Source organism: Oncorhynchus mykiss, chromosome 9, assembly GCF_013265735.2.
Source record: "Oncorhynchus mykiss isolate Arlee chromosome 9, USDA_OmykA_1.1, whole genome shotgun sequence".
NCBI lineage: Eukaryota > Metazoa > Chordata > Actinopteri > Salmoniformes > Salmonidae > Oncorhynchus > Oncorhynchus mykiss.
Window position 1 is genome coordinate 50,194,631 of NC_048573.1, and position 228,543 is coordinate 50,423,173.

At 42.1% G+C, this 228,543-nt stretch overlaps 6 protein-coding genes across 12 annotated transcripts in view; 3 read left to right on the plus strand and 3 right to left on the minus strand.

Moving 5' to 3' along the window:
- The window catches only part of LOC110532304 (tyrosine-protein phosphatase non-receptor type 18), a 19,542-nt gene extending 9,166 nt beyond the window's left edge, over window positions 1–10,376 (plus strand). The window contains exons 2-15 of the mRNA XM_021616072.2: window positions 1,022–1,130; window positions 1,245–1,321; window positions 1,854–1,949; window positions 2,124–2,162; window positions 2,300–2,368; window positions 4,535–4,597; window positions 5,354–5,496; window positions 5,873–5,939; window positions 6,100–6,177; window positions 6,301–6,390; window positions 7,361–7,446; window positions 9,000–9,328; window positions 9,538–9,627; window positions 9,838–10,376. Coding sequence (XP_021471747.1) covers window positions 1,022–1,130; window positions 1,245–1,321; window positions 1,854–1,949; window positions 2,124–2,162; window positions 2,300–2,368; window positions 4,535–4,597; window positions 5,354–5,496; window positions 5,873–5,939; window positions 6,100–6,177; window positions 6,301–6,390; window positions 7,361–7,446; window positions 9,000–9,328; window positions 9,538–9,627; window positions 9,838–9,911 — 1,410 coding nt within the window. The 3' untranslated portion in view covers window positions 9,912–10,376. The remainder of the gene's footprint in view (window positions 1–1,021; window positions 1,131–1,244; window positions 1,322–1,853; window positions 1,950–2,123; window positions 2,163–2,299; window positions 2,369–4,534; window positions 4,598–5,353; window positions 5,497–5,872; window positions 5,940–6,099; window positions 6,178–6,300; window positions 6,391–7,360; window positions 7,447–8,999; window positions 9,329–9,537; window positions 9,628–9,837) is intronic.
- Window positions 10,377–30,213: 19,837 nt separating this feature from the next.
- LOC110532305 (plexin A3) lies at window positions 30,214–164,733 on the plus strand. Of its 2 annotated transcripts, none has more exons than XM_036988238.1 (32): window positions 30,214–30,386; window positions 37,639–38,907; window positions 53,679–53,861; window positions 91,012–91,152; window positions 94,796–94,896; window positions 100,629–100,752; window positions 100,983–101,139; window positions 101,959–102,058; window positions 108,381–108,495; window positions 123,176–123,376; window positions 136,913–137,009; window positions 137,833–138,023; window positions 138,170–138,318; window positions 138,476–138,596; window positions 141,352–141,488; window positions 141,690–141,860; window positions 142,401–142,494; window positions 146,442–146,681; window positions 146,994–147,137; window positions 148,502–148,736; window positions 149,169–149,317; window positions 149,898–150,154; window positions 150,286–150,352; window positions 152,193–152,339; window positions 157,798–157,957; window positions 158,332–158,435; window positions 158,566–158,662; window positions 158,751–158,941; window positions 159,062–159,231; window positions 159,869–160,081; window positions 160,181–160,331; window positions 160,466–164,733. In XM_036988238.1, exons 2-32 carry the CDS (start codon window positions 37,726–37,728, stop codon window positions 160,559–160,561), a joined length of 5,685 nt encoding a protein of 1,894 aa, XP_036844133.1. In that variant the 5' UTR covers window positions 30,214–30,386; window positions 37,639–37,725; the 3' UTR covers window positions 160,562–164,733. The 2 variants fall into 2 exon arrangements, with proteins under 2 accessions (XP_036844133.1, XP_036844134.1); XM_036988239.1 differs by having other exon boundaries at window positions 149,169–149,311.
- A 20,875-nt stretch (window positions 164,734–185,608) lies between these two features.
- Window positions 185,609–207,288, minus strand: pnck (pregnancy up-regulated nonubiquitous CaM kinase). 4 transcript variants are annotated; one of them, XM_036988240.1, is made up of 14 exons: window positions 207,161–207,267; window positions 194,873–195,008; window positions 194,409–194,556; window positions 193,654–193,740; window positions 193,206–193,337; window positions 193,047–193,121; window positions 192,797–192,935; window positions 192,401–192,524; window positions 192,223–192,298; window positions 192,014–192,126; window positions 191,718–191,796; window positions 190,936–191,023; window positions 189,319–189,421; window positions 185,609–185,988 (listed from the first exon to the last, which is right to left on the minus strand). In XM_036988240.1, exons 4-13 carry the CDS (start codon window positions 193,728–193,730, stop codon window positions 189,320–189,322), a joined length of 1,005 nt encoding a protein of 334 aa, XP_036844135.1. In that variant the 5' UTR covers window positions 193,731–193,740; window positions 194,409–194,556; window positions 194,873–195,008; window positions 207,161–207,267; the 3' UTR covers window positions 185,609–185,988; window position 189,319. The 4 variants fall into 4 exon arrangements, with proteins under 4 accessions (XP_036844135.1, XP_021471749.2, XP_036844136.1 ...); XM_021616074.2 differs by lacking the exon at window positions 194,873–195,008 and having other exon boundaries at window positions 207,161–207,288; XM_036988241.1 differs by lacking the exon at window positions 194,873–195,008 and having other exon boundaries at window positions 194,409–194,492; window positions 207,161–207,271.
- Window positions 199,703–207,283, minus strand: ppp1r3da (protein phosphatase 1, regulatory subunit 3Da). Its single transcript, XM_021616077.2, has 2 exons — window positions 207,161–207,283; window positions 199,703–201,073 (listed from the first exon to the last, which is right to left on the minus strand). Exon 2 carries the CDS (start codon window positions 201,043–201,045, stop codon window positions 200,137–200,139), a length of 909 nt encoding a protein of 302 aa, XP_021471752.2. The 5' UTR covers window positions 201,046–201,073; window positions 207,161–207,283; the 3' UTR covers window positions 199,703–200,136.
- Window positions 207,289–207,933: 645 nt separating the features above from the next.
- Window positions 207,934–213,740, plus strand: fam217b (family with sequence similarity 217 member B). Its single transcript, XM_021616079.2, has 4 exons — window positions 207,934–208,398; window positions 211,830–211,923; window positions 212,042–212,106; window positions 212,181–213,740. Exons 1-4 carry the CDS (start codon window positions 208,292–208,294, stop codon window positions 213,568–213,570), a joined length of 1,656 nt encoding a protein of 551 aa, XP_021471754.2. The 5' UTR covers window positions 207,934–208,291; the 3' UTR covers window positions 213,571–213,740.
- Window positions 213,741–216,287: 2,547 nt separating this feature from the next.
- ttll9 (tubulin tyrosine ligase-like family, member 9) lies at window positions 216,288–226,706 on the minus strand. 3 transcript variants are annotated; one of them, XM_036988243.1, is made up of 14 exons: window positions 226,356–226,706; window positions 225,969–226,015; window positions 225,341–225,433; window positions 225,051–225,129; window positions 224,109–224,294; window positions 223,661–223,729; window positions 223,366–223,456; window positions 223,201–223,241; window positions 222,940–223,027; window positions 222,289–222,347; window positions 221,952–222,148; window positions 218,163–218,276; window positions 216,865–216,989; window positions 216,288–216,671 (listed from the first exon to the last, which is right to left on the minus strand). In XM_036988243.1, exons 1-14 carry the CDS (start codon window positions 226,368–226,370, stop codon window positions 216,601–216,603), a joined length of 1,275 nt encoding a protein of 424 aa, XP_036844138.1. In that variant the 5' UTR covers window positions 226,371–226,706; the 3' UTR covers window positions 216,288–216,600. The 3 variants fall into 3 exon arrangements, with proteins under 3 accessions (XP_036844138.1, XP_021471755.1, XP_021471756.1); XM_021616080.2 differs by having other exon boundaries at window positions 225,018–225,129; window positions 226,356–226,702; XM_021616081.2 differs by having other exon boundaries at window positions 225,018–225,129; window positions 226,514–226,701.
- Window positions 226,707–228,543: the final 1,837 nt, after the last annotated feature.

The window sequence follows — 228,543 nt, forward strand, 5'->3', positions numbered from 1 at the left end:
ACAGCCAGGGCAACTAAGGAGTGGCTCCGTAAGAAGCATCTCAAGGTCCTGGAGTGGCCTAGCCAGTCTCCAGACCCGAACCCAATAGAAAGTCTTTGGAGGGAGCTGAAAGTCCGTATTGCCCAGCGACAGCCCCGAAACCTGAAGGATCTGGAGAAGGTCTGTATGGAGGAGTGGGCCAAAATCCCTGCTGCAGTGTGTGCAAACCTGGTCAAGAACTACAGGAAACATATGATCTCTGTAATTGCAAACAAAGGTTTCTGTACCAAATATTAAGTTCTGCTTTTCTGATGTATCAAATACTTATGCCATGCAATAAAATGCAAATTAATGACTTAAAAATCATACAATGTGATTTTCTGGATTTTTTTTATTTAGATTCCGTCTCTCACAGTTGAAGTGTACCTATGATAAAAATTACAGACCTCTACATGCTTTGTAAGTAGGAAAACCTGCAAAATCGGCAGTGTATCGAATACAGTCCACTGTATCTGTACTTTACTTTACTCTTTATATTTTTGACTACTTTTACCTTTACTTGACTACATTCCTAAATAAAATAATGTACTTTTTACTCCATACATTTTTCCTGACACCCAAAAGTACTCATTATATTTAGAATGCTTAGTAGGACAGGAAAATGTTCCAATTCACACACTCATCGAGAGAACATTCCTGGTCATCCCTACCGCCTCTTATCTGGCAGACTCATGAAACATAAATGCTTCATTTGTAAATAAGTGTTGAAGTGTGCCGCTAGCTATCCTTAAATAAAAACTAAAAACATTTGTGCTGTCTGGTTTGCTTAATATAAGGAATTTGAAATTATTTGAACTTTTCCTTTTGATTTTTAAGGATATTTTTGCAACTACATTTACTTTTGATACTTAAGTATAGTTAAAACCAAATACTTTTAGACTTTTACTCGAGTAGTATTTTACTGGGTGACTTTCACTTTTACAATGGACATTTCTCCCAAACTCAGCTTTCATGTGTTATGTTTGTCTTTATTTGTTTGTAGAATATTCGTGCTCAGACTTCTGTCATCAAGAAAGATTTTGGCCTTACCACGATAGCGGGGCAACTGATGGAGAATGTAAAGAAGAACCGTTACAGAGACATTTTACCATGTAAGCACCACAATAGAGGCATACAAACTGTTGTTGTTTTTTACTCTAATTGAACATTTGATTCTTGCTTAATATTAAACTTATCTGAACAAAAACTCATGTATTTTTATATAGATGACCAGACCCGTGTGCCCCTGACTCTACTGACAAATGAGAATGATTTTGACTATATCAACGCCAGCTTCATTAAGGTACAGTATTGCTCGCATTTAGTAACAGTCCTATTTTGTATCATCATTCAGCTCAATCTGAAAGAGTCACTGAACACATCGATTGGCACCTGTGTTTTTCTGTTGCTTATTAGAACAAATTTATTTCAGTCTTAGAGGTGTGTTTCTTGACAGATTCCACATTTGGTTAATGATGTTTGTCCCCATGAGACACTGTAGACAGGGAAGCCTATTTTCTTTCATCAAAATCCCCAGAATGATTCAAGATAAATCAGTAATTAATTTGTTCACCCATATGTTTGTGGGCAAATGGACATCATCAAAACCCAACCTTAATTCACCCGTTGTGACACACAGATGTTCCAAACTCCATTTTAGACCAGACTGACTTTATGACCAAAATGATCCTATTTACACTGTGTAGTACATTTTGACACTAGAATAACTGTTTTTGACTCATATCGATGTCACATAGGCCATTTTCAAAGGGATTTGTTGTTTTTAAAAAGCAGTTGCCCTTTAAACGGATTGCTTTATTTAATCTCTCCTCTAGGGTGCAACAAAGACCAAAAAATACATAGCGACCCAAGGGCCTCTGAGACACACTTTGGTGGACTTCTGGCGAATGATTTGGCAGTATGATGTAAAGGTATGGAAGATCATTTTCAGCTTTATATACATGTAGTGCAGCTTGTACAGTAGCTCTGTTTCCATATAATTTACTCTATTACTAAATACATAGGAAAAAATGACACTAAAAGATGAATAATGGGAGAATTGTCTCCATATCTTATGCTTGCCATATTTTCTCTCCCTGTTTTAGGTCATAATCATGGCTTGCAGAGAAATTGAAATGGGAAAAGTAAATGCCCTTTTAGTCACCTCTTGTTGAAAAAGGCACAGTGGGAGTGTAAACGTATTAGTGTACTGTAAGATTTATGAACTGTATAATTCTGATGCTTGTGTCCACTTAACATTTTATTCAATGTCTTTTTGTAGAAAAAGTGTGAGTGCTACTGGACTACTTTCAAAGAAACAACCCATTTTGGTCCCTTTATTGTGTCAAATGTAAGTGTTTGTCAGTATATCTTCATTATATTGTATGTAAATCACTATTGTAGCTGGAAACAACAGATTTTTTATGGAATATCGACATAGGTGTACAGAGGCCCATTATCAGCAACCATCACTCCTGTGTTCCAATGGCACGTTGTGTTGGCTTTTTAAGTTTATTATTTTAATAGGCTAATTAATCATTAGAAAACCCTTTTGCAATTATGTTAGCAAAGCTGAAAACTGTTGTACTGATTAAAGAAGCAATACAACTGGCCTTCTTTAGACTCGTTGAGTATCTGGAGCATCACCATTTTTGGGTTCGATTACAGGCTCAAAATGGCTAGAAACAAATAACTTTCTTCTGAAACTCATCAGTCTATTCTTGTTCTCAAAAATGAAAGCTATTCTATTAGAGTGTCTAGTTTGAGAAACAGATGCCTGACAAGTCCTCAACTGGCAGCTTCATTAAATAGTACCGGCAAAACACCAGTCTCACCGTCAACAGTGAAGCGGTGACTCCGGGATGCTGGCCTCAGTTGTGCACCGGGGCCTCCCACTCCTCTTTCTATTCTGGTTAGAGCCAGTTTGTGATGTTCTGTGAAGGAAATAGTACACAGTGTTGTATGAGATCTTCAGTTTCTTGGCAATTTCTCGCATGGAATACCCTTAATTTCTCAGAACAAGAATAGACTGACAAGTTTCAGAAGAAAGTTATTTGTTTCTGGCCATTTTGAGCCTGTAAATTAACCCACAAATGGTGACACTCCAGGTACTCAACATGTCTAAAGAAGGCCAGTTTTATTGCTTCTATAATAAGCACATGTCAAGTGTCAGATGTGCAGAGATGAGGACGGAGTCAGGCGCAGGACACAGAACTGAGTAAAATAACGTACTTTACTCAGAAAAAATAAACAGCCAATAAATCCACGCAGGGATAACAAACCCTAACACAAAAGACGAACACAAAACCAGGAACAATCACGCACAAAACATAATGAGAACCAGAGGGTTAAATAGGGAAATAATAATAACGTAATGGGAACCAGACATAACAAATAACAAATCAAGACATAACAAATGGAAACAGAAACGTGGATCGGGGGCAGCTAGAAAGCCGGTGACGACGACCGCCGAACAAGGAGAGGCACCAACTTCGGCGGAAGTCGTGACAGCACAACAGTTTTCAGCTGTGCTAACATAATTGCAAAAAGGTTTTCTAATTATCAATTCACCTTTTAAAATGATAAACGTGGATTAGCTAACACAACGTGTCATTGGAACACAGGAGTGATGGTTGCTGATAACGGGCCTCTGTACGCCTATGTAGATATTCCATAAAAGTACTGCTGTTTCCAACTACAATAGTCATTTGTGACATTAACAATGTCTACACTGTATTTCTGATCAATTTGATGTTATTTTAATGGCCAAAAAATGTACTTTTCTTTCAAAAACAAGGACATTTTGGCCTCCCGGGTGGCGCAGTGGTTAAGGGCGCTGTACTGCAGCGCCAGCTGTGCCATCAGAGACTCTGGGTTCGTTTGGCCGGTAGGGAAATCCTTGTCTCATCGCGCACCAGCGACTCCTGTGGCGGGCCGGGCGCAGTGCGCGCTAACCAAGGTTGCCAGGTGCACGGTGTTTCCTCCAACACATTGGTGAGGCTGGCTTCTGGGTTGGATGGCGCTGTGTTAAGAAGCAGTGCGGCTTGGTTGGGTTGTGTATCGGAGGACGCATTACTTTCAACCTTCGTCTCTCCCGAGCCCGTACGGGAGTTGTAGCGATGAGACAAGATAGTAGCTACTAAAACAATTGGATACCACGAAATTGGGGAGGAAAAGGGGTAAAAAGGGGTTTTTAAACAATGACATTTCTATGTGACCTCAAACTTTTGAACGGTAGTGTTTGTGCACAGTTGTATTACTATTGATGAAATATGGTGTCTCTAGACAGACGGGTTGCCTCCCACACCAATGTTCCAGTGTGCACATAGTGCTGTTGCCCTATAGTCTTCTGAAACTATTCATGAAGAGTCCATTTTTACCTAACACCTGTGAACTAAGTGTACTCTGTTTTGTTATTTCATGGCACTGCACATTGACCCATATGTTGTTGTCTGCATAGAACACAGGGATCTGTTTCAGGAAACACTAGAAAATGTTTAGTGAAATGTCTTTTCAGTTTGAGGAATCCAGCCCAAATGAGGAAGTAGTTTTCCGCACTCTGACAGTGAGATATCATGAGGTACGTGTCCAACTATGAAAAAGGGGAAATATTGTTTTATTTCTGTGCAGCACTAGTTACACAATTCTTCAAAATGGTTGAATTTAATCAGTATTTTCCAACAACCGTTATTCACTTTGGATAATCTCACATTGTTTGTAAATTTACAGGAAGTTGAATGAGGGAGCCAGTGAAGTAATCTGCCTGACCAAGCAAATTAGCAGTATTTGCTCAGAGAGTGAAACTGAGAAAAATTACTTCAAAGTTGTTTTATTGTTACTATGTTTTATTGTTACTATGAGGTTATTTTTTATTAATATTGACCCTGACCCCTGACATGACCTTTGACCCTAGACGGCAGTTACTGCCTTCTTGCTTGGTACACCCACTGGAATATATATATACTGTATATATTTTTTTACACAAACTTGTGTTAATATATTTATGTACGTGGCTGTCAGTGTCATATATTTTGTATCAGTAAAGAATAATAAATAATACCATGGTAAACCGTGGACACTGCAGTCCAAAGCTCAGTGAAACCAAGGTAAAAGGTAGTAACTGAATTGAGTGATGGCAGTTACTACCTTTTTCCAGTTACTGTAAACATAACCCCCATTTTCTCCATAACACAACACAATGTAGGCAGGATATTTGTCCACATGATAAAGCATATATTTAATGTATAAAAAATGTCAATAACTAATTTTTGACAAAATGAGCAGTTACCGTTCTTTTGCTTGGTACGGTAGTAATGCAAACTATGTTTTGTGCTAGGAAACACGGAAAATATCTCAATTCCAATACACAGCTTGGCCTGATCATGACGTTCCATACACCGTTTATGGTATTTTAGGAATGATGGATATGGTGCGCAAAGACCAAGGAAACAACACTAGCCCTGTTCTCATCCACTGCAGGTTTGTTTGTCTCCTACTGTACAGTACATTTGATACAGCACAGCCCAAAATGCCAAGCTGTCATTACTGTCTGCCTGGTGGGCTTTTTGTGCTCTGAGATGTAATGATCATGCTCAGACAGATTATGATCCATATGCCCATTAAAATTCATCCATGCATATAATTTAATGTTGTTTATCACGAGGCCACATGTACTCCTTGAGCTCAATGCATTTTAATGACGCAATTTAAATGAAGTGAGAAATGTTAAATATTCAGGACCTGATGTGGTCCGTCGACTCATATGACTCCATGTCCATGTTGTGGCCGTCTGTGGTTATGTTCTAGTGTTATCAGAGCGATAAATGAAGCAGGTATTTTTCTCTTGTATTTCCAGTGCTGGTTGTGGAAGAACAGGGGTGATTTGTGCCTTGGATTATGTTCACGATCTTCTTGTCACAAAGGTATTACTACTTATGTTCAGGACAGTACATTGATGGCATCCTTTAGAGAATTGGTTTAACAAAACATGTGTATACTGCACCGATGAATAATAAAACAAGAACAATACAAACTGTAAAAACGATAAGTGAGTTTTTTGGTAAATCCATGTTTCCACACCAGCAAATTAAAGAAGATTTCAGTATCATGAAGATTGTAGTGGAACTAAGGAGTCAGAGGCCATCAGCAGTTCAGACAAAGGTATTTTATTATCAGACATCATTTAATATCAGATCAAAATGGTGTTTATTTACATCTATGTGTTATAGTACATACTGAAATACTCTACTGTGGAAATAATATTTTTCCCATCTCTCCACTCAGGAACAGTATCGGTTTGTGTTTTCTGCCGTGGCTTATATGTTTGAGAAGGCTTTACGGTCAGCTGAGAACAACTCCCAGAATCTCACCAAGGTAAGACAGAAACTGCTACTTTTGTTCAACCATACTATAATGTTTTTGTAATTGCTATTTCCAACCCCCAGGTGTTAGCCTTTCTACAACACAGTATTCAGCACATGCCATACTGGTATTCATGGTCAAGCAAGCTTTACTAAAGCAATGACATGAGAGGGCATGCAGTATTATTGTCAGGGTTGGGTAGGTCTATCTAAATGTAATCCATTGCATTTACTAGTTACCTGTCCAAAATTATAATCAGTAATATAACTTTTGGATTACCCAAACTCAGTAATGTAATCTGATTGCTTTAAGTTACATTTGGATTACTTTCCCCTTAAGAGGCATTAGAAGAAGACAAAAAGGATCCATCAAACCCATTTGGTGTGTTATTATAGTGGTCTCTGACTTGTGGTCAGACTCGCTCAGGTGGAACAAATTTAAACTTGCATCTTTTATCAATGCTTTTATCAATTGTTTCCCCCCACAAACATCCTTTCTGAATTTAAAAGTAATCCAGTAAGTAATCATATAGTTTTTCAAAAGTATCTGTAATCTGATGACATTATGTAACCGACTACAGTTACCGTTTTTTTGTAATCAGATTACATGTAATCAGTTACTCCCAAACCCTGATTATGGTAATTATTGGCATGTCTGTGATGCAGTCAGAAAGCTGCATGAGATCAAAGCTGATACAGTTTGAAAATAACTTCAGCTGCCAGTGTGTGAGTTTTTCTGTGACAAAAACCCATTTCATCAGATCATACTGGATTACACTTCTCTCTGAAATTTCAATGTGATGAGTTGAGTTAGGAAAAAAAGAGAAATGTTAAGCAGGAAACATCCAGCCTGCATGCTTCCTCTATATGTAGTGCTGGCACATTAAAATCATTGTTCACCCATTTTCAGACAGAGCAGCGCCTGAATTTGAGAGACAAAGTCCTATAACTCTCTGATGTACTGTTGATTTTGTTCTGAATAGAGTAACCAACCTTTATATGATGATGTTGCATCTGTGAAGACATCTCCACCGACAACATCAGCCATCGCTCAGACACTTGCAGAAAGGTAAGAGTTCATGGACACATGAACTTTGAAACAAATGATTTTCTTCAGTGGAGGAAGGGGAGGACCATTCTACTCAGTGAATTTCTTTTTTTTTAATAGTGAAACATAAAAATGTTATAATTTTTAGATCAAACTATACTAAATATATCACCAAATATATGTTACCAAATAACTGATTAAAACACATTGTTTTGCAATGAAGTTCTACAGTAGCCTCAACAGCAATCTCACAATCTCAGCACTATTGTGTAGCTGGAGGACAGCTATTTTCCATCTTCCTCTGGGTACATAGACTTTAATACAAAACCTACAGTAGGAGGCTCATGGTTCTCAAACCTTTTCGTAGACTTACACAGTAATTATGACAACTTCCGTAGGACGTTCTTTTTTCTTCTTCTTAGTTTACCTTTCACTTACTTAGCTAATGCAGCTAATTTAGCCTACTCAACAACCTGCGAGAGAGGAATGACAGAGAGGAATGCTATTTATGTTAGGTAGCTGACTAAAGCTATCCAACACTGCAGCTCTTCCAAGTAAAGGTAAGCATTTATAAATGTATTGCCACCGGGGCCCGCCAGTATAACTGATAAACTGCTTGCTGTACACTACACTGTGTGATTGTATTACACACAATTACAACAACAGTTGTGACTTTAATAAGCAGCCTGAGTTAATGATACCACAGTAAGGTGCTCAGACACAATGGGGGAAGTTGACTCCGGGTTGATAGAGATGGAGAGTTTTGAGACAAGGGAAGAAAGAATGCTTCCCGTTTTGTTCAAGTGAGTTCACAGTCTTCTATTTTAGTTTGCAGTACAACAGTTTTATGTTTGCGTGCTTTACACTATGGTGTGTAGGGTATGACGTTTAAGTGTACGTAGGCTTATCAACACCAAGTTATGTAGTACTATTTCATAGTAGTTGATTGTTACAATATGTACACACCTTCCTTGCCTTGACAGTTAAGCAATTAGTTGGCTACATTGAAATATGTACTGCATATTGAAATACTGTGTTGTGGTACACATTGATGATCTTGAATAAAACATTACTTTAATCCAGTTAGCTTTAGATTAACATTTAACAGAACTTTAGGACACAACGTCCTTATGATTAATGAAGCAGAAGGATTTCACCATGCTTGTACTACTAAACATTCATCATGTTGCAGAGGAAGTGACAAACTGGGCTGTTAAATTTCACTTTCACACCCTCTCTCCTCCCTCCCATATGTTAAACTGCTACTGAAAATCCCTCAGCTCGCATCACAGGCTTAGAGAAAAATTATCTATTTCTCTGTAAACAATAATATAGTTAGTAGGAAATCATCATGGTAAAGCTGCAATTCCTTATCAATCTTAATTTCTACTATCCTACTAGCAAAGATCTGCTGTAGATGCTCCAAAAGAAAACAGACTTGGTAATGAAATTCCAGTCTCTTATATAATAGGCATGACCATCTGGTGTGTAGGGTAGAAACAACAAGGCTATATTTGTACCTTTTTGCTTTTCGCTGTTTGTGTGAATTGATATTGATATCTACTCCTCTTTAGATATTCTAATGTGCAGTACAGAGCGCCTCGGCCTCGTCAGCAAAAGATGAATGACGTATATGCCATGGTCAACAAGTCCAAACAGCTCCCGCCACCAGCCTCTTCCACCGCCCCTCTGGCAGGTCTCCATCACTATGACAACGAAGAGCTGGGCGTCCCAAAATGCCATGTAGGTGCTCTTTACAGCATGGTCAAGCCCAAGAGCAGGTGTCTTCCAGCCAAACCGCCACCAGCTGTCTCACCCATATATGACACAGCCGGACTAGCCAATCACAGGCTAGCTGAGGCCTCGGCAGGGGAGGACCAGAGTGGCTATGAGCTGGTCGCAGGTGAGAGAATTTCAGGGCAGTGTTTGGAGACCAATGTGAGGCCAGCTATGGTTTTGTTTGTGTCATCAGTGCCCTGCACAAAATATTGCAATCTAGATCTAGTGACCAATACTTTCAGGTTTCTTGAAAGTAACAATTCCTTGACGGCCATGTTGAACTGTTTATGTGGAAAATGTCTTACTGGTTCTTCTCGTTTGCTTTTTTTCTAGCTGATGGTTATTCCTCGGCCGAAGATGACTATGAGTATGTCTCAAATCCCATCAAACGAATGACCAACAGCTGCACTCCTGGTAGCATGGGTGAATATCTGCTTGTCTTTCTAATAATGTTGTCCAATGTCATATACTGTATCTAAAGCCATTATAGCTACCCAATGTAATATCCATTTCCTCAGAATCTCATGAGTAAAATGATTGCGACTGGATGTCAAAACAAGGCTATGTCATATGTTAGATGCACTTGCAGGTGTCTTAAAGTAATTCCAACCACACTTCTCAACTTTCCCTCAGAGTTCAACTGTCGCATTAAAAAACCCAAAGGGCCTCGGGATCCACCGGCAGAGTGGAGTCGTGTGGAGAGATGACATAGCAGCCATATACCAGGCCTGGACACATCTTTATGTTTGACAAGCAATGGGAATGGGCTCTTTATTTATTTTTACTTGCTGTGAACATCTACTGTATGTGATCACAGAAATACAGTTAACTATCTATCTATCTTTTGTAACCCATTTGAGTCTGTATATATTTCAGTTCTTGTGATTTATATTACTGATGAACGAAAAAACTATATTAAACCACTTTCAATTCTGAGACAGGTATTGGTTTTGAATACCATTTACCGATTGAAGTGCAGTGCTGCTATAGTGTGATTGTAGTAACCAACAGGTGGCACTATAGTAACAGGAGATAATTAGTTTTTTCCATTATTGACGTTTCAGGTATTGTAAAATGTGTTTTCACAGGGAGACTCATGCTTTATTGCCCTTGATGTCTACTAATTGCTGGTAACAAGGACTTACAATAAAGACAACAATTTCTTCAAGGTTCTTTGAAATAAGTCTTTGTATTAGCTCTGTGTACCACACAATAATTGCAGTGTACATGTAGATACATTAAATGTTCTTGTGATCACAGTAAAAACTGTGTACTGTACTGGAAAAGAGTTTGTTGGACATTCTGTGCATCTTTGAAGATTGACCTCTTCAAAGCTATGATGTTTCAGTCACAGAAATCTATCGAAAGCCAGCTTCTTATACTCTGAAATTAACATTTGTATATCTTCCAGATACTAAGCTAATACTGTATGCAGAAGAAAACTGGGAGCAGTCTCTGGACATCAAGTCTGCAATACACCTCAATATCTATCCAATTATAGCCACTGGTTTAAATGTGTGGTCCTATGTCATGTTCCTATAGAAACTTGCCCACAATAACATATTTTTTCTACCCCACCATGGAGACCCAATGCTGGGAGGAGCATCAGAAAGTGAGAGTGTATTGGATTTAGGCAGAAAAAAAGAGACACTTGAGGGGGTGTTGCTAATGACCACTCCATTTTCTAGTTGGCAGAGCCTGTGGCATGTCAGGGGTTTAAACTCGGCTGGATGGCTAATCCCATTCAGCAGATGCTAATGTGAAATGAGAATCTAATGACCTTCTGCCATGGCTTCTCAACCCAAGCCTCCAGCTATCTCATAGCAACCCCTCACTCAGCTTCACACACACACACACATTAAAATGCACTAAAGCGGAATACATATTTAGACCTATTCTGATGTTTATTTGCTGGTGTGTCTGATGTATCGACGGCTGATATCAAATCTCCCCTTATGGGATCAATAGAATCTCATCCTAACAGAAACTCAGAAATAAATCAGAACAAAATGTGCCTCTACATACAGTGCCTTGCGAAAGTATTCGGCCCCCTTGAACTTTGGGACCTTTTGCCACATTTCAGGCTTCAAACATAAAGATATAAAACTGTATTTTTTTTGTGAAGAATCAACAACAAGTGGGACACAATCATGAAGTGGAACGACATTTATTGGATATTTCAAACTTTTTTAACAAATCAAAAACTGAAAAATTGGGCGTGCAAAATTATTCAGCCCCCTTAAGTTAATACTTTGTAGCGCCACCTTTTGCTGCGATTACAGCTGTAAGTCGCTTGGGGTATGTCTCTATCAGTTTTGCACATCGAGAGACTGACATTGTTTCCCATTCCTCCTTGCAAAACAGCTCGAGCTCAGTGAGGTTGGATGGAGAGCATTTGTGAACAGCAGTTTTCAGTTCTTTCCACAGATTCTCGATTGGATTCAGGTCTGGACTTTGACTTGGCCATTCTAACACCTGGATATGTTTATTTTTGAACCATTCCATTGTAGATTTTGCTTTATGTTTTGGATCATTGTCTTGTTGGAAGACAAATCTCCGTCCCAGTCTCAGGTCTTTTGCAGACTGCATCAGGTTTTCTTCCAGAATGGTCCTGTATTTGGCTCCATCCATCTTCCCATCAATTTGAACCATCTTCCCTGTCCCTGCTGAAGAAAAGCAGGCCCAAACCATGATGCTGCCACCACCATGTTTGACAGTGGGGATGGTGTGTTCAGATGTGTTGCTTTTACGCCAAACATAACGTTTTGCATTGTTGCCAAAAAGTTCAATTTTGGTTTCATCTGACCAGAGCACCTTCTTCCACATGTTTGGTGTGTCTCCCAGGTGGCTTGTGGCAAACTTTAAACAACACTTTTTATGGATATCTTTAAGAAATAGCTTTCTTCTTGCCACTCTTCCATAAAGGCCAGATTTGTGCAATATACGACTGATTGTTGTCCTATGGACAGAGTCTCCCACCTCAGCTGTAGATCTCTGCAGTTTATCCAGAGTGATCATGGGCCTCTTGGCTGCATCTCTGATCAGTCTTCTCCTTGTATGAGCTGAAAGTTTAGAGGGACGGCCAGGTCTTGGTAGATTTGCAGTGGTCTGATACTCCTTCCATTTCAATATTATCGCTTGCACAGTGCTCCTTGGGATGTTTAAAGCTTGGGAAATCTTTTTGTATCCAAATCCGGCTTTAAACTTCTTCACAACAGTATCTCGGACCTGCCTGGTGTGTTCCTTGTTCTTCATGATGCTCTCTGCGCTTTTAACGGACCTCTGAGACTATCACAGTGCAGGTGCATTTATACGGAGACTTGATTACACACAGGTGGATTGTATTTATCATCATTAGTCATTTAGGTCAACATTGGATCATTCAGAGATCCTCACTGAACTTCTGGAGAGAGTTTGCTGTAGATCTCTGCAGTTCATCCAGAGTGATCATGGGCCTCTTGGCTGCATCTCTGATCAGTCTTCTCCTTGCATGAGCTGAAAGTTTAGAGGGACGGCCAGGTCTTGGTAGATTTGCAGTGGTCTGATACTCCTTCCATTTCAATATTATCGCTTGCATAGTGCTCCTTGGGATGTTTAAAGCTTGGGAAATCTTTTTGTATCCAAATCCGGCTTTAAACTTCTTCACAACAGTATCTCGGACCTGCCTGGTGTGTTCCTTGTTCTTCATGATGCTCTCTGCGCTTTTAACGGACCTCTGAGACTATCACAGTGCAGGTGCATTTATACGGAGACTTGATTACACACAGGTGGATTGTATTTATCATCATTAGTCATTTAGGTCAACATTGGATCATTCAGAGATCCTCACTGAACTTCTGGAGAGAGTTTGCTGCACTGAAAGTAAAGGGGCTGAATAATTTTGCACGCCCAATTTTTCAGTTTTTGATTGGTTAAAAAAGTTTGAAATATCCAATAAATGTCTTTCCACTTCATGATTGTGTCCCACTTGTTGTTGATTCTTCACAAAGAAATACAGTTTTATATCTTTATGTTTGAAGCCTGAAATGTGGCAAAAGGTCGCAAAGTTCAAAGGGGCCGAATACTTTCGCAAGGCACTGTATTTGCTTTGTGTGCAAATACATCAGAGAAAGAAAAGTAGTTATCTGGATAGCATTACGTTAAAATGCCACAAGTTCTATTATTTGTATCAGTTTATTATTCAGTATGGATGTGGCAGAAGCTATTCTATTTCGTCGAAGTGGGTCATTCTGTGGTTGATCTCTTAGGATTGTTAATGTTTCCAGTGAGTACAATGCAGATCAGGTGTAAAACTGCTCTCCTAAGACACATTTTTCACGTTATTACCAAGCTAAATTTAAATAGTCAACCATAGCCTGTGGCCATTGTGTAAACTACAGACACAGAGTGTATAGGGTAGGCACTTAGAAATTGATCCTGGCTTGTTCAGTCTTTTCTACGGGCAGAAAATTATTGATTGGTCCATATCTTGCATCTGATCTCATTACCCATCTGTTTTCTTGCTTCAATTGCTATTCAATACATTCAGAGAAATCAATTTTACAGTAAGACCTTTCCTATCTTTTAGGTCAAATATCAATGAAAATAAATCCATATCCATATGAATAAAGAAAAATAACATGAATCCAATTGCACACAGTGTTGTTCGGTACGAAAATGAGTGTGAGGGAGAGGGAGGGGGAAGGGTGAAGATTACAACATCAACTCTGGCCTTTGTGAATATGTGTGTTGGCATAGAATGAATAGGGGTTTTGGATGTATATTGCTCTGAGCTGCTGAGGGTTAGAGCCAGAATGTAAGTAGAGGGATGAAGGGGCGAGAGGGAGTAGGGTTGGATCGGTGTCAAAGTGCTGTAAGACAGGAGGGAGAGAGGGGAAGAGGCTGGTTTCAATTAAATACCTGGCAGGACTGGACCCTCAGTAGTTTGACTCTGGTGAAAAGAGGCAAGAGTTCAATAGCTGTAATGAAATCCACATAATGACATTATGACACTTCCAGACCCACAGAAAGTCCACTGGATTACGTCATAGCTACAGAATGTGTAGTGAGTGACAGTGCACCTTTAAAGGTCTAATGCAGCTGTTTTTATCTCAATATCAAATCATTTCTGAGTAACAATTAAGTACCTTACTGTGACTGATTTCAATTAAAATGATCCAAAATAAACAAAAAAAGCTTCATAGCAAAGAGCATTTTCTCAAGAATTTTGCCAGGACTGTCTGGGATTGGTCTGAGTTGGGAGGGGAAAACTGAAAACAATCTGTTATTGGCAGAGAGGTGTGCAACTCATTTTCTTATTGGTCTATTAACTAGGCAGGCCAAAACGCAATCCCACCAATACAGGCTGACATTTCCGATGCTATTTTCGAACAGCTCTTACACTAAAAGGACATTATCATAATTTTCAAAACATTATTCCAACCTCATAGTGTGAAAATATATATCAAATACAGGAAAATCACATTATTGACTGCACTGGGCCTTTAAGGATTGTCTCATACAGTGTCTGGGCAACATACAATGTTTTCCTGTCTTAGTGCCTTTGTCAGTTCTCCCCTAGACTTCAAACTGTAATGTAAATGTCACCATCACTGGGTATGTTTATTGATTAATACATTGATATGGGATTAAGCTACAGGCTAGAGGCGAGCGTCAAGTTAACTGAATTATCTCCAGTTCAGTTTGAGAATGCCTATGAGTTGGATTCTCTGGGGCAAAGAGCTGGGGTGTAGGAGGTTTGGGAGTGTACAATGATTACAGCAAAGGATGCTGGTAGTGCAGCAGGAACTGTGGTTCAAATGTATTATACTCCCCCTGAAACATATACATACTGTGTTCTTTCTCTCACTTTCTCTCTCACTTCCTCTCTAACTTTCTCTCTCGCTCGCGTTCTTTATCTCTCTATCTCACTCACTCACTCATTCTCTCCAATCACAAAGTACGTCTCTTTCTGAAATGGCAGAAGTGGGGGGATGGCACAGTGAGTGTGCTGCGTGGCAGTTGCTTTGCTGATGCAGCTCCAAGACTTGGGGTGTTGGCTCAAAGAGGGGAAAGGAGACCACAGGCATGCATGAATTGGAATTCAAGTGGAAAGGCCTGTGTATCAGTGAACAACAGCTGCTTACCAAATTGCCACTCAACCCATCACTGATACCAGCCATTACCTACTGTCCATCTACTGTGATGCCCTGAGCATAGACCATCTTTATTGATCATTGTACATAAGTATGGCCATACACTTCATACTACTATTATCTCTATATGAACAACACTGTTTTTTTCTCTCTAGCCTATTAGTAGTACCACACACACTAGTATTCACAATATCGCTGTATACTGTAAAATACTGCTGTATTTACTGTAGATTATTTTTGGCATCTCATGTTTTGAGTTTTACTCAATATATTGCCACAAGCAATTTCATGTCAATAAAGTAAAAAAATGCATTGAGAACTTTCCCAGATATCTATGCAGCATTTAATGCAAACTGAAAAGTCATTTCCCCCCTGGAATATCCCACCGACTGGAATAATGTAAATACTGCTGTTGGGGCACAGCACAAACAAGTGTTGCTTAGCAACTGTTTCAGCTCCATCTTGAAGTTTACTTATTTTTTTTGCAATAAGATAAAAACAACACAATGGAAATTGTACACTATTGTAAACTGTGGTTATATAATGCACTATGAAAAGCAGCTATATAGTGCTTTTCTGTCTTTTTACTGTGTATCGCCAAACTTGATAAGTGTTCTCTCATGTCACATTTTAAGAGTTTGAGATCAGTTGTTTTCCATTACGAACCCAAGCAATCACACACAGTTGAAAGAAAATTAGCACATAAACCGCTGCATAAAAGGCCTAAAAATACATCTTTACAATGAAACAGGACTACTGGCTTGATTTTAACGAGAACCTTCATGAGATACAGGCTCAAACAGTCAAATTGACCAGTTTTCCTTTCCACCTCGCTGTGGTTAAGGGAAGGAGGGGGCTCTTTGTGGTCTGGATCCTCTAAACTACACACATGATTTCACAAACAGCTGCAGTGGCTTATAGGGGCCAGATGTGAGGCTCATGGGACTAAAGCTGCAGTGCTGTGGAAGAAGCAGCCTGGGGACCGGCCTAACCGCCCAGCAGTCAATAGAAAGGGGCATTGTCATGCATGCTGCAACCCTTTTTATGGTGACTTGAGCAAATTAACAGGGAGTAGGCATCAATTTACACATACATTCCTCCTCCGTAATAGTAACATTTTCTGTTTGCCAAGTCTCTCTCTCTCTCTCTCTCTCTCTCTCTCTCTCTCTCTCTCTCTCTCTCTCTCTCTCTCTCTCTCTCTCTCTCTCTCTCTCTCTCTCTCTCTCTCTCTCTCTCTCTCTCTCTCTCTCTCTCTCTCTCTCTCTCTCTCTCTCTCTGTGTAGTTAGGTTAAGGGTTAGGGAAAATAAGATTTTGAATGGGAATACAATTTTTGGTCCCCACATGGATAGTAAAACCATTGAGAGTGTGTGTGTATGTCGTGAACATTTCAAACTTTTACAACCTAAAGCCCCTGATGTGAGGGTGGTTATGCCTCACAACAATTAGAATTGCCTGCTTCTTTACACTGGGCTAAATCAAATCAAATCAAATTTATTTATATAGCCCTTCGTACATCAGCTGATATCTCAAAGTGCTGTACAGAAACCCAGCCTAAAACCCCAAACAGCAAGCAATGCAGGTGTAGAAGCACGGTGGCTAGGAAAAACTCCCTAGAGTTACTACTGTGTAACACTTCTGTGTTACAAAGATACACATCAGGGGAGCGCTATTTTCAGTTTGATCCTTGGAAATGCAAATGGCCATTAACTTTTTTTGGGGGGTGAAAATAAGATTCAATGATAGGTGAACTCGCAACAGTAACTACAAGCATGGTTTTCTGTGAAATTAAGAAAGCTTCACATCTTGTGATTTTGGCTGAAGGCAAATAGTTTTGAATTTGTGATTACTACAAAAACAGGACAACAACTATTGGGGACAAGAGGGTGTGTTGTGTTAAAATGGAAATATATACTTTAGGTAGGCTTCTGTACCAGCAGAATATTCTAGTACAGCTGAGCATTTGGCAAAGACTGACTGGAGCAGAGCTGGGGATGACATGTTGAGTTGTTTTATTGATTAAATAACCCAAACATATATTCTCTCAGTGCAATAAAAATGTTGTTCTCTAACCCTGGAGACATTAGACAACTTGCTATGATTGAATAGAGCCCGATGTGTATCTGCCTACAAAAATAACTAATTTGTTTGATTGTTGCATTCCTGTAGCCACTGGGAGGCAGTGGTGGCTTCCAGGGGGTAGAGTGCAGTTCAAGACAGGCTCTCAGGCTGACTACAGCACAGAGTAATGTTAAAGCATGTGGAATTAACTTTGGCCATTAGATGTTTCCAGCCTCTGAAATTGCCAACATCATTTCTTATTTCAAAGGCTGAGTTTAAAGTATTAATGGTTTCTTAAATAATTCATTCATATTGAGGTTAATGAAGTTTAACTGCAGAAATCATAGGTCCCTCAACATAACAATATATCTGTGTAACACTCAAGAAGTGCCTTTCTCTAATACACTCTGGCCCCGCTCCAACCCCACGAGAAGACAGGACCCATAGGGGACTACTGCTTCTGAACTGCTCTCTTGCAAAAGTCTGATAATAATGTATGCAATCTAATTAATAAGGGTACTTCCAGGGAGAATCTGACATCATCATAAAGGACAGACTATTTTATTCTATCAAATGGTACAGTGCCTTGCGAAAGTATTCGGCCCCCTTGAACTTTACGACCTTTTGCCACATTTCAGGCTTCAAACATAAAGATATAAAACTGTATTTTTTTGTGAAGAATCAACAACAAGTGGGGCACAATCATGAAGTGGAACGACATTTATTGGATATTTCAAACTTTTTTAACAAATCAAAAACTGAAAAATTGGGCGTGCAAAATTATTCAGCCCCCTTAAGTTAATACTTTGTAGCGCCACCTTTTGCTGCGATTACAGCTGTAAGTCGCTTGGGGTATGTCTCTATCAGTTTTGCACATCGAGAGACTGACATTTTTTACCATTCCTCCTTGTAAAACAGCTCGAGCTCAGTGAGGTTGGATGGAGAGCATTTGTGAACAGCAGTTTTCAGTTCTTTCCACAGATTCTCGATTGGATTCAAGTCTGGACTTTGACTTGGCCATTCTAACACCTGGATATGTTTATTTTTGAACCATTCCATTGTAGATTTTGCTTTATGTTTTGGATCATTGTCTTGTTGGAAGACAAATCTCCGTCCCAGTCTCAGGTCTTTTTCTTCCAGAATGGTCCTGTATTTGGCTCCATCCATCTTCCCATCAATTTGAACCATCTTCCCTGTCCCTGCTGAAGAAAAGCAGGCCCAAACCATGATGCTGCCACCACCATGTTTGACAGTGGGGATGGTGTGTTCAGTTGTGTTGCTTTTACGCCAAACATAACGTTTTGCATTGTTGCCAAAAAGTTCAATTTTGGTTTCATCTGACCAGAGCACCTTCTTCCACATGTTTGGTGTGTCTCTCAGGTGGCTTGTGGCAAACTTTAAACAACACTTTTTATGGATATCTTTAAGAAATGGCTTTCTTCTTGCCACTCTTCCATAAAGGCCAGATTTGTGCAATATACGACTGATTGTTGTCCTATGGACAGAGTCTCCCACCTCAGCTGTAGATCTCTGCAGTTCATCCAGAGTGATCATGGGCCTCTTGGCTGCATCTCTGATCAGTCTTCTCCTTGTATGATCTGAAAGTTTAGAGGGACGGCCAGGTCTTGGTAGATTTGCAGTGGTCTAATACTCTTCCATTTCAATATTATCGCTTGCACAGTGCTCCTTGGGATGTTTAAAGCTTGGGAAATCTTTTTGTATCCAAATCCGGCTTTAAACTTCTTCACAACAGTATCTCGGACCTGCCTGGTGTGTTCCTTGTTCTTCATGATGCTCTCTGCGCTTTTAACGGACCTCTGAGACTATCACAGTGCAGCTGCATTCATACGGAGACTTGATTACACACAGGTGGATTGTATTTATCATCATTAGTCATTTAGGTCAACATTGGATCATTCAGAGATCCTCACTGAACTTCTGGAGAGTGTTTGCTGCACTGAAAGTAAAGGGGCTGAATAATTTTGCACGCCCAATTTTTCAGTTTTTGATTTGTTAAAAAAGTTTGAAATATCCAATAAATGTCATTCCACTTCATGATTGTGTCCCACTTGTTGTTGATTCTTCACAAAAAAATACAGTTTTATATCTTTATGTTTGAAGCCTGAAATGTGGCAAAAGGTCGCAAAGTTCAAAGGGGCCGAATACTTTCGCAAGGCACTGTAAATGAATATTACAGAATTGGACTGAGATCATATACAGTACTAAAGAGACCATGTGCCATAGGCCTGTATGTAAAATGCCAATACCGTTCTGGTTTCCATTTCCTATCTGGCATGTTATCATTGTCCCATGATAACACAGACCTGCTTTGTAGACTGATATCAGAATATTCTGTACATTTATGAATCTCTGCTCATTGAATAAGAAAATAACTGTAATTAGATTGATAGAATTAGTTACTGTGTGTCCTCAGTGGGAGTCATCTATTCGCAATGACATCTCCAGACATAGCAACCTTTCTGGAGGAATCCATTGAACTTTGCTATGACTGCTGAATAATACTTTTCTTATATTTAGAAACTTCATTGGTGCAGTGTATTTTTGTAGTTCCCAAGACCAAATAAATGTAAACAAACACATCTGGGAAGAACACCCCACACCAAATATGATTGGAGGGTGGCTTTAGTAAAGATGTTGGGGTCCCTGTGATGAGGGTTGTGTTTTCCTAAGGAAACCACATGGACATTTCATCTGCTTTGGAGGTTCATGGTCCTGCATTTCCCCTGCTCACATCTCCCGGCTTTCAGCAGGGCACCATCCTCCGAAAGCACAGTGTGGTCGAGGAACTGAGGAGGAAGGGCTGTGTTCCTCAAGTGGCTTCAATTAGAGACAGTCACAATTACAGAGGGAGGCAGTACACGTGGCAAAACCTGCCATGCTCACACTCCAACTGGATTACAGGGACAGGGACAGGGAGGCTACCAATGCCAGGCTACTTGGTCATTCCTAACCCACCCAACCCAAACCAAGGGTTATTTTAGGAACTTTCTGTTTTTTGTATCTGGACTGGTCCAATTCCAATCCCATCAACTCAATGAGTGTGATTCAACCTAGAATACCATACTACCTAATGAAATGTTTTGGATTATATGGTTCCACTTCCCAGGCCTCATGAAGGCCCACATACACTGAGTATACAAAGAATTAAGGACAGCTGCTCTTTCCATGACAGACTGACCAGGTGAATCCAGATGAAAGCTGTGATCCTTTATTGATGTCACTAGTTAAATCCATTTCAATCAGTGTAGATGAAGGGAAGGAGACAGGTTAAAGAAGGAGACATGGATTGTGTATGTGTGCCATTCAGGGGGTGAATGGGCAAGAAAAAAACATTTCAGTGCCTTTGAACAGGGTATGTTAGTAGCTGACAAGCTCTCTGATTTGTGTCAAGAACTGCAACGCTGCTGGGTTTTTCACGCTCAACAGTTTCCCATGTCTATCAATAATGGTTCACCACTCAAAGGACATCCAACCAACTTGACACAACTGTGGGAAGCATTGGAGTCAACATGAACCAGCATCCTGTGGAACGCTTTCGACACATTGTAGAGTCCATGCCCTGATGAATTGAGGCTGTTCCCAATGTTTGGTATACTCTGTACATTGACAAATAGAAATGCATCCAATGCTATTAATTTAAACCACAACAAAGAAAAGTAGTTTGTGGAGATACCTAATGTACTTTAGCTGAATTTGTGTTTAGTGCAGTGGGGTATTGCAGGTGTCATTTCTCCTAAACAGGCTATTACTGGCCACATGATTTGAATAAGTGGATTGCTTTGCTGCTGACTGGTGGTTGACATCAAACCTCATCACTGGTGAATGACAGACGACATCATTGATAGGTTATGACTCCCACACATAAGGTGCATATTGCAGAATCAGAATAGCATTGCATTAATTATTTATTATATATTTACGCTGTTCAGGGCAAATGGTACTCTAAAATAATTGTACAGCGCATTCGAAAAGTAGTCAGACCGCTTGACTTTTTTCACATTTTATTACGTTACAGCCTTATTCTAAAATGGATTCAATTGTTTTTTCCCTTCGTCAATCTACACAATACTCCATAATGACAAAGCAAAAACTTGTTGCACAATTATAAAAATCTAAAACTGAAATATATAATTTACATAAGTATTCAGACCCTTTACTCAGTACTTTGTTGAAGCACCTCTGGCAGCGATTACAGCCTTGAGTCTTCTTGGGATTGACGCTACAAGCTTTGTACACCTGTACTTGGGGAGTTTCTCCCATTCTTCTCTGCATATCCTCTCAAGCTCTGTCAGGTTGGATGGGGAGCGTTGCTGTTCATCGCACAGACAGGAATAAGAATATAGAAATATATGGACGAGTAATGTCAAAGCAGCATAGAATACAGTAGAATAGTATAGTATACAGTATATACATATAGTTGAAGTTGGAAGTTTACATACACTTAGGTTGGAGTCATTAAAACTTGTTTTTCAACCACTCCACACATTTCTTGTTAACAAACTATAGTTTTGGCAAGTCGGTTAGGACATCTACTTTGTGCATGACACAAGAACGTTTTTCAACAATTATTTACAGACAAATTATTTCACTTAGAATTCACTGTATCACAATTCCAGTTGGTCAGAAGTTCACATACTGTAACGGTTTTCTTGATGAGAAGGAGAGTCGGACCAAAATGCGGCGTGTCTATTGCAATCCATGTTTAATGAAGTAACACACTAAACACAAACACTATCAAAACAATAAACTTAACGAAAACCGAAACAGCCTATACTTGTGTAACCTAACACAGAACAATGACATCAGGACACTAAGGACAATCACCCACGACAAACTCAAAGAATATGGCTGCCTAAATATGGTTCCCAATCAGAGACAACGATAAACACCTGCCTCTGATTGAGAACCACTTCAGACAGCCATAGACTTAGCTAGAACACCCCACTAGCTACAATCCCCATACATACACACCACATACAAAAACCCATGCCACACCCTGGCCTGACCAAATAAATAAAGATAAACACAAAATACTTTGACCAGGGTGTGACAGAACCCCCCCCCCCTAAGGTGCGGACTCCCGAACGCACCTCATAACAATAGGGAGGGTCCGGGTGGGCGTCTGTCCATGGTGGCGGCTCCGGCGCGGGACGTGGACCCCACTCAATCAATGTCTTAGTCCCTTCTCCTCGCGTCCCTGGATAGTCCACCCTCGCCGCCGACCATGGCCTAGTAGTCCTCACCCAGAACCCCACTGGACTGAGGAGCAGATCGGGACTGAGGGGCAGCTCGGGACTGAGGCAGCTCGGGACTGAGGGGAAGCTCAGGAGTGAGAGGAAGCTCAGGAGTGAGAGGAAGCTCAGGAGTGAGAGGAAGCTCAGGCAGGATGATGAATCTACCAGATCCTGGCTGGCTGGTGGTTTCGGCAGATCCTGGCTGACTGGCAGATCCTGGTCGACTGGCAGATCTGGAAGAGTCTGGTCGACTGGCAGAACTGGAAGAGTCTGGTCGACTGGCAGATCTGGAAGAGTCTGGTCGACTGGCAGATCTGGAAGAGTCTGGTCGACTGGCAGATCTGGAAGAGTCTGGTCGACTGGCAGAACTGGAAGAGTCTGGTCGACTGGCAGATCTGGAAGAGTCTGGTCGACTGGCAGATCTGGAAGAGTCTGGTCGACTGGCAGATCTGGAAGAGTCTGGTCGACTGGCAGATCTGGAAGAGTCTGGTCGACTGGCAGATCTGGGAGAGTCTGGTCGACTGGCAGATCTGGGAGAGTCTGGTCGACTGGCAGATCTGGGAGAGTCTGGTCGACTGGCAGATCTGGGAGAGTCTGGTCGACTGGCAGATCTGGAAGAGTCTGGTCGACTGGCAGATCTGGGAGAGTCTGGTCGACTGGCAGATCTGGGAGAGTCTGGTCGACTGGCAGATCTGGGAGAGTCTGGTCGACTGGCAGATCTGGGAGAGTCTGGTCGACTGGCAGATCTGGGAGAGTCTGGTCGACTGGCAGATCTGGGAGAGTCTGGTCGACTGGCAGATCTGGGAGAGTCTGGTCGACTGGCAGCTCTGGCTGCTCCTTGCTAACTGGCAGCTCTATGCTAACTGGCAGCTCCTTGCTAACTGGCAGCTCTATGCTAACTGGCAGTTCTGAACAGGCGGGAGACTCCGGCAGCGCTGTAGAGAAGGAAGGCTCTAACAGCGCTAAACAGGCGGGAGACTCCGACAGCGCTGGAGAGGAGGAGGGCTCCGACAGCGCTGGACAGGCGAGGCGCACTGTAGGCCTGATGCGTGGTGCTGGCACTGGTGGTACTGGGCCGAGGACACGCACAGGAAGCCTGGTGCGGGGAGCTGCTACCGGAGGGCTGGGGTGTGGAGGTGGCACAGGATGGGTTAGACCGTGAAGGCGTACTGGAGATCTTGAGAGCGGTGCTGGCACAGGACGTGCAAGGCTAGGGAGGTGCACAGGAGGCCTGGTACGTGAGACTGGCACCATCTTCACCAGCCGACTAACACGCACCTCAGGACGGGTATGGAGCGCTGACCCAGGTGCCATCAAATCCCCGACACGCTCCGTCGGGCGAATTCCATGTTTAAAACACCAACACAGCAACTCCCTCATTTCTCTCTCCTCCAATTTCCCCATTAACTCCTTCACAGTCTCTGTTTCGCTCACCTCCAACACCGGCTCTGGTTCTGGTCTCCTCCTTGGCTCCTCACGATAAACAGGGAGAGTTGGCTCAGGTCTGGCTCCTGACTCTGCCACACTCTCCCTGAGCCCCCCCCCAAGAAATTTTTGGGGCTGACTATGGGGCCTCCGTCCGCGCCGCCTTGCTTGCTTCGCAAACTCCATTCTCCTATATCCTTCCGCGCACTGCTCCATCGAATCCCAGGCGGGCTCCGGCACGCTCCCTGGGTCGACCGCCCACCTGTCTATCTCCTCCCAAGAAGTATAGTCCATACTGTACTCCACTTTGGGCTGTTCTTGCCTGTTGACACGCTGCTTGGTCCCTTTGTGGTGGGTGATTCTGTAACGGTTTTCTTGATGAGAAGGAGAGTCGGACCAAAATGCGGCGTGTCTATTGCAATCCATGTTTAATGAAGTAACACACTAAACACAAACACTATCAAAACAATAAACTTAACGAAAACCGAAACAGCCTATACTTGTGTAACCTAACACAGAACAATGACATCAGGACACTAAGGACAATCACCCACGACAAACTCAAAGAATATGGCTGCCTAAATATGGTTCCCAATCAGAGACAACGATAAACACCTGCCTCTGATTGAGAACCACTTCAGACAGCCATAGACTTAGCTAGAACACCCCACTAGCTACAATCCCCATACATACACACCACATACAAAAACCCATGCCACACCCTGGCCTGACCAAATAAATAAAGATAAACACAAAATACTTTGACCAGGGTGTGACACATACACTAAGTTGACTGTGCCTTTAAACAGCTTGGAAAATTCCAGAAAATGATATCATGGCTTTAGAAGCTTCTGATAGGCTAATTGACATCATTTGAGTCAATTGGAGGTACAGTGCCTTGCGAAAGTATTCGGCCCCCTTGAACTTTGCGACCTTTTGCCACATTTCAGGCTTCAAACATAAAGATATAAAACTGTATTTTTTGTGACGAATCAACAACAAGTGGGACACAATCATGAAGTGGAACGACATTTATTGGATATTTCAAACTTTTTTAACAAATCAAAAACTGAAAACTTGGCTGTGCAAAATTATTCAGCCCCTTTACTTTCAGTGCAGCAAACTCTCTCCAGAAGTTCAGTGAGGATCTCTGAATGATCCAATGTTGACCTAAATGACTAATGATGATGAATACAATCCACCTCTGTGTAATCAAGTCTCCGTATAAATGCACCTGCGCCGTGATAGTCTCAGAGGTCCGTTAAAAGCGCAGAGAGCATCATGAAGAACAAGGAACACACCAGGCAGGTCCGAGATACTGTTGTGAAGAAGTTTAAAGCCGGATTTGGATACAAAAAGATTTCCCAAGCTTTAAACATCCCAAGGAGCACTGTGCAAGCGATAATATTGAAATGGAAGGAGCATCAGACCACTGCAAATCTACCAAGACCTGGCCGTCCCTCTAAACTTTCAGCTCATACAAGGAGAAGACTGATCAGAGATGCAGCCAAGAGGCCCATGATCACTCTGGATGAACTGCAGAGATCTACAGCTGAGGTGGGAGACTCTGTCCATAGGACAACAATCAGTCGTATATTGCACAAATCTGGCCTTTATGGAAGAGTGGCAAGAAGAAAGCCATTTCTTAAAGATATCCATAAAAAGTGTCGTTTAAAGTTTGCCACAAGCCACCTGGGAGACACACCATACATGTGGAAGAAGGTGCTCTGGTCAGATGAAACCAAAATTGAACTTTTTGGCAACAATGCAAAACGTTATGTTTGGCGTAAAAGCAACACAGCTCATCACCCTGAACACACCATGCCCACTGTCAAACATGGTGGTGGCAGCATCATGGTTTGGGCCTGCTTTTCTTCAGCAGGGACAGGGAAGATGGTTCAAATTGATGGGAAGATGGATGGAGCCAAATACAGGACCATTCTGGAAGAAAACCTGATGGAGTCTGCAAAAGACCTGAGACTGGGACGGAGATTTGTCTTCCAACAAGACAATGATCCAAAACATAAAGCAAAATCTACAATGGAATGGTTCAAAAATAAACATATCCAGGTGTTAGAATGGCCAAGTCAAAGTCCAGACCTGAATCCAATCGAGAATCTGTGGAAAGAACTGAAAACTGCTGTTCACAAATGCTCTCCATCCAACCTCACTGAGCTCGAGCTGTTTTGCAAGGAGGAATGGGAAAAAATGTCAGTCTCTCGATGTGCAAAACTGATAGAGACATACCCCAAGCGACTTACAGCTGTAATTGCAGCAAAAGGTGGCGCTACAAAGTATTAACTTAAGGGGGCTGAATAATTTTGCACGCCCAATTTTTCAGTTTTTGATTTGTTAAATAGGTTTGAAATATCCAATAAATGTCGTTCCACTTCATGATTGTGTCCCACTTGTTGTTGATTCGTCACAAAAAAATACAGTTTTATATCTTTATGTTTGAAGCCTGAAATGTGGCAAAAGGTCGCAAAGTTCAAGGGGGCCGAATACTTTCGCAAGGCACTGTATACCTGTGGATTTATATCAAGGCCTACCTTCAAACTCAGTGCCTCTTTGCTTGACATCATGGGAGAATCAAAATAAATCAGTCAAGACCTCAGAAAGAAAATGGTAGACCTCCACAAGTCTGGTTCATCCTTGGGAGCAATTTCCAAATGCCTGAAGGTACCACGTTCATCTGTACAAACAATAATATGCAAGTATAAACACCATGGGACCATGCAGCCATCCTACCGCTCAGGAAAGAGACTTGTTCTGTCTCCTAGAGATGAACGTACTTTGGTGCGAAAAGTGCAAATCAATCCCAGAACAGCAAAGGACCTTGTGAAGATGCTGGAAGAAACAGGTACAAAAGTATCTATGTCCATAGTAAAAACTAGTCCTATTTCGACATAACCTGAAAGGCCACTCAGCAAGGAAGAAGCCCCTGCTCCAAAACCGCCATAAAAAAGCCAGACTACGGTCAGACTACTGCACATGGGGAGAAAGATTGTACTTTTTGGAGAAATGTCCTCTGGTCTGATGAAACAAAAATAGAACTGTTTGGCCATAATGACCATCGTTATGTTTGGAGGAAAAAGGGGGAGGCTTGCAAGCCGAAGAACACCATCCCAACCATGAAGCACGGGGGTGGCAGCATCATGTTGTGGGGGTGCTTTGCTCCAGGAGGGACTGGTGCACTTCACAAAATAGATGGCATCATGAGGCAGGACAATTATGTGGATATATTGAAGCAACATCTCAAGACATCAGTTAAAGCTTGGTCGCAAATTGGTCTTCCAAATGGACAATGACCCCACGCATACTTCCAAATGGCTTAAGGACAACAAAGTCAAGGTATTGGAAGAACTGAAAAAGCGTGTGTGAGCAAGGAGGCCTACAAACCTGACTCAGTAACAATAGCTCTGTCAGGTGGAATAGGCCAAAATTCCCCCAACTTATTGTGGGAAGCTTGTGGAAGGCTACCCAAAACGTTTTGACCCAAGTTATAAGATTTAAAGAAAGTGCTACCAAATACTAATTGCATGTATGTAAACGTCTGACCCACTGGGAATGTGATGAAAGAAATTAAAGCTGAAATAAATCATTCTCTTGTTACGGTCATCGTTGCATGAAGAAGTGGACCAAAGCGCAGCATGGTAAGTGTTCATGATTTATTAATAGAACACTGAATGAAAAAGAGAATGAACAAAACCGAAACAGTTCTGTCTGGTGCAGACACAAAAACAGAAAATAACTACCCACAAAACACAGGTGGGAAAAGGCTACCTAAGTATGGTTCTCAATCAGAGACAACGATAGACAGCTGACCCTGATTGAGAACCACACCCGGCCAAACACACAGAAATAGAAAACATAGAATGCCCACCCCAACTCACGCCCTGACCAAACCAAAATAGAGACATAAAAAGGATCTCTAAGGTCAGGGTGTGACATCTCTCTACTATTATTCTGACATTTCACATTCTTAAAATAAAGTGGTGATCCTAACTGACCTAAAACAGGGATTTTTTACTAGGATTAAATGTCAGGAATTGTGAAAAATTTAGTTTCAATGTTTTTGGCTAAGGTGTATGTAAACTTCAGACTTCAACTGTATGAGATGGGTAACACAAGATATGTAGACATTATTCAAGTGACTAGTATTCCATTTATTTAAGTAGCCAATGATTTCAAGTCTGTAGGTAGGCAGCAGCCTCCCTGTGCTATTGATGGCTGTTTAACAGTCTGATGGCCTTGAGATAGAAGCTGTTTTTCACTCTCTCTGTCCCAGGTATGATGCACATGTACTGACATCGCCTTCTGGATGGTAGCCGGGTGAACAGGCAGTGGCTCGGGTGGTTGTTGTCTTTGATTATCTTTTTGACCTTCCTGTGACATCGGGTGCTGTAGGTGTCCTGGAGGGCTGTTAGTTTGCCCCCGGTGATGTGTTGTGCAGACTGCACCACCCTATGGAGAGCCCTGAGGTTGTGGGCGGTGCAGTTGCCATACCAGGCAGTGATACATCCTGACAAGATGCTCTCAATTGTGCATCTGTAAAAGTTTGTGAGTTTTTTTTTGTGACAAGCCAAATCTATTCAGCCTCCTGAGGTTGAAGAGGCTTTGTTGCGCCTTCGTCACCACACTGCCTGTGTGGGTGGACCATTTCAGTTTGTCCGTGATGTGTACGCCAAGGAACTTAAAACTTTCCACCTTCTCCACTGCTGTCCACTCGATGGTGATAGGGGGGTGCTCCCTCTGCTGTTTCCTGAAGTCCACGATAATCTCCTTTGTTTTGTTGACGTTGGGTGAGAAGTTGTTTTCCTGAAACCACACTCCGAGAGCCTCGTTGTTGTTGGTAATCAAACCTACTACTGTTGTGTCGTCTGCAAACTTGATGATTGAGTTGGAGGCATGGATGGCCACGCAGTCATGGGTGGACAGGGAGTACAGGACGGGGCTGAGCACGCACCCTTGTGGGGCCTCAGTGTTGAGGATCAGCAAAGTGAAGATATTGTTTCCTTCCTTCACCACCTGGGGGCAGCCCGTCAGTAAGTCCAGGACCCAATTGCACAGGGCAGGGTTGAGACCCAGGGCCTCAAACTTAATGATGAGCTTGGAGGGTACTATGGTGTTGAATTCTGAGCTGTAGTCAATGAACATCATTCTTACATAGGTATTCCTGTTGTCCAGATGGGATAGGGCAGTGTGATGGCGATTGCATCGCCTGTGGACCTATTGGGGCAGTAAGCAAATTTAAGGGGGTCTAGGGTGACAAGAGGTGATATGATCCTTGACTACTCTAACAAAGCATCCATTGAAGGTTTTAGGTAAACTGTCTGGGAGGTATGAGTATTAGTAGATGAAAGTGCAAAATTGGCATACATTAATGTCATAAATAGACAAGGTATTGAGTGTCTTAAACAAAGGTGCTGATGGAGCCAGGTAATTACAGGAAATAACCATTGGGTTTATGAAATTGTAACCTACTTTTTTTCTTCTTCATCTGTAATTTAAATATTTAATGTAACAGATATAAATGTTTATAAACAACACATTGTCCAGTTCCAAGAGATTGTATAAAAATATTGATTGGTTACTCTACAGAGTTAAAATGACTGATAATATGAGTTACATTTTCCTTTAGTTGAAGCACAGAAAGTCCCTCAAAGTCATAACCTGGAGACAGTCACAGATCAGGCCTAACAGTTATTTCCACGTGAGAGAGTTTAGACTAATTTATCTGCAACATATGTATCATTCATTCATGTATCTCGTCGTCATATTGTAGCAAACATCTCCACCCGCCTTGGAAATCCAGCCTTCTCCCTAACATCTGGGACTGGGTTTGGTAGAAAAAATACTAAATTATGGGCGAGCCTGTTCCAAATAGGGTACTGGGATAGATTTAAGCACATGCCAAATGTGATCATATATGATTCTAATACATAGAGACCAAAAGTGAAGAAAAACTGTGTATTGTAATTAAATAGATGTAATAGTTCATAGGTAACTCAGTGTAGCAATCGTATTTGTTCTTATTCGATGGTTTATTGAACAACAGTGAGTTTCAATCCCCTTGTTGAAAGTGGTACGTTCCATAAAGGGATTGCTACCCAAGCCTTTCTCCTGAAGAAAGCGAGACCATTCCTAATGGTTAGAGACTGTCATGCGATTCAAGCAGTGAATTCCCTGCTGGTTTATTTCGAGGATTTTGCACAGAATTAATGAACAAATAATTATAGGCCTATGTGATAACCGCGGGAAAAAGAACTGTACGTGGTTGTGGATGTAACTGTTGCACTTTAAATACAGGTAGGTCCATGAGCCCGTGTTTCATTGCAGATCTCATCTCACGATGCCGATGCTGGTGAGAAAGAGTAACGTTAACGTTTGATTCCGAAGCATGTTTAAAAAAAAAAAAAACATGACGGGGCTTTATATGGCTTTTAGAACACCATGCAGTTTGTATCTTGAATGTGATTATAACATATCCACAAGCAATAGTCACTAGGACTGCATGTTTCAGTTTTATCATGCCTTTTGAAAGGATGCGTGCGGGCTTTGCCTGGATGTGTAGCATAGTGTGTGATGCAAGGAGACGCCGCCGTTCCATTCAGAACAAAGGGGGCGTTAAAAACATTATTTATCAGATTGAAAAACAGATCGATTTGCCTTACATTTCATTGAAATTAACATGGGAACACCCTGGTCTTCATACATAGTTCATTTTCTTATTTACAAAACGACACATTAATTATTATCCAACATCTGCAAATATCTGATAACATCATGGGTAGGTTATTTTCCTAGAGAGTTGATTAAGCCAAAACACAGTAGACTATTATATAGATTGAATGTCAACATTAAGGTTTAATTTGGCAGATTAATGTTATCAAATTGGGAATCTGCGCTTTTTATGTGACTACAATAGTCTTCCAAGCAGGACCTGCCAATTGGATTAACCTGGCTGCCACACGAACAGGGTGTATTCGTCTTCGGGTTGTTTTCACACAGGTTACTACTGCCTGATACATCTGTAACAGCTCCTGTGATATATTGTCACGTGACTTCGCATTTGTTATCAGAAAATGTGGACGCGAATTAGAAACACATTCCCTTCTGTGAATAACTGTAATCTAATAGGCTACCCATTGCCTCAAATGTCCTTCTCAATTAGTAAGACAATGGATTTCTTCACAATGCAATTTCAAATCACGTAGCCTATTTCATCCCTATGAAATATTGACGGTTTTCGTAAGGGAGGACACTGCAGACGATACAATGTGTATTTTAACAATTAAAATTATAGCCACTGTTGACGAAAATGATGTTTAAACCATAGGTTATAGGGAGGTTGCAATTAATACAGGGCCAATGCAAGGGCCGCCCTGTTCATGTGCCACAAAATATTTGCAAAAACAAGCACTTGTCTGATGTCTGGTTGTCTTTTAATGTCAGCACAGCAGAATAATGCCAGTTTTTAGACTAATCCAGACAATATGAGATTATAAGGAAAGAAACTAATGGAGGGACTGGCCTTCACCCTTCTTTCACCCTCACTTTACCCTCCCTGTATGAATGAGTTTGAATGAAACTGTTAGTGCTTTAGCCTATTCCTCTAAGCTACAGCTAACACTCATAAATGGTAAAATTGGTGGCGAAATAAAGGCTATGGAACGCCTAATAAACTCATTTGCATACCTCTAAACCTATTGGCTCATCTATATCAGAGAGCAGATATGGTCAGCCAGTTCAGACATGCGATCTTGAAATCACCAAAGCAAGATTCTATCCTGTATTTGTCATTGTATACAAGGGGCATTAGAGTTTCATGATATCATTGGCCGAGTAAGGTCCAGGCTTAGTTGGCAAGGAGAGTCACAGACATTGGTTATAGCTTCTGTCTGCAAGCCGTTTCTCAGTTTAATATCATCCTCTCCATGGTCTGCTCCTGCTCTGCCATGGAGGTAACACACTTAGCTTTTATCTTTAATGACAACTTTTCTTTTTCCTGGGCAGGTCATTTCTTTCTCCCTCTTCCCAAAGGTAACAGCCAGGGAATGGCTTTAAAGGAAACACCCTATGTGGTTACAAATGATAGGCAACAAGTAGAGCAGAAACACATTGAGCAACCTCCAATAGATTGACCTAATAGTTACCTAATGTGTTATAGCCACACTCACAATGTGAACACCATGTGCTGAGGCTCGTGCTCACATTAAGCTTTATCTTTGAAATTCTAATGGGGAAAGTAATGGTACCAATTTCTTAATTGTCTGACCAAAGACTAAAGGGAACATCTTAATGGGAACACACACTGGTTTTCCATACCACTCTCTGCCTATGCAGTGTATTAGCCATTCCATACCCCTGTTGTTCCTTAGTTTAGTTCATGGCCCTGTGCAATAAGCTGTGCAATACGTTTGTTTCCTTTATGCAAGTGAGTGGTCTTTGGGGATTGGTTTGGGTTCATAATGAACAACATTGGGCCAGTGTCTCAGCCAGGATTCCTGTTCTCATTGCTGCTGTAATAGAGAGAGGATAGAGAGGGAACTACTGACCCTACAGGATGATAAACAGTACTAAAATAACAGAAAGAGGAAACAATCAGATGACTCTTTGACTTCCTTCGTTTGTCCCCTTTATCCACTGATGTAATGGACTTAAACTCAACAAAACAAGAAACATCCCTTTTTCAGGACCCTGTCTTTCAAAGATAATTCATATAAATCCAAATAACTTCACAGATCTTCATTGTAAAGGGTTTAAACACTGTTTCTCATGCTTGTTCAATGAACCATAAACAATTAATGAACATGCACCTGTGGAACGGTCGTTAAGACAGTAACAGCTTACAGACGGTAGGCAATTAAGGTCACAGTTATGAATCTTAGGACACCAAAAGAAAGACGCCCAGGGTCCCTGCTCATCTGAGTGAACATGCCTTAGGCATGCTGCAAGGAGGCATGAGTACTGCAGATGTGGCCAGGGCAATAAATTGCAATGTCCGTACTGTGAGACGCCGAAGACAGCGCTACAGGGAGACAGGAAGGACAGCTGATCGTCCTCGCAGTGGCAGACCGCGTGTAACAACACCTGTACAGGATCGGTACATCCAAACATCACACCTGCGGGAGAGGTACAGGATGGCAACAACAACTGCCCGAGTTACACCAGGAACGCACAATCCCTTCATCAGTGCTCAGACTGTCCGCAATATGCTGAGAGAGGCTGGACTGAGGGCTTGTAGGCCTGTTGTAAGGCAGTTCCTCACCATACATTACCGGCAACAACGTTGCCACAAACTCACCGTCGCTGGACCAGACAGGACTGGCAAAAAGTGCTCTTCACTGAAGAGTCGCGGTTTTGTCTCACCAGGGGTGATAGTTGGATTCGCGTTTATCGTCGAAGGAATGAGCGTTACACCGAGGCCTGTACTCTGGAGCTGAATCGATTTGGAGGTGGAGGGTCCGTCATGGTCAGGGGCGGTGTGTCACAGCATCATCGGACTGAGCTTGTATTCGTCCCAATACATATACATTTTTATGGCAAAAATATGACTTGATTATAAAAGGAAAGATCTTGGTGGTCCTATTCAATCCGACATTTAAGTCTTTTAGCAGACGCACTTATCCAGAGCAATTAGGGTTAAGCGCCTTGCTCAAGGGCATATTGACAGACTTGTAACCTAGTCGGTTTGGGGATTGGAAACAGTGACCTTTCGGTTACTGACCCAACACTCTTAACCACGAGGCTACCTTCCACCCTGCAGTAGTTTACTGTACGAAGTAAGAGGCCAACGGACCCCTATGTGAACTTAACTTCTTGAATCTACTTGAGACGCACATGTCCCAAGTAGGCACCTGGAAATGCAAATGCGCTACGCTAAATGCTAAATGTACTCGTTAAAACTCAAACCTTGATCAAAATTCACAAGCAGGGTATTAAATTAAAGCTACACTCGTTGTGAACCTAGCCAGCAAGTCAGATTTTTAAAATGCTTTTCGGCGAAAGCATCAGAAGCTATTATCTGATAGCATGCACCCCCCAAAATGCCAGCTCGACACGTAAACAACAGATTTTGCGATAGACGGCGCTACCCAAAACGCAGAAATAAAATATAAAACATTCATTACCTTAGACGAGCTTCTTTCTTGGCACTCCTATATGCCCCATAAACATCACTATTGGGTCTTTTTTTCGTTTAAATCGGTCCATATATACCCAAAATAGCTTTGTATTGAAGTAGTGTCATTCAGAAAAATTCATCGTTTTTAAACGCTGCGTAATTTTTTAAAATTAAAAAAGTCGACGATAAACTTTCACAAAACACTTCGAAATCCTTTTGTAATCCAACTTTAGGTATTAGTAAACGTTTATAATCTATCAAAACGATTACAGGGCGATGTCTCTTCAATAGGTCCTCACTTCAAAAACAATGCAATCTGATCTCTCCTTGAACTGCATCCGGGTGAAGACTGGAAAACTTGGGGTCAGACAGATGGATTTTCCAACAATTAATTCGATTGAAAATTAGTACAATGGCGCCATCGTGCGGAATTTGTATGAAGTGCAGGCAAATTTCCATTAAATTCTGTTGTCCTTTAACAACTGGTGGAAGTGACTTATGGAAATTATTTTTTGCTTTCAGAGAGCAGTTTTTCTTGCGTTTTTCAATGAAACACACGCTCTGTTATAGTCACAGCCGTGATTTAACCAGTTTTATAAACTTCAGAGTGTTTTCTATCCACACATACTAATCATATGCATATACTATATTCCTGGCATGAGTAGCAGGACGCTGAAAAGTTGCGCGATTTTTAACAGAATTTTCAAAAAAGGGGGGGGTAGATCTAACAGGTTTTAAGAAAATTGAGTAGGGGTGAGTGCTTTTGAAATGAACCTCTCAAATAGATTATTGGTATTGGTCATCTGTAGCCATGAGTGTACAGCATCTTTAATTTAGCAAAAAGAGCAATTTTTTTTTATCAAGCTCTGCTGACCCTCATTAGAGAAGTACGAGTGAAGAGAGAGTGGTGTTTTCAGAGTCCTTGATTAAGTGAAATGGTGTTTGCACTGATTGCTTCTTTGAGTTCACGTTTCACAGACACTCCACAGACTCTTTCCATTCCTAACCATTCATCTAAAAACATGGCCCCCTCCCATGTCCTCCTCTAAAGGATATTGAGCTTGGTGGCAGGCAGCAGCAGCCAGTCAGTATTTAAGGATGATTCTGATGTTCTCATCCCCTCCATCCTTCATCTTATCCAACTACACTAGTAGATAGACGTTCAGGTAAATAATGGTATAATGGAGAAAGAGTGGAGTTGGGCTGTCTTGGGCCTTGGAATTGCACTACACATAACTTGAACTTGCTTGTTAATTTTTATTACGTATCAGAATAGTGCAATATTGGGTGCGATCTGTTCTTATAATGTCTTAGATGTCATGTCCTGAACAAAGCCATTGGTAGGTATTGAGTAATAGCCTAGTGAATCTATAGCTTATTACATATCGCATCACAAACCCATAGGATATGTTCCACACTAGTAAGTCTTCAACTAAACCTAATCACTGTCAAATGAGCTTACTCTCGGGTGGTTAATAGTTACACACACACACACACACTATCTCTCTCTCTCTCTGTCTTTCTCTCTCTCTCTCTCTCTCTCTCTCTCGCTGGTCTTATTTCCCGCTGAGGTTTCATATGTTATTTACAGTTGTTATTTAAGTCAATCATTGGAGTCTGCTTTTCAATTCAGCCGTAGCACCATCCCTGCTTTAGAATTCTGAGATTCCAGGTCCTGATTTTCTGCTAGGGCATTCAGCTTTAAATGGCACCAGTGTTCCTCTCTCTACTGTGGTAATGAAATCATTGTGACTGCTGCTCAATAGTATTCCACAAGTCAGAAAATGTACTACAATACTGCATTGTATTGTTTTTGCGCTGAATTTAAAGGCAGCAAGGGGCCTCACCTATTCTGTTTCAGAACTTCGCGAGTGCTTTGTTGAGTCACAGACGTGTAAGGGAAGGGTGCATCCACTATCTTCAGAATTGCTCTTTTGCAGTAGATTCCTATCTGCCCCTGAGCATTTTTTGCAGCAGATAGATATTTTGTATTCATTGAAACGTTCTACCATTTGTTATGAAACTTAAAACACTCAGGGGCAGATTTTTCAAATAGTGGCTGCTAATGAGAAAGTGTTGCACTGATCTTTGCAGGGGGAATGATTCTATCCATTCTCTGTATTCATGAAGCATAGTCATTGTCATGAGGGTATGTATGGGTGGATGAAAGAGAAAAAAACATTAGAAAATCTCACTTTTCACACGAGACTATCACTAGGAGAGGTCTTGCAATGTCATTCTTATCCATGCGTATCCATTTAGACCTGTGAGCACAAATAAATCATTTCTCACAATGAAGGTAATCAGTTTTGATAGAAGTGCTATTTTGGGGTGCATCTATTTGCGAAACAAAGGATTTGATATCCCCAACTGTTGTCGAATGTGACATAAAATGCATTAAAGGAGAGTAGGTAATGCTAGTAAGACACAATTATTTTCTGGAAAAACACTATTACATGGATGATTGGATTTGTGATGAGTTCCTGTTTTTTCATGCCCTCTCTGTAACTACTTCATGATGACTCATAATCAGTGAGGTCAGAGACATGTCTTCAAAGATGTTTACACTCACAGACAGCAACCTAACAAAGCTACTGTTATTATTGTGAGTTAACATCAATATCAAAACTCACCAAACACTGTGGACACTAAATGAGCTGACGATAGAGTATCGTGCACACCTCACCCAGAGAACAAAGTAGCGGTTAGTAAGAGCTAGAGGTGCTGTCTGTGTGCTGCTAATACCTTAAACCCCAAACTGCTGAAATGTGTCAGATGACTGAAGGCCCATTCTTCCTGTGTTCCAACTTCCTATCCCGGTCCTAGATCATTATCCCAGCACTAGAGCATTATCCTGTTGTCGGTTACTAATATATCGCAGCACAGACATCTTGGTGTAATTTACCCCTGTACATTTGTGTATCTTCTGTTGTCGTCACGTTCTCTTTTCTTAGTAGCGATACTTTCTAATTAACAAATGTGCTCTGGATTAGTGTTGGTGATGGCTGTAAAAGTTTATTAGCAATCCATTGAGTGAGGGGAGCGGGAGTGACAATCCCTGGCACCAGCAGAAGCCCTAGGATCAATACACTCCCCCAAACCTCCCTCACACACACACAACTGTCTCAGTGGCTGACTCGCACATTTAGTCATTAATACCTCAAAATGGACTACAGTGAGGAGTTCACCAACTCCTTGAATGTGATTTTTCTCACGCTAATTAATTTTTGGAGTGCATGAAGCCCATTAAACTTTGAAGAGCGGACGCTATTTACTTGTGCATACAATCCATTGCCTGTTGTAATGTGCTTGTTTTTTTATTGTTCAGGCCTTATTTGTAAAAGAGACTTTCGTCTCAATATGACTTCCCTGTCGAAATTAAGGTAATATCCTTTATCCTATCCTATCCTAACCAACATTTATTTTTCATTTCAGACATGAACCACTGAAGCTGAGACGGACAAGGACTGCAATAAGCTCACGTGACGAGCTCTATTCTCCCACCACCAAAAGATCTCAATCATGACACCCAAATGGCTGGTTATTTTCCTTTTTCTACAATCTGGGACCGAAAATGCATTCCCTATGGCCCCGACCAAGCTTCCCCCTGAGACAGGCACCTACAGGGTCACAGACACAAGCCTCACTCATCTCACAGTGCACAGCCGGACGGGAGAGGTCTATGTGGGAGCAGTGAACCGGGTCTATAAGCTGTCTGCCAACCTAACAGAGCTGCGTTCACACATGACTGGCCCTGTGGATGACAACGCCAAATGTTACCCCCCTCCCAGCGTCCGAGCTTGTGCACATAAACTGGAGTCCTCTGACAACGTCAACAAGTTGCTGCTGGTTGATTACGCTGGCAACCGCCTGGTAGCATGTGGAAGCATCTGGCAGGGTGTTTGTCAGTTCCTGCGGCTGGAGGACCTCTTCAAGCTGGGAGAGCCCCACCACCGCAAGGAGCATTACCTCTCTGGAGCCAGGGAGGCTGACGGCATGGCAGGAGTGGTGGTTGACAGAACAGAAGGGAAGTGGAAAAATGAGAAGAAGGGGGCTAGCCGGCTGTTTATCGGGGCAGCCATCGATGGCAAGTCAGAGTATTTCCCTACCCTGTCCAGCCGTAAACTGGTCGCTGATGAAGAGAGTGTTAACATGTTCAGTCTGGTCTACCAGGACGAGTTTGTGTCCTCACAAATCAAGATACCCTCCGACACTCTGTCCCTCTACCCGGCGTTTGACATTTACTACGTGTATGGATTCTCCAGCCGTACTTACATCTATTTCCTGACGTTGCAGTTGGACACACAGCTCACCCAGATGGATGCCACCGGTGAAAAGTTCTTCACCTCCAAGATAGTGCGGATGTGTTCCAATGACACCGAGTTCTACTCTTACGTGGAGTTCCCCCTGGGTTGCACCAAGGATGGGGTGGAGTACCGGCTGGTCCAGTCTGCCTACAAGCACCGTCCAGGTCGGATGCTGGCCCAGGCCTTGGGGCTGTCTGAGGACGAGGATGTGCTGTTTGTGGTGTTTTCCCAGGGCCAGAAGAACCGGGCCAACCCGCCTCGGGAAACGGTCCTGTGTCTCTTTACCCTGCATCAGATCAACCTGGCCATGAGGGAGAGGATCAAGTCGTGCTACCGTGGGGAAGGCAAGCTGTCCCTGCCCTGGCTGCTCAACAAGGAGCTACCCTGCATCAACACGGTGAGTCATCACCATTTCTTTTTAGTAATTCCACTTCAAATGAAGTACTTCTATCCAGCCTCAGGCCCTAGCCCCAAAGGCAATATTCTGCTGGGTTTACTTGCATATTTCATCCATACCTCATTAACTTAAATAGCCCAAATGCCCTATGAATATATTGAAACATTTAAAGCCAGGCACCAGAGATTTTTGCATCTACTTATACATTTTGAGATTTTGGGTTGTTTTGGTACTTTAATATGAGTACTATATGAGTTCAAAAAGTAAATGTCAAAATGTCAAAAACTTAATGTAAATGTATATTTTATTTAGTTGATCATACTACCGACATTAACATTTCATTAATTTTAAACACTTTTAAATGGACATACATCCATCATTTCAAGAGCTCTCTACATTGAATCACACATAATTGTAAAGGCCATTTAATAGAGAAATCAAATCAAAACAAATCAAATTTTATTTGTCACATACACATGGTTAGCAGATGTTAATGCGAGTGTAGCGAAATGCTTGTGCTTCTAGTTCCGACAATGCAGTAATAACAAGTAATCTAACTAACAATTCCAAAACTACTGTCTTGTACACAGTGTAAGGGGATAAAGAATATGTACATAAGGATATATGAATGAGTGATGGTACAGAGCAGCATAGGCAAGATACAGTAGATGGTATCGAGTACAGTATGTACAAATGAGATGAGTATGTAAACAAAGTGGCATAGTTTAAAGTGGCTAGTGATACATGTATTACATAAGGATACAGTCGATGATATAGAGTACAGTATATGCGTATGCATATGAGATGAATAATGTAGGGTAAGTAACATTATATAAGGTAGCATTGTTTAAAGTGGCTAGTGATATATTTACATCATTTCCCATCAATTCCCATTATTAAAGTGGCTGGAGTTGAGTCAGTGTCAGTGTGTTGGCAGCAGCCACTCAGTGTTAGTGGTGGCTGTTTAACAGTCTGATGGCCTTGAGATAGAAGCTGTTTTTCAGTCTCTTGGTCCCAGCTTTGATGCACCTGTACTGACCTCGCCTTCTGGATGATAGCGGGGTGAACAGGCAGTGGCTCGGGTGGTTGATGTCCTTGATGATCTTTATGGCCTTCCTGTGACATCGGGTGGTGTAGGTGTCCTGGAGGGCAGGTAGTTTGCCCCCGGTGATGCGTTGTGCAGACCTCACTACCGTCTGGAGAGCCTTACGGTTGAGGGCGGTGCAGTTGCCATACCAGGCGGTGATACAGCCCGCCAGGATGCTCTCGATTGTGCATCTGTAGAAGTTTGTGAGTGCTTTTGGTGACAAGCCGAATTTCTTCAGCCTCCTGAGGTTGAAGAGGCGCTGCTGCGCCTTCTTCACGATGCTGTCTGTGTGAGTGGACCAATTCAGTTTGTCTGTGATGTGTATGCCGAGGAACTTAACACTTGCTACCCTCTCCACTACTGTTCCATCGATGTGGATAGGGGGGTGTTCCCTCTGCTGTTTCCTGAAGTCCACAATCATCTCCTTAGTTTTGTTGACGTTGAGTGCGAGGTTATTTTCCTGACACCACACTCCGAGGGCCCTCACCTCCTCCCTGTAGGCCGTCTCGTCGTTGTTGGTAATCAAGCCTACCACTGTTGTGTCGTCCGCAAACTTGATGATTGAGTTGGAGGCGTGCGTGGCCACGCAGTCGTGGGTGAACAGGGAGTACAGGAGAGGGCTCAGAACGCACCCTTGTGGGGCCCCAGTGTTGAGGATCAGCGGGGAGGAGATGTTGTTGCCTACCCTCACCACCTGGGGGGCGGCCCGTCAGGAAGTCCAGTACCCAGTTGCACAGGGCGGGGTCGAGACCCAGGGTCTCGAGCTTGATGACGAGCTTGGAGGGTACTATGGTGTTGAATGCCGAGCTGTAGTCGATGAACAGCATTCTCACATAGGTATTCCTCTTGTCCAGATGGGTTAGGGCAGTGTGCAGTGTGGTTGAGATTGCATCGTCTGTGGACCTATTTGGGTGGTAAGCAAATTGGAGTGGGTCTAGGGTGTCAGGTAGGTTGGAGGTGATATGGTCCTTGACTAGTCTCTCAAAGCACTTCATGATGACGGATGTGAGTGCTACGGGGCGGTAGTCGTTTAGCTCAGTTACCTTAGCTTTCTTGGGAACAGGAACAATGGTGGCCCTCTTGAAGCATGTGGGAACAGCAGACTGGTATAGGGATTGATTGAATATGTCCGTAAACACACCGGCCAGCTGGTCTGCGCATGCTCTGAGGGCGCGGCTGGGGATGCCGTCTGGGCCTGCAGCCTTGCGAGGGTTAACACGTTTAAATGTCTTACTCACCTCGGCTGCAGTGAAGGAGAGACCGCATGTTTTCGTTGCAGGCCGTGTCAGTGGCACTGTATTGTCCTCAAAGCGGGCAAAAAAGTTATTTAGTCTGCCTGGGAGCAAGACATCCTGGTCCGTGACTGGGCTGGATTTCTTCCTGTAGTCCGTGATTGACTGTAGACCCTGCCACATGCCTCTTGTGTCTGAGCCGTTGAATTGAGATTCTACTTTGTCTCTGTACTGGCGCTTAGCTTGTTTGATAGCCTTGCGAAGGGAATAGCTGCACTGTTTGTATTCGGTCATGTTACCAGACACCTTGCCCTGATTAAAAGCAGTGGTTCGCGCTTTCAGTTTCACACGAATGCTGCCATCAATCCACGGTTTCTGGTTAGGGAATGTTTTAATCGTTGCTATGGGAACGACATCTTCAACGCACGTTCTAATGAACTCGCACACCGAAATGTTAGAAACTGGAGTATATACAGTACTAACTTACTTTTAAGAGATAGTGATTGGGTCAAAATAGGCGTTTGGCGATTGGTAGGCTAAATTCAGTGTACTTGCCTTTAACTGCCATTTCCCGAAAGTTAGACTCTTCCCACACGCCAAGAGATTTTTCTCAGCTTCAGAAGCATCTACATTCACCGAAGTTTTGTGGTTATCCTTACATATATTCTCCAGTCTTACTCAGAGGGAATTGATAACATTTTCTTGAAACAATTTGCCAGAAATGCATTTTTACCTACGTCTTTAGTATTTTACAGCTAGAAAGAATAAAAAAGGACATATCAATAATTTGGGCTAAGTAAGTCCTGTCCTGGAGATGTCTTAACCAAAATATTAAGGCTGTCTTTATCCCGTGTCCCCAAAAATGTATTTGTGTTATATGCAAATATGCTCAAATGTGATGAGATATCACCTCATATGAAGATTTTATACAATATTTCAGAATTGTAATCAGGGGGGGAAAAAATAATCTGATCGTTTCATTCTGAACAGAACCATATTTTATTTTTTCCCCCCAATGTTCTGACCAGCAAAATAAAGTTTTGAACCAGTTTCGAACCAAAAAAAAGTCACGGTTTGTATCGTTCCTTTCTGTTCCTTTTTAAACCTATGAAATATACATTTTTATTTAATTTACATTTAGCTCGACATTCAATTATTTCTAGGGATGCACAATATATCGGTGAACATATCGGAATCGGCCAATATTAGCTAAAAATGCCAACATCTAGTCTAGTTTAACGGCAATGTGAAAAACCGATGTCAAAGCTGACGTGCATACCTATATAACGTAGGTACATGACTTAATGACGCCACTTAAAATTTTGTGCTACACGTGCAACACAGCATTCCTAAGCTAGCCCACAATGTCTGCGGTGTGGCTTGAGCAGTCAACAAGTCGAGCAGTCACTTGAAAAGTAAGAACATTTCAGCGAGACAATTCGAAGGCGAAATCCATTAACTCCAAGATAATGTAATTCATTGCCCTTGACAATCAACCATTCTCTGTCGTGGGTGATGTTGGCTTTCGCGACTGGTCAAGCACTGGTACACACTAACGTTACCAAGTGCGCTACTGTTCAGATGTTGCCCTACCGGAGTTACACAGGAGTGGCGTCACTGCTATTAGCTTCACGACATACTATGGAACGCCGTTTGGGTCTTTGCGTGTCAAAAAAGATCCACGTCAAATAACACTATTTGACGAGTTAAATAAGCTTTTACTATGACACGTCAAATAACACAGTTCTATTATAGAATGTTGTGTGTTCTGAATTTGCAAGTGCAAGCCAAGCGCCACCACTACTATCAGTAGCACTGTCAAAACTGTACAAAAAAGTCTGCAAACAAGCAAACACCGGCCACGAACGATATGTTTACAATGCCACGTTGGTAATAAAGCATTATTTTGTCGACCGCAACTTCTGGGGTAGCTAGATAGCTTTAGCTTGGTACCTAGATAGCACCAATACAACCAGCCTGAAAACAATGACCAGTAGAAACTGCAGTCATTTTCACTTGATTTAGGAATCCTTGTGAGTAAGTATTAGCTAGGTAGCCACTTGTTGTTTGCCTATTGAAATTGAACTTCAGTTCTTGAAAATAAATAGCTAGCCAGTTACTTAACCCTGTTGCCCAAAGCTAACCTAATAAGCAGCTAGCTAGCTTCATCTGGCTAGTGAAGCTCGACCTAACTGGGTTATGTGTTGTGAAGCTAGCCACAATAAGGATTAGGCACAATTGTGGAATTTGCTGTTTGCTTTCAAAATAAAAGTACCTCTTTGAGTGATGCAGAAGGATACAATTGGTGGAATCATGCCATATTTAGACTAGATAATATTAAACAAGGTTGGAATGTGAAGCAATGACATAGGGTATCAGTCTACTCGGTGACACATACAGAACACAATTGTGAAGAGTTTACGCAAATATTAGCGTTGTAGCTCTTATCGCGGGACTGTGACTGTGAAATCACCTCCCCATTCAGCCTATTGTGTGTATTGACATTCATATTGCACTGTACAGCTTTACATAAGGATTGTGGATCAATGAAATGGGGTAACAGTCTACTTAATACCCAATATATTTTTTCCCAATGTCCTCCTCAGAGTTATCAGACTTCAAAACATCCACACAGTATTGTTTTTCCTTGGGAATAGTATTGAATACACACAGGTTGACAATAAATGTGTCTCAATTCACCGGTGTTTCAGAGTCCCGCAATAAGAGCTACGATGCTAATTTTCTTTGGGTGTCACTGAGTAGACTGATAACCCATGTCATTGATCCACATTCCATAGATAAGGCTGTACAGTGAAATAAGTATGCCCCCAACACAATTCTAAAGTATAATACATCCAGTGTGATTTCAACAGATTTTTGTCAACTTAACAAATAACTGTCTTTTGTTGATTTTATATAACAACATTCCAACCTCGTTTATGATCTATTAAATTATGGCATAATTCTTCTATTTGCATTCATTTGCATCACTGTCAATGACATACTTTTATTTTGTAGGCTAACCGCAAAGTCCACTATTGTGGCTAATCCTTATTGTGGCTAGCTTCATATAGATGGGTCCGACCACCATTAATCAAATAAGAACTGTCTTATAAATTAGGGTTATTTTAGATGATGACACCTAGCTTTATAGTTAGCTAGCTAACTATAGACACTGAAACATATTATGTTGTTTTGTTATGTTTTGGGGGAAGAACTGTCACGATCGTTATAAGGAGTGGACCAAGATGCCGCATGATATGTTTCCATCCTTTTATTTTGAAGAGAAACTCAAAGAACAAAAACAATAAAGCAAAAAAAACTAAACGTGAAGCTCAAAGTAGTGCTCGCAGGCAACTATACCTAGACAATATCCCACAAAGCACAATGGGGAAATGGCTAAACCACCCTAGTCACTGTCACGCCACAACCAACATAGAGAATAAACAGCTCTCTATGGTCAGGGCGTGACAGTACCCCCCCCCCAAAGGTGCGGACTCAATAGGGGAGGGTCCGGGTTGGCATCTACCGTCGGGGGAGGCTCGCAGATACGTCATCCTCCATCGGACCCTAGATTGTCGCCGGAGGAACCGGACCGTGGATCGTCGCCGGAGGCGTCAGACTGGGGATCGTCGCCGTGGGAACCGGACCGTAAGATCGTCGCCGGGGACTCCAGACCGTGGATCATCGCCGGAGGAACTGGACTGTGGATCGTCGCCGGAGGCACCGGACCGTGGATCGTTGCCAGAGGAACCGGACCGAACTGGGAACCCCTGTTGGGGGCTCTGGACTGCATACCGTCACTGAAGACTCTGAACTGCCGACTGTCGCAGGAAGCTCTGGACCGCAGACCGTCGCTGGAGACTCTGGACTGCAGAGCGTCGGTGAAGACTCTGGACCGCAGACTGTCGCTAGAGGCTCTGGACTGCCGACCGTCTCTGGTGGTTCCGGACTGTTGACCATCTCAGGAGGTTCTGGACCGTGGACCGTCTCAGGAGGTTCCGGACCGCGGACCGTCTCAAGAGGTTCCGGACTATGGACCGTCGTTGGAGGTTCCGGACTGTGAATAGTCTCAGGAGGTTCCGGACTGTGGACCATCGTTGGAGGTTTCGGACTGTGAAACGTCGCCTGAAGCTCTGGGCTGGGAACTGTCACCGGAAGCTCTGGACTGGGAACTGTCACCGGAAGCTCTGGACTGGGAACTGTCTCCGGAAGCTCTGGACTGGAAACTGTCGCCGGAAGCTCTGGACTGGGAACTGTCACCGGAAGCTCTGGACTGTGGAGGCGCACTGGAGGCCTGATGCATGGGGCCGGTACAGGTGGCACCGGGCTGGTGACACGCACCTCAGGGCGAGTGCGGGGAAGAGGCACAGGACGTACTGGACTGTGGACATGCACTGGAGGTCTGGAGCGTAGAGCAGGCACAATGCGTCCTTGACAAATGACCAAATGACCACAAATGACCACACGGCAAGTGCGGGAAGCTGGCACAGGACGCACTGGGCTGTGAAAGCGCACTGGGGATACAGCGCATAGAGCCGGCGCAGGATATCCTGGACCGAGGAGGCACACTGGAGAACAGGCGCGCTGAGCCGGCACAACCCGTCCTAGACAGATACCCACTTTAGCACGACAAGTGCAAGGAGTTGGCACAGAACGCACCTGAGCTGTGAATGCGCACTGGAGACACAGTGCGTATCACCGCAAAACATGGTGCCTGACCGGTCACACGCTCCCCACGGTGAGTACAGGGAGTTGGCTCTGGTTTAAAACCTGGCTCCGATCTTCTCCCACGTCCAGGATCCCTTACCATCCAAGATATCCTCCCATGTCCAGGATGTCTGCTCCTCCTGGCCACGCTGCTCGTTTCTTTTTGGCACGGACAATATTTGATATCGCTTTCGGCCAAAAATGTCATATCGGTGCATCACAAATTATTTCACCAGTCAGCGTGGCTAGATCAGCTTGCTGTGGACCTGATAAGCAATTCAATCTGTATAGGAAAGTCGTGAAAAGCAAATTGTATTTTGCCGTAACAGCATGGTTAATCAGAATGAAAGACAAACACACACCAGTCAGAGTGTAGGACGCAAGATGCAGCTGACATTTTGAGGGAGAGGCGAGAGAATGGAGGAAGCTTGCCTTAATGTGCTGGACATCTTGTTATGACATGCATTATCTGAAATAGGCCTAAATAATTATACATACGGAGAAGCAGCTTCTATGGAAGAACTTTTATTGTCTTTAAACTTCCAAGTTGGTTTGACTTTGGACTAGAGGTCGACCAATTATTCGGAATGGCCGATTAATTAGGGCCGATTTCAGGTTTTCATAACAATCGGAAATCGATTCGGCTGATTTTGCCGATTTTTTTAACATTTATTTTTTATACATCTTTATTTAATGTTTATTTAACTAGGCAAGTAAGTTAAGAACACATTCTTATTTTCAATGACGGCCTAGGAACGGTGGGTTAACTGCCTTGTCAGCTCAGGGATTCAATCTTGCAACCTTACGGTTAACTAGTCCAACGCTCTAACCACCTGCCTCACGAGGAGACCGCCTGTTACGCGAATGCAGTAAGAAGCCAAGGTAAGTTGCTAGCTAGCATCAAACTTAATCAATCATAATCACTAGTTATAACTACACATGGTTGATGATATTACTAGTTTATCTTGCGTGTCCTGCATTGAATATAATCGATGCAGTGCGCATTCGCGAAAAAGGACTGTCGTTGCTCCAACGTGTACCTAACCATAAACACCAAATGCCTTTCTTAAAATCAATACACAGAAGTTTATATTTTTAAACCTGCATATTTAGCTAAAGGAAATCCAGGTTTGCAGGCAATATTAACCAGGTGAAATTGTGTCACTTCTCTTGCATTCATTGCACGCAGAGTCAGGGTATATGCAACAGTTTGGGCCGCCTGGCTCATTGCAAACTAATTTGCCAAAATTTTACGTAATTATGACATAACATTGAAGGTTGTGCAATGTAACAAGAATATTTAGACTGATGGATGCCACCCGGTAGATAAAATACGTAACGGTTCCGTATTTCACTGAAAGAATAAACGTCTTGTTTTCGAGATGATAGTTTCTGGATTTGACCATATTAATGACCTAAGGCTCGCATTTCTGTGTGTTATTATGTTGTAATTAAGTCTATGATTTGATAGAGCAGTCAGACTGAGCGATGGTAAGCACCAGCAGGCTCATAAGCATTCATTAAAACAGCACTTTTGTGCGTTTTGCCAGCAGCTCTGCTGTTTATGACTTCAAGCCTATCAACTCCCGAGATTAGGCTGGTGTAACGATGTGATGTAAAATGGCTAGCTAGTTAGCAGGGTGCGCGCTAATAGCGTTTCAAACGTCACTCGCTCTGAGACTTTGAGTAGTTGTTCCCCTTGCTCTGCATGGGTAATGCTGCTTCGAGGGTGGCTGTTGTCGTTGTGTTCCTGGTTCGAGCCCAGGTAGGAGTGAGGAGAGGTACGGAAGCTATACTGTTACACTGGCAATACTAAAGTGCCAATAAGAACATCCAATAGTCAAAGGTATATGAAATACAAATGGTATAGAGAGAAATAGTCCTATAATTCCTATAATAACTACAACCTAAAATGTCTTATCTGGGAATATTGAAGACTTGTGTTAAAAGGAACATCCAGCTTTCATATGATCTCATGTTCTGAGCAAGGAACTTAAACGTTAGCTTTCTTACATGGCACATATTGCACTTTTACTTTCTTCTCCAACACTTTGTTTTTGCATTATTTAAACCAAATTGAACATGTTTCATTATTTATTTGAGGCTAAATTGATTTTATTGATGTATAATATTAAGTTAAAATAAGTGTTTCTTGTAATTGTTGTAATTGTCATTATTACAAATAAATGTAAAAAAATCGGCCGATTAATCGGTATAGGCTTTTTCTGTCCTCCAATAATCGGTATCGGTATCGGCGTTGAAAAATCATAATTGGTCGACCTCTACTTTGGACCAGAACATATGTTAGCTAACTAGCTAGCTAGCTAACAAGATTGTGTGTGTAGAGCATCACTATAATAAAAAAAATATTTTTAACCTTTATTTAACTGGGCAAGTCAGTTAAGAACAAATTCTTATTTTCAATGACGGCCTAGGAACAGTGGGTGTAACTGCCTTGTTCAGGGGCAGGATGACAGATTTTTAACTTGTCAGCTTTTTTTGGTAAATATATATATCCATACACGCATGCATACATATACTCATATATACAGTGCCTTGCGGCCCCCTTGAACTTTGCGACCTTTTGTCACATTTCAGGCTTCAAACATAAAGATATAAAACTGTATTTTTTTGTGAAGAATCAACAACAAGTGGGACACAATCATGAAGTGGAACGACATTTATTGGATATTTCAAAAACTGAAAAATTGGGCGTGCAAAATTATTCAGCCCCCTTAAGTTAATACTTTGTAGCGCCACCTTTTGCTGCGATTACAGCTGTAAGTCGCTTGGGGTATGTCTCTATCAGTTTTGCACATCGAGAGACTGAAATTTTTTCCCATTCCTCCTTGCAAAACAGCTCGAGCTCAGTGAGGTTGGATGGAGAGCATTTGTGAACAGCAGTTTTCAGTTCTTTCCACAGATTCTCGATTGGATTCAGGTCTGGACTTTGACTTGGCCATTCTAACACCTGGATATGTTTATTTTTGAACCATTCCATTGTAGATTTTGCTTTATGTTTTGGATCATTGTCTTGTTGGAAGACAAATCTCCGTCCCAGTCTCAGGTCTTTTGCAGACTCCATCAGGTTTTCTTCCAGAATGGTCCTGTATTTGGCTCCATCCATCTTCCCATCAATTTGAACCATCTTCCCTGTCCCTGCTGAAGAAAAGCAGGCCCAACCATGATGCTGCCACCACCATGTTTGACAGTGGGGATGGTGTGTTCAGATGTGTTGCTTTTACGCCAAACATAACGTTTTGCATTGTTGCCAAAAAGTTCAATTTTGGTTTCATCTGACCAGAGCACCTTCTTCCACATGTTTGGTGTGTCTCCCAGGTGGCTTGTGGCAAACTTTAAACGACACTTTTTATGGATATCTTTAAGAAATGGCTTTCTTCTTGCCACTCTTCCATAGAGGCCAGATTTGTGCAATATACGACTGATTGTTGTCCTATGGACAGAGTCTCCCACCTCAGCTGTAGATCTCTGCAGTTCATCCAGAGTGATCATGGGCCTCTTGGCTGCATCTCTGATCAGTCTTCTCCTTGCATGAGCTGAAAGTTTAGAGGGACGGCCAGGTCTTGGTAGATTTGCAGTGGTCTGATACTCCTTCCATTTCAATATTATCGCTTGCACAGTGCTCCTTGGGATGTTTAAAGCTTGGGAAATCTTTTTGTATCCAAATCCGGCTTTAAACTTCTTCACAACAGTATCTCAGACCTGCCTGGTGTGTTCCTTGTTCTTCATGATGCTCTCTGCGCTTTTAACGGACCTCTGAGACTATCACAGTGCAGGTGCATTTATACGGAGACTTGATTACACACAGGTGGATTGTATTTATCATCATTAGTCATTTAGGTCAACATTGGATCATTCAGAGATCCTCACTGAACTTCTGGAGAGAGTTTGCTGCACTGAAAGTAAAGGGGCTGAATAATTTTGCACGCCCAATTTTTCAGTTTTTGATTTGTTAAAAAAGTTAGAAATATCCAATAAATGTCATTCCACTTCATGATTGTGTCCCACTTGTTGTTGATTCGTCACAAAAAAATACAGTTTTATATCTTTATGTTTGAAGCCTGAAATGTGGCCAAAGGTCCCAAAGTTCAAGGGGGCCGAATACTTTCACAAGGCACTGTACATACACATACCTATATAGACATACATACTTTAAAAAATAATATACCTTTATTATTATTCCCCGCTAACCCTACCACCGATCTCCCAATTGGAGTAAACTAATAAACACTTCGGCTTTTACCTTCAATTTATACATCTTATACACATTTTACATACACAGCCTATTTTACAATAGTTCTTTTTTGTTTGTTTTTTTGTCCTTCCACTTTTTCTGATGTCCATCCAGTTTGATTTCTATTTGTATCTGTGCGATTTCACAAATGTTCTGAACATATATAAATTTTACAGACCCCGTATGTTCTACATGTTTTATCTTGCTATTAGTCCCACCCTTCAGCTCCATTCAACCTCTCCCATCTATCTCTCAACATCATCCATTTTGGATTTCTATTTGCCATATATTTTTCAACTGTGCTGTGATGCTTCAAAAACAAATTGAACCTTTCTATTCTCATAGCTTCTACAGATTGTAATTTTAAAATAAACATTTTTGCTAAAAAAAATATTATATTATTGATTGATGGCTTTTCAAATTACCCAGTTTTGCTATCTGCAGCGTTAGTTCTAGGCAAATGTTGCAATTCTTCAGCCATTCCTGGACCTGTGACCAAAAACGAGCTACATATGGACAATACCAAAATAAATGATTCTGCCTCCTCACAGCAGAATCTGCAGAGCTGGGAAGATTGTATCCCCCATATATATAACATTCTATTAGTTGCAAGAATTTTGTATAGTAATTTAAATTGAAACATTAGAAGTTTTGCGTCCGGCGTTGTTTTGCGTATCAATTCATAAACCATGTGCCATGGAATGGGTACATCGAAAATCTCTTCCCAACTATTTTGCTATTTATATGGCACAGCTGTCAGTTTTTTGGTCCTTAAATGAAATTGGTATATGTTTTTATTTATCACACTTTTCTTTAACCATTTATGTTCTTTAATACTGGGCCGACATACAAGTTCCTTACTTTTTCCCCCTTCTACTTGCCTCTTCCATTTTTGTGGTAGTGCTGCAATTAATTGGTTGTAATTTTGGGTAGAGCACACATTTCCATATGTCTGTGTTAGCTGCATGTGTGACATAACTCCACCAATCCTATTTATGATATCATTCACAAAAATTATACCTTTTTTAAAAATTTCTTCGAAAAATACCTTTTTTTAAAAATCAATTAGTATATTTGAATTTAACCACAATATTTGTTGTATTATTTGTTCTGTCTTTTCAGGTTGATTAAACTGAAATTGCAACCAACTTTCTAAGGATTGTTTAAAAAATAAAGATATTTTGGAGATTATTTCCTTTTCAAACAATCGAAAGTTGGCCGGTGTAATCTGAATAAAGGGAAAACGGACCTTCTTGAACATAGGATGAGACATTCTTACCAATTTACTAGAGAACCAGTTTGGATTTAAGTATAACTTTTGTATGACTGATGCCTTTAGTGAGAGGTCTAATGCTTTAATATTTAATCATTTCTGCCTTCCGAATTCATATTCGTTATATAAATAGGCCCTTTTAATTTTATCTGGCTTGCCGTTCCAAATAAAATGTAATATTTTATGTTCATATAATTTAAAAAGAAGGTGTAGGCAAAACCATAAGCAAATAGGTCAACTGTGATATGACTAAAGAGTTACTCAGGGTGATTTTTCCACAAATAGACAGGTATTTTCCTTTCCATGGTAGCAAGATCTTATCTATTTTTGCTAACTTTCTATAAAAATTTATTGGAGTGAGATCATTTCTTTCTTTCTTTTTTTCCGGGGATTCAATCTTGCAACCTTTCGATTACTAGTCCAACGCTCTAACCACTAGGCTACCTGCCAATAGGATACCTTACCTGATTGTAGTTAATAAATCCAATGTAAAACGTGATAACTATAGTATCCTTAACTAGCATTGAAAAAGTAAATCCCTTCTTCTCTAATTAAATAGCTCCCTAATTTCTGAATTATGGTTGTGGCATCATCAGTAGGCTACAGTAACCTATGCTTCAGAGGGGAGGGGAGGGGCAGGTAGCCTACGCACACCCACTGGCAAAGATTTCCAGCTGGAAGGCAGATGCAGTAATATGTTGCTTAGTGACGGAGTTGGGGCTTTGCATAGGCGCTTTGTTACGATTTCTGTGGGACTGGAAAAAAAGGCCCGAAATGTAAAGGAATGTTATTAACCGGTTCCCATGCTTTTAGTATAACGGTTCTGTTCCGGAACAGTATAGATCACTTTTGTTTTCGGTTCGGGTTCTGTTCCTCAAAAAATGTTCCCTGAAACAGTTCCAACCCTTGATTGTAATACTATTTTTGTTGTGTGTCTACATTCAACTGGTAAAAGTTGATTATGATATGATTAAGAGAAGAAAAAAAAACCTATTAGGGTTTGGTTCCTGGCCTTAATAGGCTTGCGAACCCGTTCTAGGCCTATGATATTTTAACAACTCTCCACCTTTATGACGCTATGACGACTATTTTGGTATTTTTACCATCCAGATTTTTTTTTTGCAGAATGAAAAATCCCTGCTGATCTATACAATGTTTGAAAAATTGAAAAATGTATGTTACAGTAACTTTATCTGGGATAAAAAATTCTGAAAATGTTATCTTTAGAAGGTTATGTCAAATGAAGCTGACTCCAGTCATAACACTGTATTACAGTATCATTTATTTGTCTCGCAGCTTCCTGAGGGATCTCATAAAACATGCAGTTAAGTTGTGACCCATTTAAATACAACAGGGTATTTCAAATAATGCATCTTATTAGGGTACCTGTCTCAAGGATTGAAATCAGGAACAGTTGATGAGCTGCTCCCATAACTGTACTGTACATTTATAATGTCTGAGGGCACTCCACCCCCATCCAAACCCACCTCGTTAGTTTTTAGGGCAGAGCAAGGCAGATGGAGAGGAGAACAACAAGCATCAGTAGCTGACCTGGATCCCTTTAGGATTGCCGGGGATGTTTTTATTAGGAGGAACAGGGCTCCCCATAGCTGATGCAAATCGGGTCTTTTTGATAAATTATGGCCTGCTTCATCTGCATTATCAGCCCCTTCTCATGCACAGCGATAGCCCTTGACCTCTTAATGAGAGCGTGTGTGCCAGAGTCTGGCACAGGCCGTGTTTGATATATTTATCCTTCATAAAGACTCATCAACAACCGTTTGCTCCTCCCACACCGGCATGTTTCAGACTGACATGGCCCACTGGGCAAAAAATGGTTGAATCAACATTATATTTTTCACCAAACGTTACATTTGTTGGTTGATTTCACGTTGAATTATCGTTAGTTGACCACCAAATGTCAATCAAAACTAGATGTTGAACAAGTCTGTGCCCAGTGTGTAGCTTTCGGAACAAAAATAAATATCTCTATTTAACATGCCACAAATGTCACCTGTGCTCAGAGGGGTATTTCTTATTAAATTTCTTATCTTTATAATAAATTGCATTGTCATTTTCCTTTGTGTACCCCTAGAGGTGTGTAGTGAAAGCTCCCAAAATCTATTACCGTTTTGTTTATTAGTAAATAGGCTACATTTGATCCAATACCTTGATACATTCTGAACATTGTCCCCTTCTTGTTTTGTTTTGCAGCCAAAGCAGATTGGAGATGATTTCTGTGGGCTGGTGTTGAACCAGCCTTTGGGGGGTCTACGGGTGATAGAGGGGACCCCTCTGTATGACGACCGCGTAGATGGCATGGGAGCAGTAGCAGCCTACACCTATGGAGACCACTCAGTGGTGTTTGTGGGAACCCGCAGCGGACACCTCAAAAAGGTAAAGAGAGAAATTCTGATTCTTTCTGTTGATTTGGGCCGATCAATTATTCCCCCGGTAGCTGTGTTAGAATCCTTTACATGAATGCTTAAAAGGTGAAGGCCTGGGGAAGCTCTGGTGTTGGAGGCAGAGATGGGATTTCACCAAACACCAACCGTTTTGTCTGATTTATTTTTGAATGTGATTAAATATTTGTAGCACATTGGTATTTTTTAGGGGTATTTTATTAGGATCTCCATTAGCTGTTGTGATAGCAGCAGCTACTCTTCCTGGGGTCCACACAAAACATGAAATATGACATAATACAGAACATTAATAGACAAGAACAGCTTAAGGACAGAACTGCATACATGTAAAACACAGAGAGAGAAAAAACGCAGAGAGGCCTACTATTCTAGGCCTACATTTATCCTGACCATTTATCAGGAACATTTTCATATGTTAGATTTACATTCTGTAGCATCTGTCAGTACATACACACCAAATATCTAGTGAGGCGTTGTGCTGCGAGGTGTTGCTTTATCTGTTTTTTAAAGTCAGGTTGCTGTTCACTTGAACAATAGGAGATGGAAGGGAGTTAAATGCAATCATGGCTCGATAATACTGTACGTTTCCTTGAATTGGTTCTGGATTTGCAGACTGTGAAAAGACCCCTGGTAGCATGTCTGGTGGGATAAGTGTGTGTGTCAGTGTTGTGTGCAAGTTGACTATGCAAACAATTTGGAATTTTCAACACATGAATGTTTCTTATAAAAACAAGAAGCGATGCAGTCAGTCTATCCCCAAGAGAGACTGGCATACATAGTATTGATATTAGCCCTCTGATTACAGTGGAGTAAGACGATCCACTCTTTTCTTGGCCAGCTGGTGTTTTTCTAGGTCCTTCTTTGCAGCACCTGACCATATGCCTGGGCAATAATCAAGATAATATAAAACTAGAGCCTGTAGGACTTGCTTTGTGGAGTGTGGTGTCAAAAAAGCAGAGCATCTCTTTATCAAGGACAGACCTCTCCCCATTTTACATTCATTAAATCAATATGATTTGACCATGACAGTTTACAATCCAAGGGAACACCAAGTAATTTAGTCTCCTCTACCAGGTTATTCATTATAATATTCAGCTGAAGTCTAGAACTTAGGAAATTATTTGTACCAAGTATAATTATTTTAGATTTAGAGATGATCAGGACTAGTTTATTACTGGCCACCCATTCTAAATCTGACTGCAACTCTTTGTTTATGGTTGCAGTGATTTCACCAGCTGTGGTTGCTGACATGTATAATGTTAAATCGAGGACCAAGAGAGCTCCCCTGCAGTACACCACACTTTACATGTTTAACATTAGAGAAGTGTCCATTAAAGAAAACCTTCTCTGTTCTGTTAGATAGATAGCTCTTGAATACACTATATGGCAGAGGTAACACATAAGCCATAACACATATGTTTTTTCAATAACAGCTTATCATATCAAAGGCTGCACTGAAATCTAACAATACACCTCCCACAATCATCAGTCATCTTTTTGTTATCGATTTCTTTCAACCAATGATCATTAGTTTCTGTCAGTGCAGTACATGTTGATTGCCTTTCTCTATAAGCATGCTGATCGTCTGTTGTCAATTTGTTTACAGAGAAATAGCATTGTATCTGGTCAAACACATTTTTTTGCTAAGAGTCAATAAGCTGAATGGTCAGTTGTTAGAACCAGTAAAGGGTGCTTTACCATTCTTGGTCGTGGAATTACTTTGGCTTCCTTCCAGGTCTGAGGACAATTTTTTTTCTCCAGACTCAGATTCAAGATATGACATATAGGAGTGGCAATATAGTCCACTGCATGCTCAGTAGCTTTCCATCTAATTTGTCAATACCAGGCTTGATGTAGCTTGATGTAGAATGCTTGTTCTGTCAAAAACAGGACCGACTATTCCATGACTTTGCTAGTGGAAGCCATGGAGGTCTTTTGTCAGTTGAGTATATAAAAGCTTTATGAAAATCAATGATGTTTCTCTAGTTTGGGACTTTGTGTTGTATAGATATGGCCTTTCTGACTTGAGTTGGCGGTAGTACATGCCCAGCCTCCTCCTTCTTCTGCATGGATTTATTTTGTGTTATCATCGCTGCTCTGTCATTTAAAATAGATGAAGATCATCAGCAGTGAGACCCACTGGGTTTAAATGCTGGGTAGTTTATATTCAACGCCACGTCAAAAATTATACTTTTATTTGAGGAAATCTCTGCCCCAGTTGCACTTCATTTCTGAAAAAGAAAAACCTTAGTGGGTCTTGACTAATGACATAAACTCTATAGATGGATAATTATTATTAGTCTATTGAATTCATTGTAGTTCTATGTGTTATGCATTATAGCCTTTTTGATTGATATACACGTATGTATGGCAATTTTTGATCACATCCCCTCATGTGGATCTGTGGTTTGTAATCAGTATGTGAACCTCAGACTGGCAGGGAAACGGAGTGGTAGAAGAGTGCATGGTGATTAGAGGTCGACCGATTAATTGGAATGGCCGCTAAATTAGGGCCAATTTCAAGTTTTCATAACAATCGGAAATCGGTATTTTTGGGCGCCGATTTGCCGATTTTTTTTTTGGTAATTATTTTTATTATTAATATTTTTATACCTTTGTTTAACTAGGCAAGTCAGTTAAGAACACATTCTTATTTTCAATGACGGCCTAGGAACGGTGGGTTAACTGCCTTGTTCAGGGGCAGAACGACAGATTTTCACCTTGTCAGCTCCTGGGAACCACTCTTGCAACATTACAGTTAACTAGTCCAACGCAATGACGACCTGCCTCTCTCTCGTTGCACTCCACAAGGAGACTGCCTGTTACGCGAATGCAGTAAGCCAAGGTAAGTTGCTAGATAGCATTAAACTTATCTTATAAAAAACAATCAATCATAATCACTAGTTAACTACACATGGTTGATGATATTACTAGATATTATCTAGCGTGTCCTGCGTTGCATATAATCTGACTGAGCATACAAGTATCTAAGTATCTGACTGAGCGGTGGTAGGCAGAAGCAGGCGCATAAACATTCATTCAAACAGCACTTTAGTGCGTTTTGCCAGCAGCTCTTCGTTGTGCGTCAAGCATTGCGCTGTTTATGACTTCAAGCCTATCAACTCCCGAGATGAGGCTGGTGTAACCGAAGTGAAATGGCTAGCTAGTTAGCACACGCTAATAGCGTTTCAAACGTCACTCGCTCTGAGCCTTCTAGTAGTTGTTCCCCTTGCTCTGCATGGGTAACGCTGCTTTGATGATGGCTGTTGTTGTGTTGCTGGTTCAAGACAAGGGAGGAGCAAGGAGAGGGACGGAAGCTATACTGTTACACTGGCAAAATACTAAAGTGCATATAAGAACATCCAATAGTCAAAGGTATATGAAATACAAATGGTATAGAGAGAAATAATCCTATAATTCCTATAATAACTACAACCTAAAACTTCTTACCTGGGAATATTGAAGACTCATGTTAAAAGGAACCACCAGCTTTCATATGTTCTCATGTTCTGAGCAAGGAACTGAAACGTTAGCTTTCTTACATAGCACATATTGCACTTTTACTTTCTTCTCCAACACTTTGTTTTTGCATTATTTAAACCAAATTGAACATGTTTCATTATTTATTTGAGGCTAAATTGATTTTATTGATGTATTATATTAAGTTAAAATAAGTGTTCATTCAATATTGTTGTAATTGTCATTATTACAAATAAATACAAATAATCGTCTGATTAATCGGTGTCGTCTTTTTTTTGGTCCTCCAATAATCAGTATCGGTATCGGCGTTGAAAAATCATAATCAGTCAACCTCTATTATAATCACTAACCAGTGACGTCTAGGATTAATTTAAAAAATGGATTTTGTGCTTTCATAACTGTCTAACTGTAAAAATACTTATTGAAATACCATCTAGAATAGTGGTCACCAACCTTTTCTGAGTCAAGATCACTTTTGATGTCAAAAGGCAAACCAAGATCTACTGCTCAGATTTATTTTAAAACAATACTTAAAAAATGTAACATTAACCTAATAAACACAGTTCTGTAGGAATGAGGGGCCGAATACATCATTACAGAATGTTGGCTATATGCATGGCCTGCCAATATTGTTCTTCTCAGTCTATATTATATTCCAAAACTTGAGCTTTGATAACAAAATAGATCAGTTGGTGTAGCACTTACAAGGTACAGCTGATTTGATAATAATTTGCTTTTTTATTTTACTGAACTGACGATACCTGCATCTGATGGTCATGGTGCTTTCAAGACAAATGGGACCTCGGAAAAAACGAGGTCAAGTCATGACGTCAGTGAACTTCAGGTCGGAGCTCTAGAAAGATGCCTGAGTTTTCAAGTTGGATGACCATTCAAAACGATTTTCCCCAGTTGGATCTCGTTTTTAATGGCCTTCCATCTTGAAAACTCGGGCATCTTTCTAGAGCTCTGACTTTCTAACTTGTTGTTCACTGACGCCATGACTTGACCTTTTTTCCCCCCAGTTGTCTTGAACGCACTGATGTCTGAGATTTCTGAGTTCCCAGTTGTTTTAAACACGGCATTAGTCTCAGCGGATTGAGGGAGAGAGCAGCAGAGGGTCCACCTCTCACGGTCCATGCTCTCTCCTTCCTTTCCTTCTGGTGAGACTGACCAGAGAGATGGGACACCATCTTCCACCTGATGGCGAAACTCGAGTTGCACCACATCTGCCTCAAGCACAAATTCATGTTGCTCTTGTAACCAGAGAAAGTGAAATACTCCTCGATATTAAAATAGACACGATGAGCTGCAAATTAAATGGTTCAAAATGGTAACATTTTGCCTACCTGGTGCGTAGGGCTTCTGAATCATGTGTACCTACCACTAACTAAAAAAGGAGTGCAAGTCTTTAGCCTTCATAGTTATCTTTTGTACAGAAATGATCCATCGACCGGTTGGTGACCACTGATTTTGAATTCATTTTGGACTTAATGACATAATGATACCTCCACTAAATGTGACGATGACTGGGAGAGGGATACCTACTGTATGATGCTATTTCAGTCACCCTCCATTGTTTTTGTGGACAGGAGAATGTAGTTTTGCACCCTACCAGAGAGAATCATGGTCTACCCCCACAATGATACGTTAAAATAAAAAACACCCCATGACTCACTCTGCCCTCTGTACCCACTGCCTAGAACAATAACAGTATTCCAAATGGTGCTTCTGAGAAATGATCCTCTTACTTTCCTGCCCAGCCAACTCCAATATCTCTCATCCCTCCTCTAGTTTTCCTTTGGGTCAAATCTATCCTTCTATCTTTGAGCATCAATTCATTTAGTCTGTGCTCTGCATTTGACATAATAGCTTGAGATTGGATGAGAAGAAATCTTTATAGTTCAAACGTAAGATCATGTTTTTATTGGAATCAATAATCATTCTATTATAAATGCCACAGTCCCTCGTCCTTGTTGTGTATGTTAAATGGGAGGTCTGTTGTGTTTATTTTTACAGGATTTACTTGCAGTTGACAGTGAGCATCTAATGTTAGACGAGATGTTGGGCAGGATGTAGAGGCTGACTTTGCTACTTTTCACTCGACACAGTAATTATAATGCTTCATAGAGAAAATTAATTACACCCCAGTTCTGTATTCTTGCCATCCTATTCCCAGATGAGAAATTAAACTGTGCTCACATACACACTGAAAAGCACGGGTTTAGTTAGTATCTCTTCTCCTTGGAGAGTAGTCTCGTGTTTTGTTTTCTATTTCAGTTATTTATGAGGTCTCCTGTTGATGCATGTTTCAATATATTCCCTACCTCCATCTGCTTGCTTGTTGCTAAAATGACTGGGTCACAAGGCTATGCCTACAAACAGAGTTTGCAGCATTTAGCCCATACTGATGACAGTGTCTGTCAAGAGGATTCTGTACCTAATATGTTTATCTGCTTAATAATAATAAAGCGAGACATTTATGATCATCTCTCTGCACATTTTCCCATTTCAAGTTTTTAAAGATGCTGCTTTTTTGCCACTTTAATACACTTGTCTTAAATGCAGATAGATCATCGTCATGAATTAATTAGGTGTATTAAAAAACTGTAACTCCATTATTTGCAAACACACAATTTTAGTGGGTTGAGGTTTGAATTTGTGAGTGAATCATGTTTTAGGGGCGCATGACAATGTATTATTGCGAAAGAAAAAGCACGAGACTGCAGAGGCCAAGCCCGGGCAGGGAAGTAACATTTTCACACAATCTAAAAAGGCTTATTCCCACCAGCCACTGGCTGCTTTGGTGTTAAGCTCACTGTATTTTCCTCAAAGAAACCGAATAGATAGGTTGCATCACAGTTCTAGTTAAAGGGCAAATCTGCCACTTTTCAACCTCATATTCATTATCTCCAGCACCATACCAGTGTCTACAAATTTGAAAATGGGGCATTTCTATGATCTGTGGTTAAAAAGAGAAGAAGAAAGTTCCTAAAAAATGCTTCTCTGTGACATCACAGGGTAGGATTAAAAAGTATGAAAAACAGTGATTTCCAAACCTGCAAATAGTTTCTAGCCAGAGGGGAGGGTATTATCTTGCTCCACAATACACTGCAAATCTCATAGTGTTTTAAAATCACTGTTTTTAAGTTCCTTGCTCATGGGGAGCAAGAAACTTAACTTTTTAATTATTTAATTATATATTTTTTAATTCTACAAAATGTAGAAATGCTCCATTTTCACATATGTAGACACTGGTATTGTGCTGGAGATGATGATGAAAATGATGTTGAAAAGTGGTGGAATTGCCCTGTAGCCCTTTCCTGCAGTCAATTGACATAGTGGCCTTATGGGTGGAATGTTATTAATATTTTTCATAATTAATCAACATTATGTATTTTTTAAAGGCAGAGAATCTGGTGTTTCTATGTTAAACAGTTTTGTTGTATTTCAGTCTTCTGTGATGAATATAAAGTGTAACATTGGGATGCAAACTCAAAATAATAATACATTTCAACTCTATATCGGACATGTCACAGGTGTCTTCTTTTTTAAAGCCCATAACCATGTGTGTGAGGTGTACTTTTGTTTCACAGTAGATTTGTTTAAGACTACCAAGAAACCCTCTGTGTGACCCTGATTTAGCCCACTGCAGTAAAAGGTTAGCAGAAAGTGGATATTGCACGTTTCATCCTGTGGATGTTATGTTTTTTTTTATGCCAGTGAAATGCTGCTTTGAGAGATAGCTTGTTGTATGTCAGTGTGAAGTGTTAGACTACCTGCCATAACCGGGAGCTAGAGAATGAAGGAGGAGGCTGTATAATTGCACCATATTTCCTCTCGGAATGGCTTGTTTGTTTTGGCAAAAGAATAGAGAACACAAGCTGCTTTCTGGAGCCATGTGGAAATCACCCATGAGCCCCAGTACTTCCTGTTTCCGGCTGCCTACCAATGGCTTTCACTGGGATACAATGACATCTGTAGGAATGAGGAACCAACATTAGATCTACGGTAACTGAGAATAGGCTATTATGAAAATATGAAATATTTTAAGTGGCGAGAACCGAACTGAGCACTGCTTTTAACGTATTTGTATTGATTTGTAAGATGATACTTTCAGGCAAGAATTACTGTAAAGTTATAATTATGAATGAACGATGATTGCATCCGATTGATTTGATTTTGCACCTGTACTCTTGTGTAGGTAATGAACAGCTGTGTATTTGTTTGGGATTCTGCTAATTCTATTGCACACTATTGGATACTTACACTGTGACACTGAGCAAGATGCATTCAGCTGAAACAACTGTAATGTAATCAACAGTTTGAAAAAAGTATTGAAATGTAGACAATAGAGTGTCATTAATGCAGCAGTGGTTGGTTGCATCATTGCCTCTCTTTCATTTTGTCCAAGTACACCTCATATTCCCATCACCACTGTGGAGGAGGCTGAGAAATAGATTACTGCTGAAAGAGAAAAAGGCCTTTCTGGATTACATAGTCTGTGAGTAAGCAACAGGCTGTGTATGAGACCAAGGTTCTCAGGTATATTTTATTGCTTATGTTGGTGTGGTGCCACTGCTGGTGTGTGTGTGTGTGTGTGTGTGTGTGTGTGCGAGCGCAGGCGATTGAGTGTGTGTGTGAATAAACTGGCCTATTTTTCCGAATGCTAGTCATCTTGTCTGGTCTTCCATAGGGAATTAATGCGACAAGAATCAAGTTTCTTCAACAGTTTTCAATATTGAATACGTTGTTTTAATATTAGATGCCAAGCAATGGTTTGTTTTTGATGTTGGCTTTTTATGATACTGGAAATATTGAATAGCTGGCACTCAATAAGAAATACTGCCATAAGCGAAGACATTTACTACAGTATATTATAGAGCTTCAACATTTTACAGCACTGGCAATCCATAGGATGTTCAAGCAGAGCCCACCATCCTAAAGAGGACTTATAACAGTTTATATCTACAGCAGTAGACGAGTAAAGCAGGTCAGGTGTTAATCTAAATGACATGGTCTGCATCCCAATGTCTCCTGTTCCATTCACCCTGCATCTGGCGTCAGCCTCAAATTGGTATGGGAGCTAATTCTTCAGTATAAATCAGTGTTGGGTGAATGGTCTGTGGAGCAGGCCAGGGCCTAGATTTACGAGCCTTCCCGGCCCACGACAGGTTTGATCATGGGGAAATCTGTTTGCTGTAAATCCCCCGGTCCAGAACAAGGCTGAGTGATGTTGTGTCTGGAGAGCAGGGTCCATTGTTCTCCATGTGTTGTTTTAAGGGGAGTGTTGCTGAAGTGTCCACTCTGTATCACATGAATGGGAGTGTTCTCAAGCGTTTTTCCTACCACATCTCTGTCATGTCGTTCTTGTGTGGAAAGGCGCTGTTTTCTGCCAAGCTGTACATTTTCACTTTTGATGCTTTTCATTCTGTTTGGAAAATGTTCTTATGGCTAAGAAATATTTCCTGCGCTTGTGCTGCTGTTCATTGACCTTGTCAAGGTTGTCGAGCCATTCAAGCATTGTCTCACAAACATATGGTTGGTGAGTCATTGACATAGCTAAGCACTCAGCCTTTCCAAGGGACAGGTTTTAAGGCTCGCACACATCGCACCGAATATGGATCTAGCGTTTGTCTGCCGATCGTTCAGAGTGCTGTGTTTTAGGGACCACCCACTATAGACGTCTGACTGCCGACATTTCACCCGATTCTACTTGTAAAATCGTTGCGCACTCGGTTTGCAAATTCCGTTCAGAGTTGCTAAGTACTCTATTGGTTTGTCTGAGCCCTTAGATCCTCAGAATCTATTCATGAACTAGAGATTCATCAGATCCTCAGAATCTATTCATGAACTAGAGATTCATTAGATCCTCAGAATCTATTCATGAACTAGAGATTCATTAGATCCTCAGAATCTATTCATGAACTAGAGATTCATCAGATCCTCAGCCTTTTTGTAGATGCCTCAGTCCCAGAGTCCATGTCTATACTACATACCTTCATTGTAAACAAGCATTCTGTTGCCCAAGTGGACTGATTACCCAACACCCGAGTAGCAGACTAGTAGTAGACCACCACACAGCTGTTGCTATCGGCTTTGCCATGTCCAGAGTGAGCTGTTGTTCTGTTTGACGGGAGCACAGGGATAGGGAGAACCAGAGAGGGATGTCGCTGCTATGGTGGTGAGAATGGGGAGGGGAGAGCTGTTAAACAGTAGAGAGTTTCAGACATGGTGGGGGAAATAGCTTCCAGATGTGTATCCCATTCTCTCTACCGATCTTTCCTTCCGTCTTTAAGACCAGATGTGACAACTTGTTGTGATGAAGCGATGTTGCTGATGGAAGAACAAAGGGGGTGTCACAAAGTGGCCATTTTTTACAACATACTTGGAATATGGGAATGTATGTTATGACAAGAATCCATGTACTGTAATTGGAACATAAAAGGGTTACAGAGTTGAGGACCCCGCCCCCCCCAAAAAGATTGTCATGGTGAAAAAATAAGAATGTCATTCGTTCACTGCCATGACATTGCTCACTACTGTGTGCAGGTTCCTACTACTGCTACTGTATGTGTTTATGGTTGTTGTTTTTATGTGCTTGTCAAGAATAATTGTTTTACCCCTCTGACCTATCTGACACAGGTACAGTAAGTGCTTGTGTATTGTGTTTTGGGATTACGCCCCTTTGGGCAGGCAGCCCGACTCTGTCCCTCTTGGATAAGCCCTCGTCTGGGCATTTTCTTTTTATAATTTAATGGCTTACCACTCATAACTTCATTTAAGGTCAGTGCTGCCACCGTCGTAAATGCAGGGTGTTTAGCACTTAAGCACCTGTGTCTGGCTGTCTGCTATAAAGGCCCAGTGCTCCTGCCTCCCTCCTCGTGATTCAGTAGCTGGCCTCTGTAGCAAGGAAACATTTCACTTCATCTTTACTACTGTGCAGGCTACTCCGTCGGGAACCAGAACAGTTTCTGAAATTTCGATAAGAAAATGATGTGTCATTTTTCAGTTGGTCAAAATGCGACGTAGCTGCAAAGCCTGGCTTTGCCTGCCTGGCACATTTGATCATTCCGCTGCTGTCCTGCTGTCTCTCGTTCTCTGACTGCAGGCTCTAGCATCAGGCTGGAACTAACCTTGGGAGTCTGCTGGGGAAATGATCCAGCAGGTTTATCATTCTTCTTCCTCTATGGCCCCACATTAACTCCCTGCTGTTTCTGGACTCCCAAAGAACGATGAAAGGTCATGAGTGAAGATGTATTATGTTGACAAAGGAGAAGGCATGCTGTTATTGCATGCATATTTTTTTAGAGTCCCAGACTCTCCTCCTATTATACTGTTTTAATATGTTCATACTTTTGTAGATTCACTGTAGTTAGTACAGTGTTTGAGACGGACAGCATTATTAATTTGTCATTAACTATTAACAACTCTCCACTACCCACATTGCTGTTTTCCTGTAAACAAGAATGGCGCCGGTTAAGTCGCAGCATGTGTGTGAAATTTCTTGGCAAACAAGAGTCCTGAGTTAAGAGCCTAGCACTTAAATGAAGGTACCTTCAATGAACACTCTGTTTTTATTTTTTGTTTTTATTGAGGGGTCTCTTGAAATTTCCCTGGAAATGTTACCCTCCTCACATGGGACGATTAGAGATGAGTTATTTAATAAAGAGGCCAACAAAGAAGAGCTCTGTGTCTGTGACCTGCATGATACTACTACTACACACAACAAACCGGTTTTCCCCCTGACCAACACTGACCCTATTCACTCTCACCAGTCCTCAATACAGACCCTATTGTGGATCGTGACAGGGTAGCTCAAACCTTCACATACAGCTCTGGAAAAAATGAAGAGACCACGGCAAAATGATCAGTTTCTCTGGTTTTACCATTTATAGGTATGTGATTGGGTAAAATTATTATTTTTTGTTTTATTCTATGAACTACTGACAACATTTCTCCCAAATTCCATTGGGTGCAAGACACTGGGACTGCTTTAGCAAGGCTGGAATTGGGCAGATTTGGGCAGAATTGACCTTGAAGCTTCTTTAATTCTGTGGACGAGTCAGTGTGGTACAGAATGACATGGGCCAAGTTACATCTCTGCTACTGTTGTGGAATGTCTTATTGGTCAGCCATTCATTTTTGTGACGAGTGTGTCCAGACAGACTGTCTCATAAGAAAAGATAATTGGACATGGCTTCTACCAAGGACAGAATACAGAAAGAGGAGGAATCGTACATTATTAAACAAGCTATCCGTTACATAGTTGGGCTAAAGCGGTAACTCTCCCTTTATCAAATCAAATCAAATGTTATTAGTCGCATACACATATTTAGCAGATGGTATTGCGGGTGTAGAGAAATGCTTGTGTTCCTAGCTCCAACAGTGCAGTAATATCTAACCTATTTTAATTTAATTAGGCCTAGCTCCATATTTCAAGAGACTGACCCAAGCCTATGGTTAGTCGTGGGTTTATAAAATGGGCCCACCACCACATTTTGACAAGCAACTATCACTGGACTATATATGTTTTGTTTCATGTAATTTCCGTCTTTTTTGCTTTTCTAGATTTTCCGTGAAGTAAGGAAACATAATATTTTGAGACTGACATGGTTTGTCCAAGGTAATTAGTGTTGGTTAACTTCTGGGATCCTGTTGGAGGCAACGAGCTAACTGGAAGAGACAGATGGGGAAAAGCCTCGTCACAAGACACTGGCCCATTTCAACAACAGCCACCTTCAATCCTGCTCTAAATGACCAAGCAGACAGTTCAATTTAAAGCTTATTTGAGCCTGTACACATTGGCGTTAAGTGTCTGTAACACCCCAAACACGTTTGAAGGGATGAATATGTAAGCAATCCCAGATTGTAGATAACAAATGTTTACATGAATGGATTTATACAGATCCTCCAATTGAATTGAACAGTAGGCTATCCATTCCAGATTGTGTCTTCTCACCCATCCTCCCCTTCCTTTCCCCTGCAGGACAAACACAAAACCTATAATGTGTTCTCTTCACGTACTGCTTGGCTGGCTGGTTGACTGGCCTCTCCTTATCTCATGGGAGACTTGTTCTCCATTTCTCCCTCCATTTTGTTGTTGAGTCAGAATCCTGTTTTAGGTCCGTGTGTGGTGTGTCAGCCGTTTCAGATGTCTGATGTCATTGCTAGTGGATTGTAGGATATGTTTCCGGGGACCTCGGAGGGCAAGAGGTGAAAGTGGATTTTGCTCAGCGACTTTCTAAGCCCGGCACCTGGAACTAGGTCATTTTCCCAGAAAAAAAATAAACGAATTGAAGAATGAGGGAGGGAAAGGGAGGGGAGAGGGGTATTTCGCTAGAACACTGATTTGAGCAGTGAAGCGAATGCCACAAAAAGGGGGTGGGGGTGTATTGGAAAAGGGGGTGGCGGTGTATTGGGAACCAGAAATTGCATTTAGATATTGTTTATTGACTCATATTTATGGGTCTAAACATGGACATGACGACTAGGCCTACATAGGGTCATGTTTGGTGTATTAAACAATAAATGGGCTAATGATTATTTCTGCAATCACATCTACCTATTGATATTCTATTTAAAAGTGTCGAACACCTTTTGTTTGTGTTGCTTTCGGAATCCCTGGTTCTCTGAGGAAAAGGACGACAACTAAAGACTGAATACAATCCTCATGGAATTATTATTATTATTATTATTTATAAATTGTCGCTAGAAGAATTGTAGGCTAGCTGTTGACGATCTTGAAAAGGGTAGGGATTGAAATCTGTCAAATGAATCAGTCTTGTATTTCTGATAATTCTATGATTACTGTTCATTGTGCTCTCCATTGTCTCTGGAGTTGAAGGCAGGAAACGCTCCTCTATGGAGCACAATGACGAGGAAACAAAGGGCTGTCTGTCTGTCTGTCTGTCTGATGGGCTTTAATAGTGCCACATACAAAATCTGCTTAATTAAGTCTTCTGTTGCTTCACTGGTGATGTTCTTGATAAGACGCTTCTTATAGTTTGGCCGGATGCTCACATTTGCCTGACAAGGCGGTCTGTATTCTAGTCTCTAACGGTCTATATAAGACACATACTGCATGTAGACTGACGGTCAAATCTGGTTTATGTGTTTGTTGTTACATAAAGAACAGGAAGGTAATTTACCCCCCCCCCCCCCCCCCCGGAAGACAATGGCTTCAACAAGAAAATACTCTCATCAAAATGCTGATCAGGTTCATACACTGTTATTGGCAAGTTTGTTTTGAGCTAGATAGAGCCAAGTGACAATTATTTCCTTACAATAATAAGGCCTTCCTCAGCACTGCTTCCCCTGTTCGTTAGCTCGGCAGTGTTTAGTGTTTAGTATGCTGAGCGGCAGGATGTGACGGGTGCCCTCATCATTGTTGCCCGGGATGGATTTGTAAATGAATCATGCCATCTTGAATAGCGTTGCTTTATGGTAGTTTGCACAGTAAATTAGACAGACCCCAGTCCCTTGCGCCCAGATTAGATAGTGGTGCAGCGATTCGTCTCCCTCTGCTAAAGATGCAGCAGCGTTGACTGTGTTTAGATGCTGTAAATGAATTGTCCTGGCTGAGATTTAGTGCTAGGAACATCTGAGGATGGAACATTCTTAATTGATAATTTACATTGGTTGGAAACAGCTGCTAGTGGAGGTGCTCATGCTCTTACTGTTAATTACATTTCCAGCCTTTATACTTTCTGCACGGCCGAGGCCTTCAGTCCAGCCCCGTGCTGATGCTTGTTTTCTTAATCAACACCCCAGACAGAGGGAGAGACTGAGGGTTTCTCAGTGCAGTTACCAAAAACACCTTGACCTCTGTGTGTGCCTGATGATTTTTGGGCTGTGGTGCTGCTCAGTCTTGTTCTGTCTGGGTTTATCTATGCTGAGCAGATTTGCTATGTGTTCCGCTGTGGGGGAAATGCTTTTGTAGCCATGGGTGAGCCGGTGCCACTAGCCCGGTCCTGTGTTTGCACAGCTCTAATCGTCTATTTGCCCACATGGCCACTTTTAGCGTGTCGTCACCTCATCCACAGCACAGCCTCCAAGTTTTTACTGTTTAGTTTTAGAACCTGAGGGGAATGTGACCTTGGGTTTTTTAAGTACCTTCGTAATGATGTGATCATCCTTTTTGAAATGTGTTTTTGTCTTCCCCTCTAATGTTGTAAATCATGTGAAGATGGCAAATTAAGGCATCTTCCTCCTTTCTATAAATCAATTATTATTTTCCATTTATTTGCTCGATAACTATTGATTACTTCCAGGCACACACAGAGAGGACATGGCAGATGCCTGTGTGAAAGATAGTCTGCCTCAGAAGATTTTTCCGCCTTCACATGAGGTGTAATCATACCCTGCTGGCAGTGTCATATTGGTTGTGTCCCCCTCAACCTCCGTTCCCCACCCCCACCCTCCCCGTCAGCCCAGGACTTAATCAACCCTGACTGGCTCTTTCTTAAAGTGCATTGTGGGGTGCACATTCCCTGTGGGAGAGTTGACAGTCCCCCTATGTAACTACAGTCTCCTCCAGCACCTCTATAGAGTAGCATGCTGCTACACGGCCGCTCCTGTCTACTCAGCCTCCTTTGTCTTTGTCTTCACAGCAGCACTATGACAGAGTGCATTGATAAAAGAGACATACCGTCAGTGTGGTGTTATGGGCTGCGAACAGTATGTGTCCAATTCTGTCCCCAATATTGTGTTTAAGGCTCTCACTGCTAATGGCATTGTCAGCCTGAACAGTCGTTTGAACGGGGAGAGGACGTTGAAGTCGGTGCAAATCTCACACACTCATGGCAGAGTGGGAAAATAATCTTCTTAAAGCCCTTTATTTAGTAACCTATTTTCATAAACACCTCTGAAAATTGACAAGGATTAGCAGGAGTGGTGCGGTGAGGTTTATGACAATAGTTTTATTCATTCAGTTGTGAAAACATAAAAAAATAAAAAAAACTCTGTTTCTGATATGAGCTTTTGCCCTAGATTCAGCTTTCCTCGTTCTCTGTGTTTTGAAATGTTTATTTCACCGTACATGAAATACGTGTCTTGTGGTTGGTCTGCTTTGTGTCATTTAATGTTATGACCATTTCTCTGTCCAGATGAGAACTCACTGATGTACAGCAATAAGGGACACAAATAGAGAGAGGGACGGGTTCTGTCTCCTGTCAGACCAGAAACCCCTAGATACCATTTTTTTGGTCTTGATTAAATCACCACTCGTCAATAAGATGAGTTACTTGTTGCATTTGTTTCTCATTTATGATGAGTAAATTACGTAATACTGTAATTAACATAGCTAAATAATGTTTCCTTTTAAATACAAATGTAGTTTGCTCGAAAGCAGATTACATCTCATTTTATCTTCACAGAAGTTTTATATAAGAAGTTTTATATCTCTAGAAAGTGTTGTCTATGTCTTTAGACAATAGACACCAGTAGCAGATCCAAACCAGGATTTGGAATGCAGCCTAATCATATTTATTTTGCCGCTGCCAGCACAGTATATATCAGTGCCACAGAATGAGAGCAAGAGATAGAGAAAACTCCAACTGATACATTCTGGTTTTGACACGAGATACCACTCTGTTCCCGGTGTTTATGATTAGGGATCCAGTAGGGAACCGGTCCAACACTCCCCTTGAGCCACCGGGCCAGCCAAGCCTCTCCTCACCAGGATTGACTTAGCACAGGCTGGCTACCTCATGCTGAAAACATTTACAATTCTCCCGAGCCCCACTGCGCTGCACTTTCTCTTCTCTCTCTCTTTGTCTTGATGAAGTCAGGGAAGGAGATGCTGGGTCTGGAATCCACATTGACCCCAACAAAAGGGTAGGGCACCTACATAAAGATGAAAGAAGCTAATGAAAATAAGACAGAAATGTCAAAGGAATATTAAACATGTAATGATTGAATCCGGGCTGCGAGGGATAGAGAGATGAGGAACGAACGCAGACAGAGTGAAACGTAGGTCTGTCTCATCTACGTTTTTACGTACGTAGGTGGTGAAGTTAGGTCAGGTGACCCCGCCCTCCCTTTGTGAGGAACTGTTTTTGGCTCGACCTTGGTCCGTAGGAAGGGGGTGAATAGGAAGGGGGTGAATACTCAGAGAATCATAACAAAATGCTTTACAGTAGTACATTTAAGATTGAGACTTTAGAATTACCACTGGAGTGAGAGCACTTTACTTGACAAAGAGCTGAGTCAGCCCCAGTTCTGAGAGCCCTCTGCTCTCCTTCCAATTAGCCTCTGCCTATCTGCCTCGAAACAGAAGCAAGACAACTCAGCTTGCATCCAGACATGATTGAGTCCATTGTTAAATGAATCCAAATGAAGTGTACTGGAGTGAGTAAATGCCTGAATGTGACCATTTTAGACTTTAGCTTATGAATGTATAACGTATGGTATTGTACTATCATCATTGGCCAGATTATTAAAATGTAGATAAAGAGTTTGCTCATCAAATCTGGCTGAAGCAGTAAGCCTTATAATAGCATGAATTGATTTAATTATGTTTTTACATTTTTATATCTAGTTAGTATTGTTCAGTGCTTCATCTGTCCCTGAGAGACAGTATGTCCTCATCCAATTATTAAAGAATGGCTTAAAGATATCTTAATCAATTATATTGATTTGCCAGGATTATGACTCCATTGAGCACCAAGGTAATACTGTGTATGTCTGCAGCATAGGACAGTGGAGCTAGACAAGTAACCATGAAACCAACCTCATCAATACTGGTGCTCAGTTGGTTTCAGCGGTGAGCGTTATGGGGAAATGATGTAAATTGTCCATTGTAATTGGTAGGAAAACTAAACATTAAGCAGCTGTTTGAGACATGATACAGACAAAGTCAAAAAAATCTGATAAGGCCATAATTAAAGGTAAATTAATTACTATTTGCTTGCCAGGGAAATAGAGGAATACGCAAATCTGGCATTCCCCAATGATTGCCCTTGTTTTTTCGTCTCTCTCCCTGCGTCCCTATCTCTCTCCCTCTCTCCTCAAGATGTGATTAAAACTTTTGTGTTGTTGTCTGGGAGAAACCACTGGGATCACTTGAGAATGCTCCTTGGCACATAGCTGTGGATTAGGCAGTAAAGTCTGGGAGTGTACTGGGGTTTGCTGCTTGGATGGAGTGAGCCTGCTTAGGCCTGACCTTGGAAGTTGTCTCCGGGGGCACTGAAATAAAATTGTGATAGAAGTACAGTGTGTGGTAACCTTCATGTTGAATTATTTAAGAGCCCTCTCGGAAGTAAATATACATTTTCCATGTATAAAAAATGTGCACGAGCAACAGAACGGTAGCCAGTGTTTTTGGATTTAAAAAAATATTTACCAGAATTTCAACTTTAAACCCATCCTCTGGTCTGTTTTCATTTGACCTCATCACTAACACATTCTTCACAGTCGCAGTATGATATAACACCATTTAAAACTCATCTGATTAAAAAAAAAGGTCTTTCAGAGGATTCAGAAGAATAGTAGGGTGCCAATCAGATAGCAAGCCTCAAACACTGACGTCTCCGGTGTCAACACCTGGCCCGACTAGACTATTGGCTTAAAGTTTACAATGAGCCTATTGTCAAATGGGGACAGGCTGTAGACCTGAAAAATGCTGAAAACAAAACACAGTGTTTTCTGTTTTGCATAAAGCCATGTGAATAGATGTACAATGCTGCGTTATAAGACATACATAATAAGTATATGTTATAAATAATACAGTTACGTTGGTTTTATTTTTGGAAGACAGTGCGCACAACAAAAATCTACGGCAGTTGTATGTAACCAGACGAAGAAAGGAAAGGAACTGGCTGGTATCTCGTGTGTGCCCCCCCCCCCCCCCCCCCCCCCCCCCCCCCCTCTTCTATGCTGCTTCTCTGTTTATTATCTATGCATAGCTACTTGAATAACTCTACCTATACCTACATGTACATATTACCTCAATTACCTCGACACCAGTGCCCCTGCACATTGACTCTGTACCGGTATATAGCCTCACAACTGTTGTTTTACTGCTGCTCTTTAATTATTATATATATATGTTTTATCTCTTACTCTTTTTAAGGTATTTTCTTAACTGCATTTTTGGTTAAGGGCTTGTAAGTAAGCATTTCATTGTAAGGTCAGGTGTAGGTAGACCTGTTGTTTTCGGCGCATGTGACAGATAACATTTGATTTGATTTGACGGCAACCTTCAATTTGGTTTGGTTGGGGGCCGGTAGAAACAGCTTCATCTGCCTGTCTGTGTCCCGTAGCTTTCACCTCTTCCCCACTTCTGCCTCTATCAATTTGGAACAATGAGTGGCAGCACAGGGGGACCAGGGGGTGTCCAGACAGAGCATCTCTCTGGGAGAGGAGGGGGAAGGGAGGGACAGTTGTGTGGCTGCTTGCCTTGGGGGATAGCCACGCTGGTTGGTGGTCCTGTGTTGTTTGTTCCCCTCTCTCTGTGGACTGATGCATCTGTGTGTGTGTGTGTGTGTGTGTGTGTGTGTGTGTGTGTGTGTGTGTGTGTGTGTGTGACAAGGGGGACTGAAAGGCGATTAATGAGCTTAAACCTCCCCTTACCCCATTTTCTCCTCAAGGGTTAATGGTTCAGTGGGCAATGCTTGGGTGGTGTATCCAGGGGCTCCCTGGGTAGTTATTTGAGATAAGCAGACATGATGGTCAGCTCAGCTGCAGACAGAGGAGAGGAGACTTGCTGTCGTCCATCTTGTTAATCTATTGTGTACTGTTCACCCTTGGCCAATAAGGTTCATTACTCATGACACTGGATAGTCACGGATGTATTACACCAGTAATGTAATATCTAGTACATGAGGCAGGCCGTCATCACACAGAAAAAGGCAGATGGACATTAACAATTAGCTCATAAAAAAAGTGGGTCAGCCAAAATGATCGCTTTTAGATATAGTGTCAAACTAATTATGTAGATAATGCTCTCTTTGAATGCAACTACAGTGAGGTCCAAAAGTATTTGGACAGTGACAATTTTGTTTGTTTGTTTTTGATCTGTACTCCAGCACTTTGGATTTGAAATGATACAATGACCATGAGGTTAATGTGCAGACTGACAGTTTGAATTTTAAGGGTATTTTCATCCAAATCGGGTGATCCGTTTATAAGTTACAGCACTTTTTGTACATAGTCCCCTCATTTTAGGGAACCAAATGTATCTGGACGAATTCACTTACAGTATATGTGTAATAAAGGAGTTAAAAGTGTATTATTTGGTCATATATTCCTAGCATACAATGACTACATCAAGCTTGTGACTCTCAAACTTGTTGGATGCATTTGCAGTTTGTTTTGATTGTGTTTCAGATGATTTTGTGCCCAATAGAAATTAATGGTAAATAATGTATTGTCACTTTGGAGTAATTTTTTTGTAAATAAGAATTAAATATGTTTCTGAACACTTCTATATTAATGTGGATGTACTGTTATTATGGATAATCATGGATAAATCGTGAATAATGATGAGTGAGAAAGTTACAGAACCATACAGTGCCTTCAGAAAGTATTCAAGTTTGCCTCCCGAGTGGCGCAGCGGTCTAAGGTGTCACTACAGACCCGGGTTCAATCCCAGGCTGTATCACAACCGGCTGTGATTGGGAGTCCCATTTGGCCCAGGTTTGGGGAGGGCTTGGCCGGGGGGTCTTTATTTGGCTCATAGCGCTCTAGCAACTCCTTGTGGAGGACGGGCGCCTGCAGGCTGACTTCGATCGTCAGCCTGATGTTTCCTCTGACACATTGGTGCGGCTGGCATCCGGGTTAAGCGAGCGGGTGTTAAGAAACGCGGTTTGGCGGGTCATGTTTTGGAGGACACATGACTCGACCTTCGCCTCCCAAGCACGTTGGGGAGTTGCAGCGATGAGACAAGATCGAAATTGGGGAGAAAAGGGGGGTACCCCCCCCCCCCCCAAAAAAGCAGCAGTTTAAGTTAAGTGATATTTATTGCATGTTCAGTATTTATGTCTTCATGCGCCATATGTTTCAATGCAAAGCAAATGTCTACATAGCCTTGCTGTATTCTTCATCATATGATATTTTTCCACCTTGGCATATACAGTGTCTTCAGAAAGTATTCACACCCCATACATTTTTACACATTTTGTTGTGTTACAGCCTGCATTTTTGTCACTGGCCTACACACAATACCCCATAATGTCAACATGGAATTATGTTTTATAATGTTATATAATAAGTAGCACGGACTCACTCTGTATGCAATAATAGTGTTTAACACATAGTACCCCACACATACAACTATCTGTAAGGTCCCTCAGTCAAGCCGTGGATTTTAAACACAGATTCAAACACAAAGACCAGGGAGGTTTTCGAATGCCTCACAAAGAAGGGCACGTTTTGATAGATGGGTAACAACAACAAAAAAATCTGACTTTGAATATCCCTTTGAGCATGGTGAAGTTATTCACTACATTGTGGATGGTGTATCAATACTCCCAGTCACGACAAAGGTGTGCTGGATTAGAGACTTACCCAGAAAGACTCACAGTGTCACGCCCTGACCTGAGTATTCTTCGTTTTATTTATATATTTTGGTTAGGTCAGGGTGTGACATGGGTGATGTATGTGTTTTTGTACTGTCTAGGAGTTTTGTAGGTTTATGGGATTGTTTATCATCTAGGTGTTTATGTATGTCTATGGTTGCCTAGATTGGTTCTCAATTAGAGGCAGCTGTTTATCGTTGTCTCTGATTGGAAACCATATTTAGGCAGCCGTCTTCTTTGGGTATTTCGTGGGTTATTGTCTATGTTATGTTGCATGTTAGCACAGTGGTCATTAGCAGTCATGTTCGTTTGTTGTTTTGTTAGTTTGTTCAGTGTACTTCGTGTTTTTTCGTCTTTCATTAAAAAGATGCATTCACACCAGGCTGCGCTTAGGTCTCCTCCATATGACGATCGTGACACACAGCTGTAATCACTGCCTAAGTTGATTCTATCATGCATTGACTCAGGGGTGTGAATACTCTATATCTGACATGGTACAGGTGTCTTCCTATTTTTAAGCCCATAACCATGTGCGTGAGGTGTATACCTTTGTTTCAAAGTAGATTTGTTTAAGACTACCAAGAAACACTTTGTGTGACCCTGATTTAGCCCACTGCAGTAAAAGGTTAATCCGTTTTGAATTCAGGCTGTAACACAAGAAAATGTGGAATACGTCAAGGGTATGAATACTTTCTGAAGGCACTGTAAATATCATACCCCCCCCTAAAAATGCTAACCCTCTTATTCGTAATGGTGAGAGGTTAGTATGTCTTGGGGTTATGATCTTTGTGCCTCTGTAGCTTTCTCACTTATCATTATTCACTATTCATTCAGAATTACCCGTAATCATGTTAGGATCCACATTAATGTAGAGATTCAAATTGTATTGTATTGTTTCAAATCCAAAGTGCTGAAGGACAGAGCCAAAACAACAAATAATGTGTCACTGTTCAAATACTTTTGGACCTCACTGTATTTCATCCAATATCCACAACGACCTACTGTATTTTCCATCGCTATGACAATGGTTTGTCTCTAGATATTTGTTGCAACAATTGCTTGGAACAAAGGAGAGCTTTTGCCTTCCTTTTGCCGTTTGTTGTTAACTGACTACTGATTTTACACCACTGTTGATTTAATTGGTTTCTATACGAATCAATCTGTTACTTTTTTTTAAAAATCCACTAAATACAATTAGAATATGATATGATACAAAATAAAGATTAAGCCTCATCAACAATTTTTATTTACAAATGAAATAGCTCGTTTTTGTGGATTGAGGAATAGGACACTTAATCCTATCAGACATATACAGGTAATATGTCTACTTCACTTTTAAGGGCATTTCTCTGGCACTGGCTTGTGTTCATGTCAGGATATTCTCTGGATTAATATTCTCTCCTCAGAATGGCTATTGGCAGGAACATTTGCAGGTTTATAGAGTAAGACCGGGATTTAAGGAAGTCGTACAAGAGCTAGAGAAGTAGGGAGTGCAAGTCAGGGCTTTAAATAGCTCTGAATGTTTTGAAACACCTGTTCACTGGAAATGTCAGCAAAGCGTGCCAGGAGTCGACTTGGATTAGAATACGTCACTGGAACACAAATGAGCTGAAAGATATTAGCTAAGATAATCAACAATGGCTTTAGTCATATAATTACAGTGATTTGTTATTGGGGGCCTTTAAGTGGGTATATGAGTATAGCTGGGATTTGCTTATGGCTCAGACCACTCATCATCGCTGTCATCACTAATATTGGAGATAGTATTTCATGTACCCCAGCTAACAACATAGCCCCCCCCCCCCCTCCCCATCCTCAGCTCATTCCAGCCCCCAATGAGAGAGAGAGGGAGAGGCATGCTGCTGTGGAGGAGTCGACAGTGGCTCCCTCCCCTGGTTTCTCACAGACACCCATAATTCCCTCCATGGTGGAGAGCAAAAGATCAGCAAAATGGCCTCCCTTTATCCACCTAATCAATCCTTTATTCAAGACCCTCTGGACAGTCCACGGTCAAAAGCACTCACAATGTTAAAAAGAGAGTTAAAAGGGCTTTATAAGGCCAAATGGGTCTGGCCTTCTTAATCTGTGGCCTGAAGAGGAGAGATAGAGAGAGGTCGAACAGGTAGGGATTGTACCGCAGTGTCCATATTCACACAGGAGCTGCAGGCTTTCTTTACTAGAGGGAATGTCAAAAAATGTCCTTCTTCCCACATTTGGCCACACATATTTTGAATCAGAGTCAATATATGATAATGTATGATCAGACGGTCCATTTTTCCAGGATAAATGTCCTGGGAGAGAGAAAGTCTGCCAACCTCAGTCAGCTCTGACAATTGTGTGAAGCTTCAGCCTCTCTATATGCTATGAAAGTGTCTAATTTAGGAGCAGCACACACCCTGTGGAAAGGAGCCATTATCGCCTCCTGTTAGCAAGTGCATACTAAAACGGGGCTGGGGGCCTGTGGGCAGAGCGAGGAGGTGTGGGGATGGGGGATGGGTGAAATAATCACTTGGCCAGGTGCTGCTCCTCTATTGTGGAGGCTCTCCTCTCCTACAGACATACAGAGCTCTGTTGACACAGACTGCTTGTGTCTTAACACTAACTTATCAGATAACGAGTGGGTGGGGTTTTACGTGTTAGATGCCAGCAGTACACAAAAAGCCCAGGATAGGGGTGTGATTAAAGGCTCTGTGTTGACTACGCTTACATGCTGCTATTCAAGTTAGGGGCGTACAGACACCCCCATTCCCATAGAGCAGAGAGAGATCGGTTCAAAGGGCCAACCCATGTCAGCCATTTACAGACGAGTACCAACACCCCCACCTTTCCCGACAGACAGATCTGTTTTGAGAGATATACACATGCTCTGATTGATTCGGGAGTTCAGGCCAAGGCTGTGTGTGTGCTAAGAAGTAACGGGTCTATATCCCACCCGGAGATGACCAGGCAGTTTCAAGCTGCTCTGAGATATGGGAGACTTACTGACACATCTTTCTAAAATGGTACTTTTTTTCCCCTTCTCTCCTCCCTCTCTGCTTCCACAAAGGCATGGGTGGAAACGCTGTAAACTACAGCCAGCCAGCTCTTTGGAGATGGACGGAATTAGATCACAAGGCTTCCTTCCAGATGGTTCAAATGTAATTATTTAGTGCATAAAAACCAATTCGGGTCAGCCACAAATATATAGGATGACTTGAAATTGCTTATATAGAGGTTGAGTTGATTATTTTTTTTTTGCAACTCAAAGGTCATAAATCGTGGCCAGGAACTTGTTGTAAAAGGTTAGCTGGTTGGAGTGTTGCAGGTCCACCGCCTTCCTGAGTCTGTGTTCTACAGTAGAGAACAACAGGGTACTACTGTGACTCCCTGGCCTGTCCGCTCAACACAAATAAACACGGGTGACAATATTCCTGGGTCGGTGTGATTGTTTAGTTGTCAGTGTTAATCATGGGGTCTGATTCATGTATGTGCAGTATATGTGTTGTGTATGCACACCAAATCATGGAATGTTATTGAGCGTAACGCACAGTGACGGAGAATAGTCACATTTCTGCCATAGATTTATTAGCAGCGACGCCACTGTATGACAGCTTAAAAAAAATACAATGGAATGAAGACCTATACATCAAACGAATGCCTCATACGCACACATAAATAACAATGTCTCCAGCACAGTGAACAGTACATTAAGTTGAGTAAGTGTGTGTTAAATTGCCCTAGAAGCCAGGAATGCTACCAGACATGTAGGTATTGTAAAGAGAGAATGCAAACGGGAAGTAGAGAGTAAAAAGTCTATGAACCCGAGCGGGATGAGGAATTTGGATATCTACAGTAACTGAGTCCCAGGAAGTCTCCACCACTGGCAGCTGGTCATTCCCCATTTAGGGTGAGAAAGGAGGGCGTTCATGGTCTAGTACCAGCCACAGACGTAGAGAGAGGGGGGAGAGAGGGGAAATGGATGTTCCAAGTGTTCCATCCTGTCTGAGCCACAGAACCTGAGTGCATGGCATTCCTGTTCAGTAACTCTACACCTCTGCTTTTGCAGGCATAGGGGTGTGGAGAGTAGGACACCTGGATTCCTTCAATCTCTGTTTAATGGTTTTCTCAGGGCCTCACATTTTGGCCAAGCCAAACACAATCAACATGTTAAGTGAATTTTAATTGGCCAAATGTATGATTTAACATAACCCATGGTGTCTGTCTCTGATGCTTCGATAAGTAATAAAATAAAAAAAAGTGAAACTAAGATAAACAGCAGAACTATTTCAGACGTTATATATATAATTTATCTCTCTGTGCCCCTGTTGATCATGCAATGAAGGCGAATGACAAAGACAGCCTTTGTTTGCAAATTAATTGAATCCTAATCAACTTTCCGATAGGCAAAACTATCAGTAAAGATGATGGAGAAGGAGTACTGGTCGTGGCAACACTGTACTGTACTGTGCCAAAGCCCTGTATTCCTGACAGTCGGAGAGAGATTCAACAACAGCACTGGAGTGTTTTGAACCAGGAGAGTGCCTCACACTAAGCTCCATTAACTCTGTTTGCCTTCAAACATCGGGACATGGCTGTTGTTTGTCCTTACAGACAGTGTACACAGTTTCTGCTCAAAATGACTCAAATTAATCTGACAGATTAGAACTGGCACTTGGAGGATAACAGCATAGCTCGTCATGCAGATATTGTGTACACTGCTGGCGATGATAATGTATTCTGTTGTAAAGGCTACTGTCGTTCATTCACCAGGAAATCTTCAAACTTGTACTGCTTCAGGCATATTAGTCAACAAGATGCAGAACATGAGTGTATTACAATTATATGATTGTAATCATGTTTTTCTAACCTCTTAATACATTAATACAATGGTTGTTCCATATAGAAGAATTGACAGAAATGTAAGTACTGACCTGTCCAATGATTAATATTGTTCTAGAAAGTACCCACATTCTTCACTGGAACAGGTAGAAGAAAGGTTTGTCAGTAATCATTTGTCATATCACGTGTCACGTTAAAGAGCTCTGACATTTGTTTGCATTTCCTGTGTGAGTTTCCTAGTTTCCTGCTTTTGTTGGTTCACACTTGCGTTAGAAACATAATGGATCATAAATTAGGCAGCCGCTCCATTTTACTCTGTTTCTACACATAAATAGTCCCAATTGTTTTCCCCTAGCTAACCGTCATAACCCGCCCTGTGGGCAACTAGGCCTATCTGCTTTTTATACTTCACACTGTTCATGTTGTAGACCATAGGAAAGCTTTCAAACATTGTTAAAGATTTGATGGAAATAAAGTTCCCTGGACTGTGGTTCAGCTAACACAAACACTGTCAGTCCACTCATATGCCAGTTCACTTTCAGGGGTGCATTCCTAGCATGAGGATGTGCTAAACCAACAAGCAATTTCCTGCTTAATTAATTCCGAGATTAAGTGCAGTTTCATGTTCAGGGTGTTTGTGGCTGGCCAGGAGGTGGAGGGCGGATTGGCTTATAGGAGTTTTAGGAGTCTCTTTGGGGTCATAGACCAAGTTTAGCTCCTTTTTACTAGAGCCCTGACAAAGACCTTCCTTATGCCTGAGTATGTGTGTTTGTGTGAGTGTGTGTATCATGTGCGTTTGTGTATGCTTGCGCGTACACGTGTGTGTGTGTGTGTTTCGTAGTCTTGCTATGAGATGACTGGGCAGTCTACTGACAGTCCCTTGGCTCCAGCCCAGTACCTGAGGAGTGGCTGCTGGCAACTGGTTCCGCTGTGATCACTGGAGCCTGACCAGACTCTGCTTCCTGACAGCAATTCTTGAAAGGGAACATCCTGGGATACTACTTTTTCTCTGTGTGACTGGCTCAGAGGCCTGAGCGGAATTCACCACCAATCACTGGCTGCTGGGATTCTCTGGCAGGTCGTGATTTTAGAACAAACAGGAAGAAAGATTTCACCACCACTGCTTTGATTCATCTGCAACCAATTGACACGTTGACTTCCTACAATAATAAAACAATGATTGGTTAACTAGCGAGGATAATAGATAGTGACTACTGATGACTTTTGGTGATACGTCAGATCATTTACGTAGTGCTTGTGATTAAAGGGATAGACTTAGCAACTTGACCAAAGTGCAGCATTTAGTTGTCTAATCAACCAGAACCATGTCACATGATCAGCCTACATTATCTGCTGATGTCACCTCAGGGGGTCTAGTAAGTATGGCTGTAGAGTAATGGAGAAGATAGGCCATACTCTAACCTAATAAACTAACCTGTGTTGCACCTGCGTTGTCTTTTTCTGTAGGGGATTGACAGTAAGCATGACTACTCCTCAGTAATTGCTAATTTTAGATGAGACCTGATGGATGTCATAGTGGAGGACTGCTATTATTGTTGTTGGTGAGATAGATGACAACTGTGGTGGAGGACTCTAGTTAGGCTGGTGAGAGCCACTCTATGATGCTTGGCTGGTGGAGGACCTCCAAGTGTGGGCACACAGATTTCACCCTACCGGCCTAGAGATGAGAAAAGAGGACTCCTGGGAGGCATATGATGATAACACACAAACCAAGTACTGCTTGGCCACCGAAACATGCTAGAAACAGGTCTGAGAGGAGGACAAACATGAATGCAACTCACATTTCAAAAAAAGATTATCTAAAAGAGGCCATTTTTACGTAAGTGTATCTCTGGATGTCGCTAGAGCAGATGCTAGTGTAAGTGATGTGAGGAGTCTGAGAATTGTGTCATAGAAGGAAAATTAGTGTCAGACATTTATTTGACACCCTTGGACATCAACATTCCTGATTGGATTTTTACTGTGACTATACTTGTTGAAGCAATATTGGCTGACTTTGTTCAAACAAGATTTCATTTCTAGTGTGCCGCACGGCATACACACTCTTACAGATTTCTGTAGCAAATTGGGGTCAGTATCATGTCTGTGTAGCTGATTTTCTACGTGAGGCAGCAATTTCACAATCATGTTGACCTCTACACACAGCCTACAATTAATTTTAATGAAGACTAATTGAAAAAAATACAGGTCGATTAATTGTTCATCACAGTTGTAAAACAGACATAACACAGATGCACCACAGATTCATGTTGACAGAGGTCAGGTTAGGTCAGGGGTCAGAGAGACACAGCCATAGGCCAACCATCGAGGTGTAAGAGAGGAATGGCCGTTTGTGTTGGAAACTTTGAGCTGGTCCTCAGGCTATGTGGCCGTGGAGCCATGGAGCAGAGCTGGAACAAAGCAGGTGTTGAGTGTGAGTGGAGACTGAGAGCCACCTCTGTTTGCTGGGTCCACCAGTGCTTTTAGCCTGATGTGACAGGCTGGCTGCGGGGAAACAGGATAAGGCTCTTAATTGAATCACAGGCCCTTTGTTCAGTTCCTGGGGTGCAGGGCTTTGTGTCCTCCCTTCTCTTAAGAGGATAAATGTGCAGCTTGAGGATTTTGACCTCATCTCACAGACCCAGAGCTTTCAGGTTTAATGTAGAATAAATTCCCTTCTAACACAAAAGGGTCGCCATTTTTTTGAAAATGAAACTAACTGCAGGAGTGTATCTTTCCCTTATAATCTGATAGGGAATCAGATATGTTTTTTTACCCATTCTCTTTTCAAATGTGTAGTAACAGCATTAGCTCTTTCTTAACATTCACTGTACTCTGGGGTCTATAAGGTGCAATATGAAATGAACAATTATAAAATTCTACATTTTGTATGTGAAAACTTTCAGTGTTATGTACAGTGCCTTCAGAAAGGATTCACACCCTTTGATGTATTCCACATGTTGTTGTGTTACAGCCTGAATTCAATATAGATTATATTGATTTGTTTTCTCTCACACATCTACACACAATACCCCATAATGGCAAATGCAAACTTATTGAAAATGAATACAGAAATATCTCATTTACACAAGTATTCACACCCTGAGTCAATACATGTTAGAATCAGCTTTGGCAGCGATTACGTCTGTGAGTCTTTCTGGGTAAGTCTCTAAGAGATTTGCACACCTGGATTGTACAATATTTGCTTTTTTTTTTATTTTTTTTTTTTATCTTCAAGCTCTGTCAAGTTGGTTGTTGATCATTGCTAGACAGCCATTTTCAAGTCTTGACATAGATTTTCAAGCAGATTTAAGTGAAAACTGTAACTAGGCCACTCTTGGTAAGCAACTCCAGTGTATATTTGGCTTTGACTTTTAGGTTATTGTCCTGCTGAAAGGTGAACCTTTGTCTCCCAGTGTCTGTTGGAAAGCAGACTGAACTAGGTTTTCCTCTAAGATTTTGCCTGTGCTTAGATGTATTCCATTTATTTTTATCCTACAAAAAGCTCTCTAGTCCCTGCCGATGACAAGCATACCCATAACAACATACTTAAAAAATATGAAGCGTGGTAGTCAGTGATGTGTTGTGAAGGATTTGCCCCAAACATAACGCTTTGTATTCAGGACATAAAGTTGTTGTTTTTTTGCCGAAGTTTTAGCAGTTTTACTTTCGTGCCTTATTGCAAACAGGATGCATGTTGTGGAATATTTGTATTCTCTACAGGCTTCCTTCTTTTCATGTGTTCCTTTAGGTTAGTGTTGTGGAGTAACTACAATGTTGTTGATCCAGCCTCAGTTTTCTCCTATCACAGCCATTAAACTCTGTAAACTAACTGTTTTAAAGTCTCCATTGGCCTCATGGTGAAATCCCTGATCAGTTTCCTTCCTCTCCGGCAACTGAGTTAGGAAGGACGCCTGTATCGTTGTATTGACTGGGTGTATTAATACACCATCCAAAGTGTCATTAGTAACTTCACCATGCTCAAAGGGATATTCAATAGTTATTATATTTACTCAAGTCATTTCAGCTTTCCATTTTTAATTCATTTGTAAAAATGTCTAAAATTCCACTTTGACATTATGGGGTATTGTGTAGGCCAGAGACACAAAATCTCAATTTAGTCCATTTTAAATTCAGGCTGTAACACAACATAATGCAGAAAAAGTCAAGGGGTGTAAATACTTTCTGAAGGCACTATATATGCCAAGGTGACAAAATATCATATGATGAAGAATACAGCAAGGCTATGTAGACATTTGCTCTGCATTGAAACATATGGCACATGAGGACATAAATACTGAACATGCAGTAAATATCACTTCACTTAAACTGCTGCTGCTTCAATGTATTCCTTAACTCGAATACACTCGGCAGACCATATTCAAGTGATACTGTTACATGTCATATCTGTGGGATTTTGTGATAAAATCATGTTCTTTGATGACGTTTAACATACAATACAACACATGGCAAACGAAGAAAGAAAAGGAAATAGCATTCGTGTCTCATTCCTCCCTCATCTCTTATTTCAAGCCCCACGTCTGACAGTTATTGCAAAATACTCTCCAGCACTTTTGCTCAGTCAGATCCCTTGAATCACTTAAAAACGTTAGTACTCTCTCCATCGAAGGAAACTCACCTTTGCCAAGGGAATGAGCCATCTGCCATTACCATCCCCAGTCACACTTATACCTTTAGAGCCAGGAACGGCCACATCTGGCCCAGGTACACAGCTTTTATTAAACGCTTTGAAGAAAAGGTTAGATATTTAGGATCAGCGTGGCAGTGCTTAGGGCATGTCCGTAGGCAGTGCTTTTAAGTGCCAATGTCTGTTTTACATTTATTACATAATGTTGACGCTGCTGGGAGTTTTTTATTTTGCGAGGTTGACCTGAGTGTAAGACAGGCTATATCCAACTTTGACAGAAACCAGTGGATCAAATATATGTTGCAGTTATTGAACAAAAAGCGTGTTCTCTGGTCCTCCCACGTACCCTAACTATAGTCACATTGGGGCAGCAGGAATTTGTTTTGGCTGGATTCAGAGGGTACAGACCATGGTTATTGTGTTCAAGTCCTTTGTAATGTATTTCCTTATATGGATAACACTGAGCATTGCAATTGCAGTTTTAGGATGCATATGTTATACTGACTGAAACATGGGTAGAAAATAAGATATAAATAGTTGAACAGTTCAGTTCAGCTGTGTTCAGTGCTTACTGCATATCTGTGGTAAGAATTCTGGATAAAGGGAAACCAAATAAAGGAAGTTGATCTAAGACTGAAAGATGTTGTGCATCCCCTGTGTGGAAAAACACACTATATTAGGTTCCACTCTCTTCATCATCAAAGGATGATTTTCAATCCATTTCTGAAAATGACCACATTTATTGTCATTTGCAACAAGGAGAAATGTGAGTCTCTTAGATATTTAGGGAGAGATTTGACAAATTAACTATATAGCTCATTAATAGTTCCACAGAACGTCTTCCTGTCTATTGAAGGGGGAGGTATTGTACCTTCCTTCTTTGAAGTACTTGCCTCCAAATTCTAATTTCCTTTTACAATGAAGGCCTAAGATGGTGTCATTTCTCTCATTCTTCATGCTCCTTCCATCTCTCTCTTTCTGTTTTTCACCCTCCATTCTGTCGGATGAATGGCCGCCTTCCTGAGACAGACAATCCATCCGGCTGTGATTGGCGGTAAAGTCAACAACCCCTGCTCGACCTCTGATTCACAATGCTCCTTCCCCTCTCCACCTTTATTAATTCATGTGTTTGTTGCCCTTTTTTAAAATGTAATCTCTTTCCCACAATTACCTTGTATGGCTGGGGCCCAGGGCCAGCGGCCTGTGTATTCTCACAGCCCTGGAACACAGACAGAGGTCAGAGCTCTCACAACGCCCTGCTCTCTTTGACATGTGTTTATATACTGGTGCATGGAGGACCTTATACATAGCTACATTGATTTACTGTAACGGCTTCAGAGGATATGCAGACATTTAAATAAAAGGATTATAGGATACAGTCATGTTTATTTTATTATCTCAAATTTAATCAAAAATGAAGATGATCTCTTTTATCAAGTACAATTTTACAGAACATTCAGTGCAGTTACGGAAATAGTAACTATAATCAATTGATATTCATATTTGCAGAAAACATGCAAGAATGCCTACATAATATAAAGTATCTCTCACCATTCCATGATGCAGTGCAAAATCATAGGAGACTGAAATAAGATAAATTACAGATTCACAGAGAGAAGGTACAAATCAGCCTAAACTACACATGATTGGCCCTTATAAAGAAGGCCTGATGAGTTCTTGCAATTGCAGACAAGCAACCAAACAAGCAGATAGAGGGGAAATGGGCTTATGATGAAACCCGTCAGGCAGGCGCTGTTGCAGTCAGAGCACCTGGGCCCAGTCTCGCTCTCTCCCACCAGCCAGCCAGGGCCCAGTTTCCCAAAAGCATCTTAAGGCTAAGCTCATTGTTAGAACCTTCGTAGGAGCATTGTTAAATCTCAGAGCTGTTTCGCAAAAACATCATTACTAAAGTTGCACTTAAAAACACTTGTCATTTACCGCTTGCCTCAGACTACTCATAGAACAGCTAAGTGCGTCATTAGATGCGTTTTTTCCACTACCGCGTCACTTTATACACAGAAGATCTCTGCTAAACATAGAATCAAGATGTTTATCTGTCTCTCTGTGACATCCCATAACTTCACAATGAAGTTGACTACAAATTCAAAGTTGCCAATGTCTTTGCAAATGTTACAAACAAGCGAAAGGTAAAAATATGCCTCAAGTGAAAACCGAGATGACTGCATGCATTCAAAATATAAATAGCCTACAGTTTAGGCTATAAGCCTATATTTCATTAATATTTTAATCAATTTCATGTCATTCAATTTAATTATATTTTACTTACTGTAGGCTACCATTTTTGCCTCAATATATTGCATGGTGTGTAAAAACATGTGTGCATTTATGTGCCATATTCTTGATTTCGGGTATTATTATAGGGTAAGCATTCGAATAAGCCACCTCAATATTTGCAGCCATAGGAGATAATATCTTTCTAGGAGCTGATAGTATTCTAATGTTAAGGTAAGATTTGAATGGAGATAGCTGATCCGAGAGCAGCGCTGCCATTCTGTCGATCCTATCAGTCTTGATACATGCCTCAACGACGCACTTAGTGAATGTTTTCTCCAGGTGGTAATTTGGGAAACGCATGTTACAGCTTCGGCCGTTATAGGAAAGATGCATTGTTAAAATGCTCGTAAGCCTAAGTTCCATCGCTGTCGGGAAACCGGGCCCAGGCAAGTTCATTAATGGATGAATCGGAGCCCTGTGCCACCATGACATCATTTGACAGGAGAGTGTAATATTTATCTAAATTCCAATTACCTTCATCTGATCTGTTTGATGTCAAGAGGTCAGCTCTCAGCAGGCTGTAGCAAGCTCTCTGCATTTCAAACACTCCAACGACACTGAGGAGGACATTACCTTCCCAGAGACTCACATGCAGTTGCAATATCCCAGACTTCATTATGTCCTGATATATTGAGGCTTGTGTGGAGGGCAGTGGCAGTATACGGACTGCAGACAACTATCAGAATCACCTTGATTCGCCAAGCACATTTACTCATACTCAGAATGTTACTTGGTGATATGGTGCTGCTAGTGATAGACAACACCTACAGTATAAACATTTAGACAAGTGGATGCTCCTCAGAGGAGGAAGGGGAGGACCATCCTCCTCAGTGAATTTCAGAAAAAGTTATCATTTTCAGATAAAACTATACTAAATATAATCGCATGTCACCAAATAATTGATTAAACACACTATTTTGCAAATAATGTCTACAGTAGCCTCAACAGCACTCTGTAGGGTAGCACCATGGTGTAGCTAGCTAGCTTCCATAATCCTCTGGGTATACTGACTTCAATACAAAACCTAGGAGGCTCATGCTTCTCACCTCCTTCCACACACTTTCACAATAACTATGACAACTTCCGGAAGACATCCTCCAACCGATCAGAGATCTTGCAGCATGAACTGACATGTTGTCCACCCAATCAAAGGATCAGAAAATGAATTTAGTACTAAAAGAATAAGCTACAGCTAGCACTTCTGTGTATAAAATGTGCTGAGTAGTTGACTCAAAGAGAGAGAAAGACAGTAGTTAGGGTTAACACATTCATTTCTTACAAAACGATGGAGATGCAAGAGAGAAATAGGAAGAGATTGTCATTTCTTTTCACATTTAGTTTAACTTATTTAGCTAGCAAATGCAGCTAGCTAGTTTAACCTACTGAAACACCCTGCTCAAACAGAGGGATGTTTTTTTTAGCTAGCTGGCTATCACTTTCCAACACAGCTCTGGAACTCTTTCAAGTCAATTTAAGCTTTTGGTTTTACTAATTTATTGCCACCAGGGCCCGCCAGTGTAACTGCTTATTGACTGTAATGACTGTACCGTTACTGCATGATTGTAGCGGGATTACTAAAGTGTTAGTTCTATTAGCTATGCTGACCATGACATTACTTTAGCTAATATGGTGACAACGGTGTAGGCTGTGTGTAGCGGTTTGGCTTGGAAAGGTTTTTTCACCTGGTCACATACAGCTGATGTGTTGTGCATTGAAGTCCACAAGCGAAGGGACAAGGTGAGAGGAGGAGAGCGCATAGATGCGAGAAGGAATACAACGTTGCTGCTAGGAAAGTGAACTGTGTTAACGCGTAATCAGGGGTGTATTCATTCTGCTGATTCTGTTCAAAAAATTTTTTTTTTTTACGGAAGCGAACGGAACAAAATGAGCATAAACATACCTGAATTTGTCCAATAGAAACTCTCGTTTGCAATTGTTGGATTAATGATTACACCCTATATCAGCTAGATGCAGGCAAGAGTGTGCAACGCGGTATTGAATCACACTGTCTGTCCATGTGTCAATTTGTCTCTCGACTTGTGTGCACCTACGTTGTAAACTTTCATTCATAGGCTAGGTTGTAGCAACCTCATGATGGGTATAGGGAAAATTTGCGTATCATGTAGTAGCCTAAACCTATCGTTTTTACATTGAACTGGGTGAATGAAATATAAATGATAGTCATTCAACATGCCTTAATAGAAATAAAATAAATTGTTCTCCCTCATCGTAAATGGCACTGACCTCCACTGATTTAGACACATGCGGTCTCTAAATGTTGTCTATCACTAGCAGCACCATATCTGTGGATCATAGCAGTGTTACTTTCATGAAGCATTGCTGCAGGGCTGCCAGCGTAATTCTAAAATGGCTTGAGGACTGCTCACAAATAAGAACCGATTATTAATTAGGATTTTTTTCAAATGTTTGTTCCGTTAAAACAACACCGCACTTTCATTTAGTCAGATGAACCAGCCTTTTCCTCAGCATCTTTTTAGCATCAGTGATATTGTTCTGGTTTAGCATGTCATATTCCCACAGGGCTAGCCCAACTGTACTGTACCATCAGGCCTGATTAACTGTATGCCACATGGTTTTACAGCATCAACAAGGGCAAGGAGTTCACTCTGCTGTGTTGACATATTCTTCAGTCTTAAACAGGCACAATAAAAGGTCAACTGTTAGACAGTGGTTTATTTTGGACCCGGCAGGTCCTGCATCTTGTCAGGTTGGCAGGTTGTTTTCCTTTAGCTGTTTGCATGTCAGCGATGTGTTTGTGTGAACTTGCTGTATTTTGGCTGCCTGTTTGCTTAGTTGCTTGATAATGCAACAATTGTTACAGTCAGTGTTTCAGTCATTGTCAGTGAAGTAGTCCACTTTTTTTTGTTGTTGCTATTTTTGATTTGGCAAGAAAATATAGTTGGATGTAGTTTAAAACGTATATAAAATAAATTCCAACTCACTACGTTGAGAGGATGAGTCCGTGAAATGGGATTCGGAGACTATTGATCACGACATCAACTAATTATGAGTAAGATTTTCTTCAGTTTGATCTGAGGGCATTTTACATCTTAGCTTTGGATGTTTGTATGTAAAGTATTGCGTAACAGCCATGCAAAGTGGTTTAACATCTCATATTTGATGATGTGTAATCAGGTATAAGCCCCAGGATCCATTTCCCAAATTTTCTGATGGCCCTGGATTTAAAAAATGAAAAAAGAGAGAACTGGCTAGAGGAACATGCTAATGGTGCTGCATTTGGAAGTTGTGAAAATGAAGAACATGGCAGCGGATAGCTGGGTGTGAGATGACTGCAGCTGGTATCACTTGAACTGACAAAGCGCTGACAATAAACGTCATATTTTTCCATCCCTGCTGTCCCACTGCTTTGGGGGGGACATGGTCTCAGTCAGTCTTCATCTTGGCCAGAAACTTGTGACATCCAATATGGCAGCCTTCGACTAATTGATGCCACCTTGTCAACACTAATTACTAAGACTGCAGCAATGAGGAGGCAGCTAATTAACAGACTAACGATGTTTGTCACTTCAGGCTGACCCAGATATTTAGGAGAAAGCCGAGCTTGTCACCTTGACATCTGCTCCACTTTATCTGTCCTTAGATTTCTACGTTTCTATTTCATGTTCTTTCAAAATGGATTCCTCTGCATTCATTTGGTTTGTTTACCATTCCATTCCTCCCCCTGTCACATTTCCATCACAATTGATTAGGACAGAAAAGCAAGCTGCCACCTTTTTTTCCCTCCTGAATAAAGGATGTGAATATAGGTGAGCTTTGCAGCTGTAACTGCAGTTGTCAAAGCTCACAGCATTTATTCCCAATCACATCAAAGATTATGCGAATTTGACATTTTTAGAACTCCTTTACCAAGCCCGCTCAGCGTTCTAATTATCAGTGTAAGGAAACAGAGAAGGTGGTAATGATGAAACAGTGGGGTGTGTGTGTGTGTGTGTGTGTGTGTGTGTGTGTGTGTGTGTGTGTGTGTGTGTTACTGTTTGTGTATAGTAAGCATCATTAAAATTTGATTAATCTTTTTTACTGATCTTACATATTGAGGATATTCCTCCTCATCAGCCCCCCTCTGCCATCCATATTCAGAATTCCTCTGAATTTCTTTTCTAGGTCATCGAAAGAGCTGAGGATTTGTGGGAGATTTGTGGAATGTTATTTGTGTCTGATGCAAAGCAAAATAAAACATATATATGTTTGTAAACGTTAAAAATGTTCCCCACATGCAGTTTGGTGTATAACAAATCTCCACATGATATTACATAGTCATGATTCATGAAATAGTAATTCAAAAATTCTGAAATTATTTTGCAATTTGTTGTCTCTTTCTTCCTTAGATCCGAGTGGATGGCATACCTCCCCCATCCCAGAGTGCTTTGCTGTATGAAACCGTTACAGTGGTTGAAGGGAAACCTATTCTGCGTGACATGGTATTCAGCCCTGACTACCAATACATTTACCTGCTGAGTGACAAACAGGTGAGAGAAGCACGCACACACACACACACACAGCATAAAGAAAGCACTGACCACAAAAGACGATCCATAGTTTTATTTCAGGATGTGAGAAAGGAAAAGTATGAACTCGTCTACAGTAGATTGTTCCAGCATTAACCACCACAGTTTAATACAGTGTTGTCTTACTTTCAGAGATTCTCAGACCTTTATGTAATCTCTAGCTGATTTACTTCTCGAGAGATTTACTTTTGTTTCATGGTTCCAATCATAATGCGTGTGAAAATATTTGTTCTGCGCTATGATGACCTATCTTGGCCATATAAAGATACATTTGTCAAAAGGAATCAAATTAGACTCAGGCACTGTCAACAGTCTGCTTTGTTTTAAAACCTAACCGGAATTTCAGTTATGTTGTTTTAGAATCTGCGCGACAGGAAGACAGAATATGAAACACCAGTTCTGTCTTTGAATTCTGCCTCAGCTGCTTCCCTAATAGGAAACCTCGGGGAAGTGTCTCCATGGAGAGGCTTGCAGAATAGCTCTATTCTAAGAGGTCTTATTGTACAGCTGAGGATCGGATAGGAAGGTTAACACACCAAGTTCCTCTGCAGCTGACTAGAAGAGAGCCACATACATACAGTACACGCAGCTGCGCACAATAATGATGCTGGTTCCCCTGCATAATACATCTTTCAGAGGTTATTTGTTTTGTTCGGAATTGAGCAATTCATTGAAAGAAAGGATGAATTGCTGTCGTTGTGCAGTTCTCACAAAGATTTGATCTTTGGCCGTTCACTTTTTGCCGCCAGAATGCCATGTCTCAGAGAAAAGAAAGAAAGAGCCCTCCAATGAGGAGACTTGGCAGGCTGTCTTGTGATTTAGAAAAGGTCTGCGTCGTCGAAATGAGGAGATATGATTTTGGCGCAGTGTTATATAAGTAGATATACGCCACGCAGCTTGTAGAGCTCTTGTTAAACCTCAGTACTACAGTTTAGTGGACAGCAAAAAAAAGAAAACTTTTCTCTAAACTCCCAGCTATAATCCAGAGTTGTCGTTGAAGAGTTGTTAGATTGAGACTGATGTTAGGGAGAGGTGGTGCATGATCAAAGGAATAGAGCAGCCCCTCCTGGAGCATGGGGGGGGGGGGGAGGGGGGGGGGCACGAGGACAGGAATCACAGAGGAGAGGAGGATCCCCTAATGCCAGAATGAAAGAATGGAATCTGATAGAGGGAGAATGGCACTGCACTGTGCGGCCGAGCTCATTCACTCAAACAATGGGCCTCCCTTACGCATGATGGAGTAAAACCACATGGGTCTGCTCCAGATATTGATATTTCCCCATAATGATTAAATGTGAGGCACTCCGATGCTTAAGCGTGTGTCAAATGATTCCCAATTGATTTGTTTTGTATGCAGAATGTGTATTAAGAGCTGTTTATCTGGAACTGATTAAAGAAAAGCATGTAGAGTCGATCCTTTTTCTCATCTTCTCTAAAACCACTCCTGCACTGGGATTTTTGCCTACTGTACCGTACATGCGTCTTCAGAGCCTGCCTCCTGCTTACGTTTTCAGTATTTATGAAATGTGATTGAATTGCGGTAGGTAAATAATTAATAGGCAACACTGACCGGCAGAGCAGAGCGTTGCAGGGAGATTTGAATATTTCATTAAAGGCAGGTGCACAGGTTGGCGTGAGGGCACCTCAGCCCCATAACGACCCTCTTGTTGTAGGTCATCACAGGGAGGTAAATACATTGGATCAAAGATGAACTCCTATAGCGCTCTGCCTTTCACACGGGCCCACTTTAAACACAGATTAATGTGTGGCAGTTGATGATGCTATTTTCATACACTAACTTTAACAGTACTGTGCATATATAATATATAACCATCATACAAAAAAAGGATAAAAGATAAGTACTCAGTGGACAGCCTGCTTTTATTATCGATTTACAGCTGCACTATGCAAAAATCGCTCCGCCATTTCCTGGTTATTAAAATTCGAATAGATCACCTAATTTCAGTTTATGTGACAAAATAAGCATGTATAGTGTAGAGAATCATTGTACCATCTAAACCACTGTGAAATATATTTTCCATAAGCAAAAATATTGTATTTTCAGCTGGTTTTAGCTGGTGTACAAAACTGAAAGTAAAAGATGCAAAAACTGAACTTAAGAACAGGAAGCATAGAAATAGCGCACAGAGACCAGATATACCGCTTCTTAGACTTGCTTTTAATGAGAATGACAGATCTATAACTCACATTTCTTTGTGAATTTGGTCAGGTCGCCCAAAAAGTTACATATTGCAGCTTCAATAAAATGGACTTGTTTAATTCCATCCCTTTGTGAGTTGTCTGTCTGCAAGGTGCTTGTGGGATGCTGAAAGCCGAGCATCATGTCATAAACGGAGACTTAGGGCAGAGGATTATAAAACATGTCGGTGGTGGTGGTGTGTTTACATGCTGGCTCTTTGCTGCATAAATTAGCATGGGACAGGAAGCACAGATCTCAGCATAACACCTCGCCCACCCACCGCCTGACTCCCTGACACTAGAGGCAGAGAGGCAGGCCTGCGCTCCACAGGGCCTGCCAGGCTTAACGCTTAGCGTTAATGCTAGTAGCCCTCTCCACTGCAGCAGTACTTGGAACCAGAAGCTCAGCAACTTGAAAGGCAACGCCACATCCCTTTGGGCGGGATTGTGTTTTTCTCTGTTTCAAAATTATAAAAAATTAAGGCGATCAAAGGAGATTAGGTACCCTCAGCGTAAGCATTTCAGCACTTTAGGAGAGATGAAAGTGGCAAGGATGTCTTTGTTAAAGTCCTTTCCGGGCACATGATTGACATGCAGAGAACGGAATTGTACATACGGTGTACGTGGCATATTACCCAGTGACATCTGGAAATGTAAAAGGATGGTCTCACTTGATGCCAAAGGGAGGGGGATGATCACTAAAATATATATTTTTTATATATTTAAATCAATCATTCAAGGCAACCCATTAGACTGTGCGTGTTTACGACAAGGGAACAACCGCAAATGACTCTTTCCACGGACTCTGCACTGTGTCACTCTTAGTTAGCCATGGGTGGTATGTTGAATAAGTCGTCTAGCGTTTAAAGGCTTGAAATGTTTACTAACACTGTTGAATTGACCCACTCTATCACTGCAGAGGCTGGAGGCTTAGCTGGTGTCACTGAACCAAATACAGTGTAGTGTAAAGTAGTGTAGTCTAGTGTAGTGTAGTGCTTACAGTTTTTTGGTCTGATGCATCCACATCATCTCTTACACTAAAAAAAGATTTTCAGCATCCGAGACGTCTGTGTCGAAAGCCACAGTTTAATAAATTGATTCAGACCTTGTGTCGGGGAATTGTTTAGTCTGTGAAGCCTGGATGTGCCCTAAAACCCATGAAAATTGTGAGCATAAAATGTTCACTCTGTTTTGTTTCATAGCAGAAAATCTTACGTAAACTTAATGCTATCATGACAAATTCACGGTTATGGCTTGGATTTAGATTTGTTTGACACTCGCATTCGCATTTAAAAAAAAAAAACTGTATGTGTGAAAAGCACAGTGCTAGCATGCTAGCGTGAGCCTATGAGGGTGTGTGTGGGTTGAATCAGATGGTAAGCTGAAGCTCTGTTGTGTTCTGCAGGTGAGCAGGTTACCTGTGGAGAGCTGTGGCCAGTACACCACCTGCAAGACCTGTCTGGGCTCTGGAGATCCCCACTGTGGATGGTGTGTTCTTCACAACAAGTAAGTGGATCACTTTACATTCATATCTTGTAAGGCTAAATTAATGTATTGGGGGGGGGGAAAAATAATGGTTGGTTGGTTTGTGTGATCAAGTTGCCTCAGTTGATGCCAACTTTAACAGAATTAATTGATTCCAGAACTGCTGCACAGATTTCCAAGGTGACATTTGATACAAATCAAAGTGAGAATAATGGAGGCTCTGTTAAACATCAGGGTGGCCAGATGCTGTTGGAATGTAAAAGTCTAGCAGCAATACAGCCAGTTTATTATGGACTTTTAATAGCACCACTAAGAGATCCGGGGTTCAGCCCAACTAGTGGGAAGCTGCCTGCTGTCACCCAATCCACCTGGCCCGCTCTAGTCTGCTCCACACAGGAAGTGACAGGTGACAGCTGCTCCAGATGTGATCCTTCCTGTTGACCCCTGGGATGACCCCTGGGCAGCAGCTAGTAGGAGCTCAGGAAATGTCTAAATATTGCTGGCCCTCGGCCACTCCTCTCTCACTCCCTCACTCGTCATCATGCACATTTGTCCTCCAGTCCCACTGTAGATTAATTGACTGGGTACGTCATGACAGAGTGATGTGTTCAGTTACAGGGAGAAGGGTATTCCTGCGAAGGGAGAAGCATGTGTGGCTGCTGCATAGTGTACACTTTAATTTATTGAGTGTAATGGCCACAATATGGAGGGGGTTTCTCTGACATATGATTAACGGAAAAACAAAGTAACACTAATAAAGTAGAGCAGAAATCCCCTGAGTGGATTTCAATGAAAGGTCCAGAAATGTAAGCACGTCTTTCAAATAGCAAGCCATGGGAAAGTCCTGAAACTGTTTCATTATGTTACATTTCTCACACTAAGGCCTGGTTTTGTCACTGTGTTACATATCTAGATAATGTCCAGAGGTAGATGAAAATCTTTTATTTTTTTAATTTTTTTAAATGACAAATAAATGAATTCAGTCCTTTATATTTCTCCCTGCCATCCATACTTTAATCAAGATAACAATCTTCGGACTGATGATGTAATAATTAGCATAGATTTTGCCAAACTAGTTTGAAAGTGACATTTGTTTGCATATTAATGCGATATCCCCAACATTTTTTACATGACCTTGTGACAACCACTGCACAGCGCAATTAGTGTGAGATCAAGCAAAGTGATGAATAGATTGAATGGCTGAATTGTGCCTGATTCATACGTCCAACCTCTGTTCCTCTCTGGTGAAGCGTCATCCCAGTGTGACACAATCCGCTTCTATTCCCATGCACTCGTGTTCTGCTCCTTTAGATGGCTTCAACATGCTGTCTGTCAGGCTGGCTGTCTACTTGAACCCCTATGATGCTCAAACAGAGAAACAAAGGGAATTTGATTGGGTCAGATTGAGATGGGGTGACAGGCACATTCAGTCAGTGGGACAGCGGACACACTCAGGTCATATGCTCGGTGGAGTCTGAGTTGTGTCGTCTCACAGTGTTGGGGCCCATGAGAAACAGAGAGCAGGGCTTTGTTCCTCCTAGCAGGGTACAGGCCAGGCCAGGCAACCTCAGACTGCTCATTCATGTGCAGGAGGTAACTCAAATTACTGGGATGACTCGCTTCCATGGACCACAATGGGCATCTCCTATTCAAGCCCAGTCAATGAGCCACGTTTTCAGCACACACTTTACTTGGTGCTCAACTTTAGATTGTCTTTCATTTTTTAGAATTTCTGACCAGACTACTAAAACTCACTGTGGTTTCTTCGATATCTTTGATATTACTTTTTCTAGGACAAATCGATGCGGTCACAGATCCTAAAATGAAACTAATAATATACTGAACTTTCTAAAGCTGTTTTTTTTTTGGTCTTGAGGTTTTTTATTTTGAGTCCTTTGTGGGATATTGCTTTTTTGATCATGAGGTAGCTATTTCAGCTGTATATTTCAGTGTTTAACACAGATGTCGGCAATGGCCCCATTCAACCCTTGCTCTCATTTCACAGATAGAGAGCTTTATTTTGGTACGTCTGTGTGACATAACTCTCAAGGCCTCATTTAAGGCACTTATCAATCTGAATGCACTGCCTCAAGCTTTTGAAGGTGGTATGATGAGTTTTCATATGAAAACTGTGGTGTGGGTTGTCATGTGCTCCTCTGATCTGTAATATCTACATTTATCTAGGCACTTATCACTTGTCTTGCTACTGTTATGACACGTATTGGAGTGATGCTCCGAAAAACGATGCAGTGAAATTTTGGGGTTGTTAAATCTTAATTCTTAAACCGTGTTGCCAGAGCTCCCCTTCCCTTGGGAAGATGGGTTGCCATGGGAGATGGCTGTTCAAAAACACCCCCTGCCAAAAACACTCTTGTTTGGGAGACTAGCTTTGACCTGCTTCCCTTTCTTTTACTTGTTGTCTCTGCTTTGTCTGCTATTCCTCCAGGGCTCTTTAGCCTCGAGCCATCATGTTAGTCGAGCCAGGGTAGAGGAGAAAAAAAAATGCACCCTGGGAAATGGTCTGTGTCCATGGCAACAACAGGAAACTGGAAGATGGATTTGCAGTGTGATTCAAATCAGGCTCATTTCGTGATTTCTCTGCTACTCTATCTGTTGAGTGGGGCATTGGTTAGGATGTCTCATGTGGCATTTATCTTGTGGAAACTTCCCCTACTCAAGAGACTTCATTAATGTTCTATAAATGATGAAAGCACACCGTGAAATGACAGCACGCCATCATATGTCAGTATCTGTTCAGTTATTAATGTAAAGTGCTCACTGAATGGTGAAGGTACCTCTGCGTTAGTTTAAATAAGACTGGGATTGTCAGCGTATTATTATAATTAGAGGATCATTGAGAGCAACTACTATTACATGAAAATATCATATGCTTTTGCTTTTAATGTAATATGGAACATCTGCAATGTTTATTGTTTGAAGACAGCCTTTCTTTTATCCAACATTTTGCAGAGCAGCTAATGCACATTCTGAAAATGTTGTCCGATGTCTTTGAGAGAAGGTGTTTCAGATTAACATGGTTCAAGGTTATAGTAAAAAGGACAGTGAAGAAAGCCTGTGATAAGTGACTGCCCTTTCAATAGTTTCGCCCCCTCAGCAGACATGATTGTCTCTTGTGTTGTCTTTCTCTCTAATCAAAGTCAAATAGATAATTAACCCAGACCCTTAGTGTCCGTTACGGCCCCCACCCTCCCCATATCAATTAATGTGCTCAATTGATCCTGTCTCTGTGTCCCAATGCTTCCCAGTTAACCCCAACACTGCCATTTTAGTTATGTAATGACATTATTAGTAGATGATTTACATGTGTTATGAAAGGCTTTTTTAATCTCCTCCGTCCAATTAATAATTTGAACAAGTTGAAACTTTGCCTTTTAGTGTCAGAATGAACACAGAGGTCATAATTGCCAGGTCGCAATTGTAAATGAGAACTTGTTCTCAACTTGCCTACCTGGTTAAATAAAGGTGAAACAAAAAATTTAAATAATGTGGTTTGAATGTGGCCTTGGATTTATTTAATAGAATTCACATAACCTGAAGTGGTGAATTGGGCATGTAGGGTGGGAGCCTATCTGCCAAAATAAATGACTAAATCAGTTACTCCACTCTCCTGGGCTTATTCCTTAGAAAAAGCCTGTTCTCAAGTTTAAATGAAGCCATGTGCTCAACGCGTGGCTTTCTCTTAGGGTTAATGTGAGCCCCCAATCTCCCGTTTCTCACCCATGTCCCTCTAGTGCCTTTAGTGCCTCGCTACATTCTCCTCTGACAGTTTCTATCCCCATTTCACTTGATCATATATTACAGAGGACTCCTCACCTGCTAATTGAAGATGTGTTGAGTCCATTTTGTCCCCACAAAGAACAGTCACTAATGCAGGTCCCTGATCCCCTGTATTTCTCATGGCGTCATTGCAGGGCTGTTAGAGAGAGAAAGAAAGAAAGCAGCTGAAGGGACCTCCACCCCAGGGGGACAACGTTTCACCATAAATCACATATCTGCCATTCCACTAGGAAGAGGGCTGCACTGTAATTGAATTAAATCTCATTCCTGGAAACTGAATGAGAAGAAATGACAAAGCAACAGAAGAATCGCAGTGATATGAATTGTTTGTTGTTGGCTGGCGAGGAGACGCACCACAGTTCCACTTACTTTACAGAGAGCAGTCATGTCTAGGCCCTGCATTTTTTATTAAGCCTACCCCCATTCTTTCCCCAGACATATGGCTTTAATTAGAAGTAAACAAATCATTTATGGTGTGTTGCGTCTTGGGTAAAAAAAACAGCCCTGGAACTGTAGCGGCTTCTTAATTCTTTAAGAAGATGTTCTTCTAAAGGAAAATAAAATACTTTTCCTTCCGGAGACACGCTTATCATGCGCTTAAGTTGAATGCTAACCTTCAAATCAAGTTTGTGCTTCACTGCTTCTGCTTTCTCGCATTGACGAGCCTGTGAAATATTAGTAGGCATGTGACACATTTCAAGTTTATTTTATTGGCAGAACAAAACAGTTTATATTTTCATTAATTTCATTTTGATGTTTATTTTTTTCCTTATATTTAATTTTCATCACGTTACAATATTTTATTGAATGGTTTCTGGACATGGTGTTAATGGAGATTGTAGTGAGATAATGCTGTGTGTTGTCATGCTCTGCTCTGTCTGTCCCAATGTGAAATAATCCCTAATCGTCTGCAGTAAAATCCAGTGGCATATTGGACATGGTAAAAAGGACAGGGCTGGTTGGTGCGTAAGCAGGAGTTTTTATTGGGGATAATCCTCAGCCACTTTCAGTGCAGCTGTCAAGCTTAAACATGTGAAACTTTTAACTGCACTTACAGTAACGCCACGTCTAACAAATGTGCTGCTGTTATAAATGTTTTAATATCCGGCTGCTCTTTAGAATCTGTAAGGAGAAAAATAGGACATTCACTTCCACAGCAGAAAATAACAGGCTTAAAACAAAACTGCAACAAGAGAGAGAACGGCTGCTATGCCGCATTAACCTGATCATATTTTTATCACAAAAAACATTTGGTTGAATTGTCATTGTTCTGGCTTCAATAGGGATTTATGAAAGAATTGGTTCCAATCATCAAGACCAGGTAAATTAGGTAAATTAGCAGTATAAAAGTTTCTGCTATGCAACATTAACCTGACAATGGGGAAATTGGTGACAAAAACATCTTTGAAGTTTGTTGCGAAGTGATGCTTGGCTCAGAATATTTCCAAATGTGTAATTTTGGGGTATTTCCATGTATTTTCCTAAATGTGTGTTCATGATTAGAGTAGATTAGATGTCTATTTAGTCACATGCGCTGGGTTGAAGATGTAGTTGCAGTACACAGTGAAATACTTACGCTCCGAGCTCCAACAGTGCAGGTGTGAAGAAAAAGTAGAAACCTGCCATGTTTTGTAGGAGCTCGAAGCGAGGCACCATCCATTGGTGCCATGTTAGCCCTACCTTAGTTCATACACTGGAATCATTTCTATGCTGCTCATACCTGACCTGCCCACTTAAACCACCTCAGTCATTTGTTACACCTAAATCTTATTCCAGAGGTTACAAGTTTGTGCCAGACTCCCGGTGCTCTGTTGGACATTGGAGTGGATGGATTTTTACCCAGTAATATGGCTGCAGGCTGTGTACTGCATTGAGCTGAGTGTCATTTTAGGAGTAGTACAGCATGTAATGTTGTGATCATTATTGACCCCTAACCTCATTGGGTTTTCTCCCAGGTGTTCCAGACAGGAGGCCTGTGAGAAGTGGGCCGAGCCGCAGCATTTTAACACAGAGCTGGACCAGTGTGTGGACATTAGTGTCACACCTAACAACATATCTGTGACCTCTACTTCCACCCAGGTAATTACAGGCTGTAAAAAAATAAAACAAATAAAAAATGTTCTCACCAGAGAAAAGCACGACGCTAGCTAATCTCAACATGACCAATATGGAGTTGGCTCATTAAGCTGTCGTTAAAGATTTCTGGTGTTAGTCTAACCTTCACTGAGATGCAAGGATACGCGCAGGGACGACTCCACCTGTCACCTGATATGCTTCTCTCCCGTCTCTCTCCCCCCTCCTCCCTCCAGCTGAGTGTGAAAGTGGTAAACGTGCCCAGCCTGTCAGCCGGGGTGACGTGTGTGTTTGAGGAGTTGACAGAGAGCCCAGGGGAGGTGCTGGCCAAGGGGCAGATCCTCTGTATGTCCCCCTCCCTCAGAGATGTCCCCTCCCTCGCACAGGGATACGGTAAAGCTTCTATCAGATACCACTATAAATCTATAGTAATAATACTAATAATATAAACCATTTAGCAGATGCTTTTATCCAATGCGACTTACATTTTACATATGGGTGGTCACGGGAATCAAACCCACTATGCGGGCATTACAAGCGCCATGCTCTATCAAGTGAGATACAGAGGACCACGTTCAAAGTTTGTCCGTTGAATAATAATGTTGTTATTTTCTGATGATCATATTTATCACTATAGCCATACTTTTTGTGTATGATATTATCTATACGTTTTTATACACTTCAGTTGGTTGTATCATATTGGCTTTTTGTTCAGACTGCTGTAATGTGTCTGACGTACACAGTGTTTTGGTTTTTCTGAGCCTTGTGGACATGGGCCTTAATGTGTTTTTCGAAAACATTTGAAAAACAACTGAATGCTCTTGCTGGATCTACTGATGGGAACCTGAAAAGTGCAGTAGCTCGTGTTTTGTTCCATTAACGGCAATTATTTAAAGTCCACTAGAAATGCTTTGCCAATTATCTTGAAGTCAGGCCTACAGGTATAATTGGACTAGTTGAGATGCGGCCTTTACTTCAAATGAAATAGTACATCTGTTCATGGGTTCCTGTTTAGGACCATAAGTGCACTTCTCTTGGTAATGGAAATGTTAGATAAAAGGCAGGAGCAATTAGACATTTTTATACAAATCTACATGATTTCATTTGCTTAGAAGAAGATTATTTTCCTGGGGTATGGGATCTCAGACGGACGGATCATTGTTTCCGAGCTTCTAGGCTGTTTGGCTCACTGTGGGTCTTTTGTCGTTTCAGGTGACAAACGAGTGGTCAAGTTCTTCCTGAAGTCCAAGGAGACAGGGCACAAGTTCATCACCACTGACTTCATCTTCTACAACTGCAGCGTGCTCCAGTCGTAAGTATCTATCTATTACGATCTCTCATCTCGCTCTCTGAGGAGAGGAAATACAGAGGAGCGTTCAGTGAAGTAACATATTGATTGGGTCAGTCCGTCACTTGAAGTTACTTGAAGATTTCTATGGGACTGTGTAGCCACGTCAGGCTGAGAAACTGCCTTGACAAGTCACAGGTTACCTGTTTTTTTTCATTCATTTATCTCCTCGTCAAGTTGTTTTTATGATGGTATAAAAAATACTGTAGGTCAGTGGTCACCAACTGGTCGATTACCAAACATTTCTGTAGAAAAGCCGACGATAAAAGGCTTGCGTTCTTTTTTTTTATTATTCGTGTTGCGCTGTTGGCTGTAGGTACACTTGATTCAGAAGCCCTGCATACCGGGTTGGCAAAGTTTATAACCATTTCATTTGTCTGAGAAGACAAACTCTACCTACCTGGTGGACCAGGAGACCTGTGGCTAAATCGAGTGCGCCTACTGCGCTGGCCGATTGGATAGCTCAAATCACCATGCCTAGAAGTTTGATACTAGCCTACCTGAGATTTCATAACTTTTAAAACAATGACCAGAGATACTGTCAAAGAATACAGAAGAGAGCTGCTGTTTTTATGAGTGAGCTCAGGTTCAATTTTTCATTCAGCACTGTCACTGTTTTTATTCAACACTATTACAAAACATAAAACACCTTCTCCCTACTGCCGTTTGCACTGCAGCTGCAATGAATGAGTAGCCCTGAATTTGTGTTATTATTAGCAGCTCGTTATGTCTATTTTAATATCAAGGAATATTTCAATTTCTCTGGTCATAGGAGCAACAAGAATTTGTGCTTGAGGCAGATGCGGATGCGATGCGACTCGAGTTTCACCATCAAGTGGACAACGGTGTCCCCTCTCTCTGATCAGTCTCACCAGAAGGAAAGGAAGGAGAGAGCATGGACCGTGAGAGGTGGACCCTCTGCTGCTCTCTCCCTCAATCCGCTGAGACTAATGCCGTGTTCAAAACAACTGGGAACTCGTAACTCCGACATCTCCGACTTCAGTGCGTTCAAGACATTTGGAAACTAGGGAAAAAACTAGATTAGACTGGGAAAAATTGCTTTGAATGGTCATCCAACTCAAAATCTTTGGCGTCTTTCTAGAGCCCCGACTTTCCGACCTGAACGTCACTGACGTCGTGATTTTATCTAGTTTTTTTCCAGTTGCCTTGAAAGCACCATCACCATCAAATACAGGTGCCATCAGTCCAGTAAAATAAAAAAGCAAATTATTTCAATTTATACTAGTTGCTACACCAACTGTTCTATTTTGTCATCAAAGCTCAAGTTTTGAAATATAATGTGGTCTGAGAAGAATAATATTGACATCTAGCCAATATGCTGTGATAAAGTCTTATGCTTGCCTACTGCACAAACCTCATTCCAACAGAACTGTTTTTATTAGGTTAATGTTTAAAAAATGCAAGTCATGTTTTAAAACAAATCTGAGTGGTAGATCTCGGCTTTGCTTTTTGCCTGCGAAAGTGATCTTTACTCAGAAAAGGTTGGTGATCACTGCTGTAGATGGTATAAAGTTATGTTTATTGTCATTATTTTCAACAAGGACTTTCAGAAACTCGTCATGTTGGAAAGCAAAAATACAAGGAAGGACACATAAATACAATGACAAAACCAATGAGAACTGGCAATCATGCCATACACAGAGTGATGTTCCACTGCTACGTCCATACTCCTTGTCGCTGTTATCCATCATACGACCACAGGACACATGACCAGATAACGTCCTGGACAGGCTGGCCAGATGCTGCTGGCTAATATGATTTCAGATGGTCCTGGTCTGGAACAGCAGCAGCAGCCTCACGCAGGGTAGGGCCAGGCTTCCAGACCACATCTGTGCTGAGGCAGAACAATGGGACTGTGCCTCTCTCCTAGGATCAGTCGGAGCCCCTCGCTCAGAGCCTCTCGCTGGCTCCAGCTTCTGTGAAGTGCTGAGCTCCATGCCCGAGGTCTCGTCTTTCTTCTGCTTCGTTTGTGGAGCTGTACCGTTTTACTGCCATATGTGCGCATTTGCATTTCAGCTGCACAAGACTCTCGGTTAGCACTGGGTCGATGGCGTGGGTGTCAGTGTTCTTGTTTTTGACATGGAGGAGTGTATGACACTCAGTATCATACTGAATATTGTGTACATTGCCATTGTTTTTGAATTTACATGATGCCTCACAGTTTAAGATGAACACGTTAATGTAGAAAAAGTGGTTATCTGGCAAACTCAGTCTTCATCACATCCAAACATGCTTACTATAATTTGTTTGCGGCTAAGGAAATGCCAAGTCAGAACCCACCACGATCACCTGTGGCGTCACTCAAGACTCCGTCTTAGACCCCATTCTATGAATCATCTACATGCTCCCCCTTAGTCTCCTAATCAGGAAACACACCATCCACTTCCACTGCTGGGCTGACGACACACAGATCTACATAAAAACAACTCCAGACTCCCTCTCTTTCATAAACACCCTCACCAACATTCTGGATGACATCAAAGCCTGGATGTCAAACAACCACATACAACTCAACAATACTAAAACAGAAGCCATCCTCATCGGCACTCGCCATCACACCAAAACCAATCCCATCACCTTGGCGGCCACTCCATCCAACTGTCCTCCTCCGTCTCCAACCTTGGAGTGTTACTGGACCCCTCCCTCACTTTCTCCGACCCCATAAAATCTGTCTGCAAAAAAACAATCATTTTACCTGAGAAACATCACTGTCCTGTTCTCTCCAAACTTGATCTGAAAAAGCTGGTCAACTGCCTCGTCACCTCCCGACTTGATTACTGCAATGGCTTCCTTGGTGCTCTCCCTTCAAAAGGCATCCACAGGCTGCAGCTTGTGCAGAACAGAAATGCCAGGGTCCTCACAAGAACCCACATCACACCCCCATTCTAGCCTATCTGCACTGGCTACCCATCCAATTCAAAATCAACTTCAAAATCTTCCTGTTATTCCTCAAAAATGCCTCTGGTCCCCAATACCTCAGTGAACTTCTCAGCCCTTAACAGTTCTCACGTTCACTCCGGTCAAATGGTCAAAGACTTCTTGCAGTCCCAAAAACACGCCTAAAAACAATGGGTAACCAAGCATTCTGCTCTCTCGGACCCCGGTTCTGGAACGAGTTCCCTCACACCCTCCGCATGCCCCAGACCACCACTGCCTTTAAGTTTGAGATTAAGAAACACTTTTTCAAACTGGCTTTCACATAATGTGATCTCTGTTGGGGTGTCTGTCGTTGGTCTTGTACGTTAGTGTCGAGTTCTATTGTTTTGACCTTGTTGCCTCCTTTACTGTGTCTTGTATAGTACTAGACCGCTAGCTATCTGTTAATTTCTCGCTTAATGTTTTATTTGTAGAGCCCTTTTAATTTTCATTTTAATGGTTGCTCTCAATGTAAAGAGCTTGGTTATTTACGTCTGTAAATTGACAAGCGCTCTACTTATTATTATTATTATTAAATGAATGCGTTTTTTTTGTCAGAGAATAAAATGGCCTTGTCGGCTGGCAGAATACATACACAACGATCAATTCTCTAGTGTAAGGAAGCAGGGTAACATAATCCATGCAGGGCTCGCCAGTTGCCATGGCAACCTCGGCAGAGGCCTACCTTGCCAGAGTAGTCTGCCTGAAGCCAAGCCAGATTTCCTGTTTTCACAAAAACCCTGTGGGAACATTTAGCCCTTGAATTGTTTCCCCCTCTGGTGTTGCTAGTGGACAGCACTCACTCACTCACCCCAGCCCTGCCACGTTGCCTCTCATTTTCTTCTCCCGCAATTTTGTAAGAGCTCCTTCCCTTCTTGCATCCTCAGGGATAATGACCACCTGTAAAAGGGAAGTTAGCTAGCTCTGAAGCTCTGACTGATTATATACTTTCACCGTATCTCCCCTTGCCATTTTAGGCATTTAAGCACAAAAGCTTCTTATTGTAAGACTGGAAGGTAAGAAATGATTACATCTCTGGGATACCTTTTAAGGCTCTCTCTCGTCTCCCCTGCAACACCTTTCAGTTCTCCCCTTCCTATCTCCATTATTTACCTGTCAGTCATATTTTCCACAGGCATTCCAATAATAATAATAACAACAACTTTATTTGTACAGCGCTTTTCAATACAAGTAACAAAGTGCTTCACATCATAAAATGATCAAATAAAATAAAAGTGCTAACAAAGAAACATAGACAGAAGGAAGGAGAAAGAAACAAGATAGCTCATTAAAATCTTACAGTGAAATCAAGTATTTTTTATAATACTGTAGTATGTCTTCAGCAGGGATTTAAAAGAGGCACTGCATCTGCAAGCCTGATCTCCTTTGCCAGACCATTCCAAGGTCTAGGGGCCCTAATGGCAAATGCCCGGTCTTTAGTTTTAGTTTTCAAACTAGACTTTGGAATGGTCTGCCAGAGGATCTCAAGCTGCGTCCTGGCTCATATGGAGATAAAAGATCAGAGATATACAGTACCTGTCAAAAGTTTGGACACACCTACTCATTCAAGGTTATTTTTTTATATTTTTTTTTACTATTTTCTACATTGTAGAATAATACTGAAGACATCAAAACTATAAAATAACACAAGACATTGTTAAACAAATCAAAATATATTTTATATTTGAGATTCTTCAAAGTAGCCACCCTTTGCCTTGATGACAGTTTTGCACACTCTTGGCATTCTCTCAATCATCTTCATTCTCTCAACTATTATTCTGACATGTCACATTCTTAAAATAAAGTGGTAATCCTAACTGACATAAGACAGGGAATTTTTACTAGGATTAAATGTCAGGAATTGCGAAAAACTGAGTTTAAATGTATTTAGCTAAGGTGCATGTAAACTTCTGACTTCAACTGTACTATAGTCCTAGTTATAGGTACATATCTACCTCAATTACCTCGTACCCCTGGACCTCGACTTGGTACTGGTACTTTGTGTATATAGCCAAGTTATCGTTACTCATTGTGTATTTATTATTACTTGTATTATTAACTGTTATTACTTTTCTATGATTTATCTATTTTCCTTCTCTCTGAATTGTTGGGAAGGGCCCATAAGTGAGCATTTCACTTTTAGTCTATACCTGTTGTTTACAAAGCATGTGATTAATAAAATTTGATTTGACCAGTTTCCAGAAACACCACTCCGATAGGCTCCTGAATCCACTTCCAAGCAGTGATGTTAGGAAGGAAACTCACTTCATCAGTGTGTCAAGTTTTGGCTGTGCTGTGTTTCTCAGGCTTCACTGAAATTAGACCAAAGTGAATTGATGGAGTTTATACCCCTGACGCAGCATATTGCATATTTCAGTCAAGACATGCTGATCTGCACACAGTATTTACAACAGATCCCCTCCCTCTGCAGTGGAAGGCAGCACTGCACCAGCCTACAGCCAGTGGCACTCATTGTTCTCATATTAAAGCAGGCATTTTCATTCCCTTTACAAGAGTCAGGGCTGCTGAGGTATACTATATGTGTAGAGCAGGCATTGTAAATCTCTACGAATACACGGACTCAAATGCCATATTAACATGGTCGACAAGTAGCCAGTCCACCCTATTGAAAATGTGTTGGTATTATTTCCAGGTGTATATAAAATGTGGCTCGCCTGCAGAATGCTTTCCGATATCCCCCACACCGACAGGGAGGCAGCAGTCAGCCTGGAGATTATACAGTGCAGTGTAGCTGAGGAGTCAGTGTGAGCAGACTGCTGAGTACCCTCCAAAGGGGATTTGAACCGTGCCTCCAGAGGAAGGCTATGATTAGTATGGGACAAAGTGGATGTTCCTCTCCTCATGCAGACCTTTTTGTGCTCAGAATGCAATAGGCTGTAGTGCGGAGGAGGGGCGGAGGGGAACGCAGAAAGGCTCAGAGTAAGAGTGGAACGAGCATGGAAGGAAACCACTTGAGTTTTTATTCTGTCCTCCTACAATGCGTTGAGAGTCTGACGTTTACCTGTGTTGCCTATCGTTGATGGTGGGACTGTCAGTGGTCCACGGGTATTTCATAGTCCTTAGATGCATTATTTCATTGGAATCATAATTTTGATTGCAGATGAAATAGCTTTTCAGGCTGTAATTAATTTCTAACTTCTAATTGAAAGGCAGCTAGAATATGATGCTAGCCTAGCCCATTGGCCCTGCAGGCTTACCAGAGAGGTTGAGGACATATTGACCAGGAGATCTGTAGGCAGCCCTTCTCATCCACACAGACAGTAGATCTCTTTAGTCGAAGTCGGGCTGTTAAATCTGAGAGTTCACCCTCTCCCCCTTCTCTCCCCAGGTGCACCTCCTGTGTGAGCAGCCCCTTCCCCTGCAACTGGTGTAAATACCGCCACATCTGCACCAACAACCTGGCAGAGTGCTCCTTCCAGGAGGGACGCGTCAGCAGCGTGGAGGTAAGAGACTATACTGCCCAAACAGACACTAATGAATGGCATCTTACAGCAGACTGAACACAGGATGAGGCCCCCAGGGTGACAGGAAGGCTGTCCATGGAGCTGCCTGTCTGCTTTTATTATTCATATGACCTCAGCGCTGTGGCCCTTTTACAGCCCGTGGAGAATCCAACCTGGTCATGGTCCTGTGAACCTAGGTCTGGCTGACCCCATAGTCTAACACACTGGTCCCAATGTTGTGTGTGTCGTCCACGCAATCGGAGCATTCACTACGACCGGGACACATTGTCGGCACTGTTTGGGAACTAACTTATTGGAGTGGTCTTAAAGTCCCATTCAGTCGTAAACTTGGAATTCTTTGTCATATTGAACCATAGAAGTTCTGTTCGCCCATCTTTTCAAAGCAAATGTAATTTTCCTTTGTTTACATGCAGGCACTTTAAGGTGGGTTGTAGTATTCCCCTCCAGAAAAATTGCAGGAAAGAAGAGCATGAGGTGACTAGCGAACTGACCAGAAAGGTCAAAAGCTTCTCGGTTAACAATAAACTAATGTGCTATGAATTGGTTTCACAATACTTTTTTTTTTTTTGTACGTCATAATATCTGGTACAATGTGTATTTATTTGATGTTATATATAAAAACCTACATTGTCTATATGCCTCTGCTCCTTCCCCAATGCCCCTGAGAGTGTCAAACCATCAAACTAGGCCAAATGATGGTTTACTGTGACAGAGAGTGACACCAGAGTAATTGTCTGGATCTCATAATGGCTTTGCATCAACCCTTACCCCGTCGCTCTCTTTCTCAGTGTCTCAGAACACATTGATTACACACTTGACTGGTCCACAGACCAGCTGAGAATCCCAGGGCAGCAGTATATTAGGAGGGTATTGAGAGGCTCAGACTTAACACTGTAGCTTTATTGCGGTGGTTGTTTTTCAGCAAGAGATGCCCTACAGAACCTTAACACCCTTTATATGACTGGGATACAGACAGGCCCCCCAATCTGCTGTTGTTGTCTTCTCACAGAAGATTCTACCAGCTTGTAAACGTCCATGTTCTGTTCAAACATGATTGATAACACAAAATGCTGGTAGATTAGCAATGAACGTTGAAACAAACAGAATAAAGCAAATTGACCCCATTATTCTGTGTTCTTAGCAGGAGAATCATAATGGATGATTCGTAATGAATTGGAGACAGAAGATGAAACAGTCATTTGACTAATACAAGCATCATATAAGAATACATCCCCTAATTAACAACCACCTTACTTTACAAGTAGAGCCATCTCTGTTCAGAATAAGGATCAGGGGTGACAGGGGGTCGGGGAGAGAAGTTAAGAGAAAAGAGGAGCAGCGTCCCTTTGTAACAGGGGGGTGGAAACACGCTCCCTTCGGCTTTTGGCACATTTTAATTTGACACTTAACTGAACATCAAAGCGATGCCTTATCTAGGCTTATCAGACAGAGGCAGCCAACAGCAGGGCGGCAGGGATGTGCCAGCCAGCCCGTCACTGCCTCCCCCAGCCTCCTTGCCCCCAGCACCACGATTGACAATCTCCTTATCTCCCTCTGAGAAAAAAAAGGAATTACTCAGCGAAAAACAGTGACTCATGCACTGTTGATACTGGAGGGGGAATATGGTGGAGAAGCAGGTCAGTATTGTCTCCTCTTCCTCCACCCCCACAGAGAAAGAGGGGGTGATTCACAAACGAGCACACATATCATAAGAGGATTTTAGAAGTAGGCTTAGACTGGTATGTTGTGATTAAACAAGTTCACTGTCATTTGCTGTAAAGTAAAGCAGAGGGGAAAAATCGATTTTGACGTAGGAACGGCCAAAGCGTTTTTTGTACTCTATTATTCTATTATTCAACAGATAGTATTTCTGTCCAGTGGTCAATGTCAGTTGTTCAGGTTTTAAGTTTTAGATTGTTAGTGTGTGGATCTGTGTGCGTGCGCGTGTCTGTGTCTATCTCTGTCTCTGTGTGCATATGTGTGTGTGTTAGAGGTCTGTGTGGGACTGATTTATTCAACCCGCTCCCACCCACGGCTTTTCATAGCACACCTGCCCACACCCGCTGACTTTCTGTCTGACTCCCACACGCTACCGCAATAACTGGTTCCGGAACCAACCGCAGTCCCACATTATTTCCCACGTTATATATCCAATGTTATTTTAGATGAATATGACGCAGCTCACTTGCCAGCCATGGTCGCAGCAATTGGGCAGCCTATTGGCAATATCAAAATGCGCATAAATAACTAAAGAAAATGTTTAATTACCAGAGATTCTCACATGGTCCATTCTATAGGCTATTACTATTATAGGCTATTCTATAGGCTATTATTACTGGGCAATATCAGCCAATAGGCTAGACATAGTTTCTAGAGAGAAGAGTTGGAGAGACTTGCACTTTCTCTTGAGCTCCGTTTTATAGCCCACCTTTTAGGGGAGGGACGATTTTCAGACGGAGACAAATATGGTTGACCATTATTTATTTCTAGACAATATAGTAAACTAGAGGCTAATCATATTTGTGAAGTACATTTCCTTGGATAGCTAACTGCCCCGTTCTTCTCCGTCTATGCATAGGCTATAGCCTACTCTATTGAATTGAGACCACACGCGCACCACGTATGGCTACTGAACCTGTAGACTACTCATATAGTAGGCACACTTGATCTCGCACGCCCAGCTAGGAGAGGAGAGGTAGGCTACTGAACTTGAAGCAGCGAATTCTGAGTGTGTGAATAATGCAACAAAGATGTGTTTTTAATACAAGAGGTATGCCAGGGATGGGTAACTCCAGTCCTTGGGGGGTGCCCCCATCCCTAGCAAACACAGATGATTAAACTAATCACACTCTAAACTGAAGATCATGATTAGTTGATTATTGGTGTCAGGTGTGTTAGCTGGGGCTGGGGCAAAAGTGTGACACCAATCAGGCCCAGAGGACTGGAGTTGCCCATTCCTGGCCTAGGCTAGCGCAGACAAAGCGCAAAGTCAACCGTTTCCAAATGATTTGTGGGAAAACAAATATTTGAATCCCAAAGCTGTCTGTTTGACCGCCCGCTCCCAACCGCAGGTCAAAAAATACAGCCCATGAAGCACTGATCTTTGTCGGGACATGCAGGTCCCGCAGGAATGCAGCCCTCTAGTGTGTCTATCTCTCTGGTTGCATATGTGTGTGATTGTGTCAGTGGAGCGTGTCTCATCTGCAGCCCTGTTCTCCAGTGTGCTACCAGGGCTTTGTTGGCCTTGGGTTGGAGAGGTGCTTCAGAGAAACAGCGGGGGCACTCCAAACAGACAAACAGAAAGAGAGAGGGCTATGGGCTGGGGGGAGGAGATGTGCTGCTCTACTCAGAACAGGTTTCTCCCCCATGTCTCTCCAAGGACATGCCAGCCCGCCAGATCCTACTGTATAATCCACAGCACAGTGGCCTACTTCATTCCAGGAGTGTGCAGAGAGAGATAGGACTGGATCAGAACTGAGCTCCGTCCAAACTCACTGTCCTCCACAAGGATGCATGGCTCACAGGAAATGAGAAATAAAAAACAAACCCCTTCCCCCCTAAATAAAAGTTTCATTCTGTATGTATCTATAGGCTAATTTTAAATGTTCTTGCCCTTAATCGTGTGTTGTCATTTAGATTAGGTAGCGTCATTAGTTGGTGTATTCAGTGATGTGATGATGACTACTATTGACATGAGATATATAGCTCATTACTGGTCCTTCACCAGGTTCATTAGGGTGGGAAAAGTCATCCCTGTGGGAACCAGCAGCCGTAAACTGTTTGGTTTCTGTGAGGGGAATGTTTTGAATGACTGAAACCTGATATGGGTTTAAAAAGTTGCTGTGCTGCAAATGTAAGGGTAGAGTCCAAATCTTGCATACAGAGTTTGGAAACAGGCTTTGTGATGTGAAAGGTTCCTTATTTACTACATTAATTGTTAAACCGAGAGATCGCAGAGTTGTTCACGGCTCTTTTATTCTCAGCCTCAGCTCCTCAGTTGAGAGTATCAGAGTAGGAATCGATTTTCCATCTGAAGAAAATCTTCTGGCCCCACCAGCCAGCCAGCCACATAGCCCAACAGACAGACAGGCTGGCAGATAGATACTGTGCAGCCTGCTCCGTCCCACATTTCCCCCACATTAATCATTACACTAAAGTTAATTACACCATGTAGATCTTTAACCTTAAAGGGAGCTCCTCGCCAGCTCAGGGGGAGCGTCTCACTGGGACTCCTAATATTTAGTGAGAGCTCAAAGACACATTTTCATATTGGCCTTTCCCAGAGGGCCCCTGAGATCAAACAGCGCTCTGCTGGGCTCTCGAAAACAACCCTCTGTTCCCCTCGGTGCTGTGTCTCAGTGGGACGGCCCTTTATTAACGAGTGATGGCCCAGTAATTAATTGTGGGATGAGTGACCGAGGAGCCATTAGCCCGGCAGGAAGCATGGCAGTGGTCCTGGCACTCAGCGGTGGGGACGGCAAAAGAGGTTCAGTGCCTCAGCAAGACAGGAAGTGACACTGTGTGCATCTGTCACCAGTAGCCCATTACCGAGCCCCCTCCACGGCCACAGAAATCAAGTTGGCCCATTACTCACTGTGTAACCCAGAGGCCACTGTACATCCCACTGAGGAGAAGCATAAGACCCCCCCCCCGTCTTCTCTTCTAATGCCAAACAAGAAAGATAAGCTACAAAACACTTTGCAAGTAAAACATCAAGATCAGATTGGTTCCCTGCATGCTTTGTTATTGGTAACAGCCTATATGTGAGAACTTTCTATTGCCTCAGTCTACCGGTCTACTCAGTCTAATCCTTCTCTGTCATCAAGGGTTGTTTCCATGTCAGCTATCATATCATAACAGTTCTTTTTTTTCTTCTTTTTTTTAAAACATGGTTGCTTTTCTATTAGTAATAAAATAAAATAAAAATCTATCCATAAATTGTAGAAGATGCTGGAGTCCAGAATAGCAAACTGCCAGTGTTCAATCCCACGTTGAGTTTAGATGCTACTAGTTTGAGTTTGATTAGGAAGAATTAGGAGCCTGCCGTGTAGCTAGCGTTTAATTGGAGCAGCTCTCAGATGATTTGGAGGGTTGTGTTTTTTTTCTACCACGCGTAGGGAGACCATTTCAAGGACTACAGCGAATGGAGACTGTAAATGGGATTAAGAGAGGAGAAATAGAAAAGGGAAAGAACAGTGGCTAAGCAATGGTGAAGGAGAAATGTAGGCATATGTAAGCAGCAACAGCCCGATTTTGCTAGTCACTGCTTTCAGAGAGCGAGCGAGCGAGAGAGAGCGAGCGAGCGAGAGAGAGAGAGAGAGAGAGGGAGAGAGAGAGAGGGAGGGAGAGAGGGAGAGAGAGAGAGATGGAGAGAGAGAGAGAGGGAGAGAGAGAGAGAGAGAGAGGGGGAGAGAGAGAGAGAGGGAGAGAGAGAGGGAGAAAGCGAGAGAAAAATTATACCTCACTACCATCTCTGGCTTTTAATGTTTCAACAGAGAAAAGTGCTTAGCTGTGTGATAACTGGGATATGCACAATAAGGTTAATGGAAACACTGTCAACAGGCTGTAAACTCCCGGGCTTTCTTAATGGGGTGCTAATCAGCATTAGGGAATGGCCCTGCGGGGGGAGAATATACAGCTGCCTCAGAGACTATACTGTTACTGTACTGTAGGCCTACCACCGAGGAGGGACTGCTCCTCTATTACATGGCTTATTGCATTAGCCTCACATGTATTACATGTCTTATAGCATAGCCAGCAGTGGCAGTCGTGAGGTTTAAGATGAGGGAGGACAAATCTTTTGTTATGAGCATGGCTATTACAGCATATTGGATGACTGTCATTCATATTCCATTCACCCAGCTCAATGTAACATTGATAGGTTTAAGCTACTACACGAGACTCAGGTTCTCTCTTTACCCATCATGAGGTTACGTTTACAACGTTCAAGGTCGAGAGGAAAATTAAAGTAATCATGGTGACAGACAGTGACAGATTCTATGCCGCCTTATACACTCTTGCCAACATCTAGCTGATCTAGGGTGTAATCATTAGTCCAACAGTTACAAACAAGAGTTTCCATTGGACAAATTCAGGTATGTTTATCCCCGTTTCATTCCGTTTACATGCGTTTAAGAAACGATTTTCAACACAATCGGCAGAATGAATACAACCCTGATCACATACAAGATGCAAGCATGATATTTTTGCTTGTATAATTCCTTCTCGCATCTATATGCTCTCCTCCTCTCACATTTTCACTTCGCTTGCGGACTTCAGTGCAAAACACATCAGCTGTCACTGACCAGCTAAAAAAAACTTTCCAAGCCAAACTTTCATATCATATCCGCTAACCGCTACACACAGCTTACATCGTTGTCACCATATTAGCTAACGCCAGAGTCAACATAGCTACGAGAATTAACTTGTTAGTAAACCCACTACAATCATGGAGTACAGTGTGCAGTCAGCAAGAAGTTTAGCAGTTACACCGGCTGGTCCCAATGGCAATACATTTATAAAACCAAAACCTTACCTTGACTTGGAAGAGTTCCAGTGTTGGATAGCCATAGCCAGCTAGCTAGCATAGCATCCCTCTCTGTTTCAGCCGGGTGTTTGAGTAGGCTAAACTAGCTAGCTGCATTCGCAACAAAAATATACAGTGGCAAGAAAAAATCTGTGAACCCTTTGGAAATACCTGGATTTGATCTGATCTTCAACTAGGTCATAACAATATACAAACACAGTTTGCATAAACTAAAAACACACAAGCAATTATACGTTTTCATGTCTTAATTGAACACACCGTGTAAATATTCACAGTGCAGGGTGGGAAAAGTATGTGAACCCTTGGATTTAATAACTGGTTGACCCTCCTTTGGCAGCAATAACCTCAACCCAGCCAGGATAATAACCAGTGTAGACATCATACAGAACCCAGCCAGGATAATAACCAGTTTACACATCATACAGAACCCAGCCAGGATAATAACCAGTTTACACATCATACAGAACCCAGCCAGGATAATAACCAGTTTACACATCATACAGAACCCAGCCAGGATAATAACCGGTTTAGACATCATACAGAACCCAGCCAGGATAATAACCAGTTTAGACATCATACAGAACCCAGCCAGGATAATAACCAGTTTACACATCATACAGAACCCAGCCAGGATAATAACCAGTTTACACATCATACAGAACCCAGCCAGGATAATAACCAGTTTACACATCATACAGAACCCAGCCAGGATAATAACCAGTTTACACATCATACAGAACCCAGCCAGGATAATAACCCGTTTAGACATCATACAGAACCCAGCCAGGATAATAACCCGTTTAGACATCATACAGAACCCAGCGAGGATAATAACCAGTTTACACATCATACAGAACCCAGCCAGGATAATAACCAGTTTACACATCATACAGAACCCAGCCAGGATAATAACCAGTTTACACATCATACAGAACCCAGCCAGGATAATAACCAGTTTACACATCATACAGAACCCAGCCAGGATAATAACCAGTTTACACATCATACAGAAGCCAGCCAGGATAATTACGAGTTTACACATCATACAGAACCCAGCCAGGATAATAACCAGTTTAGACACCATACAGAACCCAGCCAGGATAATAACCAGTTTAGATATCATACAGAACCCAGCCAGGATAATAACCAGTTTAGACATCATACAGAACCCAGCCAGGATAATAACCAGTATAGACATCATACAGAACCCAGCCAGGATAATAACCAGTTTAGACATCATACAGAACCCAGCCAGGATAATAACCAGTTTACACATCATACAGAACCCAGCCAGGATAATAACCAGTTTTGACATCATAGTTGCGGATCAGACCTGCATAACAGTCAGGAGGAATTTTGGACCATTCCTTTTTACAAAACTGTTCAGTTCAGCAATATTTTTGGGATGTCTGGTGTGAACTGCTCTCGAGGTCATGCCATAGCATCTCAATTAGGTTGAGGTTAGGACTGACTGGGCCACTCCGGGAAGGCGTATTTTCTTCTGTTGAAGCCATTCTGATTACCTAACATTCTCCTGCAAAATGTCTTGATAAACTTGGGAGTTCATTTTTGCGTCGATGATAGCGAGCTGTCCATGCCATGAGGCAGCAAAGCAGCCCCAAATCATGATGCTTTCTCCACCATACTTTACAGTTGGGATGAGGTTTTGTTGGTGTGCTGTGCCTTTTTTCTCCACACATAGTGTTGTGTGTTCTTTCCAAACAACTCAACTGTAGATTCATCTGTCCACAGAATATTTTGCCAGTAGCACTGTGGAACATCCAGGTACAATTTTGGCTGGCTGGCAGATCTGGAAGAGTCTGGCTGACTGGCAGATCTGGAAGAGTCTGGCTGACTGGCAGATCTGGAAGAGTCTGGCTGACTGGCAGATCTGGAAGAGTCTGGCTGACTGGCAGATCTGGAAGAGTCTGGCTGACTGGCAGATCTGGAAGAGTCTGGCAGATCTGCAAGAGTCTGGCTGACTGGCAGATCTGGAAGAGTCTGGCTGACTGGCAGTTCTGGCTGCTCCATGCTGACTGGCTGCTCTGGCTGCTCCATGCTGACTGGCTGCTCCATGCTGACTGGCTGCTCTGGCTGCTCCATGCTGACTGGCTGCTCCATGCTGACTGGCTGCTCTGGCTGCTCCATGCTGACTGGCTGCTCCATGCTGACTGGCGACTCTGGCTGCTCCATGCTGACTGGCGGCTCTGGCTGCTCCATGCTGACTGGCAGCCCTGGCTGCTCCATGCTGACTGGCGGCCCTGGCTGCTCCATGCTGAATGCCGGCTCTGGCGGCTCCATGCAGACTGGCGGCTCTGGCGGCTCCATGCAGACTGGCAGCTCTGGCGGCTCCTTGCAGACTGGCAGCTTTGGCGGCATCCTGCAGACTGGCAGCTCTGGCGGCTCCTTGCAGACTGGCAGCTCCTTGCAGACTGGCAGCTCCTTGCAGACTGGCAGCTCCTTGCAGACTGGCGGGAACAGGCGGGAGACTCCGGCAGCGCTGTAGAGGCGGAAGGCTCTGGCAGCGCTAAACAGGCAGGAGACTCCGGCAGCGCTGGAGAGGAGGAAGGCTCTGTCAGCGCTAGATAGGCGGGAGACTCCGGCAGCGCTGGAGAGGAGGAAGGCTCTGGCAGCGCTGGACAGGCGAGGCGCACTGTAGGCCTGATGCGTGGTGCTGGCACTGGTGGTACTGGGCCGAGAACACGCACAGGAAGCCTAGTGCGGGGAGCTGCCACCGGAGGGCTGGTGCGTGGAGGTGGTACTGGGTAGACCGGACCGTGCAGGCGCACTGGAGCTCTTGAGCACCGAGCCTACCCAACCTTACCTGGTTGAATGCTCCCGGTCGCCCTGCCAGTGCGGCGAGGTGGAATAGCCCGCACTGGGCTATGCAGGCGAACAGGGGACACCGAGCGCAAGGCTGGTGCCATGTAAGCCGGCCCAAGGAGACGCACTGGAGACCAGCTGCGTAGAGCCGGCTTCATGGCACTTGGCTCAATGCTCACTCTAGCCCGGCCGATACGCGGAGCTGGAATGTACCGCACCGGGCTATGCACCCGCACTGGGGACACCGTGCGCTCCACAGCATAGCACAGTGCCTGCCCGGTCTCTCTAGCCCCCCGGTAAGCACAGGGAGCTTGCGCAGGTCTCCTACCTGGTACTGGCGTAGCAATAATCCCTGTGAGCGCGCCCCCCCCAATACATTTTTGGGGCTGACTCTCAGGCTTCCATCCGCGTCGCCGTGCTGCCTCCTCATACCAGCGCCTCTCCGCTTTCGCCGCCTCCAGTTCTTCTTTGGGACGGCGATATTCTCCAGGCTGTGCTCAGGGTCCTTTACCGTCCAATTCGTCCTCCCATGTCCATTCCTCTCGCTGCTCCTGCTGCCGTTCCTCCTGCTGCACCTTGGGACGGCGACTCTCCCCTGGCTTTGCCCGTCGAGGATTTCCTCCCAAGTCCAGAAGTCCTTATTACGCTTCTCCTGCTGCTGCCCGTTACCACGCCGCTTGGTCCTGTTGTGGTGGGTGATTCTGTAACGGCTTTCTTCTATTTCCTCCTCTGACGAGGAGGTGTAGCAAGGATCGGACCAAAATGCAGCGTGTAGATTGCGATCCATGTTTATTAAACTGAAGCAACACAAATATAAATACAAACACTACAAAACAATAAACGTAACGAAAACCGAAACAGCCTAATACTGGTGCACATAAACACAGCACAAGGACATCAGGACACTAAGGACAATCACCCACGAAACACCCAAAGAATATGGCTGCCTAAATATGGTTCCCAATCAGAGACAACGATAAACACCTGCCTCTGATTGAGAACCACTTCAGACAGCCATAGACTTCACTAGAACACCCCACTAAGCTACAATCCCAACACACCACATACAAAAACCCATGCCACACCCTGGCCTGACCAAATAAATGAAAATAAACACAAAATACTTTGACCAGGGCGTGACACTGTGCTGTTTCATTGTTCATTTGTTCAGTAGTTTCATTCTCAACCAGGATTTCTATGGAACACCATTTGGGTCTTTGTGTGTAAAAAAATATACACGTCAAATAACACTATTTGACGTGTCAAATAAACTTGTTGACCAATCAGGATCTGAATATGACTGCACGTCACATAATAATTTAACGCGCTCATACATTTTTTACATAATTATTACACATTGATTACAGTATCACTCATATGTCACCTACATTGATGTTCATAAAAAAAAGCTAGCTAGCTCATGGATGCATAACACTGTTCTTCCCCAAAAACATAGCAAAATGACATAATCTGTTTCAGTAGCTAGGTGTCATCATCTAAAACAACCCTAATTTATAAGACAGTTCTTATTTGATTAATGGTGGTCGGACCCATCTATGTGAAGCTAGCCACAATAGTGGACTTTGCGGTTAGCCTTCAAAATCAAAGTATGCCAAAGGTGTCAACCTAGCTAATACTTACTCACAGGGATTCCTAAATCATTGCCAAGAATAATAAAAATGACTGTAGTTTCTACTGGTCATTGTTTTCAGGCTGATTGTATTGGTGCTAGCTAGGTGCCAAGCTAAAGCTAGCTATCCCAGGAGTTGCGGTCGAGCAAATTATGCTTTATTACCAACGCGGTATTGTAAACACATCGTTCATGGCCCTTGTTTGCTTGTTTGCAGACATTTTTCTATAGCTTTGACAGTGCTACTGTATATTTTTTGACACGCAAAGACCCAAACAGCGTTCCATAGTATGTATGTCGTGAATCTAATAACAGTTGCGCTATTACTGTGTAACTCCGGTAGGGCAACATCTGAAAAATAGTGCATTTGGTAGTGTGTACCGGTGCTCGACCAGTCGGCGAAATCCAACATCACCTACGACAGAGAACGGTTGATTGTCAAGGGCAATGAATTCCATTATCTTGGCTTTAATGGATTTCGCCTTTGAGTTGTCTCGCTGAAATTTTCTTACTCTTTAAAATGCCTGCTCGATCCACACAGCAGACATTGTGGGCTAGGTTAGGAATGCTGTGTTGCACATGTAGCGCAAAATTTTACGTGGCGTCATTACATCACGTTATATAGGTATCCACGGTAAGTTTGAAATCGGTTTTTAACATTGGTGTTAAACTAGATACCGAGCTGATACCGATGTTGGCACATTAGCTAATATCGGGCGATTCCGATATGTTCACTGATATATCGCGCATCCCTAATTCAATAAGGCAAGAAAAATGTAATAATTTGTGTGTTATTAGTTTAAACACACTATGTTGGTCTATTGTTGTGACAGATGAAGATCAGATCAAATCTGATGACCAATTTATGCAGAAATCCAGGTAATTCCAAAGGGTTCACATACTTTTTCTTGCCACTGTAGCTTGCGCTCTCTCTCTCTCTCTCTCTCTCTCTCTCTCTCTCTCTCTCTCTCTCTCTCTCTCTCTCTCTCTCTCTCTCTCTCTCTCTCAAATACTTTTATTTGTTCAAAACTGTTCAACTATTGTCTTTCTCTCTCTTTGAGTCAACTACCCACCACAGTTTGTGCACCTCAGTGCTAGCTAGCTGTAGCTTATGCTTTCAGTACTAGATTAATTATCTGATCCTTTGATTGGGTGGACAACATATCAGTTCATGCTGCAAGAGCTCTGATAGGTTGGAGGACGCCCCCCGAAATTGTCATAATTATTGTGTAAGTGTATGGAAGGGGGCCAGAACCATGAGCTGTACCCAGAGGACGGAAACTAGCTACCCTACAGAGTGCTGTTGAGGCAACTGTAGACCTTCATTGCAAAACAGTGTGTTCTAATCAATTATTTGGTGATGTGAAAATATTCAGTATAGTTTAATCTAAAAAGGAAAACTTTTTAAATATTTCACTATTTTATTTGTATGAAATTCACTGAAGAGGATGGGTCTCCCCTTCTTTGTCTTCCAGTCAGCCTATGAAAAGAGTCCCAATTCATCATGACAAACCTCACTTACCTGCCCTGGGCTTTTTAGAATGTCACACAAACGTTTCTGATAAACAAACCACTTATCCTGTGCTTGCTTCAGCCCTAATATGCAGCCGATTAAAGCTTGTTAATGCAATTTAGTAGACGGGAATGAAGGGGAAATAGTGGTGGCGTCTTGGGGTTACGCTTATATTCAATTCCGCTCAAACACAGACAAGAGGAATTCATAAAAATTCAAACTCCACTGAGATAAACCAGTAGAAATGCCTTATACATGACAGTGTTGCAGATACAGAGAACACCGTGTTACGACTTAGAGAAAGCTTAAAGTTTATTTTGAATGGCCAATAGAATGATACATTTAGGATTAAACACTCTCTCGCTTTTCTGATAAAAGAAGCAGAAATAAGTACTTCCAAAGCAATGTAATAGTAGTTTGAGGTTTTATAATGTGTCCACTCAAATAATTGAAAAAAATAAAACATTAAGTTCCATCGTGAGTCCTCGCCTAAAATATGTCACAGTTGTGACTGTACTACTCTGTTAGATGAACCATGTGTTTCTGTTGTGCCAACCTCTCAAAGTATCTTTGTGATGCTACTTTTACTCTGATGTAGGTAGCCATAAAATCCAACAAACAGGCTCTAAGTAACCAGATCCACTGTACCTACTGTATATGTCAGCCATTGACTAGAGCTCTCTACAAAGATAGTAGCTCTTAGGCCATCAGAGATGTGCTACTGCACACCATCGCCTGGTTCTATTGTTCACCATGAATCCAGTCAAAATTGACAAATGTGGTCAAATGTATTTGGCTGTTACCAGGAAAAGTTTTGCTATTCACAAATGTTTTCACTCACATTACCTTTGATGTATACATTTGTCATACTGGACATCATTTTGAATTTTTTGGCAAACCAGGTGTTGAGGCTAGGTCCCTGATGACTCAATGTGGCATATGTGATATCAGTGGATCTATTTGGTGTTTTGAACGTCAATTTGCCAATTGACAAAGCAGGGTTGAGAAGCGATCTGAGCCATTCATCATTTCATCATTTCCAAAAGGCTAACCATCTCCAGTCTGAAGCCTTCTGTCCTCACTATGGAGATGGAGGTTATTCAATGGTGCTGCTGATAAATCGGATTCATATTGCAGGCAGAACCCTGCTAACACCACCACCTGTGCCCACCACTACCACCTCCCTGCAGGAAGTAGATCTTTCTCTTCATCCACAGAATATGAAAATGAGATTTATTGATGCACCAATATACAAACCTTTACAAATCGCTTGCCAGACGCAAGATTTATGGCTGTGTGAGCTGTGGAGTTGCATCATTGTTACCATGGTGTTGGCTGGTGCTCGGTGTATCTGTCCTGCAGACAGAGGCTTCTCTCCCTCCCCACCGTCTTCCTCGTCGCTTGCCGCCTCCACCTGCCCAGACAAGGCCTCTGATTTATCACCTCCAGTCTGGCAAATTGCTTTTACAGCCTCCTTGATTATTGTTCAGCGCTAAATGGATAACAGATTATTTCTAAAGATCCTTTAATACACAGGGGGTCTGAAGGGACATTAGCCTGCTGTGGCATCTCGGTTGGGGATGGGCACATCAGCAATTTTCTCGGATTGTAATCATTGCATCAATAGTGACTTTCCTGTGACTTCCGAGATCCTTTATGTGTTCTTTCCCGCCATGTCACTAGTAATCCCTTTAATAAATGCCTGGACCCTGACTGGGCTCTGGAGCTGTGCTCACCTCACTAGCACGCAGGCAGACATGCAGGACTAAGGAAGATATTAATTTCCCGCTTCATCAGTATGATTTGTGGCTCATAAAATCAGAGATGGATCCAACAGCTGTGTAATAGGGATTTTAACCTCCGTTTGCTTTGGTTTCAAACTATTCCACTTTTAATGGCCTCTGTGCAGATCTTTCACATCTGGTTGGCTGTACCACTGCTCTGTTGGGAAAGTAGAGCTGCTAATGGACATAACTCACTGCTGCTCTCCGCTCAATAAACTGGAATCAATACATTTTCTTTAGGTATGGAGACCAAGTTTTAATGAATGATTATGTTTATTATTCAGTTCTGGCATCCCGTATTCTGATGAGTTTACAAAGAAAATGAGCTGTGTTCATTTGTAACTTTGTTTGTTGATTTTCAGGGCTGTCCCCAGATCCTGCCCACCAGTGACATCCTGGTACCTGCAGGGATCATTCGTCCAATCACGCTGCGAGCCCGGAACCTCCCTCAGCCTCAATCTGGACAGAAGAACTATGAGTGTGTGTTCAACATCCAGGGCAAGATGCAACGCATCCCAGCTGTGCGCTTCAACAGCTCCTGTATCCAATGCCAGAACACCTCAGTGAGTACATGGCCTATAATTATGACTTACCTGCCCTGACAGCCTTATTTCCAGGCCCTGCAGAATGTTGTTATTTATACAGTATTCACTGTTAAAGATGATGTGAATTGTTGTTGGATTTTAGTTATTGGTCCAGTTTAAAAACTATTTTTTCTTATACCGATCTTTTGAACTAGTTTTCCACAGGTATTTTACTAATGCGTGTATAAAGAAAGAGTATGCCTCCCCTCTCCCTCTCTTCCTCTCTGTCTCATGGAAATAATAGGCAGAAAAATCAAGGTGACTTTCCACTGAGTCACTGATCACAAAAAAACGTTATCCGCAAAATCAGCAAAGGCATCAATTCAGAGCATTAAACTTGTTTTCTCAATCCCAGTGAAAAATGTGGCATGTCAAAGAGCTGACATTGAGAGTATCCTCTCTCTCTCTCTCTCTCTCTCTCTCTCTCTCTCTCTCTCTCTCTCTCTCTCTCTCTCTCTCTCTCTATTGCTCCTTAGAACCCTCTCTCTCTCTCTCTCTCTCTCTCTCTCTCTCTCTCTCTCTATTGCTCCTTAGAACCCTCTCTCTCTCTCTCTCTCTCTCTCTCTCTCTCTCTCTCTCTCTCTTTCTCTCTCTCTATTGCTCCGTAGAACTCTCTCTCCCTCTCTCTCTCCCTTTCTCTCCTACTCCCTCTGTCTCGTAGTAATGTTACAGACGGCTGCCTTCTGTGACCCATCTGGTTGTCACAGTAACCCCAGGGAATCTTGTAAAATAATTAGCCAGTCACAGGATGCGGGTCTTAATTTGGTTGGACAATGTGACCTAGGGAAAGGGAATGTGTTGTGGGTGGAGGTGCTGGAGCGTTCCTTGGGTAGGGTTTGACTAGCCCTCTGCCACGGAGTGTCTCCCCTCTAACCCCCTTAACCCCTGGAGGTCAAAGGTTAGGCTGTGGGCCACTGTCCTTTGACAGGACAATTGATGTCCCGTGGCAATTTAATAATGAGGATCACGTATCCAGCACACACACCCTTCCCCAGCGGGTTGGGTTAGGATTGATTGTTGTCCTTTCCCTGGCTGACACATGCTGTCTGGCACACTACGTTGTGAAGGCCTTCGGAAGGACCCTGCCGCGAAGAGCAACTGTTGTCCTTCCATCTGTTTCCACTCATTTCCTCCCCCTCATCGTTATGTCTTTCTCTGACCCCCGCCCCGCGTGCTGCGGCTATGCATTTAAAATGAAATTGAAAAGTAGTTTTGTGGTAGACAATTATTAAGTGAGTGTACAAAGGTTAGAGGATTGGGCATTGGGGTTTGGATTGTTCAAAGCATAAAGCTGCAGATGCTGTGTGAACAATGCAATAGCTCTATGAATATAGTGAGGAAATCAGCATTAAATAGATGGGTTCTAGTGTGTTAATCACTTCACCTGTGTAGGCCGTCATTGTAAATAAGAATTTGTTCTTAACTGACCTGCCTGGTTAAATAAAGGTTAAATAAATAAAAAAGTAAAAACATTTGAGGCTGTTTACCACACACAAGGACAGGCTGAAACATTGAGTATACCACATTAAACTGTAAATGTTAGTCCTCCCTCACACTCCCCTGCTTCATCTCAATCTGACAGAAAGAGAAACCACACTTTGAGATTGATATTCAGGCCCTGATGTTTTTTACTACTCCCCCATTCTGACTGGTAGCTACTACCCGCTGTCTCTATCTCTTTCTTTCTCCCTCCCCCATTCTGACTGGTAGCTACTACCCGCTGTCTCTATCTCTTTCTTTCTCCCTCCCCCTCTCCCATTCTGACTGGTAGCTACTACCCGCTGTCTCTATCTCTTTCTTTCTCCCTCCCCCTCTCCCATTCTGACTGGTAGCTACTACCCGCTGTCTCTATCTCTTTCTTTCTCCCTCCCCCTCTCCCATTCTGACTGGTATCTACTACCCGCTGTCTCTATCTCTTTCTTTCTCCCTCCCCCTCTCCCATTCTGACTGGTAGCTACTACCCGCTGTCTCTATCTCTTTCTTTCTCCCTCCCCCATTCTGACTGGTAGCTACTACCCGCTGTCTCTATCTCTTTCTTTCTCCCTCCCCTCCCCCATTCTGACTGGTAGCTACTACCCGCTGTCTCTATCTCTTTCTTTCTCCCTCCCCTCCCCCATTCTGACTGGTATCTACTACCCGCTGTCTCTATCTCTTTCTTTCTCCCTCCCCCTCTCCCATTCTGACTGGTAGCTACTACCCGCTGTCTCTATCTCTTTCTTTTTCCCTCCCCCTCTCCCATTCTGACTGGTAGCTACTACCCGCTGTCTCTATCTCTTTCTTTCTCCCTCCCCCTCCCCCATTCTGACTGGTAGCTACTACCCGCTGTCTCTATCTCTTTCTTTCTCCCTCCCCTCCCCCATTCTGACTGGTAGCTACTACCCGCTGTCTCTATCTCTTTCTTTCTCCCTCCCCTCCCCCATTCTGACTGGTATCTACTACCCGCTGTCTCTATCTCTTTCTTTCTCCCTCCCACTCTCCCATTCTGACTGGTAGCTACTACCCGCTGTCTCTATCTCTTTCTTTCTCCCTCCCCTCCCCCATTCTGACTGGTATCTACTACCCGCTGTCTCTATCTCTTTCTTTCTCCCTCCCACTCTCCCATTCTGACTGGTAGCTACTACCCGCTGTCTCTATCTCTTTCTTTCTCCCTCCCCCTCTCCCATTCTGACTGGTAGCTACTACCCGCTGTCTCTATCTCTTTCTTTCTCCCTCCCCCTGTCCCATTCTGACTGGTAGCTACTACCCGCTGTCTCTATCTCTTTCTTTCTCCCTCCCCCTCTCCCATTCTGACTGGTAGCTACTACCCGCTGTCTCTATCTCTTTCTTTCTCCCTCCCCCTCTCCCATTCTGACTGGTAGCTACTACCCGCTGTCTCTATCTCTTTCTTTCTCCCTCCCCCTCTCCCATTCTGACTGGTAGCTACTACCTGCTGTCTCTATCTCTTTCTTTCTCCCTCCCCCTCTCCCATTCTGACTGGTAGCTACTACCCGCTGTCTCTATCTCTTTCTTTCTCCCTCCCCCTCTCCCATTCTGACTGGTAGCTACTACCCGCTGTCTCTATCTCTTTCTTTCTTTCTCCCTCCCCCTCTCCCATTCTGACTGGTAGCTATCCCTCCCCCTCTCCCATTCTGACTGGTAGCTACTACCTGCTGTCTCTATCTCTTTCTTTCTTTCTCCCTCCCCCTCTCCCATTCTGACTGGTAGCTACTACCCGCTGTCTCTATCTCTTTCTTTCTCCCTCCCCCATTCTGACTGGTAGCTACTACCCGCTGTCTCTATCTCTTTCTTTCTCCCTCCCCCTCTCCCATTCTGACTGGTAGCTACTACCCGCTGTCTCTATCTCTTTCTTTCTCCCTCCCCCATTCTGACTGGTAGCTACTACCCGCTGTCTCTATCTCTTTCTTTCTCCCTCCCCCTCTCCCATTCTGACTGGTAGCTACTACCTGCTGTCTCTATCTCTTTCTTTCTCCCTCCCCCATTCTGACTGGTAGCTGCTACCTGCTGTCTCTATCTCTTTCTTTCTCCCTCCCACTCTCCCATTCTGACTGGTAGCTACTACCCGCTGTCTCTATCTCTTTCTTTCTCCCTCCCCCATTCTGACTGGTAGCTACTACCCGCTGTCTCTATCTCTTTCTTTCTCCCTCCCCCTCTCCCATTCTGACTGGTAGCTACTACCCGCTGTCTCTATCTCTTTCTTTCTCCCTCCCCCTCTCCCATTCTGACTGGTAGCTACTACCCGCTGTCTCTATCTCTTTCTTTCTTTCTCCCTCCCCCTCTCCCATTCTGACTGGTAGCTGCTACCTGCTGTCTCTATCTCTTTCTTTCTCCCTCCCACTCTCCCATTCTGACTGGTAGCTACTACCCGCTGTCTCTATCTCTTTCTTTCTCCCTCCCCCATTCTGACTGGTAGCTGCTACCTGCTGTCTCTATCTCTTTCTTTCTCCCTCCCACTCTCCCATTCTGACTGGTAGCTACTACCCGCTGTCTCTATCTCTTTCTTTCTCCCTCCCCCATTCTGACTGGTAGCTACTACCCGCTGTCTCTATCTCTTTCTTTCTCCCTCCCCCTCTCCCATTCTGACTGGTAGCTACTACCCGCTGTCTCTATCTCTTTCTTTCTCCCTCCCCCTCTCCCATTCTGACTGGTAGCTACTACCCGCTGTGTCTATCTCTTTCTTTCTCCCTCCCCCTCTCCCATTCTGACTGGTAGCTACTACCTGCTGTCTCTATCTCTTTCTTTCTCCCTCCCACTCTCCCATTCTGGTCTGGTAGCTACTACCCGCTGTCTCTATCTCTTTCTTTCTCCCCCTCTCCCATTCTGACTGGTAGCTACTACCTACTGTCTCTATCTCTTTCTTTCTCCCTCCCCCTCCCCCATTCTGACTGGTAGCTACTACCCGCTGTCTCTATCTCTTTCTTTCTCCCTCCCCCATTCTGACTGGTAGCTACTACCCGCGGTCTCTATCTCTTTCTTTCTCCCTCCCCCATTCTGACTGGTAGCTGCTACCTGCTGTCTCTATCTCTTTCTTTCTCCCTCCCCCTCCCCCATTCTGACTGGTAGCTGCTACCTGCTGTCTCTATCTCTTTCTTTCTCCCTCCCCCTCCCCCATTCTGACTGGTAGCTACTACTTGCTGTCTCTATCTCTTTCTTTCTCCCTCCACCTCTCCCATTCTGACTGGTAGCTACTACCCGCTGTCTCTATCTCTTTCTTTCTCCCTCCCCCTCTCCCATTCTGACTGGTAGCTACTACCCGCTGTCTCTATCTCTTTCTTTCTCCCTCCCCCTCCCCCATTCCGACTGGTATCTACTACCCGCTGTCTCTATCTCTTTCTTTCTCCCTCCCCCTCTCCCATTCTGACTGGTAGCTACTACCTGCTGTCTCTATCTCTTTCTTTCTCCCTCCACCTCTCCCATTCTGACTGGTAGCTACTACCCGCTGTCTCTATCTCTTTCTTTCTCCCTCCCCCATTCTGACTGGTAGCTACTACCCGCTGTCTCTATCTCTTTCTTTCTCCCTCCCCCTCTCCCATTCTGACTGGTAGCTACTACCCGCTGTCTCTATCTCTTTCTTTCTCCCTCCCCCTCCCCCATTCCGACTGGTATCTACTACCCGCTGTCTCTATCTCTTTCTTTCTCCCTCCCCCTCTCCCATTCTGACTGGTAGCTACTACCCGCTGTCTCTATCTCTTTCTTTCTCCCTCCCCCATTCTGACTGGTAGCTACTACCCGCTGTCTCTATCTCTTTCTTTCTCCCTCCCCCTCTCCCATTCTGACTGGTAGCTACTACCCGCTGTCTCTATCTCTTTCTTTCTTTCTCCCTCCCCCAGCAGCTGCTACCTGCTGTCTCTATCTCTTTCTTTCTCTCTCCCACTCTCCCCCTCTCTCTGTTTGGAGGGGATTTTTAGATGAATTGATAGTGTTATTACCTGTGACACAGTGGGCTGGGGCCACATCATCCCTTCTTCTCTGTCTCTGCCCCTATCTGATGGATCTCTCCTGAATCGTAATCTAGCCATAGTGAAGACATGCCGCAGATTACACTCAGTTCCTGGGGTGTGTGCTGTCCTCCCTCCCCTCACACTCAACGGCTATCAATCAGTATGGTCGTCAAGACGATTGTCTGTCAAGACTGCTGCAGCCAGGTGACTTTGAGGCCATGGGGTCCATGCTAATGCAATTGTGAGTGGCCTCAGATGGGCAATGCTGAATCAATCAATTTCATCTGCTGTTTAGTCTCCCCCTCACTGAGAACTTTCAGATATCAGTCAGCACTTTTGCTTTGATGGGAGGCCACTGAGGTGGGGGGTTAGTTAGGTTAAACATGCTGCTGGACATGTTCACCAGCTGTGACAGTATGTTTTACCAGACAGGGCAACTTCAACTTCTAGTGTAGTTGAATGTTGCAGTTGGATGTGATTTCACTGTCAGGTCTTGCTTTAAAACTGTTACTGTAGGTAGAGTAATGCGGAGATTGAGTGATCGTTCTGTGACTCAGCTGTAGCCTTGGCCCTAGCCTGGGTACCCGTCTGCTTAGTTAACATTTCACTCCTTGTATTCCGTGTCATTGTTTGGCATGACGATTCCATAAGGAGTTGACAGGAGAGCAGAAACAGACTGGCGCCCAGGCTACTTTGGCCCTGCTTGATGATGTAAATGTTCTCAGGGGGGAACTAACAGAGATATAACTCTGATTTGATTTGATTCATCCTATGGGAACTAAATACACAGCCAGACCCCTCATATTACCCCATCACTGCCTCATAATTGTCCTCTTATCAGCACTCTTATCCCTGTGACGATCTTCTCTTCTAATGAGAGCCCCTTCCTGGCCCTCCCTGGGAGAGAGGGGTCGTTCTAGTGGACCAACAAGCCCCCCTCCCGTCTCCCTCACTTCTCTGCTGTTTCCCGCCACCTGGCCTTTCTCACTCTCACAATGCTCTCTCTGTATGTACACCCTTATCTCCATTTAGAGCCAGCTGGTTTGTCCTGGTAAATAAATTTTAAAAGTCCACTATACAGTACATAGAGATGTCATTCACCAGAGACACTAGCCCTGAGGCTCGTGTGTCCATGTTGGTGTGCGTGTGTTTCCAGGACTGTTGTATGTGAATTTGACCCGTGATGTGCAGTTCAGCATGTGAAAGATGCATCTGCCACAGATCTCGAGTAGCCCTGTGTAAGTGATGCAGACAGATAACAACAGTTTTCCAACAGACAGACAGACCAGTGAACAGACCAGAGCAACACACGTGCTCCACCTCTTCCGTCTCTCTGCCTCTACTTTGGCATTTCCATTCATTCATTTTCTCCAGCTAAATAGAATAGATACCGTTACGCTGTTGTACTGGCTTCCTGCTGGCGTTGCTGGATACATGTCATTTACATTTTTACTGCAGCAGGTGCATCCTGCATCCAAACAGAAATGCATGACCTTTTTTTGTAAGGTACATATGCATAAAGATTAGACAACACGGTGTGATAATTCATGCTGATCCACATCAATCCATCAATCACATTCCCCAACTGTGGGATTTCCTTCAGAAATGTGATTTGGTATCACGTCAAAAGGCGTAGATGTACTGTAATTCAGCTCAAACGCAGGCCTGCTTGTTTCTTTCTTTTATCTGTCTCCCCGCTTGATTTGTACTGCAGACAATGTGCTCCCACAGCCGGAGTAAATCAGTATGATACACCCCCCACACATATACACACGGCCTTTCAAGTAAATGATAAGTAGGGTCTTTGCCGTTGAAACTCAATACGAATTTGCTTTGATAATGTAAAGGGTTTTTGTGCCTTTTTGTTTGACAGCATGCTTTACGTTGCAGATTACACATGGCACACATGTAAACCTTTGATAGGCTGAATCGGCATACATGGGACTTTTCATCTTTTGTATCAAGATGAGAGGAAATCCAAATGAATCCCATGGACGTAAGTGTTGCTAAGCGCTGCTGACCCCTTAGCGACAGGCATTGGCGGTGTTACCCAGGAAACGTACAGTAAAGCCTTTTGCACAATGACCAAGTTCTGAACTACCCTTTTGATGGAAAGTGCTCTCACAAAGAACACCATTATTCCCGAACGATGGTGGCAAATCTTTTTTGAATAAAAACACTTACATGTTCTTTTTTCAGGCTTTCTGAACCGGCATGCCCTCATTATTCTATTATTCTCATCAAGTGTCCAATCAGACTATCAACGTCTTTGGTGCTTCTAAGTGGAAGGTATGGAAATGACCTGCCCTTCTCTTGACACCAAAGGCCCCACTAATGGAAAAGATGTAGCATGGAACAATCTACATGTTAGTGATACTGTGGATATGTCACCTCATGGTCAATGTAAACATGCTTCCATGCACACTAAGTAGTAGTAGTATATTGTACACTGCATGCATATATTTTCATGTAGATTTATCTTACACCTGCTCGTTGTATTTACCATAGAAAATGGCAGTCTAATGCTATGGTATTTATCCTTTCCATTTTGATTGTTGCATATTGCACCTCTGTCAGTCTCTGAGGTTGGATATACTGGATTGTGCCTGTGAGGCTCTGTAGCAGGTGGGTTCTGGTGGAATAAATTGTCCACTAAACGAGGTGATCAATCAATAGCATGAATTATGAGCCTGTTTCATCATGTCTGTGTTTCATCCTGTTTGTTTTAGGCACTAGCAATGGAAGGGGAGAGAGCCTCAGCTGTATTCCCCTAACTGAGAAATCAGGGCATTCGTTACCCCTGCTCTGACATTTTTTTTAGATTCCCTAAGTCATCTACAAAGAATGCTTTGGTTTTCTTGTGTTAAAGCACTTACCACAAATATGATGACACAAGTTCAAGCATGGCCTCAACATGCAAGTCATATATTCTGTGTTTATGGAGTGAGCTCTGAACCAGGCACAATTATTCACGGGCAATAAGACCACTCCATATTACCCTGTCTGTTTCTTTAACCAAAACCTTGTGACTTTAAATCTGTCACCGTGACGAAGTACACATTTTTTCCTAGTGCAGTAATCATAATGATGAAAGTTTGGTTTGCAGAAAATATAATTTATGTTCACTAATATGAACTCCCTATTAATTACTGTGTATGTTTATGAAGGAAAAAATGCCCTTTTTCAAAGGTAATTTTGCTGAAGTCGGTCGAATTTTTAAACTTAATTAAATGAAACAGGAAAGCCTTCATCATTAAGGTAAATAGATTTTCACTCTGTCACTACAAGGAGCCAGCATCGACGGCACAGTTGCAGCCAATTCTACTACTCACAGTATTTGTCCTCTTCATTTAGACTGATGGTTGAGCCGCTGCAGATAACTACAGTCGATCCTTGTCAATGTTCAATGGCTTAATTGAAATCTTAATTACTTCATTCTGAATAAACACAAATTCTAAATGTGTATTTTTTTATCTGAACGTATCGTGTATCGTCTTTGATATATAGTATAATATTTTTTTTTGTCACATACAGCAGAGAAATGTGTTGTTTTACAGGGTCAGCCATAGTAGTATGGTACCCCTGGAGCAAATTAGGTTTAAGTGCCTTGCTCAAGGGCACATCAACGTATTTTCACCTTGTCAGCCCGTGTATTCAAACAAGCGACCTTGTTTGGCCCAACGCACTAACCACTAGGTTACCTGCCATTCCAATTCCTACAGTAAAATGAACTTGCTTACATTGTGTATCTCTCACATTAATCCCTTCAATAGACCCAATTCTCATTGATCAAAAGGAATATCAAAAGGAATATCTTCCATTGTTGTTGTTTGCAACCCATTAAAACCGAAGGATAAGTAGACAATAAATCATGAAAATAGTGTCTCTGTCTCAGAGGTAGCGCAAGTTTGTATCTGTATCCAGTGATGGATTTGTTTTTTTAAAGGTAAGATTACCTCACTTACTCGCCTCGTTGTCATCCCAGAGACATGTCTGACAGAACCAGGCCAATTTGTCTCCACTCGCTAGTCTCAGATCCAGTGGAACCAAGGCCGGAGGAAAATCAATTCACGACTGGCAGAGATAAGCTGCATTGTATGGCCCAACACAAAAGCGTCCCCCCCATTTACACATATCCGCTAATCTCCTCAAAGCTGCCTGCCTTTCACTTGAAAAAGAGGGAGAAGGCTAGGAAATGCATATTATATTAATTCCAGAAATACATTGTATGGCTCTCCTGTGGCTTTCATTATCAGGGCCTTGGGAAGACTGCATGACAACAACCTAGATATTTACAAATGAATATCTGTTTCTGAACCTGCCAAGGCTTTAACGCTGACGTCAACTCACCAACCTGATTTGGTTTACCTACTGAACAAATGTAACGCCTCATTGGACTGTGAAGAATATTGTTGGCCTTATCAACCATTTCACGAAATGCTGTTATTGAATGAGGCATTTTCGATAGACTTTCCCTTTTTCGGCTGAATAAACAGAGACCACAAAGGTTAACTAGTTTATATGTCTGTTTGATGGATAGGAGTGAGGATGGTCTCAAGTTGAGTTGAGTTTTTGTTGTGTGACACTGTGAAGCGATATGATTGGGGGAAGTTAATTCAGTGACCCCACCCAGGGAGCTGCAGTTACCTCAATTATGAACTGGTGCCTGCAGAACCAACTGGACCCTATAGAGATGTAAGAACATTTGGAGCCACGTGTCAACAGGTTCAGTGGGCTTTAGTTCAGCCTTTCAGCACCCACACTGTTGCATTCCCTGCTTGACTTGCTCCCAGATATTTCGCAGAGCAGCTGCACAAAGATTCAAGACTTCACACGTGTGCACACGCGTGCACACACACACACACACACACACAGGCATGTGAGCGTACACACACACACACACACACACGTTTTATTCTTCTTTCCTCGTGGGGACCCAAAATGTATTTCCATTCAAAATCCTATTTTCCCTAACCCCTAACAATAAACATAACCCTTACCATAATCCTAACCCAAACCCTAACTCCTAACCCTAAACCTAACCACTAACCCCTAACCCTAATTCGTACCCTACACCTTACCCCTAAACTTACAATAGCCTTTGTCCTCATGGGGACATGGAAAATGTCCCAACGAAGGAGAATTTTCCTTGTTTTACTATTGTCGTAGGGAGTTTGGGAGATTTTAGGTCCCCACAAGGAGAGAAGAACCAACACACACACACACATACACACAAATAGTCACACACATTCAAACACAGTCAAACATACCACAGCGTGTTCAAAGGCACTTGCATCGCAGTGCTAAAGGCGTCACTACATTCCCGGGTTCGATCCCAGGCTGTGTCGCAGCCGACCGCGAGGCGGCGCACAATTCGCCCACCGTCGTCCGATTAGGGGAAGGTTTGGCCTGCTAGGCAGGATGTCCTTGTCTCATCGCACTCTAGCGACTCCTTGTGGCGTGCTAGTGTGGCTGGCTTCCGGGGTTAAGCGAACAATGTGTCAAGAAGCAGGGTGCCTCTCCCGAGTCCGTACGGGAGTTGCAGTGATGTTACAAGACTGTAACTCCCAATTTGATATCACGAAATTTGGGAGAAAAAAGTGGTGAAAAATACAATTGAATTAAAAATGAAAACAACATGATTTCCTAGTTAACATGCCCCTGGACTGATGAGGAATTCAGAGATACATGTCATCCGCACCAGGGGAACAGTGGGTTAACTGCCTTGCTCAGGGGAACAGTAGGTTAACTGCCTTGCTCAGGGGAACAGTGGGTTAACTGCCTTGCTCAGGGGAACAGTAGGTTAACTGCCTTGCTCAGGGGAACAGTGATTTAACTGCCTTGCTCAGGGGAACAGTGGGTTAACTGCCTTGCTCAGGGGAACAGTGGGTTAACTGCCTTGCCCAGGGGAACAGTGGGTTAACTGCCTTGCTCAGGGGAACAGTGGGTTAACTGCCTTGCTCAGGGGAACAGTGGGTTAACTGCCTTGCCCAGGGGAACAGTGGGTTAACTGCCTTGCTCAGGGGAACAGTGGGTTAACTGCCTTGCCCAGGGGAACAGTGGGTTAACTGCCTTGCTCAGGGGAACAGTGGGTTAACTGCCTTGCTCAGGGGAACAGTGGGTTAACTGCCTTGCTCAGGGGAACAGTGGGTTAACTGCCTTGCTCAGGGGAACAGTGGGCAGAACGACAGATTTTTGCCTTGTCAGCTCGGGGATTCGATCCAGCAACCTTTCGGTTACTGGCCCAATGCTCCTACCCATTAGGCAACGTGGATGGATAAAGGTTAGGTATGGCTGGATAAAGGTGAGCAGTGGATGGATAAAGGTGAGCAGTGGATGGATAAAGGTGAGCTGTGGATGGATAAAGGTTATGTATGGCTGGATAAAGGTGAGCAGTGGATGGATAAAGGTTATGTATGGCTGGATAAAGGTGAGCAGTGGATGGATAAAGGTGAGCTGTGGATGGATAAAGGTTATGTATGGCTGGATAAAGGTGAGCTGTGGATGGATAAAGATGAGCTGTGGATGGATAAAGGTTATGTATGGCTGAATAAGGGTGAGCTGTGGATGGATAAAGGTGAGCTGTGGATGGATAAAAGTTATGTATGGCTGGATAAAGGTGAGCAGTGGATGGATAAAGGTGAGCTGTGGATGGATAAAGGTTACGTATGGCTGGATAAAGGTGAGCAGTGGATGGATAAAGATGAGCTGTGGATGGATAAAGGTTAGGTATGGCTGGATAAAGGTGAGCTGTGGATGGATAAAGATGAGCTGTAGATGGATAAAGGTTAGGTATGGATGGATAAAGATGAGCTGTGGATGGATAAAGGTTAGGTATGGATGGATAAAGGTGAGCTGTGGATGGATAAAGATGAGCTGTGGATGGATAAAGATTAGGTATGGCTGGATAAAGATGAGCTGTGGATGGATAAAGGTTAGATATGGATGGATAAAGATGAGCTGTGGATGGATAAAGGTTAGGTATGGATGGATAAAGATGAGCTGTGGATGGATAAAGGTTAGGTATGAATGGATAAAGATGAGCTGTGGATGGATAAAGGTTAGGTATGGATGGATAAAGATGAGCTGTGGATGGATAAAGGTTAGGTATGAATGGATAAAGGTGAGCTATGGATGGACAAACGGTTAGGTATGGATGGATAAAGGTGAGCTGTGGATGGATAAAGGTTAGGTATGGATGGATAAAGATGAGCTGTGGATGGATAAAGGTTAGGTATGGATGGATAAACATGCCACATCTGATACTGCCACGGTTCAACAGGAACGTACAGGTTCTACTGTATCTCCATCTTGGTGGTCATACTGTAGCTGTTCTCACTCTCTTTGAATCTGCTGAGAGTCATCTTAATGTGGTTTGAAATAAGTTATATTTTTAAAGCTGAATTCAGGGCCTTGCTTGCTTTTAGTCTGCCCTCATTCCTCCATTGCCTCCTTAAGAACACCCATAAGTGTTCTGGCCGTGCATCAATGTGGCTGATCAGCGATATTCTCTCAGGGTTGCTGCTGGCTTAGTGCTCTGAGTATTGCTGCTAATTAAAACACAGGCAGTAAAACCACACCCCCTCCTTCACTTGACAGACACACAGCAGCAGCAACACTCTCTCTCTCTCTCTCTCTCTCTCTCTCTCTCTCTCTCTCTCTCTCTCTCTCTCTCTCTCTCTCTCTGCAAAAAGCCAGATTAACTCAAAGCCTAGTCTGTCAAAAAAGCCACTAGGTTTCTCTGACTCCCTCACAACTATGGAATGTTGTGACTAGTGGCTAGGCTGGTGGCTAATGGGTTGTTATACAGAGCAGATTAAATGTTTTTCGTTGTACAGTATAGTGTATAGTATAGCATTATGATTTCCACTGCACTGTGCCAGCCAGCCATGCCAGCCATGAACTCAGTTTATACTGATGAGCCAAGTCATAAACCACAATAAGTGGAATGAGTGCCACTGTCTTTATTAATAGGGCCCTATGAAGGCTTGTCATGCTCTGAATGATGTTGGGCTTTATGCACCATCAGTACAGTATGATGATTGACTCATGGTTTAAATGTGTGTGTTTCCTGCAGTACTGGTATGATGGGTACGAGACGGGAGACCTGCCTGTTGACTTCTCTATCGTCTGGGACGGAGACTTCTTCATCGACAAGCCTTCCACCATGAAAGGTATGTTGTTTTTTCTCATTTTCAGAATTAAACGTTCTTCATAATAGTGTTGCAGCTAAGTAGTGTAAAGGACAAGTCGAAGACGTAACTGGCACACAGCAAGGAAACAGCAGACACACTGGTCAAATATGTGGTCATCCCATGCTGAGCCCTCTAGTGGCACTCTATGGGGATTGGGGCTATGGCTAACACAATAAATCATATTCAGTGGGATAATTCAGTCGCAAATGTGGATTAAGCCTTGGCAGTTTTTTTTTCTTATTGTCTTCAAAACTGTTAAATTGACAAAGATTTTTGTTAGATGAGTAAGATGTAAAAAATACAGAATTAAATGTGCAGTCCCATGTTTTGTATGAACATACCTTGTATAACTGCAAGTCGGGGACACATAGTGGTTGTCAATACTTCCCTCAAAGGAGCTTTATCTCACTGGTTTCATCGGGCCACTCTGAAAGAGACTCGTAGCTCCACAATCAGACTGCAGATACCATCTCTCCACTGGGCGATTGGCCCTGCGCGAAGATGAGCTGAGAGGAGAGAGCTAGTCATGTAGCTAGCTGCACAGTATTTGATTATGTTCTCCTCCTGAACTGGTCAATAACTCTGTGTACCATCTTCACCTTCAAACCTGTTTTTATCGAGGCGGCTGCGTAGGAGCGAGGACGAGGCTGAGCAAGGGGATAAAGGGAGATTAGCAGCTCAGGACGTGTGCTGTCACATACAGACAGCACAGTGCCGCGTACCTCACCACTCACCTTTCTGTCTCAGACTCCATCTTAGACGAGTGTTAACCCTGTCTGTCTGTCTGTCTGTCTGTGCTCAGCCCTGCTGTATAAGTGTGAGGCCCAGAGGGACAGCTGTGGCTTGTGTCTGAAGGCCAGCACAGCGTTTGAGTGTGGCTGGTGCCTGGACAACAAGAAGTGTCTCCTGAAGCAGCACTGCCAGACGCCGGAGCAGAACTGGATGCACCCCGGCAGGCACAACGTCCGCTGCAGCCACCCCCGCATCACCATGGTAAGACTGGAGCAGAGATATACTGTGTATAATACTGTATGGGTGTGTTTAATTCTAGAGCCTCAGAACCCAGGCCTTCTGCTGTGTGCGAGCATGCTGACAGGGAGATTGCTTCTCTGTGACCTTGACCCTGTTTCCATGGACAGATCCGCCCGTTGACGGGGCCCAAAGAGGGGGGCACGCGAGTGACGATCGAGGGGGAGAACCTCGGGCTGCAGGTGCGGGAGATCGCCCACGTCCAGGTGGCTGGGGTTCGCTGTAACCCTGTGCCCTCAGAGTACATCAGTGCTGAGAGGTGAGTGTGGTGACTTTGTCAATAGGGTTTCACTTGAATGGTATGCAAGTAAATTAGTGATACTTGGTCATATGTCTTCTAACTTTATTTCCTTTTAACATTAGGCAACATAAGCAGTGGGCCTTTGACTGACAGCTGAGTGTATTCTGTCCCTCAGGATCGTGTGTGACATGGCCGAGGCGCTACTGCCCCACTCTCCAGGTGGCCCAGTGGAGCTGTGTATCGGGGTGTGCAGTGCAGAGTACCGCACTCAGTCATCCCAGACCTACTCCTTTGTGGTGCGTATGACCCCACATGACCCCATCTCTTCCCAGAGAGATGACTGTGGAGAAAGTGTCTGGCCGTTTCCGGAGGCGAAGGAAGGATACCCGATCAATTGCAGTGGTTCTTCCCCGGCAACTAACTAGTCTTATGCTGCAATACAGAGATGGTGAACGTGTTGTGAAAGAAAGTGTGGCCAATGTTACATGTCAGAGATTACAAAAAAAACGGTAACTGTAATCTGTTACGTTACCGGCAAAAAAAATATTGTAATCAGATTACAGATACTTTCGAAAAATTTGATGATTACTTTGAGGATTACTTTTAAATTCAGAAAGAATGTTTGCAAAAAAAATAAGTTGTTTTCTCAATCAAATTCAAATCAGCATTGAAAAAAGGTGCAAGTTTAAGTTTGTTCCACCTTAGAGTGTCTGACCACAAGTCAGAGACCACTATGATGACACACCAAATGTGTTTGATGGATCGCGGGAATAGAGCAAGAATAGGCTTTTGTAGGTGACAGTCCAAGCTATGTCTTCCAATGGTGCGACTGCTGTCAGCGTCTGAACATTATCCAACTTGAAAAATGCTTGGAGGTAAGGATGAGAGCAGTGGTGCATTCTACAGCGATATTGATATCACTTATTATTGATATCTACATAGCGCATTGATGTGAATCACCCTGCTGCTCTCTCATTTAGCTATTTGTGCCTTATGGATTCTGGTTGTTGTGGATGGCTGTTCAGAAATCTAAATGTGTTTTTGAACCCAATAATGGTTGATTTGAAGAAGTTTAAGTTGCCTATCAATCATTGTTTTTGAAACCAGTGGACAGCCAGTGAAAAATGTGCTCTTGCAACAGCTGCATAGTGAGGATCCCAGCCTATGGAATAAAAGTGGGGCTTTTATTGCTCAATCTAATTAGTGCTAATAAATATTTTTATCCATAGGCCTAACGGACACATGTACAAAATCACACACTTTTGATAGACTCAAATCAAATCAAATGTATTTATATAGCCCTTCTTACATCAGCTGATATCTCAAAGTGCTGTACAGAAACATAGCCTAAAACCCCAAACAGCAAGCAATGCAGATGTAGAAGCACGGTGGCTAGGAAAAACTCCCTAGAAAGGCCGGAAACCTAGGAAGAAACCTAGAGAGGAACCGGGCTATGAGGGTGGAGTGGAGTGGAGATTATAACAGAACATGGCCAAGATGTTCCAATGTTTATAAATGACCTGCATGGTCAAATAATAATAACCACAGTAGTTGTCGAGGGTGCAACAGGTCAGCACCTCAGGAGTAAATGTCAGTTGGCTTTTCATAGCCGATCATTGAGAGTATCTCTACCACTCCTGCTGTCTCTAGAGAGTTGAAAACAGCAGGTCTGGGACAGGTAGCACATCCGGTGAACAGGTCAGGGTCCCATAGCCGCAGGCAGAACAGTTGAAACTGGAGCAGCCGCACGGCCAGGTGGACTGGGGACAGCAAGACCACTTCATTAACTCAACCCACTCAAGTGACGCACCCCTCCTAGGGACGGCATGGAAGTGCGCCAGTAGGCTAGTGACTCAGCCCCTGTAACAGGGTTAGAGACAGAGAATCCCAGTGGAAAGAGGGGAACCGGCCAGGCAGAGACAGCAAGGGTGGTTCATCGCTCCAGAGCCTTTCCTTTCACCTTCACACTCCTGGGCCAGACTACAATCAATCATAGGACCCACTGAAGAGATGAGTCTTCAGTAAAGACTTAAAGGTTGAGACCGAGTCTGCGTCTCTGACATGGGTAGGCAGACCATTCCATAAAAATTGAGCTCTATGGGAGAAAGACCTGCCTCCAGCTGTTTGCTTAGAAATTCTAGGGACAATTAGGAGGCCTGCGTCTTGTGACCGTAGCATACGTGTAGGTATGTACGGCAGGACCAAATCGTAAAGATAGGTAGGAGCAAGCCCATGTAATGCTTTGGGGCAATCTTAAAGGGGCAATCTGTAGTTGCTACATCCATTTTTGAACTTATAAATTAAATATATTGGTGTAAATATATAATTTAATCATATTATTATTATTTAGTAGAAAGCAATGGGTTAGAAGAAGCCTACATAACTACCCAACAAAGTAAACAATGATTTATCCTGCAATAGATGTTGTTCAATTGATAACATATTCTTCTTCTTACGCCTCTTAAGGGGAAAGTAATCTAAAAGTAACTGAATGTAATCAGATTACATTACTGAGTTTGGGTTCTCCAAAAGTTACATTACTGATTACGATTTTGAACAGGTAACTAGTAACTGTAACGGATTACATTTAGAAAGTAACCTACCCAACCCTGCCAATGTGACATACAGTAATTACCCAGCTATCCCAACAGAGCATTAAGCAGCGGTGAAACAGTAATGTGGCGTTAGTTTATAATCTCCTCAGCCTGCAAGGCGAGCAGCTGACTGAAATGAATGGGCTTGACTGCTGCCCTTAAACAAGCAATCAATAGCAGTCCTGCAGTTCTATTCCACCAGAACCCAAACGCAGCTCCCAGCCAAATGAATACATGTGAATGGAGCAATTACGTATGTAGCTAATTACAGAAAAAAGTAACATTCTCACTCATGTCACTGTCACTGTGCTGTTGAAAACACTTACTGTAGTGCAGTGTGTTGCAACAATTACCAGAAATATAATGGGAATCGGTTTGTTGTACTGTAGCTTTTCACAAAAACTGTATAATTGTTTTGTGTGCTGAGTGTTAACAGTGAGTTTCCTTCCTCTCTCAGACCCCCAGCTTCAACCGTGTGCGCCCGGAGAAGGGCCCCGTGTCTGGGGGGACCAGGCTGACAATATCAGGCCGTCATCTGGATGCTGGGAGCACTGTCACTGTATTCATCGCCCAGGAGGAGTGTCTGTTTGTTAAGTGAGTAGTCAGGGGAATGGACTGTGGTAGTATAGTAGTGCAGTGTTGTCTGTGCAGTACACTCAGAACTGAACATACTGGACACACTCTGCCTGTGACAGTGACAGTGTGACAGCATGACATTGTCTTGAGTGTCATTTCAGACAGTGAATTCATTCTATGAGATACTACTATATGACATTCTCTGCCTAACCCACACAGGAGGACCAAAAGGGACATTGTGTGTGTGACACCGTCGTCACTGTCTGGATCAGGCCCCGCGTCAATCAAGCTGTTAATTGACAAAGCTGAAGTCACCAGCAGTGACACACGCTACATCTATACAGAGGACCCCACCATCTCCAGCATCGAGCCCAGCTGGAGTATAGTGAAGTGAGTGGTGGTGATCCCAGCCTGGCTCCTCTCCTCTCTTCTCCTCTACTCTCCTTTCCTCTCCTCTCCCAGCCAACGGGCTGGAGCCTCTCAGAGCATAACCAGGGTCCTGGGAGAGTCCTGAAGAGAAACTCAGCCCAACCATCTATTACTGCCAGTAATGACCCAGGAACACACAGAGATTACAACATGATCCCCAAAGCCACACACAGATGCCCACACAGTCCCATTGTAGCCATTTCACCATGACACTTAAAGCACAATAGACAGTATGGGGGATGATGTATCTAATGTATATAAAATCAGAATTCATGGGACCTTTGAGGGGACTGTAGAGCTTCCCTTTCCTCTGAATCCCAACAGTACTGTAAGATAAATCATACAAACAACATGCTATAGCAAAATAGCACCTCTGCTACACGGAAGTTCTTATTTCATTCCTTTTTCTCTATCTGCCCATATCACCAGTATGCAATAACTAGCAGGTCATTTGGCATAGCTTGATAGCTCTTAACCACCATGCTTCTGTTTGTGTTTCAGTGGTAGCACCTTGATCACCGTCACAGGTACCAACCTGCTCACCATCCAGGAACCCAAAGTCCGTGCCAAGTATGGAGGAATAGAGACTACTAATGCAAGTGTTCCAAATATAATACATTCCATGTTTGCACAGCATCGCTTTGATTATTACAGTTGGTTAACGTGTATAATAGCTACAGAAATTGAAAAAACGTTTGGTGTTTACACGTATATTTGTTTGATTTACAACTGCACAGGACCAAGAAGAAACTAATCAAAACTGAAATGGAGATTTTTCACTTTGAACTAAAAACAATGGCCTGGACTAAATTATTCAACATTTAAATGAATTTGGTTAGAGACAATTATTCTTGTTTACTGTGTAATGTATCTCAACTGTGGTAAGTTGCAGGTGTCTACAGGGTAAAAATAGCTATACAACCAGTTTTGAAATGGAAAATCTTAACATTCTGCTCCATTGCACTCCATTGTAAAGTCTAAGGGTGCCAATATATTTGACCACATCTGTAGCAGCAAGGACTTACGCAATAAGCTTTTGCTACTGTGCCCATGGAATTCTAGTGAAACATCAGTGTTGTGGTTTTACACAGTAATCTATGGGCTCTATTTTTGTCTGGCGCTAAGGCTGCGCAAATGTCATCACACTTTAGTTGGAAATTTCCATATGTGAAAAAGTACCCCTTGTGCCAGGTTCTGCAATTTACCCGTCTAACATCAGATTACTTGCGCTGAGGTGGGAGGATGGCAATATTTGAGGTGTATCCTTAAAAACAAGTGGAAAATGGCAATTTCATTCAGTGCAAATACGGAGATTTAATGGCCCAAAGCAGCTGTTTGTCGCAGTCTTTTCAAACAGCTCTTACACTAAAAGGGCATTCTCATCATTTTCACAATTTCACAGTATTATTCCAACCTCATAATCAAATGGATTTATATCAATCAAATGTATTTATAAAGCCCTTCTTACATCAGCTGATGTCACAAAGTGCTGTACAGAATCCCAGCCTAAAACCCCAAGCAGCAAGCAATGTAAGTGTAGAAGCACAGTGGCTAGGAAAACTCCCTAGACAGGCCGGAACCTAGGAAGAAACCTAGAGAGGAACCAGGCTATGAGGGGTGGCCAGTCCTCTTCTGGCTGTGCCGGGTGGAGATTATAACAGAATATGGCCAAGATGTTCAAATGTTCATAGATGACCAGCAGGGTCAAATAATAATAACCACAATGGTTGTAGAGGATGCAACAGGTCAGCACCTCAGGAGTAAATGTCAGTTGGCTTTTCAAGGACGATTATTCAGAGTATCTCTACCGCTCCTGCTGTCTCTAGAGAGTTGAAAACAGCAGGTCTGGGACAAGATAGCACGTCCGGCGAACAGGTCAGGGTTCCATAGCCACAGGCAGAACAGTTGAAACTGGAGCAGCAGCACGGCCAGGTGGACTTGGGACAGCAAGGAGTCATCAGGCCAGGTAGTCCTGGGGCATGGTCCTCCTCCGAGAGAGAGAGAGAGAGAGAGAGAGAGAGAGAAAAAGATGGAGTGAGAAAGAGAATTAGAGAGAGCATACTTAAATTTGCACAGGACACCGGATAAGACAGGATAAATACTCCAGATTTAACAGACTGACCCTATCCCCCCAACACATAAACTATTGCAGCATAAATACTGGAGGCTGAGACAGGAGGGGTCGGAGACACTGTGGCCCCATCCGACGATACCCCCGGACAGGGCCAAACAAGCAGGATGTAACCCCACCCACTTTGCCAAAGCACAGCCCCCACACCACTAGAGGGATATCTTCAACCACCAACTTACTATCCTGAGACAAGGCCGAGTATAACCCACGAAGATCTCCCCCATGGCACGAGCCCAAGGGGGGGCGCCAACCCGGACAGGAAGACCACGTCAGTGACTCAACCCACTCAAGTGGCGCACCCCTCCTAGGGACGGCAAGAAAGAGCACCAGTAATAGGTAGGAGCAAGATAGATAGGTAGGAGCAAGCCCATGAAATGCTTTGTAGGTTAGCAATAAAACCTTGAAATCAGCCCTAGCCTTAACAGAAATGCAGCGTAGAGAGGCTAGCACTGGAGTAATATGATCACATTTTTTAGTCAAGGTTCTAGCAGCCGTGTTTAGCACTAACTGAAGTCTATTTAGTGCTTTATCCTGGTAGCCTGAAAGTATAGCATTGCAGTAGTCTAACCTAGAAGTGACAAAAGCATGGATTACATTTTTTGCCACATTTTTGGACAGAAAGTTTCTGATTTTTGCAAAGTTACGTAGATGGAAAAAAGCTGTCCTTGAAACAGTCTTGATATGTTCGTCAAACGAGAGATCAGGGATCATAGTGTGTAAATATATATAAAACACTCCACTGGGTCTTCAAGACTCACCAAAGCAGGTCTTAGCAGTAACGTGGTTGGTTATGGCATGGATTTGGACAGTGGAACCGTAGCCTATCCAGCCGTGACTCATAGTGCCCATATGCACATGGAACAGAGAGATGTGCTTTTTGTGCCTGTGAACCTTGTATTTAGAAGGTTTGTTTAATTTAATAAAAACCCAAGATTAGCCTGCCCTCCCCTCAATGAAGGCTGTTTTTTGTCCTGCCAATGCATTCACAAAGTAGCCAAGTCTATCAGGAAAGGGTTTGGCTCGTGAGACCGCTTTTAAATAAATCTTAATCACCAAAGCTTTATTAAAAGATTACGTTTGGGAGCCGCAAATATCTAGCTGACATCCCCTTTTCGTATATGTATTATAGGCCTACATTGTTTCAGCCAGCTACTGTTATTATTTGTGATGTGCGTAAAACCCCCTCCAGTTAGGCTACATGTCCATCATGGATCGAGAGATGAGATGATGTCGGTGACCCTCGTATTTAGAAACGTTTATGTTATTTCCTGTAAGAATAGCTTGTTTTCCGTTTCATTTGATTGAAAAACAAGCCCTCAGGAGCAGGGTTTAGGTCAATTCCATTTCCATTTCAGTCAAATCAGGTAGTACACTGGAATTCCAATTCTCTTCCATGCTTTTCAATGAGGAAGATTTGGAATCGGAATTGGAATTTGGTTTACTTTCTGAATTGGTTGGAATTTAAATGGTAATGACCCCAACCCTGCTCAGTGAGCTACCCTTAAAGCTGGTTCCACAACAATGCGTCGAGTGTCTTTCTTGTCCTGGCCATGCATTAGCAAAGTAGCCTATCCATAAAAGGTTTCCAAATGGTCTAATTGTGAGGCTTTTACAGTCATGCTTTTGCATTATTCACAATTCGCATAGGCCTACCTGCATACTCCATTTCGCTTGTATCCATCCCCATTTCCAAAGTGCTCCTCTTGTCCGGTTACCAAAGACACGCTCCTCCAAACAAAATGATTCAGTCTTATAACGCCACAATGGTGCATAGGCCTATATCTTGCTTATTGCGAAAGTGACTCACACATGCAATAGGCTACATAACATTTTAAGGGGAGCCTAGTATTTTATTTCAGGAGAATTGCGATACATCAAGACATGTATGGCCTATACTCATTGAAGCAATTACATCAATGTTGACTGCCAACTCTTCAAACATATTTAGCAAAAACTGTTTGTATTATTTGTTACTGTAACCTATGCTATGTATTTAATAAACATATCAATATACAATGGACTAGGACGAGGATATTCCGGCCCCCAGACTAATTGCAGTTGATGACAAAGCAAAGACCGTCAATAACATACGGTAGGCTACACAACTTGAGAAAAACGCATGCAGTATTAAGCCATGGAAGCCGCTGATTGGCTAGTGAATGGTCAAGCCTTCGTCACACCTACAACTTATTTGTTAATCAAAACCCAGCCCTTTCACACCACCGCCACCTCTTGTGCCCATAATTCCCACTGTGAAAATAGCAAAAAATATTTCTGACACACCCCCAGACCTATAGCGCAACCGCCAGCGCTAAGATTTACCATTGCGCTAGTTTTGGTAAGACAAGGCCCTTTGTCTCATACGTATTCCTGGTTTGACCCTCCTCCTTCATCTTCCTCTTCCTGTCTAGGTGTGCACTGTGGTTAATGATTCTGTGATGACCTGTCTGGCCCCGGGCATCATTTACACCAAGCACCAGGCACCAGAGTCAGGCCTGCACCCCGACGAGTACGGCTTCATCCTGGATCACGTGGCCGCGCTGCTCGTCCTCAATGGGACACCTTTCACCTACTACCCCAACCCCACCTTCGAAACACTAGGGAACTCTGGGATACTGGAGGTCAAGCCTGGCTCTCCCATTATACTCAAAGTAAGTAGATTGTGTTCGTTTGATTTCATTTTCTGTTACTTTTGTCAGTTGACAGAAAGGAGAAAAAATCTCTAGAGATGAAGCGTCTTGGGTATTGGCCCAAAGCAAGAGAGGTCCTGTGAGACAGAACCAGTACAAAGACAACTTCCCTACATGTCTACTTACAAATCCCTGAGCTGAGGATGGACTTACAAGTCAGGATTGAAGACCCATAAAAACACTTTATTGTGTGTGTGCTTTAGTCTGATAAAGATATTATTGTCCCCAAAAAATGTATTTTGAAAACTAACAACATGCTTCTTTTTAAAATAGGGAAAGAATCTGATTCCCCCTGCTCCGGGCAACACCCGCCTGAACTATAGTGTGATGATTGGTGAAACTCCCTGTCTGTTAACCGTCTCGGAGTCTCAGCTGCTCTGTGATTCGCCAGACCTGACCGGGGAGCAGAGAGTCCTGGTAAGACCAGAGGTCCCGCCCACCAGTTACTGTAATTTGAGTATTTTATGTCAACAATAGCTTTTTGTGAAGTATCCTTTATTGACATTGTCAAAACTGCTCTGGCCATAACCCAGTGCTGTTATTTCCCTAAATATATTTGCCATGTAGTTAATGCACTTTTATCTGTGCTATTTGGGAACATGTCTGACTCTGAGGGCTTTGTACATCCATAATCAATTCTATAATAGCTCTGGCTGTCTGGATGTTTTTTAACTTGAATGCTAATCCAACAAATGTAAAGGTCAAATGGGAAAGGGTCATTCTGCATTAAGCACTTATGATGATTACGGAGGCCTGCTGATACAAGCAATTTCCCATTTAATCTAACTATCTGTTGACTCCGCAGCTCGGAGCATTATCATCAATGCCAGACAGGACTACCTCTCTTTATTACAGGCACGCCTCAGCGCACAATGATTTCAGCTGTGGGCTTAAGCAGTTAAGGTGAAAAATAATCATCTTGGATTGATGAAATGCAATTCCTTTTTAAACAGTTTTATGGACAGACAACCGTTGTCGGAGCAGGTGATTTAATCGGCAGAGGGCAGTCTGGTCAATTTGATAACTGCAAGTGTCATAAGCAGTTATCCATGTATTCTTATACAGTGCCAGCTGCCAAGACAATCACGGCACAGAATGATTAGAAGCAGGTAGATTTAGTCTGGAGTGTGGCAGCTTGTTTACTTTTTGTATCAAAGGCATCGTCCTGATCCTATGGTATTGACTTGACATTAACACGCCTGGACGAGGTAACTGGCTGTTGATTCAGTGAAACGCTCAGACTCAATTTCATCAGATCAATAGAGTCAGCTGTGGAGAGAAGGGTACGTTTACAAATCAAAGCTGAGATCAAAGAGAGGGGGAGAGAGGGAAGATAGAGAGAAGAGAGAGCAGTAGCGGGTGATGGGTGAGGTGGAGTGATCTCCCTCCCAGGGGGAGGGAGGGATGGAGATGCATGGTATAGCGAGAAGGCTGGGCCAGCTGTGTTAATGACCTGACACACAGCACAGCAACAGACAGACACACAGACAGACAGCAGAGTGGTATTCTCCCTGTTCCCTTCCATCCACGCCACTCAATAATTAAAGCACTCAGCAAGAGTGGAATGGGCGGGTAAAGGTGAAACTCGTTAGCCAAACCTGTTGGAGGCCATCAGTAATTGGCCTGAAGTTTAAAAAGGAGATGTTAGAAGGGTCTCCAATGAACCTGGGTCAAATCTAAAAACTTTCAACACGTATCTCTGAGTCTCTGCTACATACTGTAGTTATGAAACCCTTCGTATCACAGAGACACATTTTTCCATCTCTGCGTTTCTCCTCCAGATTGTGGTGGGTGGTCTGGAGTACTTCCCAGGCACCCTGCACATCTACTCCGACAGCACCCTCACCCTGCCGGCCATCATCGGGATCGGGGCGGGAGGAGGGGTGCTCCTCATCGCCATCATCGCCGTACTTATCGCCTACAAGAGGAAGACCCGGGACGCTGACCGCACCCTGAAACGCCTGCAGCTGCAGATGGACAACCTGGAGTCCAGAGTGGCCCTGGAGTGTAAAGAAGGTAGGAGCACTGGTCTTCCTTATCCTATTTCTCTCCTGTCCTTTTCACCACGACCACTGACAAACAGGTTTATGTGTATGTGTTCCACATACATGGCTGTCACTGAAATGACACCAGTGCTCGCAGGTTATTTTGATATTCTCTTATCAGAGAGCTGTGTGTACTTTTGTAAGAGTAGTGACAAGGGTGCTATCAGCATTTGCTTGCCCTGAACAGTTTCTGTTACTGTGATGCTCCTGCAGTCGATATGTGACAACATGATACAAGTGAATCACTCCACATTCTTTACCATATGTTTCCTCAGACGTTGACTCTGTACGAGGTAAAATAAGTATTACTCATGTCACACGGCTGACTGTGTACAGTATGAGGATTATCAAAGCATCCAGACAGTGACTCAGAGATTTGTCTCCTCTGCTTCTGTCAACACAGCATTCGCTGAGCTGCAGACAGACATCCAGGAGCTGACCAATGACATGGACGGAGTGAAGATCCCCTTCCTGGAGTATCGCACCTACACCATGAGAGTCATGTTCCCCGGTATCGAGGAGCACCCCGTCCTCAAGGAGCTGGATGTAAGTGTAAGAGAACTACAGCTCCAGTTCCCTTCACTTCACTGCCTTGTGTTTCTATCTTCATTTGTCTTGGTAACTTAGAAGAGTATGCTTTCATGAGGTTCACTTTTCTTGTACTGTAACTCACTGCCCAAATAATAAGGAATATAAAAAGCGACAGATCCTGTTTCAAAATCCCCCAAGCTCAGTAGCCAGCAGTACTCCTCCTCTCTTAGTGCTGAGCTTCAGAGCAACCTATTTTCTTTTCCTCTCAACCTCTTTTCTTTTTAATTAAAACCTGAGGCAGAATCAAAGCAGGAGCCCCACCAGGCCTCCGTAGACTACTCGTCTAGAGACTGCCACAGAAATGTTTGGAAAATAGTGAAGTTTTTATCTGGTACTCCATGTAATACTCATACTACAAAAGACAAACAATTTTCTCTCCCCCTTTTTCTCTTACACTTTCCCCCTCTCTCTCCCTCTATCCCTCTCCCCTCTTAACCCTTTGGACCTCCTTTTGTCTATTCCCACCTCTGTGTCTGTGTACACCACCCCCTTTGAAATTTGATTGGTGTACACCCCCATCCTCCTGTGTCCTGTCCCTCAGTCCCCGGCCAATGTGGAGAAAGCCCTGCGTCTGTTCAGCCAGCTGCTGCACAATAAGATGTTTCTGCTAACCTTCATCCACACCCTGGAAGCCCAGAGGTCCTTCTCCATGCGGGATCGCGGCAACGTGGCCTCTCTGCTCATGGCCGCGCTGCAGGGCCGCATGGAGTATGCCACCATGGTGCTCAAACAGCTGCTGGCAGACCTCATCGAGAAGAACCTTGAGAACCGCAACCATCCCAAACTGCTGCTCCGACGGTGAGGCTACTTACCTGGAGAGAAACGGGCTGGGTGTTATCTTCTCGCTCCCTCACTAACACCTCTACTCATGCTGTATGTGTACAGGACACGTGTTTTTGAAACTGACCGGTGTCTCATCTCTCCTGTAGGACAGAGTCTGTGGCAGAGAAGATGCTCACCAACTGGTTTACGTTTCTGCTGCATCGATTCCTCAAGGTAATTCTAATGGTGCTCCGATTTATTTCTAACTGAGGGTTGATCTAGGTTCAGAGAAGAGAGATTTAAGTACATAGCAGAAGATTTATGTTCGTGATTTATTCGAAAAACGTCTGTTTGGCTGAAACACTAATAGGCCTAAAGCAACACTGTGACCTGTATTCTTTCTGTTCACGTTTTCATTTTTGAACCTGAAATTCTGTAAAAATGATCTTTAATGACTATTATTAGTGTAATCTGTGAGTTGTAATTATATTTTTGAGGTGGAGTTCTTTGGCTAATCATGGTCCTGGTGCTGTTAATTCTCACTCTGTGTGACCGCAGCACAGTTGAGTGCACACACAGCACGGCCACAGCATGAACCATATCGGGGAATCACTCCAGGGGCAGTTGTGGTCATTTTGTCTAACCACATCCACCAACCAAAATGGCCTTTCTGTGTTTTTCCTGCCCATATGCTGCTCCTGCTTTACTCTGGGGTTGGATCGAAATGGCCATTTGCGTTAAGGACACGAACATCAGGCCCATTGAGCGTTCATGCCTGAAATGCCTCTTGGAATGTAGCTATGGATAGCAGCCAAGTAAATTTAAGTTACATCAGTGCAGATGTTAAAGTGTTCTGGCCATCTCCCCAGTCTCCCCAAGTAATCACCCTGAAATGTTTCCACAAGCCTTTACTTAAACTTCTATTCAGAATTAACTTTCACATTTTCATATTCAGCTTGCATAGCAATATTCATCTTTCTTAGTAAGGCTTATCACTGCAAAACATTTGTTTTAACACAAATATATATCTTAACTGGGGGAGTTCAGTACCTTATGGTAGATGGGGGTGGCAGGTAGCCTAGTGGTTAGAGCACTAGCATTGGGCTGGTAACTGAAAGGTTGCTAGAGCAAATCCCCGAGCTGACAAGGTAAGAATCTGTTGTTCTGCCCCTGAACAAGGCAGTTAACCCAGTCTTCCTAGGCTGTCATTGTAAATAAGAATTTGTTCTTAACTGACTTAACTAGTTAAATTAAAAATAAAAATAAATGGTATTCGGGAAGGTAAAGGTTCTAGACTTGTTTAAAATAACACATGTAATGTCATGTTAAGATTTCTAAAGTTCTGAAAACAAACAAAAAAACTTACTTAGCAACATAAACACATTTAGTGAAGAATAAATTATCTGAGGATTTAATCTAATTGGACATGGTCTGGAAAAATATAGAAGTTTGACTGGTTTTCAACTGAGAAGAAATTCTGGAGAGTAACTTGAAATCTGTAGTTATGATGTTATTAAATATGACGTCAACTCAACTTTAAAGATTAAGACCACAGAAGAGCATGTCCTTGAAAACAGTACGTACGGTAATACAGAAAATCCCTGACACATCCCAGCATGACCAATCAGTTTTACTGAATGCTGCTCATACTCTCATTGCCCTACTTAAATTTGACAATTTGGGGTCGTTTGTGTGTTTGGGGTTTCCTTTGTTTGAGTACGGATTTGAATAATGCTCCATTTGCTCATTGACAGCAGGATTTGGAGGCCTGTTAGATTGTCCATTGTCCTCTGTGTGTCTGGGCTGGAAGGCCACTCTGTGCGAGCAGCTTGAGACTCAGGATGTCACGTTGTAATTAATGATGTCAAATTAATCAGCCTTAAGAACTAAATAATAGTGTTCTCAGTATCACTGGTTAGTAATCAAAAGCCTGTAAGTGGGTAATTGGTAACTTCCCCACTCTTCACTACGCTGTCTGAAAGGGATGTGATTGCCGATCCCTCTCCCCTTCTCCCAATCACTCCCTCTCTTCCGCTTCTACTCTTTCCCCCTCTGCCCCCCCCCCCTCTCTCAGGAGTGTGCGGGCGAACCTCTGTTCATGCTGTACTGTGCCATCAAGCAGCAGATGGAGAAGGGGCCTATAGACTCCATCACAGGAGAGGCGCGCTACTCCCTCAGTGAGGACAAGCTCATCAGACAGCAGATTGACTACAAACAGCTGGTAAGGAAGGACCCTCCCTCCACACACACACACAGCTCTCACACACCAGTTTCATGTTTCATTTGAGTGTGGCCCAACGGAGCCAACCCCCTCAGTCCCAGGACAGCAAGATGAATCCATGTACTGATTCTCTCTTAATGTGGTTGCAGAAGCAAAACAAACAGGAGGATGTTTAGCATGCTTTGCCATGGAAATCACCTGTCATGTTACTGAGGAAGTGATGTGGGCTGTGGCTCCCCCATTGGCTGTGGGATCCCAGTGTAGGCAGGGGTAGGCAGAGCTGGGGCTGTATGGGTGAGGGAGGTCTCTTGGAACGAACCCACTCATCACTCAATCACACAATGACCTGCTGCGGGCCAGTAATGATTCAAACAAATCAAGCATTTATTGTCTGCCCATAAAACAAACCTTCCCACCACATCGCTCTCTCTCCCCAACGAGGCGGCCAAGCAGCACTGCCAGGAAATACTACACTTAAACAATTATTGATTTACTCACCGTCAGCAACCCATTGACTTCCACATAAAAGCGTCACACCCCACATTTGCGAATAAAAAATAGAAACAGCACAGGAATTCTCTAAATATTACCTCATATTAGTTATTTATATGGAACAATAACAATACTCTGACTTAGTAGGATACACTAGTAGCCCGTCCCACACCCACCCCTCCACTTCTCCATGAATCTGCATCCGAGGCCATTCTTCACTCGCGAGCACACTGCCTGGTAAAACACTGCAGCATCAACTCAGGACAGGTTCATCTCTACCTCCTTCAGAGGGATCGATAGAAGGAATGGCAGATGTCAGAGGAATTAGCCCTAAAGAGACAGATGCTCCCCGAGGAGCTGTCTATATCTCTGGCCCTGGGGAACCCAAGTAAAGGTCAACCCTATAGGACGGCTTTATGCCCCCTGGTTCCATATACCCTTAAATCACTCATAATCTGTACCACCTATGGATGATGGAGGCTCTGTTATTGATAAGTCTAGGGCCATCTGGGCACTCTATCGATAACTATCATTCATGGTTATCTCTTGTATCCCTTTAAATGGCATTAACCAAGACTGGCAACTTTACTGGGAAGTACTTCAGTATTTGATACTCTGATGCTGTAAAGTTATCCTATGCACCATAGATACACAGATCGGATAGATATACAGTGCCTTCAGAAGGTATTTACACCCCTTGACTTTTTCCACTTGTTGTTGTTTATTTATTTTATTTTTTATTTATTTCACCTTTATTTAACCAGGTAGGCAAGTTGAGAACAAGTTTTCATTTACAATTGCGACCTGGCCAGGATAAAGCAAAGCAGTTCGACACATACAACGACACAGAGTTACACATGGAGTAAAACAAACATACAGTCAATAATACAGTATAAACAAGTCTATATACGATGTGAGCAAATGAGGTGAGATAAGGGAGGTAAAGGAAAAAAAAGGCCATGGTGGCAAAGTAAATACAATATAGCAAGTAAAACACTGGAATGGTAGATTTGCAGTGGAAGAATGTGCAAAGTAGAAATAAAAATAATGGGGTGCAAAGGAGCAAAATAAATCAAATAAAATAAATACAGTAGGGAAAGAGGTAGTTGTTTGGGCTAAATTATAGGTGGGCTATGTACAGGTGCAGTAATCTGTGAGCTGCTCTGACAGCTGGTTCTTGTGTCACAGCCTGAATTTAAAATGGATTAAATTGAGATATATTGTCACTGGTCTACACATAATGCCCCATAATGTCAAAGTGGAATTATGTTTTTTTATATATATATATATATATTTTTTTTACAAATGAATAAAAAATGAAAAGCGGAAATGTCTTGAGTCAATAAGTAAAAGAAGGGCACCTATTGGTACATGTAGATGGATAAAAATGAAAAAGTAGACATTGGATGTCCCTTTGGGCATGGTGACATTATTCATTACACTTTGGGTGGTGTATCAATACACCCAGTCACTACAAAGATACAGGTATCCATCCTAACTCAGTCGCCAGAGAGGAAGGAAAATGCTCAAGGATTTCACCATGAGGCCAATGATGGCATGGCTGTGATAGGAGAAAACTGAGGATGTATCAACAACATTGTAGTTACTCCACAATACTAACCTAATTAACAGAGGGAACTGGAAGCCTGTACAGAATATAAATATTCCAAAACATGCAACAAGGCACTAAAGTAATACTGCAAAAAATGTGGCAAAGCAATTCAGGATGTGTTATGTTTGGGGCAAATACAATACAATACTGAGTCCCACTCTCCATATTTTCAAGCATAGTGGGGGCTGCATTATGTTATGGGTATGCTTGTAATCGTTAAGAACTGGAGAGTTTTTCAGGATAAAAAAAGAAACGGAAGGGAGCTAAGCACAAATCCTGGTTCAGTCTGCTTTCCACCAGACACTGGGAAATTAATTCACCTTTCAGCAGGACAATAACCTAGTACACCAAATCCAAGGCCAAATCTACGCTGGAGTTGCTTACCAAGAAGACAGTGAATGTTCCTGAGTGGCCGAGTTACAATTTTGACTGAAATCTACTTGGATAAATCTATGGCAAGACCTGAAAATGGTTGTCTAGCAATGATCAACATCCAATATGACAGAGGTTGAAGAATTTTGAAAATAATATTGGGTAAATGTTGCACAATCCAGGTGTGAAGCTCTTACACCCTTTTCAGACACATGGAATGTGCTGCCTTGAAAGCGTCTCGGCTACGGCGTGTCTGTAAGGGTACACTACAGCTTTTTAAATGCCAAAAACGAAACCTTCTCTGGAGATAGTTTCGAAGCGCCACTGAACAGGCATTTTACTTGTCTGCAAAGGAATGACGCTTTTGAAGCGGGACTAATGTCCATCACTAGGCAACCAGAACTGTCAATCAAATCAACTGCCTGCGCACGGCCTGCATGTCTGCTGCCTCCACACACATCACTCTCTCCTAAAAAATGCATTTTAAAGTTCATTAAATACCATGACATACCAACACATTTAGTCGAAAGAAAACACATCTAGCTACCCTACCATAAAAAAAACAGCATGTAAACAACACAACAGCACCTCAGTCAGCAACGTTTGTTGTTGTCAGGGAAACAATACAGAACATTCTATGCCAGAATTCTACTGTATAAAAAATAAAATAATGATAATTGTCTGAAAGGTTATCAATTGTCGCTATCAGCACATTACCGTAGCGGCGTTACTGTAGCAGCGTTCTATATCTTTAAAGGGTATTAGAAACGAAGCCAGAAAGACTCACAGCGGCCAAACGTGCTTCTACAAACTGTTGACTCAGGGGTGTGAATACTTACACTACTGTTCTAAAGTTTGGGGTCACTTAGAAATGTCCTTGTTTTTGAAGAAAAGCACATTTTTTGGCCTTCTTTAGACTAGTTGAGTATCTGTAGCATCACCATTTGTGGGTTTGATTACAGGGTCAAAATGGCCAGAAACAAAGAACTTTCTTCTGAAACTCGTCAGTCTATTTTTGTTTTAAGAAATGAAGGCTATTCCATGCATTGCCAAGAAACTGAAGATAGTCTAGAGAAGGCCAGTTTTTCTTCAAAAAGAAGGACATTTCTAAGTGACCCCAAACCTTTGAATGATAGTGTATGCAAATGAGATATTTTTGTATTTCCTTTTCAATAAATTTGCACTTTGTCATTATGGCGTATTGTGTGTAGATGGGTGATATTTAAAAAAAATATTGCATTGATTTTGAATTCAGGCTGTAACACAACAAAATGTGGAATAAGTCAAGGGGTATGAATACTTTCTGAAGGCATCTTTTACCACCAAGGTGCCACAAATCTTCCCTTGTCAGAACTTGCTTGGCCTTGGACCTCCTCAAATGATGAGGATTCTCCCATTCCTTGAGAATTCCTATAATTTGCTTTATAATTGGTTTTTAATCACAAATGCCCCACTTGTTAACTATTTCCAGTGCATGGCAAGAAGGAAATTGACTTTGCTAATGATCAATGAGTGGCAGTGGTACAGATGTCTGTGGTACCCTGTGCCAGCTGCACACTGTGCTAATCACCTGATTAACGCACCCAGCCCACACCAAAGGTCTCCTCATGAATTTATATGGACTGGCAGCATGGTGTGTACATGCCCAGTATATAAATACATTAGAAGGACCCCTCTACTCTCTGGTCACTATCCTTTTTGGATGGATAGTACACCTTGGTTATTCCAAAAGGCAACGTAGGTCATTTTATGCCGTTTTAGTTAGTAGATTGTGTGAAAACAAGAATCAATGCTTTTCCAATAGTCAGGATTCCTCTAGCGAAACAGTGTTGAACACAGAAAACCTGTCAGGCCTACAGCATCATTTTTTATCGTCCGTCAACATGGCACACTAGTTTACAGAAAGACATTAGCCAGTAGACAATACGGAATCTATTATTTATGTCCACTATACAGTGACATGGTAATCCCTGCATAGAGTTTGTATATGAACTCAGAAGACGGACTCGTTGTGACACCACTCCTCTATGCTAGTTAATCTGTCAATGCAAGTTGCAAATTAGGCTGAATGCATCTTCATTTGTTATAATGACAGTTTCCCAAATAGAGCCTGACTTCTCTATATTGTGACTGAGTGAGCTGTGAAGGGGTGCCAGAACTGTTAAAAAGATGTTATGTGGTTGCTCTCTATCCTCAATCTCCTCCTTTTAACTATGGTACATTGTGTCATATAAATCCTTGTTTGTAGTTAAATCAATGTCCTCTGTCAGTTTTATATTGACCTCAGGATGGCTCATAAATGTGTCCTCCATATCGCTTTTATTCTTCGGTGATTGTCTTCAAACAGATGAAATCTTCATTATCGACAATGCAGTTAATATATCTGGGGGGATTATTGATAAAATTGCATATAAAGTGATTCAGAAAAAAAAAAAACATCTTAGGAAATTGCAGTCAAAACCTCTCTCTTTCTTTAAAGAGATTGAACGGTACTTTAACGCCTAGTAAGTATTTTTTTAAACCTCCCGCTTTGGGATGGTTGTGTCAATGTGTAGTTCATACATACTACTCATAATCTATGAGCAGAATTACTGTTTTACCTCAACTAGCCACAAAATCCCTAGTTTGTTTTCTGGAAGCTGTGCAGCGCCATTTTTGCTCCATTTTACCCCACGTGCACCACCGGTAATTAGAGTTTTAACCAATGAGCTTGCCCCTCGCCATTTGAGTGACAGCTAGCAAAAGGCCTGCCCAGCATTATCCAATGTGGTTGCAGGGCGGGTCCAAGTGGACACAGCAGAGAGAGATTGAGAGAGCAATAACGTGGTGCACATATCTGCTCATATGTGACGTAGTATGCAATTTTCGGCGACCACTTTCGGCTTGTGAGCGCTATTTTCAAAATGATTGTCTGAAGTTATACAAAGGTTTGACAGTGCATCATCCCTAGTACTGACGGCCCTATGGTTTCTCCCTCCCCAGACTCTGATGTGTATCCCTCCGGAGGGAGAGGCAGGCACGGAGGTCCCGGTGAAGGTGCTGAACTGTGACACGGTCACTCAGGTGAAGGACAAGCTGCTGGACGCTGTATACAAGGGCATCCCCTACTCCCAGAGACCCCAGGCTGACGACATGGACCTGGGTAAGAACCTTCGGAAAGTATTCAGACCCCTTGACTTTTTCCACATTTTGTTACATTACAGCCTTATTCTAAAATGGATTAAATATAATTTTTTGTCCTCATAAATCTACACATAATACCCCATAATGACAAAACTGAAATACCTTAATTGCATAAGTATTCAGGCCCTTTACTCAGTACTTTGTTGAAGTACCTTTGGCAGCGATTACAGCCTTGAGTCTTCTTGGGTATGAAGGATTTATTGTGAAGGATGTGAAGCATTTATTGTAACTAATTGCGACATTGGTTAATAGTGATTCCCTTTTGAAACTAAAGATACAGATTAAACTAATCAGATCTAACCAATTTTCTGTTGTTTTTTTATGTCCTCACAGAGTGGCGACAAGGTAGACTGACCAGAATTATCCTTCAAGATGAGGACGTCACCACAAAGATTGAGAGTGACTGGAAAAGGCTCAACACCTTGGCCCACTATCAGGTCAGACAGCAACACCAGCTGGACACATCCACATAATACTCATCCACATTATTCACACACAAAGACAAATACTATCATATTGATGGTCATTCATTTGATGATACAACATTAAAGATCTCTCCTCCTTCAGGTGACCGATGGTTCTCTGGTAGCCTTGGTCCAGAAGCAAGTCTCAGCCTACAATATTGCTAACTCGTTTACCTTCACCCGCTCTCTGAGCCGCTATGGTACTTATCAATGACCTACAGTACTGTTTGAAAGCCTGGCCCCACCCAGCCTCCTACAGTATCTGACTGTGTGTCGTTGTGTTTCCAGAAAGCCTCCTGAGGACGTCCAGCAGCCCAGATAGCCTGCGCTCCCGTGCCCCCATGATCACCCCTGACCAGGAGACTGGCACCAAGCTCTGGCACCTGGTCAAGAACCACGAGCACGCTGACCAACGGGAGGGCGACCGCGGCAGCAAGATGGTGTCTGAGATCTATCTCACCCGCCTACTGGCAACCAAGGTCTCTTTTCATTGTATTTTTGTGAATTGTCTCATAATGTGTCATGATAATGTATCATTGCCAGGCACACGTTCCTTTCTTGGACTCTGTATTAACACCACTTGTCTGATCACCCTACAGGGAACTCTGCAGAAGTTTGTAGATGATTTGTTTGAGACGGTGTTCAGCACGGCCCACCGCGGCAGTGCCCTCCCTCTGGCCATCAAGTATATGTTTGACTTCCTGGACGAGCAGGCCGACAGGAGGCAGATCACTGACCCGGACGTCCGCCACACCTGGAAGAGCAACTGGTGAGCACAGTGTCACCTCTCTGTCTGCCCCTGTTTCTTATAGCTGCCCCTTAAATAAGCCTCTGGAACCCAAGCTGTATCTGTGCATTTGGTAAAAGAGTTTGGGACCTCTGTCTCAATCTGTCTCAGTCTTCTTGGCTGTTTGAAATGGCCACTAATGAGTCAGTGCTACTAGCCTCGCAGGAATGGTACAGGCATACTTACAAGCCCACTCCATAATCAACTTTTCAAAGGAGGGAGTAATGACAAGAATTATGTGCAATTTCCGGTTCTTCCTCAACCAAAGGGAGTTTTTCTCTCACCACTGTTGCTTTTGGCTTTCGTTTTATAAAGGTATAGAACTGAGTCTTTTTAGTCACGTGTTTATGACAAATGACTAAAATGGGACACTTGGAATATAGATTTAATTAATAAAAATTCATAAGATTGTATCGTACAGTACCATGACTGTGACTGCTTTTATTGTCTCAAAGCTCTATTTGAGTGGTCCACAATGTGGTTTTAAAATCTGTATTTTGTATTGCCAACTATTGTATCATTGTGGAGTGACACTTTAAAACATGTTTCTAACTCTAAGATTCCCCTATAATGGTCCCAAACCTTTTCTCCTACCTTTTCTCTGCTTTCTCTCTGACAGTCTGCCCCTGCGTTTCTGGGTGAATGTGATCAAGAACCCTCAGTTTGTGTTTGACATCCACAAGAGCAGCATTACGGACGCCTGTCTGTCTGTGGTGGCCCAGACCTTCATGGACTCCTGCTCTACATCAGAGCACCGCCTGGGCAAGGACTCCCCCTCCAACAAGCTGCTGTACGCTAAAGACATCCCCAACTACAAGAGCTGGGTGGAGAGGTATAATTTCAGTTACCATCAATTTTATTGGCTGTCATATCGACTTTTCTCTCAAAGAGTCAAACACTGAGCACTCTTGTGTCTCTTTGCTTGTGTCAGGTACTACAGAGATATCAGTAAGATGCCTACCATCAGTGACCAGGACATGGATGCCTATCTGGTGGAGCAGTCTCGTCTCCATGGCACCGAGTTCAACACTCTCAGTGCTCTCAGTGAGCTCTACTTCTACATTAACAAGTACAAAGAGGAGGTAAGAGGCATGGGCCAATCCTCTGCTTTATTATGCCTCATATTGCACAGGTTAACTTATTTTATACCTAAATGTAATGTAAATGAACGTTCTTATTAATGTTGAGGAATTCTTTCTCTTACTCTTCTGTTCAGATTTTGACAGCACTGGACAGGGATGGGTACTGCCGCAAACACAAGTTGCGACACAAACTGGAACAAGCCATTAACCTTATGTCGGGCAGCAGCTGAGGGCGGAGGATGGAACAGGGGGTCAGGGGTCGGGAGGAAGGGGGGGGGGGGGGGGGGGGGGGTAGTTGAACTGGGGAACGGACCTGTGTTGGAACATACGCAGCTTGTGCTAGTAAAAATGAAGACATAAGACACTGGACAATCAACACAACGAACCACAGCACAGCACATTAAGCCCAATGTCTACTGACCAGATTCTGTGCCCAATATCCTCACTCCCTCAAACCTCTACCTGCCATTGCCAGTGAAACATTCTGAGTCATTTTTTTCTCCACACTGGCCTTTTCAATGACAGACTCTTTAGTAACTGCCTAATCTAATGGAAGAGGACTACTGTGGATAATATGAGATACATTCCAATAGAGGCATACAGTAAGTTGCTTTGGGAACTGTTCTGAATTGCCAAGCTAGTGCCATGGGATGAGTAGCTTTTGGTCTGGGATAATATTTGTACAAAGTGCTGAAAAGTAACATTTAGGTGTGGACTGGATTTTATCTAGAAACGTATGGGCTTTACTACAAGTATTGTAAGATACCATAACCTATTGGCCCCAAAGGAAAGCTTTGAGGCTCTGTTTTGATGTGTTAGGGTGGGAGATTCAATGCCAGTGTGTGATGAAGGAGGCAGTGTATGGACAAAAGAGACCAAATTCTGGAAGCACCAGAGGCCTAATTAAGTGACAAATTGAGGGGAGTGTTGGGGCTGGGCTGAGGCTGGGCCATCCCCCCGTCTCTCAAATGCCATAGCGACAAAGCGCCTTTTTCCTTTTTTTTTTTTTTTTTTTTGTTCTTAAAATTTGGGGCCAAATGGACCTTTGCTGATGGTGAGGCTCAGCTCAGAGTCCAGAGTTTTAAAGCTTGCCTTTGTGTTGCAGGAAGTGAAGCCCTCTCCTCGTAGACGTTCCACCCCTATTGTAACTGTCCAGCTAATTATACTTAGATCCCTGTGTCAGTCTGCACCACTGTGAATCTGATCTGTCAGGATCTGAGGAATTCCCATCCAGAGCCCAGGGCCACTGCTGTCGTGGAAACAACTATTTTTACCCATATCAAGCATCCTAAATCTAATCGATCCGTCACGAGCAATAAGTCTAGTTCTAAAACAGCAAGCCATGTTTCATTAGATTACATTAAACCAATAGTTATGTTAGAGTATCTCTATGTTGCGATAATCATTCTGTGTAGTAATCTTTCTGTTCCAGATTTTTTCCGTATTGCAAATGACAGCTTGATCAAAATGTGTAACGCAACACCAAGGACACCAGTATTCATTGTTTTTTTAAATTCTAGAAACAGAATGCGGTCTAAATACAACCTGTGTGGTTGTGAGTTCACTTATGTAGGTCATTCGCAGTAGTAAATGGAGAAAATGCCTCTATGCTGCCCGTGTTTCCATTACCATGCTAGAGGTTACTGTGTTGAATTCTGATTCCCAACCCAGGAGACCTTAATCCTTCATTCTGTTTACCCCACGGTCCCAGAGAGCCAGCAGCAGTAGGCTGTTTCGTAGGTTCTGATCAGCTGGTAAATGCCATTGCTCTGTGTTGACTCCCTCCATGACAGACAGTAGAAGCTCTGTGTGTTTCAGTGGTGGTACAGCGGCTTACTGTACACACTCCTATGCTCCCTCTCCATACTTCTCTACTAGGAGGGAATGCAGTCTGGTGGTCTTATACCTCAATATTATTTGAGTGCATTTACATGTGGTTCTGAGTTCGGCCCTATCCAATGATGAAGTATTTATTGTTTTGTCTTTATTTATTTCATATTTATTTACATTTTACACAAGAATGTGAACTCTTGTTTTGTACAGTTTTAGTGACTGTACACCTGAACACAGTTGGTGTGCTCTGTACTGTACTATAGGCCGAGTCTGCAACACTGCTGCGGGAGTCTTTTTGATGCCAATTCCCACACAGGGCCGGGTTCATTTAGGATACATCATAGATTCAGTAAATAACAGAGTTCCTTCACATCCATAACTGAAAAGTAAATCTTTGGTCGCCACATCAACTGTTTGGTGACAACAGTGAGGAATGCAGACTGACCAAAGGAGGCACAGAGAACAGAGAACAGATGATCACGCTCTTGTCTTTGGGTTGACCCACATATTACAATATATGTTAACCATAGATTACACCACGTTTAAAAATTCAGCTACAAACATACCTTTAAAAGATTTTTAGTTTAATAGGATAAAGCCTCAAATTCCAATGTTCCCCATAACTAATGTTTGACAAATATGTATTTGTACTACTAAAGCCAGAGGTTTGTGGTAATCCTGGTCCTGAATATAAATATTTCAGTATAACTAACAGTTATTTTATCCATTAATTCCTCGAAGATGAAATACAATTTATTGTTAATAAATTAAACCAATACTTTGGTCTATCAGTGTACAGGTGTTAGTCCTCTAGACGCTGGCTGTGTGTTGTTTTTCATAGGGACCTTTAACACGGTTATGCTCTGTTTAGATCTGACCGAAATGGATCTGAAACAAACTCATTACTGTAGACTAATTAGGCTTGCTTATCAGCCCAGGAACAAAAGAGCCATTATTATATATTTTCATAACCCTGCACACATTTCATTAAATCCACACCAAGTGAGAGAGAGAGAGAGAGAGAGACCCATTTTTCTACATGGAAGATGCACATTGTAGATAACCACCAAATCAATTTAGAATTTGGTCTTGGAACTCTGAGAGAAATACATTTTCAAATAAAACTGGAGCTCATTAGCATGTTAAGAGCTGCAGGAGGATAATTAAGGAGAATGGGTTTCAACATCCTGGTGTTATTTTGGGGCAGAGAAATTGGGTCAGTGTATCTGGATCTAGCTCTGGGGGGGATATCACCTTCCACCATATGTGAAAATGACTCAGTCAGAAATGACGGCCTGGTTGCCAGAGCTGCTCTGTCAGCATTGCAGGTGTATTACAGATATCAAAGCTCTGCTTGAGCCACTTTACAAAATTAAAGTTTATCATAAATCTGGAAGAGAACGTCTTGAATTTTGACTTAGTACCTCTGGTTAACGCCATCTCATAGGGTTTGAATCTGGTTGCAATCTACCCACATAAGTAAACAATTCAAATAGTAACTGCAATAAGGTATCCATTTTTGGGGGTGAAATCATCCAAAGTAGTTTGGCTGCCTGCCATATGTAACCGGTGTGAAATGGCTAGCTAGTTAGCGGCGTGCGCTAGTAGCGTTTCAATCGGTGACGTCACTCGCTCTGAGACCTTGACGTGGCTCTTGTGGAGCGATAGGTAACAATATTTCTTGGGAGGCAGTTGCCAATGTGTTCAGAGGGTCCCTGGTTCGAGCCCAGATTGAGGCAAAGAGAGGGACTGAATCCACACTGTTACACATACATCATATGTAAACTAGTGAAGGGCCAGGTGATTGGGCTGTAGAACTCAGAGCCGCGGCCGTACGTCTGGTTTTGCGATGTTGTTTAAACAGCAACATAAAAAAAAGCACCTGTAACATGTAAGGAAGAAAGGAGGGAGTGCAAACTTGTGATGTTTCTAAGTAGATACTGTAGAAGCTATGTCCGTTTTAGATCCATAATTACATTTCAGTCAGTGTTCTAGTAAAAAAGTTAAACTTTTGTCTCAAATAAATAAATTATAATTTATTTGTTGATTTTGTCTGTTTATCCCAAATGTTTTAATCGATTTAACGTAACAAATTTCTTTACTGCTTCAAAGATATATGGAATTTATTAACTTTGTCTGGAGAGAAGGTAGCTTTGTGACTGACTGACGAATGGATGATTGCTCTGCCTAGTCCTTAATTCTATATAAATATATAAATATATTTTGTATAATTATTTGTTTAAAATGTTTCCTTTTAAATTATTGTTATTTCTTTTTATATTTTATTTTGTTAGTTTGAAGGAGTTGTAGTAATGAGTCCTTTAAACGCTGGCTGCAATGAAGTGTTTTGTATATATTTGCACTTTTTTTTACTCAGTCAGAGGTTTTTAAAAGATTGGATTCTAACTTAATGTTGAAATGACAAGCATGGTGTTTTGTTTTGCTAATTAAAATATGTGGATGATGCTGTATGTTCTTGAATGTTTTATTCGTGTATGATCCTCAATGATTATTTTCTCTGAACAATGTTTGAATTCAAATAAAGGCAAGTGTTTTAGTAAAAATTCCACAAAGATTATCCAAAGTGGACCACGTATATGAAATTCAGTGTCCTTACTTTGCTCCTTCAGTACACAAAATACTGTTACAAAACTAACAGAGGAGATCAATTCACAGTCTAAGAAGTATACACTTGAAATGACCAGTGGTGCTGTGAGCATGTTCATAATAAAAACAGAATATGTATCACATCTTTTTAAAAGATTGCAAATCTATCCCACCTTTCAGATATCATCTCTTTATCATGAAAGGGGGAGATTGTGCTTTCTTCTCTGCCTCCCTGGATTAAAAGCAGGGCAGAGGATTTGGTATACAGATCAGAGAGAAAAATGGGATTGCAGACCGTTTTATGTACAGGGATTTCCATATTCACATTTCATCAAAAACAGATGAATTAATCTGGGCCTGACACATGAAGATGTGCACTTGTGGTACAGGTATGCATGGAAACAGTATCTAGGTGTGGAATATTAAGAAAAAGTAGTACCAGAATCCTCAACTTCATTAATTAGGACAGCAGATCAAAGATGTAGAACATCAAGCAGGATTGTAAACAAAGCTGAAAAACAGATCATTACAACCATATTCCCCCTAGAAGATGAGTCAAAACAGTCAAGGTGGGATGTTATTCATATTAGTGGTTGTGAATTGATACACGTTTTCTATTTTTGTTATAACAACCTTTAACTGTCTTTATTAGGGATTTGTATACGGACGATGTTTGATGGCATTGACTATCTCGGATTGACGGACCAATCGTAGCATATTTCCTAGAACAATCTACAGTTTATACGTCAGTTTCATATATTTTTATATATATATATATTTTTTTCCAAATCGTGGCATGCACAGTCAGTTATATATATGCACATTCCTCTACAAATCAATGGTGACTCGCCCTTTCACTGGCTGATATTTTTGAGAAAGGAAGTAACACGGTCATGAATATTTATGTGTGTGAAGGTGCAACTTCTGAGGAGGGATAAATCGAGTGAGAGCGGAAGAGCTGCTCCTCCAGACAAAAGGGAAGGATTACAGAGAAAGAGGAAAACAGACGGCAAAAGGCAGGCTGCCTCTGGGGGTGTGGGGTTTATAAATAAGTAATGCATGCTGGGGGGTGCTCATTAGCAGAGCACTCTCAATACTAAGGGGAACAGAAATGTGTGGCTGCAAAAAAACACAAAATAACTGCACACACAAGCACAGCTTCTACCCCCGTCTCCACAACATACACCTAAAGCGCTGCTGCTACCCCATCACAATCACACTCCTAGCTGGGTGACTCCAGCACACTCTTCACCTCTTCTATAGTCTTTCAAGCCACTGTGTAACTTCTTCAGTTAAAAGGAGACCCCAGCAGAGTGAGGAGGATATTGCTGTCTTATGCCACGGGCCACAAGCGCCGCCTCACAGAAGGAGGATGTTTTTATAATGGTGATGTGTTTTAGCAGGTCTGTGTACACACTTTATAAATGTCAATTGTGTTTTCATCTTGAAATCAACCGAGGGGGAACATCGCCACATTCTTGACCTTTAGATATCATAATATGATCCAGATGTTGTATCCACAAAAATTACTTTTCTTAGGTATATTGAAGTCATTGTGAGACACTATTGTTAAATGGGGAGAGAGCTATCTCCAGGGGTCCACAGTAGGATGGGAAAAGACAAGGTACCACTCTCCCAGTAGGCAGTGTATGGACAGAAATATGCCTTGGATATCCAGGGATTACAAAGTCCAAAACACACAGCCCCTCATAGGTACTATTAAAGGTAATTACTCTTACTATAGCGATAGATTCTCCCAGGACAGGCCCAAACCCTGCAGATACAGTCCTGACCAGGAAGAGCAGGCATGACAGTTTAGCCAAGCCCAGCCAAAAGCTGTTTTCCAAAACACTGACTTATAAAGACAGTGGGAGAAAATAACAGAGGTACAGTTTCTAAAAAAAATATATAATCTGTGAATAAAGTAAATGTGGAAGAACATGAAAGGCAGGTAATAACTGTGCTGAAAATGAAGTAGAATGAAAAAAGAGGTCTTGAAGTAGTCTTGTATGCAGAATTCAGACCTCACTTTCAGCCTCTTACTGTCAGACAGCAGTCACATTCAAAAATCATAAACCTGGGTGTTTTATGAATAATTCAGAGGAATGGCTCTGCACAATTACAGAGGCCAAATCATTTATATCTCCCGTATAATCTCTGGATAGGTAAGAATATTTTCTATCTATCCATCCAACTCAATTCATTCTCTGTGGAGAAGAGCTCCTTTGTCCATGCAACCCATGGGGTTCTCAGGGGTTAGTTTTCTGGGAGCACATTTTTCTAAATGGCCCTATGCTCTTGTGTCCGTTCCATTTATCCAGGAGCGAGTCTGAAGCCCCAGTTAGCTGTCAGGATGGATGGAGCCAGGGATTCTGGGTGCATCTTTCTGTCATTGCGGGCCTAATTTAATCCCAATCCACAGGCGTGAGACTGCTTTAGAACCACTCTGGAAAATTAAAAAGTTGCCTTCTGCCTCCAATTACATTGTTTGACAGTCAGCCCGCAACATACCCACATACACTCAGAATATGTTTCACTTTTTCCCTCTGCATTCCCCTCTATTGATTGTCTGATTAATGAGCATGGAGTCGTATGAGTGACATACAAAACAAGGGAAAAGACTTAAAACGGCAATGAGACTGGGTGTCTTATTTACTTAAAGTAGAGAAGAGACGTGTAAACAGCTTTGCCGAATCATATTGCTGTTATGAACAAGGTTGCATCCAATTAGGTAATGGCCTTTGAAAAGACACATTAGGTTCTTCAATCAATTTGGATAAAGGATGAGAATTGAACCGAATACTTTTACAATTTCTTCTAAGCAGGTCTTCCATTTTACTTTATGATACACTACTCTACCATACATCACAAAATGGTGTTGGGTGTAGAAGTGCAATATCATGCCAGTTGACCACCTCTTGCATAATTTACTGATATAGGGGTATAAACACAGCAAGGCCCTGCCAGAATATGAACTCAGGAGTATAGGTGTAGGATCTTAATTTAATCAGCCTGTTGCAGGAGAGCTATCCTACAATGCAGGAAATGTTCAACTTGTAGTGTATTTGAGGTTTATTGGCTTATGAAGTTTGTAATTTCCACTTTGAAATTTCAGACTTGATTTTCCGTTACGAAAAATGTATCAACCCCTACAACAATTGCCAATAATTATAATCCATATAATAATTGACATTTCCTGTATTTTCCTGCTGTATCAAACTGGCTCACATGAAGATCATACACCTGTAAGATAGACTGAATGGCCCAACCTCAAAACATTGGCAGAGAGAGTCTCCATAGGGAGAGCTTTCTATGGTTGGACTGAGATGAAGGAACACTTTTTTCAGGCATGTGCTTTAAGGAATTCTGCTTCTTTTAGGAATCCTTATCATTCTCAAAGTTCTGGTTGGTGGAATCAATGAACAAGAGCTTGAAGGAGCAAATTGGCAAATTCATCACCGAAGGGCTTTTGAACTGAGTATCAATGCAAATACAGGTGCTGCTCAACTCAAGGTCCAGGAGAATCCCTACAGCTGGCTCTCAGCCACTAACTTAATGATTTCACTAACCAGAGAGTTTAGGAAATCTGGACCAATCCAGACTTGAGCCCATAGACCTACACTTTAATTGCTTTCACTCTCTAAGGACTGACAGAAGTTAGGAGATATGTGTGTTTGGAGATAAAAAATAAATAAAAAAGTCAGTTAAGAACAAATTCTTATTTTCAATGACGGCCTAGGAACAGTGGGTTAACTGCCTGTTCAGGGGCAGAACGACAGATTTGTATCTTGTCAGCTCGGGGATTTGAACTTGCAACCTTTCGGTTACTAGTCCAACGCTCTAATGTGTGTGTGTGTGTTCACCGTGTGACATGATCTGGTGCGACATCCAGGGATGAGCAGGAGGGATGGGTTGCAGAGGGATTATATGCCCATATTTTGTTATCACACAAAGCATTGACTTGACCCAGCCTGAAAGGCCATGTTATGTCTAGACTCAGAAAAGGTATACAAGGAGAATGGTACACAGGCCCCATTGTTGTGTCTGTATGAGGTGGGATAAAGAGGAGGTCATGACCAATCATCAGCTCCAGATCCTGATTGTGTGGTGATCATCAGCTCCAGATCACTACATTGTGTCAACACATGGGAGGTGAGAGGACACAATAAGTGATATCATCTCTTACAGATACAGAAGCTGGTGAAACGTCCTTCAAGGCTTTGCTGAAGAGGGTTTTAGAGCAGTTGCATGTGCTCATATTTACACAATGCCACTGTGGACCTGTGTGTGCACTGCCAAGGTTATTTCACTCCTCTGATAGCTACAACAATGAGGTGATATTTCACACAAGAGTGAACAAAAACACAGCAATCATGTATTACAGAATAATTCAACAATGACCACCAGGCAGCTATGTGATCATAGCTGGTTTTACTCATTGTGGAAGTGATGACAAAATAATTATGAGTAAATTATATACATTTGATGAGCATTGATTACTGTGATTACCATATTGTTATCTTGTTAAAAAATGGACTGGCAACCAGTCATGACTCATATGCCATCACTCATATCATTTTCAAAAGGCACTCAAAGCTATATTTCTGGCCAATGATGTAGCCTACATATTCTACCATAAAAACTGCATGGCACCAGTGAAGAAAGTCTTTGAATCATTTATTGAAATGACTAGAAGTCACCAATTCTGCCCATATTTAATTCATAAATATATGACATCATATTTGTAAAGATGTGAAATGAGATACGAATAATGAATTGAAGGCAGCCATATTTAGTTTCCTCGTCAATATGCTAGACTAGCTGCCTTTTGTCCTCTACCTCCTTGTCTGACTGGACCAACCATTACAGCACATTACTCAAGGAAATGTCCACTTTCCTTATGTCCTTACTTTCACCCTTCACCAGATCCCACCCTGATAGATTCTATGCCAGAATAAACAACAAACCGAGCACATCCTCGGTCAAAGTACACTTATGCCCTTGATCCTCCAATACTTGTCAAACTGTAAACTCCAAGAAGCATTGTTCAAAATACAAGGAAATATGGGGCTCAATGATAAACTCTTTGGCATTTTAATGCTGAATGATAAATAACAGAGCCTTTTAATGCTCTGTTAATGTCTGCCTCAGAGCCACAGAATTGGTACTGAGATAACACTCATTCATCAATTAGACTCTTTTCATAGAGCAGAGCAGAATAAATCATTAATCCCCTCCCCTGACTTCATATACATACCCACAAGGCCCATTATCTCACATTCTCCGCTATATTGACATGATTAGCAGCTCAATGCAGGTGACCTACAGCTAGTTCTAAAGCCTTTTATCAACAGGAGCAATAGAAAAATGCTGTCGATATTCCTCAACAACTTAACCAAATCCTCCAGAATGATGAACTAATCAGAGAACATGGGGATTGTGACACATCAACAGCCTCTCTCTCTCTCTCCTAGATTCCCCCACTGTGGCTTGTGCCAACTGCATTGCGTTGTTGAGTAAAATCCCGGCCAACCGTCCTCCAGATGGAAGCTGCAGCAGAGCCAGTCCTCCTGACTTGGGGGAAGTGAGGGGAGAGGTGAGTCGGTGTTTGATGCTTGGCCTCTGTGATTTCCCTTCCTAGAGGACAGGACTAAAGTTATCCAGGCTAATTAACCAACAGGCTCAGCCCTCACATGCCCAGATTGGGATTCAAGAGCCAACAAGATATTTGGTGTCACCTTTAAGATTAGCCTGCGCCCGCCTCAGAGTTAGCAGTGAGTTAATCGCCTGCACTCTTTGATGTCCCTCCCCTTTTCCTTCACAAACTTTCAGTAATAATTGAATCCATCAAAGGCTTCCCCTCATCTAATCCCTGGCTATGGCAAATCCCCTGTTCACTCCTCTGCCTCTTTTTTAAACCGCACAGAAAAAATGAAGGGGTCTTAAATGAATGTGCTTAGCATTTCCATCAAGACATGACAGATCTTTGCAAATTATCCATTTGAATAGGTCATGGTTTCACATTTCTTCCAAGCAGGCTGCACGTTGCAGTTAGTAGCGCCCTCTTTCTCTCTTCTCATATTTTATGTGGTTAATTTTTGTCATCTACACACTGATTTGAAAATGCAATTCATTCTGGTTCTCTTGAAAGCCCTAATACTCACTTAATTTGCCTGAATAGGGAAAATGTAAGTACAGTATGCATGACTATATATTCTTGATGTGTGTTGTTGCTCAGGCAGGATACACTGGTTTTGAGTTTTCTAAGGGATTTAGGGGAAGAATATCCAAATGTACACCACCGTTCAAAAGTTTGGGGTCACTTAGAAATGTCCTTGTTATTGAAAGAAAATCAAAACATTTTGGCCATTAAAATAACATAACATTGATCAGAAATACAGTGTAGACATTGTTAATGTTGTAAATCACTATTGTAGCTGGAAACGGCAGTTTTTTTATGGAGTATCTACATAGGCATACAGAGGCCCATTATCAGCAACCATCACTCCTGTGTTCAAATGGCACGTTGTGTTAGCTAATCCAAGTGTATCCTTTTAAAAGGCTAATTGATCATTAGAAAACACTTGCAATTATGTTAGCACAGCTGAAAACTGTTGTTCTGATTAAAGAAGCAATAAAACTGGCCTTCTTTAGACTAGTTGAGTATCTGGAGCATCAGCATTTGTGGGTTTGATTACAGGCTCAAAATGGTCAGAAACAAATAACTTTCTTCTGAAACTCGTCAGTCTATTCTTATTCTGAGAAATGAAGGTTATTCCATGCGAGAAATTGCCAAGGAACTGAAGATCTCGTACAATGCTATGTACTACTCCCTTCACAGAACAGCACAAACTGTCTCTAACCAGAATAGAAAGAGGAGTAGGAGGCCCCGGTGCACAACTGAGCAAGAGGACAAGTACATTAGAGTGTCTACTTTGAGAAACAGATGTTTCACAAGTCCTCAACTGGCAGCTTCATTAAATAGTACCCACAAAACACCAGTTTCATCGTCAACAGTGATGAGGCGACTCCAGGATGCTGGCTTTCCAGGCAGAATTGCAAAGAAAAATACATCTCTCAGACTGGCCAATAAAAATAAAAGATTAAAATGGGCAAAAGAATACAGACACTGGACAGAGGAACTCTGCCTAGAAGGCCAGCATCCCAGAGTTGCCTCTTCACTGTTGATGATGAAACTGGTGTTTGCGGGTACTATTTAATGAAGCTGCCAGTTGAGGACTTGTGAGGCGTCTGTTTCTCAAACTAGACACTCTAATGTACTTGTCCTCTTGCTCAGTTGTGCACCGGGGCCTGCCACTCTTCTTTCTATTCTGGTTAGAGCCAGTTTGCGCTGTTCTGTGAAGGGAGTAGTACACAGCGTTGTATGAGATCTTCAGTTTCCTGGCATTTTCTCGCATGGAATAGCCTTCATTTCTTAAAACAAGAATAGACGCATGAGTTTCAGAAGAAAGTTCTTTGTTTCTGGCCATTTTGAGCCTGTAATTGAACCCTCAAATGCTGATGCTCCAGATACTCAACTAGTCTAAAGAAGGACAGTTTTATTGCTTCTTTAATCAGAACAACAGTTTTCAGCTTTGCTAACATAATTGCAAAAGGATGATAAAATGATAAACTTGGATTAGCTAACACAACATTCCATTGGAACACAGGAGTGATAGTTTCTGATAATGGCCTCTGTACGCCTATGTAGATATTCCATAACAAATCAGCCATTTCCAGCTACAATAGTAATTTTCAACATTAACAATGTCTACACTATAGTTCTAAACAATTTATATTATATTAATGGCCAAAAAAATTGCTTTTCTTTCAAAAATAAGGACATTTTTAAGTGACCCCAAACTCTTGAACGATAGCGTATGTGATCACAAATAGCTACTGTTCTATGAACTCTTGTAATGGTGACCTTGGGGAACACACAAAGAGCATACAGACAGTACCATCTGTAGTGTGGGGAACCAAACATAATTCAAAGTGCAAAGTGAGGCAAACTGTTACACCTTGGTCAACTTATGCATTATAGCTCAAAGATGTCTAACATGGTCATAGAACTACATTTTAAATCCAAATAAAAACCCAAAATAGCACATCACATATTATGTCCCTATGAATAACCAGAAAAATGACCCAATGCAACCATGCCTTAACAGAGAAAACTATCCACCAAATTTAAATCTACAAACGTATAAACCGATCAGAAATAGCCATGTTTAAATCTGTAAAACAGTTTATGAGATGTATTGCATTTCGCATAGCCCATGATGGAAGCTTTAAACATATGGCATAACTACAATTATGAAATATAAGTGGCATTACTGGCATAGCTTTGACATAATAAGGGCATCAGTTGTTAAAACTGCTTATACGGTGCTTATAACCTCACTCTTAAATCCTTATTACACTTATGAGAGTGAAATAAACGCCCCGAACAGTACCTTAGAGTAATGTCTCTATAATAAGTCCAGAGGGCATTCATACTGCACACCACCCACCAAAGTCCTATTTATCTCCTCACTACACCAGTGTCATGCCCAGACACACTGGCTTGCTCTCTGAAATTACATTCCTAATCTCTCCCACTGCCATGCCATGGCCCAAAACCCTGACTAATTGGGATAAAATTGAATTCATCATCACCCTTGCCTGTCTGAAATCTGAGTCTGAAATATTAGATAATGATGTAGATTGCTCATGAATACCGGTTTAGCTAAATCAAACTTAATTCTAATACACTTTATCAATAATGGTCGTCATTCCTGAGACAATGATGAACCACCTGTCTTTATCAGAGGCTTATTCTGTCTAATGTCCGGGGACTTGAGGGAACCTGGCCAAAATGTTGGCCAAAATGTTATGTACCCTGGTTCATCAAGAACAATCTTTTTGCTGATGAACGTGAAATCCAGACAAGGTGACAGATCAATATCAATACTGGCAGACTGTCTGACTACAAAAAAACTTGTATCATTATGGAACAGCCAAGCGTTTCCAATAAAATACTCCACACTCCCCAGCCCCTTCCTTCTCTCTTGACTCAATGTCAACTGCCTTCCCTGGTCCCTTAAAGCTGATTTTTACACCACGGCAGGATTTCCATAATCGCTTTATCCATGTGATGTGATCGGCCTCTCACACAAAGAGGAAGACATTAGCCCCAATTTGAACTGCCACGGATTTGCCAAACAGAGGGTTCTGTTTGCCACTGATAAGGGAGGAAAGGTTTGGCAGGACTCTGACTGAAGGGTAGGGAAGAGTGGTGAAATGCCAAGCAAGACAACCAACTTGCGTTTTCTATTGGCAATCAATAGTTCTTCTGAAGGATCAGTCTGTTTTGATAAATTCTTTTGAGAGTTTGGATATTTCCTCATGGAAAAATCTGTCTATGAAATTCAGTAATTGGATCTAGCATTCCAACAGGATCCAATAGGTTGTGTGTGCAATAAACACACACAGACAAGTTTAGACGACCTAATGAGATACATGTGTGAGTGCAAGCAGACATATTGGATGTGAAATCAAACACATGTTCTAAAACACTGAGCTACTGTAAATAACCAATTTGTCCTTCCAGTGGGCTGAGAAAGAAACAGATCCTGTCGACTCACTGTTACTGTACCAGAACTCCTAGGAGACCACCTGGACGAGAGATCTGTAGAAAAACAACATGGTGTCAGTCTAGATTTTTTGTGGGACAATTACACACATACAGAGTACTGTTTTCACATGGTAAAAAGCAATAATGGATGCTTCTGCTGTCTCTGTAACGTCCCAAACATCTGGCCACAGAAGTGGGCAGTGAAGCGCTGGAGAGAAAGAGGAGGGGCTGCATGTCTGAAAAGGCTGCCTGCCTGTCGGCTGCAGCAGTGTGGAGAGGAGAGGAGGCTGGGAGGTGGAACCAGCCCGGGAGACGGACGTCTGACAGGTGTTTGGGCTCTTACCTGACCCAAGCCGCATTGGGCATTGTCATCAAACGTCAAGAACAAACAAAAACGTGGATATTTTAATGATTAGGCCTCTGCATTTTGGGGGAGGGAATTACCCGTCTTAATTAAAATGAGTTATACCAGATGGGAGGCAGATTGCATTATGGAAATGAGCCACATTAGCTGTAAACACAGTTCTGGTAACAGTGTGGAACTTACAATAGCTAACATGTATCCATGTGTGTGTGCCAGAGAGGACATCTCCATCCCGAGGTATCTGTGACACCATTAGGGTCATTTGCATATTTTAAAATGATTACACAGTAGGCTTTTGAACACTATGCTCTCTATTAAAAAACACAAATGGGTGTTAGTATGTTAGTAGGAACATAGACTTGTGTTGTGTCTCAAATAGTGCAGCCTACACGCACGCACGCACACGCACACAGGCATGACCTCACACCTATTCCATGCAGGCTGGATAATGTGTTGAGGTGCTACCCGTCTGGCTTCTCCCTTGTTAGCAGCACTATAATCCAGGTCACCCTGTGTTCCCAAGGACCTGCCATCCCAGATCTCCATCATTCCCATGTCAGTTGATTAAAAACCTCCTCCATGAGTTATTTATTCACTGCATTAGCCATGGCTCTCATACAGAAGTGTGTGCACATTTAAAATAATCTTTCCGACAGTTACTCTGTTATTGGTCAGCGAGACATCAGCGGTACCCAATCAGGGTTCTACCTCAATTTCTCTGCCTTGGAACATCTTGACAACACAGTAAAGTGCCCTTTACAGCCCATTTAAAATTGTTTAATATATAATTGCTTTGGTGCACACTAAATAGCTTCCACATGAGTGCTCCTAACCAGGATTTCATAGGGTGATGGAAAGGCAAGAGCTGCTTTATTGCTTTATGCCCATTGATGTTTTATATGGGCAACACCAGACAGACCAGAGAGGAGTGAGCTTTACACAGCCTTATATTTGTCCCTTTAAAGTGGAATTTCACCCTGGGGGAATCTGGGCTTGTTGTCATCATATCTGAGGCATTTCTAGGACAGTGAGCTGTGTTTCACACATAATTGCCCAGGAGGAAGGCAGGTCAGGGCTTCGCGTACTGAATGATACACCCTATGACGTCTTCCGGTGTATTGATGGGGGTGGGGGGGAAGGGGGGTATTGATATAGCCCTGCTTTGTGGCATTTTGCGAAGGCTCAATGTTATACTGATCACTCTATACGCTTTTGTGGGTGTAGATATGGATGTCCTTGTTCGATAGAGCCATTAGACGTTCTTTTGAAAAGGAGGCAGACACTAACAATCCTTTGGGCAAAACTGAAAGAACTGACCAGATACAATGGCTTCAAGTGATTTCTCTCATCAGCACGAATTCGACGATGGAGTATCTATTAGCTACATGGAGACATTCAACCATACATATTTCAACCGGAATAGAGAGAAGAGAATTCGAACAAAGAGTTGGATTCAGCTAACATTAGAAGCTCAGCTACAGCCGATGCCAGCATCAAGAGGGCAGATGACAAATACGGTGCCTAGCTGAATTATTTTTCCTGGATGCTACCAGGCTAGTTAGCTAACTTAAATGATCTACTGAAACCCATATTGTGTATTGCTGGCGAACATACACTATATGACCATAAGTATTTAGACACCTGCTCATCACATCTCATTCCAAAATCATGTGCATTAATATGGATTTGGTCCTCCTTCGCTGCTATAACAGCCTCCACTCTTCTGGGAAGGCTTTACACTAGATGTTGGAACATTGCTGCGGGGACTTGCTTCCATTCAGCCACAAGAGCATTAGTGAGGTCGGCACTGATGTTGGGTGATTGGGCCTGGCTCGCAGTTGGCGTTCCAATTCATCTCAAATGTGTTCGATGGGGTTGAGGTTAGGGCTCTGTGCAGGCCAGTCAAGTTCTTCTACACAGATCTTGACAAACCACTTTTGTATAGACCTCGCTTTGTGCACTGGGGCATTGTCATGTTGTAACAAGAAAGGGCCTTCCCCAAACTAGAAGCACAGAATCATCTAGAAGGTCATTGCATACTGTAGCGTTAAGATTTCCCTTCACTGGAACTAAGGGGCCGAGCCTGAACCATGAAAAACAGCCCCAGACCAGTATTCCTCCTCCACCAAACTTTACAATTGGCACTATGGAATTGCGCAGGTAGCATTCTCCTGGCATCCGCCAAACTCGGGTTAATCCGTTGGACTGCCAGATGGTGAAGCATGATTCATCACTCCAGAGAACGCGTTTCCACTGCTCCAGAGTCCAATGGCGGCGAGCTTTACACCACTCCAGCCAACTCTTGGCATTGCGCATGTTGATCTTAGGCTTGTTTGTGGCTGCTCGGCCATGGAAACCTATTGATGAAGCTCCCAACAAACAGTTATTGTGCTGATGCTGCTTCTAGAGGCAGTTTGTGTTGCAACCGATTTTTGCACAACACACGCTTCACCACTTGGCGCTCCTGTTCTGTGAGCTTCTGTGTCCTACCACGTTGTGGCTGAGCCATTCTTCCTCATAGATGTTTCCACTTCACAATAACAGCACTTACAGTTGACCGGGGCAGCTCTAACAGGGCAGAAATGTGATGAACTGACTTTTTGGAAAGGTGGCATCCTATGACGGTGCCACGTGAAAGTCTCTGAGCTCTTTAGTAAGGCCATTCTGCTGTCGATGTTTGTCTATGGAGATTGCATGGCTGTGTGCTCAATTTATACACCTGTCAACAACAGGTGTGGCAGAAATATTTGAAGGGGTGTCCACATACTTTTATATGTATTGTAATACTGTGTTACAGTGGGATGGAAATTTTTAAAAAGAATGTTTGCTAATTTAGCTAGCAATGTAGCTAGCTAGGTATATAGTTAGTTAACCAACAACCGGTAGCCATATCTATGACAAAAAAATAGAAGAGGTTTTACAATCTGAGATCTTTTGTATCTCGATTGTAAAATATGTCGATATGGCTAACTACTTAACAGTGAGCTACAACGCTACAACCAGCCACCTAGGATTACCAGCAAACGATAGCACATGACTGGAGCTGACTAGCCTGGAGTTGGCTAGCTAGTTCGCCTGGCGCCTAATAACTTGTCATGTGCCAAGCCTCGCATTTGTAAGCTGTTAACAAACATCAGCAACTGTAAATAATAAGCTAGCTATGTAACATAATTGGCGAGGTTGACATTGGTTATGATTATGACATTGGATTCATTTCGTTCTCACAAAATTATAGGCATGATGCAAGACAGGATTCCCAACAGATTACAAGTATTACATTTCAGCAAGCTAATTAGCTACATTTACTAGCAGAAAGTGAGGAGAAACAATAATATTTACTGTTGTAAATCTCTGAAACTGAAGCTGGTTTTATTATAAAAAATATGTGCTTAAGCATGTCTGATAGACATGGCTGTAGGTAGATACTGTCTGCCTACCTACCTAGGCTCATTTGTAAGGTTTGGTGACTGTGCAAAGGTTGAGGGTTATACAATATTTATTTATATTAGGCTAGATATTGTTGTAAATCCAATCTCTGTGCCTGTGCACATGTATGCATGTTCAACTAGTCTACCCTAACATTGATGTCATGCTGGCACGGTTCAACTGTTGTACAAACTGTACAATAGAGTATTATTTTATTTGTTTTTAGTCTTACATACAATATCGTGTGGCGCCTGGTCGTCTTCCTGGAGTGGATTTTAGACACAGGAACAGAATTCCTTTGCCTGCGCGTGTCAAATCAAATCAAACTTTATTTGTCACATGCGCCGAATACGAATAAGTGTAGTGGACCTTACCGTGAAATGCTTACTTACAAGCTCTTAGCCAACAGTGCAGTTCAAGAAGAGTTAAGAAAATATTTACCAAATGAACAAATTTATTTTTTATTTTTTAAGTAACACACGAAAATAACAATATACAGGGGGTGCCGGTACCGAGTCAGTGTGCGGGGTTACAAGTTAGTTGAGGTAATTTGTACATATAGGTAGGGGTGAAGTGACTATGCATTGATAATAAACAGCGAGTAGCAGCAGTATACAAAACAAATGGGGGGGGGGGGGGGGTCAATGTAACACAACTGTATTCCTCTCGAGGGATTAGACATTATGCTGGATCTCAAACAAATGACTCATGAGAAGCTGAATGGCAGTTTGATCATGACAACACCCATCCCGCAGCTTTACAAGTATTCCCTGAACATACTGTATGTTTCTTTGTGAATAGCAATTTCATCATGAAGATCTCTCCCATCACCTGCTGATCACCAGGTCTCTTAGCTACAGATTGTTACACCAGATAATGTGATTTAACCAAAGATTTTTGATATACATTACTGGGCATTACAAGATAGGTACTGTTTGGTGAAGCACAAAGAATATTGGACCAACAACATGATGTCAGCGGTGCTGTCTTCGTCCTTGATTCGGGGAAACAGGAGTCTCATAAAATGTCTGTTACCAGTTGCAGGGGGTCAGTTTGAATTTAGAAAATGCTCCGTTATTAAAATAAATACTTTTTTTGCTCCATAAAGTAATCCAACAATATGTGCACCACCATTGTTTCAAGTCTTCTCACTCATTGATCGAGACGGGTCGCTGTCATCATGACATGCAGCACTTTGTGGTGGACACCCACCTGTCTCAATCAGTGAGAGAAGATTTGAAATAGACAAGATGACGGCAAAAATCTTTGGGCAAATCACATTATCTGGTGTAACAATCTGCAACTACAGTTCTCTGCACTTGTTTGTCTCTACACCTGAGACACACTCGGACATACTGAACTGTACTACACTGTTTTTGGTATGTTACTTTTACCATATAGCATTGTTGAATACCCAGTTCTCTTGAGTTAGCATTAAACAGTGTACACTCTCCTTTATTTCAGATTTTGATAAATAAACAAACCTTCTTTGGATATCTGAATGTCTAGCATCTGTTTGATGCTACAGAGCCTTATACAGCTTATATAAATATCTTCTGTGAATCCATAAGATCAGACAAATTTCAAAGATTGATAGAAAATATCCATATTTATTTTATGATGGTTCTACATCAGGGCTCTCCAACCCTGTTCCTGGAGAACTACCTTCCTGTAGGTTTTCACTCCAACCCTAATCTAGGACACTTGATTCTGATAATTAGCTGGTTAATAAACAGAACCAGGTTAGTTATAACTGGGGCTGAAGTGAAAACTTACAGGAGGGTAGAACTCCAGGAACAATTTTTGAAGACCCCTGTTCTACATGGTCTTATGCTGAGCCACACTGGCTGTGTTTACAGCCCAATTCTGATATGTTTTTTCCATGAATTGGTCTTAAACACATCAGATCTTTTTCAGAACTGATCTGATTGGCCAAAAGACCAATTAGTGAAAAACATATCAGAATTGCGCTGCCTGTTTAAACGCAGCCATTAACCGGCTTCGATACGCTGGCAATGGTGGGCTGGGGAAGCTGAGACTCTTTGTGCTTATGGCGATGCGCTTGTCCTGTCTGCAGTGAAGGGCCAGCTGGATAAGACTGCCCGAAAGTGCCGTAGGGCTTCTTAACCACCAACTGTTCGGTCCTCTTGCAGAACATTTACTGGTACTGCACATCTCGACCAGCCAAACCCTCCCCTAACTCTGACGATGCTGGGCCAATTGTGCATTGCCTCATGGGTCTCCCGTTCACGGCCGGCATGGGTCTCGAACCAGCATCTGTAGAAACGCAGTTTACACTGCGACTCAGTGTCTTAGACCGCTGTGCCACTTGGGAAGTTCCAGCCGCAAAGTTTTTAATGCTTATCAATTGCCTTGCACAAAGTATCAAAATACTAAAATACTACACAGGACTCCTAAAGAATTTCATTTAAATGTTAATTATATTTTTTGATCACAGAAACAATGAGAAAATATGGAAAAATAAATAATGAAATGTTAATTATATAAAGCGTGTAATCATCTGCCAGAGAGTAGCCCCGAACCCAAAGTAATACATTTGGGCCAGATAACTCTCACCAGAATCGTCCCGAGCCCAAAGTAATATATACATTTGGGCCAGATAACTCTCGCTGGAATCGGCCCGAGCTCAATCCCCGCATCCTAGCAATAAGTAATACTGCCAAAGGTGGCCCAGACTCGGGCCACATGATGTCGGCCGAGTCTAACTCTCAGCCGAGTGCCCCGACTCTCGAGCCGGAATAGGCCTAGATCCACTGTGCTAGCTGGGGAAGGTTAGTCAATACGGAACATTTCAAGAACTTTGAAAGTTTCTTCATGTACAGTCGCAAAAACCATCAAGCGCCATGAGGAAACTGGCTCTCATGAGAACTGCCACAGGAATGGAAGACCCAGAGTTACCTCTGCTGCCGAAGGATAAGTTCATTAGAGTTACCAGCCTCAGAAATTGCAGCCCAAATAAATGCTTCACAGAGTTCAAGTCACAGACACAACTCAACATCAACTGTTCAGAGGAGACTGTGTGAATCAGGACTTCATGGTCGGAATTGCTGAAAAGAAACCACTACTAAAGGACACCAATAATAAGAAGAGACGTTCTTGGGCCAAGAAACACGAGCAATGGCCATTAGACCGGTGGAAATCTGTCCTTTGGTCTGGAGTCCAAATTGGAGATTTTTGGTACCAACCGCCGTCTTTGTGAGACGCGGTGTGGGTGAATGGATGATCTCCGCATGTGTATTTCCCAAAGCATGGAGGAGGAGGTGTTATGGTGTGGGGGTGCTTTGCTGGTGACACTATCTATGATTTATTTAGAATTCAAGGCACACTTAACCAACATGGCTACCACAGCATTCTGCAGCAATACGCCATCCCATCTGGTTTGTGCTTAGTGGGACTATCATTTGTTTTTCAACAGGACAATGACCCAACACACCTCCAGGCTCTGTAAAGGCTATTTTACCAATAAGGGGAGTGATGGAGTGCTGCATCAGATGACCTGGCCTCCATAATCCCCTGACCTCAACCAAATTGAGATGGCTTGGAATGAGTCGGACCGCAGAGTGAAGGAAAAGCAGCCAACAACTGCTCAGCATATGTGGGAACTCCTTCAAGACTGTTGGAAAAGCATTCCAGGTGAAGCTGGTTGAGAGAAAGCCAAGCGTGTGCAAAGCTGTCATCAAGGCAAAGGGTGGCTATTAGAAGAATCTCAAATATAAAATATTTTTAGTTACTACATGATTCCAAATGTGTTATTTCATAGTTTTGATGTCTCACTATTATTCTACAATGTAGAAAATAGTACAAATAAAGAAAAACCACCTACTAGAACACCCACTCATTGCTTTTACTTTTAGAACACCTACTATGTATATATATACATATACACACTCACACACACACACACATTATTTTAAAAGTATTTTTCACAAAATTTCTGAACCTATATACAGTTTACCGACACAGTATATTTTACATTAGTTATCTTGTTGATATTAGTTCCACTCAACCCCTCCCATCTATAACACCATCCTTTGGATTGCTATTTGACATGTATTTTTCAACTGTAAATGTTGCAATTCTTCAGCCATTCCTGGACCTGTGACCAAAAACAAGCTACATATGGACAGTACCAAAACAAATGATCCAATGACTCCGTCTCTTTGCAGCAAAATTTGCAGAGCTGGGATGGTTGTATCCCCCATATATATAACATTCTATTGGTTGCAAGAATTTAAATAGAACCATTCTTAAGTTTGAACCTGGTATCGTTTTGCGTATTACTTCATAAACCATGTTCCATGGAATCGCTACATCGAAAATCTCTTTGCAACTATTTTACAATCTATATGGTACAGCTGTCAATTTTTTTGTCCTTAAATTAAACTGGTATACTTTTATATTTATCACAATTTTCTGTAACCAATTTTGATATTTAATGTGGGGCCGACAGACAAGATGCTTACTTTCTCCTCCTTCCTCTTGCCTCTTCCATTTTTGCGATATTGCTGCAATTAGTTGGTTGTAATTTTGGGTAGAGCAAACATTTCCATGTATTTTTGTTAGCTGCATGTGTGGCAATTCCACCAGTCCTATTCATGATATCATTTACAAAATAAAATAAAATGGAATATGTTTTGCTCATATAATGTTTTAAAACAGGTCTCTTGGTGTAGGCAAGACCATAAGCAAATAGGTAATCTGGGATATGACTAAAGTTAACGTCTTTGTATTGGGTATTGAGAATCTGCAGAGAGAATAACGAGGTGGTTGTGTCATTACTGTTGTAGTCTTGATTTTAGACCATTCAGTGTCTCTTGCTGGTTTCTGTCCCACAATCTTGTTGTACTCCATAACTGAAAGGTGTGTCCGCTCCCTCATGCTTGTGTATCCAAAATATCCCCGCTTTGGGGTATTTTTCAGCAGGGCACTGTGGAATGACTCCAGATAACCTGAGTTTTACAAAAATAAAAGATAAAAAGGGAAGAGGGATAGTCTAAATTGATTACATGGTCTGGAAGGTACTCTGTGGTCCTCAGGCTACCTCTAACCACCTGTAACCCTATAACGCAAACACAAACCAAACAAACACTACCCAATTAATGTTTATACCATGCTTCCTTTCAATTGAGCTATCTTAGCTTGTAATATTTTGTCCAACTTGCCTTCACCTTGTGCAGAGCTAGGGGTGGCAAGCGCATGTTGGTGGAATCTGATTCTGTATAAAGAAATACACAATTTAACCACCCCACTAATGGTATTGATCTCTAGTAGACTGGCTAGCTAAGCATACCTTACATGGACATTTCAACATTGTCAGCTTGCTGTAAGCTAACTAGCATCACGAAATTGGCAGCAAGATTGCTATCTGGCTGAGAACCAACTAACCAACCATAGACGACTTATACACATTCACAAACAGAGGGTTAGTTAGCTATATCGACAATTCTATTTTTACTAAGGGAGTGTTTTCTAGACAAGGGTGGAGTAGATGGCCACCAAATTGAGATACTCTTTATTTGGTAACATGTTCTATCTTTGACTGACGTTAGCTAACAAACTTGTTTACTCTGCTGAAGGTAGCTACCAGTCTAGCAGTGACTGCCATGGCATAGGCGAAACTGATTGACAGTGTGTATCCTAAACGATAGATACATGATTTAGCTGTACAGGGCTGTAATGTTAGCTAGCTAACTTACCCAACTAGGCTAGCAAGTTAACCTCTACAGGATCGGTGTCCCCCCCCCCCCCCCCCGTCCCACGGGATGGTGAATCTAACGTAGGCTAATGTCATTAGCAAGAGGTTGTAAGTAACATGAACATTTCCCAGGACATAGACATATCTGATATGGGCAGAAAGCTTAAATTCTTGTTAATCTAACTGTACTGTCCAATTAACAGTAGCTATTACAGTGAAAGAATACCCTTGCTATTGTTGGAGGAGAATTATGCACTTTTGGGCAGTCTTGACACAACATTTTGAACATATATGCAATGGTTCATTGGATCAGTCTAAGAGGCTAGCTAACGTTAGGTTACCTCTAATTGAGAAGCTTCTGTTTTGTTGTGAAGGGTAAAAAATAGATGGCATCACATCACTTCTCAGCTGTCATCGAAATGGATTCCCAATTAGTTCAGCCTGAAATTCCCTCAGATTATCTTTGGTCACCGCATCATTCTTGATAGTCGCAAGCCACTGACAGAATCGGGGGGAATCTCTAGTAGGTAAAATGGTGAAAGATTTTCACACTTGTTTGTAATTAGCACAGCCAGGCACAGAACACAACATGAGCATGATGACAAACACTGAAAAACAAATGTTTTCAAAACAATCTTGCCTAGAAAAGTTCTGGGATTTCTGTGTGCTGGTTGTTCGAAGTAAACAACGTCATTATTCAAGTTTGTGGGCATGGCCCCTCTACCTAGTGAGCGGTTTCAGCATTCGCTTTGAATGCCGGACTTTGTGGTTCGCTATGAGCAGACGAATACACAGGTATTTGCAACTTCACCATTCTAGCAGTGAAATGAAAATGTGCTAGTTTTAGCTTGTGATTTGGATAATTGTGACATTTATGATAAAAACGTAATGTTGTTAGTATAGTAATGACTATATTCTGTGGCAGAGCCAGGGTGAAATTCCCCTTTAAAACTCTTTCCAGGCATTGTTCTAATGAAAAGAGAACTGCTCCATGTTCAAGAGCACTCTGATGCATTCTGACCCAAATGTAAGATATTATGGGTTCTTAGGTCACTAGGACAAATATGGCTGCCTCTCTCTCACACACATACAGCGGAGTGCTTTCTAGGAGCTGTCTCATTAGTTTAGGGTAAGCATGGTTTGTTTCTCCTGTCAAAGGCAATATGTATTCTGCCCCTATCCCACATTGTTGCTTTAAAGGCCCAGTGCAGTCAAAAAAACATATTTTATATGCATTTCCACACTATGAGGTTGGAATAATACTGTGAAATTGTGAAAAGTATGATAATGCCCTTTTAGTGTAAGCTGTTTGGCCTGCCTGGTGACATCACCAGGTGGTAAATTTGTTAATAGACCAATAAGAGCGAGAATTCCAAACTTCTCTGCCAATAATAGCTAGTTTTCAGTTTTCCCCTCCCCACTTAGACCACTCCCAGACAGAGAAATTGCTCTTTGCTAAGAAACTATTTTTGTTTATTTTTGACCATTTTAATTGAAACAATCACAGTAAGGTACTGAATTGTTAATCAGAAATGATTTGCTATTGAGATAAAAACTGCTACATTGAACCTTTAATTTGGAGTTCGTCATTTTCAATGCTGCAGATTTAGTCAATTTCATTTGGTCTTATTCTTCCCAAGACAATCAAGAATGCTAATGAAACTCATCCTCAACAAGAGGATGATCATAGATCAAACTAGGAGTAAACAATACAGTGTTTTCTAACATTTTTATTGTTGAAGAATACAAGGGTCTATAGAGACTCAAGAAAACATGTTTACATCCATGCATGGTCAACAGATACTAAGCCTATATGGATTTATCAACAAAATTATACTTGATGAGTCAAATTAGTCTTATTGCTGAAGTGTATGGGGACCAACCAGAGTCGGAGCAATGTTTAGATGACAGACAACAAAAATTAGAACTTAAGCTTGATTAAGAGTGCTCTCTGCTGGCAGAAAGAAAGTTTCACACTGTATTTGTTTTTTATCGCATACAGAGACGCTTGAGAGCCGAAATGACCACTCTGACTGGTCTGTCACAGGATTCTTCTGGGCAAATTCTCTTCTATCCATGGATTAAAGGTCACAACCTAAACCAAGAGAAAAGAAATACAGGTTACTGTAGCTACTGTGACCATTGTCTGTTAGCTGCGGGATTGTGATACTGAGCTATTTATGCCAATCAAATTAGTCACATGTGCCGAAAACAACAGGTGCAAACCTTACAGTGAAATGCTTACTTATAAGCCCTTAACCAACAATGCAGTTAAAATAAGTAATTAAACAAGTAATTAAAGAGCAGCAGTAAAATAACAATAGTGAGACTACAGTATATACAGGGGGGTACAGGTACAGAGTCAATATGCGAGGGCACCGGTTAATTGAGGTAATATGCACATGTGGGTAAAGTTATTAAAGTGACTATGTATAGATGATAACAACAGAAAGTAACAGCAGTGTAAAAGAGGGGTAGGGGGGGGGGCAATGCAAATAGTCTGGGTAGCCATTTGATTAGGTGTTCAGGAGTCTTATGGCTTGGGGGTAGAAGCTGTTTAGAAGCCTCCTGGACCTAGACTTGGCGCTCCGGTACCGCCGTGCTGTAGCAGAGAGAACATTCAATGACTAGGGTGGCTGGAGTCTTTGACAATTTTTAGGGCCTTCCTCTGACACCGCCTGGTATAGAGGTCCTGGATGGCAGGGAGCTTGGCCCCAGTGATGTACTGGGCCGTTCGCACAACCCTCTGTAGTGCCTTGCGGTCGGAGGCCGAGTAGTTGCCATACCAGGCAGCGATGCAGCTGTAGAACCTTTTGAGGATCTGAAGACCCATGCAAAATCTGTTCAGTCTCCTGAGGGGGAATAGGTTTTGTCGTGCCCTCTTCACGACTGTCTTGGTGTGCTTGGACCATGTTAGTTTGTTGGTGATGTGGACAGCAAGGAACTTGAAACTCTCAACCTGCTCCACTGCAGCCTCGTCGATGAGAATGGAGGCGGCTCAGTCCCCTTTTTCCTGTAGTCCACAATAGTCTTCTTTGTCTTGATCACGTTGAGGGAGAGGTTGTTGTCCTTGCACCACACGGCCAGGTCTCTGACCTCCTCCCTATAGACTTTATCATCATTGTTGGTGATCAGGCCTACTGTACCACTGTTGTGTCATCAGCAAATGTAATGATGGTGTTGGAGTCATGCATGGCTGTGCAGTCATGAGTGAACAGGGAGTACAGGAGGGGAACAAGCACACACCCCTGAGGGGCCCCAGTGTTGAGTATCAGCGTGGCAGATGTGTTGTTACCTACCCTTACCACCTGGGGGCGGCCCATCAGGAAGTCCAGCATCCAGTTGCAGAGGGAGGTGTTTAGTCCCAGGGTATTGATGAGCTTTGAGGGCTCTTTGGTGTTGAACGCTGAGCTGTAGTCAATGAATAGCATTCTCACATAGGTGTTCCTTTTGTTCAGTTGGGAAAGGGCAGTGTGGAGTGCAATAGAGATTGCATCATCTGTGGATCTGTTGGGGCTGTATGCAAATTGGAGTGGGTCTAGAGTTTCTGGAATGGTGTTGATGTGAGCCATGACCAGCCTTTCAAAGCACTTCATGGCTACAAACTAGTGTGCTGCGGGTTAGTCATTTAGGCAGATTTCCTTAGTGTTCTTGGGCACAGACACTATAGTGGTCTGCTTAAAACATGTTGGCATTACAGACTCGGACAGGGAGAGGTTGAAAATATCAGTGAAGACACTTGCCAGTTGGTCAGCGCATGCTCGCAGTACACGTCCTGGTAATCCATCTGGCCCTGTGGTCTTGTGAATGTTGACCTGTTTAAGCTCCGGAAAGCGTGATCACACAGTCTTCCGGGAACAGCTGGTGCTCTCATGCATCTTTTAGTGCCATTTGCCTCGAAGCGAGCATAGAAGTAGTTTAGCTCGTCTGGTAGGCTCGTGTCACTGGGCAGCTCTCAGCTGTGCTTCCCTTTGTAGTCTGTAATGGTTTGCAAGCCCTGCCACATCCAACGAGCATCAGAGCCGGTGTAGTACGACTCAATCTTAGTCCTGTATTGACACTTTACCTGTTTGATGGTTCGTCTGAGGGCATAGCGGGAGTTCTTATAAGCTTCCGGGTTAGAGTCGCGCTCCTTGAAAGCGGCAGCTCTAGCCTTTAGCTCAGTGCGGATGTTGCCTGTAATCCATGGCTTCTGGTTGGGGTATGTACGTACAGTCACTGTGGGGACGACGTCATCAATGCGCTTATTGATTAAGCCAATGACTGATGTGGTGTACTCCTCAATGCATTCGGAGGAATCCCTGAACATATTCCAGTCTGTGTTAGCAAAACAGTCCTGTAGCAGCATCTGCTTTATCTGACCACATTTTTATTGATCTAGTTACTGGTGCTTCCTGCTTTAATTTTTGCTTGTAAGCAGGAATCAGGAGGATAGAATTATGGTCAGATTTGCCAAATGAAGGCCGAGGGAGAGCTTTGTATGTGTCTCTGTGTGTGGAGTAAAGTTTTTTTTCCTCTGGTTGCACATTTAACATGCTGATAGAAATTTGGTAAAACGGATTTAAGTTTCCCTGCATTAAAGTCCCCGGCTACTAGGAGCGCTGCCTCTGGGTGAGCGTTTTCTTGTTTGCTTATGGCGGAAAACAGCTCATTCAATGTTATCTTAGTGCCAGACTCTGACTGTGGTGGTATGTAAACAGCTACGAAAAATACTGATGAAAACTGTCTAGGTAGATAGTGTGGTCTACAGCTTATCATGAGATACTCTACCTCAAGCGAGCAATAGCTCGAGACTTCCTTAGATATCGTGAACCAACTGTTATACAAAAATACATAGCCCGCCGCCCCTTGTCTTACCAGACGCCGCTGTTCTATCCTGCCGGTACAGCGTATAACCAGCCAGCTGCGTGTTGATAGTGTCATTGTTCAGCCACGACTCCGTGAAGCATAAGATATTACAGTTTTTAATGTCCCGTTGGTAGTTTAATCTTGCGCGTAGGTCATCTATTTTATTCTCCAAAGATTGCACGTTTGCTAGCAGAATGGAAGGAAGTGGAGGTTTATTCGATCGCCTACGAATTATCAGAAGGCAGCTCGACCTCTGGCCCCTTTCTCTCCACCTCCTCTTCACGCAAATCACAGGGATCTGGGCCTGTTCCCGAGAAAGCAATATATCGTTCTCATCAGGCACATCAGAATCTTTAAAGGAAAAAAAGGATTCTGCCAGTCCGTGGTGAGTAATCGCAGTCCTAATTACCAGAAGTTATTTTCGGTCATAAAAGGCGGTAGCGGCAACATTATGTACAAAATAAGTAAAAACATAAGTTACAAAAAACGCAAATAAACCAACCAAAAAACACAATCGGTTGGGGACATGTAAAAGGTTGGCCTTCTTCTCCGGTGCCATTATTATTTCATCCCTCACCTTAAAGTGTATCCTTGGTCTCTGCCTTTTCCTTAGACTCCTCCTCTACTACTAGATTCTTCTTACTGAGGTGCCGCACCACCATTGTGGCATTGAATGCCCTCTGAAAACATATAGTCCACAGGTATAAAAGTGTGCTTTTAGAAAATATACTTTTTGCCATTATACCACAGTGTACCACAGTGACATAGTCATATGTTCCTAGTGATTGACAAAAACGTACCTCTACCATAGACTACTTAAACTGGTACAACACTTCCACTCAAAAAGAACTAACTGAAAGAACAGGCAGAGCCACGTATTCAATATAATTTCCCAGTGTGGCTTGCTTTGTTGAGGAAATTGTAGCGTTACCACCCATGACTGTATTTGTTAGTGAAATGGTTGTTGAATTTGTTCATTTTCAGTCCCGTGGCTTTCACCATGTTATCATTTAAATTAATCTCTTTATGACAATACGTTACATATCTCATTAGAAAACTCATGGTTTACAGGCCACACCAGGCCTGCAAGTAGGGTTGCAATATTCCGCTAACTAGAAATCCTGGTTGAATAATTTCTTGCTTATTCCCTCTGTTTTCCATGAATTTTCCAACTGTGATTTCTGGAAAACCTGCGAAATTTGGGAACGTTACCAGAATTTTGCAATCCTACCTACAAGTCACATTATGCTGGCTTGCAAAGTGATATAAAATTCCTATTATAATCCAGACAGATTTTGGATATCCAACAGCTGGAATTTTTATTCACCCGCAACATGCATTCTTTATGACTGCCAGAGTTAGGAACATTTTCGTCTTGTATTATTGGCTGTACGTTTGTTTATCCCATGTGTAACCCTGTGTTGTTGATTTTGTCACACTGCTTTGCTTTATCTTGGCCAGGTCGCAGTTGTAAATGAAAACTTGTTAAATGAAGGTGAAATAAAATCAAAAACATTGTGTGGAGACTACTTACACCATTTCAACTGGAACAAACATTTCAATAACAGGCGCAAAAAATCTAACTAACTGATTGGATTTGTTTTGAAAAATGTATGTTATTTATCTTTATGTAGCTTAAGATTAATCAATCAATGAATGTATGTGCAAAAACAAAGATATTACAAACTATTCAAAAATTATCTACTGCAGTAGACTATGCTGGCAAATATGATAATGATTATGGTACAAATGTGGTCTTTTAGGGTACCAACCCAGCGACAAAGCTGTTAGTATCCTGGGAAACAGAAATGTATCTTCACGTCGTACCCCTTCTTTTGGAGAACGAGAATATAATTAGTGTAGATTTATATTCAAAATATTGGGTACAAAAATGTACCACCAGACTCTTTATCCACATATGTACCCTCAAATGTACCATGAGGTACCATGTGAGATCATTATGTGTACCTCTGAAGGCACATTGTGTATTTTGATATTGTTGTTCCCTAGGGAACAATATTGTACCCTAGCTGCACCCTTATTTCTAAGAGTGTAGTGCATTCCTGCACACAGAATAATTGATTTACATAGTCAATGTAACTGTATATATCTAGATTCTAGTTTTATGGGAGATATTGTATTGTGGAAGATGATTTGGACATTTTAAACAGTGCCCAGGCAGGACTAATCTTACCTTCCACTGGCTCTTAGCAAAGTTCTTCTGGATCTGCTTACTGACTGATCCATGAATGTTCTTCTCCAGAGCGGCTCCTCCTGATATCCTGAACACACACAGCACCAATCAACAAGCCATCAATACCATTATCATATAACTTTGGAGTCATTAGCCCGCTATGCAAAAACTGGTTGAATCAAAGTTGTTTCCACATCATTTCAACAACCAAAATTCTATGTTATGACGTTGAATCAGCATGGAAAACTGATTGGATTTGAAAAAAGTAACCAACTTTTAACCTAAATCCAATGACATGGTGATGTTTTGTTGATTTCACGTTAGCTGACAACCACACCTCAACCAAATGTAAATCAAAACTAGACATTGAACTGACATCTGTACCCAGTGGGATGCTATGTGTACCGTATACTACATGTGATATAGTGACAGACCTACGGAGGCTTTTCATCGAAATTCTAGAGGGAACATAAAGTGATATGCAATCAATATAGATCAAGAAAAGTATTATATTTTGAGCAGAATGAATCTATTATATGTTTGGATTAAAGTGATCTATGTTTAAAACTCAACTGCCATAAACATTACGATAGGCTATAGAAGTATAGAAAAACTTGAAAATATCCCTAAATATCAAAGTACCCATTCATTGTGTTGTATAGAACATCTCATTCTTTACTTCAACTGACCAAATACATGCACACTGATAGTACTGAGAATGTTTACTAAACATGTTATAGAAAAGAATACACACAAAGCTACTAATCTTTTTTTAAACTCACCAAAGATGCTTCAAGGCCTGCTCACAATTGTACCTCTCCTCTGGTTCTTTCTGCAACATGTGCGGAATGAAATCTTTTGCTGAACGGAAAAATGTGGAGAGAGAAGCAGCATTCAGGAGGACATACAATTTCAAGACCAAAGAAAGTTCAATTAAAAGCACGTTGAAAGAAAGAAAAATAAGTCATTATTGCCGAGACAGTGATAACGTTGCATGACAAATAGGTGTGAGATGTGATGTGATGAACTAATACAGGCTAGCTAAAAGGATCTCTCATAGACCAAGGTCATACTTTACCTGAATTAGAGATTTCATCCCAATACGGGGAGTCAAACTCATATTCAGCCTTCATGATCTGCCGGTACATATGTGACTCACTCTCGTCATAAAACGGAGGGTAGCCACAGAGTCTGCAACGTAAAAAATAAATCCTTTTAGCACAACATAACTTTTCACTTGTCTGTATTAAGTCAACTGTGAGGAATGAACCATTACCATACACTCACAGTATATAGGTGATCACCCCCAGAGCCCATAGATCCACTTCTTTGCCATATGATTTCTGCTGCAGAAGCTCTGGTGCTGCACACAAAATGAAAGAGAAGGTTAATGTATGAGGCTCAAACTGCTTTAATTCTACATGATGAGGGTTCAGAAGTGATCTATGTATTTGGGGATCCTCACCCACATACGCAGGGGTTCCACATGCTGTGGTGAGCATCCCCTGCTCCTCCATCTTGGACAGGCCAAAGTCACTGATGACAATCTTGGAATCTTCCGACGGAGTCTGATACAGTAGGTTCTCAGGCTGGAATGATAATAATAGAAGGCCTAAAATAATTGACAATTAAGCTGTATCTATCAATCACTTGAACACTTGTACCAAACAATAAGAAAATCACATGAGAGTGTTGATCCCAATTATATGGAGCACATTGACCATCTACCTTAACCTGTGAACTCTCAGATACATTCTATTCTCTTTTATGTTGATATACCTGGGGGACATATAACAGTAACCTTACGATGCTGTTTATAGTGAGGTTAAGTGTTTTTCTAACAGCTAGTGGACAGTTGTACCTTCAGGTCCCTGTGCACGATGCCCAGCTGGTGGAGGTATTGGACTGCCTCCAGAAGCTGTTGTATGACACGGCTGGCATCCCTCTCAGTGTAACTCCCCTTCTCCAGAATACGGTCCAGCAACTCGCCTCCTGTAACACTGTGGTAACAAGCCATCAATTGCATTGTAAAATATAAGCAACAAAATAATCAACAATTCATCTTGGATTAGATCATTTCAGGGTATCTAAATTAAAATCCCACCACCCACAGAGTCATAACCAGATAAAGCTTTGTAGATGTCTCGAAGGTCTCCTCCAATGCCACAATGTTGGGATGGTTGATTCTGAAGGGGAAACAATGGATACACTCTGAACCATTGATTTCTTGTCTATTTTGTATTAGCTAAAAGTGCAGATGTGACACTAACCTGCGTAGCACTGCTATCTCATTCTCCAACATGGCTTCTTTGCCCTTTAGCGCCCTCTTGCGGATACACTTGACTGCTACAAGTTTCAGGGTGCGGCGGTGCTGAGCCACGCGCACCTCAGAGAATGATCCCCTGAAACACACCCACATCATATTAGTAACCATTCATACAGGCTTTCGTTCTCATTGCTTTATTTTGGGATGATAATTATTCAGTCACCCGATGAATTGGGATGGCTTCCCCCTCTGACAACTCCGGGGCCCTCTGCTAGAGAATTGTAATACTTCATAATGGGAAGAATGTGCCAGGATTTCAGTAAGCATCAAGGCATCAAGGTAATGGCTCTCACAGAATTGTATGGCTCTCACACCAAGTAAAGAGCCTTATATCTGTGTGGAAACGGCATGTAGATCTAATCCTATGTGGCAAAAATATAACAGACACTCACTCTCCTAGCTTCTCTCTCAGATCATACACTGCTGTGATGTCCTCTGCTTTCTTCCTGAATTCCTTCCCCAGAGGCATCTTCAATAGGCTATATGCAATGGGGAAAATAGAAAAACGTAATGTCTCCTGTATTTGAGCAGAAATAACTAATTCACCATTCAAAGGAAAAGCAATAGGGTTATTCACCCAATCCAATTACACTGGTTAGTTATTTGGCAAAAAAAATACTCTAGGGTCTGCACATCTTTAGTATTAGGTTAAGAGTAGCCTTTATTTATATTCTGATGTGTGTAACTTGCCAAATCTTACTTTTAAACGGTGTTCAAATTAAATAGCCATCATAAAATAGGTCTGGAAGTAATCTGAATAATCTTTATACTGCTTTGAAGGTTTCTGAAGTTTCCGTCACTTTCCATCGAATGGTCATGTTCCATGCCAAATATGTCTGTAGGACTTCACTATTATATTTTTCCAACAGTGTAACCAAAATGTTAAATGCACAATTCAACTTTACAGCCTCAGGCGCATTTTAAATATATATTTTGATAGCGTTCAAGCCTATAACATTCATGTGTTTATAACCTATTGTATTAACTCCACATAGCACGGCAGAATGACTTGGTCAAATCTAACCTCCTAGTCTAAATAGGACATGACTATTCAAATCAACTTTAATCTACCTGTAAAGTCTATATAACATAAAACAAGTGTGCTGTTTGGTTATATGTGGCGAAAAATAATAGGATGCCAGTTTACCTGTTGATTGCAGTGGCGGAGAATAATCCTGACTGTTAGCGTTCTTCACAATTCTTCTCTCTGTACCTTCGTCACCACTGTCCTCTATGAGCATTCATTGAAAATCACACTTTTTTCCTGAAGCAACCTTGTCCACTCCACCCACACACTAACAGTACAAAGAGAAAAGCGGATGGAGAAAGCAAAGATGAAAACTGCCTCTCACAGTTACTCAATGCATCAGCTTCAAGAAAACAAGCCATGTGTAACAGCTTACTGTCAAGAGGAACTACTCAGTAGAACATACAGTGAACAGTACATATCTCTGCATCTGGTACATTAAGTTTGGTAGCACTGTTTACAATTTGATCAAGGAGAAAGCCATGTGCATCGGTTGACTTGCAGGTTGTCTAAGCCTGTGAAAGGAACACCACAGGCCCTATATTTACATTATGTAACCTGGCTTTTGTCTCTGCAACACCAACCTGCACTATCCTTCTATGGGCACAGGGTTATCCATTGAATCTCATCTATCCAATCCATCTGGCACAAAGAACTCAAACAATCCTCTCGGCCAGAAGAACAGTCTATCCCACATTATGCATGCCTTTCATAGCAGAGCTGCAAAACAGAGGAAGATGCATTTACCCTGAGGACAAAATCATGCTTCGGAACAAAATAAAAACAAATAATTGGGCTTAATTACTGTGCCTATTCCATCTGAAATCAAAATATATACTCATTACTAATGTGAATATTATTACACTCTCTATTGTAATCTATAATCTGCTGTTAGACACAGTAATTTCAAACTTTTAACTGCAGTGTAGAATTCCAACTGTCCTGAGTGAGAACTGTCCACATTTTAGGCATGTTGATATTGTTGTTATTGTGCCATCCAATACTGCCGATGTAAATGTGAATACTATTACAAAATCATCTTTCTGTGATGTTTGGACATTTTAGCCATTAGAGGGAAACATTGTCTGAATACACATGATGTCTTAATGTTTCCAGTTGGACTTTTTAGAAAGTATCTGTAAACTCTTCACTGTAGCACAATCAGTTAAACTGGTACTAAAATACATCTTGATTTTCAGGAACCTAGGCCTTAATTTATTGCAAAGCAAAAAAAACTCTCATTACACATTGGACTCAGGCCAAATTCCGCCAGAGGGCGCTATTGTTCCTGATGACGTTTGTCCTCTGACGTCCAAACATAATCTGCCCAGCTGCTGATACACTCCATGGTTGAGGTCAGTTCTGAATTGAGTTGCGAATTGCTCTTTAAATGCAATTCAATTATTGAATTTGAATTGGCCACACCCAACAGAAAGCAGAATTTGAATTTGAATTAAAGGAAGTATAATTTAATTAAATGAAATTCAAATGGTTTATTTATTCTACACATCACGATACAAATGTTTATTTTCACATCATGTATGGCTACCAATGCCATGTAGCATATGGTTGAAACATGTCATTTTTAAAACTCATTCTCCTAAAACAATTTTAAATAATTACATGTGTGTTGTCTATAATAATTGATTATGTTTCCTTTGGGGTGTGGCCAATTCAAATTCAATTAATGGATTAATTTCAGAAATTCCGAATTGACGCCACCCCTAATACATTTGTGTCCCCCCACACCACTTCGTAGATCCTTCATTCAGGATGCAAAGGTATCGGTTTCCTCTTTAGATTTAATGGCATGCCGACCCTTAAGAGAGTCCACTGTCCCACTGTTGCTCCACAGACTAGGTCCAGACCTCCTGGCCGATACTCCCTGCTTAGGGAACATGTCCTCTCCCTTGGGAATTGTACGTTTGGGTACACCTTCTTTCCATGGTTATACTAATGTTTCCTGTGTCCTTATTTCTCTTGGTTAGCCTACTGTCTGCAAATGCTGTTACATTGTAAATACATAGCAATTAAAAATACATGTTTCACTTTGCATCAAATTGCTTGATCCTGGGTAGATACATTATAATGTATCACTAGCCACTGTAAATAATGCCACTTTTAAATGTTTACATACCCTACGTTACTCATCTCATATGTATATACTGTACTCTATACCATCTACTGCATCTTGCCTATGCCGTTCTGTACCATCACTCATCATATATTTTTATGTACATATTCTTCATCCCTTTACACTTGTGTGTATAAGGTAGTTGTTATGGAATTGTTAGGTTAGATTACTCGTTGGTTATTACTGCATTGTCGGAACTACAAGCACAAGCATTTCACTACACTCACATTAACATCTGCTAACCATGTGTATGTGACAAATAGAATTTGATTTGACATTATAATTACAAGTGTATCCTTTGCAACAGCATCGTAGTAACATAACATTTGATTCAATGTATCCTTTGGGACAGGTTATAACAAGGCAAGGTGTGCCTTGTTTAAGGGTTGTTACCCTAGTCTATTAGGATACACATATCAACAACATAGCTAGCTGGGTTTTTTGTTATACTTTCCCTTGTTACATGTAACAATGTCACACTTTGTTTGGAGTTATTAACATGATAATTCACAGGTGACTTTGAAATGTGTAATTACAAAACCTAAGTTTGCAAAAACATGAAGTAGATCATGAGTAATTACACATGTGGAATACCCTTCAGCAAGTGGACTTGTAATCACACTAGTTAACTGGCCTTCCATAGCTCTTCGGAGACTAAGTCATTGGTACATTTTTATTTATAAGGCCATACTGAGACAGCTCTCATTCGCGTACTTATATTGTCCAGCAGACTAACGCCAATGCTCAACTACAGTGTCTTCAGATAGTATTCATACCCCTTGACTTCCTCCACATTTTGTTATGTTAAAGCCTGAATTCAAAATTGATTAAATATATTATCTTGTCACCCATCTACGCACAATACCCCATAATGACAGTGAAAACATGTTTTTTGAATGTTTAGCAAATTTATCGAAGTAGTATTCACACCCCTGAGTCAATACATGTTGGAATCATATTTGGCAGCGATTACAGCTGTCAGCTTTACAGCTGTCAGCTGTGCACACCTGGATTGTACATTATTCTTTGAAAAAGTCTTCCAGCTCTGTCAAATTGGTTGGTGATCATTGTTAGACAGCCATTTTAAAATCTTACCATAGATTTTCAAGTAGATTTTAGTCAAAACTGTAGCTCAGCCACTCAGTAACATTCACTGACTTCTTGGAAAGCAATTACAGTGTAGATTTGGCCTTGTGTTTTAGGATCCTCTAGGATTTTGCCTGTGGTTAGCTCCATTACATTTCTTTTTTATCCTGAAAAACTCCACAGTCCTTTAACGATTACAAGTATAACCATTACACGATGCAGCAACCACTATGCTTGAAAATATGGACAGCGGTACTCAGTAATGTGTTGTATTGGATTTGCCCCAAACATAAGACTTTGTATTCAGGACCAAAAATGAATTGCTTTGCCACATTTTTTGCAGTATTACTTTAGTGCCCTGTTGCAAACAGGATGCATGTTTAGGAATATTTTTTATTCTGTACAGGCTTCCTTTTCATTCTGTCAATTAAGTTAGTATTGTGGATTAACTACAATGTTGATTCAGCCTCATTTCTCTATCACAGCCATTATTGTTTTAAAATCACCGTTGGCCTCATTGTGAAATCCCTGAGCGGTTTCCTTCTTCTCTGGCAACTGTATTTATGTAGTGACTTGTATTGATACACCATCCAAAGTGTAATTTAGAACTTCACCATGGGCCTCCCGAGTGGCGCAGCGGTTTAAGGGTTTGGGTTTGGCCGGCCAGAATGTCCTCGTCCCATCGTGCTCTAGCGATTCCTTGTGGCGGGCCAGGTGCATGCATGCTGACTTCGGTCGCCAGCTGTACTATGTTTACACCATTCTAAAGAAGATTGAACTGTGTCACAGGATAATTATTTTGTTGTTGAATTGGGTCCATTTTAGCTGCAGTGTAAAGACAGCTTTAGTGTTGTTTTGTAAGCAACAAAGGCAAATAATTCACAACAGAGGTTTCTATCATCAACTGTGCTTTAATGTAAAAAGAACAAGAAACAATAGTTTTAACTTTTCTAAGTACTACCAGTTAAAACAGTGTATTTCTTTTGTTAGTAGCTAAATATTTTCAATTTATATCATGAGTAATATTTGAACTAAAAGCTGCTTGGTTGCATAGTTTAAATGCTTGGCTGATCTTCTCTTGAAGAGAAATTAATACATTAAATTAATATAAATTAATCTCTACCAGTTACATGTGTTCCACCTGGCAAGCATGGCTAGTTCCGAGGACCAGAGTCAGAGTAAGTCCAAATGATTTTAGAACATCCAGAGGCACATTGCCACAGTGAAATGTGTACTCTGTGTCAGGCTTATCTGAACAAGTGCTGTATACAGTGCCTTCGGAAAGTATTCAGACCCCTTGACTTTTCCACATTTTGTTACAGCCTTATTCTAAAATATATTCAATTGTTTTTTTCCCCTCATCAATCTACACACAATACCCCATAATGACAAGGCAAAAACTAGTTTGAAGAACTGAAATATCACATTTACATAAGTATTCAGACCCTTTACTCAGTCCTTTGTTGAAGCACGTTTGGCAGTGATTGGCACACCTGTATTTGGGGAGTTTCTCCTATTCTTCTCTGCAGATCCTCTCAAGCTCTGTCAGGTTGGATGGGGAGTGTCCCTGCACAGCTATTTTGAGGTCTCTCCAGAGATGTTAGATCTGGTTCAAGTCCGGGCTCTCGCTAGGCCACTCAAGGACATTGAGACTTTTCCCAAAGCCACTCCTGCGTTGTCTTGGCTGTGTGCTTAGGGTAATTGTCCTGTTGTGAACCGTCGCCCCAGTCTGAGGTTCTGTGTGCTCTGGAGCAGGTTTTCATCAAGGATCTCTCTGTACTTTGCTTCGTTCATCTTTGCCTAAATCCTGACTAGTCTCCCAGTCCCTGCGGCTGAAAAACTTTGCCACAGCATGATGCCGCCACCACCACGCTTCACAGTAGGGATGGTGCCAGGTTTCCTCCAAACGTGACACTTCGCATTCAGGCCAAAGAGTTCAATCTTGGTTTCATCAGACCAGAGAATCTTGCTTCTCGTGGTCTGAGAGTCTTTAGGTGCCTTTTGGAAAACTCCATGTGGGCTGTCACGCGTCTTTACCTAGGAGTAGCTTCCGTCTGACCACTCTACCATAAAGGCCTGCTTGGTAGAGTGCCACAGAGGAACTCCGGAGCTCTATCAGAGTGACCATTGGGTTCTTGGACACCTCCCTGACCAAGGCCCTTCTCCCACGATTTCTCAGTTTGGCTGGGAGGCCAGCTCAAATTGATAAAAACCTGTTTTTGCTTTGTCATTATGGGGCATTGAGTGCAGATTTATGTCCATTTTAGAATAAGGCTGTAATGTAACAACATGTGGAAAAAGTCAAGGTGTCTGAATACTTTCCGAAGGCACTGTATATAATAAAGTGCATTTGCATTTGAAAACATGCACTCCAATACTAATAGGGGTGCTCTGTTAAAATAAATGTGTATGAATGAATAATAAACATGGCTTCCACCACAGTCACAGACAACCATGACGTGGTTCTCTATTAGCTGAGTGCTCCAATAACATGTTATTCATATATACCAGATCTGTCTTTTTCTGAACACTACTGCTGCCTCTCAGGTCTGATGGTTTTGACCTTATGGCCAAATTATGAATTGGAACTTATGAGAGCAACCAGTAAATGCTCCTTGCTGAATGAGCTCAAATAAAGTGCACCATGCTATGCTCACACTCCTTGGGCACAGTCAGCTTGTAGCTATGGCAGACCAACTTATAGTTTTGCCCCTCGTTGTTGTCCCAGTGCTCTTTCCCGGACACTTTGTATCGGACAGCAAATTCCAAAGCAGCTCCAGGTAGCAGGAAGGGAGGAACGGGCAAGTGGAAACGAAAGGTGTCACAATTGAGCTGCTCCTGCGTTCCATCCCAGGACTTGCAGGTGGTGGATACCCAGGAGGCCTTGGTTTCTGAGCTGCACCTCCATCCTGTGAAAGAATAGCGCACGCTCACCTCTTTCTCAAAATGGAGGTTGAGGACCTGAGTGATCCCGATGATGCCCAGGTCAAAGCACAAAACCCTCTCCAGACAGACTCTCTGCTGGCGCAGGCGGCTGAAGAATTCAGGTCGATCACCGGGTTGCTGAGGGAACACCGGCTTCAGATACGGCAGCGAGATTTCCAAGTTCTTCCCCCCAGCCAGCTCTGCACCCATCAAAAGCCTGAAGGAGACATGTTGTGGCACAAAGGGATCCTCTCCGGTTTTGAAAACCTTAACATCCTCTAGGTCCAGGCCCAGACAGTCTACAAAACGCACCCCAACATTACGAGTGTGCCTCTTCCACTCTGTGGAGGAGGACAGAGATCGTGCACGTCTTCGGATAATGGGTTTGGGCATGGGCTCACACGAAAGGCCTCGACTAAACTCCAGTTCCCTGGGTGCAGGGGCTCTTGGGTTGGGTGGGCGGATTGGAACACGCTTCCTTTCCACGTCAACTTTTGATCTGAGCATTTCATTCAGATTGATAGTGAGGTTGGTTCCGGGGGCATTCTTTGAGGCCTTAGGCAGTTCACTATTACATGAGGGAATTCTCTCCTTCCCAATAGTCCAATCCATGATGTTAAATTAAAGAGGTCCTTCACACCTTATAAAAAAAGTGAAGGAAAAAGTTATGGGTGCATAATCTCAAATCTGGTGAGTTTTGCAATGTAAAACACATTTAATTTAATAAATAATTTTTTAATAAATAATTTAATAAATAAAAATGTATCCTGTTTTATCTACATTCTTCACCATATGCTTTTGAACAGTGAAACATGTTGGCTCTATATGTCAGTATTGTACTGGATAGTACCATGATAATCTGGTGTCGCGTCAACGTGCTAGTCAGAAATAGGAAACTCGGAAATATCCAACTTGCTAACTGGTTGAATGCGACACGTGTATAACCAGTTATCAAGTCGGAAATGTCTTGAGTTTCTTATTCCGACGAGCACGTGAACGCGGCACAAATATCACACACTTTGCTAGCTTTTTATTTTTCAAATTGGCAGGCATTATGCATTCTCAATCATGAAAATGACAAAGCAATATATACCCATTTAGCTAAAGAAATTGCAAACATGATATTGATTTATCATTTGCCCATCTGCACATTTTCTCCTAGATGAAACATTTAATCTCAACACAGTTCTGTTTCCAAAACTAAAACCTGTAATAAACAGAGTGGACTATGTTTTGTAGACTTTACCCTTTGCCAAAGTTTGGAAAAATGTTGTTTAGGAGTGCAAGGGCGAATTGAGTTATTGCACACGGGCACTTCACAGAATAGGTGTTCCCTAACAAAAATACGCAAATATATTCCAGAAAGGTTAGTTATAAACATGTTTGGCTATATGCTTCCAGAGACTTCCAGTCATTGCGCTAACGCTTGTTAGCAATGGCTCGCAAAACTACCTTCAACTTCCCTCAAACTGCATGCAGACATTAAAATGGTAGACCTATCCATGAGTTCACCTGACTATAGGTAAGTAGAAAAAAAGGGCTTAATTGTCAACATTTCACACTATCCCTTTAACTATTAAAATGGGTGGACTAGATGGGCCTACCTAAAGTGCTTTTATTTCTAAATGGCAAAACAGATGCTTGAAAATACGCTGAAAGAGAAGGTGACATGATGCACTGCCGCCTCATTTTCATCATTTGATCTCAAATCCAAAATGGTAGCATCGACCCATCCAGACAAAATATTAGCTTCACTGTCCAAATACATATTGTATAACATGCACAAAAAAGAGCCAGTGTAAAACAAACAATTCATGGTGTGACTAGTCTGGGCTACAAAACATGTGACTTTATATAGCATACATACAGTCCCCAAAATTCCTGTGTGGGGGAGGGTGATTCAGCACTGAAATAGAATGAACAGAATGGACTTCCCCAGTCAAGTCAATGATGTCATAATGGGTGGACTGGCAGCCATAGAGTGGTGAGGAGGAGAAAAGCAACTTCCCTATTCATTTTCTGTATTCTGGGTTCACTCAAAGTTTTAAGCTTTGTTTTACTATTGACAGTTACAGCTGTTTAGGTGATTGTATATCGATTCACTCTCCTTAAAATGTAAGTAATCTGATTTATTAGCTTCAGTCTGAATTGTTTAATCAAACTTTTCACTGCCAGCTCCTGATATCAGAGCATAAAAACTACAATCTGTCCCCTGAATTAGCCTACTGCGGCACACATGCGCACTAGGCCCGAGTAGTTTTGACCGTTTTCCCCAGCTAAACTACACTGAACAAAAATATAAAACGCAACAATCAGAATGAGTTTTTCCACACAAAAAAGGGCTTTATATCAGACAGAAATACTCCTCAGCACCCCTCCCCTCCACCCTGCTCAGGCAATCCCGCAGGTGAAGAAGCCGGATGTGGAGGTCCTGGGCTGGTGAGGTTACACGTGGTCTACGGTCGTGAGACCGTTTGGACATACTGCCAAATTCTCTAAAATGATGTTGGAGGCGGCTTATCATAGAGAAAGTATGATTCAGTTATCTAGCAACAGCTCTCGTGGACATTCCTGCAGTCAGCATGCCAATTGCAAGCTTCCTCAAAATTTGAGAAATGTGGCATATTGTCCCCGGCACAAGGTGCACCTGTGTAATGATTATACTGTTTAATCAGCTTCTTGATACACCACACCTGTCAGGTGGATGGATTATCTATTGTTTAGTTGAATAGTCATGGCCAATGGTCTTGTGCAATGATGTCATAATTTCCTCAAAGTTTGTACAGCAGATGTAGCCAATTGAATAGTCCACCATTTAAGAATATGCATAAAATGCATCCTCCAAATGCAACATCTGCCTATGCCCACACATATTGTCTCAATAAATGTTTCTATTTTTAATACCCTCAAACACCAAGTTAGGCATAGGCTACCAAATTTCAAAATAGGCCATCATCACTCTTAATCATGAATTATAATTATTTACATTTTAAAGGTGGAATGTCCTAACTGCATCTCCATGCCATTAATTTGATTGATCTTAATCAGTTTAAATGGGAATATGCATTTAGATCCTCTTCAATTACTGTTTCGTGAGCAAATTAGAGCAGATGGTGTTAACAAACTATTAGCCTTTCTTGTACTTTGTTTCAATCAAAGCATATATACTGCCCAATAGTGCATGTACAGTGCATTCAGAAAGTATTCAGAAAGTATTCAGACCCCTTCATTTTTTCCACGTTACAGCCTTATTCTAAAATGGATTCAATCTACACACAATACCATATAATGAAAATAAACCGTTTACATTTTATTTTTTTACATTTTTCCCTCATGTATTAAAAATAAAAGTCTGAAATATCACATTTACATAAGAATTCAGACCCTTTACTCAGTCCTTTGTCGAAGCTCCTTTGGCAGTGATTACAGCCTCAAGTCTTCTTGGGTATGACGCTACAAGCTTGACACACCTGTATTTGGGGATCGTATTTGGGGATTTTCTTCTCTGCAGATCCTCTCAAGTTCTGTCAGGTTGGATGGTGAGCATCACTGCACAGCTATTTCCAGGTCTCTCCAGAGATACTCGACTGGGTTTAAGTCCGGGCTCTGGCTGGGCCACTCAAGGACATTCAGAGACTTGTCCCAAAGCCACTCCTGCGTTGTTTTGGCTGTGTGCTTAGGGTTGTTTTCTTGTTGGAAGGTGAACCTTCGCCCAAGTCTGAGGTCCTTCGCCCCAGTCTGAGGTCCTGATGCTGCCATCACGCTTCACCGTAGGGATGGTGCCAGGTTTCCTCCAGACGTGATGCTTGGCATTCAGACCAAAGAGTTCAATCTTGGTTTCATTAGACCAAAGAATCTTGTTTTGGCAAACTCCAAGTGGGCTGTCATGTGACTTTTACTGAAGAGGGGATTCCGTCTGGCCCCTCTACCATAAAGGCCTGATTGGCGGAGTGCTGCAGAGATGGTTGTCCTTCTGGAAGGTTCTCCCATCTCCACAGAGGAACTCTGGAGCTCTGTCAGAGTGACCATTGAGTTCTTGGTCATCTCCCTGACCAACGCCCTCGACACAATCCTGTCTCAGCACTCTACGGACAATTCCTTTGACCTCATGGCTTGGTTTTTGCTCTGACATGCACTTTCAACAGTGGGACCTTATATAGACAGGTGTGTGCCTTTCCAAATCATGTCCAATCAATTTAATTTACAACAGGTGGACTCCAATCAAGTTGTTGAAACATCTCAAGGAGGATCAATGAATAGAGGATGCACCTGAGCTCAATTTCAAGTCTCATAGCAAAGGGTCTGAATACTTATGTAAACAACGTATTTATTTTGAATACATTTGCACACAAAATAATTATTCTGTTTTTGCTTTGTCATTATGGGGTATTATTGTGTGTAGATTGATGAGGATAAAACATAAAAGTAATCCATTTTAAAATCAATTTTAGGCTGTAATGTAACAAAATGTGGAAAAAGTCAAGGGGTTTAAATACTTTCCAAATGCACTGTATGGTCAACTTCAGCTAACCATCCTAAAATATAATTTGAAATAATTTTTTGGGTGTAACTGTGCTATTATGCTATTATATTCGGTTCTGTTATGTAAAATGCAAATTAATCATTGTGATCTTGCAAGAGATTGATTCAGCTTTGATTTAACTTTACAAAACAAGCACCATTGTGAGAAGTGATACTTTTCTATTTGTAATAATAAGAAGTGATGAGTATGACTATTGAGTAGGCAACAGATCTTGATGAGATGTCATTTTAAGCGATTGTAGCGCCCTTTGTGGTCCTGAAAGGACAGCGCCAGAATCGCGCAATGACGTTAAAGAAGTTGAACCAACTTGTGGTGCTGAAGGATAGCTCTGCCATTCGCCCAGTTCAGGAACAAACAACAATAATTTGCAGTAGGCTTATAGCCTAATAGTCCTACGACTACATGGTACAGCTATTTGTAGGCTATAGGCTAATGTAAATACAAATAGCTTACTATCATGGCACTGTTTATGAGGATAGCTTTATTGCGAGTAAGCATTTTGTGTAGCTTATACACGGTATCATAATCAATTGACCAAGTTGTAAATCAATTGACCAAGTAGTAAACATAAATCCTTACTACAGGGGCCTCCCAAGTAGCGCAGCGGTCTTAGGCAAGGCATCACTACAGATCCCAGTTCGATCCCAGACGGTGTCACAACCCGCCATGACAGTGAGTCCCATGGGGTAGCTCACAATTGGCCCAGTGTTGTCCGGCAGCACTACACCCCTGGTCATGACTGGATCTAAATATCTGTTGTAAGACGACAGTGGCGAAGGATATCAATACTACTTAATGCGGATCAAAGTTCAGTTTTAAGATTCATTGGCGTAAAGTTAACTGGACGCTTCTGAATGATCTTGGAACTGTGACAACGGGCAGCCTCTCCCCGCTTGGTTAATCTGAGACAAAATATCCACAGGGAAGCCTTATCAACCCAACCTTCAGTATGCTATCTTGTATATCGTTTTTTCGCATGAGACAAACACTTACTACAATATGGCCGAGCCTAACCAAACCACAGACTGAACATTGTCCCATGCAATCAGCTGGCAAATTTGACAAACACTTCCAGTTTATTGCAAGGAAACGTGCTTCGGTTGACTACATTCGGTTACATTAGGCTATTGTTTACATATTGCTCATCACGCGCATTGCATCAGGAGATTGAAAATACAAGTGACAGAACCTACCACCGCAGCAAAAAGTCAGGTAAATAACACTTTCTCCTTCTCCTACTGTCAAAAGAACCAACAGCACTGACAATGGTAGATATCATTTTATCCTACATTCTGGCTTGTAGAGTCTTGCATATTTTTTAGGCAGACTTCTTTCAGACTGCATATCCCTGGGTTAACAATGGTAAGAGTCTGATGTTTTGGAAATGTACCCTTTACCCCTTTCGAACTGACTATTGTCATAGATAGAACAATGAGAAAGATATTTCACCGGATGCGCTTGGAATTTCCACTCACTACCAAATATGGAAGTGAGAGGAAGCCTAGTCGCCAGCAGTGGGAGAAGATGGAAGGAGATTGATTTCTCATCGATGAAACAATACAGCTTTCAGTTCACAAGACTATAATCTGTTTTAAACAAAGTGGATGAAGTATTTTAGATTTTAACATTTGCAAAAAATGTTTTAAATCGCGTTGCTTAGTGGGTGTGAAAAGGCGAAATGCGTTATTGCACACGCGCGCTTCACAGATTGTGCGTTCCCTAACGGAAATATGCAGACGTCTGCTAGAACAGGCAAATAGGATCTCGCTGACTCTGCCCACCTCCTTGCTTGTTCTGCCCATTATGACTCATTTGTTTCTATTGGAAACGAGAGGCTGTGGTCTGTCTTGGTTTCGTTATAAAAATCTTTGCTATCGTATTTGTTTATTAAATCAGACTTAAAATCTACAAATCACCTTACACCATAACGACTCATTATTATTTGTAGATCAGTCAGTCAGTCACACTCTACCCACGATACATCACGGTTTTGTTGCTCTCGAACACAGCCTCGGTCTTTGTAGTGCGACTTCACTTTCAGACAGAAAGAAAGACTTGGCTTATCTTTGTACAGTCTATGGCGTATCCTCTCGAGTCAGGAAATAAATATTATATTCTTATGTTGATCCCTTGAAATGGTTGGCTCATTCAATAAAAACGAATGAACAAATCACAACAGCTCACCATTTGTACGAAGTATGTGATGATTGTCAAGTAGGCTATATTTTGTAGGTTGAACCCGAAGACTGATCCTCCATTTACTAGCAGCCTACATATTTCGTAGTTGGCCATTCGCGTGCGTGTGATTACGCGGACTGATTCGCACAACATGTGGGTAAATATTCATGTAGCCAACACACAGTAGGCCTATCCCGGATGCGAAACTCACAATGTGTAGATCATCGAAGATGCGCCCACATACTTCAATTTTGCCATGCCAACGACATACCTGATTTTATCAGGTTGTCTTATGGGAAATGCAGTGGTTGAGCTCATGATAGTAATATTTGTCAGCGTTTTAGTGTGAATTTAAGTTAACAAAAAGGCACCTACTGAACCTGAAACATATTTAAACATCTGTATGGTTAAGGATTAAATAGAGAAAACAATACAGCATGTGTGTCCTTAAAGGATCAGTTGTAATGACATCAATTCCCATAATGCTCTTCTCTGCGAACACAACAGGGCCGCATTCAGCAGAACTAAGCGTTGTGTTAGAAACGGTCCTGTTCTGAACGACCAGTTGAATGTTGTGAATAGGCTATGGTGGCATAGGGGACGATTGTGTGCTGCACGAATTTTGCGATTTGAAATGGGCAGACACATATTGATCACACCTGTCAAACGGGAGCAAACACACTTCAAATAATGTTGAAGAACGGTGCGCACCGTTTTAGGGAAACGTGTACGTCATGCAACGTAGCAAATCGTTTAACGAACTGAACGCATCCCAGAAGTGGGCTACGGAACTGTGCCAGACAGGGACCGCAGCAAGTAAACAAGCCTATTCGACACAGTGATAGCGGAAACGAATTTAGGATACAGTTGTTTTATTGATCGGGGGCTCACGTTAGCTGCCGTACACGACACGGCAGTAAACCCTTGAGAAAACTGGAATATTATTACAGTATTTGTTTTCGCACGGGAATAGACTCCTGATATGCGCATTATGCACTGCATCACTTTCGATAATATGGACGATTTTACCCTCAACATGGAGTACCTCATATGGGATTTAGGTTGGCATCTATAGCTACAGTAGGACGTTATTCCGTTGCATTGGACTGAAAGCAGCTGTCCTTGAGCTCCAGGATCATGGGCCCCATTATGCAGGAACGCACTGCCTCCACGGCATTGAAACGCGTTGTTTCCAAAGAGAAGATACGTACGAAGAATTCTGAAAACAACGAACCGATTACGAGGTAATCAATCAAATGTATTATAAAGCCCTTTTTACATCAGTAGTTGTCACAAAGTGTTTATACAGAAACCCATCCTACAACCCCAAAGAGCAAGCAATGCAGATGTAGAAGCACTGGCCAGGAAGAAACCTAGAGAGGAACCAGGCTCTGAGAGGTGGCAATTCCTCTTCTGGCTGTACGGGTTAATATTATAAGGGTACATGGCCATTAAGGCCAGATCGTTCAAGATATTCAAACGTCCATAGATGACCAGCAGGGTCAAATAATAATCACAGTGGTTATATAGAGCAGTGGTTTCCAAAACTGTAGTAATGTTCGAGCCACTCAAATTTCATATGAATATACATTAGGCGTGGTAAAATGTATAGAATTGCAAGAAAATTGGTTTTAAAAGTATTTTTTTTAATCTGCACTTCATGACAACATGTGTAGAATTGCAGGACATAAGCTTTAAACCTGCAAAGTTCTCTATGCCAACAAGAGGTGTGTGAACAGTTTGTGTCATGAACAGTGCTTGTGCCCATAGAAATATAAATAGGGGGGGGGGGGGGTGGGGGGGGGGGGTAGAGGGTGCAACAGGTCAGCACCTCAGGAGTAAAATAGCTAGCTAGCACTTCTTGGGTTGATAATTCATGTATTCCCCACAATTTCCCAATAGTGTGTGATTGCGGCCTGCAATCGTTTCTGCATGTGGGCATTCCTGCATCTGCAGGCATGCCCCCTCCCAAAGAGCAAGATATCTTCATGCTTGTGTGACACTTTTGATATTCTGTATTTCCCCTGATTATCTACGTTATCAAAATTTTGGTCAAATGGGAAATAAAAGTATTATTTGAGTTTTTCCGGGGCAAAGGACACTGTCTACTGGTGTTCTAGCTAGCTACCTATCCTGCCTGCTGTGTACCGCCAGAGTCCTAGCTAGCACCATTTGTCCTTTGGGTAAATCCATATGAATTCAATCACTTTTTGACAGCTTCACTTTTGATTTAAACAAAACGTTGTATACATGTTTGCCCATGGAAGAAATGGTCAGTAAGTTACTTTTTGGACCTCAGTGCCAAATCATTCAGGAGATAGAGGTGCTCGAAGTTAACCCATTTTCCATACCCCACCATACCAAGAGACATCCATGTCTTCATCACTGGAAAATATACAGTAAATGGTTGATATCATTTAAGAGCTTACAAACAGGATGATCAAAATGTTATAATTTCATAAATAAATTCAATAAACATTCCCAAAAAATTGTACCTTTAAATGTAAAAGATAGAAGAGGAGTAGGTGGCCAGCACGTTGCAATAAACTTTATTGAACTTTAAACAGAATGTATGTACAAAAGAGTACACAAGGGAGCAGTCAGCATAGTACATCAGGATGCACAACTGCAAAGCATTAACGCGTTGAACACACCGACAACATCATTGCATTTTGGTACACCATAATTACATTCATTTCCAATGAAACGTTGCGTTTACAGCATTGCAGAGGCAGTTGCAGTGCGTTCGGTGTGGTGCATATGTTGGATTTATCGAACGTATGCGTCAAACTGTATGTGTAGACGGCTTGACAGAAATAGTAGCAGAAGGTGAATGTTGAACTTTTGTTGCATACATATCCAGAGGATGCTGCGTACTATTTTGCGAAATCGAAGCGTTAGAGTTGAGTGCGGGACGCCTTGATCACACAGATACTGTTGTTGCGCAAAATAGTATGCAGCAAAATGTGGATGTGTGCAACAAAAGTTAAACATTCACCTTCTGCTACCATTTCTGTCAAGCCAGCTACGCACACTGTTTGACGCATTCTTCACACAGAACGCACTGCAACGTAACGCTGCAGGGGCAAACACATCGTTCCATTGGAAATAAATGCACTTCTGGTGTACCAAAATGCAGACACTGTTGGTATGATCGAGGCATAAAAAGACAGATTATGCACTGGTGCGTAAAATACATTATATAAAAACACAGGAAGTACACCGTGGCAGTAATCAGCAATTCAGCAGAGCAAGGAATTACACTGTTTGTATACACTGAATCTACATCAAAGGACCTTAACCTTTTAACATAAATTATCTAAAAACTCGTAAATGCCAAGTTTTTCAGAACCGCATATGTTGTAGCTTAGAGTCTTCCTCTTAGATTTTTCTGTTGTGTCCCCAATCCCCAATCGGTTGAGACACAACATGCTCTTGAATACAGGATGGGTGTCATTTAAATCATATAATTATAATTCATATAATGGACCTGTTCCTTTCAGACCACTGCAATTTAGCTGGTACACCATTTCAATTGAATTGAAATTGTAACTTCTAACTACTACCACAAGGATCCAGCGGTCATGTATTTTCTATTATCTTTATTTCTATGATTTCAATAGTTTCTTATGGAGGATTGAGTATAATTTAAAACAAGAAATTCCCATTCAAATCAACATTCTTCTATGTGTGGACCTATAACTATCTTTGTCATACTATTTGAAAGTCGAAATTTCAATTTGATTCTATTTACTACATTTATCAGCAAAAACACGACACCCAACCTTTATTCAAGAGCATGTTGTACCTTAATTGATGGCAGGCACAACCGAAAACCTCAGATTAAGTAAAATAGGGTCTAGTTTCAACATATACGAATATGAAAAAAATCAGTTTTAGATCATTGACGATGAAGGGAAAAAAAACACTTTTTTTTAATCAAAAATAATTATAAAACAGTTTGACAGCCCTGTTTTGTAAGTTTTTAAATTATATCAATCTCAACTGTTTATCTTTATCAGTGATGGTATGGTATGCAAAATAGGTCAACTTTGAGCACCTTTTATGTCTTGAATGTTTTAGCATTCAGGCCAAAAAAGTCACTTTCTGAGCACTTCTACAATGGACAAATATGTATGGAAGGTTTTGTTCAAATCAAAAGGGGGGGGGGGGGGGGGTCAAAAAGTGATTGAATTCAAATGGATTAACTCCTTCTCTAACGCCTGCTGAACACCTGCCCTCACCGTGGTTAATAGAACTGCGGAAAACAGTGCCCTAGCTACCTACATATCCTGCTTCCTATGTACCGCTTGTGTCCTAGTTAGCTACCTAGCATCCAGTGTCCTTCGCTAACATTTGTCGAACACCTGCCCTAGCCATTGTTAACATAACTGCAGGATAGCAATGGCCGACAGGCACTTCTTCTTCTGTGGGGTTTATTGGCGGTTGGCATCCAACGTTATGGTGCATTACTGCCACCTACTGTACTGGCGCGCCACCGCCTCCTGCCTGTATACCGGAGTCGTAGCTTAAAAAGTGACCAATGGAAGTATAAAGAGGGGTTTCTGCAAATTCAGGAATGCCCACATGCAGGAACACTCCAAATTGCGTATAGTGCAAAGAGATAATTACAAGCTCTCTCCTGTCTCCTCACTCCACTCTCTTGTTTCAACAGTTCAAAGAAAGCTAACAAGGTGAAGAAGGCAGGAGCTCAACTCAAGAATGCCCTTCCAGGTCAGGATAAGGACACTGTGTCGACAATCCAGAGGGTGAGTGACTGGTGGTGAAATCATCTTGCAGATCATGAGGTCTTGTCATGTGCACAATTACCATTAATAACCAGACTAGTGTTTGGCAAATAACTTATATGGTACATTTTCTCCTCAGGGCATTCATTCAAAGGGAAGCAGAGTCAAATCTGGCACTACTCGAAACACTAGCAAACTGGCAAGGTAAGTTTATAGGGGAACCCTTTCTTAAAATGACTCAGTCCAGTCAAATCCTTAATAACACTAACTCTCCACAGCCCTCAAGAAGGAGGCTTGAAGTCTAAACCACACACACACTCCACACAGAGGCAAGAGAAGCGAGAGGTTCAGCGAACGTCCCCATGTTGCGGTGAGTTAGATCAGAACCATGGGGTACTGGGCCGAAGTCGGAAAGCTCTCTCTCTGCCCCTCTCCCCTATACCTGGGCTGCGCCAGGGGCCAATGCGGCTTCACACACACACTCAAGTCCCCACCCTGGAGTCCCTCAGACAGTTTGAGCAGAAGGAAGTCGACTCGGACAGCGCCAGTGACCTGTCAGACTCAGAGAGACTGCCTGTACTCCCCTCCCCCTGTACCCCCTGCACCCCACCCCATCTCAACCTCCGCGCTGAAGTGATCAACTCCAGCGACTTCCCCCCAGCCTTCCCAGGACCACACGGGGCCACGAGCGACAACGACAGCGTCAGCTACAACTACCCTGACTTCCTGCCTCCTCCCTTCAATACCTGGAGCCTACGCCAGCTGGCTGTGTTCCTCCACACGGAGGGCCGAGGCGCACCTCGCCCCAAACCTGTGGGGCCCCTGGAGAAGTACCTGGAGAGGCTGCTGCAGTTGGAGTGGCTCCAGATCCAGACTGTGCAGGCGGAGGCCTGCCGACCTGCGGGGGGCCGTCCTAGGGCCCTGGGCTTCCCCTCTGCCACCACCACGAACACACCTCGGCCCCACACGGCGCCACCCAGCCGCCTCAGCTCCCCCAAAGGCCTGCGGCAGTGTCAGCGTGCCTTCCCGCTTGCCCCTCACAACCCCCCCTCGCTGGCAGCACAGCAGCTCTCCTGCCTCCCAGTCTGCCCCCATTGTCACATCCGCTACCCTCTGTGCAACGGGAGCTGCTCCTCCTATGCCTACCAGCGCCACTCGCGCCTCAGTCCCCTGCTGGAGCGCCGAGCCAGGCCCGGGGTTCCCCCGAAGAGGAGCAGCAGTGAGAGCCGGGTCACTTCCTCTGAGGGTAGGGCTACAGGCAGCAGTGGAGGAGGACAGACTCCAGGTAGCCCCTCGGCAGGAAGAAGCCACGTCAGACACATGCAGGCGGTTGGCAACATCCGTAAACCCGCCCAGGAGCCAGGCACTAACGGTAAAGGTCAGGCCAGTGTGAAGAAAGGCCGCGCCAGAGCCAATTCGGAAGCCGAGGTGAGGAAGGAGTCTAGTACGGCTAAGGCGGGTGTGGAGAAACACACACACTCTGGAAGTAAACGAGAGGCTAACACGATCAAGAGGGTCGAGAAAGACTGTCAGAGGACAGAAACAGGAAGTCAGGCATCTAAAAGTGGGGTTAAAAGAACAGTAAAAGAGCCACTCTCTCTCTTCAAGGCACCGTTGTCTGCCAAAGCGAATGGAAAAGCAAAGAATGTTCACTTTATTGCCAAGTAACCACATTTCCTGGCTCAGTACAGGAACTTAAAGTTATGCTTGATAAAGTTATATATAATATACAGTGCCTTCAGAAAGTATTCATAACCTTTTACTTTTTGTCGTGTTACAGCCTGAATTCAAAATGGATGAAATATATTTTTTCTCTCACCGATCTACATAAAATGCCCCATAATGACAAAGTGGAAACAAGTTTTTCGAAATGTTTGCAAATGTATTGAAAGTTAAATACAGAAACATCTCATTTATGTAAGTATTCACACTCTTGAGTCAATGGGGCTCCCAAGTGGCACAGCGGTCTAAGGCACTGCATCTCAGTGCAAGGGGCGTCACTGCAGTCCCCCATCATTGTAAATAAAAATTTGTTCTTAACTGACTTGCCTAGTTAAATAAATAAAAATACATGTTAGAATCACCTTTGGCAGCAATTTACAGCTTTGAGTCTTTCTGGGTAAGTCTCTAAGAGCTTTGCACATCTGGACTGTAAAATATTTGCACATTATTAGTATTATTATTTATTTTTTTAAATCTCTGTGAAGTTGGTTGTTGATCAGTGCTAGACAGCCATTTTCATGTCTTGCCCTAGATTTTCAAGCCGATTATAAGTAAAAACTGTAACTAGGCCACTTGGGAACATTCAATGTCGTCTTGGTAAGCAACTTTTAGGTTATTGTCATACTGAAAGGTGAATTTGTTTCCCGGTGTCTGTTGGAAAGCAGACTGAACCAGGTTTTCCTTTTGGATTTTGCCTGTGCTTATCTATATTCTGTTTCTTTTTATCCTAAAAAGAACTTCATTGTCGATGACAAGCATACCCATAACATGATGAAACCACCACCATCATGCTTGAAAATATAGAGTGGTATTCAGTGATGTGTTGGATTTGCCCCAAACATAACGCTTTGTATTAAGGATATAAAGTTAATTTCTTTGACACATTTTTTTTTTGCAATAGTACTTTAGTGCCTTGTTGCAAACAGGATGCATGTTTTGCAATATTTGTATTCTGTTCAGGTTTCCGTCTTTTCACTCTGTCATTTAGGTTAATATTGTGAAGTAACTACAATGTCGTTGATCCATCCTCAGTTTTCTCCTATCACAGCCATTAAACTCTAACTGTTTTAAAGTCACCATTGGCCCCATTGTGAAGTCCCTGAGTAGTTCCCTTCCTCTCTGGCAACTGAGTTAGGAAGGACGCCTGTATCTTTGAAATGACTACATTGTGACTACACTGTATTGATACACCATCCAAATTGTAATTAATAACTTCACCATGCTCAAAAGGATATTCAATGTCTGTTTTTTTTATTTATTTGTATCTACCAATAGGTGCCCTTAGCAAGGCATTGGAAAACATCCCTGGTCTTTGTGGTTGAATCTTTGTTTGAGATTCCTGAACTTATTTAGGCTTGCCATAACAAAAGGCTGGAATAATTATTAACTCAAGATTTTCATCCGTAATTAATTTGTAAAAATGTTCTAAAAACATAATTCCACAGTGAAACAGGCTCTGCCAGTGATACAAAATCTTAATTTAATCCATTTGAAATTCAGGCTGTAACACAACAAAATGTGGAAAATGTCAAGGGGTGTGAATACTTTCTGAAGGCTCTGTAACTGTTTTACTGCTGTTTAAATCACTACGCTAGCTGTTTGCAACTTTCAAAAGGTCAAATAAAAAATATATAATCATCTATTTCATGTAGACTTGATTTTAAGTGATACTTTAATAGGTCAAAGAATAAAAACATTGCCAACATGTTGTACTGTAACAATCTTGCACTGTAACAATTTTGGTTTGGCCAATACACGCAAGCCTTTACATGGAGCTTGGACCATGATATCTGATACTATGATCTAATGTGTGGAGTAAATATTTTTTTTCCAGACATGTTTATTTCAGACTGTAATCAATTAAGGCTTTTAGGCAAACTGAAGACTTTGGGCTCAAGGCACTTTGCACTGTACAGCCAGTTTTGTCAGTACAGGTTATTGATGTTGAAAAGTAGACAACATATAGGCCTATTATTAGTCAACCATTAATTATTTAGTCAGCAAGTAGGCTGATCCACAGAGCCTGAGGTTCACTCAAAATAGCCATCATCACCGGTCTAGTGGAGCTGTTTCTGGTGTTGGAATGTATTTGTTCCTTTATTCTCTCACCGTTTGTTTTTCCTTTGTTGCTTGACCATCGTGTATCTTTCTTTGGTGCCTCATTTGTTTCTGTGTCTAAGAGTTTAATGGTTGAATACGGGGAGAGACACACTGAGATATTGTTGGAATGATGGTTTATTGGTTCAATATGAATGATATACTCTATTCAAGGTATACTTGTGTAAGGGCTTTCTCTTGTTTGAATAGACTTTAATTGACATTGTCTATTACAAGTATAATTTGCATAGGGCTAAGCTCTTTTTTTTGTTCAAGAGAGACAGTCTAATGTTTGCTACGAATGTAAATGCGTATTTTTCCAAATTTTGTACACCATAGTTCTATTTATGATAGATATTGTGTTAATCACATTTTGATTCACATTTGTCATTGACATTTATGTTTACATTTTTGGGTAGGAAAAATGTTAAGCAAAAAAGCTGAATGTATATTGTTTTGCATAATTTAACAGTTATTCAATTTGTTTACATTAGAACGTCTATCAATGTATTGTACTTTATGTGGAATTTATTAATTGAAACGCTACATACATGTAATAGTCGTACTGTGTTAAATTGCACTTTATTTATTCAATATTAATGTAAAGTATCTAAGCCATAGATCAGGGAGTAGAGTTGTCGTAAACATTCACACGCACACAGAAAGTGGTGCATATTTTCTCAATGTTGAATGCAGTTGTTTGTAAGGCATAGAAATAAATATGCTTTGCACTGAATCATCGAGTGATGTCATTGTGTGAGTGTGACCTCACCATCTGAGTGAGGTTGTAAGAAAATACATATTTATGAAATATTGATGGAAACTGTGGTGATATGTAGGCTTGTTGATTTCAATTGGAAAATCTTTTTGGGTAGTGTGTCATATCCTCTTCTTGCTTGGAAATGGTTTTAGAAGCTGACGGAGTTGCTTCTTTCTGTCGTTTACACAGCCTGTTGTGGAGAAAACAGTTGTCAAAACACAACCTGATATTATGCTCTCTCTAAGGTGAGAAGCAAATGTATTGAAGTGTAAAAATTCATGTTTAAGAGAATCATTTTCTATGAGGCTTTTTTGTTTGACTGACATGAGATGAACTTGAACCCAAGTGTGGTGACTGAGAGTAACAGTTTAAGCCAGACTTACCGAGGTGTGTGTTTGCAGTGAAACAGGCACTGCCCAGTGTCTCTAGGTTGACATCTTCTCTGTAGACGGGTCCATCGTTCCACATAAGGTCATAGCCACCAACCCTCTTCTCTCTGCCAGTCAATCTAAGGAGAACAACCAAAGAGAGAATATAGATGAAAAATAACATCAAATCACTTTCCCCTATTAAGTAGTCTCGGGAAGTGCTGTTACCTTATGTCTGGGAACAATAGGGGATTTTCTTGGCAACTTCGAAAGGGGAGAAGAAAATCTTTCAGGGACGGTGCTCTTCAGACAGACAACTCTCCCAACAAATCATACATTTGGGTAGGCTCAGCTTAAAATGCAGGCGGGAATTGTGCCCTTGATATACTATCACCCCGGAAACATGAAAGAGGTGGACCCAACGTGAACGCAGATAGCTAGGCTAATTATAGCCACAGCCAGTCAGTGGTGGAAAGCTTGTAACACTAACATTCGCTGTCATGGCTCATGCAAACTACTAACTTGAAAACACACATTGAAAATATTCTCTGCCAGCTCCATCTAGCTAGCTGTCCGGTGGGGATATTTATACCAGTGTACAATCGGAAAAGGCAGTGAAGTAAGAAAGCTGGATTTCCTGCTTTCCTGTCCATTTCCGACTATACCAACTGGACGTTTGTATCGGTGCAGACATGTATTTTGGAACATTGTTCATAATCCATCTGCACAGGGAGACTACAAATCAAGTCTTCTCATCAGTGGAAAGTAACGAAGATAGGAAAGGAGCAAGCCAATATTTGGATCCAATTCCATCACTAAAGGCAACCACACTGCGGGTCACTCAGAATGTTGATACTGTATATTTTGAGGCTAGGTCAATATCTAGTGACAATTGCAGTCTGCACTGGAGCTTATAGGGTATGTCAGGTGTAACGCGGTTTATGTTAATACAGAGTAAACATTCTGAGTTGAACCTGTAGTGTGGTTTCCCTTTTAAAAGGGAAAACTCAAATTCATGCCTACTGGTTTCCCAAAGGTTTGAGGAGGGGTATTACAGTGGTTATTCTATAATTTATGTTTTGGCCACAAATAAAGGACTTGTGAGTCAACAACATTATTTGGCTATGAGTTCACAGAATTAGCTTTTAAAAACTATATTTTCCTTGGAGAGTTACTTTAAAACCCAAATAATGTCACCAATTGGCCTGAGAATCTTGATTTCCGAGGTCTAAATCAGTGGCTAAATCAAAAGCAAAGAAGGAAACCAGTAGGCATATTGGCCCTGGGTTGAGTATCCTTTCCCCACTCCCTACCTGCCCTCCATATCCACAATGTGTAAGGTATCCTCCAGCAGACAACACTTCATCTCGTAGTCCTCTTGGCTGCTGGCGGTGAGAGAGGGAGAGGCGTTCACCTCTATCAGCCACCTGTGGAGAGACACAAATTAGGAATTGCAATCCAACTTGAATGTTCGCACCAGTCTCCCATTGACATCAATGAAAGATTAAGTGAAGAGTTGCATCCGCTTATAATTCTGAATTGGCCTAAAAGAGATTAAGGATGACGGCAATGATCTAACATTAAGATGATCCAAGAATTGTGACAGACCTAGCTACCACTTTACATTGTGGACACACCAACAGATCCACGGATGACGCAATCGCCATTGTACTGCAAACTTCCCCTAAATACCTATGTCAGAATGCTGTTCATTGACTACAGCTCAGCCTTCAACACCATAGTGCCCTCCAAGCGCATCACTAAGCTCAGGGCCCTGGGTCTGAACCCCTCCCTGTGCAACTGGGTCCTGGACTTCCTGATGGGTCGACCTCAAGTGGTGAATGTAGGTAAGTTAGGCAACACCTCCCCGCAGAAGTGCGTGCTCAGCCTCCTCCTGTACTCCCTGTTCATCCATGACTGCTTGGCCATGCAGGTCTCCAACTGAATCATCAAGTTTGCTGACGGCAACAGTGGTAGACCTGATTACCAACAATGACGAGTCGGCCTACAGGGAGGACGTTGGAGCTCTGGCGGAGTGGTGCCAAGAAAATAACCTCCCCCTCAACAAAACGAAGGAGCTGATCGTGGACTACAGGAGAAAGCAGAGAGAGCACGCCCCTATCCACATCGATGGGGCACAGTGGAGAGGGTCAAAAGCTTCAAGTTTCTCAGCGTGCATATCACTGACAACCTGAAATGGTCCCTTCACACAGACAGCATGGTAAAGAAGGCACAACAGTGCTTCTTCAACCTCAGGAGGCTGAAGAAATGTGGCTTGGCCCCTAAGACCCTCACAGACTTCTACAGATGCACCATTGAGAGCATCCTGTCAGGCTGTATCACCACCTAGTACGGCAATTGCACTGTCCGCAACCGCAGGGCTCTCCAGAAGGTGGTGTGGTAAGCCCAACGCATCATCGGGGGCACACTGTCTGCCCTCCAGGACATCTACAGCACCGGTGTCATAGGAAGGCCAAGAAGACCATCAAGGACCTCAGTCACACGAGCCACGGCCTGTTCACCCCGCTACCATCTAGAAGGCGGAGACCGTACAGGTGCATTGAAGCTGGGACCAAGATAAACAGCTTCTATTGTAAACAGTCGCCACTAGCTGGCCTCCGCCCAGTACCCTGCCCTGAACCTTATACACTATACACCTTTCAAACCATGACATTGTCCTGCCAACTTTAGCATCCCGCCAACTTTTCTTTATATATGAAAGGTATTGTCGGTGACAAAGCCTATACTTATATTTCTTCCAACCGACCTAGTCATGATTGCAGTAAAGTTCTGCCTACGCTCTTAAACTCTTGATGGTTGCTAGGCAGCGCCCGTTACTACTATCATCCCGGCAGTTCTAAACTTTGCAAGGCATGTCTCACCCATCTCTTCGCATAGCTCACCACATGCACTGCTTTCTTAACCACAACTGGATGGATCCATAAAGAATTACTGTGGGACTAAATATACCTGAACGACAAAAATATTGGAATAAAGTAGGCTAATACAATTGATGGCATCAAATTGTTGCTTGCTAAAACTTGCTAAAACTAACAAAGTCATCCAATTGATTGAAGCAATAGCCTACCCGCGTGTGGTGAACTATTTCAGCACTGTTTTGTGCTGTTTTGAGACAAGCGTGGGGTCTTGATAAATCAACCAATATCTCCATTTGGATATTGTTAAGGCTACAATTAGGCTGTGGAAATGTTAGCTAAGTTGAGGTGAGTGCTGCGCATGATCATCTTGTCTAGTTGACTAATTTATTAGCACAAACAATTTCCATTGATCATCCTTGAGATGTTTCTACAACTGGATTGGAGTCCACCTATGGTAAATTCAATTGATTGGACATGATTTGGAAAGGCACACACCTGACTATTTAAGGTCCCACAGTTGAAAGTGCATGTCAGAACAAAAACTAAGCCACGAGGTCGAAGGAATTGTCTGTAGAGCTCCGAGACAGGATTGTGTCGAGGTACAGATCTGGGGAAGGGTACCAAAAAATGTCCATCATTATTAAACTGAAAAAGTTTGGAACCACCAGGACTCGACCGAGAGCTGGCCGCCCGGCCAAACTGAGCAATCGGGGGAGAAGGGACTTGGTCAGAGAGGTGACCAAGAACCCGATGGTTACTGTGACAGAGCTCCAGAGTTCCTCTGTAGAGCTGGGAGAATCTTCCAGAAGGACAACCATCTCTTCAGCACTCCACCAATCAGGCCTTTATGGTAGGATGGCCAAACGAAAGCCACTCATCAGTAAAAAGCACATGACAGCTCGCTTGAAGTTCGTCAAAAGGCACCTACAGGACTCTCAGACCATGAGAAACAAGATTCTCTGATCTGATGATACAAAGATTGAACTCTTTGGCCTGAATGTCAAGCGTCACGTCTTGGAGGAAACCTGGTACCTATGGAAAAGCATGGTGGTAGCAGCATCATGCTCTGAGGATGTTTTTCAGTGGCAGGGACTGGGAGACTAGTCAGGACTGAGGGAAAGATGAACGGAGCAAAGTACAGAGAGATCCTTGATGAAAACCTGCTCCAGAGAGCTCAGGACCTCAGACTGGGGTGAAGGTTCACCTTCCAACAGGACATCGACCCTAAGCACAGCGCCAAGACAACGCAAGAGTGGCTTTGGAACAAGTCTCAATGTCCTTGAGTGGCCCAGCCAGAGCCCGGACTTGAACCCAATCGAACATCTCTGGAGACCTAAAAATAACTATGCTGCGACGCTCCCCATCCAACCTGACAGAGCTTGAGGATCTCCAGAGAACAATGGGAAAAACTAAAATACAGGTGTGCCAAGCTTATAGCGTCATACATACCCAAGAAGACTCAAGGCTGTAATCGCTGCCAAAGTACTGAGTAAAGTGTCTGAATACTTATGTAAATGTTACATCAGTTTTTATTTTTAATACATCTGCAAATGTTTTTTGTTTTGTCATTATGGGGTCTTGTGTGTAGATTGATAAGAAAAACAAACAATTTAATCAATTTTAGAATAAGGCTGTAACGTAACAAAATTTGGAAAAAGTTAAGGGGCCTGAAAACTTTCCAAATGCACTGTATATATACTGTGTATATATACAGTACCAATCAAAAGTTTGGATACATCTACTCAAAACATGGATGTCGATTAAGGCACCCCACCGTACCTCTCTGATTCAGAGGGGTTGGGTTAAATGCGGAAGACATATTTCAGTTGAAGGTATTAAGTTGTACAACTGACTAGGTATCCCCCTCTCCCTTTCATTCAAGGGGTTCTTTATTTTTACTATTTTCTACATTGTACAATAATAGTGAAGACATCAAAACTGTGAAATAACACATATGGAATCATGTAGTAACCAAAAAAGTGTTGAACAAATGAAAATATATTTATATTTGAGATTCTTCAATGGAGCCACCCTTTGCCTTGATGACAGCTTTGCACACTCTTTGCATTCCCTCAACCAGCTTCATGAGGTTCCTTCCTACATAAACGTCAGATTTATAAAGCAATTCAGTGGTTACATACTGGGCTCAGACTGGCTAAGGTTTTGCATTAGAAATACAGTCAGTCGGTGGGGAATGAGGATGGAGGTGTGCGTGTGTCTCACGGTTTGAGGTCCTGATCCAGTAGGATGTCATAGCCATAGAGCTCAAAGCAGTGTTTGTCGTTGATGATTACTTTCTGCACACTCTGCAGGCTACGGACAAATATGTTGTCAACGTCCTTAAACAGAGCCTCTATGGTCTCTGTGCCATGCCTCGCAGTCAGGTATCGCCGAAGCTGCTGCATCTGCCACTTACAGCCCTACACACACGGAAGGGAGAATAGAGGGAGAGATTCATAGCAAAGTCATTTATTCTTAAATTGTGTTTAGCAGTGGTCTTACTAAACATTCGGATTAGATTACCCCACAACATTGTGACTTTTGAAGGAATTCTACACACCTTTTCAGGATCATAATCTGGTGCTGTTTTTTGCACTGCCACATTGGTGAGATGGACATCTTAGAAGAAGCATTAAGGAGACGTTCTATTTGCCTAGTCCCAGATCTGCTTGTACTCCTGCCAACTCCATTGCTGTCATTGCCAAGCCAAACAATTTCTTAAAAAACTGTTTCTGCTTTGTCATTATGGGATATTGTGTGTAGATTCATGAGGGGAAAAAAATATTTAATCCATTTTAGAATAAGGCTGTAAGGTAACAAAATGTGGAAAAGGTCAAGAGTCTGAATACTTTTGGAATGCACTATATGACAGGATAACGAGTGACAAGGAGTTGGCATGATGGCACAAACAGACTGGCACTGGAGAAAGAGATGATGGAGAAATAGTAGAACAGAATTTGGGTCAAACGTATTTAAATTCCAGGCAATTCAAAAGACTCAAATTGTTACAGACAATTTATTATTAGGATTCCGGATTTAATCCTGAATCGAGTCGAGATGAAATAGAGCCGACCGTTGGGAGTTTGTTTCTAAGGAAAAGACAATTATTATTATTTGGCTGCAGAACAGTCGACTACTGTGTGCAGATAACTGTTCTTAGACAATAACTCAGCTCACATACAAGGCTGTAATGAGGTAAGGAGAAGGATACACTGGTCATCAATGCTGGTGAGAGAGAATCGGGTGCTGGAGAATCGGGCAAAACCATCTCGATATAACCATGCCTTCAGTGGGATATACTAAGACGCACACAAATGAATTCTAGTTAACAGTGTTAAATTGACATATTTTACAGCATGTGTTGCTTACTTCATCAGCTGACGTGTCAAGCCCATATGAGTGAAGTGCTTTAATCCAATGATCTACCAAAATGGTTTTGATTCATTTAGTGATTGAGAAGACCGAAACTTACTGATGTAACCAATACATAAACCCTCAAGTCAAATTTTCTCCCTATTTAAGGAAAGGTCATAAAAAGAGAACATTAGAGAAGAGCAATGCAGAAATATCAAAATAATCTATTGTGTAATAATTTATTCCAAACTTAGACCTATTATCAAACTTAAGTTTAATGCACCACTGATAAGATAGGGATTTTCTATGTAGCGCTGTGCAACGTAGCTCTCCACTTGAGTCTCATCTCTCTGCTCCTCTGAGCGACTCCCATCCTGTACAAACCCAAACATACAGTGTCAGTGTGTGTTTGTTTGTCTGTGTCTTTTTTTAATATTTTTTATATTTTTTACACATTTTTTACAAACATGAACATAAACCATGTAAAAGTTAAGGGAAACAAATCTATAAGACATCTACATTGCACAACAATCATATAATGTCATGTTTCAATTTATTATATTACCGCATGGTGTTACCTTTTTCCAGTCCATGATGTCTTTCAGTTTTTGAAATAGGAAAATGCCCTTCCCCTGAGATCTTGCAACCTGAACAAAGATTGATAGAGGGAGTTGAACTTCATAACTATAGTATAAAGATACAAATGTATTATGTTAGTGCATAATGTAAAAGCAATAGTTTTGTTTTGTCTACTCTTCTTATTACTGAGGGCAACCTAATGCTAAACTAAGCTTGTGTGAATTGTCTCGTTCACTGTTGAAAATAATGTATTTGTAGACTTATAGATTTAGTGCACAGGTATGTTCTGGTTGTATGATTGTTCTGTGTTTCTTTTAAACTGGAGCTGCCTTGTTTGCCACATCTCCCTTGGAAAATATATGTTTTTGCATCTTTGATGGGAAGGGATTAAATAAAGGTTCGACAGGCCTATATTAAACAAAAAAACAAATCTGCAGGTCCTCTCACTGGTTTCATGATCCAGGTGCTGCCCGGGCTCCGTTTGAACTCTTCCACAAAGAGGTGGTATTCACTGGGTAGTTCAAAGGTCCGGGGGAAAAAGTCACATTTGGACGCTTCAATGCGGCCAGCTTCCCTCTCAAGGGTTTTGCGGTACCTCTTCAGGTTTTTCACCATTAGGTTCTTGCGCGTCAGCTGCATGATAAAACAAATGAAGATTATGATACAGTACAAACATAAGTGATACGTTATGAGGGGCAATCTGTGATTGGTACATCCATTTTTTGACTCTTAAATTAATGATAGCCTATATACACATTGACTCTTTAAGAAATGCCTTATGATCTTACTTAAACTAATAATATTTTTGATCTCAGAGATGGATGGTCAGTCCCTTCATCCATAAGTCTATCTAACTATGAATTTGAGAGTGGTTGCCCTTCTCCAGCCCCATTCCTCAGCTGTTTACCAAAACAGTGTGGGGTGACCTCTGTTGTTTGAACTGCAGATTGCCCTTATAATACATGACTATAAATAAGAGCGCCACATGGGAAAATATGTTCAAATCACACCTGCTGTCCATATATGCTAACAGCTATTTTTACAATACATGGTAACACTACTGTATGATCCTTGTGCATCATAAAAGCCTTCATAACAGCTTAGACATAATAGGCAGTGATAAACATGAACCTTATGGACACCGGCAAAATATTCTATGAGGCTAGTTAATGAGGCTAGTCAGGCACAACTTCTGCACATGACAACAGATTTGCCTGTCATCTAACAAGCATACATATGACGGCTGTTATAGCCTAATGTCTTTTGTAGGCTAGTGTTGTAAAGGCTTTATGAATACATAGATAAGGGGGCCCCACATTAAGTGTTACTGACTAATCTATAATGGTACTGACTGACCTCATAATGATTGCGGAAATGGCATATCCTCACGTGTTCTTCCATGTAGGAGTGGTCGAAATTCTCCCTCAGCCACCCAACATCACACCAGTTAAAATCCCATTCTCCATCACTGCGCTCACAGATATATACACAAAAAAAAACCATGGGCATTTGACGTCTTGTAATGTAGGCTAAGTCACTCAGGATACAATACGCTATTTAAAATGCTCACACACACTCTGGATATGCTACAAAGCCTAATCACAATTCAATGTAGTGGATGCACGCACGCACATATACACATTGTGGCTATATCATTAGGTCTAGCCTACACAACTCACTCTTTGACCTCCATCCAGCCTGGTCTTTGTCGCAAGACATCCTGAATGGTATTTGTTAGGCCACATTTGTAACGTACACAACTTCTTCCATCCCTATGGAGTCAACAAGTGGTTTGTTAGTATCTTCCATTGCCAGGCTATGTCACAAACATCAGCCATCCAACATCACACCAGATAAAATCACATTTGCCATTACTGTGATCACATATCACAAATCATATGCATTTTACTTCTTGTCATGTAAGTAAGTCCGTCTACACTAAGAAAAAAAAGTTATATCTAGAACCTAAATGGGTTCTTCGGCTGTCCCCATAGGAGAACACTTTGAAGAACCCTCTTTTGGTTCCATGTAAAACCTTTTCTTCTTAAAGTGTGTGCACACAATATAGCTAGTAAAATGCAAATAAATAAACAAAACACACACACACACACATACACATACACACACACACACACACACACACACAGCTAATAGCATTAGCCTGGCTATCATCAATTAACTAGCTGGGTGTCAAAATGAATGTAAAATTGTCTATGTACTGTCAGATGTTTCCAATCATGCTAGTGAGTAACGTTAAGTAGCTAACGTTAGCTGGTTAATAACAACCATATTTGCAGAACAACTCACCCCTCTCTTCTTTTTTGATAACCATAAGGACCCTTGTATCCAGCAGTCTGGTGAAACAATGAATGATTTAAGATAGCTAGCCATTCACAATGGCCTGAACAAGCTAATAAGTTAGCTAGCTAGACATTGAACGTTAGTTGATTATCTTCGCTAAAGTTCACAACAGAGACAAAGCTAAATATATCTGCCTTTGAGTCGGACACAAAGGCAGCTGATTATCGGCGCTAGATCTGCTCTAGAGCCCACTATCGGCTGCCTAGAAGAACCAGAGCCTTCAGCTTCACCAGTATCAGAACCACAGGTCAAAATGCGCTAACAGTAACGTTAACGTTGCTAAAGTTGGCTAAACAGAGCATGCATACATTTTCATTTGAAGGGCTTTCCCACCTTATTCTTTGACATGTTTTCGTGGTAGCATTCGCCAAATCTGTTTACCGGGGTCAGCTAAAAGGTTAATTAGCTAAATGTTTAGCTAGCAGCATTAACGTTAGCTAGCTGTCGAGTAGTTTGACCATTGATACCAGAAAGGAGTAGCTAGTTTCTACCTGGTTTGACAACACATGTTGTCATGGCAACCTCATGAATGAAAAAGCTGTATTTATACTCATGAATTCCAATGAATTACACACAATCTTTGAACATTTATTTACATATTTCCCAAATCATAGGAAGAGAGAAAAAGCGTACAGCACTGGTAGACCCCCCTTTTAAGTCAGTACACGACACACTGACGTCACGCACAGACGCGCTGGTCTTTTGGAAGCGCTACTAATGCAGCCTTCAAACCAACTGGAAGCTCTGAAACCTCCATATTCAGTGCGTTCAAGACAATTGGGAACTAGGAGAAACATTAGGAGAAAATTAGTTTTCAACGGTCCTCTAACTCGGGAATCCAAGTCGGGAACTTGGGCCTCTTTCTAGAGCTCCGATTTTACGACTTTAAGATTTCTGACGTCAGTTTACCTCGTTTTCCCCAAGTGCTCAGTTGTCGTGAATGCACCATAAGAAAGCCATCATCATCATCATCATCATCTGCGCCCATTCAACATAGCCTAGATTTACGTTTTTATTACTTATAAACAAACAAACTTTTTAAGGTTCTCATACGCATTTAATTACGTTTTAATTGTTGCTTTAATAACAGTCGCTAAGACTATATTTGGTTTTGATCTTTGCTTAAATAACTATTTTGGATGCAGCATTTGTTAGCTAGAATGCTAACGCTCATTGACATAGGCTGTGGCAAAAGCTAGCCAAAGAGCCAATTTACTACAGCTAGAACAACGAGACAGATATTTCACCTGATGTATAAATGTGAAGCATCCGCTTGGCGTTTCCACTCAGTACCATATATGGTGATGAGAGAAAGCCCAGGGGCCGGTTGTGAGAGATGGATTTTGGGCGACATTCTGCTAATTTTCTCATCTATGAAACATTTGATATCCATACAGTTTTCTGTTTCCAAAACTACAACCTGTAACAAACAGAGTGGACGGAGTTTCTAAAAATTGCGTTGTTTAGAAGGAGTGCACACGCGCAATTCACAGAACTAGGGTTCGCTAACGAACATTTTAAAATAAATGCTATAACGAGCCAATAGGATCTCACTAGCTCGTGCTTGGCTCTGCCCACCGAGTTTTCTGCACACTATGATTCATTTGCTTCCATTGGAAACGACGTGTTCTGGTCTATCTTGGTTTATTAATAAAAATATTAGATTGCACTGGTTGACATTGAAGTAAAAAAAAAAAAAGTATAATTACAGAAAATACAAGCAGGTAGAAAAACTCTGTCATAAAAAACAAATACATTCATCAGTATAATGTCCTCAATTCAATTTCTGAATAGCACCACAGGAACCAAAACATCACATTTAAGACAACATTTTAAGATTGTTCCACAAATAAATTGCAAGAAAACTTAAACCTGATTTACCTAACTCGGGAAAGACCAAAGGAATTTTCAGAGATCGCCATCCCTGAGACCGAGTGTGGTAACTCATAAGACTAATGTTTAGTAATGATGCTAGGTAAAGTGGGAGTATTTGTAAAAGAGCTTTATACATGAAAACATAGCACTGTATCACCCTACGTGACAACAAAGAGGGCCAACTAACTTTCTGGTAGAGAATGCAGGGATGAGTACTAAAACTGTCGCCAGTAATAAAGTGCAGTGTGCTATGTTAAACTGCATCTAACGGCTTTAATGAAGTGGCAGAGTGGACGGAGTTTCTAAAAATTGCGTTGTTTAGAAGGACCATATGGACTGGTCTAGGCCAATTGAGGAAAGCTTCTGAATTAGCAGTGAGTAATCAACAGTATTGAAGGCCTTTGACAGGTTAATGAAGAGGACAGCACAATGTTGCCTTTTATCCACATAACTTATAACTAGGGATGCAGCAGAGATACTGATATGACCTAGTCTAAAACCTGACTGATGTACATTTAGAATACATTTCAAAGATAAGAAAGATTTTAGCTGAGAATTAATCAAGGATTCAAATATTTTAGCTAGGCAAGAAAGTTTAGAAATAGGGTGATAATTAGTTAGGTCACAGCGGTAACCACCTTTGTGA

What these genes read in the sequence shown, in the direction of transcription:
- LOC110532305 (XM_036988238.1), top strand. Translation starts at nt 37,726, where the DNA reads ATGACACCCAAATGGCTGGTTATTTTCCTTTTTCTACAATCTGGGACC. An exon ending in CCCAGACCTACTCCTTTGTG is followed by an intron (nt 138,597 to 141,351) that starts GTGCGTATGACC and finishes TTCCTCTCTCAG; the next exon opens with ACCCCCAGCTTCAACCGTGT. An exon ending in GAGGAATAGAGACTACTAAT is followed by an intron (nt 142,495 to 146,441) that starts GCAAGTGTTCCA and finishes CTTCCTGTCTAG; the next exon opens with GTGTGCACTGTGGTTAATGA.
- pnck (XM_021616074.2), bottom strand. Translation starts at nt 193,730, where the DNA reads ATGCCTCTGGGGAAGGAATTCAGGAAGAAAGCAGAGGACATCACAGCA. An exon ending in TCGTGCACAGGGACCTGAAG is followed by an intron (nt 192,525 to 192,796) that starts GTACAACTGTCC and finishes TTATCATTCCAG; the next exon opens with CCTGAGAACCTACTGTATCA. An exon ending in TTGCTAAGAGCCAGTGGAAG is followed by an intron (nt 189,422 to 190,935) that starts GTAAGATTAGTC and finishes ATATGTTTTCAG; the next exon opens with AGGGCATTCAATGCCACAAT.
- ppp1r3da (XM_021616077.2), bottom strand. Translation starts at nt 201,045, where the DNA reads ATGGATTGGACTATTGGGAAGGAGAGAATTCCCTCATGTAATAGTGAA.
- fam217b (XM_021616079.2), top strand. Translation starts at nt 208,292, where the DNA reads ATGGGCCCCATTATGCAGGAACGCACTGCCTCCACGGCATTGAAACGC. An exon ending in AACAACGAACCGATTACGAG is followed by an intron (nt 208,399 to 211,829) that starts GTAATCAATCAA and finishes TTGTTTCAACAG; the next exon opens with TTCAAAGAAAGCTAACAAGG. An exon ending in CTGTGTCGACAATCCAGAGG is followed by an intron (nt 211,924 to 212,041) that starts GTGAGTGACTGG and finishes TTTTCTCCTCAG; the next exon opens with GGCATTCATTCAAAGGGAAG.
- ttll9 (XM_021616080.2), bottom strand. An exon ending in CACCAGCATTGATGACCAGT is followed by an intron (nt 222,348 to 222,939) that starts GTATCCTTCTCC and finishes GCTTCTTCTAAG; the next exon opens with ATGTCCATCTCACCAATGTG. An exon ending in CACTGCAAACACACACCTCG is followed by an intron (nt 216,672 to 216,864) that starts GTAAGTCTGGCT and finishes TCTCCACAACAG; the next exon opens with GCTGTGTAAACGACAGAAAG.